The sequence below is a fragment of the Garra rufa genome, chromosome 9, assembly GCF_049309525.1.
Source record: "Garra rufa chromosome 9, GarRuf1.0, whole genome shotgun sequence".
Taxonomy (NCBI): Eukaryota; Metazoa; Chordata; class Actinopteri; order Cypriniformes; family Cyprinidae; genus Garra; species Garra rufa.
The window spans coordinates 37,558,013-37,846,370 of record NC_133369.1 but is presented as its reverse complement, the minus strand read 5'-3'; the positions used below and the strand labels follow the sequence as shown (position 1 = coordinate 37,846,370).

General features: G+C 35.6%; 15 protein-coding genes and 2 non-coding genes across 22 annotated transcripts in view; 5 read left to right on the top strand and 12 right to left on the bottom strand.

Moving 5' to 3' along the window:
- myh14 (myosin, heavy chain 14, non-muscle) overlaps positions 1 to 21,836 on the top strand; it is a 53,222-nt gene extending 31,386 nt beyond the window's left edge. The window contains exons 22-44 of one of the 2 annotated variants that reach the window (XM_073847519.1): positions 1,413 to 1,521; positions 1,634 to 1,765; positions 1,891 to 2,097; positions 2,180 to 2,317; positions 2,398 to 2,521; positions 3,751 to 3,922; positions 4,030 to 4,242; positions 5,560 to 5,704; positions 5,811 to 6,017; positions 7,877 to 7,981; positions 8,252 to 8,404; positions 8,495 to 8,743; positions 10,598 to 10,810; positions 10,941 to 11,153; positions 11,245 to 11,406; positions 11,606 to 11,734; positions 11,826 to 11,914; positions 12,002 to 12,125; positions 12,205 to 12,413; positions 13,292 to 13,400; positions 14,252 to 14,424; positions 14,983 to 15,009; positions 16,759 to 21,836. In XM_073847519.1, the coding sequence (XP_073703620.1) occupies positions 1,413 to 1,521; positions 1,634 to 1,765; positions 1,891 to 2,097; positions 2,180 to 2,317; positions 2,398 to 2,521; positions 3,751 to 3,922; positions 4,030 to 4,242; positions 5,560 to 5,704; positions 5,811 to 6,017; positions 7,877 to 7,981; positions 8,252 to 8,404; positions 8,495 to 8,743; positions 10,598 to 10,810; positions 10,941 to 11,153; positions 11,245 to 11,406; positions 11,606 to 11,734; positions 11,826 to 11,914; positions 12,002 to 12,125; positions 12,205 to 12,413; positions 13,292 to 13,400; positions 14,252 to 14,424; positions 14,983 to 15,009; positions 16,759 to 16,948 (3,592 nt within the window). In that variant the 3' untranslated portion in view covers positions 16,949 to 21,836. The remainder of the gene's footprint in view (positions 1 to 1,412; positions 1,522 to 1,633; positions 1,766 to 1,890; positions 2,098 to 2,179; positions 2,318 to 2,397; positions 2,522 to 3,750; positions 3,923 to 4,029; positions 4,243 to 5,559; positions 5,705 to 5,810; positions 6,018 to 7,876; positions 7,982 to 8,251; positions 8,405 to 8,494; positions 8,744 to 10,597; positions 10,811 to 10,940; positions 11,154 to 11,244; positions 11,407 to 11,605; positions 11,735 to 11,825; positions 11,915 to 12,001; positions 12,126 to 12,204; positions 12,414 to 13,291; positions 13,401 to 14,251; positions 14,425 to 14,982; positions 15,010 to 16,758) is intronic. The other variant, XM_073847520.1, reaches the window with a different exon arrangement.
- A 9,426-nt stretch (positions 21,837 to 31,262) lies between these two features.
- On the top strand, positions 31,263 to 33,659 carry LOC141343126 (mpv17-like protein). Of its 2 annotated transcripts, none has more exons than XM_073847729.1 (6): positions 31,263 to 31,395; positions 31,609 to 31,690; positions 31,779 to 32,255; positions 32,369 to 32,439; positions 32,544 to 32,573; positions 32,669 to 33,659. In XM_073847729.1, exons 3-6 carry the CDS (start codon positions 31,787 to 31,789, stop codon positions 32,786 to 32,788), a joined length of 690 nt encoding a protein of 229 aa, XP_073703830.1. In that variant the 5' UTR covers positions 31,263 to 31,395; positions 31,609 to 31,690; positions 31,779 to 31,786; the 3' UTR covers positions 32,789 to 33,659. The 2 variants fall into 2 exon arrangements, with proteins under 2 accessions (XP_073703830.1, XP_073703829.1); XM_073847728.1 differs by having other exon boundaries at positions 31,310 to 31,395; positions 31,557 to 31,690.
- A 5,844-nt stretch (positions 33,660 to 39,503) lies between these two features.
- Positions 39,504 to 46,362, top strand: rpl18 (ribosomal protein L18). Its single transcript, XM_073847417.1, has 6 exons — positions 39,504 to 39,623; positions 39,753 to 39,860; positions 39,998 to 40,096; positions 45,821 to 45,944; positions 46,042 to 46,111; positions 46,224 to 46,362. The coding sequence occupies exons 2-6, from the start codon at positions 39,819 to 39,821 to the stop codon at positions 46,297 to 46,299; spliced, it is 411 nt and encodes a 136-aa protein (XP_073703518.1). The 5' UTR covers positions 39,504 to 39,623; positions 39,753 to 39,818; the 3' UTR covers positions 46,300 to 46,362.
- Positions 46,363 to 56,909: 10,547 nt separating this feature from the next.
- On the top strand, positions 56,910 to 59,486 carry LOC141343258 (lymphocyte activation gene 3 protein-like). The gene is made up of 8 exons (XM_073847852.1): positions 56,910 to 57,029; positions 57,123 to 57,246; positions 57,341 to 57,555; positions 57,639 to 57,869; positions 57,957 to 58,265; positions 58,366 to 58,623; positions 58,738 to 58,856; positions 59,167 to 59,486. The coding sequence occupies exons 1-8, from the start codon at positions 56,978 to 56,980 to the stop codon at positions 59,299 to 59,301; spliced, it is 1,443 nt and encodes a 480-aa protein (XP_073703953.1). The 5' UTR covers positions 56,910 to 56,977; the 3' UTR covers positions 59,302 to 59,486.
- A 16-nt stretch (positions 59,487 to 59,502) lies between these two features.
- plekhg6 (pleckstrin homology domain containing, family G (with RhoGef domain) member 6) lies at positions 59,503 to 84,468 on the bottom strand. The gene is given in 16 exon segments (XM_073847851.1): positions 59,503 to 60,285; positions 62,807 to 64,087; positions 65,739 to 65,748; positions 70,601 to 70,828; positions 73,203 to 73,332; positions 73,423 to 73,542; positions 73,641 to 73,775; positions 74,763 to 74,912; positions 78,698 to 78,808; positions 78,918 to 79,067; positions 79,485 to 79,535; positions 79,784 to 79,879; positions 81,582 to 81,734; positions 81,817 to 81,948; positions 83,761 to 83,953; positions 84,464 to 84,468. Coding segments are annotated over 16 exon segments (3,117 nt in total). The 3' UTR covers positions 59,503 to 60,113.
- A 3,584-nt stretch (positions 84,469 to 88,052) lies between these two features.
- Positions 88,053 to 102,649, bottom strand: tnfrsf1a (tumor necrosis factor receptor superfamily, member 1a). The gene is made up of 10 exons (XM_073847191.1): positions 102,494 to 102,649; positions 101,968 to 102,053; positions 97,834 to 97,960; positions 97,068 to 97,196; positions 96,745 to 96,894; positions 96,576 to 96,657; positions 93,626 to 93,708; positions 91,259 to 91,407; positions 90,639 to 90,756; positions 88,053 to 90,528 (listed from the first exon to the last, which is right to left on the bottom strand). Exons 2-10 carry the CDS (start codon positions 102,001 to 102,003, stop codon positions 90,224 to 90,226), a joined length of 1,179 nt encoding a protein of 392 aa, XP_073703292.1. The 5' UTR covers positions 102,004 to 102,053; positions 102,494 to 102,649; the 3' UTR covers positions 88,053 to 90,223.
- A 22,072-nt stretch (positions 102,650 to 124,721) lies between these two features.
- LOC141343339 (uncharacterized) lies at positions 124,722 to 141,685 on the bottom strand. The gene is made up of 9 exons (XM_073847936.1): positions 141,582 to 141,685; positions 141,132 to 141,200; positions 140,900 to 140,951; positions 136,219 to 136,326; positions 135,861 to 136,100; positions 133,564 to 133,683; positions 133,438 to 133,469; positions 133,228 to 133,357; positions 124,722 to 125,805 (listed from the first exon to the last, which is right to left on the bottom strand). The coding sequence occupies exons 2-9, from the start codon at positions 141,198 to 141,200 to the stop codon at positions 125,561 to 125,563; spliced, it is 996 nt and encodes a 331-aa protein (XP_073704037.1). The 5' UTR covers positions 141,582 to 141,685; the 3' UTR covers positions 124,722 to 125,560.
- A 6,630-nt stretch (positions 141,686 to 148,315) lies between these two features.
- iffo1b (intermediate filament family orphan 1b) lies at positions 148,316 to 180,496 on the bottom strand. The gene is made up of 9 exons (XM_073847452.1): positions 179,174 to 180,496; positions 168,520 to 168,580; positions 167,084 to 167,179; positions 163,407 to 163,547; positions 160,212 to 160,399; positions 158,846 to 158,966; positions 155,689 to 155,781; positions 155,390 to 155,520; positions 148,316 to 150,152 (listed from the first exon to the last, which is right to left on the bottom strand). Exons 1-9 carry the CDS (start codon positions 180,169 to 180,171, stop codon positions 150,068 to 150,070), a joined length of 1,914 nt encoding a protein of 637 aa, XP_073703553.1. The 5' UTR covers positions 180,172 to 180,496; the 3' UTR covers positions 148,316 to 150,067.
- Positions 180,497 to 180,911: 415 nt separating this feature from the next.
- Positions 180,912 to 192,843, bottom strand: opn9 (opsin 9). Of its 2 annotated transcripts, none has more exons than XM_073847378.1 (9): positions 192,701 to 192,843; positions 190,462 to 190,594; positions 188,402 to 188,552; positions 187,482 to 187,621; positions 186,774 to 186,912; positions 186,446 to 186,560; positions 185,397 to 185,477; positions 182,662 to 183,196; positions 180,912 to 181,547 (listed from the first exon to the last, which is right to left on the bottom strand). In XM_073847378.1, exons 2-9 carry the CDS (start codon positions 190,586 to 190,588, stop codon positions 181,234 to 181,236), a joined length of 1,602 nt encoding a protein of 533 aa, XP_073703479.1. In that variant the 5' UTR covers positions 190,589 to 190,594; positions 192,701 to 192,843; the 3' UTR covers positions 180,912 to 181,233. The 2 variants fall into 2 exon arrangements, with proteins under 2 accessions (XP_073703479.1, XP_073703480.1); XM_073847379.1 differs by having other exon boundaries at positions 190,462 to 190,591.
- A 3,935-nt stretch (positions 192,844 to 196,778) lies between these two features.
- On the bottom strand, positions 196,779 to 203,328 carry gapdh (glyceraldehyde-3-phosphate dehydrogenase). Its single transcript, XM_073847274.1, has 12 exons — positions 203,229 to 203,328; positions 202,788 to 202,833; positions 199,477 to 199,576; positions 199,259 to 199,365; positions 199,081 to 199,171; positions 198,883 to 198,998; positions 198,327 to 198,408; positions 198,032 to 198,183; positions 197,706 to 197,784; positions 197,509 to 197,592; positions 197,334 to 197,431; positions 196,779 to 197,087 (listed from the first exon to the last, which is right to left on the bottom strand). The coding sequence occupies exons 2-12, from the start codon at positions 202,808 to 202,810 to the stop codon at positions 197,018 to 197,020; spliced, it is 1,002 nt and encodes a 333-aa protein (XP_073703375.1). The 5' UTR covers positions 202,811 to 202,833; positions 203,229 to 203,328; the 3' UTR covers positions 196,779 to 197,017.
- A 15,819-nt stretch (positions 203,329 to 219,147) lies between these two features.
- On the bottom strand, positions 219,148 to 223,019 carry nppcl (natriuretic peptide C-like). Of its 2 annotated transcripts, none has more exons than XM_073847502.1 (3): positions 222,717 to 223,019; positions 220,582 to 220,711; positions 219,148 to 220,488 (listed from the first exon to the last, which is right to left on the bottom strand). In XM_073847502.1, exons 2-3 carry the CDS (start codon positions 220,678 to 220,680, stop codon positions 220,189 to 220,191), a joined length of 399 nt encoding a protein of 132 aa, XP_073703603.1. In that variant the 5' UTR covers positions 220,681 to 220,711; positions 222,717 to 223,019; the 3' UTR covers positions 219,148 to 220,188. The 2 variants fall into 2 exon arrangements, with proteins under 2 accessions (XP_073703603.1, XP_073703602.1); XM_073847501.1 differs by having other exon boundaries at positions 220,582 to 220,814; positions 222,717 to 223,017.
- Positions 223,020 to 239,905: 16,886 nt separating this feature from the next.
- On the bottom strand, positions 239,906 to 250,747 carry nop2 (NOP2 nucleolar protein homolog (yeast)). 2 transcript variants are annotated; one of them, XM_073847196.1, is made up of 16 exons: positions 250,667 to 250,747; positions 249,962 to 250,089; positions 249,089 to 249,128; positions 248,889 to 248,959; positions 248,567 to 248,799; positions 247,888 to 248,113; positions 247,598 to 247,797; positions 247,208 to 247,297; positions 245,568 to 245,655; positions 245,343 to 245,483; positions 245,025 to 245,164; positions 243,236 to 243,325; positions 242,982 to 243,104; positions 241,053 to 241,150; positions 240,791 to 240,927; positions 239,906 to 240,708 (listed from the first exon to the last, which is right to left on the bottom strand). In XM_073847196.1, exons 2-16 carry the CDS (start codon positions 250,062 to 250,064, stop codon positions 240,293 to 240,295), a joined length of 2,196 nt encoding a protein of 731 aa, XP_073703297.1. In that variant the 5' UTR covers positions 250,065 to 250,089; positions 250,667 to 250,747; the 3' UTR covers positions 239,906 to 240,292. The 2 variants fall into 2 exon arrangements, with proteins under 2 accessions (XP_073703297.1, XP_073703296.1); XM_073847195.1 differs by having other exon boundaries at positions 250,601 to 250,741.
- Positions 244,533 to 244,672, bottom strand: LOC141343455 (small nucleolar RNA SNORA29). Its single transcript, XR_012356759.1, has one exon. It is a non-coding gene; the product is annotated as a small nucleolar RNA SNORA29 (small nucleolar RNA).
- LOC141343456 (small nucleolar RNA SNORA29) lies at positions 247,377 to 247,517 on the bottom strand. The gene has a single exon (XR_012356760.1). It is a non-coding gene; the product is annotated as a small nucleolar RNA SNORA29 (small nucleolar RNA).
- Positions 250,748 to 251,956: 1,209 nt separating the features above from the next.
- gtf3c6 (general transcription factor IIIC, polypeptide 6, alpha) lies at positions 251,957 to 252,729 on the top strand. Its single transcript, XM_073847991.1, has one exon. The coding sequence runs from the start codon at positions 252,007 to 252,009 to the stop codon at positions 252,619 to 252,621; it is 615 nt and encodes a 204-aa protein (XP_073704092.1). The 5' UTR covers positions 251,957 to 252,006; the 3' UTR covers positions 252,622 to 252,729.
- A 2,573-nt stretch (positions 252,730 to 255,302) lies between these two features.
- Positions 255,303 to 260,515, bottom strand: emg1 (EMG1 N1-specific pseudouridine methyltransferase). The gene is made up of 5 exons (XM_073847527.1): positions 260,359 to 260,515; positions 260,121 to 260,222; positions 259,433 to 259,574; positions 256,942 to 257,150; positions 255,303 to 256,832 (listed from the first exon to the last, which is right to left on the bottom strand). Exons 1-5 carry the CDS (start codon positions 260,512 to 260,514, stop codon positions 256,719 to 256,721), a joined length of 723 nt encoding a protein of 240 aa, XP_073703628.1. The 5' UTR covers position 260,515; the 3' UTR covers positions 255,303 to 256,718.
- Positions 260,516 to 264,637: 4,122 nt separating this feature from the next.
- On the bottom strand, positions 264,638 to 286,850 carry kel (Kell metallo-endopeptidase (Kell blood group)). The gene is made up of 18 exons (XM_073847850.1): positions 286,824 to 286,850; positions 282,134 to 282,308; positions 281,733 to 282,050; positions 277,302 to 277,429; positions 277,027 to 277,185; positions 276,615 to 276,686; positions 276,328 to 276,516; positions 274,085 to 274,245; positions 273,877 to 273,994; positions 273,678 to 273,770; positions 273,478 to 273,576; positions 273,318 to 273,395; positions 273,112 to 273,215; positions 270,862 to 270,951; positions 270,240 to 270,307; positions 269,993 to 270,153; positions 265,498 to 265,587; positions 264,638 to 265,419 (listed from the first exon to the last, which is right to left on the bottom strand). Exons 1-18 carry the CDS (start codon positions 286,848 to 286,850, stop codon positions 265,255 to 265,257), a joined length of 2,295 nt encoding a protein of 764 aa, XP_073703951.1. The 3' UTR covers positions 264,638 to 265,254.
- Positions 286,851 to 288,358: the final 1,508 nt, after the last annotated feature.

Here is a 288,358-nt window from a genome sequence, read left to right as displayed (position 1 = left end):
CAAACAAAAAAAAGTCAAACTAAACTGGCTTTCGGTGACTGTGCTTGCGTGTGATTTTTTTCCTAAAAACTGTCTGGCTCTGAAACGCTCGCTGTATGGAGCAGACGCTTTGGAGCAGCACAGCATGCACAAAAATGTGTTGCATATGTCCAGAGCCACTTCAAGCTTTTGTCAAATTAAAACCGAAACATCCAAAAGTCTATAACGAAGATGAACTGATAGCGTCGCGTGTTAATGATGCGTGTCATTAACCGATCTATGTACTATAACATGTAAAACGGGAACATGAAAGGAATATTCTAAAAGCAACTCATGTAAACAGCTTAATCATATTATTGTCTTATTCAGAATAAGGTCATTAATTAGATTACTGGTGTCCATGTAAACGTAGTCATTGTTGAAGAGGATTCAGCTGCGGGATCGGAGTGCCACCAGTGCAGAGCTTGCTCAGGAATGGCAGCAGGCAGATGTGAGCGCTTCTGCACGCACAGTGAGGCCAAGACTTTTGGAAGATGGCCTGGTGTCAAGAAGGGCAGCACTTCTCTCCAAAAAAACATCAGGGACAGATTGATCTTCTGCAAAAAGTATGGCGAATTGACTGCTGAGGACTGGGGCAAAGTCATTTTCTCCGATGAAGCCTCTTTCTGATTGTTTGGGGCATCTGGAAAAAGGCTTGTCCGGAGAAGAAAAGGTGAGCGCTACCATCAGTCCTGTGTCATGCCAACAGTAAAGCATCCTGAGACCATTCATGTGTGGGGTTGCTTCTCATCCAAGGGAGTGGGCTCACTCACAATTTTGCCCAAAAACACAGCCATGAATAAAGAATGGTACCAAAACACCCTCCAACAGCAACTTCTTCCAACAATCCAACAACAGTTTGGTGAAGAACAATGCATTTTCCAGCACGATGGAGCACCGTGCCATAAGGCAAAAGTGATAACTAAGTGGCTCGGGGACCAAAACGTTGAAATTTTGGGTCCATGGCCTGGAAACTCCCCAGATCTTAATCCCATTGAGAACTTGTGGTCAATCCTCAAGAGGCAGGTGGACAAACAAAAACCCACTAATTCTGACAAACTCCAAGAAGTGATTATGAAAGAATGGGTTGCTATCAGTCAGGATTTGGCCCAGAAGTTGATTGAGAGCATGCCCAGTCGAATTGCAGAGGTCCTGAAAAAGAAGGGCCAACACTGCAAATACTGACTCTTTGCATAAATGTCATGTAATTGTTGATAAAAGCCTTTGAAACGTATGAAGTGCTTGTAATTATATTTCAGTACATCACAGAAACAACTGAAACAAAGATCTAAAAGCAGTTTAGCAGCAGACTTTGTGAAAACTAATATTTGTGTCATTCTCAAAACTTTTGGCCACGACTGTATGTATGTGTATTAACTGAGGTGTTCTTTCAGGGCATTCCATAAGAAGCAGCAGCAGCTCAGTGCTCTCCGTGTGATGCAGAGGAACTGTGCAGCTTACCTGAAGCTCAGAAACTGGCAGTGGTGGAGACTCTTCACCAAGGTAACACACAGCACTACATTTAATGTTATGCAGAAAATTAAGTAAACCTAATAATGAATTTAGATAGTTAGTTGAAGCTAACATGCGTTGTGTCTTTTGACCTGTCCTCCAGGTGAAGCCCTTGCTGCAGGTGACCCGCCAGGATGAAGAGATTCAAGCTCGGGAAGCACAGCTTCAGAAAGCCAAAGACAAGCTGAATAAACTAGAGCTTGATTTTACTGAACTGGACAGAAAAAACCAACAGGTAACTTTATTTCCTTGTTTCACTTTTTTTTTTTTTTTTGAGCATGTTAGTAAAACTAAACAAGAAAAAGTGTTTATTTGCTTGATGCTTAATTACCACATTCGTCATGTTGTCCTCTTTGAAAGCTGATGGAGGAGAAGTCGGTGCTGACTGACCAGCTGCAGGCGGAGGCGGAGTTATTCGCAGAGGCAGAGGAAATGAGAGCACGGCTGGCCAATCGTAAACAGGAGCTTGAAGATGTGTTGGGAGAGCTTGAGAGCCGATTGGAGGAGGAAGAGGAGAGGACCCTTCTGATGACCAATGAGAAGAAGCGAATGCAGCAACATGTGCAGGTGAGGAGGATAGGTGTTTCTGTCTGCGTCTGGTGTCCACTATTGAGTATTTTCTGTTAACATCACTGTTTCTCTCTCTCAGGATCTGGAGGAACAGCTAGAGGAGGAAGAGGGGACACGTCAGCGCCTCCAGCTGGAGAAAGTCACCCTGGAGAGCAAAGTCAAGAGTCTGGAGGCCGAGGTGTTGAATGTGGGAGAGCAGAGAGAGCGATTGAGCAAGGTAGTTAAGAGAAAAGGATTGTTGTTTGAATCCAGCTACAATGGTACAGTGGTTCATGACTTTTCTCTTCTTTCTCACAGGAGAAAAAACAGATAGAAGAGAGACTGAATGAAGTGACAGATCAACTCACTGAGGAAGAAGAGAAGGTGAAGAGTCTAAACAAGCTGAAAAACAAACAGGAAGCTGTCATCGCTGATTTAGAAGGTAACGGTCCTTATGTTAATTATGGATTGATAAACAATATTGTATAATTGGATTTATTGAATTTGGACTTTGCTTCAGAGATTTCTAGACTATATTTATTACATTTTGCGGAACCGCAATTATGCCATTCTTTATTTACACTGCTGTTTGGGATCAGTATATCAATGTACTTTTAAATGCTCTTAAAGTCTGTTTCCACCACTGAATAAAATTTTTTAAAAAGGTCATTTCAACTTTTCATCTCACAATTCTGACTTTTTCTCGCAATTGTGAGCTTACATCATGTAATTCTGACTTTTTTTTCTCAGAATTGTTCGATATAAACTTGCAATTGCAAATGATAAAGTCAGAATTGTAAAATATAAACTTGGAATTCTGACTTTTTTCTTAGAATTGTTATATATAAACTCGCAATTGTGAGTTATAAAGTGAGATTTGCGCGATATAAACTCGCAATTGTGAGAAATAGTCAGAATTGCAAAATGTAAACATTTATGACTTTTTTTTTCTCGAAATTGTGACTTTTTTTTCTCAGAATTGTGAGTTTATATCTCGAAATTGTGACTTTTTTTCTCAGAATTGTGAGTTTATATCTCGAAATTGTGACTTTTTTTCTTAGAATTGTGTGCTATATACTCTCAGTTGCAGATAATAAAGTGAGAATTACGAGATATAAAGTCAAAATTGTGGGATATAAACTCATAATTGCGAGAAATTGTCAGAATAGCGAAATATAAACACAGTTCCAACTTTTTTCTCACAATTGTGTTTATATGTCACAATTGTGACTTTTTTTTCTTAGAATTTTGTGACACACGCAATTGCAAGTTATAAAGTGAGACTTTACGAGAAATAGTCAGAATTGTGAAATATAAACACAATTCTGACTTTTTTCTTAAAATTGTGAGTTTATATCAGTATATAAAAACACAGCACACAGATCATATGAACTGCTCTTTTGGTGCTTTAATGGTACTTATTTTTGTCCTTTTTGAAGCTTCCTTTTGAAGCTTTTACATGTTCACTATGAAGCATGTTGGTATGTAAAAGGACAGCATCAAGATTTTTTTTTTAAATTTTCTTTTTTCCTTCCATATAAAAATAACACCTAATGGGTTGGATTAACATGAAGCTCAGTAAATAACAGAAATTAATTTTGGGTAGACTATTTCTTTACAGGTACATAAACAACACAAACAGGTAGATAAATGTCTCTTCCTTTCCCTTAGAGCGTCTGAAGAGGGAAGAGCAGGGCCGCCTGGAACAGGAGAAGTGGAAGAGGCGAATGGAAGGAGAGGCAGTGGAGGCCCAAGAGCAACTGTCTGACCTGAGCTTACTTGTCACTGAGCTGAGAGGCAGCGTGAGCCAAAGAGAGAAAGAGATCACCACGCTACAGACAAGGTACATGCACAAACATAAGTCTACCTTATAGCGAATCCTTGCAGCGTAGCCACTTTAAGAAGTAATACTACTTAACAATGACATTTCTTATATTTTCTCTCTCTCAGGCTTGAAGAAGAGGGGGCGCGGCGTGCAGAGGCTCAGAGAGCCCTGAGAGAGGCCATGTCTCAGGTCTCCGAGCTCAAAGAGGAGGTGGAGAATGAAAGAGGGATGAGGGAAAGAGCTGAGAAACAGAGGAGAGATCTGGGAGAGGAGTTAGAGGCTTTGAGGACTGAACTAGAAGATACATTGGACACTACAGCTGCTCAGCAAGAGCTCAGGTGTGTGTGTATAAGTGTGTGTGTTGTTTTTAATCATATTTAGTGAAAATCTTTACATACCTACTTAAATGAGTCATAGAACTGAAAGATTAATTTCAATATTAAATATTGATCAAACAGTCAACTAATGAGAAAATCACTATTCTACCCTTGTGAAAAAGAATACTTATTACAGAAATAGTACTTACTATAGTGTAAAAAAGGTTTTGGGCACTTAATACATATTAATTTCAATTAAATAAGATGTATTATAGTTTACATTTATATAACAAAAATATAAAAAAATATAGTTTTACAACACAATATTAAAACATAACGATTTGTACTTTTAAAACATTTAATTGTGTGCCTGTTTCCGCCTCTTATTTAAAAAATTTAAAAAAAGGTAATTGTGATGTTTTATCTTTTGCATTTGCAAGATACAAATGAGTAACGTCAAATTGTGAGATATAAACTTGCAATTCTGAGAAATTAGAAATCTTTCCTCACAATTGCATGATATTGCATGTTATGAAGTCAGAATTGCGAGATATAAACTCTTAGAATTGCGATTTCTTGCTATTGTGACTTTTTTCCTCAGAATTTTGAGTTTATATCTCACCATTATGACTTCATAACACAAAATTGCGTTATCAAGTCAGAATTGAGATATAATTGTGAGATATAAACTCACAATTCTGAGAACGTATCAGTCTTTTTTCCCTCAAAAGTGGACTTTATCACTCGCAATTGCGAGTAATAATGTTTTTTTTACTCTTTTTTTTTTTTACTCTATTTTTAAGTTCAGTTTTTTAAAAATATACTTTTAATATTTGAAGTTCACTTCAAATACACATTCCTTACAATAAAGAGTGTACTTCTTTTTCAGAAAGGTAGACTATAATTAGCCACAGGCATTTTGGACTGCTTTATTTAATCAGATTATGTCTGTGTGTGTGTGTGTGTGTGTGTGTGTGTGTGTGTGTGTGTGTGTGTGTGTGTGCCTGGTATTCATCACGTTGTGCGGACCAAATGTCCCCACAAGGATAGTAATACCAGTAGATTTTGACCTTGTGGGGACATTTCTTAGGTCCCCATGAGGAAACAGGCTTATAAATCATGCACAATGAGTTTTTTTGAGGAAGTAAAAGTGTGCACAATCTCCTGTGAGGGCTAGGTTTAGGTGTAGGGTAGGTGTAGGGCGATAGAAAATACGGTTTGTACAGTATGAAAACCATTACGCCTATGGAATGTCCCCATAAAACATGTAAACCCAACGTGTGTGTGTGTGTGTGTGTGTGTGTGTGTGTGTGTGTGTGTGTGTGTGTGTTTGCTTAGGTCTCGTCGTGAGGCTGAATTAGGAGAGCTTCAGAGATGTTTAGAGGATGAGACCCGTCGTCATGAAGCCCAGCTATCAGAGCTCCGCATCAAGCACACTGCTGCTATAGACTCCTTACAGGAGCAGCTGGACAATGCCAAGAGAGTAAGTCTAAGTGTTTACATCAAATTCAATATCTTTACAAGCAGTTGTTACACTGGGAAGTCAGGTTTGTGTTCGTACATTGCCAACCATTTGTGTATGTGCACAGTCACGTCAGTCTCTGGAGAAGGCGAAGGTTGTTCTGGAGGAGGAGCGCATGAACCTGAGTGCTGAACTGAAGACTTTACAAGGAGGGAAGATGGAGAGCGAGAGGGGCAGAAAGCGAGCGGAGGGACAGTTACAAGAACTCAACGCACGCCTCGCACAGGCTGACAGAGAAAGAGAAGAGCGAGAGGAACGACTCTGTAAACTCCAGGTAGAACATTTTCTTTTCCACAAATGCCACTACTTTCACAGTGTGGACTCAAGCCTGTGTTACATCAGAGTTCAATATATTGGTTTATGGAAAAAAAAAGTTTTTCAGAATTCTGTGTCCAGGGAACAGCATCCAAGTCTACCTGATAAGGTGGTCTAGGAAGTAAATTTGGTTTGTTTAGTGCATTTCAGTTCAAAATGTAGTTTATAGGCCAATTTTTGCAGCTGTAATCCAGAAACCTATTTTAATGCAATCGGGAGTTTCACGTGAGGGCAAAAGATTTCCCCTTGCAGATTTTGCAATGGGTTCAAATTGGTTACATAAATTGGCTGCTTTGATCAGCAGAAAGCTGCTAGTTTTAAAAGCGAGTGACAATAGAGCTTTTTTGTCCATTTAACATTTTTTATTTAACATTCTGGAAAATCTAGCTTAAACTGGTACACTTTTTGGTACATGGTATCTGGATTATAATTGGTCATTAGCTGGTTTAAGCTGGTAATTGACCCCTTCGTTACTGTTGCTGTTGTCCGACAAGCCATCCACAGAGCAAAGAGGAAATTACACTGTGCCGTCAAACAAGACAGAGCAGGTTACTTTAGGTATGAAACAAAGTCTAGGACTTCAAAATTGGTCATTTTTTAAAGAAATTCAAACAAAAAAATACTGTTTTGTGGCTTGTGATAGACTGCCTCAGTTCAAGCGGCATGTTAACTGATCATCTCTTCCTCTTTAGTAGTTATGAAATAAACATGAATGAACATCAGATGATGTCTTGTTTCAACCACGGCAAGACTCAAAACACACAATTTTTCAAGTTCAAGTCCACCGATGTTAATCTACTTTCCTGTTTGGTTTGTTTGTCGGACAGAAATGTTCGGCATTATGATTGGTCAGATCGCCTCTCAATCAAACTCCCTGCAAGTCAGTTGGCTGGTTGACAAACCACAATGTTACAATCAAACCAATGAACCACAATGTAACAGTCAAACCAGTTTTAACCCTTAAGAACGTACGATCACACCGGTGTGATTTGTCTTGGCTGGTCCCTTATGCGTATGATCACACCGGTGTGATTCGAACGTTCGCCGCATCACGTGATCAGCTGCTGAATTCAAATCTGTTTTGGCGCTTTGGCTGGCTCTGAGCCAGATCGGACGTGCTGAGTGCTTGTCATATTATCACAACTATTAAGTGTTTTCAACCATATAATGCTTCTTTTAGGTTTCAGATATTTAAATACACATAAGTACTAGCAAAACCATGCATTTATAGTTTGTAAAATACACACTGATGTCTATGGAAGCGGCAATAATGATCCTACAAATATATTCTGACAACATATTTTATTGATATCATATACAGATTATGTAGGTAACTCTAAAGTTCACTCTCCTCTTCTCCCAGCTCACCAGAGACTTACTTTAATGTCTTTCGGGAGGAGAGGATGCATTTGCGTGTGTTAAATCCCACGGCTCGGATTCAGCGCGAACAAACATGGCGGCGCCCATCACCCGGTATAGAATAACTAACGTGGTCATAATAAAAGTGTTTGGACTTTTAAATACATTTACTTGCACATATTTCGAAATCAGAATATCAGATATTTCATAATATAGCGAGCATGCTTGTAAATATTAATGATAAAAAAGGGAAAACGAAATAAAAGCGATCCATGTGTCTTTACAGTGCTATTGTGGCTGCGGTGTGTCACATGACGCGTCGCCATGGAAACAGTAATGCCAAACATTCTAAAATAACGGTCGCCTAAAAAAACTCACTCTTTGGGGTTAGATAGAATATTTTAAACTCACGTGTGAAAAGGTTAAAAACGTCCTAACTTTGAAACCTTTCCCTTTCAGTCAGAGCTTGAGTCTCTGTCCAGTTCCCTATCCTCATCTGATTCCAAATCTCACCGCCTAAGTAAGGAGGTCAGCAGTCTGGAGAGCCAACTACATGATGTGCAGGTAACTTGTGTGTGTGTTTGCCATTGTGTGTGTTTTAATTTGCTGTCTTCCGCTACATATTAATAGGCTCATGGGACTTAACTGAACTGCTTTTGAAGAAACACTTTTAACATTGAATGATGGTTGGATGGATGAATAGGAAATTAAATCCTCCAGTGGTTCGCCGCACACTCTGATTGTTGGTCTATTTTAAAGCAGATCTTAGAGACTGTGACTGTGACGGCCTCTTAAGCATGCTTAATGTGTGTGTGTGTGTGTGCTATTTTTTAGGAGCTACTGCAGGAAGAGACACGGCAGAAGTTGGCACTGGGTTCACGTGTTCGTGCTCTAGAGGAAGAGAAAGCTGGATTGATGGAGAGACTAGAGGAGGAGGAGGAGAAGACCAGAGAACTTACACGCCAGATCCAAAACCATACACAACAGGTACACATATATTTTTCACTCCAAAAACAAGAAAAAAGACTGTTGTATCTTTGCTCTGTTTTAGAATATTATATTTATGTGTCTATGCAGCTGTCTGATCTAAAGAGGCAGACAGAGGAAGTGAATTCAGCGGTGGAGTCCGGGGAGGAGGCCAGAAGGAAGATGCAGAGAGAGCTGGAGAATGCCGTACAGAGAGAGAGAGCCAAAGAAGAAGAGAAAGAACGCATAGAAAGACAGAAAGAACGGCTGAGAGAAGAAATAGAGGACATGACCATTGCTTTACAGAGAGAAAGACAGAACTGCACTGCTCTGGAGAAACGACAGAAAAAATTTGATCAGGTACAGTAGAACACACAGAGAGGGAGGGAGGGATAGATTGATGGATGGATATTAACATGACTGGATGGATGGAAGTAATGATTGACTGAATGAATGGACTGATTGGTCGATTGAAGGGATGGATGGTTTAACTGGATGAACAGATGCACAAAGAGATTGATGAATGATGAATTGATTGAGTGGTGGAGGAATGAATGGATTAATGGATGGATTGACTGATGGTATGGATGATAGAGGGGTGGATGGATGATAGGATGGATTTATTGACTGGTAGATGGATAGATGGATGGATTGACTGATGGGATGATGGATGGAAGGATGGTTTGACTGGATGAATGGATGTATGAGGAGATAGATGGATTAGGTGGTGAATGGATGGATTGACTGATGGGATGATGGAGGGATGGATAGTTTGTTGGATGGATGGAATAATGGATTTATTGACTAGTGGATGCAAGGATGGATTGACTGATGGGATTATGGGGGATAGATTGATTTGAAGGGTGAATTAATAGATTGACTCATGGATTGATGGAATGATGGATTTATTGACTGGTAGATGGAAGGATAGATGGATAAATGGATTGACTGATGGGATGGATGGATGATGGATGTAGGGATGGATTGATTTATGCGATGATGCAGGGATGGATGATGGATAGATGGATGGATGGACTGATGGGATGATGGATGGATGGATGGATATAGGGATGGATGGACTGATGGGATGATGGATGGATGGATGGATGGATGGATGGATGGATTGATTTATGGGATGATGGATGGATGGATGGATGGATGGATTGATTTATGGGATGATGTTGGGATGGATGGATGAATGGATGGTTGGATGATGGATGAAGGGATGGATTGACTGATGGGATGGATGGATGATGGATTGATTGATGGGATGATGGAGGGATGGATGGATGGATGGATGAATGGATGGTTGGTTGGATGGATGGATGGATGGATGGATGGATGGATGGATGGATGGATGGATGGATGGATGAATGGATGGTTGGATGGATGATGAATTTACTGATTGGATGGATATAGTGATGGATGGACTGATGGGATTATGGAGGCATGGATGGATGGATGCTGGATGAATGGATTGATTTATGGGATGATGGAGGGATGGATGGATGATAGATGGATTGAAGGAGGGATTCATTGATGGGATAATGGATAGATTGACTCATGGATTATTGGAATGATGGATTATTTAGTAGATGGAATGAAGGATGGATTGACTGATGGGATGATAGAGGTATGGATGGATTGATAGATTGAAGGGATGGATGGATGGAGAGATGGATTGACTGATGGGATGGATGGTGGGATTGATGGATGGATGGAGAGATGGATTGACTGATGGGAATGGATGGATGGATTGTTGGATTGATGGATGGATAGAGGGATGAATTGACTGATGGGATAGATGGTGGGAGAAATGGATTGACTGATGGGATGGATGGATGGATTGTTGGATTGATGGATGGATAGAGGGATGAATTGACTGATGGTCTGATGGAAAGATGGATCGATTAGTTTGATAAATACTGAATGGACTGAAAGAATGAATGGATTGACTGATGGTTCAGTGGAGGGGTGGATGCAAGAACGAGTTGACTTAGATGGCTGAAGAGATGAATGGAGTGATGGATGGATGGATGGATTGACTGGTGGATGGAAGGATGAATAGATAAATGCATGGATGGACAGTTTGACTGGTTGATGATGGATAGATAATTGGATTGATGAATGGATTGCCTGTAAAAAACGTAAAAAGCCTTGAAAATGAGAGGTGCAGCTCTAGATATGCATCACACTTTGACCTTTAACCTTCAGTGTTTGGCAGAGGAGAAAGCAGTTAGTGCTCGGCTGCTGGAGGAACGGGACCGTGCAGAAGCAGAGAGTCGAGAGAAGGAGACACGCTTCCTGTCTCTCTCTAGAGCGCTGCAGGAAGCAACAGAGCAGAGAGATGAGCTGGAGAGAACCAATAAGCAGCTCCGCCTGGAGATGGAGCAGCTCGTCAATGCCCAAGATGACGTGGGAAAAAATGTACGGCTTGCCTTTTTCCAGTGCATTTTCAATATTTATTAACATGTAATAGCATAGTAATAACAAGAGCATATTCTGTTCTTTGACTAAAAAGTTATTTACTTTTGTAATATTTGTCCCACCTTCTCAGGTTCATGAGCTAGAACGTTCTCGACGGGCTTTGGAAACAGAAGCCCAGTCTCTGAAAGAGCAAACCCAGGAGCTGGAAGATGAGCTGACAGAGGCAGAGAATGCTCGTCTCAGACTGGAGGTCACCCTTCAGGCCCTTAGAGCTCAGTTTGAGAGAGAGATCAGCACTAAGGAAGAGAAAGGAGAAGAAAAGAGGAGAGCGCTCAACAAACAGGTAACTGCCCTCAGCAGAACAAAGAAGAGATTAGATAATATTTGAAGATGTTCAGGGCTGAATATATTTGTTTCTTCTATCACTTGTTCAGGTTCGAGAACTTGAAACAATGCTTGAGGAGGAGAAGACTCAGAGAGCTCAGGCTTTGACTGTCAAGAAACAACTGGAAACGGAGCTGCAGGAGGCGGAGGCTCAGGTGGAAGCAGCCAACCGGGGCAGAGAGGAAGCACTTAGACAGATGAAACGCCTCCAGGTTCGTCAGTTAAATAAACCACAATAAATTATAAAAATGTGTCGCTGAGAGTTGTGATAATTATAGTTGCGTATCAGGAGTATATTTATTGTAAACCAAAAAAACAAACCAAAAAATTGATTGAATCTGATTTGGCCTGCGGGCTGACAGCTGAGGAGCCCTGATGTGAATATTCAGTGTGTTCCTGTGTGTTTTTCAGACTCAGATGAAGGAGCTTATTCGTGAGCTTGATGAGACCAAGTTGGCACGAGACGAGATTGTCGTCCAGTCAAAAGACAGTGAGAAACGGCTACAGACATTGGAAACAGAGCTATTACAGCTGACAGAGGTGGGTTACTCTGCCTGTGAAGATCCAGAAGATATTTTAACTGTGTGAGTTTCTTTAAATCTTTTTTTTTTTATTTTTGATATTCTATCAGGAACTGTCTGTTTCTGAGAGGCAACGGAGACAGGCCCAACAGGAGAGAGATGAACTGGCAGATGAAATCGTCAACAGTACAACCGGAAAGTCAGTATCTGTGCTTGTGTAGTGGTCCAGTGATGATGAAATTCAAGTAAATAGGAATCATGTTGTGAAAATTTGTTTCCACTGCAGATCTGCACTGTTGGATGAGAAGCGGCGTCTTGAGGCCAGAATCACTCAGCTGGAGGAAGAGTTGGAAGAGGAGCAAAGTAATGCTGAGCTAATAGCTGAAAGGCAGAGGAAGAGCACCTTACAGGTACACAAAGATACACACAAACTATACCATCAAACAAACACACAGAGACAGAGCACCTCTCTCTATCTGTTTCTGTTAGGTTGAGACACTTACAGTCCAGTTATCTGGTGAGAGGACGCTGGCGCAGAAGAGCGAGAGTGCACGAGAGACTCTGGAGAGGCAAAATAAAGAGCTGAAAACTCGTCTCAGTGAGATGGAGGGGGCCGTGAAGGGGAAACATCGCCTCAGTGTCGCCGCCCTAGAGGCCAAGATAGAATCTGTGGAGGAACAACTGGAGCAGGAAAGACAGTAAGAAAACTGTGGGGGTGCTAAAGAAAGATGTGAAGGTTTAATAGAAATTAAGTCAAGTCATTTATTTCTATAGCTCTTTTTATAACACAGATTGTTGTGAAGCAGCTTCACATTAATAAACAGGAAAATAAAAGTGTTAATGTTGTAAAACATCAATTCTGAAAATATGTATTTTTTTATATAACTGTAAAGCAGTTTTACAGAAGATAATAGTATTAATGTTTAGTTCAATGTTGTTTTAATTTGGTTCGATAAATATCAAAATCAAGTATGAACTCAGCTGTTAATTTATGAAACAAGTTCAGTTCAGCTATAATAGCTAAAGGCAAAAATGTTACTATTCAGCTCAAGTTCAGTGTTGATTTAGTTCAGTTTAATAAAAGTATTATGCTGCAAAGTTAGTGTCATTATCCAGCTCAATTCGGTTTAAGTGACATTCTCATCCAATAGTGTCAGTGCAGTTAAATCAGTCTTTTAAACTCTTTATTCCATGAAAAAAAGCTAAGTTTACCAGAATGTCAGAATTGGATGGGGACCAGGAATCTGCCAAGATTTAAAAAGGACAAAGAGTATCATTAAAAGCATTGTGTGTTTTTCAAAAGTGGCCTATATGACTTATGTATGATATTCCACATACTCGGAAGCCATTTGAGCTTTGTGTGACAAACAGATGAAATTATTCACTAAAATCAAGCTTAATAGCTATGGTTATCATCAGATTTCTTTGTATGGACAAGAACATAGTTTCTGAAAAAGCAAGAAAATTAACTGATTTTTTGAGTGAATTATTATTTTAAGAATTTACGTTTACTGTGAAGATAATTCCAGCAATGTGACTGTTTTGTGTGTCCTTTTTCCCTTTTCTCCCTTCCTAGGGAGCGAGCTGTTGCCAATAAACTGGTGAGGAAAACAGAGAAGAAGCTGAAGGAAGTTCTGATACAAGTGGAAGATGAAAGGAGACATGCGGATCAGTATCGAGAACAGGTACTCCTCAAAAACATCATCAGTGCTTCTCAGACTGGTGAACTGTAAAAACAATCTATCGAATATAAAATGTAGTAAAAACCCATGCAAAATTTACGTTATTTAAAAAATCCACATTGTTTCATACATATTTTGGACTATGGGCGGCACCGTTATTTCAATGGCGTGAAATGGTTGCACTCTGTAAGTTACTGCCACTACCTGTTGCTATTTTTTTTTTGTTGCCCGCATCACAACTTAGAAAATAAAATACTGATACGATGCCACATTGTGCAGCTTTTGGTTGTAATTTTAAGTTGAATGGCAACGAGAATCGATGTAAGTTCTCCAAGCGTTACGAAGAGGAGAAAAGAATGGGAAGATGCCTGTGGATAAATAAAACTTACTAAAGACCCATGTCTTTGTTCTCTCCACTTCAGCCTTGAGGCTGTGAGGCTTTTAATAGACCACAGCTACTGAAAGAGCTTACAAACAGCAGAGACAAGAAATACTAGATGCCTTCCTGTCAGGATGTAAACATCAATTCAACAGTCCAAAATGTTTAGGAAATGAGCTGGCAAAATTAGAGAAAAAGTGAAAAATGTACAATAGTGTGTAGCAAATGAATGAACTCATCCCACAAAGCATTGCTAATGATTGATTCAGTCAGTTTTTCTTCTTTTAAATGCATTTTCTTGTCAGAAAACAAATGCTTAATGCAAAATGGATTAAATGATATAACATAGTTAGTGCGTATCTTCCCAGCCTTCAATAACCTACAAAAACTCATCACAGGATTTGCAAGATGCATAGGTTTATGGGTAGTGTAGTACACCTGGAAATGTATGTTTCAAAAATGTGTCTTTTTGTAGTTGGATAAGTCTATGGGCCGTCTCCGTCAGCTGAAGAGGCAGTTAGAAGAGGTGGAGGAAGAGAACTCTCGCTCCAACGCTCAGCGCAGGAAACTACAGCGAGAGCTGGAGGAAATGGGCGACAGCATGCAGAGCATGAACCGCGAGCTCAACACTCTTCGCTCCCAACTCAGGTAAAGATTTCAAAGAGAGCAACACAGTGCCCTAACCAGGCACAGAGAAAAAGCAACACGTACGTTTTTTTTTTGTCCAGCCCCGACCATGATAAACGACAAGACATTTTGCCAGTCACTTGGTTTCCTGATATGTTCAGGCCAAAGCCCTGCTCCACATTGTATATTTTGCACATATTATATCAATATATACAATATACTAGGTTATACCAATAATTTTAAGGCTTAGATTGGGCAGAAATAACCCTTAGGGTAACAATATATTCACTTTTTACAGTCTGTATCAAAAATGTTCTCTAATTGGCTGTGACTGTCACATTTTGCAGCAGTCTGCATTTAGCGTGAACAGAAAAGTGACTTGTCACTAGAAGCTTGCCACATGTCGTGGTTAGGATGGTAAAAAATCCAGTCATTCCGTTGTTCATATATAAATATTTTTGCATGTCATCAAAGCATTTCTTCACTGTATGTGTATGTTTCATTCACTCATTGACTCATCTAATGTGTCTGATTGTGTGTCCATCCGTATTTGTGTGTTTGTCTCCTACACCCACTCAGCCTCCCAGAACGGCAGAAGTCAGAACAGTAGGTTTTCATGTGTGAACACTGTGTTTTATGTTCCTCTCTGAGAAATTATCCTTTCTCCTCTTGATTCTGGTGGTGTGTAGAGGTGCTCTATTGAGATTGTAGAGGTGCCCTTTTTAGTCCTTTGTAACTGATTTATCCAGAAGCGTATAAAGATGGTGTAGTCTACATTGAATTGTGGGTTATTTACTGTTTAGAGATGGTGATGAATCACAGATTATGTCTTACACTAATCATGGACTCAATTTCACACTTTCAGCTTTCCCTTTTTTCCTTTCTTTCTTCCAGTTCATAAACAGTGACCCCAAAAAGTATTTGAACACTTAAGTCATAATTCAAAATGTATATATCTTTGTATTGGTCAACACAATATCAAAACAAGGTGTTTTTTTTTTTATTGGGCAAAATGTTTGGCTTGTGTTTTTTTGTTTGTTTATTGAGTAAAATCTTTGGCTTTTGCTTTTTTTGTTTTGTTTTTTGGGCAAAGTCTCTGGCCTGTGTTGTTTGTTTGTTTGTTTGTTTGTTTGTTTGTTTGTTTGTTTGTTTGTTTGTTTGTTTTGTTATGTTTTGTTCTGTTTTGTTTATTGGGCAAAATGTTTGGCTTGTGTTTGTTTTTTGTTTTTTTTTTTGCAAAATCTTTGGCTTATGCTGTTTTGTTTTGTCCATTGGGCAAAATCTTTGGCTTTTGTTTTGTTTGTTTGTTTTGTTTATTGCCCAAATCTTTTGCTTGTGTTGTTTGTAGGGCAAAATCTTTGGCTTGTGTTTTTTTTTTTGTTTATTGGGCAAAATCTTTGACTTGTGTTTTGTTGGGCATCAGCTTTGGCTTGTGTTTTTTTGTATTGTTTATTGGGCAAAATCTTTGGCTTTTGCTTTTTTGTTTGTTTATTGGGCAAAATCTTTGGCTTATGGTTTTATTTTTTGGGGGGCAAAATCTTTGGCTCGCGATTTGTTTTATTGGGCAAAATCATGGGCTTTTGTTTTGTGTTTTTTTATTGGGCAATAGCTTTGGCTTGTGTCTTGTTTTGTGTGGGGTTTTTTTCTTTATTGGGCAAAATCTTGGGCTTTTGTTTTGTTTATTGGGCAAACTATTTGGCTTGTGTTTTTGCCTATTGATCAAAATCTTTGGCTTGTTTTTTGTTTTGTTTTTTTGTTTACTGGGCAAAATCTTTGGCTTTTGTTTGTGGGGTTTTCTTTTGTTTTGTTTGTTGGGCAAAATCTTTGGCTTTTTTTTGGGGGGGGGGCAAAATCTTTGGCTTTTGTTTTGTGTTTTTTTGTTTGGCAAAATCTTGGCTTTTGTTTTGTGTGTATTTTTTGTTTGTTGGGCAAAGGCTTTGGCCTTTGTGTTTTTTTATTTTGTTTTGTCTTGTTTGTTTTGTTTTGCTTTGTTCTGTTTTGTTTGAAGGGCAAACTCTTTGGCTTGTGTTTTTTTTTCTGTTTTGTTTATTAGGCAAAATCTTTGGCTTTTGTTTTGTTTGGTTTATTTTGGCTTGTGTTTGGTTTACTGGACAAAACATAGCAAACCATTTGACCAAAAAGTTATTACACTGTACAAAAAAATATAGTCAAATAACTTCTGTTCTAATTAACTACTTTGTATGAAATTGTCTAAAAAAGCATGTCAATTTTTGGCAGATTGCTTTGATATTTTGTGTCTAATGCGTAAATAATGTTTTTGGGGACACTGTATATGCATATTACATTTTGTGCATGAATTGCCGTTTATTCTCTATTTCTGTGTCTCTGTCTCAGGCGAGCTCCGCTCCCTATCTCCATGCGTGCTGGCCGCAGGGCTCTGGTGGATGACCTATCTCAGGAGAACTCTGATTCTGAGGATCCAGGTGCTTCTCCCACCCCGTCCAGTGGCCCACCGGGCACCCCCACACCATCCGACAATGCCCTGGGCCCCCCTCCTCCCTACAGCCTTACAGACGCTGAATAAGAAGGGGAGAGTGTGATAGATGGACAGTTTTACTGGTTTAACTCCCATAGCTTTTGCAATCGTACACATAACAGAATATCCGTGCAGTCACACATAACTTGAAACTAGTAAATGTGATTTTATTGATTTTAAATGAACAGATTAGCATGCAAGATGGAGAAAGTCTGATGCAGTACTCTTATAGTACTATTTAAACCAAGCAAGCAGTGAGTAAAGACTGCCGTTTTTAAGTTGGGGAGAAACGAAAACTACATTTCCCAGCATTCCTTGGGAAATACAAGTACTGTATATCGGTGCAGTATATCAGGCTTGTTGTGGCAAAATTATGAAGGCCATCTCAAGCTCTCTCTTAATCAATCAAAAGCCATGTGTTTTGGAGAAATTTGCATGTTGATGGCAATCAAAGGCCATCGGGTATCGCACGGATGATCCACGATCAGGCTAAAATGCATCATCTGTGCTTGCACAAGCCATCAAACCCTCAAAGCACTGAGAAACTTTCTCTCTCTCACTCCTAAAATATTGTAATGTTTTAAGAAATTGAGAATTGAACTGATTCAGGAATGTCTCTTTGGTATTTTAGAATATCTGTGTTAAAATTTTAAAATGTTAGCTCGACTTGAATAGACAATAATGCTTTTTGTTAAACATGATTAGGCAGAGATGATGATTATGGAAGCCCATTTCCACCCCAGTAAAGAAAAAAAAGGTAGTTGCGACTTTATATATCACTACTGCAATTGTGATTATCCCACAATTTGACTATAGCTCACATTTGTGAACAATTTGACCTTTTGTCTATAGCTCACAATTTTTCACAATTGTGAACAATTTGACCTTTGGTCTTCCTATCGTGCAGTAAGACTTTATCTCATAATTGCGACTTTATATCTAACAATTTAACTTTTACAACTTTTTTCCTACAATTTATCTCACAACATCTCAGAGTTGCGATTTTCTTTCTGAATATTGTTACTGTGTATCTCACAGTTGCAAGTTTGTTTCTCTCAGTTGCGACTTTATAACTCACAATGTGACATATCTCAAAATCTGACTTCATGTCTCACAGTGTGACTTTATATCTCACAATTTCGAGTGTTTTGGCTAATTGTGACTTTATACTGTATCTCACAGTGTGATTTTATATCCTGCAATTTCAATTTTCGTTTAAATATGGTGATTTTACATCTCGCAAACAATTTTTTTGTGAAATGTGACTATATCTCACAGTGTGACTTTATATCTCACAATTGCAAGTTTGTTTCTGCTAATTACGACTTTATTTCTCACAGTGTGACTTTATAGCTCACAACTGCGACATTACATCTCGCAGTTGTGAGTTTGTTTCCACTATTGTGACTTTGTAACTCACAATTTGGCCTTATGTCTATCATCCAGTAAGACTTTTATCTCATAATTGCAACTTTATTTCTCACAGTTTGACTATACCTCACAATTGCGATTTTCTTTCTCAATATTGTGACTGTGTATCTCGCAATTGCAAGTTTGTTTCTCTCAATTGTGAATTTATAACTCACAATGTGTGACATATCACAAAATCTGACTTCATATCTCACAGTGTGACTTTATATCTCACAACTGCAAGTTTGTTTCTGCTAATTGCAACTTTATATCTCACAGTGTGACTTTATAGCTCAGAATTAGCCATATGTTTCTGATAATTGTGACTTTATATTTCACATTGTGACTTTATAGCTCACAGTTGTGACTTAACATCATGCAGTTGCGAGTTTGTTTCCACTAACGTGACTTTGTAACTCACAATTTGACCTTATTTTCAACAATTTGACCTCTTTCATCCAGTAAGACTTTATCTCATAATTGCAACTTTATATCTTACAATTGCGATATTCTTTCTCAATATTGTGACTGTATATCTCACAACTGCAAGTTTGTTTCTCTCAATTGTGACTATAACTCAAAATGTGACATTATATCTCAAAATCTGACTTCATATCTCACAGTGTGACTTTATATCTTTTAATTTCACCTTTTTTTTTAAATATTGTGACTTTACACATCACAAACAAATTTGTTTTTCACAACTGCGCAACTCACGTTGTGGTCTTATATCTCAAAATGTGATTGTATCTCACAACAGCAACTTTGTTTCTGTGTATTGTGACTTTATAGCTCATAATTGCAAGTTTGATTTTGCTAAATCTGACTTTATCCACCTTAATTTTCCCGTAAAAGCCGGCATGGCTATTTGTAAATGTAATGTGTGTGCCTTCTGGTGTCATTTGCTTCCAGCTATTTTTAGCTGTACAAAACAGCTCGTTTTGCTGCTTGATATGGCAAACTGGTGTGTCTTACAATATTATTTTAATGTTTTTTCTTAATTATGAACACAATGGTTTGTAGTGCAAACAATTTTACCTTTTACTGCACGTTGTTATTCTCATTATTTTCCTACAGCAGCTAATGAACCAGATGTCTCACACATTTACAGAAAATGCCTTACTTTCACATTGAAAAATAAGGTGGATATCTCACGATGTGACTTTATGGCTTGCAACTGCGACTTTACATCCCACTAATTGTGACTTTGTAACTCACAAATTCACCTTACGTCTTTCTATCGTGCAGTATGACTTTATATCTCATAATTTCGACTTTATATCTTACATTGTGGCTTTACTTTACCTCGCGATATCTTTTTATTTTTTACTCTGAGGTAAAAAGGGGCTTCCACAGATGACAATTTACATGCGCAAAGCTATGATTGTATTAAGCAAAGACAGAAAAGTGAGAAAGAGAAAATGCTTTCCTTAATGTTAAATGAATATGCTACAAATTTGAGCCATCCATTATAGCTTTTACATCTTAGCCATAACCTGACCATAACAAAAGAATGACGATACAGAAAAAAAAAAAAAAAAATACAAAGAATGAAAGGTCAAACAAATACTGGACTTAAAGCAGAAATGAAAAAAAAAAAAAAAAGCAGCCAAATCTGACAGATTTCACCTCCATGTAGATTTAACAGTAACAATTCTTAGATATTTGAATGAAATATACCTGCTGTGATCTCATTCAAACTTTAGCATTCAGTTCAACTCCCTAAGTTCAGGGTCTCTGTGCTGCAGATCGAACCCTCTTAGATACTGTGCGTAGATAGTTAGGGACGCTTTTGTTGGTAGTGACTTAGATAGGTAGTTAGGATTTCTTAATTTATGTCTTAACACATCAGCTCCAGTTTCAAACTACTGACTTGTTGTAATTTTTATCAAGTAAGAGAATTCCAGTATGCAGTCTATTTATTTTGTTTTGTATTGATTTTGTTTGTCTGCACATAGACATGCTTGTTGTATAGTTTGCAATTTTAAGGATAAACAAGGCAAAATGAAAGAGATTTTGAGGGTAAGGATGGGTTTACACTTAGCAGGGTATCAGTCAGTAATGCAGGACAGAATTAAAAATACATTTTCACTAAATAAGCTGCCGTGGACCTCAAATAATATAACACATTAAATACAAATAACACATTAGTGAATGCGTTTGAGACGGTTTTGACGTGAGAAGTCCGTTATCAGGATTTGATGGACATATATAATATCTTGCCTGTTTTTCCCAGGGGTTGAAGGCTGCTAGTTATTAATCTCATTATATCAATGTAACTTTTTTTTTTGTTTTTTATCAAAAGGACATATTGTATTTTTGTTTGTTTGTTCATTTTTGAATGTGGTAAATATTTATGGATGGATCAAAGCGTTTGTTACACACAATCTGGGGCATATGGATGACTAAAGGGACATTATTCTCGCTGTATGCATGTCAACAGTGCCTGCAGTATCCATTGAAAATCAGTGAAATACTAAGAACGAGGTCTGGAATTTGATAAATAAATTGCGATATTAGGTCTCCCTGAACAGCAATCCGACTCAGACATCCTTCTCATAGATACTTTTTAGATTACAGTTGTTGATTGGTTCGAAAATGTTTATTTTAACTGAAGTTTCCTTAGCCTTCATTGTATTTTAATATTTTCGTTTATAGATATTGTATGGTGATGAGCATTTGATACACTGCTCCTGGCTTACACGCTAGTTTTTCAAGTAATTATGTTTAACAGTGTTGGTCACCATTAAGTATTAAAACATTAATTAAAGGGTTATTACACTGTTATTACCGCAGTTATTACTGCCTGTGTGGTCCAGCTACAGTATCTGTCCTGTACATCGGAAAGCAGGGTTTTTAGATCATCACTGTACGTAAAATGTCTGTAATAGATCACATTTTGATACTTGAATTGTTTTATTTGCCCCAATGTTTAGTGTGTTTTTAAATTCTGGCTTCTAGAATCAGATGGAATTGTATTCAGCTGTAAAATGTTGACTGAGAGGGAGCCAGGGGTAGCCAAAAGACTCTAGCCTTGTACAACAGATTGTTTTTATTCTGCTTATTTGTCCATGTTAGAACCTAAATTACATCTGCCTATAATCTGATTGTTTGCCTTTCAAGAAACACAACATTGCTGCTAAAAATGTGGTTTGTCACTGAGTCATTTGAATTGATTTGTACATTTAGCAAACAGATTTGCAAAGCTGTTCAAACTCACAAAATCATTCGGATTGAAAAAGCTGAATCCTAAATTCTAGTTTAATAAATGAGCCTTGTTATACTGAACCTGTGCTTTATGACGCAGCTTTGAATCGGTGTGGGATGAGTGGACAATAGCAGAGAATATGTATGAAAAGGAAGTAAAACTCCAGCCGAGATACATGTATGTATCTGAAGTGTTTCTGAAGAGGACTGTGTGCTTTTTTGCATTCGTGGAACTTGAATTTTTAACCATGTTGTTTATTTGATCTTTTGCTTTATTTTGCTATAATGATAAAATGAGACTGGGGTGAATTTTAATATACCATTGGTTTTGAAATCAGTGTGGTTTATTTGCACACGAACACACAGTGATTCACCATCAGCATAGTACTAAGTGCCACTTAAAAATACAATGAAAGAATGAAATAATACATTTAAAATAGTGTGAATTATCAGTTTATTAACCAAACCATATTAGACATTTAAAAGTTTAAAAACATCAAATAGTAAATTAGTAAATAAATGTATTAATAAGTCACTTTTCAAATTTATTAATGAATAGATATTTAAAATTTTATTTTACATTTAAAAGCATGGATAATTATAACAATGAAATAATACATTAATAAATCACTTTAAATTGATAAATTAATAGACATGTAAAATGTAAAAGTTTAATGTTCATAGTGTAACTTAAATGCAAAAACTAAATAATACTTTAATAACTTTTAAAGCAAAATCTTGGGACAGTGAAAATGGGCTCTTTAAATACAATAATAAAAACACTGAAATCAAAATGCATTAATTCATTTAAATAATCAATTTTTTGTATTATGTTTAGGGCTGTCATTGATTAATCACGACTAATCGCAAATAAAAGTTTACATAATATATGTGTGTGTACTGTATAAATATATTATACAAACACATACACATGCATGTATGTATTTAAGCAAAGTATGTATTATTTATATATAAAATATTTATATTTATTTACAGTTGAAGTCAAAAGTTTACATACACCTTGCAGAATCTGCAAAGTGTTCATTATTTTACCAAAATAAGAGGATCATACAAAATGCATGCTATTTTTTATTTAGTACTGATCTGAATAAGACATTTTAAATAAAAGACGTTTACATATAGTCCACACGAGAAAATAATAGTTGAATTTATAAAATGACCCTGTTTAGATGTTTACATACACTTGATTCTTAATAATGTGTTGTTACCTGAATGATCCACATCTGTGTTTTTTTGTTTAGTGATGGTTGTTCATGAGCGTTTGTCCTGAACAGTTAAACAGATTCTTTGGTTTTTAAGCGTTTTTGTGTATTTGAGCTCTTTCCATTAATGACTGTATGATTTTGAGATCCATCTTTTCACACTGAGGACAACTGAGGGACTCATATGCAACTATTACAGAAGGTTTAAACACTCTCTGATGCTCCAGAAGGAAATACTATGCATTAAGAACCAGGGGGTGAAAACTTTTTGAATTTGAAGATCGGGGTAATCTGAACTTTTGTCTTCTGGGAAACATGTAACTATCTTCTGTAACTACTGAAGGACAGTACCAAATGAAAAAAAAAAAAGATACTTAGGCTAAATAAGAAAAATGTCCACATTTTCATTCTGTTTAAAAGTTTTCACCCCATGGCTTTAAAAGCATCGCTTTTTCTTTTGAATCAACAGTGAGTGTTTGAACCTTCTGTAATAGTTGCATATGAGTCCATCAGTTGTCCACAGTGTGAAAATATGGATCTCAAAATTGTACAGTCATTGTTGGAAAGGGTTCAAATACACAAAAATGCTGAAAAACCAAAGAATCTGTGAGAACTTAAGGACTTTTCTGAAGAAGAGCAGACAGTTTAACTGTTCAGGACAAACAAGGGACACATGAACAACTATCACTAAACAAACAAAAGAACAGCTGTGGATCATTCAGGTAACAAAGTGTTAAGAATCAAGTGTATGTAAACTTTTGAACAGGGTCATTTTTATAATTGTAACTATTATTTTCTCTTGTGGACTATATGTAATTGTTATTTAAAATACCTTATTTGGGTCAGTACTAAATAAAAAATAACATGCATTTTGTATGATCCCCTCTTATTTTGCATTCTGCCAGGTGTATGTAAACTTTTGTATAATACACAGTACACACACATAAATCATGTAAACACAAATTTTTATTCCAGATTTGATTAATCATGATTAATTGTTTGACAGCCCTAATTATGTTACAATACTCGTGCAGTTTTTATTACAGACAATATTTAATTTCTCACACCACAGACGAGAACATTTCACAGAAATGATCATAAAATCACAAAAGTGTAATAATCAGATACAATTAAATTCATGAATACAGTTCATTAATTGATCAATACTTATAAAATCCATTATTCATGCTATTTAACTCTTCCTCTGCCAAAATATTACTGAACAACCAATCATCTTCTAGAGGAGGACTTGGAATTGGAGTGGGGTGGAGCTTATGTAATGTGGCCGGGAAAGATCTAGCCACGCCCTCAAAGTTGTGACTACTCTGATTGGCTCTGAATTTCGAGTAAAAACTTGACTCTTCTTTATGAGAACAGCACATTGTCGGGTATTGGGAGTCTGATACAGTCTGGTTGAGATTCTCATTTCTGATATCAGTGCCTTGCATCATCATCTGATCTGTTGAATAGTTCTTGTATGAGCTTTTTAGAGGTTGCTGCTCCCAGTTGTCATAAAGAATTCTTTCGGATTGATCCAACTGACTCTCAAATCCTGGGAACATGTTGTGGCTTGAAACATTTCCATCCATGACAGAAAAATCTGGTTCAACCTGACCAAAACAGTCTTCTAAGAAGTTACTGTGGTTCACAGCATAGTTTATTTGATCATGATGGAAACTACGTCTATGTGGCTCTTGATTGCAGAGAACATTAGCAAAAAATGCATGACTGGTTTGGCCCAAACTGGATATGGAGTTGATGGTCCCACCACCAGAACCTGTTAGGCTCTCTAGGTCTGGAAACGTACAGGTTTCCTGTAAACATCGTCCATCCTCTTCACTGTGATCCATCCACTCAGCCGTTTTACATTTAGGATCATTATTGTGATGAAGCAGATGTCCATGATTACCAGAACAATCCAGAAGGTCAAGGTCGTCCACCATATCCATTTGGAGACTCTCTACGACGGTGCCATCTTGCGTTTGGACACCGTCCTCGGCATCTACGAGCATCTGAACCTCCAAATCGCATGAATCCAAAGACAACAGTGAAATCACAGGAGAAGGCGGTGACAGGTCTTCAACTTCAGGATCTGTGGGGAGCATCTTCATGTCAGAATATTTGGTGAGTTTCGAATATGTTCTTGTTCTTTCAATGGACCCAAACCAGGAGGACATGCTGTCCTCTAGAAGACTGCTGGTTATTTGTGTCAAGCTTTCTAAATCGGCAGATGCTGGTGGCCTTTCGAAGCTCAAGTCGATGTCTTTCTCCATTGAGCTTTCAGGGTTTTGCTCAGTTCTCAGATTTTTTCCTCTAGTGTTGGAGAACTTGCACTGCGAGAAGTTTTTATCAGAAACATGGGTTTCCAAAAGACTGTCCAATGTCCAGAGGTCACACACATCCTCTTGTTGTTCAGAAAGTACTTCGGATTTGTCAGCATTTGTAAAAGTTTCAATACCTGAAGAAAACAGAACAAGGAGTCATCAGTCTTTTACCAAACTGGTTACGCAAATAAAAATAAGGTAAGGTCTTTTACCTTTTTTTGCAGGTTTGGGTGACTGGTCTGGGATTTCTGTTACGATGTGAGATAGTCTGGGTGTTAGATGATCAGGGGGTTTGTCAGTTGAGAATAAAGCAGATGCCAACTGATGGTTCGCTGCCTCAATCTCAGCAAATTTTCTGTGTAGAGGCAGATGAAATATTAATTAGGACTATTTAATATGCGCTACCAGTCAAAAGTGTTTGAACAGTAAGATTTTTAATGTTTTAATATCTCTTCTGCTCACCAAGCCTGCATTTATTTGATCCAAAGTACAGAAAAAATTCCAATTTTGGAGAAAAAAAAACAATCGTTACTCCGGTCACATGATCCTTCAGAAATCATTCTAATATTCAGATTTGCTACTCAAAAAAAGCATTTATTACTATTATGTGTAAAACAGCTGAGTAGTTTTTCAGGTTTCTTTGATGAATAGAAAGTTCTTAAGAACGGCATTATAAATGTCTTTATCATAAATTTTAAACAATTTAAAGCATCCTTGCTAAATGAAAGTATTCATTTCTATAACCCAAAAGCTTTTTATTTCAGATAAATGCTGATCTTTGGATCTTTTTATTCATCAAAGAATTCTGAAAAAAAATGAAAGGCAAATCAGCATATTAGAATGATTTCTGAGGGATCATGTGACACTGAAGACTAGAGTAATGATTTTAGAAGAGTAGAACATTTTGCTTTGACCACAGGAATAAATTACACTTTAAAAATATATAAATAACATGCAGTTATTTTAAATAATAAAAATATTTCATAATGTTACTGTTTTTGCTGTACTTTGGATCAAATTACATTAAAAATCTTACTGTTCAAAAACTTTTGACTGGTAGTGTATTTATTTATAATTATTTAATTCTAATATATATATATATATATATATATATATATATATATATATATATATTATTTGGGGTCAGAAATATATATTTTTAAAGCAATCATTTATTCAACAAGGCCACATTCAGTGGATCAAAAAATACAGTAAAGCCCTTTAAAAACTTTTAAAATAATAAATACTGTTTTAACAAAACTGACTGTTTTATCAAAGAATCCTGAAAAAAAGTTAAAATATTAAGTAACTGTATTCAACATTGATAATAATAGAAACATCTCTTGAGTGCCAAATCAACATATTATAATAATATCTGAATGGATGAATATGGATGACAGGAATAAATTACATTTTAAAATATTTTCAAATTGAAAAAGTTGTTTTGAAATTAAAAAAATATTTCACAATATTACTGCTTTTCTTCATTTTGAACAAATAAAAGCAGCCTTAGTGAGCATAAGATTAAAACATTTAAAAAAGTACTGATCCCAAGACATTTAAACAGTAGTGTACAATAATTTAAGTAAGTATAACGTACCTCTGTATCATGTTGTGCAGAAACCTTCGATGGTTGACTTGTCGTTTTGATGGCTTGTTTTTTCGTGGTTTTTGCAAAGTCCTCATCATGTGACCAGCTGCTGAAGTCACAAAAGTAAAAAGATCACGGCCCCATGGCACTCCAGACTCCAACCCCGGTTCAAAAGTCAAAATACTGGATGGCCGCATAGCTTTGGAGATACAGTGAAGATACAATAAGAGCATGTGAGAGAAAAAAAGGTAATGTCAAATCAGATTCAGTAACTGTTTGCTAAACAGAATGTTGAGCTGCTTAGGCACAATACCTCAATACCAGAACTACTACAGCATTCAGTATTGTATTAAAAATAAGATTTAGAGCTTTAAACAAACAACAGAAACCAAATTAAATTCACTTACCTTCAGTTAATCAGTAAGAATCCGCTTTGAAATGATGCACACAGAGAAGCAAAAGTCTTCACACAGGTCATGTACTCTGACTCTGACTGATCAAGAAACACAGAGAGAGACCGAAAGAGAGTGAGCGATTGACCGAGGCGAGGGTGGCATTGCTTCATTGATGATGCCACAGAATGAGCGATTCTTTGTCTGCTTAGATAAAGGACGACAAGACAGGGCCATTAAAGAGGACAGAGAAGTGCAGCGAAATGAAAAGGAAAGCAATTACCTAGAAGTCAACTGGTTCGGGCCGTGTGGTCTCTTTAAGCATTGTCAAAAACAGCATTTGTTAAGTGTTGGCAAACACAGCGCACCGGTTAAGCGCTTAACGGCCCTTTAATTGATCTCTTTAATCTGTGACCCTCATTAACACATTCTCCTGTCTGAGAGCTCTACTGGTTGCCACAGACAAATTGCCTTCACATTATTGCAGCCCTCAGACAAAATGTTGCTTTTTACATATCTATGGGGGCGTTCGACATAATGGAGCGAGGTCCAGAGGACAGGAAATATGACATGATTCAACGCAGGAACATATTCATTTTAACAGTGCGTGTTTAATTAAATTTTTTTTAGTCCAAAAAAAAAAGAAATGGTTATACCCACATATAGCATTTATATTTGAAATTAGATTCATTTTTAAAGGGATAGTTCACTCAAAGATAAAAGAAAGACAAAAACGACAGAATTCTTCTGTGATGTATGTACAGTCAAACCTGAAATAATTCTGACTTACTTTTCTTCAACCAGCAAGTTTTTTTTTTTTGACCGGAAATGACACAGGCTTCATCCCAAAAGATAATAAGACGATGTCCAAGAGGCATCATTGTGGAAAAAAATATTTCTCAGCTTTTATTTACATTTGAACAAAAAGTGTCATGTCCAAAATTCATACCCTTCTCAATAATCAACAGAAAAGCCTTTATTGGCTATTACAGCAATCAAACGCCTATAAATTGCTATAATTGCTGACCAGCTTTTTGCATGTCTCCACTGGTATTTTTGCCCATTCATCTTTAGCGATGAGCTCCAACTCTTGGAGGTTGGAGGGTCTCCTTGCCGTCACCCTGATCTTTAGCTCCCTCCACAGATTCTCAATTGGATTTAAGTCAGGACTCTGGCTGGGCCACTGCAAAACGTTAATGTTTTGTCTGCTAATCATTTCTTTACCACTTTTTACCGCGAGTTTTGGGTTGTTGTAGTGCTGAAATGTCCACTGGTGCCCAAGGCCAAGTTTCTCTGCAGACTGCCTGATGTTGTTGTTGAGAATTTTGATGTATTGCTCCTTTTTCATGGTGCTGTTTACTGTGATTAGGTTCCCTGGTCCACCGTGTGAAAAACACCCCCAAAACATTAGGTTCCCACCACCATGTTTGACAGTGGGGATGGTGTTCTTAGGGTTGAAGACTTCTCCTTTTTTTATGCCAAATGAAGGCTACATCATTGTGGCCAAACAATTACATTTTTGTTTTATCTGACCATAAAACAGAAGACCAGAAGTCTCCTTCTTTGTCCAGATGAGCATTTGCAAAGGCCAAGCAGGCTTTTGTGTGCCTAATCTGGAGAAGTAGTGTCCTCCTTGGTCTGCATCCATGGAACCAAGCGGTGTGCAGTGTCTGTTGGACTGTCTGCCTTGAGATGTTGCCACCAGCAGAGCCCAGATTCATCAAGATGGCCTTGGTGGTGATCCTTGGATTCTTTTTGACCTCTCTCAGTATCCTCCTGGCCAGCACAGTTGTCACTTTTGACCACATCCTCTGAGATTTTTCAAAGTGCGGAACATCTTGTATTTTTTTAATAATACTTTGCACTGTAGCCACTGGACAGCTGTTTTCAATGAATCAGGGTAATTAGGATGCTTTAGAACAGCTTGGACTATTTGGAATGGTATAGAACTTTGGATTTCCCCATAGACTGTGACAGTTTGTAAAGGGTATGAATAATTTTGGACATGCCACTTTTTGTTCAAATGTTAATAAAAGCTGAGAAATATTTTTTACACAATGACTTCTCTTGTACATCGTCTTATTATCTTTTGGGAGAGGCCTGTGTCATTTCTGGTCAAAAAAACTTGCTGGTTGAATAAAAGTAACTTTAAGTCAGAATTTCAGTGCCTTGCGAAAGCATTCACACCCCTTCATTTTTTTTCACGGTTTGTTACTTTGCAGTTGTATGTTTGCAAACTGCTTTAAATAACTTTTTTTCCCACATCAATCTACACTCCATAATCACAAAGCAAAAAAAAAAAAAATTGTGACAATTTCGCAAATATATTAAAATTAAAACCCAGAAATAAGTACATTGCATATGTATTCATATCGTTAACACAGCTGAAGCAACTTTACAGCCTCAAGTCTTTTTGGGTATGATGAGACAAGCTTTGCACATCAGCATTTGGCAATTATCTGCCATTCTTCTCCTCACCTCTTCACCTCACAAGCTCTGTCAGGTTGGATGGAGGAAGACACACATTTTGAGTTTTCTCCAGAAATGTTTGATTGGGTTCAAGCCCAGGCAACTCAAGGACATTCACAGAGTTGTCTATAAGCTACTCTTGCTGTGTGCTCAGGGCCATTGTCCTGTTGGAAGGTAAACCTTCAGCCCAGTCTGAGGTTTTGAATGCTCTAGACTGGGTTTCCATTAAGGCATTCTATATATTTTGCTGTGATAAGCTTTCCTTCTCAGGCTGCTACCAGCACACATTTGAGATGGTACTCTGCAGGTGATGAGCAGTACCTGCTTTCCTCCATACATGATGCTTGGAATTGAGATTCATCAGATCAGAGAATCTTGTTTTTCACCGTCTGAGGGTCCTTTAGGTGCTCTTTTTTTTTTTTTTTTTTTTTGCTAATTCCAAGTGTTTTCATGTGTCTTCACTGAGGAGAGGATTGAGTCTTGCCACACCGCCATAAAGCCCAGATCGGTGAAGTGTTGCAGTGATGTTTGTCCTTGTGTTTCTCCCATCTGAATATATGATCATGGAGCTCAACTAGAATGACCATCAGGTTCTTGGTCACCAGTTTAACCAAAGCCCTTCTCCATCAATTGCTCAGTTTGGCCAGGAGGCCAGCTCTAGGAAGAGTCCTGGTTGTTCCAAAGTTCTTCCATTAAAGGTAACAGAGACTACATGCTTCTGTAAATCTTCAATTTTTTTCTGAACTCTTCCCCAGATGTGTGGCTTGACACAATCCTGTTTCTGAGCTCTACAGGCAGTTTATTTGACCTGAGGGCTGGGTTTTTGCTGATATGCATTTTCAACTGTGTCACCTTTTATTAAGACATGTGCGTGCCTTTCCAAATCACTCCCATTTAGTTGAACTTCACTCAAAGTGTAGTAACATCTACAAGCAATATAAATGCTCCTGAGCTACATTTCAACAGTCCCAGATAAGGGTATGAATACTTATGCAATCATTTAAGGTTTTTATTATTAATAAATTTGCAAAGATGATAATAAATGTTTTTACTTTGCCATTATTGTGTATTGAGTGTAGACTGATGTGGGAAAAACGTAATTTAAACCAGTTTAACATAAGGCAGCAACACAACAAAACATGAAAAAATTAATACTTTTGCAAAGCATTGTATCTATCTAGGTCTTGTCTGGTACCCAAAATACTCAAAACACTATTAACAGTTTTCCATCAGCCAAGATGTTGACTGAGGAAAAAAACAGAGAAGAGCTGAAGCAGGAGTTTATTGGTGGTGGATGAGGAGATACCCCTGACACTGTAAAGCGCTTTGAGTGTCTAGAAAAGCGCTATATAAATGTAACGAATTATTAATTATTATTATTTATTGAATAGTCTTAGTTGAATTAGTATGTCTCAATGCTCAGAGTAGTGTTATACCAAAGTGATTCACCACCTTCTCATAAACCTTGGGTCTCTATAAACATTCCGTTGTAGCTCTTATTCATGAAGACAAACAGCCCTTGAAACCACACAGTCATAAGACTAAACAACAACTTTTTTTTCTCTCTAACTCTTTTTTTTTTTTTGCTTTAATTGAAATAATACACAATTTCCAGTAGTTTTTGTTACACATCTCCTACATGTAAAATTGGTAATAACATCTTGTTTAAATTTATATGAATTATTATTGGTCCATTATCACTGAGCACTATGGTAAGATAAGCAGTGGGGGTGTGGACAGAAGAGTCCACACTATATTTAGTACAACTATACAAACACATGTGCCTGCTGTCACTGCAGCTCATGTTCTCTCTCTCGGTTTTGAAGGACCTCAGCTTTCAGCCTGGTGTTACAAAAGTCTCCTCTCAAGTTTAAAATCGGTAAGCCTAATACTTTTTTACTGTGCATCTGATTTCTGCATTTAATTTTAGATGATTATCATGCATTTTACTTTTAGCAGAAAATTGTATACCGATTATTAGCTAAATGCCTTTCCCTCATACATTCCCTGGTTCAATCACACCACGTGTTCTTTTCTCAGATTCTTTAACTGACTGATAACTGTTATCATAAACACTCATTCTTGCTACTAGAACTTTGTACCACAAAACAAACAGATCCAACAAAAGTGAACCTTGTGATTAATCATTCATTCTGGAACTGGACAACTACATGGTGAGTCACTGTAAACCACTACAAAATCAATCAATCTATCAATCTATCTATCATCCGTAAAACTAATAGCTTTATTATTCCTGTCTAGTGTTCATCATGAGCAGAGTATGGGCTTTGTTCAAATCGCATCCATACATCTCTAATGTGCTGGGATACACGACACTATTTGCCACAGCAGACCTCATTCAGCAAAGCATGATGGGAAAAGCTCAGGACCAAGGGACAGTACACAAACTGGATCAAGTGAGACAAGATACCCCCAACACATCCATTGAGGGATTTACTATGGCTGGAGAAGCAAAGCCAGATAATGATAGCAAAATAAGTCACTCAGAAGGAAATATAAAAGCTTTTCCAGTACACGATCCTCAGCTTCACAGCATCGACTGGGCCCAGACTGCTCGGGTGGCACTGGTTGGGTTTTGTTTTCATGCCAACTTCAATTATCATTGGCTTCGGGGACTGGAGAGGATGTTTCCAGGAGGAGGAACCAGAACAGTGTCACTTAAAGTGTTTCTGGACCAGCTGTTTGCAGCTCCTTTGACAATAAGTGCTTTTTACATTGGTGAGAACCAGGGGGTTTTCTTCATACTTGCACTTCCACTTATATAATCGAACAAAATCAATACATACATATAAATCTGTGCATATGAATGAGTGCTTATTACATTTCCAAAGGGTTGAGCACATTGGAGGGTGCAGAGGATCCACTTGAAGACTGGAGAAATAAATTCTGGAGCTCTTATAAGGTAACCACTGAAGACCACAAGAGCTATTGAACGTAAATGTAAATTTAAAAGGTTCAGGATCAATTCTAACACATTGATTTACTCTTTTTTTCTCTCTGTGGTAGACTGGAGTAGTGTATTGGTCAACAATGCAGGTACCATATTAACCCCTCCATTGTTAATACATCTGTTCATCTGTTTCTAAGAGGTTCCTCATTTTCAACCTAATTATATTGTTCATGTCTCTCAGGCTGTGAACTTCTCACTGATACCTCCGGTGGCCCGAACTGTTTTTGTTGGAGGAGTTGCTCTTGGCTGGACTGTCTTCTTGTGTCATTTCAAGCAACAGAAGAGTGAATGCCTGAGCTAGGCTTTTTTCTGGAGCTCCTTGGCTTTGAATTTAGCCAAAACATGGACTTTCTTTATATGCAACATTCAATGCATAAATGCAACTATGTACACATTAAATATAATCAGGGTTGGGGAAATTACTTGGGAAGTTTCCTTCTGAAAACATCAGAGGAGATTTGAATCTTCTGCAATAGTTGCACATGAGTCCCTCAGTTACTCAGTGTGAAAAGATGGATCTCAAAAGCATACAGTCATTGTTGGGAATGGTTCAAATACACAAAAATGCTGGGAAACCAAAGAATTTGTGGCACCTGAAGGATTTTTCTGAAGAACAGCAGGCAGTTTAACTGTTCAGGACAAACAAGGGACTCATAAACAACTATCACTAAACAAAAAAACACAGCCGTGGATCTTTCAAGTAACAACAGTATTAAGAATCAAGTGTATGTAAACTTTTGAACAGGGACATTTTCATAAATTCAACTATTATTTTCACTTGTGGACTGTATGTAAGCATCTTTTACGTGAAATATCTAAACAGTAACATGCATTTTGTATGATCCCTCTTATTTTGGTAAAATAATTAACATTTTGCAGATTCGGAAACTTTAGACCTCAAGTTTTAAACAACTTAATTTGAACAAATAATTTTGGTTGACTGCATTCCACCACAAATTAATTAATCGTTTAAATTATTCCAATTACTACATAATACATTATTGCTTACCTTAGTTTTCACACTTATTCTTTTAGAAACATTACATTTGTAATGAAAAGATATTTACTTTCACATTGTGACAAAATAATGAGTAAAACAGATTATCAAAAAGAAAAAAATGAATGGTGTGGACTTGGTTCTATGCATGAGTTGTTGATTGCATTTTTGATATGTGGGCGGTACACAGATGAATTATTCAGATCCAAAACAAGAGTTTAGAAAGTAGACTGGGCGAATTTTCATTTCATGCTGATTTTAGGAGAGAGGTTTTATGGATTTCTTCAAATGAAACAATAAGAATTAGTTACATGTATGTAACCCTGAACCACAAAACCAGTCAAAAGTAGCACAGGTATATTTGTAGCAATAACCAAAAATATATTGTATGGGTCAAAATGATTGATTTTTCTTTTATCATTATGATATTAAGTAAAGATCATGTTCCATGAATGTATTTTGTAAATTTCCTACAGTAAATATATCAAAACTTTATTTCTGATTAGTAATATGCATTGCTAAGAATTTTTTTTTGGACAACTTCGCTGAACTTTGGCTGAATTCGGTATACTTTGGTATAGTTTATTAATAAATTATACATACAGGAAAGCATATAAGCTAAATTTGAGTCCAAGTTCCACTCCATTGTGAACGTACAGACCTGTATGAACCACTAACTTTCAAGCTGAAAGTAAACAGAAAGTGTTTGTCTGAACTCAACTGGTTTTGCAAGAGAACGCAAATATCTTTACGAAATAACAAAAAAATTAAAAAATATTTTTTCCTTCCACCCCAAATTCTTTCCCACCACCATAGGGACTCCGTACATATGCCATCAAAGTACTGTGTGAGCAAAACAAGACCAGCTGCTGCTGCTGCTCAAAATTAGCTGCAAGAGCCTTGATTCTCAATGGTCAAATTCTGTGATGACAAGGACGGCTTGTGTTTCGGGTGACTCAAAGCTTATCAAAGTTTATCAAAGCCAGTCATGAGGGTCCATTTTCTCTGAAGTTGCGATTTATACATGATATAGATGAATAAATAGCTTTCTTTGTATGCTTTGTTAGGATAGGACAATTTTTGGTAGATATACAACCATTTGAACATCTACAATCTGAGGGGTGCAAAAAAATCGAAATATTAAGAAAATCGCCTTTAAAGTTGTCAAAATGAAGTTCTTAGTAGTGCATATTACTAATCAAAAATTAAGTTTTGATATATTTACGGTAGAAAATTTACAAAATATCTTAATGGAACATGATCTTTGCTTACAGTTTTTCTCAATTGCTTAAACACCTTTCTTGAAATTATGCCTCTTATTTGCGAAACTCTAAACACAAATCCACAACTCCTAACTCATTTCCCCAAACTTCCTATATTGAGGTCAAAATGAAGCTCTCCACTCAAAACAATTCAATCTTGCTGAAAAACCAAACTTTGCTTTCAGACATGACACACAAATCCTCAAAAACAAACACACTACAACACAGTTTTACACACTGATGAGATAAATTCAAAACAATACTACAAAAACAATACAAATAAAAAACTTTTCACATGATGAACACAACAAATCTATTCCTTTGCAAGTGTTTTATTCCTTAATTTAATGTACTGTAGAGTACAGTACAAAACAGCAAAAAAACAACAAAATAATTATTCTGCCCAGCATCCTGTCTTTGGTCTGGGACAGGCCAAAGAACCTCTTCAGCATCACAGGCTAAATTAGCCCTGGCCAGGCAGCAGGGGTAAAATCCTCTTGCATGCCTGATCCAACCCTGGCACTCATCAACTAAAATATATGAGACTGCTTGTCTTCTTGCCCTTGCTCTTCCTCTGTCTCTTCCATGTTGTTGTCATCATCGTCCTCCTTCTCCTCCTCCTCTTCCTCTTTCACCTCCTACTCTTCCTCTTCAAAATTACACATTACTGTATGTGGGATATTGATTGAAAAAGACTGGATAGGATTCACAGTTACACTTGTACTAGTGGTCTGACAAAAAAATAAAAAAATAAAATAAAAGCACACATCGTCATTGTGAAACAGAAAAAAAAAAGAAATATGGGCACAAAGGTGAAAATAAAAATAAGAAAGTCCACTGTCAGAATTTGTAACTCCTGTGTTGTCCTCTGTCTATATGCTTTCCAATGGAAGGTTCATGAGATGTACCTTTGATCTATTTCAGAGAACTGCTTTATCATTGGTTGATCTATATTATCTTCATTAGTGAAAGTCAAGATTCACTTGAATAATTCATGGCAAATTTACAAAAAGTCTAATAGAAATGTGTAGAATATATGATTGACAGTTTAGGACAACTAGATCAAAAATTTTGCATTTAGGTGATTTATACGATGAGCTAATGACTTGATGTTTTGAGGGGTAAGACTATTGCACAGAGAACTACAGTACATAATACATTTTGAGCAACATGACAATAGCAACTGATAATGTAGGAAACTGCAGACAAATGTATATTTAATTTCTGATCTGAGAAATGCACCAAAGTGACTGAGAAAAACTTTTATCCTTTTATCTCCATCGAAGGTTCTGTGTGCTAAATTTTGACTCCTAGTGTTTCCAGTTGGGTAATTGTGTGCTAATTGAGCTCAAACTTCGCAGACTTGAGTGAACAATATTGAATGCTTGTGCTTTCTAAATGACCTCATGGTGTAAGCACTGAGAAATGTAGGGATTTGTGTGTAGAGTTTTGAAGTAACAGTTCACCAAATATAACTCATGTGTCAAAGCAGGGAATAGTGTTTATAGTTTAGAGAAATGGGTGTGCTTTTTCAAAAATGGCGTTATAGTTTTGAAATTTTAGTTCAAAAGACTGGTTATAGTGTTTTAGCAATTGAGAAAAACTGTAATATCCTAATGATTTTTGGCATAAAAGAAAAATAGATAGTTTTGTCCCATACAGTGTATTTTTGGCTATTGCTACAAATATACCCGTGCTACTCAAGACTGGTTTTATGGTCCAGGGTCACATACTGTATGCTACCTCTTTATCAGTGTTGAGGGTAACGCATTGCAAGTAACGCAAGTTACGTAATAATATGACTTCTTCCAAGTAACTAGTAAAGTAAGGCATTACATTTTAAGTGACAAGAAAATATCTGAGTTACTTTTTCCTCCCATTTATTGATTAACAGCTCTCCTGTCCCCATGTTGAGAGAAACTGTAAGATGTTACTTTAGTTTTAGAATAAATGTGAACATCCCAAAAAATTATCTCACTCACTAAAAAAACAGATACAGTATTCCTCAAAATGAATAAAAACTGTGAAATTCAACGCAAATCTGCAATAATTATATATGTTCAATAATACAAATATGCTTTATGTATTCAATCCCATTTTATTAACCGATGTATTTGCTGCCGACCTTCGATGATCCAATTCATCCATACTAATAAGCAAAAATTACTCAAGATAATCTAACATTTGTTTTCCTTTTTTATTGCTGAAGAGTTGACATTTTTTCTTCTGCGGTCTACTGTACAGACGTGAATTTACTTTTCTCTTTTGGTGTAAAAAGGCTTTTACATTTGACAAAATTATAACTTTTTATATTAAAAACAAACACACAAGCCCTGCCCAGATTTAAAAAGTAACACAAAAGTAACATAACACATTACTTTCCATAAAAAGTAACTAAGTAACGTAATTAGTTACTTTTTTAGGGAGTAACTCAATATTGTAATGCATTACTTTTAAAAGTAACTTTCCCCCACACTGGCTCTGTAAAAGCTTTTTTTTTTTTTACTGTAGTTGCATTGCTATATTAAAGGAGTACTTCACTTTCAGAACAGAAATTTACAGATAATGTACTCATCCCATGTCATCCAAGATGTTCATGTCTTTCTTTCTTCAGTCGTAAAGAAATTATGTCTTTTGAGGAAAACATTTCAGGATTTCTCTCCATATAATGGACTATAATGGTGCCCCCGAGTTTGAACTTCCAAAATGCAGTTTAAATGCAGCTTCAAAGGGCTCTAAATGATCCCAGCCAAGGAAGAAGGGTCTTATCTAGCGAAACGATCGGTTATTTTCTAAAAACATTTACAATTTATATACTCTTCAATCTTTACACAGAGTACACACAGAGCTAGACAAGACGAGCATTTGAGGTTAAAAAGTATATAAATTGTAATTTTTTTTTTTAGAAAATAACCGATCGTTTTGCTAGACAAGACCCTTCTTTCCTCGGCTGTGATCTTTAGAGCCCTTTGAAGCTGCATTTTGGAAGTTCAAACTCGGGGGCACCATAGAAGTCCATTATATAGAGAGAAATCCAGAAATATTTTCCTCAAAAAACATAATTTCCTTACGACTGAAGAAAGAAAGACATGAACATCTTGGATGACCAGAGGGGAGTACATTATCTGTAAATTTTTGTTCTGAAAGTGAACTACTCCTCATGTGACTCAGGTTTATCAAAGCCAGTCATAAGGGTCCATTTTCTGTTAAGTTGAGATTTAAACATGATATTGCTAAATAAATACGCTTTCAATTGATGTATGTTTTGTTAGGATAGGACAATTTTTGGTAGATTTACAACTATTTGAACATCTGGAATCTGAGGGGTGCAAAAAAAATTCTAAATATTGAGAAAATCGCCTTTAAAGTTGTCAAAATGAAGTTCTTAGTAGTGCATATTACTAATCAAAAATTACGTTTTGATATATTTACGGTAGAAAATTTACAAAATATCTTAATGGAACATGATCTTTGCTTAATATCCTAATGATGTTTGGCGCTGTATTAAACAGTATTTAAAAAGTAAGTTATTTCTGTTGCTCATGAAAACGTTTCAGACGTCTGTGTATTTGACGAATATTGCATTTAATTCGCTTCTGAGCATCACTACAGGCAGCAAAAAGTATCCGACTTGACGTCTCCGCTTTCAGTTTCGCCTGTGGCAGGCTAGTGTAGCTCTCGAACAACCCTAATATCTCTCTGTATGTCTTGACAAACCTCGCGGTACTCTACTCTTCCTGTCTACCTCCATCCATCAGCAAGCAACCGAGGAAGAGGTCTCTGCAGAGCAAACGTGGGCGTTTCTGAATTTTGTGGGTGTTTTCAAACTGCTGGGTGTTTCTAAATCATGATATCGAAATGATTCCCTTTACCTAACCCCACCCCTAAACCTACCGTCACTATGACGTCAGCCAATCAGGTACCATGGTCTAAAAACGCCCCGATCTAGTAACTCCCATTACTTTCCTGCAGAGACCTATACTTGGAGCAACCCCAGCACACGATTTTTCATTGACAGGAATCGTAAACCAATCCGGACTCGCCTTTGCAGTCACATGACGCATCGCCTTCCGTAATCTCGCTATACGTCCTCTCGCGAGCTTTCCTTTTCCCTTTTCACTCTGAGTCCAAGATGGTAGGTAGCTTGATTTCTCATGGAGTGTAGCAGTGTCCAAAATCAACCTCCATCCTCGGCTATATCTCTTCTAATTTCGCCGCAGATGATGTTTAGAAGCATTACATAGTGCTACCAGTGAAAAAATATGCGTATTGTTGTGGATTGTATGTGAATTTATAATTAAATGTCGGCTTATGTACACCGGGCCGCAGAGCTGGAGATACGAGTCCATTCATGTGTCGTGTCTCAAAGTACTCACGGATGTCTAACGACAACGTGTCACTGTCTTATTAAGACTTGTATACTCAGATATTCATACAATATTTGCTGGCGTTTTTATTTAATTGCCTAGACTGAAGGAAGAGTACCTAAGCAAACTCGTGTTGGCTAAGCTAACTCCGCTCTCGCTTCTCTGAGCCACATGAGTTACAGCAAATATGAGACAAATGAATTAATATGAACGTTATAACGTTATTTTCAGTTTACGTCGGTTTTGTAGTTATTCTAGCCATTGTTGCTCAAATATGTATCTTTGTGGCAAGTAAACATGTGTAAGTTTATGCCAGTGTAATTTATTGAAAACGTGCTAATTCTGACACCCTGCTCCACTTTTTTTTTTTATAAATAATGATTCCTTTTATTGGTGTGTAATTGATTTTGTTTTATCTAATAGGGAGTTGACATCAGACACAACAAGGACCGTAAGGTTCACAGGAAGGAGCCCAGAAGTCAGGATATTTACCTGAGGCTCTTGGTGAAGGTAAGGACCGTAATGTAACTCAAAGCAGATAAGCAAATAATAAAATAAAGATTAATATGGCTGGTTGCATTGCTTTTTGTTGTTTTAATTTTATACCAATGCTTTTTTGTTGTTGTTGTTGTGTTGTAGCTGTACAGATTCCTGGCTCGCCGTTGTAATGCTCCCTTCAACAAGGTCATTCTGAGGAGACTCTTCATGAGCAAGACCAACCGTCCCCCTATGGCCTTGTCCCGACTGGTGAGTTTAAACCAAGTTTTTATTGCTGAAATGTGCAGATCTCACATTTGCCCCATTGTGTTAAGCCTTGTCACTCAAGTGAACCATTTTTGTTTTTTAATCTCGTTCAAACTTCACTGTTTTTTATTCCTATCTAGATCCGTAAGATGAAGCTTCCAGGCCGTGAAAACCTGACTGCTGTTGTTGTGGGAACTGTTACTGACGATGTCAGGATTCTGAAAATCCCTAAACTGAAGGTAAGGCCAGACAGTATCTGGGTTTCCATCCAAAGTGGCAAATTTAAATTGGACGCAAAACTGAAATATCGCATAAAACATTTGCAAGCACCATTTCTATCCAATGAGACAAATTCATCACTTACTAATAAACTGACACTAAATGTCACTAAGAAAAGTAGGAGAAGCCTCTGAATATAGTAATTTTCATATAATAAATTACTTGCACCTAATAGTGAGCAGACGCAACAAAATTGGTCCGCTGGTTAGTCAGGTAATGCCGTCCCATAGCGCAAAGTCACATGACTTTTTTTTTTTTTTTTGTGTTCGTGGAGGAATTGATTTGGTAATTAACTCTTTCGCATTAGCTCTTTTTCGAACAAGTCAAAAACCACCTTGAGCGAGCATGAACACTTCTTGGTGAATCAAGGGATTTTCTTTAGAAATTTGGCAGTTCCATCACTTTTTTCTTAAGCGATACTTCAAAATGCAGATAAAAATAGGTTGATGGAATCATTGCTATTAAAAGTGTTATACATGTCTGTATAAATAAGCTTTGTGTTGACGGTCCGTCTGTCCGCATATCCGTCTTGCTTTTGATTCTCCCCATGCATTCGTGTGAAATTTGGTCTTAAGGCGAGACACTTCAGGTGAAAAATATTAACTAATAGTTATCGTCATACTTACCCAGTTGATTGATTACTTTGATAATTGCAAACATTTTTTGTATTACAAGTTTTCTAAAATGTTAGGTTTAAATATGCAAATGAGGCATTATTTAATAAAAAATGTGCCAATTTGCTTACATTTCTAGTACACAAATCTAAACACTGGATGAAGTCAGTTTCAAAATTCATGGTTAATTTTTTTTGATACATTAGAGTCAAATGTTTTTACAGAGGGAATTTTGGGTATCATTTCGTCATGACATAATTCAGAAAAAACTTAGAACAGACAGGAAACACTATTTTTTTTTTTTTTTACCATTTTTGGGGGAATAAAATGTTGTATGAAATCTGTAAAAACCTACAGGATATAGATGGGAATAAAAATGTGAAGTTGGTGTGTGTAAGTGCTGCTGAAGTGGAGGTTTATGGTTCAGTGTAGAAGAAAAAACTCATTTTGAGAAAACCGCCTTTAAAAATATGGATTGTGTTTGAAATCTATTGACACAAATAAATACAGTGATATATAAGAAACACTTAACAGTGTTTTTGGATGTTTTCTTTACACTAGTTTGAAAAAACACTTTATGAAAAACCAAAAAGCCCAAAATCTCAAACTTGACAGGTGCATGACAAAACAGCATTTTTGCCTGCAGTGTCTCCCCTTAAGTGATGCTGAACTGCATGACTGACCTGGTGATTGCTGATTTTGGTCCAAAAAAACAACAATTTATTGAAGGTGAAAGTGACTATTGTGCATGTTGATTTTGTGTATTTTAGTATTATAATTGAGTTAGATTATTTTAATATTTTAATTGTAAATTTGTAAATTAAAATGTATCTTCAACATTTGCAGAAGGTTTTATTGGCATTTAAATCCAGCATGTCTGTTTTCCTCCCACCTCTGCATATACAATCCTGGTCAAATGACTTTCTACTTTCTTGACAAAAGTTTGTGTTAATTTAATGGCCATCTGAATCTACATCTGAGATTGCAAGAGGGGGCAAATCCAAAAGTCATTTCATAAAGTCTTTTTACCCATTGTCAAGCACCGTACGATAGCAGTTGTGCTTTGTGGTAACTTGCATGCATTTTAAAGTTTCACACGAGCAATATTTCATCAGCACTCCTACAGTGAGTGGGGGCTGTTAAAAACAAAAACAGCGTGCATTTGAAGTGAGCGGTTAGTGCAACAGGTGTTTAATGCATTTTGTAAATGTATGATTTCGACAACAACAACAAAAAAAATCTGGGTCAAATTTTTACTTTATGTAAATAAGAGGATGCATTAACTTCTGCAAACTTCCGTCGTTTTGACAAAATGCAATACAGAACTTTGAAACTAATAACGTGTCCATTTTCCTATTATTAAATAGGATATTTAAATGAATAATACAAAACTGATTTTTTTTTTTTATAAAATTAAACAAGTGCGACTGACCATGTGAATAGCTCAAACCTCCATCATGCATTTATCTTTATCCGAATGCCTGAGTTTTATTACAAGGAGGCTTGCGGATTTATTTTGGCTGTCGTTCCTGTCATCCTTTGGCCCTCCTGGAAGTTTGCTAAAGCCCCCTAGTGTGATCCAACCTGCTGGTTGAGAAGGAATGAGTTGATGGAAATCTCTGCAGAACTTAACTGTGAGATGAAAACTGCTCTGGTCTTAAGTTTGAGGTCAATAGTTTCAGTTCAGCTTGCCCTAGTTTATGCAAACATGACCCAGTGCACGTTCAGTCATGTTTTGTCCAATCTGATGCTTTTAATCCAGCAGTAACTCATATGTGCGAAATGAGACTGTTTTTTTTTTTTTTTTTTTAAATATAAAGTGTTTGACGTGCATTTGGGAACGCAACATACACCGGCCATCCTCCCATACTTGTAATGATTGGTACTTCAGCAAATGGTTAAAATAATTGATTGGTTAAAGTAGATATTAAAATGATCATGTTTTTCTTAAATTCTTTTTTGAATGTGTTTCTGGATAATAGTAATAACATCACTAATTTTTAAAATTAGTAATATTTGTAATTGTATTATAGCACTATTGATACACATTCAAAGGTTTGGCCAAATTTAGCAGTGTTACAAACAAGCACAGCGAACCTGTAATTTAATTGCAGCTTTAGATATTCCATCATTGGTAGAATTAATTTTAAAAAGTAAAAATGTTCCAAGCTCTGTCTTTATGTAACAGAATACATTTATTCTCCAGTAAGAATTTGCTTAAAATCAGTTTTCATATTTAATGTGTTTTTTGATAATAATAATAACAACCTTAGCAATTTCTATCATTTTATATCCTTATTGAAACAATTTTTTTTGCCAAATAATGCAGCCGTACAAACAACAATTCTTTGTGGAGCCCTATTTTCAGTACATTAAAAAGGCTATTTTTTCACTTAATGACGAGTTTTAGGGAATGCAGACCCGTTTTGCTTCACTTTAAAATAAAAGGCTTTTTTTTTTGTATTTGACTAAGATACAAATTTGTGACCCTGGACCACAAAACCAGTCATAAGGTTAAATTTTACTAATCTTATAAATAAGCATTCTATTGATGTATAGTTTGTTAGGATAGGACAATATTTGGCCGAGATACATCTATTTGAAAATCTGGAATCTGAGGGTGCAAAAAAAAATCAAAATACTGAGCATCACCTTTAAAGTTGTCCAAATTAAGTTCTTAACAATGCATATTACTAATCAAAAATTACATTTTGATAGGTTTACAGTAGGAACTTTACAAAAAATCTTAATGTAACATGATCTTTACTTAATTTCCTAATGATTTTTGACAAAAGAAAAATCAATCATTTTGACCCATACAGTGTATTTTTGGCTATTGCTACAAATATACCCCAGCGACTTAAAGACTGGTTTTTTGGTCCAGGGTCACATTTGTACAAAAGTCTAATTTAGCTGAAAGCTTTATACGTTCATGAGGAAAAGGCATCTTTTAAATCATAACAGACAGTGTTGTGCTGTTCTAATCATCTAATGATTTGCAGCATATTTAGATATTCTGTCATTTAACGTTATTTTTAAAAGTAAAAATGTTCCAAATTGTCTCTTTATGATCTCTTTGTCAATACATTTCTTGTTTAATAAGAATGTATATAATTAGTTTTGCATTAAATTATTCTGTCGTACTGTATGGCAATTTTTTCAGTGTGTTTTTGCATAATAGTAATAACATTAGCAATAATTAATTATAATGTAATTTCTATAATTTTATAGCCCTATTGAAACAAAGTTTTCATCTAATTATGCAGCCCTACAAACAAGCACAGCAAACCTGTAATTGTATTTAATTTGTGTAATTTTTTTTTTTTTATTAGAATTATTATTTTTGTGCAACCCTATTTTCAGTACATAAAAAGGCTATTTTGTCCCTCAGTGATGAGTTTTAGGGAATGTAGACCCATTTTGCTTCACTTTAAGAGTTGATGGAAATCTCTGCAGAACTTAACTGTGAGATGAAAACTGCTCTGGTCTTAAGTTTGAGGTCAATAGTTTCAGTTCAGCTTGCCCTAGTTTATGCAAACATGACCCAGTGCACGTTCAGTCATGTTTTGTCCAATCTGATGCTTTTAATCCAGCAGTAACTCAGCATATGTGCAAAATAAGACTTTTTTTTTTTTTTTTTAAATATAAAGTGTTTGACGTGCATTTGGGAATGCAACATACACCGGCCATCCTCCCATACTTGTAATGATTGGTACTTCAGCAAATGGTTAAAATAATTGATTGGTTAAAGTAGATATTAAAATGATCATGTCCTTTTTTTTTTTTTTTTTTTTTTTTTGAGTAAGATAGAAATTTGTATCTAATTTAGCTTAAAACTTTTATACATTCATGAGGAAGAAGCATTTTTTAAATAATCTTTTGTGCTATGTTAATCACCTAATGTTTTGCAGCTTATTTAGCTATTATGTCATTGGAACTTTTACTTTAAAAAACCTTTCTACCAAACTCGCTCTTTATGTAACGCAATAGATTTCTTGTCCCTTAAGAATCTGTTTAAAATTAGTTTTAGATTAAATTAGTCCGTTGTACTTTATGGCATAATTTAAGTTTTCACCTAATTATGCAGCCCTACAAACAAGCATAGCAAACTGGTAATTTTATTAAAAATTTTTGTACGTTTTTATTAGAATTATTTATTTTGTGCAACCCTTTTTTAGTACAAAAAAGGCTATTTTGTCCTTCACTGATGAGTTTTAGGGAATGTAGATCCGTTTTGCTTCACTTTAAGATAAAGGCATTTTTTTTTTAGTTTGAGTAAGACATTTAAAAAAAAATCATTTGTTCATATTTAGATAATCTGTTATTTGTCAAATTAATTAAATGTAAAAATGTTCCAAACTTACACTTTATGATAGGCAATACTTGCCTGTTCAATAAGAACGAATTAAATTAGTGTTTCACTGAATGGCAGTTTTGTTCATGTGTTTTTGGATAACAGTAATTTTTATAATTTTATTGCCCTATTGGCCAAATTATGCAGCACTACTAACCTGTAATTTTGTAATACATTTAGCATTTTTGCTATTTATAATCAAAATCATTATTGGATTAGTCCATTATATTGTGCAGCTCTATTTTCAGTACATGAAAGGCTTTTTTTTTCCCTCTTTTTTTTAGGGAATGAGGACACATTTTGCTTCAGTTTTCATAACATTTGCTAAATGTTTAATGGTATTGAATGCATAGAAAGTATACAATTACTATATAATAGTAATGAGCTAAGAATGAAACAACGTAATGTGCATTATATATGCATTTTTTCCTCTTCAAATGAATGTACACTGATTCAAAAGTTCACAGATTATTACCATGGATAATGATGCTTTTAATCATCAAATACAAATAGTACTGTTTACTACACTTCATGTGTCTTGGTGACTGTAAAGGTTTTTTTGTAATATACAAACATTCATGAAGTCTCTGTGTTGGGTGTTTAGACGTTTTAACAACTGCAAAATATTGTAGGGGTATTTTACCTGGCAATGAGAACACGTATGAGGTTATGTGAATGTGTAAGTGAACCTTTCTCTTTCCTCTGTCTTCTCACAGGTGTGTGCCCTAAAGTTTACCGACCGTGCTCGCCGCAGGATCTTGCAAGCTGGTGGAGAGATCATGACCTTTGACCAGCTGGCACTTACTGCACCTAGAGGAAAGGGAACCGTTCTGTTGTCAGGTACGTGTGTGTAAAGCAAGCACACAACTGCAGTAAAAATTCAATTCCATCTTTGTAGCTTTCTCAGGGTTAATGCACTTGTCTTGTTTGTCCGCAGGACCCCGTAAGGGCAGAGAGGTGTACAGGCATTTTGGTAAAGCTCCTGGAACCCCACACAGCCACACCAAGTAAGGAATTCCCTATGCACTTGAATTTTAAGCCCTCATAAACTTGAATTTTGATACAAGTTGATCGTTTTGACGAATTGTTCAACTCAAAGCATCTTTCTCTGTCTTCTAGACCCTACGTGCGCTCCAAAGGCAGGAAGTTCGAGCGTGCCCGTGGTCGCAGAGCCAGCCGTGGATACAAGAACTAAACATCTGTCTTTTTGTATTCGATATTGTAATGCAAATAAAGATTGGGTAATAATCCAAATACACTTTTTGGAGTCGTTTCATCTAATTTCATGCTTTCTTCAAAAACGCTTCAAGTAATTGTCAGCTTCCGACTTAACTGCGAAATGAACACCCTACATTCACCGAAATGACTGTGACTTAACCACATCAGGTGGAAAAAGCAAACCTAATGATGAAATGTTTTGTTGACAGCTGCAGGTACATGTGCGTATGCACGTTGTTTCCAATACAGTTTCAGAATTATTCTAACTCAAAGATCGCTAAGAATTGTAATCATCAAGTTAAAAGAAATTAACGTCACAGACCTTAAATGAACCTTGAATTTTCCACAATTGCGTGAAACAAGTTACGAAACTAAGCTGTTTGTGATAAAAATATATGGAAAGTTTTTGAGTGAGATATACATTTATACAAATATATAATTTAGATTAAAACTTCATACATTTGAGGAAAAAGTGCATTTTAAATCTTAACAGACAAGTTTTGTGCTATTTTAATCATCTGTTTTGAAGCATATTTAGATATTCTATAGTCTTTGGTAGAATTAATTTTAAAATGTAAAAATGTTCCAAGCTCTGTCTTTATGTAACAATACATTTCTCCAGAAAGAATCTGCTTAAAATTGGTTTTAGATTAAATTAGTCATTTTTAATGTTTTTGGATAATAATACTATATAAAATTATTAATATAAGATTATAACTAATAAAAACTATTTTCTATAATTTTAAATTCTTGACAATTTTTTTTGCCAAATTATGCAGCCCTACAAACAAGCACAGCAATTTTAATTTTTTTTAATTTTTCTAAGTTTTTATTAGAAAAATCTTTTTTCTTTTTTTTTTTTTTCTTTTTTGTGGAGTACATAAAAAGGCTGTTTTGTCACTCAATAAGTTTTTTGTATTTGAATAAGATATAATTTTGTACAAATATCTAATTTAGCTTAAGCTCCCTATTGCAGCATCTAATTTAGTTTAAAACTTTATACATTCATGAGGAAAAAGCATACTTTAAAGAATTTGAACAGACAAGTTTTGTACTATTTTAATAACCTAATTAATATTTAGCAGCATATTTAGATATTCTGTCATTGGTAAAATACATTTTTAAAATTAAAAATGGTTTATGTAAGACAATACATTTCTTGTGCAATAAGAATCTGTTTAAAATTAGTCTTAGATTAAATTAGTCTGTTGTACTGTAAGTTTTTTTAAAATGTGTTTTTGGATAATAGCAATAACTTTAGCAATAATAAATTATAATTTTTAACATTTTATAGCCGTATTGATATAACAAAGTTTTGGCCAAATTATGCAGCCCATAACAAGCACAGGAAGCCTGTGTTTTTTTTATTTATTTTTTTTTTTTTATTGCATTTTAATTTAATTTTTTAAAAAAATGTAAGATCTTTCCCTTGTATTGTGCAGCCCTATTTTCAGTGCATGAAAAAGATTTTTTTCTTTTCACTAAATGATTTTTAGGGAATGAGGACACATTTTGCTTCAGTTTAAAATAAAATACATAAATGATAGTAATTATGTTGTTATTACATGTGTATTAAGTATATAGTGTATAATACGTTTCAAGCATGTCAGCTTGAAACCTTTGTGGTTTAAATGAATTAAATTCGGGTACAGAACTAGTTCAGTCAATGGCCTCAATTAAAGTGCAAACATGGCGAAACATTTGTAGGATGACCATGCAAATGTAGAACCGAAACGGAGCTACTTAAATGAGCAATGTGACAGAAGTATGTGGAAACATAAAATGATGTGCAGTGCTTGGCCAGTATTCAAAGGAGTTTTTTCTGTTGGTGAGTAAACACTTTTCAGAAGCTGACTGCCTTTGATCTGCAAATCTGTGGTTGTTATTTCCAGTACATGGAGGACAAATTAAACATTTCAATAGGTAGTTGGGAGCAGTTTCAGCCACATGTGATGGTGTCACGATAACCAACAATGAATATTAATATCTGAATTTCCACCTTGATGATTTAATAATATCTCTTAATGGTTTTGAATGATGTAATCTGCATGCCTTGCGAATAGCAGGGTTTCTCACACTCAAAAACTCTACACACATCTCTGGCTTTTCTATATAAGGACAAAACTTTCTAGATGAAAGATCTATGCCGTGATGTAAGAAACGGTAAGTGGCAGACAGATCTTGTATGCAACAATTATCTATTCATCTATTCTATGAACCCCGGTTTTGACTAAGTTCTACAGAAAATGATCTGTGTGATTCAGTGTTGAATACTGTGAGCTCATTTGACCCATGGAACTTCATGGACCGCTAAAATAATACAGTAACACTTTACGAAAAGGTGTCATTTGTTAACATTAGTTCATAACATGAACGAACAATGAACAACATGTTTATCACAGTATTTATTAATCTTTGTTAATGTTAGTTAATACAAATACAGTTGTTCATTCTTTGTGCATGTTAGTTCACAGTTCATTAACTAGCCTAATGTTAACAAACAAAACTTGTGATTTTAATAATGCATTAAATGCTGAAATCAACATTAACTAACATTAATAAATGCTGTATAAGTATTGTTCACTCTCAGTTCATGTTAACTAATGTAGTTAATAACCCTATAAAGTGTTACCAATAATACACTCAATAACTCAAATTCTAATGAAGCCCACCTTGCATTGCATTCTGAATAAAATTTGTCAGTGGGGTTTTATGAATATGCATATGTGACCCTGGACCACAAAACCCCTCATGAGTCAGTTTTTCAAAATTGAGATTTATACATTATCTGAAAGGTTATAAATAAGATTTCCATTGATATATGGTTTGTTAGGATAGGGCTGAGGTACAACTATTTGAAAATATGGAATCTCAGGGTGCCAAAAATCTAAATATTGAGAAAATCACCTGTAAAGTTGTCCCAATGAAGTTCTTAGCAATGCATTTTACTATTTGAAAAATAGGATTTGATATATTTACAGCAGGCGATTTACAAAATATTTTCATAGAACTTGATTTTAATATCCTAATAATTTTGGCTATTGCTACAAATATACCTGTGTGTTTTGTGGTCCAGGGTCTATAAGGCTTCAAATACCCATTAGAGTCTGAAAGCACTGTTTTAACAGTTTATTTAACAGTATTAAAATATAACATTTTGCACTAATAGAATTTACAATAATTGAATCCCCAAATATATGTTGAACATCTATAATGTTTAGCAATTTGCGAATAATCGCACAACCGCTTTTTTACAATTAAAAATGACTTTTTTTTAACTTAAATGAACATAAGAAATTATCCCATAAGTGTGTATTGTGTTAATATGAGGGAATTCTTCATATCTATTTGTTTTACCCTTATTAAAGTATTATTTTAATTACCTATTTAATAAAAAAAAGTGTTAACAGATCATTTCCTGGCAGAAAATTTCCAGTATTTTTGCTGAATAAATAAATACAAATAAATAAATAAATATTTTAGAGCTGCAAAACGATTAGTCGCGATTAATCGATATAAAAGTTTATGTTTGTATACTATATGTACTGTGTATATCTATTACGTATATATAAATACACACACATACATGTGTATATTAACAAACAATTTGTTAGATTTAAAATATAAATAAAACATATACAAGTTTTATATAAAAATATTTTTACAAATATATACATATGTGTGTTTATATATACACATAATAAATATACACAGTACACACATAAAGTATAAAAACAATCTAATTTATACGGTCATCAATATGTTCATTTTTAGGCAAAGTTTAAATTATTTAACATAAAATAACTACAGTACTAAGAGACAACTTTAGTAAGAACTTGTGCTAATTACTTACTGTCACTTAAATGTACATATTTAATATCTCCACGTGGAAAATGCATTTAACAGTTGCTGATGTAGCCTATGTTTAAATGCCTTAACGCCATGTCGTAATTACAGTAATTTAGAGATAGACAACACGACATTCAACTCAAAGCTGAATTATGTGTCTTTACTATAGACTGTAAAAAATATGGACGTAGTGTCCGTGACGTCACCCGTAGGTTACTGAAACGGATGAGTTATAAAAAAAATCACCCCCCTCACAGTTGACAGGAAGGGCAAAATTAGCTATATAGAACAAAACCACTTTTTGTACCAGGCTGTAAACATTTTTTTTTCTGCTGTAAAGTTGGCCATTTTAACATGGGGAGTCTATGGGATTGACTCCCTTTTGGAGCAAGTCTCTAGCGGCCAGTCAATGAATTGCAGTTTAAGTCACTTCCGTATTGGTTTCAATAGAGAGAGCGGGAAAATGCCCAACTTTACAGCAGAAAAAAATATGTTGACAGGCTGGTACCAAAAGTGGTTTTGGTTTATATAGCTAATTTTGCCCTTCATGTCAACTGTGAGGGGGTTAATTTTTTTTATAACTCATCCGTTTAAGTTATATTAAGCCTTAAAGGGGTCATCGGATGCCCATTTTCCACAAGTTCATATGATTCTTTAGGGTCTTAATGAAAAGTCTATAATATACTTTGGTTAAAAATTCTCAATAGTAGTATTAAAAACACCCTTTTACCTTGTCAAAATCAGCTCTGCAAAACATCAACTCATATTATTGTATGGCCCTTTAAATGCAAATGAGCTCTGCTCGCCCCGCCCCTCTCTGCATGGGATGTGATGTTTATTTTAGCCGCGTTTAGCAGCGTTTAGCCGCATTTAGTGGCGAAACTTGCCAACAAGCACATTATTAAGAAAGGTCATTTGCAAAAATGCATAAAAAAACCTTATACTCACTTCTGCTGTGGGTGAAGCTGAAGGAACGATTCGCACAAACATAGATGCATATGTAGATGGGAACTGGCTTTCATTTTAAAAACGAAAGTAACGTTAAACCTCTGCGTCTTCAGCGGCTCAGATGTCGGGAGTAAATGACTGCTATGTTCATTGCATCCAACAACAGAACACCTCAATCGCTCAATTTGAGGCATTCTTGTCTTCCTCTGGACCTGAGTCGACACAATGGCGGTCGGAGTCGGAGTGTTTCAGCCCGGTGAGGGCGGGTCTAAGGTAAGGCGCTCATGTCAATCAACTATCATGGGAGTGGCCTCTGTCTGTGTGCCGTCACAATGACAAGAAGCTGAGAATGAGCTGATTTTAAAATGGGAAAATTTTTATCATTGTAGGGTGGTTGTGTACACAAACTGCCAACACACAATAATGTTCAAACACGTGTAAAAGTTAGTTTTGCATCCGATGAACCCTTTAAAGTTCTGCATAATTAAGGGCGGTGGCCACTTGAGTGACAGGTGGATTGCCGCTGCTGTCACCACTATCACGATAGGTGGGCGTGTTTTCAGCAACCTGCTCTACCTACGTCCCACCTTATTGGCCATTTTCTATTATCCGGGAGTGACGCGTAATGACGCAATTCCAAAATGACACGCCAAATCCCGCCCACTATGAGCTTCAAAAACGCTCTTCAGAAACCTACGGGTGACGTTACGGACATTACGTCCATATTTTTTACAGTCTATGGTTTTTACATAATGTTCTGTGAGACCACCTGACTGCCGCCAGATTCATTTAGGTGCTATAGGCGCTACCTCTGAGTCCGAGAATGCCGCCAGCTCCGAGTAGAAGGTTACGTATTGTCATCTTGGAATTACGGTAAATTTTATGGGTCTGGCTTCTGGTTTTATCTGCATCCAGCTGTTTTTACCTGTACAAAAAAGCTTTTGCCTCTTGATATTGCTAACTAGTGTGTCTTACCATATTATCTCAATGTATTCTCTTAATTATTAACACACTTGTAGTGCAAACAGTTTTACTGCATGTTGTTACTCTCATTATTTCCCTATAGCGGCTAATGAAGCAGAAGTCTCGCCTATAGGCTTATCTCCGTGTTTAAGAATAAAGTGTATATATTTAAATAATTCTAAATAGTAATTTAATTAAGAACATGTTCAAAAGAGCAAAGGATTGAGAGTAAAACAGATTAATCTGGAGAATGCTGGTGTTTGTTCTGATGACTGATGGGGTCAGTGGGGAAGGAAAATGTAATATCTCTGTCATAAAACCTCCATCAGGCATAATCGGTGTTAATACGTTCCATTGTCGCTGTTATCTGCATGCATATAATATTCCCACTCGTGACAGTCTCTTTTTTCCACTTCAGGGGCTTACAAAGGTCTTCCCCAGCTCTCCTGTTATTCAAATCAGCTGTATCAGCCACATACCGTGTATAGGAAAGACCCCATCACACTTTCATATCACCCCCTTTGATTCAAAGAGACAAAGCGCATGAAAGTGAACACTGATATCCGTGTTCTGTACATAACCACAGCATGCCCCAGATACATACAGTGGTTCACATCGACCAAAACGGATTTGGATGTTTTCGTACGAAATGGGGGCCTAATGGGCATGAGAACTTGTGAGATACACAAAGGAAGGAAATGATGAGAATCTAATAATGAAAGCGTCTGAAGTTCTGTGGTTATCCTCCCATACTTCACCTCATGAAGGCATACCTGCCTGCTGCTTTTTCCATGGATTTACATATTTGCATATTCAATAGACAACTTACTGTTTCCACTTGGCTAAAGGTTCAAAACGTGACTGAGCTGGTATACAGCGGCCTTGGAAAATCACATATTTAAAAAATGATTGTATAGGTACATATTGTATTTGAACACTTTCTGGTTGACAAATGTAAATATAACATCTTTTAAAGAACTATTGTTACTCTAATAGAAAACCATAATAAAATCCATTAATTAACACATTTAGATCATTTGGTTAAAAGCCAGTGTAAAAATTTCTCAGAAGTTAGTTCTGGGAAAATCATAATATTTTTTTATTCACTGAAATGTAATTAAATTTTGAGCCTAAACATAAACTTTTTTCATTTTCCAAAAGTCACTTCACAATAAGGAAGGAAATTTGGTGTTTAAATGCTTTAGATCCTGAGAGTTGTACACCGCATATTAAAAACTACAAAAGACTCCACTTCTTCAACTGGCTTGTGACAGACAGGAGGAGTGAAAAACAAAGAAAAAATGGGAGGGGAGCGATTGAGTCAGCCACAAACTCTTTTCTTCATCAAAACAACTCCAGCCCCCATATTCATGTCACTCGCACACAGTCTCTGTGCCTTTACTGGAAGTGGTGCTGTTTTAGAATATGCTGATCGCACATCCGCATATCAACGGCTGAATCAGATGCATTCCGATGCTCAGGTCTGATACTAGGCTGACAGAACAGAAAGCCTTACACAACCACATAAACAAACAATGATGCTATGGCGCAGGGTAAAATTACACATGCCATTTGTTTTTTACCCACAGGTTGCTGTTTAATGGAATTTAATTTTGAAACTACACTGAAGTCAAAAGTTTACATACACCTTGCCGAATTTGCTAAATGTTAATTATTTCACTAAAATGAGAGGGGTTATTAAAAGTGCATGTTATTTTTGATTTAGTATTGACCTGAATAAGATATTTCATATAAGTAAAAAATAATAAAAATGACCCTTTTCAAAAGTTTACATACACTTGATTGTTAATACTGTGTTGTTACCTGAATAATCAATAGCTGTGCTGTTTTTTTTTTTTTTTTTTTTTGTTTAGTGATAGTTGTTCATGAGTCCCTTGTTTGTCCTGAACAGTTAAACTGCCTGCTGTTCTTCAGAAAAGTCCTGAGTGTCCTACAGATTCTTTGGTATTTCAGCATTTTTGTGAATTTGAACCCTTTCCAACAATGACTGTATGATTTTGATATTCATCCTTTCACACTGAGGAAACTGAGGGACTCATACGCAACTATAACAGAAGGTTCAAACACACACTGATGTTCCAGAAGAAAACACGATGCATTAAGAGACAGGGGTGAAAACTTTTGAACAGAATGAGGATGTGTACATTTATCTTATTTTGCCTAAATATAATATTTTTTTAATTTAGTTTTTAGTTAATTTTATTTATTTATTTATTTTTTTACTGCCCTTTTTAAAGCTACAGAAGATACTTGCATGTTCCCCCCCCCAAAAAGTTAAATTTATGAACTTGGCTTTTAAAGGAGTAATTCACTTTAAGAACAAAAATTGACAGATAATGTACTCACCCCCTTGTCATCCAAGACGTTCATGTCTTTCTTTCTTCAGTTGTAAAAAAATTGTGTTTTTTGAGGCAAACATTTCAGGATTTCTCTCCATATAGTGGACTTCTATGGTGCCCCCAAGTTTGAACTTCCAAAATGCAGCTTCAGAGGGCTCTAAATGATCCCAGCCGAGGAAGAAGAGTCTTATCTAGCGAAACGATGGGTTATTTTCTAAAAACATTTTAAATTTTTTTTTTTTTTTTTTACAAAATAACCCATCGTTTTGCTAGATAAGACCCTTCTTTCCTCGGCTGTGATTGTTTAGAGCCCTTTGAAGCTGCATTTTGTAAGTTTAAACTCGGGGGCACCATAGAAGTCCATTATATGGAGAGAAATCCAATGTTTTACTCAAAAAAACACAATTTCCTTATAACTGAAGAAAGAAAGACACAAACATTTTGGATGACAAGGGGGTGAGTACATTATCTGTAAATTTTTGTTCTGATAGTGAACTACCTTTTTGAAGCATCAGTGAGCGTATGAAGCTTCCAAACAGCGGGCAGTTTAACTGTTCAGGACAAACAACAACTTCATGAACATCTATCAAAAAAAAAACAGCTGTGGATCAATCAGGTAAGAACACAGTATTAAGAATCAAGTGCACGTAAACATTTGTACATGGTCATTTTTATAAATTCAACTATAATTTTCTCTTGTGGACTATATGTAAACATCTATTATGTGAAATATCTTATTTAAGTCATTACTAAATAAAAAAAAATAACATGCATTTTTTATTATCACTCTTATTTTGCTCAAATAATTAAATTTTTTTTTTGCAGATTCTACAAGGTATATGTAAACTTTTGACTTCAACTGTATATATAGCCTATACACAGACACATACACACAGTGAGAACAATCTATAAATACCTGTTTTTTTTCTGAAATATTGTTCATCTTTATTGCTCAAGATTTGATATTTGCTGTGGGTATACAACTGTTCTACTAACATGTTTGACAAAATAGCCAAGGCATTTCAACAAAAAGCTTTATTTTGTGAAAACACAGTGATCCAAATTAGAGAACAGCAATCACTGTAGTACAAAAGAAAATTCCAACAAAATGTTTGAGGGTTACAGCTGTCAGAAATTGGTAGGAAGTGTGCAGCCCCTTGTTCTGACTGACTACAGCACATCTGCGGCCGCAGGACGCCACTAGGTTCTCAGACTGCGTTGGTGTGATCTTGGTCCACTCTACTTCCACTCTCTTCCACAGTTCGGTAACTGTAGGGTTTCTTAGCGATAACTTGTCGCCAGAGATTTTCAGTTAGGTTTAGATCAGGACCATGGCCCGGTCATTTCATTATTTCAATGGTCTTAGCTTCAAGGAACTGCTTTGTCTTGCATGAAAAATGCAGGCTAATTGGGAAATGCTTGCAGTGAAGGAAGGTGCAGAAAACATCCGCCAAAATATACTGACTTCTTTACGCACTAGGGCTTCAGTCTTTCCTCAGTCTGACAGCAAACAAAATGTTTCCAATCAGACCCAAATAAATTAAACTTGCTCCTATCACTTAAGTGAACTTTGGACCAGTTCTCCTCGCTGCACACAACATGCTCCTCAGCAAATGTGAGCTTAGTCTTTTGATTCTTTCAGCTGATGAGAGGTTTGGTCACTGCAGAGTGCACTTTCAGTCCGACTTTTCCTAAAGCTGAGACAGATCCTCGCCCTCTTCAGCGTTGAACTGGCAAGCAATTCCGGCTGCAGTGCTGAATCAATTCCACATTGAGAGTCTTTGCATTATCCTTTTCTCGTGCATTTGTCTTACATGGACGGCAAGCAATATTTGAGAAATCACAGATTTGGAATGACCAACTTCTCTTACAATGGCTGAAAGCATCAACCCGTTTGGCTTTCATCTGGACAACCTCATGTTGCAAGGTTTCAGTCACCTTATAGCAGCATGCAATCTTGCAAACATTGCATTATTTATGTTATTTATCTATTTATGCTGTCTTTGCAAACGTGTAGCACTCGTATTATTTATAAACAGAGACATTCTTGCCTGTGTAGATTTTCCATATCACTTTGTTTTATATCAACACATTTGTTTCCATTCTTTGAAGTCTGACATACTTTCAGCTAAACTTGTTTCACGTGGTGAGAGAAAATTCAAAATCGACCTGGTGAATCCGTGGGAGAATAAAACCTCAAGTGTTGCCTCTCCCTCGCTCTATTACTCTCTCGGTGTCTTTCTTTCTCTCTAACTTTTTCCAAAGTACGTCAGTCAGACCGCACATCAACAGTTTCACTACATGCATCTTCAGAAGTCATGTGATGTGAAGAAGCAGAGAAGAAGAGGAACTACCTACAGCGAGCAACTCCTCCCGACCACACATCAACCCACGCAACCACCCACAGCAATATATAATCGAGAAGAAAGACCGGAGACGGCACACAATAACTGAGAGACAGGATTAAACGCACAAGGGTTTTTTGGGGGAAAGCGTCAAAAAGATAAAAGAAACATCTGCTTGAAAGAGCTAAACATGAATAAGAAGCCGTTTCTGATCGTTCTGGGTTTAGCGCTGGTTTTTGAAGGTGAGCATGTCATTTTAGAGTACCGTGAATGAGTAAAATATTGTTTTTTAATATTTTTAATATTAAAATGTGCAATCCTTCTGTGTTCTCCAGGTGCTCAGTGCCAGGAACATGAAGTGTTCGTAGCTCAAGGCTCTGTAGCAGTGCTACCATGTGGAGACGAGACTTCTGCGCCCTCACATCCTACTGCGGTCTACTGGAGCAGGATAGTTGGAGAGTAAGAACATTTCATTCACCCATCCATCCATTCATAAATGCAACTGTCCAAAACCTGATCAGCATTTAAATATCGCACTCTTTCTTAATATCAGTGTAAAGAAGACAGTTTGGCGGCGAGAGAAGAGCGGGTTAGAGTTTCGTCCGGTTAGGGACCCACCGCGTGCTAACTGCCCCGTCCCGAATTTCGGAAAGGCTGATTACAGCCTTCACATCGCTGAAACGACATTTGAAGATGGAGGAAAGTACCTCTGTGAAGTTGAGGGAAAGACTCGGATGAGGAAGTTCATCAATCTCAGAGTCATAAAAGGTAAAAGCCATAAAACAACCAAGAGTTAAGCCAGTGGCTGTCTTCTGGAAGCCTTATCGCTAATATTTCTTCTTTCTTCACAGCGTCACTTTCTCCTGCCGTTGTGATTGAGGGCTCAAGCTTGGAGGCAGTGTGCCATATCAATCCTGAGATGCGGTCTGTAAAAATGAACTGGAAACGAAACGGCATATCTGCAAGCATAACCAGCAAAGCCAGAATCTCCAGAGTGTCTCAAAAAGATGCAGGAACCTGGACTTGTCAGGTTGAATACAATGGCAAGGTAGTTGAGGCAGCCACATCTTTAGAAGTCAAAGGTGAGTGTTCGTTAAAAACAAATAAACAGCTTCTTCCAAATGACATCTGCAAGAGTTGCTCATCCACCTCATTCGCATGTTTTCCAGGAATCGTCATCCCTCAGGATGACTCTTTATTGGTCTACACCGATGTCGGTTCTTCGGTCTCCCTGCCCTGTGTCTTTACTGATGGTCTAATCCCAAATACTATAATGTGGAACAGAACCTCCAAAACATCAAATGCTCGTCTTCCTCTCTCTGCGTCTTTCAACAAGTCTGCTGGACCCTCAACATCAGCTACTATACAGAGAGTGGAGGATGGAGATGAAGGCATGTATACATGCTCAGGAATGATGGGTGGATTGAATGGAAAGAGAATTAAAGTACAAAGAACGATGGAGCTAGTTGTATCTCGAGGTGAGTGGAATAATAATTTTAGCGTTGACCTTCTAATAACTTCTGTTTTGTGGCATTCTGAATTTGCTGAATGCTCAGTTTCGCTCGGAATTCTGTTTAGTTTTGAGATCCTCCTCATCCAGTGGTAACGGACTTGTGAAGCTGACGTGCCATCTCAGCAACTCCGACCAAATCACTTCCTACGAATGGCTCCGTGTGACTTACGGACCAAACAACACTCAAACGGTGACCTCTGTTCAAAATACAACAAGCATCAGAATTCAAGAAGCAACTGAGAAAGATGCTGGTGAATGGGTTTGTCGCTACTACGGGAAGGAAGGCGTTTTGGGAAACGCGACTTATGAACTTTATGTGATGGGTAAGTAGATACCAATAAATACAAGTATAGCATGCAATAAATAGTACTTTTGTACAATCAGGAGTTAAAATTGGAAGCATTTTCACTGATTCTCTGCTTTGCTCATTTCAACAGGTGCTGTAAAGAGTGAAAATGTACGTTCTGGCAACAAACCTGCTATGGTGATGGGATTAGGGTTTTTGTTCTTGGTCATATTCCTGATTTTGTTCCAGATGTACAGAAACTATCGCCGGGTATGTATCAGTATTTGTGGCTACTTGATACTAATATATATTTTCAGCACACTCTTAAAAATAATTTTTAATAATAATTTTTGAAGAATCATTTTTGGTTCCCCAAAGAACCTTTAAGTGAACAGTTAAATGAACCTTTTTGAAGAACATTTCAAAAATTGCAACTATAAATAAAGAATGTTCCATGAATGTTCAGGGTTCTTCTTGAAACCATCTTTATTTTTAAGAGTGTACTGCTCTCTAAAATAGATTTAGTTTGGGTTGCTTATATCTCATCTCTCATATTTATCCCATTTATTCTTCCTTGCAGAAGAGAAAGATCCTTCTTTACCCTGCGATGGAAACCATCGTCCATCAGGCCGCCAATGAACGAGAGAGGAGAGAAAGGAGCAGGGGAAAAATGGTTGAAGCTTGTGTTGGAGAACCAAAACCAGTGTGTGTGTAAACGCGCATGTGTGTGTGTGTGTGTGTGTGTGTGTGTGTGTGTGGATGTGTGTTTTAAATGCAGACAATTGTAGCAGTCCATTTAAACTATATATATATCACTGACATATAAATGTATACATTTTGTATAAACTACTTTTGGTGCAAATATATTTTCAAATATGAATGTAAACATGTAAATAAAGAAATAAGGGAAAAATACTTAATTTCTCATGTTTTAATTTTAGCTTCTTGTGTACAGTAAATACAAGTTATAAACAGTTGTTTGTATATCGCTATACAGAGAAAACATTCTGTACACTATGTTAATTAATCTTTCAATAAAAAACAGTGTGCAGGTATTATATATCACGCAAATATCTGACTCTAGACCACAAAAAAGTCATAAGGGTCAATTTTTTAACATTAACTGAAAGTTGAATACATAAGGTTTCCATTGATGTATAGTTTGTTAGGATAGGACTATTAATATTTGACTGAGATACAACTATTTGAAAACCTGGAATCTGAGGGTGCAAAAAAATCGCCTTTAAGTTGTTTAAATTAAGTTCTTAGCAATGCATATTACTAAACAAAAATAAGTTTTGATATATTTACAGTAAGAAACTTTCTGAATATCTTCATGGAACATGATCTTTTTGACCCGCACAATGTATTTTTGCCTATTGCTACAAATATCCGTGCTACTTAAAACTAATTTTGTGGTCCAGGGTCACATATTTTTGACAATAGTCATGCTACATAATCATTAAACAACACCACATAACTTAATATATATTACATTTTTCCAAACATTTTTCACACATTTATAAGCTATACCTCACTACATTCTATTTCATCTTTTGTCTCTGACCTCCGGGACTCATTTGCGGTCAGCTTCTTCTCAAATAAGTTTTCATCGTCAAAGTACTGAAAGTCAAAAACCTCCTCGTCGTCAAAACACCAGCCTGGCCAGTCCACGCTAATGCCATCAAGGACATTATTGCTTCAAGAGAGAGAAAAGAGGTTTATGGGTAAATGGGTAAACTCTTCAAAATAGTAAAGGTTAATGTCCTTTCTTCTCTACACTGTAAAAAAATATTTTAAGTAAATCTGACACTAAGTTTTTATAGTAAAATGACATTTTTAGAAAAAAAAAGAGAAGGAAATGGCCATTTTTTTTCACAGACCCTCATAAAAGACCCTCAGGGGTCCATAGACCCTTAATTGAAAACCATGAATATAAAGCTCAAGCTACATACAAATAGTCAGAAATGTTAAGAAATTAGGTTCATTAATCTAATAAGTTTGATCTAAGTTGATCTAATCTGTTCTGATTACTACATAGCTTTTAATGAGTTCTTAAAGAAATGTACTATTGTATAAATGTACTAGAAGTGCATTATTATTGCATGTAATTATTTTTCGGGGGAAAGCCTGACTCCTAATGGTCTTAATGAAGAACTAACTTGTGTATAATGCAAAACCAGAGACGTAACAAATGCTTATATACAATTTTACAACATCCTGTTGTAGAATTGTCTTACAATTTCCAGGGTAGGGTTGAATGTAATAATTTTATGTAACAGTACACAGATGAATTGTGCGTGTGGGCAGAGAGAAGAAATAACGCACATGAAACTGTTAAATTCCGCAGCACAGTGAGGTCTCTCTACAGTCATCTCACAAATGGAACAAATATACTTAAAATGAAAATGATTGATTTTCCACTGGGCAGTTAAGGTTATTTTTGGGGTTAATTTTAGAGGAATGAATATTTATATTTTAAGTAAAAAAAAAAAAAAAAAACACACACACACACACACACACACACACACACACACCCAAATACACATTCAAAGTGGCATTTTAAATTAGACAAATGATGTAAGATTTTTAGGGGTTAAATCATTTATTTATGAATGTATTTATTGTATATATTGCATATTATTTCTTAATCGAGATTCATATATAATGTTAAGATTTTTTTTTTTTACCAAAATAAAAATGTATTTAATTTTTTCAAAGTATGGGATCAGTACGATTATTAATGTTTGATAAAGAAGTTGATAAGAAATTTGATCAAAAAAACAGAAAAAATGTAATATTGTGAAATATTATTACGATGTAAGATAATGTTTTTCTATTTTAATATACATTAAAATTTGACTTATTTCTGTGATCAAAGCCGAATTTTCAGCATCATTACTTCAGTCTGTCACGTGATCCTTCAGAAATCATTCTAATATGCTGATTTATTATCAGTGACGCTTTTGTTTTTTAAAGTTAAAAGCACAGCATTTATTTAAAATAGAAATCTTTTGTAACTATACACTACAGTTTAAAAGTTTGGGGTCAGTACATTATTGAAAGAAATTATTACTTTTACACTGCAAAAAAATGCTTTTCTTACTTAGATTTTTTGTCTTGTTTCCAGCCATAATATCTAAAATTCTTAAATCAAGAAGGATTTTCTAGACGAGTAAAAATGATCTTGTTTTCAGAAAAAATAATCTGCCAATGGGGTAAGAAAAATTATTTTGTTTTCTGTTTTAAATAAGATTTTTTTTCTGACACCATTGGCGGATTATTTTGCTTAATAAGTAAAAAATCACTTAATTTTGGCTTGTTTTTTCTGAAAACAAGAAAATTATTTTTACTTGTCTAGAAAATCCATCTTGATTTAAGAATTTTCAGATATTTTGGCTGGAAACAAGACAAAAAATCTAAGTAAGAAAAGCATTTTTTGCAGTGTATTCAGCCAGGATGTGTTAAATTGATAAAAAGTGAGAGCAAAGACTATTATTAGAAAATATTTATATTTTAAATAAATGCTTCCAAAAAATAAAAATATATATTTGGCAGCACAACTGATAATAAAAGTAATAAATCAGCATATTAGAATGATTCTAAAGGATCATGTGACACTCAATACTGGAGTAATATCTAATGCATCACAGGAATAAATGATATTTTAAAGTATATTAAAACAGAAACCACTATTAATGACATTTTGCAATATTGCTATTTTTTCTGTATTTTTGATCAAATAAATGCATCCTAGATGAGCATAAGAGACTTCTTTAAAAAACATTACAAGTATTACTGATACCAAATATTTGAATGGCATTGAGTATATATACAGTATATATATATATATATATATATATATAAATAGATATTCACCTATCATCCCTCCCATAACTTACATTACTCTTACTCTTTCCATTTAAAGCAAAATTTCTATTAAAATACAAAATCTAATTCTATGCTATGAAAAATCATGGTCATCACTGTTTGTCTAGTTGAAATGACAACAACATATATATAGTATGTTAGGTTGGAGTTCAAATTAAAAATTTTTTTTTGTATTTTTAGAATAAGTAGCCAGAACAGAAACTAGTTTCCCCAAAAAATGGTTGCATGACGCCATCTGATGTTTTTAATGTACGAAGTACTCCTTTATCTAAGAAGATGCAACCCTGCTTTCAGATTACATTTAGCAATGACTCACCATGTAAACTCACCTCTCTTTCATTTCATCCTCACTTTCATCCACGTTCCCCTCTCTCCATCCATGTGTAGATTTCATACGGGGTACTGCAGATTGCTCTCGTTCAGCCTCTCTATCTCCTTCGCTGACCGACGGAGATGGAGGGGTGGAGATCGTAGGAGAATTTTGTAGAGATAAAGTTTTTTTCTTTCCCTTTCTTTTTCCCAGTCCACGTTCTCTTTCCCGGTCCTTCGCCCTCTGCAGCAGACCCTGGAGTGTAGAAGGGTGAAGCCGGGGGACCAGGCCTGGTGGCGGCGACGGGCTTTGTCTATGAGAAGGTGGGCAGGAACTTTGGGAGAGGCTGATCTCTGGAATGGAGGCGCTCCTCTGTGTCTTAAGTTTGACTGGTTTCTTTTGAAAGTTTCCATCACGTGTCTGTTCAGATTCAGAGTGTATCTGAGGGTCTGGCGACAATTTTTTTTCAGGGACATTCCATAATGTTCCATGGTTGTTTTTTAGAGATCCCAGCTTTAGCACTCTGTGGGAATCTTGAGGTTTAATGGAAGGGTTGGATGTTCTTCTCTGGTTTTCACTGGAGTTTGCATTGGATGTGTGTTCTAATCCATTCACAGCTGTTCTGGAACTATCAGAGGGGAGAGATGTTTGCAAATTATTCGGACGTCTCTTCCGGATGCGAGGAGAATTCAGTTTCCTGGGGAACCTCCCTGATTCTGTGAGGAACTCATTGTCATCTCCTGACTGGCTGTACACAGAGTTCCTCCTGATTTCTTGCGAGTCATCTTCTTGATCCAGATGCATTGGTTCCCCTATTTCTGCACTTGCTCCATATGATGCAGTTATTGGATGTTTGTTTGATGCAGAAGTGCTTGGCAAGAATTGGCTAGAAGTGACATTTTTCTCCACATCTCCACCAGGCAACAATGTATTTGATCCATTCGACTGGTCCTGTTGTGTAACGTCATTAGAGTTTGCAGGTGACCGCTGTCCATGTTTCCATGTAACTCGCCTTTCTGATATTTTTTTAGATAGGGCCTCTTCCTCATCCAACTGATTACTATAAGTCATGTTTCTCCCTTCTTCAGTTCCTAATCCAGCTGAATCTGTCTTTCCTGCAACTTCTTCATGAGCTGATTGGCTGTGATCATTCTCTTGGCCAATCAGTGGAGAGTTCCTATCCTCTGCCAGCTGCTGAACTTTGCTTTGCTCTACATCTATCAACATTTCTGTCTCAGACTTGCGCGTATGGGAAGTCTGTAGCCTTAGAGACTCAGCTGGGTCAATGTCACTATCAGATCTATCAGATACTGATTGGCCATCAGGATCCTCCATGACTTTGTCAGACAGTTTGTCCTGGATGGGTCTCTCTGATCCACCAAACTCTGTCATACTTGTTGTTTTCAGTGTCTCCTTCTTCCTCAAAGTCTCTAAGGCCGCCTGTGATCATCAACAAGAACCAGTTTATAGTCAACTATTCAACTATATTTGATGTTCTGATTCAGTATTCTGCTACACATACACTTTGTTATGGTATGAAAAAGTCAGTTTCCATGATACATTTAGTGTCCACTTTGGCTCTCTTTACATCCATGTTATTTTCAACCCTGTTACTTAATTAAGAATAAACTATCAAACAAATAATGTTTTTTTTTTGTTTAGTAAATGTAAGTTTAACAATGACTATAATCAATAAGTGTAACTAGCCCTACTGAGGGGCAGCTTAATTGTTGGGTACATTTACAACTCTGTTACTTTCAGCTCTGTTAATTAATTAAGAATAAACTATTAAACAAACATTTTTACTTCAGTTTAATAAATGGACGTTTAACAATAACTATAATCAATAAGTGTAACTAGCGCCTACTGAGTGGCAGCTTAATTGTTGGGTAAATTTGCAACCCTGTTACTTTCAACTCTTTTACCTAAATTAGAATAAACTATCAAATAAATGTTTTTTTTTAATTAATTTAGTAAATGTACGTTTAACAATAACTATAATCAATAAGTGTAACTAGCCCCTACTGAGTGGCGGCTTAATTGTTGGGTAAATTTGCAACCCTGTTACTTTCAACTCTGTTACTTAATTAAGAATAAACTATCAAACAAATATTTTTTCTTAAGTTTAGTAAATGCATGTCTAAAAATAACTATAATCAATAAGTGCAACCAGCCCCTACTGAGTGGCGGCTTAATTGTTGGGTACATTTGCAACTTTGTTACTTTCAACTCTGTTACTTAAATAAGAATAAACTATCAATCAAATATATATTTTTTTTGTTTAGTGAATGAACATTTAACAATAAGTATAATCAATAAGTGTAACTGTTCCATATTAAGTGGCAGCTTAATTGTAAATTTGCAACCCTATTACTTTCAACTCTGTTACTTAATTAAGAATAAACTGTCAAACAAATATTTTTTCTTAAGTTTAGTAAATGTATGTTTAAAAATAACTATAATCAATAATTGTAACTAGCCCCTACTGAGTGGCGGCTTAATTGCTGGGTAAATTTGCAACCCTGTTACTTTCACCTCTGTTACTTAATTAAGAATAAACTAACAAAAAATAATTTTTCTTAACTTTAGTAAATGTACGTTAAACAATAACTATAATTAATAAGTGCAACTAGCACCTACTCAGTGGCGACTTAATTGTTGTGTAAATTTGCGACCTTGTTACTTTCAACTCTTTTACCTAAATAAGAATAAACTATCAAATAAATGTTTTTTTAATTAATTTAGTAAATGTACGTTTAACAATAACTATAATCAATAAGTGTAACTAGCCCCTACTGAGTGGCGGCTTAATTGTTGGGTAAATTTGCAACCCTGTTACTTTCAACTCTGTTACTTAATTAAGAATAAACTATCAAACAAATATTTTTTCTTAAGTTTAGTAAATGCATGTCTAAAAATAACTATAATCAATAAGTGCAACCAGCCCCTACTGAGTGGTGGCTTAATTGTTGGGTACATTTGCAACTTTGTTACTTTCAACTCTGTTACTTAAATAAGAATAAACTATCAATCAAATATATTTTTGTTTTTGTTTAGTGAATGAACATTTAACAATAAGTATAATCAATAAGTGTAACTGTTCCATATTAAGTGGCAGCTTAATTGTAAATTTGCAACCCTATTACTTTCAACTCTGTTACTTAATTAAGAATAAACTATCAAACAAATATTTTTTCTTAAGTTTAGTAAATGTATGTTTAAAAATAACTATAATCAATAATTGTAACTAGCCCCTACTGAGTGGCGGCTTAATTGCTGGGTAAATTTGCAACCCTGTTACTTTCAACTCTGTTACTTAATTAAGAATAAACTATCAAACAAATATTTTTTCTTAAGTTTAGTAAATGCATGTCTAAAAATAACTATAATCAATAAGTGCAACCAGCCCCTACTGAGTGGCAGCTTAATTGTTGGGTACATTTGCAACTTTGTTACTTTCAACTCTGTTACTTAATTAAGAATAAACTATCAATCAAATATATTTTTGTTTTTGTTTAGTGAATGAACATTTAACAATAAGTATAATCAATAAGTGTAACTGTTCCATATTAAGTGGCAGCTTAATTGTAAATTTGCAACCCTATTACTTTCAACTCTGTTACTTAATTAAGAATAAACTAACAAAAAATAATTTTTCTTACGTTTAGTAAATGTACGTTAAACAATAACTATAATTAATAAGTGCAACTAGCACCTACTCAGTGGCGACTTAATTGTTGTGTAAATTTGCGACCTTGTTACTTTCAACTCTGTTACTTAAATAAGAATATATACATTTTTTTTGTTTAGTAAATGGACATTTAACAATAAGTATAACCAATAAGTGTAACTGTTCCCTATTAAGTGGCAGCTTAATTGTAAATTTGCAACCCTGTTACTTTCAACTCTGTTAATTAATTAAGAATAAACTATTAAACAAACATTTTTTCTTTAGTTTAATAAATGGACGTTTAACAATAACTATAATCAATAAGTGTAACTGTTCCCCTATTAAGTGGCAGCTTAATTGTAAATTTGCAACCCTGTTACTTTCAACTCTGTTAATTAATTAAGAATAAACTATTAAACAAAAAATTTTTCTTCAGTTTCATAAATGGATGTTTAACAATAACTATAATCAATAAGTGTAACTAGCGCCTACTGAGTGGCAGCTTAATTGTTGGGTAAATTTGCAACCCTGTTACTTTAAACTCTTTTGCCTAAATAAGAATAAACTATCAAATAAATGTTTTTTTTTTAATTAATTTAGTAAATGTACGTTTAACAATAACTATAATCAATAAGTGTAACTAGCCCCTACTGAGTGGCGGCTTAATTGCTGGGTAAATTTGCAACCCTGTTACTTTCAGCTCTGTTACTTAATTAAGAATAAACTAACAAAAAATAATTTTTCTTAAGTTTAGTAAATGTACGTTAAACAATAACTATAATTAATAAGTGCAACTAGCACCTACTCAGTGGCGACTTAATTGTTGTGTAAATTTGCGACCTTGTTACTTTCAACTCTGTTACTTAAATAAGAATATATACATTTTTTTTGTTTAGTAAATGGACATTTAACAATAAGTATAACCAATAAGTGTAACTGTTCCCTATTAAGTGGCAGCTTAATTGTAAATTTGCAACCCTGTTACTTTCAACTCTGTTAATTAATTAAGAATAAACTATTAAACAAACATTTTTTCTTTAGTTTAATAAATGGACGTTTAACAATAACTATAATCAATAAGTGTAACTAGCGCCTACTGAGTGGCAGCTTAATTATTGGGTAAATTTGCAACCCTGTTACTTTCAACTCTGTTACTTAAATAAGAATATATACATTTTTTTTGTTTAGTAAATGGACATTTAACAATAAGTATAACCAATAAGTGTAACTGTTCCCTATTAAGTGGCAGCTTAATTGTAAATTTGCAACCCTGTTACTTTCAACTCTGTTACTTAATTAAGAATAAACTATCAAACAAATATTTTTTCTTAAGTTTAGTAAATGCATGTCTAAAAATAACTATAATCAATAAGTGCAACCAGCCCCTACTGAGTGGCGGCTTAATTGTTGGGTACATTTGCAACTTTGTTACTTTCAACTCTGTTACTTAAATAAGAATAAACTATCAATCAAATATATATTTTTTTTGTTTAGTGAATGAACATTTAACAATAAGTATAATCAATAAGTGTAACTGTTCCATATTAAGTGGCAGCTTAATTGTAAATTTGCAACCCTATTACTTTCAACTCTGTTACTTAATTAAGAATAAACTGTCAAACAAATATTTTTTCTTAAGTTTAGTAAATGTATGTTTAAAAATAACTATAATCAATAATTGTAACTAGCCCCTACTGAGTGGCGGCTTAATTGCTGGGTAAATTTGCAACCCTGTTACTTTCACCTCTGTTACTTAATTAAGAATAAACTAACAAAAAATAATTTTTCTTAACTTTAGTAAATGTACGTTAAACAATAACTATAATTAATAAGTGCAACTAGCACCTACTCAGTGGCGACTTAATTGTTGTGTAAATTTGCGACCTTGTTACTTTCAACTCTTTTACCTAAATAAGAATAAACTATCAAATAAATGTTTTTTTTATTAATTTAGTAAATGTACGTTTAACAATAACTATAATCAATAAGTGTAACTAGCCCCTACTGAGTGGCGGCTTAATTGTTGGGTAAATTTGCAACCCTGTTACTTTCAACTCTGTTACTTAATTAAGAATAAACTATCAAACAAATATTTTTTCTTAAGTTTAGTAAATGCATGTCTAAAAATAACTATAATCAATAAGTGCAACCAGCCCCTACTGAGTGGCGGCTTAATTGTTGGGTACATTTGCAACTTTGTTACTTTCAACTCTGTTACTTAAATAAGAATAAACTATCAATCAAATATATTTTTGTTTTTGTTTAGTGAATGAACATTTAACAATAAGTATAATCAATAAGTGTAACTGTTCCATATTAAGTGGCAGCTTAATTGTAAATTTGCAACCCTATTACTTTCAACTCTGTTACTTAATTAAGAATAAACTATCAAACAAATATTTTTTCTTAAGTTTAGTAAATGTATGTTTAAAAATAACTATAATCAATAATTGTAACTAGCCCCTACTGAGTGGCGGCTTAATTGCTGGGTAAATTTGCAACCCTGTTACTTTCAACTCTGTTACTTAATTAAGAATAAACTATCAAACAAATATTTTTTCTTAAGTTTAGTAAATGCATGTCTAAAAATAACTATAATCAATAAGTGCAACCAGCCCCTACTGAGTGGCAGCTTAATTGTTGGGTACATTTGCAACTTTGTTACTTTCAACTCTGTTACTTAAATAAGAATATATACATTTTTTTTGTTTAGTAAATGGACATTTAACAATAAGTATAACCAATAAGTGTAACTGTTCCCTATTAAGTGGCAGCTTAATTGTAAATTTGCAACCCTGTTACTTTCAACTCTGTTAATTAATTAAGAATAAACTATTAAACAAACATTTTTTCTTTAGTTTAATAAATGGACGTTTAACAATAACTATAATCAATAAGTGTAACTGTTCCCCTATTAAGTGGCAGCTTAATTGTAAATTTGCAACCCTGTTACTTTCAACTCTGTTAATTAATTAAGAATAAACTATTAAACAAAAATTTTTTCTTCAGTTTCATAAATGGATGTTTAACAATAACTATAATCAATAAGTGTAACTAGCGCCTACTGAGTGGCAGCTTAATTGTTGGGTAAATTTGCAACCCTGTTACTTTAAACTCTTTTGCCTAAATAAGAATAAACTATCAAATAAATGTTTTTTTTTTAATTAATTTAGTAAATGTACGTTTAACAATAACTATAATCAATAAGTGTAACTAGCCCCTACTGAGTGGCGGCTTAATTGCTGGGTAAATTTGCAACCCTGTTACTTTCAGCTCTGTTACTTAATTAAGAATAAACTAACAAAAAATAATTTTTCTTAAGTTTAGTAAATGTACGTTAAACAATAACTATAATTAATAAGTGCAACTAGCACCTACTCAGTGGCGACTTAATTGTTGTGTAAATTTGCGACCTTGTTACTTTCAACTCTGTTACTTAAATAAGAATATATACATTTTTTTTGTTTAGTAAATGGACATTTAACAATAAGTATAACCAATAAGTGTAACTGTTCCCTATTAAGTGGCAGCTTAATTGTAAATTTGCAACCCTGTTACTTTCAACTCTGTTAATTAATTAAGAATAAACTATTAAACAAACATTTTTTCTTTAGTTTAATAAATGGACGTTTAACAATAACTATAATCAATAAGTGTAACTAGCGCCTACTGAGTGGCAGCTTAATTATTGGGTAAATTTGCAACCCTGTTACTTTCAACTCTGTTACTTAATTAAGAATAAACTATCAAACAAATATTTTTTCTTAAGTTTAGTAAATGTATGTCTAAAAATAACTATAATCAATAAGTGCAACTAGCCCCTACTGAGCGGCGGCTTAATTCTTGGGTAAATTTGAAACCCCGTTCAACTCTGTCACTCTGTCTATTTAATTTAGACTTTAATTCACTGATTATTGATAGAATTCCTACAATCTATGGTCACAGGATTGAAAAAAATAGAAAACCCCTCATTTAAAATAAACAGAAATTCAAATTCAAATAAATAAATAAATTGGATATAAATTACTTTGAGCAGCTCCTAAGATCAACATCCTAGTTGGGTCATTATGGAAAAATTACCTCATATTTTAAGTGTTTTAGAGTCTACTTTGTACCCTATTCATGCAAGTGCCAAAAGTAGACGGTACACAGAATTCATTTAGGAAAAAACAAATGACATTTCTTCAGGCTTGGGCTTGTACATCCTGTCGCACTGGTGTCAAGTGTGTGTTTGCTGCAAGAGGAATGCAAGTACCTGAGTCTCACGCAAAGCAGACACCCATGACGCACAGCTGTCTGGATTGGGTGTGGACAGGAAGTTCACACTGACAGCACAACCTAAATCACCAACCTCCACTAACACAAACGAATCTACCAGACAGAGCAAAAAGGGAAGAAATAGACAGTATAAGATTTTATCTAATATCAAAGTTCCCTTCAAGTGCACCAGAGCAGGGATGTCAGACAGGGGGGTTAATAGTGCAACAGACAACGTGATTGTAAGGGGGCCCCTTAGCAGAGTCAGTGCACAAGGCCCAGAATTCCTAGCGACAGAATGTGTATATAAAATTCCATCTTTTGTGACAATGTACCAGGACTTGAATGAGCAGGTATTTGACACACCTTAGGTGGTGCCATTCCCATAAAGACCAATCAGAAACCAGCTTATCAAGTAATGTGCTGTTTTATTACATAGAACAAAACTATTTTTATACATGGAAAGCTTTTTCCATGTGGAAAATCAATGTGCATTTTGAAACTGACTGGCTGTATGTAATGCTTTCTATGTCTTCATGCTTTTGCTTCGGTGTTTCACACTTGGTGTAGTGTCATGTTTTCTTGTCCCTTCATTATTATGATTTTGTTAAAAACACTGCAACTGAATCCTACCCTTGCTCTCTGAGACTCCCCTACAGTATTTAGTGATAAACAAACTGATTTACACATTTCTAAAACCATATAAATGACATACTAACATACTATTTTTAATTATTACGCATTATTGTAATAGCACAACAGTGAAAAATATTTAACTTACAAGAGTGAAAAGTTGCATTAAAATATTGATAGAAATGCAATACTTTATTATTATTTGGTTAACAGTGTCAAAGTTAAAAGTTTAGGTAAAATGTTTAAGCATCTTGTTCTACAATTAAAAGAAAAACATGACCTTTTGTAGGAGTTTGAATGATCAATGTGACAGATTAGTGACCTAAAAATAGGGAAATCCAAAATATTTAGTTTTTAAAATGATCCTTTAACTTGTTAAATGTAATTTGTCCTGGTTTCCTGGTTTAAATAACATTTTGAATCCTAGATTTTCAGGTCTCAAAATTGTGGACCACATTGTATATGGTGAGCACTCTAAGAAAAGTCAGTTGGAATAAGACCCGCATGTGTTAATATAAAGGAATTCATTTTAGTGATAGTACAGAACATTACCTGTTTTCTGTTTTTCCACAGATTTTTTTTTGTCTCTAAGTGTGGTGCATTTGATAATATGTGGTGCATATGATCAAATATTTACAGTTTAAAATATACTACCAGTCAAAAGTTTTTAAACAGTAGTCTCTTCTACTTACCAAGCCTGCATTTATTTGATCTAAAGTACAGCAAAAAACAGTAATTTTTAATTTTTTTTTTAATTTTTACTATTTAAAATAACTGTTTTTTATTTGAATATATTTTAAAATGTAATTTATTGCTGTGATTTCAAAGCTGAATTTTTCGCATCATTACTACAGTCACATGATCCTTCAGAAATCATTGTAATATTCTGATTTGCTTCTCAAAAATGTATTATTAATTTTATGTCAAAAAAAGGTATAATGTTACAAAAACTTTTTATTTCAGATAAACGGTGATCGTTGGACCTTTCTATTCATTAAAGAATTCTGAAAAAATGATAATGACAATAATAAAAAATGTTTCCTGAACAGCTAATCAGCATATTAGAATGATTTCTAAAGAATCATGTGACACTGAAGACTGGAGTAATGATGCTGAAAATTGAGCTTTAATCACAGGAATAAATTACGTTTCAAAATATATTCAAATAGAAACCAGTTATTTTAAATAGTAAAAATATCTCACGACATTACTGCTTTTGCTGTATTTTAGATCAAATAAATGCAGGCTTGGTGAGCACAAGAGACTTATTTAAAAACAATAAAAATCTTCCTGTTCAAAAACTTGAACAAAGGTTTGAACTGGACTTGTTTCCAGCCAAAATATCTGAAAATTCTTAAATCAAGATGGATTTTCTAGACGAGTAAAAATTATTTTCTTGTTTTCAGAAAAAAACAATCCAAAATTAAGTGATTTGTTGCTTAGAACAAGCAATATAATCTGCCAATGGGGTAAGAAAAAAAAATCTTATTTTAAACAAAAAACAAGATCATTTTTCTTACCCCACTGGAAGATTATTTTGCTTGTTTCAAGCAAAAAAACATAATTTTGACTAGTTTTTTCTGAAAACAAGAAAAGTCTAGAAAATGCTTCTTGATTTAAGAATTTTCAGATATTTTGGCTGGAAACAAGACAAAAAATCTAATTAAGAAAAGCATTTTTTGCAGTGTGGTAGTGTTTAATGTTTTATTTTGGCATATTAAAATAAAATTTTGTGACCAATGCCCCATATGCATTAAATATGGCATGAGATATAACAGTCTTTTCATACTGATGTGAAAAACATTCTTTCATGCAGTTGAGATTGTTAAATGTAGGAGTTAGTGGTCACACTCACATCCATCTTTAAACTCAATGAAGTGTATTCTCTCCAGAGGCAGAGGGGGGCGCACTACCTTCAGCTTGTCTGATTTCTTCTGCGTTTTAGTCATCAATAGCACATCAGTGAAGAGCAGGACCACAAGCTCCTAACATAACCAGAAATAGATGTTGAAATTCTATGATCAATACAAAAATCATTTACACAACAAATTCGCTTTGTTTGTCGTTTCACTTGCCTTGGTTTCCTTTCGTAGTCTGACCTTCAAAGTTTCTTCCATTAATTGCTTCCGTATGACATTTGGTCCCACCCCTTTCACTGGGCTCATCAAATCAAAGCAGCAGTACTCACAAATATACTGTTGTTGAAATCTTCCCATTAGCCTTTTTGTTTTATATGCAAAGCATGTACAATTCATAGTCATTCAAAGATTTGTTTTTGTGTGTGTGTGTTTACCTTGTCTAATTCTTCACTCAGACCTTCAATCTTGTATCCCTCTATCCTTTGAGCAGCGGCAGAAAGGGCCAGAGTGTCTTCTTTAAGTTGCAAATAGTCATTGATAGATTCTAGAAAATTATTGACACTGTTCAACTGCAGGAGAAAAAGAAAAAGAGAAAGAGAGTGAGAATGAGAATGAGTGCAGATCTTTATCTTTAACTTCAATAATAGAATAAAGACTGTGCAAGCAGCTCATATTCGAGAGAGAGAGAGTGAGATGTATTGAGAGATAGATTACAAAGACGATAACAAACGCAGTGCAGCTCAAGAGTTTGACCTTTCTCATACTTTTAGTCTTACACAATCATTTCATGATGTGATATTTCAAGTAGTGAAAGTGCTTCTATATTTTTTCTGTTCTATTCATAATAATTTAAGTGAAACACTTATATTTATTCAATTTGTTACACTTTTTGCTTTAATTACAGCAGCACAAATGATTGTGCAATAACTGCAATAACAAGTGTTTGCAAGGCGTAAATGTTTCATGCTTCAAATCCTGAAATTTAATCAAATTAAATTAGATTTTCCATCTCATTTTTTAAATGTTGACGTGCAGGTTTTCACTAGGTCTGTGAAACAATTAATCATGATTAATTGCATGTAAAATAAAAGTTTGTGTTTACATAATGTATGTGTATGTATCTGTATATTAACTATGTATATATCAATACACACACATACATATATGTATTAAATATATATATATATAAACTTTATTATATACAAATATTTTATATTTGCATGTGTTTATATATATCTAATAAATATTCACAGTACACATACTGTATATTAAATAAACAAAAACTTTTATTTTACATGCGATTATTCGCGATTAATCACGATTAATCAGGAATAATCGTTTGACAGCCCTAGTTTTCACAGTATTTTTTGTGAAACCACTATACCTATAAAACAATAATAATAATACAAAATTTAAATAAATAATAATATTTTCCATATAATATCAATGCCTTTTTGCTGTAGCAAAGTGGCAACATAAATGCCAATGTATTTTGTATAATTCACTTCGTTGAATTTACAGTGTATGATGTGATTCATCACCACACACAGTCTCACCATTCTTTCGAGTGCGTTTTGGGTGTGGAGGTCTTCTGTGGTCTTCTGCACAGCTTTCAGCAAAAGAGGGTACTTGGTGATTCTCTGGTGCGGTTTGGCCTGCATATCGCCCAGTCTCATTCGCCCACACTGTGGATGATTCTCCACCCACTGCACAACAGATTTCATCAAGATAATTAGGAAAATGCATGCATGCATGTATCTTCATGCAACATATCCGATTGTAATCTATAGCTCATGTTCATCTGTGGTGCATCTGAATTCATTTATTGATATATATATATATATATATTGATATATTTTGCTTAAATGAACTCAACATTAATTATACTGAATATTTTACGGTACAGCTAGTCAATACAGCTAGTTACTAAGCTAGTTCAGGGCTTGATGTGCAGTTATTTCTACTATGTACCCTTCAGGAAATAGCTCACCCCCATAACCTACCACTACAGTCAAACCACCACAAAGGCAGGCAATCACACAGTCATTTCTATCCTGCTGACTTTGCATACTGTCCACTGGTACAAAAAACATTGACAGGGGAACTTGGTGTGGTAAACACTTCATCTGAAATGTGGAAAACAAATTCACACCTCGCTAGCCATTTTTAAATCTATATTTGACCTTTTTTCCAGCCTTAATTTTCCAGCCTTTTTTCCATAAACAATAAAGTTTCCTTTTAAAACATTTTCAAACCTTTCAAACATATTCTGCACATCTTTGTACATTTAAGATCTATTAAAGGAGAAGTTCACGTCCAGAACAAAAATGTATAGATAATTTACTTACCCTTGTCATCCAAGATGTTCATATCTTTCTTTCTTCAGTTGATAAGAAATTATGTTCTTTGAGGAAAACATTCCAGGATTTCTCTTCATATAATGGACTTCTATGGTGCCTGTGAGTTTGAACTTCCAAAAAGAAGTTTAAATACAGCTTCAAATGGCTCTAAACAATCCAATCTAAACAAATTGACATTTTGTGTACTTTTTAAACCTCAAATGCTCGTCTTGTCTAGCTCTGCATGTGCTCTGTGTATTTCAGTTCAATACAGTTCAAAACTCCCATCTCATTTTCTCATCCAATTTTAAAATCACCCTACATCGCTGCAGAAGTACAGACACAGTGTTTACAAAGTGAACATGCAAAGAAGATCAAACACCCTTTACAAAAAAAAGTAAAACAGTGATGTAGCATGATTTTGAAGTTGGAGGAGAAAATGAGAAGGGAGTTTCTTGACATACCTTAACTGCATTAAACTAGCGAGACAAGACGAGCACTTGAGGTTAAAAAGTATATCAATCGTAATTTTTTTTTCCACCTGATAAGACCCTTCTTCCTCGGCTGGGATCGTTTAGAGCCATTTGAAGCTGCATTTAAACTGCATTTTGGAAGTTCAAACTTAAGGACACCATTGAAGTCCACTATATATGGAGAGAAATCCTGTAATGTTTTCCTCAAAAAACATAATTTCTTTATGACTAAGGAAAGAAAGAAATAAACATCTTGGATGATAAGAGGGTGAGTAAATTATCTGTGTGTGTTTTGTGTTTTGACCTGGAGAGGATTTCCTGAAAATTCTAGTTAATGTTATTGCATTGGGCTAAAACAGACTTTTTTCACACAGGGCATAACAAAAAAGCATACTATATGTATTTTTAGGGTTTTTAGAGTTTTTTTCATCCGCTTTGTTACACTTGCGGTGTTCCTGGTCAAAAATGATCAACCTTACAAAAAACTCATTAGAAATTTGTCATCACATTATATTATTACCAAATATAGGATTCAATTTTTTATCAGTTTCTTTTAATTTCTAACCGGCCCCATTGATCTGAGCTTATGCACTTTAGTTCTTGAGTGAACATTACCACCAGTCAGTTCTAAAAAGAAATACAAAATCTGTGCTAAATGATAGAAAACAAGTTGACAAAACAGTTGAATCCAATAATTGGTGATAATAGAGGGTTTGCACTTATGTCCCGTTTTGGTCAGTTACCCGGATGTCCGGCCATATTGGCGATACTCAAATGTAAACAAGAGCATGGATTGCATGGTTAATATACTACTGAATATGTTGTTCTGCTAATTTATGATGTCTTAACCACGAAATAAAAATGTGTGGAAGTTGCCAAATCAAATAGAGCAGGAACTTAGTGAGCAGGAAAGGGGGCAATATTTGACAAACTTAAGTTAATAGGAGATAAAGACACGTACAAGCAGTATTAATTAAGATTAAGCATGCATTTAATAGCGACTTCAATACCCTGCATATTATTAGCGGCTCCCTGACGGCCACAGTTTTTTTATACAGTATAATTTCCCAGCGATATAATCAACATTGTGATGTCTGTCAGCCATCAGCGATCGTAACACAAAATTTAGAAAAGATGTTCAGCACAGCACAAGAATTAAATCTTTTATATCTCTAAAACACCTCAGGAAAAAACAAGAACTGAAAAATGTAATATTGTAAATATTAACATAATGTCATTGGTTTAGTGTTGTTCCAAAATTGTTTTTGGACTAAAACAGAAGTGGAATTTTCAACTTTTTATAGCACTGTGTTTGAACAATGGAAGCCCACTGAATAAAAAAAGAAAGAAAAAAGGTTATTGCGATTTATCTCGCAATTCAGACTTTTTTTCTCAGAATTGTGCGAAAACTCACAATTGTGAGTTATAAAGTCAGAATTGCGTAATATATACATTGCAATTCTAAGAAATAAAGTCGCAATTGCGTGATTCAGAATTGCATGATATAAACTCGCAATTCTGAGAAAGGAAGTCAGAATTAATACAACACATAATAGTCTTTTTTCTCCTCAGAACTGTACTTTATTACTCGCATTTGCAAGTTTACAATTCTCACAATTCTGAGAAACAAACTCTTAATTGTGAGAAAAAAAGTCGGAATTGCAAGATACAAAGTCGCAATTGTGAGAAAAAAGTCAGAATTGCAAGTTTATATCTCACAATTCTGATTTTCTGATTCTGACTTTATAACTCGCAATTGTGCAATTATATCTCACAGTTCTGAGAAAAAAAGTCAGAATTGCGAGAACTCACAATTACCTTTTTTAATTTTTATTCAGTGGCGGAAACGAATGAGTAAGTGTTTATGTCCCAGCACTGGGGTTGCACGAGTTAGTGCACTCTCAGGACTGGGTTGCGTCAGGAAGGGCATCCGGTGTAAAACATGTGCCAAATTGGCATTGCAGATCACTCCGCTGCGGCAAACCCCTGATTGAAGGGAGCAAGCCAAGAGAGAAAGAAGAAGATTCAGTGGCGGAAACAGACTTCCACATTTGAACACTTTAGGCGTTTTTCTGTGACCCTGTAGCTGGCAAGAAGTACATGCATTAGACATCTGAATAATCCATTTAACCTATTTGCTAAAAAACGCTGACTTGTTCAGAAATGAACCAAATGACTGAGGGAGGGAGTCACTGAATAATTCACCCAACTTTTGTTTCTAAAATGTGAGTTAGTCAGTATTCATTATGACTTTAATTACTTGCAGCCTTGTGTAACAGCTGAAACATGCTAATATTTAGAACATCAGCACTCTTGTATGTTTGATACTGTTTCTTAATTTCTAATTTTTTTTTTCAATCTACCTAAGCCTGTGGGCGAGACTTCCAGTTCATGAGCCGCTATAGGGAAATAATGAGAAGAATAACAACGTGCAGTAAACCATAAAACTGTTTGCACTACAAACCAGTGTTCATAATTAAAATAATATGGTAATACACACCGATTTACAATATTAAGCAGCAAAACAACCTATTTGTACAGCTAAATATAGCTGAACGCAAATGAGACCAGAAGCCAGACCCATAAAATATACAAATGGCCACGCCTGCTCTTACAGGAAAAATAAATAATTTTTACAATAATTTTTTGCTTTTAACATATAAATCTGATTTTCAGTACCGTAAGATACGTGTGAAACTGTGGGTTTGTGTCGAGCTGTCTGCGAGTAAACTCCACATTTCTCTCCTCTACCAAACAGTATTCAAAATATGCAGAAAAACGGTCAGGAAACTGGAACAGATGAAAAATGAGAGTATAAACACTGAAAAGAAATTTGAAATGGCATATTAGGCAATGGGAAAAGTTGCTTATAATTTAATGTATAGTCATTCTATCATACCTGCAAACATCCTGGCTCAAGTCGGAGGGGGTCAAAAGGTCTTCCAGTGAGACGGACCTCTTGTAACATTGGATACATCACTTGATGCCAAAAGAGTCGATGTGCATCAAGGATAGCAGGAAGATTGGAAAAGAGCATTGTGGGGCTGACCTGAAAAAGAGAAAGAAAGAAAGAAAGAAAGAAAGAAAGAAAGAAAGAAAGAAAGAAAGAAAGAAAGAAAGAAAGAAAGAAAGAAAAAGAACAGACAGTAATGGAAAAAGATTAATTGATACAGGTGGTGTCACCCACACGCTCTTCGCCAGAGCAAAATTATTTTCCATTTTGTCCACGCAAAATGTTTCCATTCGTGACATCACCGGTAATGCTCTAGATTGAAAACTGAACAGAATGAGTGATCTCACAGATGTCAGTGAACGGCACATTATTGACCGCACTTCTGCCGCCGCATACAGCTGTGCAGCCCGTCTGCCTGCCATTTAGATATGCTGAGTATGTAACTCTAGAAGGTCAATTCAGAAGAAAAAGGTTCCATGCAAACATGTGAAAGATGAGACGAAATGCACTTACTTCCTGAAGGAATCCGTTTCTGTGACAGTGTGATAGTGCTGCCATCACAAGCTGTGCAGAAATGAGGATATGCATTAGCCAGAGTGTTACATGCACCATTTATAACAATAAAACGTTTAAAATGCATGAATAAAACTGCAGAGGACTGAGAAAGGTGATAAAGGCTATCTGCACAGCATACGTGTATAACTATTATAATATTATATTATATAATATTATATATATTATTTTATATATATTATATATATCTGATTTACATCCATTAAAAAATACATAATATATAATAATGTTATACATACGTCTTTGGCAATAGTGAGTTTGTTGATGTAGGTAAGTTCAGTATTTATAAGCTCCCACAGCGCCTCCTGCTGGTGTCGCTGTGTTTTGGACATAGACTAGAAATAGAGACGGAGAGAAAGAGAAAGTCACCAATACGGTAACACTTTATAACAACTGCACAATATGAATAATTAGTTAAGCATTAGTAAAAAGTCAGTTAATCTTTTATAAAGCATTGTCCCAACTTTTATAGTCATTAGTAAGCTGTTTATAAATACAGCTATAAATTTGTTCTTGATTTCTAAGCATATCTATTACAAAAGAGATTTAAAGGCTGTTATCTTCCTAACAGAAAAAATGAACACAACACTGAGGGATACAGAACTCAGAAATATTATTTTAAGATGCAAAAAGAGACTGTGCAACTGTACACATGAATTATTATTTATATATATATATATATATATATATATATATATATATATATATATATATATATATATGTATGCACTACCATTCAAAAGTTTGGGGTCAGTACATTTTTTTTTGTTTCTTTTTTTTAAAGAAATTACTACTTTAATTCACCAAGGATGTTTAATAATTAAAAGTTTATTAAAAAATAATAATAAATAATTTCCATTGTTATAAAATATTTATATTTTGAATAAACACTGTACTTTTCAAACTTTTTTTTAAATCACAGGTTCCAAAAAATGTTTGGCACAACTTATGATATTATCCAACATTGATCATTCTATTAATAAATCAGCATATTACAATGATTTCTGAAGGATCATGTGACACTTAAGACTGGAGTAACAGCTGATAAAATTAAGCTTTTCATCACAGGAATAAATTCTATTTTAAAGTATGTTAAAATAAAAAAACATTATTTTATATTGTAAAAACATTTTGCAATATTACTGTTTTTTTCTGTATTTTTAATCAAATAAATGCAGCCTTGATGAGCATAAGAGACTTCTTTAAAGACTATTACAAGTCTTACTGACCCCAAACTTTTGAATAGTAGTGTGTGTGTGTGTGTGTGTGTGTGTGTGTGTATATATATATATATATATATATATATATATATATATATATATATATATAATTAATTTAATATATTTATATATTAAATTGCAGAGGTTTATTTTTTTTATCAAGTGTACAGTTGTACAGTTTTGTTTTTTGCATCTTGAATAAAATTTATCTGTGTTCTGTATCCCTCTGTGTTTAACTTTTCTGTTTGGAAGATAAATGAGCCTTTAAATCTTCTTTGTAAATGCTTTACAAGGTATAAATAGTCCTCACTTTAGACGAGCTCACAAAAATAGATGGCTGCATGGCAAAATGTTTTATAACTACCTGACTTAAGCATGAATCACAGCAGGAATATGTTAATAAAGCATTTATTAACACACTGAGCAACTATTATCATGTGTCTAAATAATAATGTACATTTAAATAGTTTATTTATCATTTACTTACACTTTCTAAATGATCTTATGAACCACTGACAATTCCAAAATAACTGGTTTGTAAATAACGTAATAATTTAGATCAACTTAATTATACATTGATCATTAATAAAGTATAAAAATACAATTATTAAAAATTGTAGATATGCTCAAGAACAAAATATTTATAGCTGTATTTATAAACTGCTTACTAATGCTTTATAAAGGATTAATTGACTATTTTCTAATGCTTAACTAATGATTCATAGTGTGCAGTTAATATAAAGTGTTACTGAAAATGTATGAATTCATACAAATTAGCCACAGAATTGGACAAGATGTAAACAAGCAACTCTGTTACCTCATGGGAGTGCACTATGTCTGTCCAGCTCTTTTCCAGTGTTATTTCAGTACCTCCCTCTCCCCATGTCCACCTCAGGTCCTCAGGTAGGTTAAAAGAGTCCAGAACCTGTTTTAGTGTGTCCACCTGCCCCTGTACACCAACCGATCGTTCCTGAGAGAGATATTGGAATAAGAAAAATTTAACTCTGTACCTATGAACTAGGTACCCAGTTCAGGGGGAAAAAATGAATTACCTCAAATGTGCCATTTTTGTCAGACACTCCCTGGCTAAAAAGTGCCTGCTTTAATGCAACTCTGCTTTTCACCCCGACAGATGTTCCCTTGCTCACTGTAGAAAAGTCCACAGCTGCCCTCTGCTTCTTTTTCTGGCAATGAAAAATTGTTAAATGTGAAAAGCTGAATGACAGAAGCCTGATTAACCCACGTTTTTTTTGTTTTTGTTTTGTAGTCAACATCCATGACTGCGTACACTGTAAAAGGTTTTCACCAGATTCAACATAAAAACTTAAGTTCAGCAGTCTTACAATTTTTAAGTTAAATCAGCTTAAAACTTCAAGTCATTTTAACTTATTTCACTAAAAATGAGTTGATTTAACTTGTGAGTTAAAATGACTTAAGTTGATTTAACTTAAAATTTTAAGGCGGCTACTAAACGTAAGTTTTTAAGTTGAAACTGGTGAAAAGCATGAACAGGATTTAGATGTTTTTCCTTCAAAAACATTCTCAGTTGATCCTTAAAAAACATTCCTTATAGCCTTAAATACCCAGAGGACATTGAGTGATTGATACAAATGTTATTCCAGGACCAGCAAAGCACATTGTTCTATGTTCTACTTGGTTAAATCACTTGAGGACAATATGTACACCTGTTTTTCTGGACTTCTGAACATGTGAGCACTACTAAGATGCAGAATGAAAGCAGTGGAAATTGATGTTTATTTTAAAAATAGATCTGAATCTGTGTGTGAGGGTTCCTGTAGCTAAAAACTGGAAGTAGAGATTTCCAAGGTCCTGGTTTTGATTCCCAAGGATCACAGATGCATATAATTTTGAAAAACGTACATACCATAACCCTCACACACAGATTCAGCTCTATTTTTAAATAAACATCAATTTCCACTGGTTTCATTCTGCAACTTAGTGGTGCTCACATGTTCAGAAGTCCAGAACAACAGGTGCAAAATAATAATAATAATAATAATATTAAAAGATTTTTGGACATGGAGGGCCAAATTACAGTCATTCCTTAATTTGTGTAATGATTTAAAAAGTAATTTAATGTTTATTGTGTTTTTATTAACTATTTAAAGACAACACGTAATCATTCATATTCATATAAAATATTTAATTTTGAGTAATTTGGTGCTCCATATTAGAAGGTTGTACTGTACCACACAATATTTCACATAACCTGAATTAACCATGTCATAAAAAGACTATTATTTTATGAAACTTATCGACCACGACACACAATGTTTTAGTGGTTCTGAAATCATTTACTTTTTGGATTTTCTTCGGCACTTTGGTCGCACCACTTGACTTGCTGGTTGCGCCACATGACAAAAGATTTTTGGTAATAAAACATTGTTCTTAACTATTTAAAGCCTTTACTTTGAATTAAATCCTTTATGAGGCCTTTTTCTTCATTATGACATCAGAACAGTAGTACCCTCTGACATTTTTGGCATTTGGTTACGTTATTCATCTAAAAGGCGAGACACTGGTGAATAGGGTACAAAACAATAACTAATAGTTTTCACTTTACTTACCCAGTTGATTGATTAGATTGATAATTGCAAACATTTTTTGTATTACAAGTTTTCTAAAATGTTATGTTTAAATATGCAAACGAGGCATGATTTCATGAAATATGCGCTAATTTGCATACACTTCTAGTACAAAAATCAAAATGCTGAATGAAGTCAGTTTCAAAATTCTTGTTGAAATTTTTTGACATACTAAAGTCAAAAGTTTACACACCGGGCATTTTGGGTATCTCATTTCTGAAAAAACACTTTATGAAAAACAAAAAAGCCCAAAATCTCAAACTTGATAGGTGCATGAAAAAACAGCGTTTTTGCCTGCAGTGTCTCCCCTTAAAAGTCAGTTTAGATGAAAGCATCTGCATAATGCATAATGATAACACTGTTGAATGATACTTTTGACTAATTCAGTACCTGGTAGCCTACAGTGTTATATCTGTGTTTCTCTTGTGCCCTCTTCTGAGTGACTGATGGAACTGCAACATGTCCATCAGGAGTGTCTGTGTCTGCCTCTTTCTGTTCCTCCCGCTGTCTGTCACTCTTATCACCAAGGGCAATTTCCTCTGGGGCCATGACATTGCTCAGTTCTGGTCCTTTTGATGGATTACTAATAGACACAGATAAGATTACAGTAAGAGGATTGGTAGTCAAACACAGATCAAAGACAGGGAAACGATACGTAGAAGTGAACACTCAGCGTTGAGTAATTACCAAAAAAATAAAATAAATAAAAGCTGCCATGCTTCATTTATCACTGTGCTGGGCATAATGCATAACATTTTATAACCCACAAAAAACTGTAAACCACAACTGAAAGGAACTGATACCAGACTTTTGAAGCCCACTGGTGTGACCTTTAAATTTCAAAACATTTCAGATCTTATGACCTGACCCAGCGTGTCACACACAGACGCTTGTTTTTCTATTATGGTGGGTTTATTATCATTTTCCATTGACGTAAGTTATCTTGTTTTTATACTGAGCTTGCGATGTCTTCTATGCCCCTAGTCTGAACCCTCACGCAAACAGTTTTTATACTGTATTATTTTTATATTTTCATTCTATTAACACTTTATATCATCATTAATCGGATAGTTAACCAAAAAATAAAAATTACCTCATGATTTAACTGTTACTTAGCCTCAAGCCAATTGGTTTCAGACGAATACAATCGGAGTTATAAGCAAAATGAAGTAGGTCCATACATCATAAAAAAATAACCCACATGCTAATAATAAAGGACTCTTGAAGCGAATCGATGCGTTTGTGTAGCTAATAAAAATATGCAAACGTAACTTCTAGCTTTTGCTAACCGTCGTCCGCGAGTTCACGAGAAAAAGAAGAAAAGGCATATACACCCAGTGTTGGGTAAGTTACTCTAAAAAAGTAATTAATTACTAGTTACTAATTACATTTTCAATAGTGTAATTAGATTACTGTACGAATTACTCTCTCCAAAAAGTATTTAATTATATATTACTAATTACTTTCTAAATACTAGCCTACATCAACCTTGACAAGTTAATACTACAAGGATAGACATGAAACGGTTGTTTTAATTCTTTCAAATAAATAATAGGTACGTAAATCATTCTGGTCACACTTTAGATTCCAATTCTTTCTATTTAATAACTATTAACTATGACTCTTGCCTCTATTATTAACACTTTGTAAAGTAGTTGTCAAGTTTAAGGATTAAGGATTAAAAATAAGGTCTTGCAGAATAAGACATTAACATGTGCTTTTTAAGTAATAATAAACAGCCAATACCCCAGAAATATTAATGCTAATAACCAACTAGCTAATAGTGATAACTGGACACTATAAGTGTTACCAATATTCTTACTGACTCACCAAAGTATTTAAAGTGAGAAGGTACATACACATTTTCATTGTGGTGTGACCAGCAAAGTCAAACGGTGCGACCAAAGTGCTAAAGAAAATCAAAGTCAATTAAATAGTAATTAAATTACAGAAAAATAAGAGTAATCCCTTACTTTACTTTTTCAAGGGAAAAATAGCCTACATCAACCTTGACGAGTTAATACTACAAGGATAGACATGAAACGGATGTTTTAATTCTTTTAAAATAAAAAATAGGTACGTAAATCATTCTGGTCACACTTTAGATTCCAATTCTTTCAATTTAATAACTATTAACTATGACTCTTGCCTCAGTATACTCTTATTAATACTTTGTAATGTAGTTGTCATGTTTAAGAATTGGGTAGGATTAAGGATTTGAAATAAAGTCTTGCAGAATAAGACATTAACATGTGCTTTTTAAGTAATAAACAGCCAATACCCCAGTAATATTCATGCTAATAACCAACTTACAGTGATAACTGGACACTAGTGTTACCAATATTCTTATTGACTCACCAAAGTATTTAAAGTGAGAAGGGTACATACACATTGTCTTTGTGGTGCAACCAGCAAAGTCAAACGGTGCGACCAAAGTGCTAAAGAAAATCAAAGTCAATTAAATAGTGATTAAATTACAGAAAAATAAGAGTAATTCTTACTTTACTTTTTCAAGGGAAAAGTAATTAAATTACAGTAACTAATTACTTTGTAACTAGTTACACCCAACACTGTGTACACCTAGGATGGCTTGAGGGTGAGTAAATCATGAGGTAGTTTTCATTTTGGGGTGAACTATCCCTTTAAGACATAATGTGTTATTAAGCTATTTCCTCCCCTGCAAATGAACTGAGGTTTTACAAATCTTGGGTGGACATCCCGGACCCCACAATGTAAACAAAACTTGACCCTCCCACATATTTGATTATCTAAATACACAAATATTATTTGAACTATTACATTACTAATTAATATATATGCAATTTATAAAACTACTGTAGCTTTAAACTAATAAATCCAATAGTCATTTTCTGCTGAATTAGCGTAATTATTTTAATGACAAACCATCAAGGAGTTCTGGGAACAGCAACTTTTTCATTGTAAATTATAAAGATGACTTGTTCTTTTATTTGTACTCTACATTTAACAGAATTTTTAACCCCAAAGGAACGTTTAGCTCATTTCAGAGGACAGATTTGTCTCCAAAATCTAAGTTAATGTGTTAAGTACACACACACCACATTACATTACTTGACTAAGATTCCATAAACAAGAGACATGGACATGGACAGACAAGCTGAAGCTTATAAACACACACATCCTTACTCGCTAACTCTGATTCATAGAATTCACTGTAATTCAGGTGAGTCACATTTACCCAGCCATGCGTGAATCTCACGAGCAAGAAAAACACTGGTGTGTGTGATTCAGGAGACTCGCGCACACACGTTCTGAGAAAGATCTGAATATCCGCCCACGTTTGACATCACTTTTTGGCAATACGCCAATTCCGCTCAGACTCACCTAGTCAACATTATCATCAGCCATCATTTCAGAGTAAAAATACTCAGAATGAATAAACACACACAGCCATGTACAGTACATGCACATACTGTGCAAATGCACATTTGTACTCACACATACAGGCATAACATGCAATATACATAAACACAAAGTCAAAACATACCTTGGAAAATGAATTCAGCATCAGTGACATAAAGTAGATTTAAATACCATCACAGTTGCATCAAAGTCTAATACGAAAGTAGATTATCAGTACAACCTCCATTCTTTACTTTAGATTTGTTTATATGTGATTCTAGTTTTAGACAATCTCCTTTACCACACACACACACACACACACACACACACACACACACACTGACTCTCACGCAAGTCTTCCCCAATAGATACCTGGATTTAACTGTGTCCATTTCCCTCAGACAGACATCTTTAAGGTCTCTTTCTCTCCCTCTTGTCTTTCTGAATCTGTCTTTCGGAGTCCTCTGTGTCTTTCTATATCGTTTTACTTTAACCCTTCCTTCAGTAACAGGTTGAGCAAGTGAGACCAGATTCTTCAGACTTAGATCTCAGGCATGGCTGCACCCTGAGAGGATAAACCTGACTGTGCCATTAATGCTTTCAGATGTGATTGACAACAAACCAGCCGTTGATCACAGGTACATAACAACATGTAAAGTTATAATTGTTTAGACAGGGATGATGAGTTTGAGGTTTAGTCCTACGACGACAAGCACGCGCACACACATACACATGCACACGCACACATAAGGAAGAAAGATGTTATTTGGTCTCCAATCAGGAAACTAAAACGCTGGGAGGTTTTGATAGGTGCTTACCCAAGAAAACCCATCAGCGTGATGCCATGATAATATTTAGGTACCTGGATTGGGTTTTAGATACAAAGGTTCTTTCCTTTAGTGTATCTCTGATTTTTGAACATTTTATCATCTGCCAAAATCATCTAAAGCACAAATTGTGTGGTATCAATCAAAGTGTTAGAAAGTGTGCAGCTTAGCTTAGCTGATTAAAAATGAAAGAAACAGATGGCCAGAGAAATATATAACCAGGAATAAATTCAGTAGGATAGGAATGCAGAAAAGCAACATTGTGCAAGATCATAACAGACATGCATCAAGACATAATTACACACGCACCTTCATCAAAGGAGACACGGCTGGGTGGTGCTTTTCTTGTGGTTAAGGGTCTGCTAACAAAACACTTGTAGATTTAGTGCTGGCAAGGCCTTTCATCAAAGCATCTACTTCAAGATTTCATCTAACATGGGAATGACTTTGAATGAAAAGCAAATTACACATGAATTAAAAATATACGCAGTTTATTGGTGGAATGGTGACTTTTTTTGCAAATAAATGTAAAAAATAGAATATATAAAAATTTGTTTTTACCCAAATATATATATATATTTTTGTTTCAATATATTCACCCACTGTAAAAGTTCTAAGTTGCGCATAAAATTATTGAAGTACATTTGACAAGAAAACTGTTTTAGTCTTTCTACCTAAAAATGTATTGTTTAATTCAATGTGTTACTTGTTTTCATTTACTGTACATTTCTGTTTCTCTATAGGTTATTAATACAGGAATTTTCTATTAAGAAAAAAATTGCATTCGAAATTTAATGCTTGTTTCCAGCTGAAGCACCCTGTTAGCCCATGGTATAATGCAGTTATACAACCCTTCAAATGCAACTGATATTATCGACAGTTTTTGGTTTGCTATCAGCATTAAATTCATATTCACAGTTTGAGGCATTATTGGGTAAATAAGGCCTCTCTCAAAACCCTTCAAGAACATGCCCAGGTTGACATTTCAAACCCAAAAAGGAAAAATAAAGAAATAAGAATCTTCTGATTTTTTAAAAGTTTAATACTGAAGACTTGAGTAATAGCTGCTAAAACCTACCAGAAAATAGTTTTGACAATTTTTGATCAAATAAATGCTGTCTTGGTAAACATCCATCGAGGGGAAAAAAAAAAAAAAAAACTATATATACATACATATTTGGTAGGGGTGCGACGAGATCTCGTGACATGAGGCTGACTGGTCTCCTGAGAAAGTGACGATATCCTTGCAAAACATTTTGCAGTGTTTAATTAGAACTGCACCATTAATCAATAAAAGATTGCGATCTCTATTGAAACACCTACAAGATCTTATTCCTGAATGACAACGATTCAGCTATGGCTATTACAACTCTTTTACATCGCGCTGTTGCTCACGCTCCAGTGAAGCAAGGTATTAAAGACATTTCAATCTTTCATGCTGCTGCTGATCCAGAAACAGCAACACAAACAGTTTTTTTTACCACATAATGATCATTATTTCTGTTATAAACACTTATTGTCTACAGTAGTGATCAAAACGAACGTATCTTTAACACTTGTACGTATTGTAACGCTTATCCTCTTCCGCCAGTAGGTGGAGACAAATGCATGTTTAAATTTTTTGTTGTTGTTGATTTATTTATTCAGAAGATTACAATATTGAACAAGTCTTTATTAATTGAGACACTGACTCCTTCATATTTGTAAAAATTTTGTTTCTTAAGCAATGAACATTTTGCCAGAACCACTAGTAAATTACGTTATTTTGTTTAGATTTCTAACCTTTTTTTCTTCAGAATCGTGATCTCCAATTTATAAAAAAAAATGTTTTTTAATTTATCCAGAATCATGCAGCTTTAGTTTACATGTTTATTACTGCGTATAATTCATAAAAAAATAGAAGTTTATTTTCATAAAGTACAAGTTGATTTCACTATTTTTCCCTATATATTTCATCATTGAGGATTTTTGTAAAAAAGTAAAAAAATCTCATCTCATCTTGTTCTCGTGAACCCAGTCTCGTGTCTCATCTCATGGGATAAGTGTCTCGTCACACCCCTAATACTTGGTATTTCCTATATTATGAGTACCAAATGTCCCCACAAGGATAGCAATACCAGTAAATTGACTTTGTGGTCAAAGTCAACGTCAGATTCTTTGGTCCTCATGAGGAAAATCGCACAGAACGCCGTTTTTTGAAAATCTAAAGTCACAAAGTTTTGTGTGATGGAATAGAAAATAGTTTGTACAGCATAAAAATCATTGTGTGTGTGTGTGTATGTGTATGTGAGACCTGAAGTTATTGTGAGATGTATGGTATAATAAGGAGAACTAGGACAGAATATGCGTGATTATGTCTTCAGCATTTCATATATGAAAAACCCCAATCTGAAACCCAACCACCCCACTACCCTCATTCAGATACATTCACTTTAACAGCACTAGCAAAAGCCTGGATAACATACAAACGTACAACACAGAACATGCTGTATGCATGTTCTTAAAAAAAATTTAGTGTGAAATCTTCAGACAACTGGAAACATGACATGGCGTCATCCACTTCCACTTTCAAAGAAATCCATTGGAAATTGGTGGAAGGTTAAGTTTTCTATTAATGCCCTTTTCTCCATTCTCATCTGACGGCCTCAGTGTGGAGCGCTTGTGTCCTGTGAAAGGAACCTGCTCTCGATGTTGTCTGCACTGCTAACCAAATTCATGTCCTTTAGAGTGTCTACGAACATCTGGATGCGGTGAAATGGCAAAACATTGCTTCCAACTCCGCTGCCACTGTCACTCCAAACCTTCAGCATCTGGTAGTGAGCATCTTTGCAGTTCCGGTGGTCTTGCTCCGCCCTGTCGATATTCTGCTCGGAAACACCAAGGCGACGTACGAGCTCTTTAAATCGTCCGATAGGCACCTCGTCCAGTACAAAATAGAAGAACTCGTGAACTACAAAAGCGAAAGTTGGAGAAAGAAATGGGGAGAGACAGACAACAGACGTCTTTAAGCATCATCACTTAAGCTTTCAGGGATTTAGAATTACATAAACACAGACATACCTTTAATCTCTCTTGGAACACAGTCTGGGAGTTTTATGCTCTGTTCTGAGTCACACGGCTGGTCTGTGAAGGTAACGCTTTCATTTATTGCTTCTGGTGGCACTGTGATAATAAATGTCTGCGAAGAACATAAAAATATATTACTTAATAACATGCAGAAAACAACACTAGTCAAATAGGATATAACACAACACATTTTAAAAATTATATATAGGGGTCTTCAACCAACAAATTAATGCTGTTTTTTACTAAAAAAGCAGGAGCACAAGTGCTTTCAACAATGACAATAATTAGCATATTACATAATTTCTGAAGAATCATGTGACACTGAAGACTGACAATTCAGCATTGCATCACAGGAATAAATTACATTTTAAAATATATTATAATAGAAAACAGTTAATACAGAACGAGTTATTAGTATTAGGGGGTCCTCAAGTTGGCCTAATGTCCATGTGATAGAATTATTAATATTAGTATTTACGATAAAAGCTGAATCATCTTCTGTGAAGACAGAGCTACAGTAATTATGTGTTTAGCATCGCATATGAATCATTCTCATTGTGAAGACGAATGGTTGTGGTGTCTATTGTTTGTCATAGGTCAATCAAGCATTTTACCTGATCTTCAGAAGGAGATGATGATCTCTGCGATGATGAAGCACGCCTCTTTTTCTTCCAAAGTCTGATGCCCTCGTATACCATGAACACTCCCAGTGCTAGAACCGTGATACACGCACAAACGGGGACCAGTATTTGAGGTAACGTGCCTGAAACAGCAATGTGATGAGAAACACACAAATTAAAATCACCCCTCAATATTATTTCCTGCCTGAAGACACGTGTTGTTTTTGGACCATACAGGAGACATTTTGCTTAGTCATGGCAAGACAAATTCAAAAGAACATGAGAGGGGACTTTCCAAAGATTACTCACTCTTTCAAATTTTTTTAGTACTAGTTCTCTTTATCGATACATTCTAAAGCCATAATAACAGTTGCCTTTCTTGTATCCATAATATTAAAAAAGCCAACAGATAACAAGTGTCACATACAGTTTACAGAATCTACAAAATGTTAATTATTTTACCAAAAAAGAGGGATCATACAAAATGCGTGTTATTTTTTATTTAGTACTGCCTTGAGTAAGATATTTAACATAAAAGACATTTACATGTAGTCCACAAGAGAAAATAATAGTTGAATTCATAAAAATGACCCTGTTCAAAAGTTTGCACACACAGATTTTTAATACTGTGTTGTTACCCGAATGATCCACAGCTGTTTTTTTGTTTAATGATAGTTGTTCATGACTATTCAGGACAAACAAGGGGTTTGTCCTGAATAGTTAAACTGCCAGCTGTTCTTCAGAAAAATTATTTAGGTCCCACAGTTCTTTGGTTTTTCAGCATTTTTGTGTTTTTGAACCCTTTCCAACAATAACTGTATGATTTTAAGATCCTTATATCCTTTTCACAGTGAGAACAACTTAGTGACTCATATGAAACTATTGCAGACGGTTCAAATGCTCACTGATGCTCCAGAAGAAAAAACGATGCATTAGGAGGCAGGGGCGTAAACTATTGAACAGAATGAAGATGTGTACATTTTTCTTATTTTGCCTAAATATCATTTATTTTTTTAATTTAGTACTGCTCTTCAGAAGCTACAGGAGATACTTACATGTTTCCCAGAAGACAAAATAAGTTAAATTTACCCTGATCTTCAAATTCTAAAAGTTTTCACCCCTCGGCTTAATGCATTGTGTTTCCTTCTGAAGCATCAAAGAGCGTTTGAACCTTCTACAACAGTTGCATATGAGTCCCTCAGTTGTCCTCAGTGTGAAAAGATGGATCTCAAAATCATACAGTCATTATTGGAAACGTTTCAAATAAACAAAAATGCTCAAAAACCAAAAAATTTGTGGGACCTGAAGGATTTTTCAATAAACAAAAAAACAAAAACACAGCTGTAGATCATTCCGGTAACAGCACAGTATTAAGAATCAAGTGTATGTAAACCTTTGAACAGGGTCAATTTTATAAACTTTTTGTAGACTATATGTAAATATATTTTATGTGAAATATCATATTCAGGTCAATACTAAATAAAAAAAATAACATGCATTTTATATGATTCCTCTTATTTTGGTCAAGTAAAGAACATTTTGCAGATTCTGCAAGTTGTATGTAAATGTTTGACCTTAACTATATAAGACATTTTTTGATGGATGTTCATCAGTATCAGTCATGTGCAGTGGTGTTCTGAAATGAGGAGGCAAAGTCCTCACTTTTTTTAATTCTTGTTGAAGTTACAGTTAAAGTTGTCACGTTTTCCTGGTTAAATGTTCTGTTAATTAAAACCAAATAGAAAGCTAATCAAGCTAGAATTTGAAGCATTTTTACATTCATTTAAAAAAAAAATGACTATTCAGTAATAATAACTATTCACCTGTTCTTATTAATAGTCAACTTATTTTTGGATCACCAGTCATCAAAGCTTAGTAAACAAGAAATTTCACCCAGCTAATTGCTCACTAAACAAACCCACAGATTATGTTCTCAGGCCATTTCAAGTTTTATTTTGACGTGACAAATTGATGATATCTTAGTGGGTGAGTTGTTTACTTACATTTTAATTAGGCTTCCCATTAATGCAATCATTTTGTTCATTCAGAGTGATTAGCGAATGTGTGACACGCATGAAAACAAAAGGCGGGATTTATTGCATGAACCAGTCATTTCCAATCATATCACGATGAAGGGATTGCCACCTCTCATGTGACTCTTCAACATTCATTTTTAACTACCCCTCTACCAAACCCACCGCATGCTTTAAGGGTAGGTTAAAACTAAATTGGCTCAGGGGAGGAGTGTTACTTCAAAAAGTGATGTTTTGTAATTTTGCATTGTTTTCTCATCCAGTTTTTTTTTTTGAGGAGGCACTGGATATCACCTTCTCAGAGGAAATGTCTTCGATCAGTACTCACCTGGAGGAGGAGTTGGGCTGAAAACCTTAGAAATGTTAAGAGGTGTGCTGGTAGTGCACAAGTGTTGACACCCCTGCCGACATCTATAAGACATAAAGAATACACATGTTGATTATTTTGTCTGCCATGTCTACACTTATACGGATCTGTACATGTATCTGTTAATTAGCCATTAAAACAATGTTCATGTGCTGGAGTGTTTGCGGATGAGCAGGGTATACATCCTATATACAGGTTTTATTAAAGGAACACTCCACTTTTTTTTGGATATAGGCTCCATTCTCCAAATCCCCCGAGTTAATAAGTTGATTTTTACCATTTTGAAATCCATTCAGCCATTCTCCTGTTCTGGCGATATCACTTTTAGCATAGCTTAGCATAGATCATTGAATCCTATGAGACCAATAGCATCGCGTTCAAAAATGACCAACGAGTTTCGATATTTGTCCTATTTAAAACTTGACTCTTCTGTAGTTCTATCGTGTACTAAGACCGGCGGAAAATGTAAAGCTGCGATTTTCTAGGCCGATAAGATTAGGAACTACACTCTCATTCCGGCGTAATAGTCCAGGAAGTTTGCTGCCGTAACATGGACGCAGCAGGCGGAGTAAGATCACGAAGCACAACGTGACCAACTGCATGCACAGGGAGCGTTCCTCATTGGAAGTTACCCAGCTGGGAACAAATTTCAGGCGCTGCGTGATATTATTATAATAGCCAAAAATACATTGTATTGGTCAAAATTATCGATTTTTCTTTTATGCCAAAAATAATTAGGATATTTAGTAAAGATCATGTTCCAAGATATTTGGTCAATTTCCTACCGTAAATATACCAAAACCTAATTTTTGATTAGTAACATGCATTGCTAAGAACTTAATTTGGACAACACTAAAGTCGATTTTCTCATTATTTAGATTACAGATTTTCAAATAGTTGTATCTCGGTCAAACCAATTTAAAAAAAAAATGTACTCTTATGACTGAGTTTATAGTTAAGGGTCACATATTTTATATACTGTAACTTGCTGAGCAAGGTTCTCTTCATAATGACAGTAGTTGATCTGAAAGACAAAATTGATTCTCATTCGCTGGCAGCAAAAAACTAAAAGTGAAACTAAATAATTTTTTTTAAACTGAAACACTAATCATGAGAACTGAGAAAAGCTGAAACTAAAAATGGTACTAGCAAATGTAGTTGCAATAAACTTTTTTTTAGACCTAAAATACTAAGGTTAAAATAATAATAATAAAAAAAATAATCTAACATACTAAGGGCCAGATTTACTAACAGCCAGTGCAAACCGCCTTTTGGCGTTAAAATACTACTGTCAGGATTTATTAAAGAATTTAATAAATAAGTGAAGAATTACTCCTGAAAAGGCGTGGACACCGTTATTTTTGTGCTCATACAAACTCATACAAATGCATTATTGAATATGCATTTGTATGAGTTTCCCTTTCAGATGCAAAATTTATGGGAGGACAGTATTAAAATGAATCACGCAACACGATTTAATAACTAACATTTGCGCTTGTCAAATTACTGGGTTAACGGCCAACAAAAAATATCTTGAAGCACTGCTTTTGGTACACTGTAAAAAATGGCTGTGATGTTAACACTAGAAGATTAAAGTGTGAAGTCAGCAACACCAAAGCTCCAAACTATGCAAAAGTTTTTTTTTTTTTTTTAAATACATTTTTGATATCTTTGGAGCTTTGATGTTGCTGACTTTACACTTTAATCAACTACTTGTTTTTCAGTCGAGCACCCATTTGAGATTGATGTGCATGCTTTTGTTTGTTTTTTGTGATGTTAACACTACAAATGGTACAGTAAAAACCTATTAACTGGTTAACGGTAGGTTCCCCTACTATATACGGTGAAAAACTGTATCGGACATGACAACACATAATTTTACGGTTGTATGCCGTTTTTAGAAGTGAAAAAGAACGTATAATTTACAGTGAATAACCGTAGATTGACATTGCCAGAATTCCCTGCGTTACATTTTACATTTGATGTTTTTTTGTTGAAATAATAGTTTCAGTGTGTTACCATGATGGAGTTTAGTGTTTGTGTGAAAGACACTGAGAACCTTCTATAGATGTTAGTATTTAAAATCTGCTTGTGATGTGCATGTGACTTTCTCATTACCACCTGCTTTTGGTGGCTATCAGTCAAATACAGTTTGACTGATATTTTGTGGCTATCAGTCAAATACAAACGTACAAAATATAGGTTGGCATATTAACATTATAACAGTTACTAAAATTACGGCATTTAAATGTACATTTCAGTTAAATCCGTAGAACCTAAAATGTTGCTACCATAAATTTTACAGGAAAATTTTGGCAACAGCTGCCAGTTTTTGACTGTACATTTTACTAATAAAAAAAAAAACTTTTGATTGTGCTGGTCATTATGGAAATGATCTGGCTGCGTTTGTGTTCTTTAATGAGCACATTGTCAGTAAATCACACGCAAAATCTCATCTGCGCTTTTATGGAATTGCGCTCGAACACTAATTTCCACTGTTTATTTGTAAATTTGGCCCTATAACAAAAACAAACATGGAAAAAAATCTAAAACATTAAATTAAAAAGACAAATTAAAAATATAATTATTTAGAATGAATGTAAAATTTGTGTACTTGTATTGAGTTATTTATTAATTTTGGTTAAACGCAATTCAAAATGCAACAACGCACAAAAATGTTTGTGTAGTTAAATGCATCTGCATGTACTTATGTAGATTATATTTGGGGCCAGTTGTCTCTGCACATTAATCTGGGATGTAAGTATTGCAACACACTTCACCTTTAACATCAAATATTCAGGACAGCAGGCATAAATGCTAGGAAGAAAGAATCATCATCTTAATCTCTGAATAAGTGCCACACCATAACAAGTGCCAGCAGGGTATTGAGGAGTATCAAAGTATGACTTACTCAACACACGGCTCACAGGTGGTTTTGCCGGTTTTATAATGGTTTTCTTTGCATTCACACTGTGTATTCTGCTCCCCAGTGCCTGACAAAAGTGAAGGCATAACGTAAATACAAGATTAATATATACCTTTACTTAATTACAAAGTTTTATTAAGTTTTAGAAACTTACATTCCCCAGTTTTCCACTGCCCAGGTCCACACTCCTTACACGGAGAACATGTCCAGTCCAAGTCGGCTAATTTCTTATAGTAGTATCCAGGCTTGCACCCACACACACTATTGCTTTTGAATGTACATGCTGATTTCTCTATGGAATTGGCTGTGATTAAAAGATGAAAGACATATGAAAACTGTGTTCCACAGAAGAAAGAAAGTCATATAGATTTGGAATGATGCAATAGTTCTGTAAATGATGACAGAATTTTCATTTTGGAGTTAACAATCACTTCAATAACAAGACACAAGAAAAACAAAGCTGTAAAATGGCATTACGTTTGGTGCACTTCTTGCAACTGAAGCAGTTTTCATGATAGTTTGGGTTGTCCATGTAGGTTCCATCCTCACATTTCTCACATTCAGTCCTCATATTTTCTTTAGAGCATTTCACCTTCAATTTATACCCTACAGTAGAAAACAGAAGGACAAAACCATCTATGAAGCTGAAAAAACACACCCTGTTGCTACCCATTATCCATAGATAACTGTTTTAAATGTTAACAGCTTTGCTCCATTATAGATAAATGTTCTTATAACCAAAAACACAGCAGTCCCACTATTTATTGAAAGGACATAAATTCTATTTTTAAGACAATATACACATATGTGACTTTGGACCACAAAACCAGTCTTAAGTAGCAATTGTACAGTATATTTAAAGCCAATAATACACTGGATCAAAAGTATCGATATTTCTTTTATGCCAAAAATCCTTAGGATGTTAAACAAAGTTTCATGAAGATATTTTGTAAATTTCCTACTGTAAATATGTCATGACTTGAATTTTTAATTAGTAATATGCATTGTACATAATTTGGACAACTTTAAAGGCCATTTTCTCAATATTTTAAATTTTTTGCACCCTCAGATTTCAGATTTTCAAATAGTTGTATCTCGACCAAATATTGTCCTATTCTAACAAACCATACATCAATGGAAAGCTAATTTCTTCAGATGATGAATAATATAATATGACTCTTATGACTGGTTTTGTGGTCCAGGGTTAAATATAACCTAAAGCCTGTGTTTAAATTAGCTTTACCTGCATGACATTTATCACAGCAGAATCCCTTCTCATTCCAGTATTCATTATCACGACATCTTTTTTTCCCAGTCTCACCTCCACTAACTGCAAAATCTGATATTGTATATGACTGGCTGATTAGAATCTGTGGGGAACAAAGGATCATTTAGGTTAAAAAACATTTTATCATGTGTGAGTGCACAGTATATTCCACAATGAAAAGTGCTTTATTTTGTGTTTTATTTGAATAATCCAGAAGTAGTACCTTACACAATTTTAAATAACTAATTTTTCACTTATTATTTGGTCAGTCTGTGTCAGAAAATGAAAATTGAATGAATAAATGGCAATGTACAGATTGTTTACCACCTACAGTTTTTTTATTACCAACAGCAAGCATCACTACATTTTGCATTTTGCGCTCTGTTTATGCACCATGGGCGTCTTGCGTTTTAGCCGCCTACTGCGCCTCGCGTTTTTGCAGGAGCGCTTTGAGGGCCTGAAGTTAAAAAAAAGCAACTCTGAGCAGAAAACTGCCTGACGTCATTCGCATTCCTTTCAAGTGTCCAATCGAATGAATGAAATAAAAAATCCTCAACGCAATCTTTTTTTAAAAGTCACCAAAGAAGGCAATGCGGCAATGCGCCTCACATTTTCACACCTAAAAAATGCGTTCTGTGTTATCGGGGCCTAAAAGAGCAACTTCTGTGATTGGTGGATATTTCTTCAGAATTATGGGTAATGTAGTCCTTCATTATTAAATTTAAAAAAAAAAAATTACACTGACTCATGACTTACGCTTATCATAACTTACAAAATCTCAATCTAGTATTGTCTTAAAAAGCTTGTATGTTATTTTTGAAATTGCAGAATCCAATTATCCATTCTATTCATAGGAAAAGTCGCTGAATAATAATATCGCCTCATAAATTCTTTGGAGAAATTAACTTCAGCAGTATAAGGCCCCGATCAGACAGAATGCGTTTTTTGCAGTAAGAGGCGCCTTTTTTGAATTGTTTTCGGTTGGCGTGAGCATTTTGCACGCTGTTTATTCGCCACGGGCGTCTCGCATTTTAGCCACCTGCTGCACCTCACGTTTTTGCAGGAGCGCTTTGAGGACCTGAAGTTGAAAAAAAAAAAAGCAACTCTGAGCAGAAAACTGCCTGACGTCATTTGCATTCCTTTCAAGTGTCCAATCGAATGAATGAAATAAAAAATCCTCAACGCAATCTTTTTTTAAAAGTCACCAAAGAAGGCAATGCGGCAATGCGCCTCACATTTTCACACCTAAAAAATGCGTTCCGTGTTATCGGGGCCTAAAAGAGCAACTTCTGTGATTGGTGGATATTTCTTCAGAATTATGGGTAATGTAGTCCTTCATTATTAAATTAAAAAAAAAAAATTTACACTGACTCATGACTTACGCTTATCATAACTTACAAAATCTCAATCTAGTATTGTCTTAAAAAGCTTGTATGTTATTTTTGAAATTGCAGAATCCAATTATCCATTCTATTCATAGGAAAAGTCGCTGAATAATAATATCGCCTCATAAATTCTTTGGAGAAATTAACTTCAGCAGTATAAGGCCCCGATCAGACAGAATGCGTTTTTTGCAGTAAGAGGCGCCTTTTTTGAATTGTTTTCGGTTGGCGTGAGCATTTTGCACGCTGTTTATTCGCCACGGGCGTCTCGCATTTTAGCCACCTGCTGCACCTCACGTTTTTGCAGGAGCGCTTTGAGGACCTGAAGTTGAAAAAAAAAAAAGCAACTCTGAGCAGAAAACTGCCTGACGTCATTTGCATTCCTTTCAAGTGTCCAATCGAATGAATGAAATAAAAAATCCTCAACGCAATCTTTTTTTAAAAGTCACCAAAGAAGGCAATGCGGCAATGCGCCTCACATTTTCACACCTAAAAAATGCGTTCCGTGTTATCGGGGCCTAAAAGAGCAACTTCTGTGATTGGTGGATATTTCTTCAGAATTATGGGTAATGTAGTCCTTCATTATTAAATTAAAAAAAAAAAAAAATTACACTGACTCATGACTTACGCTTATCATAACTTACAAAATCTCAATCTAGTATTGTCTTAAAAAGCTTGTATGTTATTTTTGAAATTGCAGAATCCAATTATCCATTCTATTCATAGGAAAAGTCGCTGAATAATAATATCGCCTCATAAATTCTTTGGAGAAATTAACTTCAGCAGTATAAGGCCCCGATCAGACAGAATGCGTTTTTTGCAGTAAGAGGCGCCTTTTTTGAATTGTTTTCGGTTGGCGTGAGCATTTTGCACGCTGTTTATTCGCCACGGGCGTCTCGCATTTTAGCCACCTGCTGCACCTCACGTTTTTGCAGGAGCGCTTTGAGGACCTGAAGTTGAAAAAAAAAAAAGCAACTCTGAGCAGAAAACTGCCTGACGTCATTTGCATTCCTTTCAAGTGTCCAATCGAATGAATGAAATAAAAAATCCTCAACGCAATCTTTTTTTAAAAGTCACCAAAGAAGGCAATGCGGCAATGCGCCTCACATTTTCACACCTAAAAAATGCGTTCCGTGTTATCGGGGCCTAAAAGAGCAACTTCTGTGATTGGTGGATATTTCTTCAGAATTATGGGTAATGTAGTCCTTCATTATTAAATTAAAAAAAAAAATTTACACTGACTCATGACTTACGCTTATCATAACTTACAAAATCTCAATCTAGTATTGTCTTAAAAAGCTTGTATGTTATTTTTGAAATTGCAGAATCCAATTATCCATTCTATTCATAGGAAAAGTCGCTGAATAATAATATCGCCTCATAAATTCTTTGGAGAAATTAACTTCAGCAGTATAAGGCCCCGATCAGACAGAATGCGTTTTTTGCAGTAAGAGGCGCCTTTTTTGAATTGTTTTCGGTTGGCGTGAGCATTTTGCACGCTGTTTATTCGCCACGGGCGTCTCGCATTTTAGCCACCTGCTGCACCTCACGTTTTTGCAGGAGCGCTTTGAGGACCTGAAGTTGAAAAAAAAAAAAGCAACTCTGAGCAGAAAACTGCCTGACGTCATTTGCATTCCTTTCAAGTGTCCAATCGAATGAATGAAATAAAAAATCCTCAACGCAATCTTTTTTTAAAAGTCACCAAAGAAGGCAATGCGGCAATGCGCCTCACATTTTCACACCTAAAAAATGCGTTCCGTGTTATCGGGGCCTAAAAGAGCAACTTCTGTGATTGGTGGATATTTCTTCAGAATTATGGGTAATGTAGTCCTTCATTATTAAATTAAAAAAAAAAAAAAATTACACTGACTCATGACTTACGCTTATCATAACTTACAAAATCTCAATCTAGTATTGTCTTAAAAAGCTTGTATGTTATTTTTGAAATTGCAGAATCCAATTATCCATTCTATTCATAGGAAAAGTCGCTGAATAATAATATCGCCTCATAAATTCTTTGGAGAAATTAACTTCAGCAGTATAAGGCCCCGATCAGACAGAATGCGTTTTTTGCAGTAAGAGGCGCCTTTTTTGAATTGTTTTCGGTTGGCGTGAGCATTTTGCACGCTGTTTATTCGCCACGGGCGTCTCGCATTTTAGCCACCTGCTGCACCTCACGTTTTTGCAGGAGCGCTTTGAGGACCTGAAGTTGAAAAAAAAAGCAACTCTGAGCAGAAAACCGCCCGATATCATTCGCATTTCTTTCAGTTGTTCAATCGACTGAATGAAATAAAAAACCTGCGACGCAATGCTCTTTTTTTTTAAGTCACCAAAAAAGGCAATGTGGTGCGCCTCACGTTTTCAGACCTAAAAAAACGTGTTCTGTGTTATTGGGGCCTAAAAGAGCAACTTCTGTGATTGGTGGATATTTCTTCAGATTTAGGGAAAAATATAGTCCTTCATTATTAAACTTTTTTGTTTTAAACGAAATTGCACTGACTCGTGGCTTAAGCTCATTATAACTTGAAACAAAATCTCACTGTAGGTCTGTTCCATCAATGCATTCTTTTTATACATAGGCCTAAAGTCAGCGAATAATAATAACCCCTTTAATCATTAATCATGAAGCATACCAACACAACCTTTTAAGGAAGTATTTTAGATGGGCACCTGGGGCACTTTTGAAAAGTATGGATCATTGCTGAGTAAATGCGCTGTAAAATCTTACCAGCAAAACACAAGCGCACAGCTGACATTTCCACATGGCCGCTGCAGAGGGCGCTAAAGCAATACTTTCTCACTTCATCAAACACACTGTCCGGACAGGGCGACGGATCGGTGGATGACAGAAGAGGGGGGTAAAGTGTAGATAAGAGTTAATATTTTACAAATGAATACAGAGCCTATTAATTTCACAGCATTATCTGGTCAAGAAATAGCAACATTTTTCATGAATAAATCACACATACTGTTCTTACAGTAACTTGTTGCGAAATAGTGGCTACAAAAGAGAAACTAACCTAATCAGACCTTAACCACACACAGTAACATCTAAAGTACAGTTTTTATAATAATGCCAGTTGAGATCCCCATAGACACTAAGAAAGACGAAAAATGGGATGACGCTTGAACATTTCCATTCGTTTCAAGCTTACGGTTGCCTACAATCTCGACACCCACACTTAAAAATGCCACATTACAGATAACAATCGAGTTCCGTATGGAGATTTGTTTTTTTTAGCGTGTGACCTTACCTTTACTCATGGCGACCCAACATCGTCCTTTCTTGCTGTCCAAGACACTTTTTATTGTCCCCAACTGAGCTGAAATATACATTTAAAACGTTTTTACAAATGCCAGATAGGTGAAGGATCGCTACCGTCAATTTCCTCGGAGGAGAAGGGCAGTCTTTAACTGGAAATGTTATGCGTCACAACAGTCCGCTCCTCCTCGCGTGCCCGTTCTCGTGAAGGAATTCGAGAGGCTGGATGAAAACGAAAGTACTCTAAAAAGCTTCTGTTACAACTTTGAGATGTATTTACACTGTGATAGCGACCCACTGAGGGCCCTAAGCAGAATTTTATTTGGGGGCCCCTCTGTGCCACCAATATGACTAATTATTGTCAATCCTTTATTATTCGCACACTATAAATCTAACACACCCAATATAAATTATATTTTTTGTAGCTGTGTTGCTTACATCATACCAATGTTTTTACCCTTGCTATGATCTTTAATTGTAACAGTAGCAAACCCACAGGAGTAGTCAGGTGTTAATTTGCACTTTAACGTTCAAAGTCTTGCAGTACCAGTTGGCATACTTAATGTGGTGTACTGAAAAGTAGCTAAATAAACTAGTAACACTTTAACCACTTTCATTTCTTTTTTTTTGCAACATGTAAAAAGTGCAATACAATCAAATACAAATAAAATAAATAATAAAATATAAGGCTAACGTTAACCACTTTAATTAATTTTGGTCAGAAAATTTTGCAACATGTAAAAAGTGCAATACAATCAACTACAAATAAAATAAATAATATAATAAATAATAAAATATAAAGCTAAATACCAAAGAACTTCAAATTAGTCAAATACAAACAGGGTATTTTTATATGAAAAGACAAACTAACTCAACTTTACATTCCACCTCAATTTTCCACTTTCCTTAGAATTTGTGTTTCCTTCCTTTTCTGGAGGCAAAGTCGTTTATGATATCATTATAAGATATCTGATGGGCAATTTTGTTATTGATACTAATTAGTGCAAGTCCACTCAGTCTTTCTTGGGCCATGGAAGATCTCAAATAGTTTTTGATCAGTTTGAGTTTGGAAAAGCTCCGCTCTGCAGATGCAACAGTCACAGGGAGAGTGCAGGCTATCTGGAGAGCAACCCAAAGATTCGGGTACAACTCACAGATCTCATTTTGAGAGAGGTAAGTGAGAAGCTCAAATGCAGTCATCTTTTCTTGGGGGAGTTCTGGAAGACTCTCCATCTCTGTAGCAAGGGCACCCCCGTCAACATCAGCCTCTTCTCCACAGGCTAAAGCTGAGGAGCACTCCGAAGTTGTCCTTAACTTCCCTTAGAGACTGAAAGCGGTCCTCCAAAGACTGAATGCAACAGTCTACCACAACATTAAAAAATGATACTTCCAGTCTGTTCATTGCATCACTTTGTGGCTCATCAGCTGCCTCATAGGCAAAGTGCCTTTTTGTGGACCATAGCCTCTTCTCCTTCAGCACTGCCTCAGTGTTCATTTGTTCACAAATCTCTTTTGCTGAGACCTGTGCATCCACAAAACCAGTTGTCCTATAACTGTGTAAATTGTCCTTATTTTTCTTAATGAGGCCCACTGCAACATCAAGCTGCATGTTGGTTGATTGAAGGTGCTTGCTTGTGGTGTTAATTCTGGAGAGAATGTCATACCAGATGACACAGCAAATCTGAAATCTAAATGAACCAATTTCTTCAGCAAGACTGTTGGCCTCAACTTTCACTGTGGAGTCTTTAGTCTGTTCTCTGACCTCCAACAAAGCTTCTCTCACCTTGCCTGCTTGGTAGCGTAAAGGTTCAATACTGTTCACCCGGCTCTCCCATCGCGTTTCACTCCAAGACTTTAGCGTGACATCCACATACTTCTGCAAGATGGCCCATCTTTGAGGAGACCCTGAGAAGAGTTTGTAAAGTTTTTCCACATTTCCAAAAAAACAAGTGGCATCCTTGGATGCTTTAGCAGCATCTGAAATCGTCAGATTTAATGTATGTGCTTCACAAGGCACATACAAAGCACGTGGATTTTTTTCTAACAGCCTAGCCTGCACACCTTTATTTCGGCCCTTCATGTTTGCACCATTGTCATAAGATTGTACCCTACAGTCCTGGAAAGGGATGTTCAATTCTTCAAGCCGTTTAAGAATTAGTGTGGACAAGCCTAGACCAGTAGATTCAAGAGCTATTGGAAATCCCAAGAAGTGTTCCTTTATCTCTGGTGTTTTGCCGAGACTTACAGTACGCACAACAACAGACATCTGTTCTTGGTGACTAACATCTTGGGTGCAATCCAATATTAAGGCATAATATTTTGAATCTTTGATTTCTGCCACCATTTTGTCCAGTATTTTGTCACTGACACAGCTTATCAGCTCATTTTGGATAGTTTTCCCTAAGTATGTGATATGCTGTGATCCACTGTCAATTCGTCTGACGTGATCTCTCAAAACAGGATCAAATTTAGCTAACAGTTCCACTTCTTTCAGAAAGTTCCCATTGTTTTCCTGATGTAATGTATCAACAGATCCCCTGAGTGCTAGATTTCTTTCTGCCAAGGACTGAATAAAAGGTGATGCTGTCTGTCAAAAACAAACAAATACAAATGAACAACAAAAAAGGTATAAACAAATTGATCTAGAATTGTTTTAAACTTGGAATATCATCATCAGCTGTAGCACTGGTAACGTTACTTGAGGCAGATGGCATTGGTTGTGCCCCACCCCCAAAATATTTCAACAGCGCTCCTAAAAAGTTCCATATATAGTTGAATGAACATAATGTTATTTTAACAGAAAAGCTATTTCAACAACAATAACAACAAACAACAGTTATTTTAACATCAACCTATATGACACAGAACCGCATCAAGCCATCTGTAGTACACCTAAAACATTAAGACATAATGATATAATAACACAGACCCCAAACGTAGGCCAATGTAAGTAATGTTAAACTGTTATCAGTAGCAAAGTTATAAAACAAAAGGAAAGTTATTTTTACACAGAATGCAAAAACTTGAATCTTAATCCAATATATTAATATTGCAAAGCTTAAATTTGCGGATGTTAAATAAAACATTAACTTTCTTGTTTGCCTAATTAACTAGCCAGCTAACGTTAGCTTTCAATTTAGCCTCGTTTAGTTTACTCATTTTTTTAAACTTACCTTTATCTTGCTATTTTTTTTCTCTTCCTCTGATTTCTTCCGTTTTCTTTTCTCTGCACCAGAAAGATATGTCCTTTTTTGTGACATTTTTAATCGTTTTGCTGCAGTGACGCTGCTTCTTCAATTAAAGTTACCTCAGTCAGGCATCCTATGGCTGTCATACTCCCAACTGTCCCAACTCCCAGCAGCCAGTTTTATTGCGTTGTTTTTTTTTTATTGAATAATGGATTTTATTACCAATATGATATACATTGAAATATTATACATATATAAATAATAATAAAAAATAAATAAATAAAAAAACAAAAAAACAAAAACAATGTAATTAATGTACTCTTGGGGGCCCCCTGGTGGCCACAGGACCCTACTTGTAAGCAGCCGCTTAGTCCGCTTATGCCTTGGGCCGGCTCTGGTTGATGGCTTATGTTAAACTTTTTTAAAAATCAATATACACAACATACTATTAAGACAAAGCAAAAACAGAATTGTCACAACTTTGTAAAATTATTAAAAATAAAAATAATTGAAATAAGTACATTGCATAAGTATTCGTACCCTAAACTACTACATCAGCATTTAGCAACTATCTGCCATTTCTCCATTCATGATGCTTATAATTGAGATTCATCAGATCAGAAAATATTATTTTTTACCTTTGAGGGTCCTTCAGGTGCTTTTTTGCAAATTCCAAGTGTTCATGTGCCTTCACGGAGGAGAGGTTTGACTTTTGCCATAAAGCCCAGATCGGTGGAGTGTTACAGTGATGTTTGTCCTTCTGTAGGTTTCTCTTATCTCCACATATGATCATGGAGCTGAAGGTGACTATCAGGTTACTGGTCATCATTCTAACCAAAGCCCTTCTCCATCAATAGCTCAGTTTGGCCAGGAGGTCAGCTCTATGAAGAGTCGTGGTTGTTTCAAACTTCTTCTATTAAGGATAACGGAGACTACATGCTTTTGTGAATCTTCAATGTAGCATAATTTTCTGAACTCTTCCCCAGATCTGTGGCTTGATGCAGTCCTGTCTAAGAGCTCTACAGGTAGTTTTTTGTTTGTTTGTTTGTTTTTTACCTCAGTGCTTAGTTTTTGCTCTGATATGCATTTTCAGCTGTTAGACCGTTTATAACAACTTAACAAATTTTGAAAAGGGGTATGAATACTTTCGCAAGGCACTGTAACTTATATAACAGAATGTCAATGTAGAGTTTAAAAAAAGCCATAATTCACCCCTAAATGAAAAAATGAAAATCATAATTTAGCCTAATCACCCTCATGTCATGACTTTTTCAGGTTAATGGTTGCAACTTGCAACTGCAGCTCTGAGTGAATGACTTGAACTTGCAACAAGATCAGATTGAATCATTCTGAACGGTTTTGTGAACAGAATCAACAGATTCTTTGAAAAGATCCGACTCAAATCGTACTTCACAAATCAGACATGTCTACTTGCATGACTTTTGCCCCGATTTCTTTTCCCTGAAGTCAGAGCAAGTCTTTTTGTCACAATTATATGACTTCAGAAAACTGGTCATATGGACTGCTTTTATCGTGTTATGGTGTTTTGTTTTGTCCCCTTGAGGCTTGACATCTTCAGTCACCATTCATTAATGCATAGAATTAATGCAAGCTCTTCATCATGTGAGTTTACTTGAGGGTGACTGACAGAATTGTCATTTAAGAGTAAGCTAGCAATTTAAGGCCATAATCAGACTTAAAAATAAATGCATGTCTCATGTATGTATGTACTTTTTTGCTTTTTTTGCAGTGCATTGTATTACATTGCATTGAACTGCAAGAATTAATCAAATAATACATTTTAAAAAGACAGCTCCTTTCTTTTGCAGTAGCATGTTTTGTTTTTATTTTTCTCCAGGTGCAATATGACCTAATAAAGTTCTTAAACTGTTCTCTTGTTGAGGAAAAAGTTGAAGGCTTCTGGTTATCGCAGACTGAATGTGCGCACTTAGCTGCACACTGAGGCAAAGAAATAACTTCCTCACCTCTGAAACCACATCCTGTCTCCATTTCCCCTGTGACCTGCAATGTAACCATGGAGATTGTAAAAATGCCCACGGATTGTTCTTTAGCAATATATATATATATATATATATGCTGTTAATGGGCAATAAACCTCTTCTTAAGGTTATGATATTTAACATATTAAAGATGTATTTTGTAATATATACTTAATAAATATGAGTCAAATGTAATAAAGTTAAGTTACTACAACAAAGATAGTTTTGTTTTTCCTGTGGTCAACTATTAACCTTGCAAGAATGCCTTGTCGAAAGCTTGTGTGTGATTATAGGAGAGGGAGGAAAAGAATGCATAGCAGATTATTTGGTGTTTGTGTTGCTATGAACTGAATAGTGAACCAAACTCTGCAGGTAACTGCTGGAGCTGTTCAAATATCTCATAATTTGTTCATCTTGAAATAAGCCAATCCTTAAGAGCCTTGAAAACGGGTTGCAATGACTTTCCTGGAACAGCTTAGTTGGAGTTGGGCACAAGTGGCAGTTATTTGCCTTACACCTGAATAAAATAGAGTGTCTGTGAAAGGCGATGCCCATGACCACATAAATGGCATAATTCCAGGCCGTAAAAGATTGATAAACCACAAACACTTTACTAGCTCAACCAGCAAGATGCTGCTGTTTCATTAGCTTGACCAACATGGCCACTATTGCACCAACATGGTTTTCTGCCAGATTAGAATCAGAATCAGAATCAGAAGCTTTTATTGTAATTTCAACCACATATAGCTGACGCAGTACATAGTGAAATGAAATAACGTTCCTCAGGACCTGGTGCTACAGAAACATACAACAAGAGTCAAAGACACAGAACAACACAGAGCTTGGACAGGGATTTGTCCTAGCCACATAAAAAGTCCACAGTGTGCAGTAATGTGCAAACAGTGCAATAATAATAATAATAAATAATAAATACAGATTACACAAGACAAAACAGTACAATTAGCGCTGATAAAAGGTGGAGTATTGTCAGTGGTAAAAAAAAAAGATGTACAATATAAAAATATTAAAAATAGTGTGCAAAAAGTACAAAGTAGCAGCGGTTGAGGTAGTGAGGTGTTAGTGAGTGTGAGTGTACTAAGTGACTTGTAATCTTGTAATAACACAACCAATCAGATCTAAATTAAATGCTCAAGCAAGATATTTGTTGCAGATGTTAGCAGGGCAAAGGGCTGAAGGTGAATTACTTTGGCTGATGCAATAAAGTTCAACAGTCATGTTTCAGAAGTAAAAATCCCATTGATTTTTTAATGGCAAATTGGATTTTTAATGATAACGTGTTTGAAGCATTATATGTTTGCCCAACTACAGTAAATAAGGCCATGTCCATGCAGATGCTACCTCAACTTGCTAGAGATTCAGTCAAGAGCAAGCATCCCATTAACTCTGTGGCACTGTCACCTGTTCCCATTTAATCTTTCTGCTTGTTAATGCATACACTTCCAGAGAGGTCTGATGCTTCTTTTACTCAAAGCAGGGGCTTCTTTGAAAAGTTTACCCAAAGCCAGATCCCAAGCTTTTTCTCCTGGTTCCGCACAGGGCTATTCTTCATCTTCCGCTGGTTCCACCCAGCATTGGGGACTTCCTGGTTATGTTCAGGATCTTAACCCCCTACTGCTGAGGTATTGTTCCTTCTCTGGTTCCATCTAGACTTTAAGCTCTTCTGAGTCTTCCTAATTTTCCTGCTCCATTGGTTCTCTCAAGGGCCGTTGGGGTAACTGGACTGTCATGCATATTGTACATTAGCTCTATTGTACGATATGTTATTTAAGAGTTTTGTTTAATTAAACCATATGATTACTTGCTTTTGATACTTTATTTGAACTAATTATTATTGCCTCGTGGCAATTATATATGTATGTCAAGTCATTTTAAAGGCTATTGCTCACTTAGGTCTATTTTTATTACCACAAAAAAATTCATGATAAATATATGGTTGCTCAGTTAATCGTCAGAATAATCACCTAATACCTATTACTCAATGACTGAAATAATCGTTAGAGACAGCTCAAATTCCAAACACACAGCACAATACAAAATGCTACTCAGATCAAGCCATGTCATTTTCAAGCCTCAAGAATTGCATATTCAAAAATTGCACTTCTTACAAACTTCTTGTAATTTATCTTCTATGTAATTTATCTATTCATAACTCCTTAAACCATTTGGCCTGACCACAATCTACTGTCCTGCCAGATCCACCATGATCCAATGTGGTTTTCTATTTCTCACTGCATCCTAGTACCTCCCTCTATCAACCCTGCAATGGCCCTGCCTCTTCTCCACATCCACTTTCTCTACACCTAGTAACTTCTCTATAACTCAGAATGTAAACAATTAAAAGTTATGATTATGTGTGACTTTTTGCTGTATTCGAAATTTAGTAACTCTACAAAAACAAGCCAAAAAGCAACTTAAGTTTTGGCAGATGTCTCCAAGTACAAAAACTGTAGATGCCTTTTTGGAACTCTTCAATAAAACAGACTCAGTCTTGACATAGGCTCTTTAAAAAAACTGCTATTTCAAATATGGCAGTCATAATTGCTCAATTCAGTTCGAGTACTCGTTTTAAAAAAATCCTTAGCTGCAATTTGACAGTGTCGAGTACTGACAAGAATCCGTGAAACATATCCACCTTTTCTTCAATGGTTTATTAGCCGATATAGGAAATTACGAGAGGAATAACAACGTGCTGTAAACGGTAAAACTGTTTGCACTACAAATCAGTGTATTCAAAATTAAGATAATACATTTAAATGATATGGTAAGACACACCAATTTACAATATCAAGCAGCAAAACTAGTAGTTTTGTACAGCTAAAAATAGCTGGATGAAGATGAGACCAGAAGCCAGACGCATGAAATTTACAAATGGTTGTGTCCACTCTTACGGGAAGAAAGGGGTGGATTATTAGACCTTTTTCCCAGGCTGAATGATCAAATAATTTCTATTGTGAATTCATAAACACTATGATTCAAAAAATAAATGTGTGCAGGTTTAATATATGTGCTTTAATTATTTACATGTGTATAGGAAAAATATGTGCGTCTCAGAGTGGCTCCATTCACAGTCTGAAACTGAGTCTGAAATTTTCGTCCGAAATTTTTTGCATGTTCAAAAATAAATACAAAAAAACACATACGGAAATTTCTGACTTAGTGTGCAGTGACCTTAAATGGTGTTCCCACAAACTGTACATGCATGGAGCGCATTTAAAAAATCTAATCAAATCACTTTTATTGTCACATCACCACAGTATAGCCCACTCACCTGTGTGTAGCACACTCAGAATTCTACTTAGGAAAATTGTCAACAATGCAAAGGTGTAGTAGATTAAGCATAAACTGTATATGCAAAATCACATGGATGTGCATTGGATAGTATTCAGTGTAACAGATAGATTATTGCATTATGTGCAGTGTGTGCGTATGTAACCCCTCACACCGGGGTCCTACCGCACCCGCTTCGAGCGAGTCTCGAACCCGGGTCTCCGGCACGGGAGGTGGACACACTAACAAGGAGGCTAAAGGCTACGACCTCTAGTGTCAGTCGCTAGTGCATCTCTTGAGAACGGGGAGTGAGGTTTACCTGCACAGCACCTACTAGCTCCGTTAAACTCACCCCCCAAGCCTCACTCCCGTCCGGGTCACGGCACCAATGTAGCCCCTCACACCCGGGTCCCACCGCACTCACTCTGAGCGGGTCTCTAACCCAGGTCTCCGGCACGGTAGATGGACGCACTAACAAGGAGGCCAAAGGCTGCGACCTCTAGCGTCAGTCGCTAGTGCGTCTCTTGAGAACAGGGAGTGAGGTTTACCTGCACAGCACCTACTAGCTGGCCTCTGTTACACGTACAGTCCAGTGTTGAGCTGTGTTGGAGTTGCAGTGCTCAGTATACCATATAAACAAAAACAGCAGAAAACATCAGTATCTTTCCTAATATGCTAATTGTTCATCACAATTTAAAAATAAAAGCTCAAACCCTCTCTCCGAGTTTACACGTTTTTATGGAAGCCTGTTTCTGACACTGAATAAAAAAAAAAAAAAAGGTAATTGCGACTTTTTCTTACAATTCTGACGTTTTTTCATGGAATTGATAAATCTCAGAATTCTCAGTATTGTGTGATAAAAAGCGTGCAATTGCGAGTTATTTAGTCAGAACTGCAAGATGTAATCTAGCAGAATTGTGTTTTTATCTTGCTAATTCTGACTTTATAACTCGCAGTTTATATCAAACAATTCTGATAACAAAAAGTCAGAATTGCAAGTTTATATCTCACACTTCTGACTTTACAACTCAAAATTGGGAGTTTATTTCTCACAATTTTCAGAAAAAAAGTGAGAATTGTGAGATTATTTCTTTTTTTTTTTTAAATTCAGTACCTGAGATGGGCTTCCATACGTTTTTATGTTCACATAGTCAAGAAATTACAGTGGCTGTAGCATTTCTGTCATAAAGAAATGGACAAATTTTAATGATTAAGTGGACATTTAAATTGAATGTTGTTTCGTCAATCTTAAACAAGGATTAGATTGCGCAGTAAAGTGTAAAAACAATCGTCAGGACATTGTTGCCCTCTGCAGTCGTGGGTTATAATGCATATTGTGCATTAGCTCTATATGATTACTTGCTTTTGATACTTTATTTGAATTAATTATTTTGGTCTTATTGCAATTATATATGTATTTTGAGTCATTTTAAACATGCAGTGTGTGGTTGCAGTGTAGATTTATTCATCATACAGTGTAGATAGCTTCACTAGCCTTACGCTGGAGCTGATTTCGGTCATGCAAATAATTAAATAAATTAGCACAGTAATGATAATATCATGTATCGGCGATCTCGCAGGCTGAAAATAGGACCAACACTACTGTAGCGTATTATTTACTCACCCCCATGCATTCTAGGTGTATATGACTTCCTTCTTTCAGACGAATGCAATCGAAGATATATAAAAAATTATCCTGGCACTCCCAAACTTTAGAATGGCATAGACTGGTGTTTCTCTCCATCAGTCCAAAACAAGTCCAATAAAGTGCATCAATCCATAATAAAAAGTGCTTCACATGGCTCTGGAGGGGTCAATAAAAGCCTCCTGTAGCGAACCGATGTGTTTTTGTAAGAAAAATATTGATATTTAAAACGCAAGAATCACTTTAATCTAGCTTGCGCAGTTGTACACTGAACTTTCTGCTTTGGAAAGAGGTGTGAGAGGACTGAAACGTCGTCTAAGCTGTTCGCCAATCGCAATGCAGTGGGGCTGCTAACCAATCACAACACATTTCATTTTTTGGAAGGCAGGCCTTCATCAAACCCGGAACTAATCGAGCCATTTGTGGGGAGATTAGGGGAAACTGTAAATTATGTGAAAAATAATGCATTTTTCGAACCACCAAGCATGAGAGCTTATTCTAGTGCACCCCCAAAACTATAAAGACTTTGTAAAAGAGCATAATAGGACCCTTTTAAAGGCTACTGCTCATTTAGGTCTATTTTTTATTACCACAAAAAAAAATAAAAAAAAATCATAATTCTCAGATTACTCGATTAATCGTCAGCATAATTGCCTGATTACCAAAATAATCATTAGTAACGCTTTAAATTTCAAACACACAGCACATTACAAAGTGCCACTCAGAGTGCCACTTGAACTTTGGTCAAGCCTCGTCATTTTCAAGCTTCAAAAATATTGAATTGCAAGAATTGCACTTCTTATGAACTTTATCTTAAGAAACTCATTTCTTAAGAATATTTTCGAGAATCTGGCTACTGAACAAAGTTTCTCTGCAAGAGATGAGTAAAGTTGACTAAAATGACAATATAAATGTTAAAAGAAATTTCATTATCAGTCAGGATTTTCAGCTGCAACCCCTTAAAAGACCATCAGTTCACAATTTCAGATGTCACTTATAAAGGAAAGTGTGAAAATATAAGAAGTAAACATAAATACAAAGCAGAATGTGACGGAATAGAAATTCAGGTTGACCTAATACGACTGCTTTGAAGAGGGGTCTCAGTCATAAAGGGAAAACTCTTTTACCTGAAGCCCAGAGTTTAGTAAAGCTGCCTGCCTGTTAGCAGGTGATGTTATCAGCAGATGCTGATGTCACATTTCTTATATCTTAGCGGTTGTAGTGATGTTGTGGTGAGCCCTCCTTTTACTGTAAACACTAATTGCACTTGTGTGTGTGCACGTGTGCTGCGGTGGCATGTCTGATCTACAAAATACAAGAAGGACATGACTCTGCTCTCATAGTGGTATCAGTTCCACTGAATAAAACCAATGAGTTGACAGCTCATAAGTGTGAGTAACAGTTAGAGAGAAAGAGTTCACAGATTAAGATTAGATAAAGTGAAGGTATGTTTTGGAAAATAAACCCGTACTAGAAACCAGTATGGCAGCTCTCAAACATAATCTACTTTATGCCAACCAATCTTTGTTCATCTAAACACAGGATAAAATGATGAGCTTTATGGATTCTGTGTGATTGGACGTTATTCAACCACTGGCCTCACTACTAATCTCACATCTCAGAATGAGTTGCTGTTGAAGAGCTAGTGTTTTTTTACTCATGCTTTTAGTCAGAATGAGACATAAGACCCTTTTCATCTAGAGTGTTTGTGTGCGCATGTACTCGTTTCAAAGAGAGATGGAGAGAAAGTTTGTTTTGGAACTAGTTAAAAGTTAAAACAAGACAGAAAGCCTTTAATGGAACGTTTGGGGTAGAGGAAAAAGAGGCGCAGGAGAGATATCAACAGAAATACAAGCTGCTGCTGCTGCTGCTGCTGCTGCTATTGGGGGTCCTAAGGCACAGTCATCCATAACGTTGGTTGAACGTTAGTTTAAATATGACTCATCTGACATTTCTGATAATGATTTATTGCTGAAGAGTTGTCCCCTCATCTTCAAAGTTTCAGAGGGGCCCGACTAACTCACATCTCTCGTCTCTTTCTCACCATCTCCTGCCTTGTACACACTTTCAAGGTAAGAATTTGCTCTCTATCTTCTGAAGACTTCACTTATTATGAATGTGTGATTTAACAGCAAACTTGTTGAGATGTACCGTGTGATGTTTCAGCTATGTTGATCTTATTGTAAGGATGCAAAAGTTTTTAATCAATGTTAATTCAAAGTTAAAATGAATAACAGCTACAGCCTCAAAAACGCATGTAACTAGGTCACGCTGAATTTAGTAAGTGATGGGCCGGAACTGTCAAACTGCTCAAAAGATCACTGTATAATCATTGACACCATTGTCTTATTTCATTCACTTATTCACACAGAGTGTAGAAATAAGAAATGCCGAAATACGTTATTAACTCATTGTTTCAACAAAATTGTATTTGTTTTGGAATAAAAGTAAGTGATTAAAAATTATGTTTATAAGTTATCAAAAGTAAAAAGTTATTAATGTAAAAAGTACACATTTTATTAAAGATACATTTTTATGTTTTAATATTAAGTAGTAGTAGTAATATTGATCAAACCGCGGTTGGGTTGTTTTGAAACAAACAAAAAAAATTGGCAATTTAAATGTATATCTGTATGTGTGTGTGTGTGTGTGTATATATATATATATATATATATATATATATATATATATATATATTTATATTATGTATTACATATGTGATATGATCATAATTTGTGTCAAACGTTAGGAAAGGAACCTAATACAAATTAAAAAATTAAATAAGTTATTTATCTATCTATATTTATCTATATATATATATCTAGATGTAGTATTTATGTGATATGATAATTTGTGTCAAATATTAGGAAAGTAACCTATATACCTATAATAATAATTATTACAATAATCATATTACAGGAAGTGATGGCAATTAGAGCCAAGTCATATATTTATTTTTTGAATGACTCTTTACTAACTTGCTAACACATTTAAAGTCATTCCAGGTGTCATGTGTCATTCTGAACCTTCACACGATTCGTTTTTCTCTTCCAGTAAGATGCTTGCCCTGCTCAGTGTCCTCCTGCTCTCATCACATGTCCTTCATTTCGTCCAATCACAAACGTGCGATGAAAGAATAGAGTACCGTAGTGGCGATCGGTGCTGCAAAAAATGTAAACCAGGTAAATGAAATCAGCTGCCTCATCACTGTGAATGGAATCATAGACATGAGTTGAGTCAGAGCTGAACTAAAGACGAGTTAAAAGAACTAAGCTGTTCTTCAGTGCACTGAAGCAAAAAAAAAAAGTTGAGTTTAGAAGTCTGTATAATGAAATACATTAAATGCCTAGAATTGATTGAAGACTATTTATGCAGGCCGAATCAAGACTGTTTAAACCTTGTTTAGCTTTTGAGGAATATTTTGATTGAGAAAGTCCTGATGTAGTCTTTCGACAAATCAGAATCGGTTGGATTATGTAAGAATATTTCAGGGTTCAGCTATAGTCTGGTTTGATGACATTTACCTAATGTCTTAGAATGACACATCAAGTTTCTCGTATGATGATGACTTGTTCTCTGAAGTCAACCTGGTAAACTCTCAAACCAGTCAGCATTGAATACCGCATTCACAAATGTCATAATTTTGACTGTACAGCAGCAGACTCAGCATGATTCTTCCACACTAATGTCTCATTACATGCATGTTTGCCTATCTTTGTGTGTTTTATACAGGAGAGTTTCTTGTTGAAAAATGCAGACCACATGAGACTGAAAGTTTTTGTAAAACGTGCGGAGTTGGCTTCTATATGGACGACTATAATGCAGATTCCAACCTCTGCCATCTTTGCACGATGTGCAACAAGAACCGTACGTCCAGTCAATTTCTTTATGATCACTTGACAGGTTGTATGTTCTTAGAATGATTTGTTTTGCTATGTTCTGAATCTTTAGATGAATCAGTATGAAAAGTCATAAACTAGAAATACCAAACATGACAGTAAAACAAAGCAGGGGCTTCCCCTTCAGCCGATCTTGGTGGGTTTTTAGTATGGAGGTAGGTGGGGGTCTGAAAACCGTCTGAGTCTCTGGTAACAAACATGACATGGGACAGCGAATCTTGATAATACATGTGTGGCACTGGAAAAAAGGCACCTGAGTGGTGGAATTTATTCTTTGAAACGGAAATAACTGCCTACTGAGACGTCTGAGATGTTTTGATATGCAGATGTCCTGCTAAAGATTGAATTCGAAGATTAGGCAATGAGTAGAAACAAATTACTTGTGGAGAAAAGGAGCTCATGCAAGCAATACAAGATTTTTTTTTTTTTTTTTTTTTTTTTAGCTGAGCATACATTTTAATTGACTAAAGATAGACTTAGGCTAGTTAAACTAAAAAAAAAAACTTATATTATACTTTAGATGAGATTCTTAATGCCTACACTTGTAAAAATAAAGGTGCTTCACAATGCCACAGAAGAACCTTTTTTGTCTAAATGGTTCCATAAAGAACCTTTAACATCTGAAGAACCTTTCTGTTTCACAAAGGGTTCTTTGTGATGAAAGAAGGTTCCTCAGATTATAAAAAGGTAAGAAAGAGATGGTTCTTTAAAGAACCTTTGACTGAATGGTTCTTTGTGGAACCAAAAATGGTTCTCCTATGGCATCACTGTGAAGAACCTTTTGAAGCATTAGTGTATGGTCAAATAACCAGGCTAAGGAGTCTCGTGATAAAAACGATGAGCAGAAATGAAAAGTGAATATCCTGAGATGGCATGAGAGTTTATTTGTGAGTCAGCAGAAAAAAATAACCTGAGTTTAAGCTTGCTGTTTTACTTTTGTCTTGTTGAAATGACTGTGCTTACATATGAGAGCAGGCGCTTTTATGTTCTGGAGGGTTGGTTTCTACTGAAATGAATAGACTTTAGCCTTTCTTTTTGTTACAAGATGGTCATATTAAAATGTTTTCGTATATTTTTTTATCATTCTTTAGAAAGCACTCTAATATGTGAATCCTGGACCACAAAACCAGCCGTAAGGGTCAATTTTTTTAAATTGGGATTTATACATCATCTGAAAGCTGAATAAATAAGTTTTTTCAATGATGTATGGTTTGTTAGGATATGACAATATTTTCTATTTGAAAATCTAGAATCTGAGGGTGCAAAAAAAAAAAAAAATCACCTTTAAAGTTGTCCAAATTAAGTTCTTAGCAATGCATATTACTAATCAAAAATTACATTTTGATATATTGATTGTAGGAAATTTAAAAGATATCTTCATGGAACATGATTTTTGGCATAAAAGAAAAATCGATAATTTTGACCCACACAATGTATTGCTGGCTATTGCTACAAATAAACCCGTGCTACTTAAGACTGGTTTTGTGGTCCATGGTCCTAATGCTGATTCTGTGCTCAATAATAATCACAACTTCCAGTTTTAAAAAATTATTGGGCTGTTAAATATTTTTTTTGTGGAAAAAGTGATACTATTTCTAAGCATTCAAATAATTTGTTATATATGAAATTTAGCATGAAATTCTGTGTATTTAGAATACATAAAAGCTATGAGAAGCATTAGCAAGAATTTTATTCAAATTTTATTTTATTCTAAATAAATGAAGTGAGTTTGGCAGGAAATTTGGGAATTGTGAGTAAAGGAATAGTCTATTTCCAGAATAAAAATTTCCTAATAATTTACTCATCCCCATGTCATCCAAGATGGCTTTCTTTCTTCAGTCACAAAGAAATTATGTTAAAAAATTTTTTCTCCATAGTGGACTTCAATAGTGCTCAGAGGACTGAAGGTTAAAAATACAGTTTTAATGCAACTTCAAAGGGTATAATTTGTGCACTTTGGTTCAAAACATTTAGAGTAGGTCAAAAAACTGCCATCTCATTTTTTTCTCCAACTTCAAAATCGTCCGTTATTGCTGTTTTACCATTTTTCTGAAAGGAACACTCCACTTTTTTGGAAATAGGCTCATTCTCCAACTCCCCCCGAGTTAATACGTTGAGTTTTACCGTTTTGAAATCCATTCAGCCGTTCTCCTGTTCTGGCGATATCACTTTTAGCATAGATTAGCATAGATCATTGAATCTTATTAGACCAATAGCATTGCGTTCAAAAAGGATCAACGAGTTTCGATATTTGTCCTATTTAAAACTTGACTCTTCTGTAGTTATATCATGTACTAAGACCGGCAGAAAATGTAAAGCTGAGATTTTCTAGGCCGATAAAATTAGGAACTACACTTCCATTCCAGCGTAATAGCAAAGACTATAGAATACCAAAGACATGTCACTCGTGTAGTTTTGAATGGGGAAAAATGCAACGGTCATCATGGCCGCGAAGCTCCGCCTTCTTAGTGAAAGAGCCAATCGTTGATTAGTAAAGTCAGCGCGTCACTGCAGCTACCGTGAGAAGTTCCGGTTTCTATAGAAACAGTCGGCGCTCTAAGACGTGCGTTCAGTACTGCGCATGCGCACTGGCTCATCTAGCCAGAAAAATAAGCGTTTTTTTAACGCTATTAAAGCATAAGGAACTATATTTATGAGGCAGTTCTTGTTGGATTTCTTTGGAGATTTCAAATATGAAATGTAATCGTAAGTTTGGCAAACAGTTTTGGAGAATTTGATGTTTCCCCATTCAAAGAGATAGGAGCTGCACTTGTATGCCCGAGAGGCGTTTCAAAGATGGCCGCCGAGTGACATGACTTGTCTTAAAAGGACTTTGGTAATAGTCAAGGAAGTTTGCTGCCATAACATGGCCGAAGCAGGCGCAGTAATATCAAGCAGCACATGTGCAAATGCTAAACTAGCTGGGAACTAATTTCAGGTGCTGCATGATATTACTCCGCCTGCTGTGTCCATAGTACAGCAGCAAACTTCCTTGACTATTACGCCGTAATGGAAGTGTAGATCCTAATCGTATAGGCCTAGAAAATTGCAGCTTTACATTTTCCGCCGGTATTAGTACACAATATAACTACAGAAGAGTCAAGTTTAAAATAGGACAAATATCGAAACTCGTTGGTCATTTTTGAATGCGATGCTATTGGTCTAATAGGATTCAATGATCTATGCTAAGCCATGCTAAAAGTGATATTGCCAGAACAGGAGAACGGCTGAATGGATTTCAAAACGGTAAAACTCAACTTACTAACTCGGGGGGAGTTGGAGAATGAGCCTATTTCCAAAAAAAGTAAACACTGGGTCGGTACTTCCACTGATGATATAGGCGATTTTTACGTTTTTTTGACCTACCCTAAATGTATTGAACTGAAGTGCACAGAGTATGCATGCACATTGCAGAGCTACTGTAGCACAAGACCAGCATTTGAAGTTAAAAACTTTATAATTTTTATTTTTTTTTTTTTTTAGAAAATGACTGATCGTTTCGCTAGATAAGACTCTTATTTCTCAGCTGGGATTGTGTAGAGCCCTTTAGAGCTGCATTGAAACCACATTTTTAACCTTCAATTCGCTGAGCGTCATTGAAGTCCACTATATGGAGAAAAATTCTAGAATGTTTTCCTCAAAAACCTTAATTTCTTTGCGAAATGAAGAAAGAAAGACCTAACATCTTGGATGACAAGAGGGTGAATAAATGATCAGGAAATTTGTATTCTGGAAGTGGACTAATCCTTTAAAGGATTAGTTCATCCAAAAATTTAAATTAGTCCAATAGACGTGCTGCAGATAAGCAAACACTTGTATTCCAAATGTAAATGCAGACATCAAATAGACTTCTCCCTGATGTCTGTGTGCTATCAGGGCTCCTTCTTCCAGGCGAATCCAATCTGAGTTATAATAAAAATGATCCTGGCACTGCCAAGCTTTAGAATGGCATAGGCGGGTGTTTCTCTTCATCAGTCAAAACGAAGTCCAATAAAGTGTATGCATTCATAATAAAAAGCGCCTCACACAGCTCCGGGGGGTGAATAAAGACCTCCTGTGTTTATGTAACAAAAATATCCATATTTGATGACGTAAGAACTGCGTTGCCTTTTGCAAAAGTGGCGAATGCAAACACGCCGTGGAGAGATTAAAACAAAACAACCGTCAAGAAATAAAAGTTTTAAATGAAGATTTGTAAATGAAAATGTGAGAGCATTTAATGCCGACATAAACCAAGGGGAGACTGATTTTCCTTTGCTAAAGTAAGGAAACCTTGCTCCTGTTAACAAACATCCGCCTGGAGCTGCTTCTGGGTACAGCTAGTTGGCGCAAGCTAGATTAAAGTGAATATCACATTTTAAATATGGATACTTTCCCAACAAAAAAGCATCGATTCGCAACAGGAGGCCTTTATTCACCCCCTGGAGCTATGTGAGGCACATTTCAGTATGAATAGGTGCACTTTATTGGACTTGTCTTGGACTGATGAAGATATAATATAACTCTGATTGGATTCGTCTGAAAGAAGAAAGTCATATACACCTGGGATGCCTGGAGGGTGAGTAAACTGTGGGCTAGTTTAAATTTTTGGGTGAACTAACGCTTTAAGGGGAAACACTAATATACACATACAGTGCTATGATAATCTCTTTCACTGTTTTAATTTTGCAGATATGAGGATAAAGAAGAGCTGTACAGCGACAACTAATACAGTGTGTACATGTGATGAAGGCTACAGATGCAGTGACAGCAAATGCCAGGCGTGTGAAAAAATCCCGACAACTACTGTTTCAACTACTCTTCCTCGTCTGCCTAAACGTATAACTACTCTCCCTCGTTCACCTGCACATTTTACAAAAACAGCAGCACCCATTAAAGGTGAGTGTCTGAACCCTGAGTCGCTGTTGTCAATCTGTTAAAATAGTTACTGTTGAAGGCAAACAGACTATCACACACACAGAGTATATCAGGTATATTCTCTATTGACCTGTTTACTCTTTCTCTCTCCTTTTCTCCATCCATTTGCTCCCTTTTCTATCAACCTCTTCCAGATAATGTGTGGATCTCGGTGAGTCTGTGTTATGCGTGTGTGTCTGTGTGCGTTCTGCTCACCTGTTTCATTCTCATCAGCAGACATGCACGACAATGTGGATGGATCATGTCAGCATCAACCGGTCAGTTCCACTATAAACAACAAAGCAGTGCTTTAATTTACAAAGAAAACCTGCTCTTTTCGCTTGCATGAGTGCTTGATACTGACACTCCATTGCATGAGTAGTTTTAAAATGTACTATGTCGGTACTATTAAGTTGTCTTTTGGTCATTCCTGTTTTGCAGTACTTTTTGAACTAATTGAAATATATATATATATATATATATATATATATATATATTCTCTGGTCAAGCTCAGACACTTTTTTTACTCGCTTAAATTAAGTAAAATGTTTTTGTTTTAAATTAAATATGATTATTTAACCCCATTTATTCTCCTAATAATATAATATAATATCTATAATGGACTGACCATCTGTTTTGACTGTCTGTTTAAATAAAATTAACTAAAATGTTAATATAATATAATGGACGGACCATTTGTTTTAACCACCTGTTTGAATAAAATTAACTACAATGTTTCACTTTTATATTGAATATGATTATTTAACTCCATAAAATTTCCCAATGTAATATAATAAAAAATAAATATATAGTATATAATAATATTATATCTATAATGGACTGACCATCTGTTCTGAGAGTTTCCCAGCCTGTATATCTAATAATATAATATAATATAATATAATATAATATAATATAATATAATATAATATAATATAATATAATATAATATAATATAATATAATATAATATAATATAATATAATTTCTATAATGGACTGACCATTTGTTTTAAACATCTGTTTAAATAAAATTAAATAAAATGTTTCACTTTTAAATAAATATGATTATTTACCCAATTAATTTCCCAAATAAAATGAAATAATATAATATAGTATAATATCTGTGAATCTGAATTTAAATTAATTATGATTATTTAACTCTATTCATTTTCAAAACAAAACAAAATAAATAAAACATATAATATAATGCAATGTAATGTAATGCAATATAATATAATATAATATAATATAATATAATATCTCTAATAGACTGATCATCTGTTTAAATAAAATGTTTCACTTTTAAATTAAATGTGATTATATAACCCTATTTTTCCCATTAAAAATAAAATAAAACAAAATAAAACAAAACAAAATATAATATAATTAATATAATATCATATCATATAATACAATATAATATAATATAACATAATATAATATAAAATAATACCTATAATGGACAGACCATCTGTTTTATAATATAATAAAATTATAATAATATATGATAATATAATACAATATATAACATAATTATAATATTACTACTAATAATAATGACCATCTGTTTTATATCATAATATAATATAATATAATATAATATAATATAATATAATATAATATAATATAATATAATATAATATAATATAATATAATATAATATAATATAATATAATAATCTATAATGGACTGACCATCTGTTTAAATAAAATGTTTATGATTATTTAACCCTACTATTTTTCCCTATAAAAATATAATATAATATAATATAATATAATATAATATAATATAATATAATATAATATAATATAATGAACTGACCATCTGTTTAAATAAAATATTTATCATTATTAAACCTATTAATTTTCCCAATAAAAATAAAAATACTATAATATAATATAATATAATATAATATAATTTAATATATATAATAATCTATAATGGACTGACCATCTGTTTAAATAAAATGTTTATGATTATTTAACCCTACTATTTTTCCCTATAAAAATATAATATAATATAATATAATAAAATATAATATAATATTTCTATAATGAACTGACCATCTGTTTAAATAAAATATTTATCATTATTTAACCCTATTAATTTTCCCAATAAAAATAAAATAATATAATATAATATAATATAATATAATATAATATAATATAATATAATAATATAATATAATATAATATAACATAATATAATATAATATAATATAATATAATATAACATAACATAATATAATATAATATAATATAATATAATATAATATAATATAATATAATATAACATAACATAATATAATATAATATAATATAATATAAAAGGTTATTGATGGACTGACCGTCTGTTTTTAGTGTTACCCAGCTTGTATATCTAATAATATAATATTTAATAATAATATTAATAATAATACATTTTTTAATTATTTTTATATTTGTTACTTTTTAAATACAGTGAAATAATTTTAATTAACCTCTGTAGTCACTTTACTTAACTTGATCACTTTTATAATACTACGATTAGAAGAATAATTTTCGATTTCCATATTTGTTAATTGTTAGTGTAATATCCCACCCAATATATTAAAACATGGTATGAAAGTGTACTGCATAACAAGCTTTACTAATGTGTATTGTACTGGGTCACCAGGTTTCTGCCGCTCCGACAAGAGCAACTCTGGATCCAGTCAGTGCACAGAGGAAGAGGAGGTTCCAATGCCAGTGCAGGAGATGTGTGGAACGGCTGAAAAACTGGAGGATGTCTGAGAAAAGAGCAGGAAGAAGACCGCTGATGCGTCTGTGGATTGAGTACTTACTCTAATGCAAACCTGCTGCTGCCATTTACGCGAGAGAAACTCTGCACTCAGGTGGCTCATCTGAAGGTTTTGTGAGAATGACTGTCCATCCTGAGAAACGCTGAGATCCAGAGAGAGATTTGAGTCGCCGCTGCACATAAGGACACACTCGACATATTAGAGCTCTTTTTCAAAAACACAACAACACGCTTGTTTGTATTTATAACTGGGTCGTTTTTGTAAAATCAAGATTTTATGTTCAAATGTATAGGAATGTATAAGGGTAAAGTGTAAGTTTCATATTTTTAATAACTGTAAAAACATGTCTCAAAAAGTGATAACAGCATGAACAAAATATTGTTTCAGATATTTTAGAAAGACCTTTTTTTTGATGGGAATATAGCATGCCACTTCCAAGAAGTCAGCTGCCCGGTTGCATAATATAGAAAACAGAATTGTATTTGCTACCTTGCAGTGAAATGAATGAAGTACTCCGAGACACATACCAAAAATAAACCTTTATTGATTTTATTGCACTTTACAATTCATATCAAGTTTAAAAATGTGTATTACAGCGAGTATATAAAACATAATATATGATGAAACAACAGCTATTGTATGTGCTTATTGACTTGATGAAGAAACGATGTTGACATTTCCAGACCACCATCAAAATGTCAGGGCTTTTTCGATGGCACAATCCATCATGTCTGTCACATAAAAACCAAAGAAAAGAGGAAGAGCGCTGACAAAGTTAACCAGGGACTTAACGTGATCGAACGCCGATAAGCTGCGTGAGCTGAGAACAAAAACTGTTTTTGTGTTTTTAACAATTTTATTAGAACACTGAATAAATACAAAAGTTTTATCTTCAATACTGTCAAGACTAAAAATGCCCTACAAATCGATCGATAGATAGATTTATACAATAAACTTTACATAAAATAAATATGTCAACATAGTCTTAGAGCTGCTCTTTGCTTTCAAACACTGTTCCTGAGAGTCAACCATCATAAGACCTGAAAGCCTTTGGTATAGATTCCTCATGCAGTTAACATCAGCATCCCACTGCCCTTCTGATGGATTAGAAGCAGTGGTTACGCATAAATGTACTTCATGCGTGATATTGCGAAGCTGACATGAACTGTCAGGCTCATACGCAACACTTATGTCGTCCATGCTGTTAGTCACACAGCCAGGTCTTCCCCTAACGCAGCCTGTTGCTCTCTAGATGAAATCCCCTGCCAGGGTTAGAGTTTTAACACTGGGTACTCACGAAGCATCAGTTAAATCAAACCACACAGCAGTTGAAGAGTATGGAAGAAGATCGACCCGATATCCCTCACAGCACCTCTTCTTTAGATATGTGGCACTCTTTCCCTTGCTCCTGAGATGGGAAGAAGATGAAATCGTTCTCTCTGCTCCTTTCTTCCTCTGACAGATGGACGGGGGGAGACTGAGGGTAGGACATGGTGTTGTTTAGCGATTCTTCTTGGAGTTCGTGTGCTTTTTTCTCGCCGCCATCCCATCCAAACTGATTGAGCAAACTAACGAAAACTGTCTGGGGGCCGTAGATGTGAAGAGGGCCTATGAGAAAGAGAGAATGTTGAGCTGTCATACTATTTGCACATGGTTTTTGATGTGATATAAACTCGCAATTCAGACTTCGTTTCTCAGAATTGCATGATGTAAACCGACAATTCACGTTTTTTTTTCTCGCAATTGCGAGTTCACAACTCACATTACTGACTTTTTTCTCAGAATTGTGTTATGTAAACTTGCAGTTGCAAGTTATAAAGTCAGAATAGCGTGACATAAACTTGCAATTCAAACTTTTTTCTCACAATTGCAAGTTTATATTTAGCTAAATTTGCTTTTTTTCTCAGAACTGCATGATGTAATCTCACAATTCAGACTTTTTTCTCACAAGTCCGAGTTTATATTTTACAATTCAGACTTTTTTTCTCGTAATTCTGACTTTTCTCAGAATGGTGTAATATAAACTAACAGTTGCACATTATAAGATCAGAACTGCATGATATAAACTCACAATTCAGACTTTTTTCTCACAAGTCCGAGTTTATATTTTACAATTCGGACTTTTTTCTCGTAATTCTGACTTTTCTCAGAATGGTGTAATATAAACTAATAGTTGCACATTATAAGATCAGAACTGCATGATATAAACTCACAATTCAGACTTTTTTCCTCACATTTTTTCTCGCAATTCTGACTTTTCTCAGAACTGCATGATGTAAATTTGCAAATCAGACTTTTTTTTCTGCGAGTTTGTATTTCGTAATTCAGGAATTTTTCTCACATTTCTTTTTTTCTCGCAATTCTGACTTTTTTTTTAGAACTGCATGATGCAAACTTGCAATTCAGACATTTTTCTCACAAGTGCGAGTTTATATGTTACAATTCAGACTTTTTTCCTCCCAAGTGCGAGTTTATATGTTACAATTCAGACTTTTTTCCTCACATTTCTGACTTTTTTTCACAATTCTGATTTTTTTTCAAGAATGGCGTGATATAAACTCACAGTTGCAAGTTATAAGATTAGAATTGCATGATGTAAACTCGCAATTCAGACTTTTTTCTCACAAGTCCGAGTTTATATTTTACAATTCAGACTTTTTTTCTCGTAATTCTGACTTTTCTCAGAATGGTGTAATATAAACTAATAGTTGCACATTATAAGATCAGAACTGCATGATATAAACTCACAATTCAGACTTTTTTCCTCACATTTTTTCTCGCAATTCTGACTTTTCTCAGAACTGCATGATGTAAATTTGCAAATCAGACTTTTTTTTCTGCGAGTTTGTATTTCGTAATTCAGGAATTTTTCTCACATTTCTTTTTTTCTCGCAATTCTGACTTTTTTTTTTAGAACTGCATGATGCAAACTTGCAATTCAGACATTTTTCTCACAAGTGCGAGTTTATATGTTACAATTCAGACTTTTTTCCTCCCAAGTGCGAGTTTATATGTTACAATTCAGACTTTTTTCCTCACATTTCTGACTTTTTTTCACAATTCTGATTTTTTTCAAGAATGGCGTGATATAAACTCACAGTTGCAAGTTATAAGATTAGAATTGCATGATGTAAACTCGCAATTCAGACTTTTTCCTCAAAAGTGCGAGTTTATATTTTACAATTCAAGACTTTTTTCTCGTAATTCTGACTTTTCTCAGAATGGTGTGATATAAACTTACAGTTGCAAGTTATAATATCTCGCAATTCAGACTTTTTTCTTGCAATTCAGACTTTTTTTCTCATAAGTGTGAGTTTATATTTCATAATTTAGACTTTTTCCTCACATTTCTTGTTTCTCGCAGTGCTGACTTCTTTTTTTCAGCACGGCATGATGTAAACTCCCAATTCAGACTTTTTTCTCACAAGTGAGAATATTATAAATATTATTTATATCTTATATATAAATATTATTTATATTTTATAATTCTTTTTTTTTCCTCACATGTTTGACTTTTTTCTCACAATTCTGACATTTTTCTCGGGATCGTGTGATATAAACTTGCAGTTGCAAGTTATAAAGTCAGGATAGCATGATTTAAACTTGCAATTCAAATTTTATTCTCGCGATTGTAAGTTTATATTTTACAAATCAGTGTTTTTTTCTCACATTTCAGACTTTCTCGCAATTGTAAGTGCACAACTCACATTTCTGACTTTTCTCAGAACTGCATGATGTAAACCCACAATTCAGACTTTTTTCTTACAAGGGCGAGTTTATATTTTATAATAAATTTTTTTCCCTCACATTTTTGACTTTTTTCTCACAATTCTGACATTTTTCTCAGGATCGTGTGATATAAACTTGCAGTTGCAAGTTATAAAGTCAGAATAGCGTGATATAAACTTGCAATTCAAACTTTTTTCTCACAATTGCAAGTTTATATTTAGCAAAATTAGCTTTTTTCTCACATTTCTTTTTTCTCTAAATTCTGAGCTCTTTTCTCAGAACTGCATGATGTAATCTCACAATTCAGACTTTTTTCTCACAAGTCCGAGTTTATATTTTACAATTCAGACTTTTTTTCTCGTAATTCTGACTTTTCTCAGAATGGTGTAATATAAACTAACAGTTGCACATTATAAGATCAGAACTGCATGATATAAACTCACAATTCAGACTTTTTTCTCACAAGTCCGAGTTTATATTTTACAATTCAGACTTTTTTCTCGTAATTCTGACTTTTCTCAGAATGGTGTAATATAAACTAATAGTTGCACATTATAAGATTAGAACTGCATGATATAAACTCACAATTCAGACTTTTTTCCTCACATTTTTTCTCGCAATTCTGACTTTTCTCAGAACTGCATGATGTAAATTTGCAAATCAGACTTTTTTTTCTGCGAGTTTGTATTTCGTAATTCAGGAATTTTTCTCACATTTCTTTTTTTCTCGCAATTCTGACTTTTTTTTTAGAACTGCATGATGCAAACTTGCAATTCAGACATTTTTCTCACAAGTGCGAGTTTATATGTTACAATTCAGACTTTTTTCCTCCCAAGTGCGAGTTTATATGTTACAATTCAGACTTTTTTCCTCACATTTCTGACTTTTTTTCACAATTCTGATTTTTTTCAAGAATGGCGTGATATAAACTCACAGTTGCAAGTTATAAGATTAGAATTGCATGATGTAAACTCGCAATTCAGACTTTTTCCTCAAAAGTGCGAGTTTATATTTTACAATTCAAGACTTTTTTCTCGTAATTCTGACTTTTCTCAGAATGGTGTGATATAAACTCACAGTTGCAAGTTATAATATCTCGCAATTCAGACTTTTTTCTTGCAATTCAGACTTTTTTCTCATAAGTGTGAGTTTATATTTCATAATTTAGACTTTTTCCTCACATTTCTTGTTTCTCGCAGTGCTGACTTCTTTTTTTCAGCACGGCATGATGTAAACTCCCAATTCAGACTTTTTTCTCACAAGTGAGAATATTATAAATATTATTTATATCTTATATATAAATATTATTTATATTTTATAATTCTTTTTTTTTCCTCACATGTTTGACTTTTTTCTCACAATTCTGACATTTTTCTCGGGATCGTGTGATATAAACTTGCAGTTGCAAGTTATAAAGTCAGGATAGCATGATTTAAACTTGCAATTCAAATTTTATTCTCGCGATTGTAAGTTTATATTTTACAAATCAGTGTTTTTTTCTCACATTTCAGACTTTCTCGCAATTGTAAGTGCACAACTCACATTTCTGACTTTTCTCAGAACTGCATGATGTAAACCCACAATTCAGACTTTTTTCTTACAAGGGCGAGTTTATATTTTATAATAAATTTTTTTCCCTCACATTTTTGACTTTTTTCTCACAATTCTGACATTTTTCTCAGGATCGTGTGATATAAACTTGCAGTTGCAAGTTATAAAGTCAGAATAGCGTGATTTAAACTTGCAATTCAAACTTTATTCTCGCATTTTTTTTCTCTCAATTCTGACTTATTTTCTCAGAGCTGCATGATGTAAACTTGCAATTCAGACTTTTTTCTCAAGTGCGAGTTTATATTTCGGAATTCAGACTTTTTCTCACATTTCTTTTTTCTCGCAATTCTAACTTTTCTCAGAATTGCATGATATAAACTTGCAGCAGAGGTCACGTTAACCGTCATTGACGGAATTTTTGTTGCAATGACAGAAAAATTTGAAGGCCGTCCGTCACTTTGACAGATTACACAGAGGTTGATCTATGCGTTTGATTACGCACAGGCGCAGTAGTACTAAGAAGCTACAACGATCTATCGTGCCACATTAAAGAGCGCCAAAACGGTATTTACTGCATGAATTTCCTAATGAAATTGAATTTGAAATTTGAGACTTTGTTTCATTGCGATTTATTGGATGGGAGGTGCAATATGTACTTGTTAGTCATCGACTGAAAACAGCATAGACCAAAAGATCGATTGGGATTTACTGATCAATATTGTTCATTAAAATGAGAATATATTAAAATCGATATCACTGCTAAAAGTTAAGCGGTCTCGTCTGTTTTCTTCAACATATTAAAAATTAAAACGTGAACAAAAATAAATGCAATTAAATGTGTTATAATTAAAATATGAAAATTAAAATGACGAGTGATAAGGAATTATGACGGAATTTTAACGACCCTGTCCGTCAATATGATGGGCAGTGTAACAGTCTAACGCAACCTCTGACTTGCAGTTGCAAGTTATAAAGTCAGAATAGCGCGATATAAACTTGCAATTCAAACTTTTTTCTCGCAGTTGCGAATTTATATTTCGCTATTCAGCTTTTTTTCTCACATTTCTTTTTTCTCTAAATTCTGAGCTCTTTTCTCAGAACTACATGATGTAACCACACAATTCAGACTTTTTCCTCGCAATTGTGAGTTCACAACTCACATTTCTGACTTTTCTCGGAATTGCATGATGTAAACTCGCAATTCAGACTTTTTTCTCTCAAGTGCGAGTTTATATTTTACAATTCAGACTTTTTTTCTCACATTTCGGACATTCATTTTTTCTCATAATTCTTGACTTTTCTCAGAATGGCGAGATATAAACTCACAGTTACAAGTTATAAGATCAAAATCGTGTGATAAACTCGCAATTCATTTTTTTTCTCTCAATTCTGACTTATTTTCTCAGAACATGACGTAGACTCGCAATTTAGACTTTTTTCTCACAAGTGCGAGTTTATATTTTACAATTCAAACTTTTCCTCACATTTTTTTCTCGCAATTCTGACTTCTTTTACTCAGAACTGCATGATGTAAACTAGCAATTCAGACTTTTTGTTCTCGCAAGCGCGAGTTTATATTTTATAATTCTTTTTTCTCACAATTCTGACTTTACTCAAAATTGTGTGATATAAACTCACAGTTGCAAGTTATAAGATCAGAATTGCGTGATATAAACTTACAATTAACATTTTTTCTCTCAAATGTAAGTTTAAGTATATTTCACAATTCAAACTTTTCTCACATTTTTTTTCTCACAATTGCGTGATATATACTCACAGTTGCAAGTTATAAAATCAGAGGTGCGTGATATAAAGACTTTTCTCACAAGTGTTTACAGAGTTTATTTTTCGCCATTCAAACCTTTTTCTAACATTTATGACTTTTCTTAGAATTGCATGATGTAAACTCGCAATAAAAACTTTCTCTCGCAAGTGCGGATTTATATTCTGCATTTTACACTTTTTCTCAGAATTGCATGATATAAACTCACAGTTACAAGTTATAAAGTCAGATTTGGGTGATATAAAGTCACAAATTTTTCTTGCAAATGCAAGCTCACATCTCGCATTTCTGACTTTTTTATTAGAATTGTGTGATATAAACTCGCAGTTGCAAATTATAAAGTCAGAACTGCATGATATAAACTTGCAATTCAGAGTTTTTTCTCGCAAGTGCGAGTTTATATTTTGCAATTCTGACTTTTTTCTCACAATTTTGACTTCCTTTCTCAGAAATGCACACGTGATATACATTATACTTGCAGTTGCGAGTTTTAAAGTCAGAATTGCATAATATAAACTTGCAATTCTGCCTTTTTTCTCGCAATTCTGGCTTCTTTTCTTAGAACTGCTTCAGTAAACTCGCAATTCAGTCATTTTTCCAACATTTAATTTTTTCTCGCAATTCTGACTTATTTCTTAGAATTGTATGATGTAAACTCACTTTTTTTCTTGCAACTGCGAGTTTATATTTCGCAATTCTGACTTTTTTTCTCGCAATTCTAACTTCTTTTCTCAGAATTGCAGTAGTAAACTCACAATTCTGTCTTTTTTTCCCACATTTATTTTTTCTCGCAATTCTGATTTTTTTCTTAGAATTGTGTGATACTGTATAAACTCACAGTTGCAAATTATAAAGTCAGAATTGCGTAATATAAACTCACAATTCAAATGTTTTTTCACACATTTCTGGCCTCTTTTCTCAGAATTGCACTTTCAATCATTGTTCCTGAGAGTCATTCAACCATCATAAGACCTGAAAGCCTTTGGTATCGATTCCTCATGCAATCAACATCAGCTTCACACTGCCCTTCTGATGGTTTAGAATCAGTGGTTATGCATAAATGTACTTATACAGTAAGTGATATTGTAAAGCTGACATGAAATATCATTTAAACTCACAGTTACAAGTTAGAAAGTCACTATATTGTGTGATATAAACTCGCAATTCAGACTTTTTTCGCACATTTCTGAGTTCTCGCAATTCTGACTTCTTTTCTCAGAACTGCATGATATAAACTTGCAATTCAAACTTTTTTCTCACAATTGCGAGTTCACAACTCACATTTCTGACTATTTTTTCTTAGAATTGTGTGAATATGTGCAATTACCTTCTTTATATATATATTACACACACACACACACACACACACACACACACACACATTGCAATAAGATTTCTAATTTCTTGTTTAATATTTAGTTTTATTATAATATTATTTCAACTATTATATGTCTAGTTATTTAATTCCTATTTACTATTTAATTTTTTAATTATATTATGAATAATTCATACAAATATCATGTGGTTTAACTGCATACCATCAAGTCAAAGTATGTTATACATTTAGTTTTATACATACCTTAATATTCATATGGTCCTCTCTATGATATGATTTCCTGTTTTGTTTTTTATTGCATGTTTGTGTTTGTTGGTTGGGCCTCAAAATATAATTCAATTCAATAATCAAATATTGTTTAATTTTTAATTTTAATATTAATTAGCTATGAAGCTGTTTTGTTAATAAATAATAACAAAATATTATGTCAAACTAATTAATAAGGTTTACTTTTTAAGATTTTCATCATTTTAATATTGACTTATTTCAATTATGGTATCATGCACATTTTTTAAGTAAATAAAGATGTGTATTTAGGTCATATTTTGAAATAAATTAATCGACCTGGAATAAATGAGTATCACAATCCCTTTAATAAAAGAAAATCACAAAAAGCAGCTCTTTATAGTACCTAAATTGCTGGCTGGAGGCACAGCCTGCTCTGAGCTGATTGGCTGATGAAAGGAGCAGTCTGCGTTGTGATTGGGTGTGACCGGCTGCTCATCTGGTAGGCTGGCAGGAGGTGTAGTCTCACTGTCCACCTGAAGGAAATGAAAGACTGTGAGCCGCTTGTGATAATTCATGACATGTTCACATACTACAAAAATTGCTCATTACTTACCTCAATATTACCCAACGAGCACTGCCTGACAACTAATGAAGAAAAGAAACAATAAGAGGTGAGAGAGTGATTAACCCACAAACATTTAAGAAGAAATGTGTTAGTGTTTATATGTGTGTTACTCACAATGTTTAAAACATTCCTTCTCTTTCTTCCTGCAGAGCCGGAGGAACAGCGTAAGGATGATGATGGATAACATTACAAAACTTAATCCACATAAAATCCACACCACAACACCATTTTCACCTGTAAAAAAAAACAAGAATGTATTTTAGGATATTTATTTATGTTGAAATGAATAGCTAAATAAGTGAACTGGAGAAGTTCCTATACTGGAAGGAGCTCTTCCTTTTTAGTGCACTAAAAGCTAGAGTAATCTAAGAACAGGAAACAAACATGAACATCTGCAGTTAAATATCTAAGACTGAAGAGACTTGTTTTGAATTTCTATTAATACAAACAGAGTGCTGCACGAAAGACTCCTAAAACCCAGAAATAAGTTTGAATGTGTTGTTGATTCTTGAAATAATGTTTGTGGTTAACACAAGCTCAAAATACTTCTGTCATGTTAGATACATTAATAATGCAAGGCTTTTTTTTTTCTTTTTAAAGATAGTGGTTCTCTGTTTTTAAAATTTAATCCTGGGATCAAAGCTGAATTTTCAGCATCATTACTTCAGACTCAGTCTCAAATAATCCTTTAGAAATCATTATAATATGCTGATTTATTATCAGTGTTGGAAACGGTTGTGCTGCTTAATAAATATAGACATTTTTGGAACCTGTGATATTTTTTTCGGCATTCTTTGATGAATCTTCTTCTTTCTCTCTCGGCTTACTCCCTTCTAATCAGGGGTCACCAAAGCGGAGTGATCCGCACAGCCGATTGGCACATGTTTTATGCCGGATGCCCTTCCTGGCGCAACCCAGTCCTGAGAGTGATTCTTTGATGAATAAAATGTTCGAAAAGGACAGTGTTTATTTAAAATAGAAATCTTTTGTAAATGTCACACCCCTTACCATAACTGTGACAATTATTATTAATAATTGTCATGATACATTTCAAATCTTTATTTCTTTTCTTCGTGTCTTTTCGCTTCTAAGTTGTAAAACCAGACTATTAATGTGGTTTTAAACTACTCTTTATGGTCAGAACATGACAAACACTTCATGTTTTTGAATTTTTGACACATTTTTATTTAACGAAATAAATTTCTTATAGACAAAAATGAATTACTTAGTTTCTGCATGTTCTAATGAGTGATATTGTTTCAAATCATTAAAACAGGGTTGAGTTGTCTCACTTTGATGATGTGTATCTTTAGCACAGTTTGCAGTGGAGGCTGTATTATATTAATAACATTACTTTTTTGTCTCTTAGAAATGCACATTTGACAGTATCTTGAGTTAGGATGCCGATGTTAACTTATGTTTGTTATCAAAAACAGTAACATCTGTAAAAATTGCAACAACTTTATTTTTACAGTATAAGGTGAAATGTAATTATTGAGACTGTTTGAGTTTTATTCAAATTAACCACTGGTCTTCCACAGTAGCATGAATTTAGTTCATGATAACCACAGTTAAAGCCTACACATATAGCACCTCGATGCCAATTTAAAATAACTATATGGTTTCTAGTTATTTGTATGAAAAAGATGAGTCTAAATACCTATAGCCTATAAATGCACAAATGAATTTGAATTTGAAGATCAGGTATATAAATATAACTAATTTCATCTCTGGGAAACATGTAACTATCTTCTGTAGCTTCTGAAGGGCATTGCTAAGTGAAAAAATATAATATTTTGGCAAAATAAGAACAATTTACACATCTTCATTTTGTTCAAAAGTTTTCACCCCCTGGCTCTTAATGCAACATGTTTCCTTCTGAAGCATCAGTGAGCTTTTGAACCTTCTGTAATAGTTGCATATGAGTCCCTTAGTTGTCCTTAGTGTGAAGAAGATGGATCTCAAAATCCTACAGTCATTATTGGAAAGGGTTCAAATTCACAAAAATGCTGGAAAACCAAATAATTTGTGGGACCTGAAGGATTTTTCTAAAGAACAGCAGGCAGTTTAACTATTCGGGACAAACAAGGGATTCATAAACAACTATCACTAAACAAAAAAAACTGTGGATCATTCAGTTAACAACATTTTAAAAATCAAATGTATATAAACTTTTGAATGGGGTCATTTTTATAAATTCTACTATTATTTTCTCTTGTTGTATATATGTAAACATCTTTTATGTGAAATATCTTATCCAGGCCAGTACTAAATAAAAAAAACTAACATGCATATTGTATGATCCCTCTTATTTTGGAAAAATAATCAACATTTAGCAGATTCTGAAAAAGGGGAATGTAAACTTTTGACCTCAGCTGTACACACATCATGTAGACGAAAACAATGCTTACTCTGTTTATTCTCAACTCTCCCTATGGAGGAAGAAGTGGTGGATGAAATGGTGGATGTGGTGGATGTAGTGGATGAAGGGACGTCAGCAGAGGTGGAAGATGGGACTCGGGTGGAGACTGGAACACAGCTGTCACATCGGCGCGTGTATCGATCGGTCGAGGAACAAATGTAACCCTCTCGACAGCGGCACACTACATCTGATGTGCTTGTGCAATTTTTCACCACCTTCATGTTGAATACTAACACACATACACACATTTGTTTTAAAAATGAAACATGTTTTGCCATACTTCCTGTTTCTATTCTTAATCTTGTTTTAGACTAGCATGGGTTAATTAGGTGTAACAAGCTTCATACCAGGTATGCAGTTCTGGAAGCAGCGGTGGCAACTGCCTTCTCTGTTTTTCTGATCGGTGAAGAAACCAGGAGAGCATGGATGACACATAGAGCCTGACTTGTGAAATCCTAAGAGATGATGAGAACAGTCAGGAAATGGAGTGGAAAGTAAGTGTAAATGCGTTACATGTGCACGCGCTCTGGCGTAGTATACGCAAACGGCGTAAGGGGAAATCAGTGAAAAGTCCCGGATGAGTTTGCACAAGCAAACGTAACCTTTTAGCTTTAAATCGGTTTGAACAATCAGGATAAGCACAAGTAATTACCATTTTGAATAGCCGCTATACCCACAATCTCTGTGCACTGTGTAAACAATGAGTGTCGTATACATGCGACAGATCGCTTCCGGCGTTTGCGTATACTACGCCAGTGCGCATTCACATGTAACGAGCCGGATGCTAAACTTGTGCTCAGGACAGATGGACGTGGCTGTGCATCAAAGGTAGAAAATTATATAAATACTGTTCAGTTTCTTGCAAAAACCAATCGTTTCGTGTCTTAGGACATCAATGTATCGTCACGAGCCGCAGGGTGTAATTTGGATTTGTCTGTGCATGTTTTTGTTTACTTTTAAAGGTTTGGTGCCCATCTACTGCCATTATATGGCTGGCAGACTGCACCGGTTTTCCTTAAAAATCTTAGTTTGTGTTCTGCTAAGGAAACAAAGTCACCTACATCTTGGATGCCCTGGGGGTAAGCAGATAAACATCAAATTTTCATTTTTGGGTGAACTATCCCTTTAAGCCTATTACCACATTTTAGAGACAGTCAGGTTTGTCAATCTGTCTAAGGTAGACAGAGGACATTCACTTGGTCTAGTGTGGAGTGTGGAGTGCATCAGATGGTCTTTAGCTGTTACAACTTTCACTTGTGTGATTCACAAATTTACCGTTTCTTTCATACTACATGAGTGTTTTGGGTATCATGAAATTACATGATGGATTGGTGATTTATACAATATTTCACTAGGAAGAATCCCGAACAGCAAAACACGTGCACAAGAAGTGATATAGGAAATCGTATGCTGCGTTCCAGGCAGGTTTTTGAGCTCGTAAATCACAACTTCAAATCACAACTCACGACTTTGTAGCATTCCAGGCAAGTCACCCCAAGCTACCTGAGCGCATTTTTTATTATTACATTATTATTAATTTGTTTGCAACATTATATTGTCCTAAAGTCTATTTTTTTCACTGTGTACCACTTGCATAAACACCGCACCCGTAGGTGCTGACATAGTGGTTTCGCGGGCTATGTCACGTCAGAACTCGGAACTGGGAGTACATCGATCTAGTACGAGTTCACGAGTGGGAAGTCACGGGTTTGGCAGCCGTTCGGGTGCACTTTCACGGGAAGGAGGTTGGAAAAACACGAGTAACGGGTTGACTGGAACGCGGCATAAGACAACGACTCTTCCCCTGATTTCCCTTGCCCTGTATCTCGTTCTCTCATTGGCTGTAGGTCGCCGCTGTTGTCATTTCCAGCTCTTGAGTCTTTGGCAGCACATGGGACCATTTGTGGGAAAGTTAAAATGAAATTTGGCACACTGATAGAGAACAGTCTGAGCATTAATCACAGCTAATTTGGAGTCTTTACCTTAATCCTTAATCCCTCTATGCTGGGTTAAAAAAACAGGGTTGGGTGAAATATGGACAAACCCAAATAACTGGATTGTTTTAACCCAGTGGTTGAGTTTAATGTTTAACCCAACCTTCTGGGTAGTTTTTTGTAAAAAAAAAAAAAATAGGTTGGAAATTCACACTTGTTCATATGTTCAATGCATAATTAAACAGTTGAGTAATAATTAAATAATAAATAACATGTTTAAAATTTCTTATTAATAAATGTTCACCTTTTGATTATTGCTGATGTTGTTAGTAATTATGTGTCTGATTTTTAATTTAGTCTATTTTTTATGATTTATTATCTATTTTTATTATCTATTTTGGGTTCATTATAAGATAGCCGTATAGTACTAAAAAATGTAAAAAAAATTGATGAGCTATCCAAAAAAACTATCCAAAAGGTTGGATTATACAATTAATGTAACTGCTGGGTCAATACAACCCAGTCACTGAGTTTGTTCATATTTCACCCAGCATTATACCGCCACCAACTGTCCAAAGTTGCACACATTTTTACACCATCTTGAAAGCCTACTCCTCCTAGACTATTGCTCCAATTTTAAAGAAAACTGTAGCCAACATATTCATAATTCTTAAAATATTTATATATTTTTAATGCTAGTATGTTTTATTGACAATAATTACACAATTTTGATTTTGTGAACCAACAACATCAGCATCAGAGTGCTGGGTGTCTTAATCACATCCTGGTGCACCACATAGTTTACATAGTTTACTATTAAAGCACATTATATTTGTCCCAATTTATTGTTAATGTTCATAATGACTCAGATCATGTCACACCGTCCAAATTATTATTGTTATACTTTGTTCTCAAATTGTTAATGTTAATAACATCAGCTTGCATGACTACATAAAGTGTATTACATACCATTCGAATTTCACATAAAGAAATTGTTCTTTTAACCAGAAAAGGCTAATTTATATTTTATAGAACTGGTTCTCTTTGAAATACAATTCCTGTGTAAGCCCACGTATCTTGCACATTTAAAACTGGAATATAATCTAATTTCAGTCACTCACATGTGTTTCATTAACACAGAATACTTTCTGAATTACAATTCGCCATTAAAATGATAAATTTAATTATTCCAGCTGCAGTGAGAAAAGGCTACAAATGATCCGCTACTTGCAGCATCCACACATGCAAAATAGCCTACAGGCCAGGTTTCCTTCTTTATGTCTACAGATGTGGCGTAAGGCCACAAAGACAAATGGTGGCATGCTTGTATTACCCATGAAAACCAGTACCACTCAAATTAGAAAACATTATTACAAGCTTACTGTTGTAATGTGGGCTAAGGTAAGGAGATAGTTTTGAACACTGGCTGGTTATGTACTTGCTCAAAAATGGATTTCAGATCATTTTTAACCAAAAAAAGTTACGGTCTGCAGCTTTAGTATTTTCATTTTTGCAGTTGGTTTGATACTTGCTGCCTTGAAATTTAGCTCCTCATTCTATCTCTGTTGTGCTTGGGTCCTAATTTCCTGTTTGCAGCTATATTTTATTATCATAATTATAACCACACAAACTTATAACGCAAACGGTTTTACAGTTTACTGCATTTCATTATTCTTCTAGTTCCCTATAAACCTTATTTTTCAATGCGGAAGTAATCTATTTTCTGGTAATGTGTGAGACTTCCGGTTCACAAGCTGCCATAAGGAAATAACAAGAAAAATAACAAAGTGCAGTAAATGGTAAAAATATTTGTACTACAAACCATTGTGTTCATAACTAAGATAATACATTAAAATAATATGGTAAGACACACCATTTTGCAATATCAAGCAGCCAAACGAGCTGTTTTGTACAGCTAAAAATAGCTGGATGCGAATGAGACCCGGAAACCAAACACATCAAATTGGCTGCACCTGCTCTTACGGGAAAATAAGGTGGATAGTGGCTAATGAATCGTCTTGTGCGTTTACAGGAAATAGCTTCTTTGTTGCTGCTGTAATTTGTTTCACTTTACTTTTTTAATTAAAAATAATAATAACTGCACTAACTGAACATTTTGAAACAGCCCTCTAGCAAAACCGATGTGTTTCCCTGAGATAACTGCACTAATTGAACATTTTAAAACAGCCCTCTAGCAAAACTGATGTTTCTTCCCTGCTGAAAAAAACCCCCAACAGAAACCATCACAGATATTGCAATGGTTTCCACTACCACTAACATTACAAACCCTTTTAACCATTAAAAATGGTTTCCTGAAGTGTGTTTTGAGGTGACTTTTAACAAGCCACCAATAAAAGGCGACCAGTTACAAGTAGAAACCCACAGGGTCCATTACAGTTTCCATTAAAACCAAAACAAGGGAACGCAAAAGTTATTCAAGGGAGTGCAAAAGTTTTGTGAATGCAAAAACACTGAAATCTCTTTTTACCTTCATAATGCCCTTTCAGTATCTTCGAAAAAAGTAATTAACTTAACGCACAGCATAGATACTAAAATGACTATCGTAACGTATTTAAAGGTGTAATAACTAAATTTGCTTTTGACTGTGCACAGACGTTCAACTCAAAGGGCACAAAATGAATTTTTAAAGGCGGATGTGGGTGCTCGCACACAGACACACTCACGTACGTGCACACACACTTTTATGTACAGACTTAGACTTGCTGACTGAGGTCTCTTAAGGGGAGAGATGAGAAATAGCATCAAAAACAGGACGTTACAAAGCAGCTCAAACAGGCAGTGGCATTCTAATGAAGGAAGTGGTTTACGCTTCTGTGTCAGAACATACCATTTCCCATCACGAGAGAGAGAGAGAGAGAGAGAAAGAAAGAGAGGGAAAGGAAGAAGAAAGAACGACAAAGAAAAACCTAATAAATAACCATTGATGTCCTGAGCGATTTCTTGCTCAGACCACATATTTAATACTGGGAAGTGTTGTGACAGAAAGGTACGCTCACGCACTCCGAAAAAAACAGGAAGAGAATTCAGAGAAAGTGATGCCAGATACAAGCGACTTTGAGAAATGCTTTCTCACCTGCATCACACAGATCTTCTGAAAGGGCTCTGGGATTTCGCATTTTTCCGTCCTGCTCAAAACAAACGAGAACATTTGTAATGGAAGAGTCCAATAGAGGGACACTGTGTCTTTAAAATGCACTTTCACTTTAGTTCAGTTGAGCTGATTAATGTGAACACAGTCTTCACAACAAAGCGTCTTTGCAACTAGGATGATAACAATGCACAGTACATATTATAACATTATTTACCATAGGCAGCCCATAAATCAGCTGACCTGTCAGCATCACCATGGCTACAGATAACACTGTCACAAGCATCTGTAAACGATACAACTATATTAGACAAGAACTGATCCACATAGACAACATATCACACACCCTTTATCACTCAACGGAGAACATAAAAACATACACAAACTTTCGAATAAAGAAGCAGGATGTAACACAGATTAACGTTTCACTTCGATGTTCACATCCTCATGACTAATAAAATAATATAGTGTATTATGCAACAGCTGAGTTTGCCACAAAAAACGGGGAAGTAGATTTCTAGATGTGATGCAAATCGCTAAAAAAATCATGTGACTCAGTCTTTTATTTCTACGTTTTTAGTCAACATCTTAAAAGAAAGACCTGCATTTGAAACAAGTACAAAACTAACCTAACAATAGCAGCAATGTAAGTGAAAATAGTTAGTACCTCACAATGTGTCCACTCCCAAATGTCATCAAATGCTTTCAAACTCTATTTCTGTGCCTTCTGCCAGTCTGTGTTCTCTTCTGATCATTTCATCTCATTGTTTCCTCACCTGCTGTGTCTTCCTGTCATTCCCCTCCCTCTCTTTCTCACACTGCCCTTCACCTGCTTACTGTGGTGGAGAGAGAGAGAGAGAGAGAGAGAGAGAGAGAGAAGCAATAGCTTCACTGTGCAGCTGTCACGGTTTCATTGATGTTTCATTATTACTGGTTTGATTAAAGCTAAGACACGTTCAGAATGTGACCGCGTTTCTAATTGGAGTAGTTTTGGGATGCCTCATAAAAATATACACTTGTGAACACATTCGTATGCTTGCATACTTGTTTGCATGGAGCTGCGCACAAAAATAAAATAGCGTCAAACTCCTTTAGTATTACGTTCTTAGACCTAAAACCACCGTTGTGAAGGAGATAAAGACAAAAGGTCAACTCACACAAACGTCTATGGCTTTGATGTTAAATGTCTTTTCAATTTATGCCATTTCTTCAGCTTTTTTTTTTCCAGTACTACCTTATTAAGTAACTAAGTGCGTAACAGTCTGAGAAGAAAAACAGAGACTTAGAGGAAAAAATGACCTATAGATATGAAAAAAGAAAAACACACTATGACACAAAAACTCCACTCCTCGCAGTTGTGTGTGTTCAGCAGTAACCTTTATTCTGAAATCTTTTTAAAGCTTCAGTCTTTCTGTACACTTGCAGTGAAGCGAGCAATTCCTGTTCGGCGTTGGGTTACATACATACATATTTATATATACATATAGTCCTGTTACTCTTTAAATCAAATGCGCATGTGCCATTGCTGCAATCAGGGTCATTTTCCTCTATATAGACACTCAGTGGACAGTATCTGAAACTCATGTGCAATTGCGCATGTGCAAAAATTAAAGAGAACCCTTGGAGGTCTCTAAAATAGAAACATCCACACAATTCCACAGTAGGAACGAGATTCATTACAGAATGACATGGAGATGCTATGAATGACTCTTGCCAAATCATTCATTTCAATTGTTGTAATTCTCTTGTTAAGGTTCAGGACTTGCTTGCATAGCCAGCGTTTGAGCGTACAAGATTCTCTCTTTGTCTCTTCTAGGTTACAGCATCATTGCATTCATACAGTAATTGCTAAAAGCATTCTTTCTAAGCACTTTTTCTTTTTTTTCAGATTCTGTTATTATTTCGGTGAGGATATTGTGTGGAATTTACTCAATGTTTGTAGCCACTGACAATTTGAAATATCCAAAAGCCCTTTAAGAAAAATTCAGTCAGTTCCAGTGAGTCATTTTCCTGACTGTCTTCTACTATTGTCATTTTTGTACTCCAGATTTGTGGTTGTTGAATTGTTAACAGAATTCTCGTAAAAGACTTTTGTTTTAAGGTCATAAAGCAACAAACAACAAGTAAATTGCTGTAGAAAATAACCAGTTACTCATTGCAGAAACCTGGAGTGCTCACTCCGTACATATACACATGCATACATAGTCTTACACACGTAGTTCAGCTCAGTGCTGCGAAACAATATAAAAAAAAATAAACTCAAATAATTCAGTGAATGAACAATGGCTCAGTTGTTTACAGTGCTTCGTATTGGCAGCAGAAATGCCAGAAAATAATAACAAAGCCTTTTCTTCTAAATCAAATTGTAAAATCTTAATTATTCACCAAGCTCATCCTTTTATTTTTCTGGGCTGCTTTTTTCCAATCAAACAAAGACTTCACACACTGTTTAATTGGTACCCATTGAAATAACTTGTTGACAGAAATAAAATCACAATGAATCTGCAAAACCCCGACAACTTCACAGTGGTCAGAGGGAAAAACCTAAGGCAGACACACAGCGTTGTTCATCAGTCGGTATGCAAAAAATAGAGCAAGATAAAAAGAAAAACAACCTGAGGATGGTGCATAACATATTGTTCAAAAGATTAAATTCTGTTCTGGCTCATCATAGAAAGTGATATGTACTGTAATATGTTTATTGAAGCTTTCACTCTTTGTTTTTCTACAGCGGAAATTTACATGCTGGATGTACAGCACCATTTTTTTCAAAAGCATGAGGTTTTCATTTTCACTGTGTGAAGTGACTTTCCTGAATGTTTTATTTCACATTTGGCACTCGAAATGTCTCTGTCAAAGAGTTTTAGTCTCTATTCTTGAATTCAAGCTGTGGTTTACACGCAGACTACCTATTTGACTACAGATATGAATGACCAACAAAGACAACCAGAAGTCGGTTTGTCGGTTTCTTCTGGAACTACTGTATTAGTCCCTGTGGGCGTTTGATTAGAATTAGAGAGTGCTCTACCAAAAGAAGAGCTGATTATTACAAATCATGTGAGCTTCTTGAGAACCTTAGCCTTGAATCAGATTACACATTCATTTGCATGACGTACTGCTCAAAAAAAATCACTGAAAGATCATTCTCCAGTGAATCTAACTCATTATAATCTCACTCTTTTAGGTGGATAGAAAGGAAAATTTGTTCATCATGGAGTCTCTCCATTGTGGAAGTGCTTTTCCGCCACTGAATATATCTAAAAAAAAGTTATTGCGACTTGTTATCTCACCTTTTATCTGACCTTTTTTCTCAGAATTGCGTGATACAAACTCACAATTGCAAAACTCGAGTTATAAAGTCAGAATTGCGAGATATAAACTTGTGATTCTGAGAAATAAAGTCAGAATTGCATGATATAAATTCGCAATTCTGAGAAATAAAGTCGCAATTGAGTGATATAAACTCACAATTTCGAGTTACAAAGTCAGAATTGCGAGATATAAACTCACAATTGTGAGTTATAAAGTCAGAATTGCGAGATATAAACTCACAATTGTGAGTTATAAAGTCAGAATTGCGAGATATAAACTCACAATTGTGAGTTATAAAGTCAGAATTGCGAGATATAAACTCACAATTGTGAGTTATAAAGTCAGAATTGCGAGATATAAACTCACAATTGTGAGTTATAAAGTCAGAATTGCGTGATATAAACTCACAATTGTGAGTTATAAAGTCGCAATTGCGAGATATAAACTCACAATTGTGAGTTATAAAGTCAGAATTGCGTGATATAAACTCACAATTGTGAGTTATAAAGTCGCAATTGCGAGATATAAACTCACAATTGTGAGTTATAAAGTCAGAATTGCGAGATATAAACTCACAATTGTGAGTTATAAAGTCAGAATTGCGTGATATAAACTCACAATTGCGAGTTATAAAGTCAGAATTGCGAGATATAAACTTACAAATGTGAGTTATAAAGTCAGAATTGTGAGATATAAATTCGCAATTCTGAGAAATAAAGTCGCAATTGAGTGATATAAACTCACAATTTCGAGTTACAAAGTCAGAATTGCGAGATATAAACTCACAATTGTGAGTTATAAAGTCAGAATTGCGAGATATAAACTCACAATTGTGAGTTATAAAGTCAGAATTGCGAGATATAAACTCACAATTGTGAGTTATAAAGTCAGAATTGCGAGATATAAACTCACAATTGTGAGTTATAAAGTCAGAATTGCGTGATATAAACTCACAATTGTGAGTTATAAAGTCGCAATTGCGAGATATAAACTCACAATTGTGAGTTATAAAGTCAGAATTGCGTGATATAAACTCATAATTGTGAGTTATAAAGTCGCAATTGCGAGATATAAACTCACAATTGTGAGTTATAAAGTCAGAATTGCGAGATATAAACTCACAATTGTGAGTTATAAAGTCAGAATTGCGTGATATAAACTCACAATTGCGAGTTATAAAGTCAGAATTGCGAGATATAAACTTACAAATGTGAGTTATAAAGTCAGAATTGTGAGATATAAATTCGCAATTCTGAGAAATAAAGTCGCAGTTGAGTGATATAAACTCACAATTTCGAGTTATAAAGTCAGAATTGCGAGATATAAACTTGTGATTCTGAGAAATAAAGTCAGAATTGCATGATATAAATTCGCAATTCTGAGAAATAAAGTCGCAATTGAGTGATATAAACTCACAATTTCGAGTTACAAAGTCAGAATTGCGAGATATAAACTCACAATTGTGAGTTATAAAGTCAGAATTGCGAGATATAAACTCGTGATTCTGAGAAATAAAGTCAAAATTGCATGATATAAATTCGCAATTCTGAGAAATAAAGTCGCAACTGAGTGATATAAACTCACAATTTTGAGTTATAAAGTCAGAATTGCGAGATATAAACTCGTGATTCTGAGAAATAAAGTCGCAATTGAGTGATATAAATTCACAATTTCGAGTTATAAAGTCAGAATTGCGAGATATAAACTCGCAATTCTGAGAAATAAAGTCGCAATTGAGTGATATAAACTCACAATTGTGAGTTATAAAGTCAGAATTGCGAGATATAAATTCGCAATTCTGAGAAATAAAGTCACAGTTGAGTGATATAAACTCACAATTTCGAGTTATAAAGTCGCAATTGCGTGATATAAACTCACAATTGCAAGTTATAAAGTCAGAAATGCGAGATATAAACTCGTGATTCTGAGAAATGAAGTCGCAATTGAGTGATATAAATTCACAATTTCGAGTTATAAAGTCAGAATTGTGAGATATAAACTCGTGATTCTGAGAAATAAAGTCAAAATTGCATGATATAAATTCGCAATTCTGAGAAATAAAGTCGCAATTGAGTGATATAAATTCACAATTTCGAGTTATAAAGTCAGAATTGCGAGATATAAACTCGCAATTCTGAGAAATAAAGTCGCAATTGAGTGATATAAACTCACAATTTTGAGTTATAAAGTCAGAATTGCGAGATATAAACTCGTGATTCTGAGAAATAAAGTCAAAATTGAGTGATATAAATTCACAATTCTGAGAAATAAAGTCACAATTGCGTGATATAAACTCACAATTTCGAGTTATAAAGTCAGAATTGCGAGATATAAATTCACAATTCTGAGAAATAAAGTCACAATTGCGTGATATAAACTCACAATTGCGAGTTATAAAGTCAGAATTGCATGATATAAACTTGAAATTCTATGTTATAAAGTCCGAGTTCTGAGATATAAACTCGCAAATTCTGAGAAATGAAGTCAAAATTGTGAGATAAACTAGCAATTGCGAGTTAAGTCAGAATTGTGAGATATAAACTATTAAATATTTTTATATAAAAATATAAAAAAAAGATATAAAATATTTTTTCCTCCTCAGAACTGGACTTCATAATGTGCAATTGTGAGTTTATATCTTACATTTCTGAGAAAAAAAAGCAGATACAAAGTGGCAATTGCGAGAAAAAAGTCTGAATTGCGAGTTTATATCTTGCAATTCTGACTTTATTTCTCGCAATTGTGAGTTTATATCCTGCAATTTAGATTTTATATCTAGCAATTTTGACTCTGTAACTCGCAACTGTGAATTTATATCTCACAATTCTGAGAAAGTCAGAATTGTGAGCTTATATGGTGCTTTTCTGAGAAAAAAAGTCAGAATTGTGAGAAAAAAGTCAGAACTGTGAGATAAAAAGTCGCAATTACCTTTTTTATTTTTTATTCAGTGGTGTGATTATTGAAAACAAAGCCACAATTGTGAGATATGAAGTCAAAATCAGAAGAAACAACAAGATATATATGACCCTGGACCTCAAAACCAGTCATGAGGGTCAGTTTTTTTTTAATTGAATGTTATACATCATCTGAAAGCTGAATAAACAGCTTTCCATTGATGTATGGTGTGTTAGGATAGGATAATATTTGGTCGAGATACAGCTATTTGAAAATATGGAATCTGCGGGTGCAAAAAAATCTGAATATACAGAAAAACGCCTTTAAAGTTGTCCAAATGAGGTTCTTAGCAATGCATATTACTAATCAAAAGTTAACTTTTGATATATTTACAGTAGGATATTTTCTAAATATCTTCATGGAACATGATCTTTACTTAATATCCCAATGATTATTGGCATAAAATAAAAATCTATAAAATTTCACCCATACAATGTATTGTTGGCTATTGCCACAAATATACCCATGCTACTTAGGACTGGTTATGTGGTACAGGGCCACAAATAAAGTCATTAGAAAATTAATTTGCAACTGAGAGACAAAAAGTCACATTTAGAGTAACAAAGCCAAAACAGTGAGATATGTTGAAATGAAAAGAAAAGATGTCCTAATTGTGACATATTAAAGGAATAGTTCACTTTCAAATGAAAAAGCTGCCATTAATTACTCACCCTCATGTCTTTCCAAAGCCGTAAGACCTTTGTTTATCTTCGGAACACAAACTAAGATATTTTTGATGAAATCCGAGAGCTTTTTGACACTACATAAAGACCCAAAAAGGAAGTAAGGACTTTATTAAAATAGTCTATGACATCAGTGGTTCAACCGAAATGCTTTTCATGAGCAAAGAAAACAAAAATAACAACTTTAGTCATGCGTTCATGAGAGGACCACGACACTGATTTCACATGGATTATTTTATCGATGTCCTTACTACTTTTCTGGGCCTTGAACATGTCAGTTGTGTTGCTGTCTATGCAGGGTCAGTAAGCTCTCGGATTTCATCAATAAATATCTTAAGTCATGTTCTGAAGATGAACAAAGGTCTTACACTCTTAAAAATTAAGGTTCTATATTGGCATTGATGGTTCCATGAAAAACCTTGAACATCCATGAAACCTTTCAAATGCAGAGTCGAGAAAGGTTCTTTAGATTTTTCAAATGTTCAAAATGGTTCTTTTTAGAACTGTTCACTAAAAGGTTCTTTTGGGAACCAAAAATGGTTCTTCTATGGCATCACTGCAAAAACACTCTTTTAGAACCTTTATTTTTAAGAGTGTTCCGGTTTGGAACAACATGAGGGTGAGTAATGACAGGATTTTCAATTTTGGGTGAACTATCAAGTCTCAATTCTGAAAAGTGTCAATTGTGAGAAAAAAAGTCACAATTTTGAGATATAAACTCGCAAGAAGTGACAGCTGTGAGACATCAAGTTGTAATTATGAGAAACAAACTCATAAAGTCGCAACTTTGAGATATTAACTCACAATTACAAATAATAAGTCACAATTATCGTTTTTTAAACTCTGAGGCAGAAACGGATCTCCACGATCTAAAAATGCATTAGAAGGAACATTTATTTTTTCAATTCATGGGGTCTTTTGCAAGATCATTGATGAGTGAGTTTAATCTATCAGGATCTCACTTTCTAAAGGATCACTGGTTGAACTATCTATTGTTACAAAATAGAATGCTCTTAAAAACTGCTCTAAAGGTCTTCACTCACATCACCTTATTCTATACTACAAGACTGTTCCCAATGAAAACAACTGATCAGACAAACGGACAGATCTTTGTATCAACCTCAGCCATCTGAGGGACCAGCAAGGTTTTGAGCTAAGAGGACACAAAACAGAAAAATGCCAAAGGTGAACTACACTGGAGGATTTTACTATGCAAAATCCAAAAGACCTTTGAAATCCTAGATATTTTATGGACTGAAGCAGGTCTCACATCTACAGCAGCGTTACATATACAGCATTTTCATGAAATGTATCTCCACCAGCAGAGAAGACGTCTCAATATCATTGATCTCAAAGTCGAAAAATGAGGGGGAAAGTAAGAAGGAAATAACATATAAGCTGAAATGCGTAAGACTCTGACATCTACTGCGAGCCATAACATCCTCAAATCTCATTCATCTGACCTCACCCATCACTCATGTTTTCCACCCGCAAGAGAGGAAGTCAAAGAGTTCATTATTCAAAGAGCGCATACAACCGAGACTCCGAAGCAGCCTGGCATCAGCACAATACCGTTAGCATGAAATGTCATATATTTCGTGTGAATTTCAGCACAAAGATAGGGGACGTGCAGGCTACAGTTACCTCCACCCTTCCTTAGCAATAACAGCCCAGTATTTACAACAGCTCAGACAGGAAGCACAACACACCTACTGACCCACGGCTTACATCGGCACGTAACGGTACATGCGGCAACGCTAAGTGAGCAAATGTCCCCTCGGAGTCTCTAGGAAATGGAAACTTTGCGAAAACATTGTCAGTGATTCTCTGCCAGACATACGAAAACAAAAGTGATTGTATTCAGTGCTGAAAATATGATGACTCAGACATTTGTGCATCGGATCGGAAAACATGATCGATACCCGCCGGTGGATGGGCTCGCTTAAATGAAATAGAAGCAAACAGTGTTCTCAAAACTCTCATCGTTTAAGATTATGTAGGTGTGAAAACAGTAAATCTGCTCTGCGCAACCACAGGGGAAAAATGTCACAGTACATGTTCACTTTTGGGCACACAATGTAATTCCATTTACCACCACTAGAGGCAGTGACTGGATAGGCTGCAAAACATGAGAAGGGCTGATGAAGAAATGAGGGGCATTTTCTTCCTCTTGCAAACACCTTCTTCAAATCTGATGGCATCATTATCTTCCTCCTGCCTCGGTTTTATCCCTCTCGGTTTCTCCGTTTGCATCTGTACCACCTCCAGGTACAGTCGAATTGGACTTACTGTATGGTGGGAAAAGTGACAAAGATAAAAATCAACAATGTATACTTTAATGCTGTGGAAAATAGGCCAAATTCAGGGCAATTTTAACTCTGAGTAAAGCAACATTTCACACTTTTAATTTTGAAAAAAAAAAAAGGGGTTTTATCCCTTGGTTATGAAACCCTGCTCAGTTTCAGTGGTGCTAAGACCGAAATAGGGTGCCAGAGGTATAAAGTGTAAAACAATACGATGCTAGAATCAAACAATTAGAGTTACTTAGCGACAAAAAATCAATCATACAATGTCTTAAATGGATAGAGCACCCAAAAAAGAAAATTCTCTCATTAATTACTCATCCTCATGTCATTTTAAACCTGTAAGACCTTTGTTCATCTTCAAAACACAAATTAAAATATAAGAATAGACGATATTCTTAACAATATTTTTAATATTGTTCTTTTAATATCTTAATTTGTGTCGTGAAGATGAATGCAGGTCTTACAGGTTTGGAACAACATGAGGGTGAGTAATTAATGACATTAATTGAGATTTTAAATTTTTAGGTGAACTATTTTTCCTGATAATTTACTCTTCCCCACGTCATCCAAGATGTTCATGTCTTTCTTTCTTCAGTCACAAAGAAATTACGTATTTTGAGGAAAACATTCCAGGACTTTTCTCCATGTAGTGGACTTCAATGGTGCTCAATGGACTGAAGGTTAAAAATTTTGATTTGCTTTGTGCATTAACTTTGTAAACACTGGGTCGGTACTTCTGCAGCGATGTCGGATGATTTTGAATTTGGAAGAGAAAATGAGATGGGACTATTTTTTGCATTTTTAACCTTCAATCTACTGGGCACCACTGAAGACCATTATATGGAGAAAAATCCAGGAATGTTTTCCCTCAAAAAACGCCCTACCCTAACTGTCTTGAACCGGAGTGCACAGAGTATGCATGAGTATCTCAGAGCTAGACAAGACAAGCATTTGAGGTTAAAAAGTATTTACATTTTTTATTTTAGAAAATAACCAATCGTTTCACTAGATAACACCCTTATTCTTTGGCTGGGATCATGTACAGTAGTGGTCAGCAACCACTTTTTGTCAATTGTTTTGTTTATTGGTCTTGTTTCAGGTTTCTCTTTCTAATTAAACGTACATTGGGTTAGTCACTCAATTAATTCTCTGGTGCTTCGTTCCCGCCCTTCTGAATTATGCTGCATTGATAAGGAGTTATCAAAACTATGACTGTTTAGTTTCGTATCTTACAATCAATGTATAGTAAATGTAAGTTAATGTGTTGCCTTTGTAACCAGTTAAAACTTGAAGTGGCAATGGGGTCTTAAAATGTATGGAAAGAGTCTTAAAAAGTTATTAAATCTGATGCACAATTTAACATGATTCCCGTATATACCCTGGAGTAACAGCTCACTATCAGTTACAAAAGACACTGTAACAGTCTGTCACAGGCAATTAGTTGCATTTTTCATCAATTAATTTCTTACATTTTCCTCTGACTATGTCCTGGCCCGCCATCTAGTAGCTAAATTTTGCTTGCCGAACCCTGGAGTAGAGCACTTTGAAGCTGCATTGCAACTACATTTTTAACCTTCAATCCGCTGAGCACCATTGAAGTCCACTATACGGAGAAAAATCCTGGAATGTTTTTTTTTTTTCTCAAAGTAATTTCTTTGCGACTGAAGAAAGAAAGACATGAATATCTTGGATGACATGGGGGTCAGTAAATCTTTTAGGATGTTTTTATTCTGGAAGTGGAGTGATCCTTTGAGGCCCATTCACACCGAGAACAGTAATGGTAAACATAACTATAACGGTAACTATATTTGCAACCGCACCTATGGATGATAAAGATCTATTTATGTTTATGTCAATTGCCACTTTAAATATCCACGGTTTTTAAAGCATGATAGATCCCGATTGGCTGTTGATGTGTCGACTTTATGTAATTAACAAGAATTTGCATATTCACATGTAAGATTATGCATTATTATTTATATTATAAATATGTCTTATGAATTATTATATTTATATCATTATTAATCTTTTTGAGAATATGTATTCAATGCCCTAAGTTTTACCCTGACTGACCTTTTGAGACATGAGACTGTATGCTGTTGCTATGTAGCTATGTTATTTTCGTACATTTTATCATATCTATCATTAACGCCGACACAGACCGATGTACTTAGAACAAGAAGTACTTCTTTGTAATGTGGCAAGGTCTTTAAACAATTTAAATGATCTATTTAAATAATCTTTTTAAAGATTAGAGGAAGTTTGGGTCAGTGGGCAAAATAGTAACACCTTGCGAAGACATGACTAATATTGCTAATCAAAATTAGACATAAAACCGAGCTGTGGACTGCAAGAGGAAATTACATATTCCTTATCTGTTCTGGTTTTAGGGTATAAGAAGTGTTCAAACTGCACCCCTGACAGACTTCTTCTCCTTTCTCTCCTCTCTCTTTCTTTTTCTTTTTAATTTGAATTTGAATTCTAATTTGACTAATTATACTATATTTGATTTGACCTTATTGGAAGAAGATTGACAAATGACTTAATCATTGACAACTTGGAATTGGGAATTCATCTTTTTAATCAAAATTACATTCATTTTTAATAATAGATCAGACAGTCATTTACGACGTGATGTCGTTGTTGTTTCTATTCTCATTACTGTTACAATTATTTTGGTACTCAAGTATATGAATGTCTTTTGAAAATGTTGAATAGATTTGTAACCTTTTTAACCCCACCCGTCTGATGTGGAATCAATCATTTTCTGCATCAGCTGTCAATGTTTTTATTGTTCAAAAAAGAGAAAAATCGGTCTGAAAGGAATTACAACTATATTGTCTCTCTGTAGCATTAGCGTTATAGTTATGGTGTGATCTTCGCTATTATTTTAGATTTCAAATGATTTATAATATTATATCTTTATTGTTATTGCTATAGTTATTGTCCTTGGTGTGAACAGGACTTTAGAATAAATATTCATAAGTTTTATCCACACAAACTTTCGGATGCTGTTTAGCTTCAGCATTTGAGTGGAAAAATTCTGAATAGTAATGAAAGATGAGTAATGAAAAGTATTATTTTAGCTGTACATTTCATAATACAATACATCCAAAAATGAAATTTCTGTCTGCATTTTCTGACCCTCATGTTCTTCCAAATCTGTTTCATCATACAAGCGTTATCTCTAGCTTCTGCAAACCGTCGTACGCACATTTACGAGAGAGTGGCATTCCAGCAAGTGATTTAGGATGTACAGTGGTGTGAAAAAGTGTTGGCCCCCTTCCTGATTTTTATTTTTTTGCATGTTTGTCACACTTTAATGTTTCAGATCATCAAACAAATTTAAATAGTAATCAAAGATTACACAAGTAAACACAACATGCAGTTTTTGAATGAAGTTTTTTTATTATGAAGGGAAAACAAAATCCAAACCCAAGTGGCCCTGTGTGAAAAAGTGTTTTCCCCCTTAAACTTAACTGGTTGAGCACCCTTAGCAGCAACAACTGCAATCTAGCATTTGCAATAACTTGCAATGAGTCTGTTACAGCGCTGTGCAGGAACTTTGGCTCACTCATCTTGGCAGAATTGTTGTAATTCAGCCACACTGGAGGGTTTTCGAGCATGAACCGCCTTTTTAAGGTCATGGCACAGCATCTCAATAGGATTCAGGTCAGGACTTTGACTAGACCACTCCAAAGTCTTCATTTTGTTTTTCTTCAGCCATTCAGAGGTGGATTTGCTGGTGTGTTTTGGATCATTGCCCTGCTACAGAACCGAATTTCGCTTCAGCTTGAGATCACGAACAGATGGCCGGACATTGTCCTTCAGGATTTTTTGGTTGACAGCAGAATTCGTGGTTCCATTTATCACAGCAAGTCTTCTAGGTCCAGAAGCAGCAAAACAGCCCCAGACCATCACACTACCACCACCATACTTTACTGTTGGTATGATGTTCTTTTTCTGAAATGCTGTGTTACCTTTACGGCAGATGTAATGGGACACACACCTTCCAAAAAGTTCAACTTTTGTCTCGTCAGTCCACAGAGTATTTTCCCAAAAGTCTTGGGGATCATCAAGATGTTTTCTGGCAAAACTGAGACGAGCCTTTATGTTCTTTTTGCTCAGCAGTGGCTTTCGTCTTGGAACTCTGCCATGCAGGCCATTTTTGCTCAGTCTCTTATGGTGGAGTCATGAACACTGACCTTAACTGAGGCAAGAGAGGCCTGCAGTTCTTTAGATGTTGTTGTGGGGTCTTTGTGACCTCTTGGATGAGTCGTCGCTCCGTTCTTGGGGTAATTTTGGTTGGCCGGCCACTCCTGTGAAGGTTCACCACTGTTCCATGTTTTCGCCATTTGTGGATAATGGCTCTCACTGTGGTTCGCTGGAGTCCCAAAGCTTTAGAAATGGCTTTATAACCTTTTCCAGACTGATAGATCTCAATTACTTTCTTTCTCATTTGTTCCTGAATTTCGCTGGATCTCAACATCATAAAAACTTTTTTCACACAGGGCCATGTGGGTTTGGATTTTTGTTTTTCCCTTCATTTAACCCCCTTCATTTAAAAACTGCATGTTGTGTTTACTTGTGTTATCTTTGATTAATATTTAAATTTGTTTGATGATCTGAAACATTAAAGTGTGACAAACATGCAAAAAAATAAAAAATCATTAAGGGGGCCAACACTTTTTCACACCACTGTAGGAGTAGCGTAAGCTCTGATAAGAATATGCTAGTCTCGCGGAAACCAAGTTTTGTTTACAGCAAATGAAAACCTTTTGGCTTATATCTAAATCCTCTGACATATTTTTATTTTCTTGTTTTGTACTTTTAATTCATGATCAGTGTTTAGTTTTGTTCTCTTCTTCATCTGCTGGAACGCCACTCTTTCATGAACATGCACACGGCAACGAAAACTAGAGATTACGGTTTATAAAGTTCTAAATATGCTTCAGAAGGCCTTTATTAACTCCCTGGAGCTGTTTGGAGCACTTATTATGATGGATGCACTTTATTGGACTTCGAAAACTCAACACCCATTCACTGCCATTATAAACCTTGGAAGAGCCAGGACATTTTTTAATATAACTCTGATTGCATTCGTTTGAAAGAAAGTAAGTCATATACACTTAGGATAGCTTGAGGGTGAGTAAACATTTTTGGATGAACTATCCCTTTAAAAGTCAAAAGGCCATGTTTGTTTGTGGATATTTGCATACTTGTTTCCGCTCTGAGTGATGAGTCTCCTGCAGGTTTCCATCTGCACATCCAGTCCTCTCTTCATACTGCACATCTCCATGTACTCATGAAGATGACGGTTCATGTCCGACTTTGCCGTGGCCAATTCCAACTGCAGATAAACAGAATGCATAAGACAGGAAAAGAGTAATACAATAGTATTTAAATATGAAACGTATGATTTATGACTGTATGAATGAGATAAAGTACTGTATAGTCAGTCATGATCACAAAATATGAATGAATATAAATGAAATGCTGGTTAATGAAAACTTCTCACCTCGATTTGGTCTATAGTCTCCTGATATTCCTTCTCCCTGGACTTAAAAAGACATTCAGTGTCCTTAATCACCTTTTCCAAGCACTCCTCCTGCTTAAAGAGAGAGAAAGGCCACAGACACATTATCTCATGCTGAAACATAAGCACTCACCAGCAGATGAGATTTTACCAGAGGGAAAATAAAATACTAGATTAATGACCCCGCTGATGGAAAACTCTAAACACTTTGAATCCTTTGAGCTTTCCATGAAATGCAACACACTTCCAGCCAACATCGCATTAACTAATGTCAGTAATGTTTAGTATTGAACCGCCCCCCAGCAAACTGGACTGAGTAACCTGACCTAAATATGAGCAGTGTGTGTGTGTGTGTGTGTGTTTGCATGCGTCCTATGAGTGAACCCCATTACTGAATGACCAGTGGAAACCTATTCTCCTCTGGACAATGTGAGGGAGCATGTGAATCTGAAAGTCGAATTTTATAAACCTGCCATTGCCTGGCTTCTGTTAGAGCTGCCAACCCTGAGAGATTAAACAATACTCAGCAGTTTACCACAAACATTAAGAAGTTCATGAAAAAGAAAGAAAGACAGAGAGGAGGACAAGGAGAGAGTGCTTGAAGGAAAAAAAATAATCATGTGGTGGAAGTTACAATTCAAATGTCATAAGATACAATAAAAGACAAGAAATATGAGAAGTACGAATTATTATGATATACAGTCAAACCCAAAATTATTCAGACACCAGATATAATTTGTTTTTTTTTGTTTTTTTACTAGTGGGTGCAGGACACTACAGTATAGTTCATTTATGTAAGTGAGGATAGAAAAATAAAGTAAACTGTGACATATTATACCCAAAAATTCTACATACAGTGGACTACCAATAAAATTAATTAATTAAATCTGGGACAAAAGATTATTTAGACACTTTGACCTGACCATGTTTTGCTTAAGCGTTTTTTCCTTATTTGCTAATGCAACCTTTTTACACCACAGACTGAACAAAATTAAGCATTGCTTGGTAAACAAAGTATTGATAGTTTTTGTAAATACTGTCATACTAACAGTTTTTGGGTTGACTGCAATCTATTACAAACCTTTCTATCAAAGTTATCTGAAATTATTAAGATGAATTTGTTATGACACAGTTTAACTCTGAGTGCTTGTCATATTTTCTTACAGTTTTCTAAAATATAGCGAAAAAACTGTGATAATGTGAGAAATGTTTAAGGTAAAATACATTTTGGTTTGACTGTAAAACAGAGAATAGAAAACAATAGAAAGAAACTACACACTGCATAACTTGTTTTTATTAAAATACAACAAAAAATTAGGTTTATGCTTAAAACAACAAAAAAACTTAATAAACTATTAAGTTTGTTTTTCTTTTGGTAAATGTTTTTAAAATAGGGTTAGATTTCAGTCGAAAGGCGTATTTTGCCTCTCAACTTATCTTGTTATAAACAGTACTGAAAAAAACAGATATGAATCAATGAATTTATGAATTAGATGAATATTAAAAAGTAAACAAACAAAATTCAATAATATTTAGCAGGTTCACCAATAAGTTTCTCGGATTATAAGCAAATGTTTTTAAGATCCTTTATATAAACTATGCTCTTCTATGATTTTGACAGCGCATTCTTAAAAAAATATAAAATATAATTTTTTATTTTTGCCTACTATATGTTTTAAAACTTAATCTTTACACTTCTTAAATTATTAGTATTATTTATTTTATTATTTCATTTTATTTATTTATTGTCATTAAGGCTTTGTACTAGGGGGTTGACCGATATGTGTTTTTCTGGGCTAATGCAGATACCGATTTTTACAGATCAAGTAGACCGATATCCGATATTTTGACCCGATGTATATGTCTGGTGTAAAAAAATTAATAATAACAAAGGGCTCTGACAAAAACTTTTTTAAATGCTTTTAAATTATTTTATCGACAAATCGGTTTTGGAAATAACCGATATTGATAACCATAAAAATGCGCATACGCATTTTTATTTCACATTCAAAGAGGTAAGCCAATCATAACAGAAGTCATTTGCATAAAAAGTGTTAAATTTACTGCTGCAAAAACAGCCTGTATAATTTTAAGTACTGGAAAATGTTTACAAAAAAATTATGTCACATTTTAGTGCCTAACATTATAAGTGGGACAAAAATAAATTCTATGAAATGAATCCTTGAATTCTTTGAGGGCTTTTAATTGTGGGAAATTTTTCATGTGTACAAGAACATGTAAACTAAAAGAGGAAGTAATAAGAAATAACAAGATTAGTATTTCAACCACAAATATCAACCACATATGAACCAGAATGAAGTGCACTAACCTCCTCCTGACTGGTGTCTGCTGTTTATTTTATTTTTTATTTTTAGATTTTTGTCATGAAGGCTTTGTACTAGGAGTCGACCGATGTTTTTTTCAGGTCCGATACCGATCAAGTAGAATGATAACTAATATTTTGAACCGATATATATGTCTGATGTAAAAATGAAAATGTTATTGAAAATTAAGAATAACGAAAGCTCTGACAAAAACTTTTAAAAATGCTTTTAAATAGGTTTAAACTATTTTATCTGTATTTTTTTTTTAAATGACCGATACCGATATTCATAAAAATAATTAATGTCGGCGCCAATTGTTGGCCATGGGTGCATTTCCCAGAATCATTGTTAGCTAACTATGGTAGTAAGTTTCATTGAACTCTATTGGTTACGACGGAACTCGCAACAATAGTTGTTTTTGGAAAACGCACCCCAGGCTTATAATCGGTCAACCCCTACTTTATACTAAAGGCTGTTATGGAAAAATGGGACAGTGCCAATTATATTGGACCCGTTAGCATTTTTGTTTCACATTCAAAAAGGTTAGCCAGTCATAACAGAGGTAATTTGCATAGGAGTACTTAATTTTAAATACTGCACAAACTTCATAAAAAAAAAACTCAATTGTAAGTGGGACAAAAAAAAAATGTAAAAATAAATTCTATGAAATGGACCCTTGAACTCTTTGAGGGCGTGGGAAATTTTTCATGTGTACAAAAACATGATAACTAAAAGAGGAAGTAGTAAGAAATATCAAGAACGGTATTTTAACCACAAATATTAACCACATATCAACCAGAATAAAGTGCACTAACCTCCCCCTGACTGGGGTCTGCTGTTAAAGTGCATCCTGGGAAATCCTCCCAAAGAAGGAGCGTTTCCTCAGTCTCTTCCCAAGCCAGAGAGTCACAGTCATCCTCAAACTCACACTCACGCCTGGCAAAGACACAGTCACGTCATTACATTAGTTAAGTTATTAGACTGTAAAAAGAATAAAGCAGCTGTTAGGATCCACAGCTCTGACCCAATATTGCAAATAGTGCTGTCAAATGATTAATTGCAATTAATTGCATCCAAAATAAAAGTATTTGTTTACATAATATGTGTATGGAATGTGCATATTTATTATGTATATATCAATACACACACATATAGTATATATTTTGAAAATATTTACATGTATTTAAATGTATACATTTAAATTCATATAATTTACATTTAACATATAAACTTTTTTTTCTCCTTAATATACACATGCATGTGTATGTATTTATATTAGGGGTGGGCATAGATTAATTTTTTTAATATAGATTAATCTAGATTAAATCTTGGAATTAATCTAGATTAATCTAGATTAAAATGGCTAATTTGAATTCTGCTGAAGGCATTCAGAATATGTGTGCTACACAAATAATGACTAAACATGTTACACTGTACTTTTATTTTGACAGGTTGCCGTGAAGTTTCTGTGTATAAAGTATGACATGATGCTAGTTTTCTCAAATGAAACAGTATAAGTGACACTCACAGCAGTTTTGGAGATTGAGTTTATCAGTTCATGTGAGATGCAAATGCCAAAAATTACCGGGAGCGTCACCTGTGTTTCAGTATGCGTGTACATAGTATGAATTTCATACAGCTAGGCAAACGGAACATACCGGATTCATATTAAAACGGTCTTTTAGCATTTCAGTTTTCACAGACACTAGTCCATATCGCGATTTGAATTAAGTGACAGACCATATTTGATTTATGAATCCAAAAAACGACGAATTTACGTGGCATTTCGCGCTATAATAGATTAGGTTTTTATGAATGGAGGACGACGTGATCCCGTCTGTGTTTTGGCGGAGGAGACGTAAACGCGCGACCATATTCTATAGTCTTTGGTATATATCCGCGTTAAACTATCAAGGTGAAAGTCATCATAGCTTGCGTAGTTTAGACCCAGCTCCCAACCCAATTTTGAGAATAGATTAACGGCGATATTTTTTTTATCGCCCGATAAAAGTCTCACGTTAACGCAGCACGTTAACGCCGATAACGGCCCACCACTAATTTATATATACATAATAAATATACAGTACACACATATATATTATGTAAACAATATGTACGTATTATGTATTTTGGATGCAATTAATCACGATTAATCGTTTAAAAGTATTTTTAATTGCTCACAGTTGGGTCAACATTCTCTGCATCTCTTCATTGATCTGCAGAGTTGAAGGGGTGCACACTTCATCCTCTCGCGCACCACCTCCATCACTCTCAGAAGTGCTGACTGGATCATCTGTCTCGCTGCCATTGGCAGGTTGTGAGGCTTGTTTACGGGCACGAGAGGTGATGGCATTCGAAGGGCTGGGAACCTGAGATGGCAGGAGAGAGCGAGAGAGGTTAGACTATTTCATAGCTTTAACATTTTTGAACCAGCATAGTACTGAAATAAACATGCAAAAAGATTTATAGGTCGAACCGCTCCCCTCTTCTACCCATAATGCAATACACATCAGTTCTCTGTGCCCCAGACACTACAGCTGGCGTCAGCAGAAACTCACAGCAGCTGAGTCAGTGACATAGAGAGGGGGCTGGAGTGTTGTATAAATTACAAGGGTGCAAGATTACACAAGAGATGACATTCAATGCAGAAATCATTTTGGGTTTGTTTTCCAGTAAAAGGATTGAAACTAAAAACTATACATTTACATGAGAAGCATCAGGCATTAAATTGTTCTTGTATTAAGCATAAACCTCCTTAAATTTCATTCGATGTGTGCTGAAAACAAGTCAATGTTATTTTTGCTGTGCTTTTCACAGTGCATGTGGTTTCAAAGCAGCTTTATGGAACATAATGTTAGTATTTATAATATCTTAATATTTTAATTTCTTAGATATTTAGAAGATTAGAGTTGGGTGATAATATACTCACATTTTGTGACATACTAATATATTCAACTTTATATACAGAGTTGAAAACAAGATAAGGAACTATTTGCTAAGAAAATGGGGTGAGAAAAATGAACTTAACTCATATTCTTACTGCTCTTAGGTTTTTTAAGGTTATTCTTTTCTTGTTAATATATAAAACTGAATAAAAATAATTAAAATGTTAATCATTTAATTTTGTTTTTAAAAAAATATGGATTTTGAATATCATCTAAAATGTCAAAGGTTCTAAATTTAGGATTTGAAAAAAAAATGTCATGTCCATTTTAAAACCAGTCCATAATGAAAAAGAATGCATCACAACCAGTATATCTACTAATGGTTGCATTTAGTTTGTTAATTATTTCATTTTGTTAGAAATGACATTTACAGTGCCTTGTGAAAGTATTCATACCCCTTAATTTTTTCACATTTTGTTATGTTGCTGCCTTATGTTAAACTTCTTTAAATTACTTTTTTTTCTCAACATCGATCTACATTACATACACCATAATGACAAAGCAAAAAACAGGTTTTTAACATCTTTGCAAATTTATTAAAAACTAAACAATTAAATGATTCCATTGCATAAGTATTCATACCCTTATCTGGGACAGTGTTTTTTAGCTCAGCAGCATTTAAATTGCTTGTAGATGTTACTAGATTTCGAATGAAGTAAACCTGTGGCAAATTCAATTAAATGGGTATGATTTGGAAAGGCACACATGCCTTAATAAAAGGTCTAACAGCTGAAAATGCATATCAGAGCAAAAACCAAGCTCTCAAAAAACCAAGCTCTCAAAAACCAGAAAAACTGCCTGTAAAGCTCAGAGACAGGAATGCATCAAGCCACACATCTGGGGAAAAGTTCAGAAAAAATTCTGCAGGTTTACAGAAGCATGTAGTCTTCATTATCCTTAATATAAGAAGTTTGAAACACTCAGGACTCTTCTCAGAGCTGGCCTCCTGGACAAACTGAGCAATTCATGGAGAAGGGCCTTGGCTAGAGTAGTGACCCACAACCTGATAGTCACTCTAGTTGAGCTCCATGATCATATATGCAGATGGGACAAACCTACAGAAGGACAAACATCACTGCAACGCTCCACCGATTTGGGCTTAATAATGGTGTGGCAAGACTTAATCTTCTCCTCAGTGAAGACAAATTTGCAAAAAAGCTCCTAAAGTACCCTCAGACTGTGAGAAACAAGATTCTCTGGTCTGATGAACCTCAATTCCAAGCTTAATGTTTGAAGAAAACCAGGTACTGCTCCATCTCAAAAGTAAAGTGTGCTGGTAGCAGCCTCGAGCTGTGGGGCTGTTTTTCAGTAGCAGAGACTGAAGGACTCGTCAGAGTAGAAGAAAAGCTCAATGCACCAACATATTGATATAGCTTTAATGAAAACCCAGTCCAGAGCATTCAGAACCTCAGGTTCACCTTCCAACAGGGCAATGACCCTAAGCGCACAGCAAGAGTGGCTTATACAGTAGACAATTCCGGGCTTAAACCCAATCAAACATTTCTGAAGAAACTTGAAAATGTCTGCCAGACCCCATCCAAGCTGACAGAGCTTAAGACTTGAAGAGATGAGGCAAGGAATGGCAGATAATTGCTAAATGTTGACGTGCAAATCTTGTTGCATCATACTCAAAAGACTAAACTAATTACTGAGTTAAGGGTGTGAATACTTATGCAATGTACTTATTTCAGTTTTTTTTTTTTTTTTATAAATTTAAGAAGTTGTGACAATTCTGTTTTTTCTTTGTCATTGTGGTGCATGGATTGTAGATTGATGTGGAGAAAAATAGTCATTTAAAACAGTTTAACAAACGGCGAGAACATAAAACGTGAAAAAAGTAAAGGGGTATGAATACTTTTGCAAGGCACTGTATAAGTTAATGTCCAGATGCTGTGCTATAATATTTAATGTTTAGGCCAATTTGGATTGGATACGGCAATAAAGGTGTTTTGTGTAAAATTGTTATTAAAATGATTGTCAGTAAAGAAGAGATCATATGGAGAATTTGTTATATTGTATTATTTACAGTGGTTTACGGCTGGTTTTAGTTGGTCACCTTGGCTGGTTTAAGCTGGTCATAGCTGGTCAGCAGGCTGGTTTTACAGGGTTTTTGGTCAGGCTGGTTTTAGCTGGTGGTCTCCCAGCCTTATCAGCTAAGACCAGCCTGACCAGGCTGGGAAAGTCAAGCTAAAACCAGCTACTTCAAGCTTAAACCAGCTAAGACCAGCCAACCAGCCTAGGCTGGTTTTAGCTGTTTTTTCAGCAGGGATATCATGAAATTTTGCTCCTTAGGTAATCTTTTTTTAAATTAGAAAACAATTCAGTGTTCAAACAAAGATCAACAATAGAGATTAAACATGTGGTGTAACAATAACGATCGAATAACAGAAAAAAAGAGGAAGTGCAGATGTGTGAGTGTGTGAATGAATACCTTAAAGATCTTGATTGGATCTTCACAGTTTCTTTGTTGGGCGACATCACATAGGCGAGCTGTGATGTCGATGCGTCTGCAGATGTCCATGTCCACTTTCATTGCCTTCTCCTGGATCTTACTGTCCAGCTCCGACAGGTTCTGTACGTGAGCAAATTTGTGTGGGCAGTAATTATAGTAATTGGATCACTAATAACTAATTTCTAAGTATTCTGTTTACTATTCAAAGCACTGGAGTTTCAGACGATATGAAACTGAAACCGCAGTGGCACGTCTATTGTGGCACACAATGAGGCAAACTGTGATGTCTGTACCGTTCCTTGGATTTACAGCGAACAACATGTGTGTATTAAACTCACAAAACAAGCTATTTTTAACTCTTTGAACTCTGTGATAAATCACTTCTGGGAAAAGTATTTGATACAAAGGAGGGTAATGTCTCATTTTCAGATAATAAATTCCATGAAACACAAAGATTTAAATAAAGTGCTAATTGCGGAAAGTATAGAAGTGGGAAATTTTAAGTGTACTCGGCACATGTGTTTGTGTGTGAGCATTTATGTGAACAAAGACACAAAGCTCATTCATTTCTCCAGAAAATGTGATGACTGTGTCTGCCTTCGAAAAATGTGAGTGCTATGAGTGTAGCTGCTATGAAAGCACACATTGTGCATGAGCTCACCAGAAACAAACCCCTGAGTGTGTGATTTGTTGATTTAAACTCTACATGAGCAATGCAATTAAATCAAATGACTGTCATAAAAACAGCTTAGACCATCATGAATTCCTGTGCTACTCCATGCTGGTTTGTGTCGGTTAGAGCTGGTCAACCCATGTCATCTTGACAACCATTACCTAGTAGACATTTACGTTCAGTGCATGGAGAAGCACAAACAGCCCTTGTAAAAAAGAAGTGCACTTAAGCATACATTTAAAAAGAGTATTTAGTACTGAAATAATATACTTTAAATGAATACTTAAGTATGAACTGAATGTAATTGTTTTGAGTACTTAATTTTTATTCTAATTGCAATTAAATCAATTAATTAAAATGAATGTTAAATACAATTAGTTTTCGAGTGCTTTTTGACTCACGTAAGACTTAAGTACATCCTTATATGTATTTTCTTCATTATTTATGTATGTATGGACTGAAAAGCATTTATGGTATTTTAAAATATATTTCAATACCATTTCTATTGAAATGTAGTACATTTAAAATATATTAAAGGGATAGTTCATCCAAATTTAGTCATTGACTTTTAATTGCTACTGTCAACTTTTTGGTTACCAACATTCTTCAGAATATCTTCTATGGAAGCTTGTTTCCTCCACTGAATAATACAAAGAAAATTCTAACTCTTTAAAGTGCCCCTATTATGCCTTTTCAAATATGATATTTCATGTAGTGTGTCATGTAGCTGTATGTGAACATAAACTATCTGCAAAGTTGTGACGCTGACAGTGCACTATAAATAAAGTTTTTGTCTAAAAGAAAAAACAGTCGGCTCACATTCGCCTAAACGAGTCGTCAGCAATTCGAATCTTTTTTCTGTAATGGCCACACGTCACGAGCTACACATTTGCGTAATGTCCGCCCACATTCAATTTCGCGAACAACTTGCCCGCCCACAAACAGTAGGCCTACCATTTTCACGTGGATTACATCATGTCAAGAAGGCGTCCTGCGCTGTGAGAGTGAATTTGTTTTATATGCCCTTCCGAAAGATGAAACTACCAAGAATGAGCGGTTAACATTAATTTTTTCAACAACACCTCAGCTGTCCAATTCCAATCTTGTTTTGTGTTCGCGTCATTTTACTGATGACTGCTTTTCCAATCTTGGGGAGTAACGTTACAATGCGAGATTCACCAAACGCTTGGTTTTAAAAAATGGATCAGTGCCCAGTTTATTTGGACCGGCTTGCTCCTCTGAACTTCTACCTGTAAGTATGATTAATAATTGTATTTTCTAGCGATCGTTCAAAATACGTCTTTGTGTACGTTATGGTGTGTAACAACCCCGCTCATGTCTTGGTAACCGGCTAACTTGCGTTTCTGTAGTTCTGTTGTTCAGCTGTGAGTGCAATGTAGTCTAAAAATTGTGATTGATGCAGCTTGACTGTCTGTCTGCCTTATTAGTTTAAGTAATGATAATGATAAACGATGGCTTAACGTAGTGTTATGGATTGTACAGTGTTGAAGTTCACAACGTAGAGGTGTGCCCGGTTCGCTTACAAAAGCAAATTGCAAGCACTTTCCACAGTTAACATATGACACCCACTGAGAAACGTCCTGCTCCAGTCGTGCTTGCAAAACAGTTTCTTGTCGATGTGCCACTTCAACCGTTTCATCGTCAGACTCCGGCTCGAATTGATAGGGTAAAATCGAGGCTATCTTTTCTATGCATTAACAGGTCTCCGCAGCTGTCATTCAGTTATGCCAATGGGCGTTTCGTTTTGCGCTGAAGCGGTAGACCAATCCAAAAGGACTGCACCATCTGACCAATCACAGCAGTGAGGGCTCACTGAAAGGAGGGGTTTAGAGAGACTGATTCTTCGAACTGCTTCACACGAGTCGTTTACGAATCAATTAGAAACGGGGTAAAAATAAATCTAATTTTGGAGAAAACTAAAGTGTTTTTTGAACTTGCATACATGTAAACCTGTTTTAAGAGACTATTACAACAATATTAACTACCTTTAAAATGGCATAATAGGGGCACTTTAATTCTAACTTTTTTCTCAGAATTGTGAGATATAAACTCTGAGAATTCTGAGAAATGAAGTCAGAATTGCATGATATAAAGTCGCAAATCAGACTTTTTTCTCAAAATTGCGTGATATAAACTCGCAAATCATATTTTTTCTGAGAAATAAAGTCACAATTCTAAGAAATTCTTTCTCAAAATTGAAGTTTAGAAGTTTAGCGCCCGCCGCCATCTTAAATGTAGTCACGATAATTCGAGTGTCGAGCACCAAGGAATTTATCAGCTTATCAACGTATCAGGTTGTAGTTTCCTTGGTGCTCGACACTCGACTTATCGTGACTACATTTAAGATGGCGGCGGGCGCTAAACTTCTTGCAGTTACTGTCTGTATAAATCTACTTGTAAATAAACTACCGGTGCTTTTTATGAGTTCTCAATGTCTCGTTTTAAATGTCAGGGCCCTTGGAAGTCTACCAATGAAGTGTGGAGCTACTTTGTGCCTCGTAAATGGCGTAAAACAGTGATTTATTTACATGGCTCCTTCGATGCCCGATTGACTTTCATTGACAAGCTGTTGTGAGCATCGGCTAACTGACCCCAGATTTCGGACAGCAGTGGACAAGACGAGATGAGATATGCAAGGTACGTTCACACTCGGTATCATGATTCAATACACTTTAGGTCAAAATCACACCGGAGTTCTCCTTTAAGTGGCCTTTTATTTCACTGATACTATATTATCTGCAAGTACAGGTTTTCAAAAATATCATTTTAAGATTTGTAGTGCACATTCAATACAATTAAACACACTTCTTTTTACAAGGGAGCACAAGATGAGGTTCAGGATGACATGAGGGTGAGCAAATTATATAATTTTAATTTTGAATGATAATTTCCTGTCCTGTATATACTGTAGCCCTGGCTGTGTTTGATTGTACTGAGAGTGTGTTTTGCTTCTCTTACTCACATTGCTCATGAGTCCTTTAAAGAGCACAAGTTCAGCTTTCAGCTGTTGCACCTTGAGGGCCAACTCATCCTGGCACACCTCACTCTCCTGTAGGTCCTACACACATTCACAAATGCATATCCATAACTCTTTACTTCATGTTAGTATAGCAATAGCATACTGGATAATTATTTAGAAACTCTAACTTATAATAAAGTTACTTTAGAAATGCTTAAGAACATTTTAAGCAGGCAGTAACAGAATGTCTATCATGACAACACTCAGAAGATTTTAGCATGGTAATGGATCTGACAATGCTATTGTATTTGGTCTTGGTGGAATAGATCTGCTACACTGCTGAACTGCTGTTGTTGTAGATTAATCCTGCTGCTGCAAAGCAAGTACAGGAACTTGATACTGCCAATATATATGCTGATACACTGCTATAAGGATTTAAGACATACTTCTGCTGCACAAATAATAACCCGTAGCAGATCTTTACAGGTGGAGCTGGGGAGGTGGAGGGTTTTAGAGGAACTCAGAAAGCATGCTGCAAAAAGCTTAAATGAATACTAACCAGCAGTTTAAATGGTAAGCTGAACATTAGATTTGCGATATTAAACTAATGCTGAGATAAAGAAAAAACAATTAACGTAAACAATAATTTCGATCATTAGGCATTATACTGAATATATATTTTATACTGTATGTTAGTATATCACATTTTTACTGCAGTTTTGCCTTTAAACATCTAATCATGATAAACATAATGACAGTTTTTAATCTAACTCAAAGCCTTGAATCCTAGTTCATCCAAGCGACATTTGATTCCAACAGTAAAACAAGTCTCAAGCTGAAATGAATCACCTGAGGGTCAAACAGAGCAGGAGTTTCTTGAACTAAATATGAACTAAAGCTTTAACCAAAACAGACAAAATCATCTTCCTTGATCTGTTTACACAGGCTCAGTCTCCAGTGATATACATTATTTTTACAGATCACAAGTTTGGGGTCAGATTTTTAAAAAGAAATTAATACTTTTATTCAGCAAGGAGTTTAGCAATTAAATTGATCCGAAGTGAACGTAAATAGTATGAAAGATTTCCATCACCAAATCAGCATATTAATATGATGGTTACTGAAAATTCGGCTTTGCCACAGGCATTCATTTTATATTTTAAAATATATAAAAATAGAAAAGTTATGTTAAAATATTTTTTACAATACTACTTTTAATGTATTTTGATCAAATAAGTGCAGGCTTGGTAAACATAAGAGACTTCATTTGAAAACATCAAAAAAAAAAAAAAAATAATAATCTTACCAACCCCAAACTTTTAAATGGGCAAGTATTTGAAGACTTTGTTTAACATTATTCTAGTGAAATTAAAACTAACTAAATTAAAAAGCACACGGTTTAAAAAAGAAATGTTTTGACTTGAAAAGGTGTTCCTAACCTCCTGTAGATCATTCATTCTCTGTTCCATGTCCATTCTCATGGTGTATTCCTCTTCCCATCTGAGAAAGGAAAACCAGAACATTAGAACCAGCATCATACTTTGTGTTTCAACAACAGAAATGTTAAATGCCATCAATTTAACCAGCTAAAAACCTGTTTAAAAAAGTGGTCAAATGTCTTGTGTGATATTTAAAGCCTTTAAAAGACACAGATTAGTGTTGCCTGAGAAATCAACTAAAATTTTAAATAAAGCCATTATTTAAAATTTTCCTTTACTTACTTCAATATGGCTGACAGGCACATTAAGGGAATCCAAAGATATAAAAAGAACGAAATTTGGACAATGTTTTCAGAAACACATGGTTCAGCTGGTCCTGGCAAAATTGACATCCACAGATTCGGCATTACCCAAGGAAAACACCAATATAATGATTTTCTGAAAAATTGGATCAATTTTCAAGGAGGAGTAGCAAAAAAAAATAAAAAATACTGTACTTTTCAAAATGGCCACTACTGTAATGAGTGGAGTCTTAATGTAAGCTTTTGAATGTATGTGATGAGCATGAAGAGAGGAATCAGGTGTACTAAGTTTCATTTTTCTAGAATTAGGGGTTCAAGAGTTATTACCATTTACATTTTTGAACTAGTGGTGGCACTATAGAGGTGGTTCTAGAGACCCCAAATTTGGTCAGATCACTTATAATGACCATCACTACAAGTGTGCCAAATTTCATAATTTTCCTATGTTCTTTTTATAGGGCTGCCATAGACTCCCATTGGATGAAAATAATAAGAAAACATACAGATACAATAGGGGCTACTAATTACCTGCCAGTGGGGTAAGTAAAATATTCTTAAACCAGGTATCTTATTTACCCCACTGGCTAAATGAAAATAAGAAACCTGCACTTAATTTTGTTTAGTCTGGTTCTAAAAAAAATCTTTAATTAAGATGAATTTACTACATAAGCAAAATGACATAAGATATCCCCCCCCACCCCCCCCGGAAACCAGACTAAATATCTTATGTCATTTTGCTTATGTAGTAAATTCATCTTAATTAAAGATTTTTTTTTATATTTTGCCTAGAAACAAGACAAAAAAATACTAAGATAAGCCTTTTTTGCAGTGTAAATCATGGCAAAAGTTTAACTTTTGTGCAAACTATTCTTTTAATGCTATATAAAATCCGTATAAATTTTGGAAGATCTTGAGAAGCAGAAACAAGCAAAGCACATACTGCTCCTGTTACAGAAGAAAATAGTGATCTTCATGTGTAAGTGTTTTTGTCTCTCTGAGTATGCTAGCTCAACTTAAGTGTAATGACTGCATCCATTCAGTCCTTTTAACTGATCCATCAGCCCAGTCAGCCCTACTGTAATTTACTGTGTGGCTGTTCAACAGTAATATTGTCCAGTGCAGTAGTATAATGCAATGAGGTGGAACCAAACAAGCCCTGTTCTTATGTAAAGCTACTTAACATTCAGAGCATTGCAGCAGCCTCTACATTTATTAAACATCCTCACTGGACTGCAAGGTTAGTTTGAGGCCGTGTATTACTGCCAATTCAAGGTGCAAACATACAATTACAGAAGGGAGTGACAGATAACAGGAATGAGCGGAGGAGAGATGGACATGAGAGAGAGAGAGCGAGAGCGAGAGCGAGAGAGAGAGAGAGAGAGAGAGAGAGAGAGAGAGAGACTGCTTCTCTGCTGCTTCTCTGCAGCTTCTCTGAGTCCTTGTGTATGTACTGCAATGCAGATATAACATAGATCACTGTTGTTAGATGCCACGGCTGTAGTGGAGCAGCCTAAATGAGACAAATGATCATAATGGGAAGTGTGTTCACTTTCAGAAATTTTAATGAGAATTTAAAGTGCTTTTTATTTGAACATTAAGTTTCTAAAAGAGAACATCATTTTTTAGGTGTCTTAGGTGACTCTAGTCTTCAGTGTCACTTTATCTTTCAAAAATCATTCTAATATGTTGATTTGGTGAAAAATTTATTGAAACCTATTATTATTACTGTTTAATCGTGAATTTTGCTGTTTATGACTACATTTTGTAATATTTGTGAATATTAATTGTGTGATTTCAACTATTTTGGATGAATGGGAATGTAGGCTATAAGCCAGGCCCCATTACTCAACATCACTGCCTGCCCTTGATGCTCTCCAGTCTGAATAGAAGCAAATCCCTGCATCCTTGTTTCAGCATCTTGTGTAAATTTGTCCCTTAAGAGAGGACGCTGTTACAGCAGCAAAGGGAGGGATTAATGCGTTTGCCACACTTTTGAAATTAAATGTTTAAGAAGACAAAAGAGCATCAGGGAGGTCAGGCACTCATGTTGAGTGATGAAACCTGGTTTGCAGTTGCAGTTCATCCCTAAGGTGTTCAATTAGGATACTAAGTCACAACGAACCTACACTCTATAAAATGCTTTTTTTTAATCTAAATGCTGGGTTCAGCCTGTTAGGGTCATTTTATTGGGTTGTTTTTAATATTTTTACCCAGGTGCTGGGTAGTTTTCTGCACTTTAAAAAATGCTGGGTTATTTTTTTTTTATATAAATCCAAATGCTGGGTTCAGCTTAAGTCATTTTATTTGATGATTTTTTTATATTTTTTACCCAGGTGTTGGGTAGTTTTGTACACTCTAAAAAATGCTGGGTTAAAAACAACCCAACTTGGGTTATTTGGCAACCCAGCGCTGGGTAAATATTAGACAACTTTAAGTCAACTGTTGTTAAAAAAATTTTTTTTTGCTGACTTAAAATGGACTGGAAATTAAAAATCACACACAGAATTATAGAGGGAACAGCAATAATCAAAAGATGAACATTTATTATTAAGCAAGAACACCCATGGACAAAAATATAAGACAAATAAAATTTATTCGGATGAACAGCATAGTTTACAATATTACATACATTTAAACTCATTTAACAAGTATTTTAGAAAAAAACTTTAAAACTTAAAAAAGCACAGTTAAAGGAACCGTATGTAAGAAATTTATGTCAGTTAATCATAAAATGGCCCTGACATGTCACTAGACATTAAGAAATCATGTTCATTTCAAATACGTATATCACTGACAACAGTGGTCCGGCCAGGATATTGTCATTTAAAAGTGAGAGTTGCAGCCCTCAACTGATGTTATTGTTGTCGTTTTGTGTTTTGGTCTGAGGCTCCACCCTCCAGCTATCTACCAATCACGAAGTCAGTAGAGTTTCGTGAGACGGGTTGCCAGCTATGCTCTAGTTAGTTACAGCTGCTGCTAAGAACGAGTCGGATAAAACATAACGTTACTTACGAAACCTAAAAGACCTCGTTATGAATCCGAAATACGTCGTGACAAAGTCCAAAATAAAACAAGGATTTGTATAGGAGATGCCTTTGAAAGATGGAGACGGCTGAAAACGGAGAAGAATTTGAAGATAGACGCCAACGTTGCTAATTTTCTCCTTGACAGGTAAGATTCATCTATGTTTGGCTAACTTTGCTTCCGTAGGCTACACAGTGGATTTTCCACGGTCGGCCGTACTAAATGCGTTCATAAAAAGCTTTATATCGCACCACGAGCAGGGTATGAAAACAATCTATGTTCCGACTGAAATGTGGTATTACAGTACATCTTTACGAAATATTTGGCTAATCGCCATCTGTAAATTTTTGCGATACATAATTACTTCGCAAAACATCTCTTGTGAAGCATAAACATAATTAACAGAAGAAAAACAAATTACTGTGTAGGACTCGTCACTTGCCATTGGAAGCTCCTTGTAGCAGCCTACTCCTGCAGCTTAGCTGGCAACCTCGAGTCAGGGGGGAGCGGGAGGGGATACACCGTTCTACAGTATTTTGAAAGTGATTGCAGTACCAGTTTTGGCCACAATCCTACATACGGTTCCTTTAAAGGTTGTATCAGCGATTTCAAGTCTGAAACATAAAGTGTCAAATTCAGCTGACCTTTCTTCACTATCCGCTCGCTGCCTGCCCCATAAATTGGCTGTAAAAAAAAAAATGCTGAATTTGACACTTTATTTTTCAGCCTAGAATCGCTGATACAACCTTTAACACAGTTAACCTATATTTTGCTGAAGAAGTGCACCAAATCGGCGGCGCTATGAACAGTTTTCTTCCGTAACGTTAGCGGAAGCAAAAAGCCGGCACTCTGACTGTAACTTGGCAGCTGGGTTGTTTCTTCAGAAGAGGGCTCAACCCAGTGGTTGGGTAAAAAAAAAAAACTAAAAAACTATATTTAATAACCCAATAAAAATGACCCAGCATCTTAGTTACAGAAAAACTTCTCAGCACCTGGGTAAAAAATATTAAAAACAACCCAATACAATGACCCAACAATCTGAACCCAGCATTTGGTTTAAAAAATAACCCAGCATTTTTTCGAGCGCAGAAAAACTACCCAGCACCTGGGTAAAAATATTAAAAACAACCCAATACAATGACCCAACAGGCTGATCCCAGAATTTGGGTTTTAAAAAAATAATCCAGCATTTTTTAGAGTGTATACATTTTATTTCATTTATGAAGTCTTTACTGTGCTAAAATCATATTATTTTACAACATACAACATACATTCATTTCGCATGATGAAAACGCCCTTTTGCCTAGCACAGATTTTATTGGTTATGATACGGAATTCAATTTATTTTGATGTTAATCAAAATCTCAGTACTGTTTGTTTATGGGCAGGTTATGGAGTCAGTCATCTTTCAGCTAAGAGGCTACAACCTGAGGCGGCGGTCTAAGGTTCGTACTTCCACCGGCGAACACCATCACCAACTCAGATTTCAGTTGACACACCAGCACAAGAATTAGCACTATTTTGGTGAAAAGGGATTACAGAGAATGGTTAAATACACTTAAATTAAAATGATTCTTTTAAACTTGATGTTTTCTATTCCTATAATGCTTGTTAAACGGATTTAAAATATGTAACATTGTAAATTATGCTGTATTCACCCAAATAAATGATATTTTTCTTATACTTTTGTCCATGGGTGTTCTTGCTTATTAATAAAAGTTCATCTTTTGATTATTGCTGTTGCCTCAAGTAATTCTGTGTGTGATTTTGAATTTCCAGACTATTTTAATCCAGCAATATAGTAATTTTAAATAACAGTTGACTTAAATAAAACAACCCAGGATGTTGGGTAAAAACATTTAACCCAACCAGCTGGGACAAAATAACCCAGCATGTGTTCTGTCCAATATTTACCCAGCGCTGGGTTGCCAAATAACCCATGCTGGGTTTTTTTTTTAACCCAGTTTTTTTTGGAGTGTAATCAATATTTTCTTTATGGACTCTGATTCGTCCACAGTTTTGGAGCAGAAAAGACCTTTACAGAACTATTGAGCATCAAATCAGCATGTTACAGTGGACTGATTTCTGAAGGATCATGTGACATTGATTTAAGTAATGGATGCTGAAAATGTATTATGCTGAAAAATATTTACTCTATTTTTAAATCATAAAGTGCATCCTTGGTTATCTTTAAAAAAATGACCCCAAACTAGAGCTGTTCGATTTTGGTCAATATTGTAATCATGACTATTTAACACGATTATGAGTGGGTCCAGAACTTTTTTACTTAATGTAATTAATTGAATGTAAAATAAAACAGCATAGTCTTCACTGTAAGAATTAAACATGCTTTATTTCTTATTAAAACTACAATCCGTCAAGAGCAGTGAGTGATTTTGTCTTTGTCAATTTGTTGTTTGATTAACATTAAGCACAGAGATGGCAGAAGGAATATTACTTGTTGCCGCTTTAAGAGCTGCACGATCGAAGTTTAACACAAATAATCACCAAACGCCACATTTTGACATATATTTGCATGTATTTGACTGTACAGGTACACATCTTAAGCTAAATGTTCACTTTACTTTACTTTCCTAAATTCATCCACAGAACAGCGCAAATTATCTTTTGTGCTTTTAAAAACATTAATAAATCAAGCACGTCCCATTTTATGCAAGTCACGTTACATGATTTAGCTGATTTGCATGTGAAATTGGGCTTTTATGGAGGAGCAAAAGCACACCACTGGAAATCGGGAGCAATAATCGTTTCATCTCGATTATAGCATTTTCATAATTATTTGAAGCCGAAATCGAAATCGAAACTGAATTTCGATTAATTGCACAGCGTCAAATAAAATGAAATGATTGAATATCATTCTTCATTGTGTTCATTTAGTATTTTTAACAGGATTTTTATCGTAGTTTTCTACATTTTGAATCTGATTGGTTGAAATGATGGTTCCTTAAGCAAAAGTAGATATAATATTTTTAAAGGCATATAATAGACATATATAAAAACTCTGTCGAGGATGAGACAGCGAAAGAACGCTTACTAAATCAGAAAGCCAAAACAGAAAATAAATATAGAAAAGAAAGTCTGAGAAGAGCTGAAACTAGAGCAAATGTCGAAGAAGTCAGACAGAGAGATGCTGAACACTTGATAACATCTGTTATGAAGCAGAAGGCTTTGAGACAGAAAACCCAAATGACTTTTCTGCTTTTCAACAGTGTTTTTACCTGTCCTGATGAGTCAACAGACAGTAATGAGTTTGCGAACTGACGGTCCGTTCAGCCCTAAATAAAGCTGCTCTATGTGACTGACAGCAGGAATCTGCGGCAGGTCTGGACAAACAGAGCTGTGAGACACGGCCATTATTTCTCCTACAGCTGATTCTTATCTTCCGTATACTGTACATATGATCTTTCTTGCTTTTGCTTCTCATGTTCAACTCTAGCTTGGTGATATTAATAAAGGCCTTCGGTGTGTGTTACTGTACCCGAGTCATAAACGCTTTTGTCTCCACCCGTCCTAAACAACTCCTCTCATCACCTTCACCAAGTACATTTATTCCATAGATTTTGCCGTTCTCCATTTAAGAAAGAATCAGGCAGATTGAAATAACGTAAAGGTATAGTTTACCCAAAAAAGAAAATTCTGTTCATTAATTACTGTTTCAAACCTGTATGACCTTCGTTCATCTTTGGAACACGAATTAAGCTTTCTGACCCGGAATAAACAGCAAAGGTACTACCAAATTTAGAGGATAACTATTGCCAAAATGCATTTTTTTTTACTGTAAACAAGACAAACTTATATCTAAAAGCATAATTACGACAAACGAGCCGTTTTTGAGATTGATTGCGATTTCGTTTTGTGGTCAATGGCCGGTGAATGGGAATACTAGGGGCATAAATTTGAGCCCATCAAAATCGATATTTTTACAACACTAAGAAGGCTCGACACACCATGACACTTTGCTCGAAGTATCGCCTGGGTCTCTACGCACGAACTTGAGCATTAAGAACATTGTTTGTGTACACAGAGTTTACTAAAAAGAACGGTTTTGAACAACTCACTTTCACTGTTTGGGTTTCCGCTCGCAGCCATTTTGCCAGCCAAGAAGTGTCGATCTCCGAATGCGAATTAATGGACTCCATAGGACGAAATATTAGACTTATATGAGGCTCTTTTTACAACTAGAAGGATAATATTGTTTTTCACTTGCGACAAAACAACGAATTAGCCGTGCATTTATATGGAAATATGCTTTAGGAGCTATCCATCTTTACTCTCCTCGCGTTCGGAGATCGACACGTCTTGACTGGCAAGACGGCCGCGAGCGGAAACTCAAACAGTGGAAGTGAGTTGTTCAAAACCTTTCTTTTTAGTAAACTCTGTGTACACAAACAATGTTCTCAATGCTCGAGTTCATGTGTAGAGACCCAGGCGATACTTCGAGCAAAGTTTCATGGTGTGTCGAGCCTTCTTAGTGTTGTAAAAATATCGATTTTGATGCGCTCAAAGTTATGCCCTTAATACTCCCATTCACCGGCCATTGAAAACAAAACTAAATCACGGTCAATCTCAAAAACGGCTCGTTTGTCGTAATTATGCTTTTAGATATAAGTTTGTCTCGTTTACAGTAAAAAAAACAGCCCAGGTTGCATTTTGGCAATAGTTATCCTTTAAGGCCTAGAAAGGTAGTAAGGACATCGTTAAAATAGTCCATGTGACATCAGTGGTTCAACCGTAATTTCATGAAGCTACGAGAATATTTTTCGTGCACAAAGAAAATAAAAATAAGGGCTTTCACTCAGTTTGTTCTCTTCCATATCTTCAATGCATGTTCACTAGAGTACCCTGACGCAAAAGTATTTAATGAGAGAATTTACATTTTTGGGTGGATTATCCCTTTAAGCGATAGTGCGGAATAAGTACCGAAAATTATACATCATGTTTCTACACATAACTACTAGCAGATGATGTCAATGATTTATGCTCTATTTTATCCCACAAAAGTTGCAAGTCACAACTCGTTATCTTTCTTAACAGATTCCACTCTCATGAACACGGTTACTTCGCTGCTGTCTTGAACACATACCCCTGGTTTCACAGACAAGGCTTAAGCCTAGTCCTAGACTAAAATGTAAGTCTGAGCTGTTTCAACTGAAACAAAATTGCACTGATTGATCTTAAAATATATTAGTGCCTTTGTTTTGTTTCAGGATGCACACCAGTAATGTTTTTTTCTAAGCATGTTTATAAAAATTACTTAAATGTCCTAATTGAACTATGGCCTAATCCTGGTTTAGTCTAAGCCCTGTCTGTGAAACCGGGCCCTGAAGTTTACCCCCTTGTCATCCAAGATGTTCATGTCTTTCTTTCTTCAGTCGTAAGGAAATTATGTTTTTTGAGGAAAACATTTCAGGATTTCTGTCCATATAATGGACTTCTATGGTGCCCCCGAGTTTGAACTTCCAAAATGCAGCTTCAAAGGGCTCTAAACGATCACAGCCGAGGAAAGAAGGGTCTTATCTAACAAAACTATCAGTTATTTTCTAAAAAAATAAATAAATAACTGATCAGTTCGTTGGATAAGACGCTTCTTACTCGGCTGGGATCATTTAGAGCCCTTTGTAGCTGAATTAAAACTGCATTTTTTAAGGTTCAAACTCGGGGGCACCATAGAAGTCCATTATATGGAGAGAAATCCTGAAATGTTTTCATCAAAAAAAACATAATTTCCTTACGACTGCAGAAAGAAAGACATGAACATCTTGGATGACAAGGGGGTAATCAGGTGTTGGGGTAAACTTCAGGCACCTTCAGAAGCAGAACAGTGCAGACAGTGCATTGGAACATACTGAAATAACCTAGTGTGCAGGTGTCTTATCCTCCTAAGATCCAGCAATAAGGCTTTGGCATTGAGATTTGAATATATACAATGGGGTTTAAAAGTCTCTGCGTCCTTTAGGAGAGGTGAAAATGCTTTGATTTCTTTATTATAATTTAATCCAATTTTATTACAAATTAAATTTTCAAGCAAAGGCAAATTTTCATAATTTAGTCAATTTAAACTTAAATTTTTGGGGGGAAATATTACTAATTAATTCATTATTAATGCATCATTTGTCATGAAATATTATTTTTGTTATTTAGAAATATTTGTTAAAAAATATTTTTTATTATTTTTCAAAATGTAAAAATTCTTTTTATTTCAGGGTATGAGTTAAAATTTAATAAAAATCTAATTTTCAATGTTTAGTTACCTATTAACAATGCATTTTTGCATTTACACTACTCATCAAAAGTTTGGAATAATTAGTATAGAATATTAAGTTTTTAATAGATTTTTTTATTATGCTCATCAAGGCTACATTTATTTGATCAAAATGTTACAATTTAAAATAACTGTAGTTTTCAGTGTCACATGATCCAGCAAAAAAAAAAAAAAACATTTTGATAACTTTTCTAACAATTACTAAATGTTAATCTTCAAAAAAACTAATAAATTAATAATAACGCTTTTAAGTGATATCTTTAGCAAATTATCAACTTTTCATTTTGTACACTTTGTAGCATTTAAACTAATTCATTTTAAGTTTTTTTTATTATTATTATTTTTTATCATTTAGACCAAACAGAACAGAATTTTAATATTGTCCAATTATCAATTTTATTTTAGTTTTTAGTGTTTTATTTTTTACATTTATTTAGACCAAACAGAACAGAATTTTAATATTGTCCAATTATTAATTTTATTTTAAGTTTTATTTTTAAATTTTTATTTAGACCAAACAGAACAGAATTTTAATATTATCCAATTATTGATTTTATTTTAGTTTTTAGTGTTTTGTTTATTTTTTTAGACCATACAGAACAGAATTTTAATATTGTCCAATTATCAATTTTATTTAGTTTTTAAAGTTTTTTATTTTTATTATTATTAATTTAGACCAAACAGAATAGAATATTAATACTGTATAATTATCCTTTTTTTTCAGGTTTTAGTGTTTTATTTATTTAGACCAAACAAAAATGAATTTTAATGTTGTCCAATTATTATTTTTCTGCTATAGCATCAAATAATTATCAGCTTATCGGTACCAGCTAGAATTTGAACATCCCTAATTATATCATATATTAACAAAGAACATACAAAATAGTTTCTAGATCTGAGGAGGTCATTCAGACTGGCAGCACCATGTCTCAAAGCCATCACAGACATTTTGCAGCAGTGATCTGTCATAAGGGCCCAAAACAGCAACCACTTTCTCACCAACAAACACTCAGCTATAAAAAGCAACTATATTCTACATATTCACCTTCGCTTGTACTCATCCCGCTCCCTTTTGATTTTGGCCAGGACGTTGTAAAGCGCTCTGATCTCTGGGGTGATGGTGTCTATCTGGACCCCCACACCATCCGGGTGGACCCACGACACTCCAGGACTGGTGACCCGAGTCTCTGACCCGCATCCCAGTTTACGGGTGTGATTGTAGGACCAGATAGTGCCCGGAAGGAAGCGAGGAGGAGGGTTAGGAGACGTCCCAATGCCAATGCTGCTCACATGCGAAGAATTATTGGAGTTGTTGGTGTTGGCTGAGCCGGGTTCGGTGGTGGGTGTTGAGAGACTAACCGTGATGGTTGGGTTCCTATTAGTGTTTGGGTCAGCTGTGGTCTCATCGTCAGCTTTATTAGGCTCAAGCTTGAGGACAGTCGTAAGAGAAGGCATAAACAACGTAGTGGGTCGTTTAGCAGAGTTATTGGTGTTTTGAAAGGACAAAGACCCAGGCCGGACGGGAATAGGCCCAATGAACCCAGTCTGTACACCGATTTCTTTGGTGTTTCCGTCCTCCACGCATCCACCCGTGTTATTGCTGTCTAAAGCTTGCTGAAGCTGTAACTCCAATATCTTATTGCGTCTCTCCAGTTCATGCACTTTAGCCAGAAAGCATCGGAAACGCAGATTGAGGGTCTTCAGGACGCTTATATTGGATCCCAGGTCGTTCCTCAATGCCATGGCTGTAGGTGGAGGAGGTTGAGACCAGTGAAGAGATGGACTGAAGTGCAGATAAGAGGATGCAGTAAGGTCAAATGCGGTTTGAGGGACGCCAGCAGGGCTGGATTGTTCTCCAAGGAGAAACGAGGATGGATCAGGAGCTCCGAGGACAGCTGCCTCGGGGAGCAAACCGGAGGGAGAATCGGGATGACTGGGTCCTTCTGGATTCTGATGCTGCTGTTGCTGCTGCTGATGATGATGATGATGAAGAGGAGAATTCATGCTACGGTACGGAAAACTGAAGCGCTGCAGATCGGGCATGAACACCAGCTATGCCTGACTTTTAAAATAATTAACGGCTTGATTTCAAAGGTCAGTGGTGTTTAGCGACCCAATGACACGGCAATGTCCACAATTAACTCATTAAAGCCTTGCGTAACGAGTTAAGAGTATTACAGCTTGTGCGTGAATGCTGAGTAAGGATGAATAGACGCTGATGGAGATGAAGCGGCTCTCACTGCAGCAACCGATAAAAGCGCAAAATGTGGACTAATTGTAAAAGCATGCAAAATAGAAACAAGCAAAAGATATTAGAACACCTAACGTCGGCAAAATACATTTAAAATAGGTCCAAATGAATGTCGTGTGGCTTCCGTGCCTGGAAACCTGAATACACTTGAGCACCCGAGTCTCTCTGCAGCGCTTCAGTGCAGACACTACCGTAATATCAGCAGTAGCTCTCGACTTGTGTCTGTTTACTTGAATATTCCAGAGCCGCAGAATAGTATTTAGTTGATGACATTGCGACAAATCATGGTTGTTTCTAATCTATCACTGTTCGAAAGTGGAAAAACAGCCCTGCGTGTGCTTTTCCCATTGTGTGTTTGTCCAAGAATTGTACTTACGGTAAAAAGATATTACCTCATGCAGCATGACAACAAAGCCACGCTGACGTCACAGATCTGCAACAAATAGTCCTTGTACTTGGATCTTATAGGAGTTGTGATTTAGGATTTTTTGGAACTATTTGGAACTACAAAGTAAACAGCAAAGATTTTTCATTATTGTAAACTTTATTTGCATTTTATTATTATTCAGAGATAGTCGTTTGGAATGGATAGTGCTCTCTAAATATGTAAAAACAAATACAATAAATAAATCCATAACATATTTAGACATACAAGAGATTAATACATAAATAAATACACAGGATCGAGTTATAAACATACAAATAACTAGAGCCTCAAAGCACCAGTGTGAGACTTGATGGGATGATACATATGGAAAAAAGAAACACTGTATTTTAATTAAAAACAACAGATATTTAGAGCTAACTCACTGCATTATGAACTATAGTGTTTTTGTCTATTTAGACATCAAGTATTACTCTTCACCTGTCAACAAGGTGTGAGAGGTGGTTTCTCTAATTTCTTCTTTCTTCTCTCTTTTCACCTCCTTCCCTCTCTCTCTTTCTAAGTTGGCTTGCGTATCTAAGGTTGTAGTATCCAAGGTTGCCCATCCGACTGCTGCACTGTCCTGACAGGAGCCTCTCTGACCTCTACTCCCTTGGCTCCCTCTACTACTTCTACTTTTCCGTGAGGAATCTTTCTTCACACGCTCACCAGACGACTGACTGGTAGCTGTGCTTCTTCTTCTCCAGCTGTGAATATAAGAGAGAGTGACACTTCCACGATACCCTGCATGCGTGAAAAAAACAGAGATAGAAACAGAAATGTGAGGAATGTAGACAGAGAAATAAAATTAATACAAATATAAAAGTACAGACAGACAGACAGACAGACAGATAGATAGATAGATAGATAGATAGATAGATAGATAGATAGATAGATAGATAGATAGATAGACAAATGTCAGATAGACAGACAGATTGAATTGAAAAAATTGAATTGAACTGAATTGAGATAGATAGATATAGATAGATAGATAGATAGATAGATAGATAGATAGATAGATAGATAGATAGACAGACAGACAGACAGACAAATAGATGGATAGATAGATAGACGAATGTCAGATAGACAGATCGATAGATAGACAAATGTTAGACAGACAGACAGACAGACAGACAAATGTTAGACAGACAGACAGACAGACAGACAGACAAATGTTAGACAGACAGATAGATAGATAGATAGATAGATAGATAGATAGATAGATAGATAGATAGATAGATAGATAGATAGATAGATAGATAGATAGATAGATAGATAGATAGATAGATAGATAGATAGACAAATGTTAGACAGACAGACAGACAGACAGACAGACAGACAGACAGACAAATCGATAGATAGATGAATGTTAGACAGACAGACAGACAGACAGACAGACAGACAAATCGATAGATAGACGAATGTTAGACAGACAGACAGACAGACAGACAGACAGACAAATGTTAGACAGACAGATAGATAGATAGATAGATAGATAGATTAGATAGATAGATAGATAGATAGATAGATAGATAGATAGATAGATAGATAGATAGATAGATAGATAGATAGATAGATAGATAGACAAATGTTAGACAGACAGACAGACAGACAGACAAATCGATAGATAGATGAATGTTAGACAGACAGACAGATAGACAGACAGACAGACAGACAAATCGATAGATAGACGAATGTTAGACAGACAGACAGACAGACAGACAGACAGACAGACAGACAGACAGACAGACAGACAGACAAATGTTAGACAGACAGACAGATAGACAAATCGATAGATAGACAAATGTTAGACGGACAGACAGACAGACAGACAGACAATAGAAAGACAGCTCCTGACCATCGGAATCACTGTTGTCTGTGCTCCTTGTTCTCCTCCTCTCTCCATCTTTTCCTCTTAAACACAGGAGATCATAGACATCCTCCCTGAAGTCACGGTTCATGATCTGGTAGATGAAGGGGTTTATCATGCAGTGTGACTTGGCAAAAATAGCTGGGATGAGGGAGACTTCTGGCTTCAGGATGGACACAAGATGTGACTGATGTCCATTTATTCCTTCATGTGCAGAACCCACAGATGAACTGGATCCATGATGCCCTACAGAATGATGGGAATGATCTGAAGTCATATTCATCCAAGAACCAAAAGCATCTCCGAAGTGTTCTGAAGAAGTCCAGTTAATGAGAAAGGGAAAACCAAAGACGTCAGACAACCCTCCACCATGGCCAACCCCTGTTGTTGACATTCCGCCCACGTGAGCAGTTCCTCCGTCTTCTCCAGTGTGCTCCTCTCTGGCAGTCCAAGCAGAGTAGAGCGAAACTATCGCATAGGGAGTCCAGGCAATCAGAAATGAGGAACACACCACTGCTGCTATCTGCAACAAAACATTTCAGGAACTATGTGATACAAGAAGAAAATAAGAAATTTTATGTGAATCATGAAAAAGAGAATCTCTACCACTGTGATAAATGGTGCCCATTAAAGGTAGAGTTCACCCAAAAAAAAAAAAAAAAAATTCTGTCATTAATTACCCACCCTCATGCCATTCCAAACCAACAAGAACGTTCATCATCACAACACAAATTAAGATATTTTTTATTAAATTTAAATTTCAATGAAAATTTCAATAATTATTAAAAAAAGTTGAACATTTAATTCACAGATGCAAAGGGATGCCAACGCGTTCGAAAGGGGCAGGGCCACTTTAAGTTAGATGCCTATAACTCCTGAACGGAATGAGAAATGTTGCCAGTCTCAGAACACTTACATAAGAACTCAATCTGAGGTCGCAGCACAAAAAACATGGAGCTAAAAAAGGTTATTCCTACGAAACCATTTGTCCTTTCAAGATGAAATCACAGAGCACGGTCTTGGTCTAAAGTGCCACAAGTGTCTATGAGGACATTTGCGTATCTCAAAAAAATGAAGTTTGTGCACTTATTAAACAAGATTAATGGAGGCCGATTGGAACAAAACTTGGTGGGCCTGTTTGACTCATGGCCCCAAAGGTCCATGAGAATTTTGAAAGAAATCAGCCACTGGGGGACGATATTGCATTTTTTAAGGGTGTAAACAATTGTACTTGGCACAAATTTTTTTTGCACCAGTGTTGTTTTTGTCAACGATGACGATGACAAAATCATTTCGTTGACGGCACTTTTTTTCATGACGATAACGAGACGATGACGAGATAAAAATGGCTCTGTGATGACTAAAACATGACGAGACAATTAAAACCTAAAGAGTATCTGCCGCTATGGCAAGCCGTTTTAACATTAAATACTCTTTGCCATACTAGTATGGCAAGCATTTTAGCATTCTATTCTTGTTTGGTTACGCCCACCACCTGGCGTGCAGCGCACAACGTGCTCATTGTTGTCACTCAGACAGACAGACGATTAACCATGATGGCGGCAGTTTGCACACAGGGTGGTCGCAAACGGCGAGAGGACCTATGGGTGTATTTCAAATATATGTCTTTTATGTCTAAAACCATTCCTTCATTATTGTAATTATTGGTGAAAATAGTCAATCCGGAAGCTCACAGTGTGTTGAACTATAGATCTGCTATTTTCACAACTTATAAGTGACACTACCCAACAGCAAAATACTTACTGACCTACATTAGTTTGTTGAAAGACTACTTTTTCCCTTTTTTTGACTAAAATTAGACTAAAACCTTTTTGACTTTTCGTCGACTAAAATTGGACTAAAACTATCACATATAGAAGTGACTAAAATTTGACTAAAACTAACAAGCATTTTAGTCTAAATCTAAGATGTTTGTCAAAAACAACACTGCTTTGCACATACATGTGATATTTGTATCATATGATAGACCTCCTCATTCTAGACAACTTTGCCTCTAGAACCACTGCTGTCAATTAAATCATTTGTTAAATGAATGAGAAGATGTCAAAAACATCCTTTTGTGAGCTAGTCTTAGGTTTTTTGCTCAATCTGGGAAGAAACACTGCAGTACAATTCTTTGGACTCTCTAGGCCGATAATTATAAAAAAAAAAAATGTTGAAATTTACCCTTTGGGAACCCCGGGGTCACCCAGCAGACCACAGCTGGATCTTTAACAGTCATAAATATTACAAAACAATATTTAAATGGTAAATTACCTGAAATTGCCAAAAATGTTTTTTTAAATCATTGATTTAGGTGGTTACAGGCTTGCTAAATAATGTATTTTTTTTTTCAAATGTGCTTATATGTCTTAAAGTGCTTGAACCCCTGTAGTCATTGCTTGCAGCTCTATTTATGTATTCATTTCTTTTTATTTCTTTTTATTTTTTTACCAATAATAACCAATACACTCTCATGGCATTTTGTCAAATTGGTGGCAAAATCATATAAATTTGTAAAATTTCATTTATACATTTTTGTACAAACTACTTACACCCCATTGAGGATTAGGTTTATGGGTGGCTCTTCGTGCTTACTTTTTCTACTGTACATTTAATCTACATACAGATTTATACAAAATTGCCAACTTGTAAAGAAGTGATTGTGTCTGAGAAGTGACTGCTTTCCAAAGGTATGATGGGTAATCAGTACGAGATGGTACCTTTGTCAGTCGGAGATCTTTGCTGTTGTGAGTGACAGTGGATGAAGGGATTGAAGCCAAAATGCGACCAGACCGATACACCTGAAATCACACAACACTGTAGCAACACTTCAATACACCTTAAAGGGATAGTGCACCCAAAAATGAAAATTCTGTCATTAATTACTCACCCTAGTGTAGTTCCTTTGCTCATCTTGGGAACACAAATTAATATATTTTTGATAAAATGCAGGGTCAGAAAGCTCCCGGATTTCATAAAAAATATCTTAATTTGTAGCCTGGAAAAAATCCAGGCCCTAATCTATTAAGATTAAGGGTCTGGCATCGAGCAATGAAAAGGGCCTAACTCGAGGGGCGGCACCAAGCATGCATTTGAAACTCTCACTGCACGCAATTGGATAACGCCACGACCAATCACAAATTCACTAAGCCCCATACGTTTAGCTACCAGCGGAGCTAACTGATAGATTAAACTCTTGCCGTATCCAGTCGGCAAAACAGCAAAAACGTCCTTCTTGCAAAGGAACGATTCGAGCGCGGTTTTCTGTTCCTCTTTTTATGAAAAGCCAAGTCTAACTCGTTCATTGTAGCGGCCAAAGCCATTTCAAGCAACTGGTGTTCATCTGTTTACTAAATGATTCCGGACGTCACAGCGCTGTCGTCATCAGCTTAGATCGCCTCTGGCCCGCCTACATCAGATACAACGATTTGATTGGTTCCCAGAACTGCTTACGTAATGCAGTAATGTGCAACATTGCTCGATGCCAGAGTGTCTTGCAGAGACAATTCAAATTGTGCTCTCGCGAGACCTCTGGATTTCCAGGGTACTTAATTTGTGCTCTGAAGATGAACTTACAGGTCTTACTGGTTTGGAACGACATGATGATTAAATACAGAATTTTATTCATTTTTGGGTAAACTATTTCTTTAATAGTTCTTTAGTCAACATTAGGATTAAAAAGTCAAATAACAATTGATTGTAAACTTGAAAATGATCAGCTTCAAGTGTTTCAGAATCATTATTAATAGTCTCTTTGTTGCTCTCTCACCTTTATGAGGATAGCGAGGTATGATGTGATGATGATGAATGTGGGAACTCCGAAGCAGAGTGAGATGATCAGGTAAATATAAACTCTATCATTAAGTGAAGACTTCATTCTCCACCTGTGGCCACAGGAAACAAAGCATGAGCACATTAACACATATTTTCTGTGATGTGTGGATGTTCCAGTGGTTTGTGGGCACAATAGCTTTCAGCTGCTTGAAAGTAAAAGCTACAGTATATTTGTCCCTTGAGAACGCACTCTGAAAACACCAACTAGTCACTGGGGAATTGGTTAGTGACTACAAGTGTTACTAATGGTTATGGTTCATTACCAGTTTATGGTGCAGCTGGTTCCAAACGGTTCCGGGCCGTAACTACCAAAGCCAAACACAGGAAGTGAGGCCCAGAAGATTGTATAGATCCACACCAAAGCCACAGACAGAGAGGCGTGTTTTCTCTCAATCCACTGACCTAATACAAAGAAAACAATTAAACATCTAAATGCGTACATGATGGCTCTATAGTTGCTGGATAGGACTGAAATGTACTAGCCGGGTGTTATTGTATCAAATGATATGCAGTCCATCAGAATTAAAAATCTATGTTGGATCTATGTTACTGGATATGCATAAATGACAACTATAATCTATAATCTCTGGTTTTGTGCAGTAAAAAGGGACGCAAATTGTAATTATGGAAATAATGCAATAAATTTCTTTAATCACAAACTAGATCGAGCGATCTCATGTTCTCAGTATATGCTTTGTTCTGTTTCTGCCTAAGAAAAAATAAGTGCTGTTAAATGATTTTGTGAGAAATGTTACAAAAAAATGTTGCCAGATTTTTAAATGTTTTTTTTATTTTAATTTAATTTTTAAGTCCAACAACAATAAGCAAATTCTGTACTTCCATCAATAATGCTTGGTGTGGAAATGAATAATTAGGTAGGCCTATATATCACCTAACTTTCAAGTTTTAGCTAAATATAATACAACAAAATAAAAAAGACAAAAATTCTGTGGATAAAAGGGGAGAATTACCATATCGAAAGCAACAGATCTTAAAGCAGCGGTCCAGGGAGATAAGGCAAGTGGTGATGAGAGACCCAATGCCAAAAACAAAGCCTTGAAACCCATACCACATACATCCTGTTTCTCCAAAAATCCATGCATGTGACAGACTAAGAGAGACAAATAGAGGAAGAAAAAAACAACAGTTAAGAGCAATTGCAAAACACTGAGCACAGCAAATCCAAAAATATCCAGAAGAACACTACATATTTAATATGCTCAGATTCTGTTGATCTAAGGCTTATCAGAGTTTATTTTCTAGATGACTATATAAGTTAACAAACAACAAAGCCAGATATATTATTCAGATTTATACTAAATAAAATGTAATAAAATGTGCTTTATATAGCTAACCCAAGATGTTAGAGGCCCAAGATTTTATTTTTCTACACAAATCGTCCTTCCCCTGAGGGCATGTTTTGGTGGTTTGTGGGAAAAACTAACACTTTCAACTACATAAAAGTGAAACCCTTTTGGCCCCTTGAGAATGCAATCTAAATACCATGAAAAGCAGTGGTTTGAGATTTCAGAGAATTTTTGTTTTCTTTTTTCCCTGACCAAATGCCTGTTCAATTTTAAATCCGCTCTAAAGTCAAATCATATCAATAGTACGCCCTGCGTTTATGTTCTACATTTTGTAATATCATCTTCAATGGCTTATATTCGGACCGTCAATCTTCTCTCTTAACCAACACAATGTTCTGATTTTGACTGGCACTCAAACACTCCTGAGGGATAATCACAATAGCGACTGATATAGGATTTAAGAGAGCTTTTAGAACTTGTAAAGTATACTGGCATGCCAAGCAAACTTAATATAACCTTTCACAATACATAGGATCACGCTATTTGTAAATATGCTATCTAGAGTGCAGTGGTAGGCCTAGTACCTTGAGATGATGATACATGGCGCCCCCAGCAGGCTGTAGCCGAAATCGCAAACGGCCAGATTTATGGTCATCATTTCATGTGCTCTGAGCTTCTTTCTCCTCTGACCGTAAACCAACAACACCAGCCCATTCCCAACCACTGACACCACACCTGGGACAGACAGAGAAAAGTTTGGATCATAGTGCCAAACTTCATCTAACAGAACCAAAAATGTTACTACATTTATGGTTAAATGAATAAATAAATCCAGATTAATCAATGGCCATATATATACACAGTGTTACTTTTACATTTACTTAAAATAGTTACATTAAATACTGTAATATATATATATATAAGTGAGCTAAAAAGTATTGACTGATTGTTTATAAGTTTTTTTTTAATACAATATCTTTTTATTTATATTTCTTTACATGTACTGTCATTTTTAATAGGACAATGTGTGTACCTTAGGTACAAGGTAAGGTAAGAGTAAGAGTTTTAGGATATTTATATATACATATCTATTATAACTCTTATAGTAAAATTACATGTTTTGTAGTTTTTTAATGGGACAATATGTGTAGTTTTAATATATTTATAATGTAGTCAAATTTGTACATACACTTTGCAGTAGGCTATCTGCAAAATGGAAATTATTTTAGCAAAATGCATGGTATTTTTTAATTTAGTACTGACCTGAATAAGATTTTTCACATTAAAAAATTAAGTAATAGTTGAAATTTTAAAAATTACCCGGTTCAAAAGTTTACATATGCTTGATCCCTAGTACTGTGCTGTTACCTGGATGTTTCACAGCGGGTTTTTTTTAATTTTGTTTTGTTTAGTGATAGTTGTTCATGAGTCCCTTGTTTGTCCTGAACAGATAATTGCATGCTGTTCTTTAGAAAGATCCTTCAGTTTCCACAAATTCCAGCAAAAGGTTTACAAAGGTTCAAACACTCAGTGATGCTCCAGAAGGAAACACAATGCATTAAAAGCCTGGAGGTGAAAACCTTTTGAATTTGAAGATCAGGGTAAATTTAACTTATTTTGTCTTCTTGGAAACATATAAGTATCTTCTGTAGCTTCTGAAGGGCATAAATGAAAAAAAAAAAAAAAAAAAGGTATTTATGCTAAATAAGAACAATGTACATGTCCTCAGTCTGTTTAAAAGTTTACACCCCTTAACACAGCTTAATGCATTGTTTTTCCTTTTGAGGCACCAGTGAGCATTTCAACCTCCTGTTATAGTTGCATATGAGCCCCTCGGTTGTCCTCAGTGTGAAAAAATGAATCTTAAAATCAGACAGTCATTGTTGGAAAAGGTTTAAATACACAAATGACGGTAGAAAGTCAAAGAATTTGAGGGCCCTGACGGATTTTTCTGAAGAACAGCAGGCAGTTTATCTGTTCAGGGACTCACAAACAACTATCACAAAATGAAACAAAATAAACAGCTGTGGATCATCCAGGTATCAGCACAGTATTAAGAATCAAGCGTATGTAAACTTTTGAACAAGGTCATTTTTATGAATTCAACTATTATTTTCTCTTGTGGATCACTTTTATTTGAAATATCTTATTCAGGTCAACACTAAATAAAAAATAACATGCTGTTATTTTGTATTTTGCATGATCCTTCTTATTTTGGTAAAATGGTCAACATTTTGCAGATACTTCAAAGCATATGTAAAAATTTGACCAGTCCCATTAAAAATGAAAATACATGTATTTTAAGGCCACTTATAATTAGCCAATGAACCACTGTTTTTGAGTGGAGCAATTTATGCTCTATGTCCAATAAAATTTCTTTCTTTACTCTGTAATTGTATTTTTTGGGGGCAAACCAGCACAGAAGTCTATTGACTGTAGATGACGAGCATCTTTAGACTGCAGATCAGTCTTGACTAGATAAGTAGAGACTCTCATGCAGTCTGACCCCCAAAACAACATGATAAATGTTGAGTTATACCATTTTCTGATACATCTTTTTTCAATAGTGGTCTTTATAATTTTGGACCCCACTGAACTCCACTACATTAAACAGTAATAATCTAATAAAAGACTAATAACTGACCTGTGATGATGAGTAAGATGCCTATGCTGAGGTCAGCGGATGAAGAAAACTGTGAGCGGAAGGCATGAGGGATGGAGGACGGGACAGAGATAAACCCCATCCATGAGTCATTCACTCGCTTAGACATTAACTACTAACAGAGACAGACAGAACAGAAAGGAGAAAAACTGAGACATAATGAAGCTACTCTACCTAGAAAGAATGAACTGATGTTGAAATCCATTCAAATAAAATGCTGGACTTACATGAAATTCCAACATATATGGAAAAAAATTAATATAGTTTTTAGTGCCGTCATATCGATTAATTGTGATTAATCACATAATGGCACTGCTATACCCAGAAAGAATGAACTGGTGCTGAAATTTATTCAACTAAAATGCTGAATGCTGAATCCAACATATATGGAAAAAATACAGCTACATAAGAGTTAAGTATTGTTTCTAGTGCTGTCAAATCGATTAATCACGATTAATCACATAATGTCACTGCTGTGCATAGAAAGAATAAACTGGTGTTGAAATCCACTCAACTAAAATACTGAACTGACATGGAAACTCACCATAAAAATACAGCTGCATAAGAATTAGAAATTGTTTCTTTTGCTGTCAAGTTGATTATTCGCGATCAATCACATAATGATGCTTCTGTGCCCAGAAAGAATAACCTGGTGCTGAAATTTATTCAACTAAAATGCTGGATTTAAATTAAAATCCAACATATATGGAAAAAATACAGCTAACTAAGAGTTAAGTATTGTTTCTAGTGTTGTCAAATCGATTAATCATGATTAATCATATAATGACGCTGCTATGCACAGAAAGAATAAACTAGTGTTGAAATTTATTTAACTAAAATACTTGATTTAAATTAAAATCCAACATATATGGGAAAAATACAGCTACCTGAGAGTTAAGTATTGCTTCTAGTGTTGTCAAATCGGTTAATCACGATTAACTTATAATGTCGCTGCTATGCCCAGAAAGTAGTGTTGAAATTCACTCAACTAAAATACTGAACTTACATGAAAACTCAACATAAAAATACAGCTGCATAAGATTTAAAAATGGTTTCTATTGCTGTCAAATCGATCATTCGTGGTTAATTGGATAACAATGCTGCTGTGCCCAAAAAGAATGAACTGGTGTTAAAATTTATTCAAATAAAATGCTAAACTTAAATTAAAATACAACATATATGGAAAAAATACAGCTGCATAAGAATTAAGTATTGTTTTTAGTGGTTTCAAATCGATTAATCACGGTTAATCACATAATTGATGCTTCTATGCCCAGAGGAATGAACTGGTGCTGAAATGTATTCAACTAAAATGATGGTTTTAAATTAAAATGCAACATATATGGAAAAAATACAGCTACCTAAGAGCTAAGTATTGTTTCTAGTGGTGTCAAATCAATTAATCACAATTAATCACCAAATGATGATGCTGCGTCCAGAAAGAATGAACTGGTGTTCAAATTTATTCAACTAAAATGCTGGATTTAAGTTAAAATCCAACATAGAGTTGGTGCCAATAGCCTTGTGGGCAGAGCACCGCCATATGATGCAGTTGCACCTCGGGTGTCCCGTGATTGAATCCCGCCTCGTGGACCTTTCCCGATCCCATCCCCGTCTCTATCTCCCATTCACTTCCTGTCATATCTCCACTGTCCTATCTAGAAAAATTGAGAAACACCAAAAAAAAAAAAAAAAATCCTACATATATGGAAAAATACAGCTGCATAAAAAATTAAGTATTGTTTCTATTGCTGTCAAATCGATTAATCACGATTAATCACATAATGATGCTTCTATGCCCAGAAAAAATGTACTGGCGCTGAAATTTATTCAACTAAAATGCAGAATTTAAATTAAAATCTAACATATATAGAAAAAGTACAGCTGCATAAAAGTTAAGTATTGTTTCTAGTGCTGTCAAATCGATTAATTACAATTAATCGCATACACAATAAAAGTCTGTGTTTACATAATATATGTGTGTGTGCCCTGTATATTTGCATGTATATATAAAGAAACACACATATATATTTATTTAGGAAATACATATAAAACTTTTATTTCAGATGCGATTAATCACGATTAATCGATTTGACAGCACTAATTTGTTCTAGTGTCATTTCACTTAAGCTATGTGAAGTATAATTTAGTTTTAAATGAGTGTCAACTGAAATATTGCTAGATACAGAGGCACATCTAAGCAAAGAACAAAGTGACTCACCTTCCTCTGTCAGTCCACCTCTTCTATGTTTATCTCTCTGCCTTTTTCAGTCTACTGTCTCTTAATCTAAAAAGTGAAATGGTTGCTTTTCAGTCTTAAGCCTCTTTTGTTCCTGTTGCTCGCTGTTTATACGGGAGGAGCGAATCAATTCCGCTGTGGTCAATCTGCCAGAGGACCATCAGGATTTATGCACACTAACCCTCCCATCCTTTTGAACACCCACCTCCCTCGATATGCGCACCTCTACCTTTCTCTCATCCTTTTTTGCACTCTAAACACTTCACCTCTGTGATTAGAGAACAGTCAGAAGTTTTTATAACGGGAGCCGTAAATGATGTTTTAGCGAGATGAACAAACATTACAGCAGACACAGTAGTTGACGGTGCTATAAGATTAATAAAGCACAGTGACATAATCTATGTATGTAGGCAAGAGATGAGAGAGAGATGGGGGTCGGCATTGCACATGAAAGAGTAGGCCTAAATGTGCAACAATAACAGCCGTCTGAACTAAAAACTAAAGTCTCTTAATCCTCCGTCCTCATTCTTATCAACAGAATTGAACAGCTTTAAAGCGCATGCATAAACACACATACAGTAAAAGCACAAGGACAAGCTGTGCCATAAATCCCACAATCCTAATGTCTCAAGGCTAAAGTATGAGTCATATGCAAAACAATTTCAGATTGAATTATTTTAGAAAATAAATGAATGAATGATGCATGGTTAATGCTATGCACTTCTGAGTGATAAAGTCTATATAGCTTTTCCCCCTAAAGCACAATGCTCTTCATTGCTGTATCTGTGCCTTGCTAATGCAATGCATTAATGTTAAAATATGTCCATTGGTCCTCTGACTCGCACATCAATAACATTGATGGACATATTTCATAAAGGCCCATCATGGGAAATAATGGCGTGTCTATGTCAGGGTGCATTATTCATGGAAAACTACCCACGTTCCACAAATGGACCGAGTATTGAACTAAAAGAGTGTGTCAGAGAGCAAAAGAGAATGCAATAGAGTGCTCAGATAAAGAGCAGTTTCAAAAGGACGCTGTATTTAATTGAAAACAGTAAGAGGCTATATTTTATGAACACTACTGGCAGACAAGGTCTAGAAACTTTTCTGGTAACCTAAACATATTCGGTTGTACTTTATTTAGAAAAACTGTAAGTAACTTTGCAATTAACAATCCAACATTTTCTCACAATGAACACAGTCTCAAAACTGCACACTAAGTTGTACAAACTTCCAGGTCAAAATCAAATATTTTAGTCAAAAACATTGAGGTCAAAAGCTTACATATACCTGGCAGAATCTACAAAATAAGAGGGATCATACAAAATGCATGTTATTTTTTATTTAGTACTGACCTGAATATGATATTTCATATATAAGATGTTTACGCATAGTCCACAAGAGAAAATAATAGTTACACATATGCTTGATTCTTAATACTGTGTTGTCACCTGAATGATGCACAGCTGGGTTTTTTTCTGTTTAGTCATGTTCATGAGTCCTTTGTTTGTCCTGAACAGTTAAACTGCCTGTGGTGCATCAGAAAAATCCTTCAGGTCCTACAAATTCTTTGGGTTTTCAGCATTTTTGTGTATTTTAACTCCTTCCAACAATGACTGTGTGATTTTGAGATCCATTTTTTTTTTTTACACTGAGGACAACTAAGGGACTCATATGCAACTATTACAGAAGGTTCAAACGCTCACTGATGCTTCAGAAGGAAACCCAATGCATTAAGAACCGGAGGATTAAAACTTTTGAATTTGAAGATCAGGGTAAATTTAACTTATTTTGTCCACTGGGAAACATGTAAATATCTTCTGTAATTTCAGACAAATGTACACATCTTCATTATGTTCAAAAGTTTTCACCCCCACCTGGCTCTTTAAAGGTTGTATCAGCGATTTCTAGCCTGAAACATAAAGTGTCAAATTCAGCTGACCTTTCTTCACGATCCGCTCGCTGCCTGCCCCATAAATTGTCTGTGAAAAAACGCGACTCTCTGGTCAGCCTAGGGTCCGAGATATGCCAAGAAAACAATCGGTGCTACCAACCTTTCCGCAGATAAACAAACAGTGTTCCAACCAATCAGCGTCAGGGGTTTGGTGTCGTGGACTTTTGCTCCGCCTCCCTCACATCCCTGCACCAGTAGGAAAGTCCACAACACCAACCCCCTGACGCTGATTGGTTGGAACACTGTTTGTTTATCTGTGGAATAGTTGATAGCGCCGATTGTTTTTTTGGCATATCTCGGACCCTAGGCTGACCAGAGAGTCGCGTTTTTTTCACAGACAATTTATGGGGCAGGCAGCGAGCGGATCGTGAAGAAAGGTCAGCTGAAATTGACACTTTATGTTTCAGGCTAGAAATCGCTGATACAACCTTTAAGGGGTAGTTCACACAAAAATATAAATTCGGTCATTAATTAGTCACTCTCATGTCGTTACAAACCCGTAAGACCTTCGTTCATCTTCTGAATGCAAATTAAGATATTTTAGAGGTAATCCGAGAGCTTTAGTAAGGACATCATTAAAATGGTCCATGTGACATTACAGCCTTGCTTTCTACCTTTTCGGGCCTTAAACGTGTCAGTTGCATTGCTGTCTATGCACAGTCAGAAAGCTCTCTTATTTTCATTAATTTGTGTTGCGAAAATGAACAAAGGTCTTACAGGTTTGGAATGACTTGAGTAATCAATGACAGAATTTCATTTTTGAGGGTAAACTATCCCTTTAATGCATTGTAAGTAAACATATTTTACATGAAATATCTTATTTCACAAAATAACATGCATTTTGCATGATCTCTTATTTTGGTAAAATAATTAACATTTTGCAAGATGCGTGTAACTATTCTCTTTTGTCAGAATCAAACTTTGACCTTAAATGACACAAACCTGACAAATACACAGATTACTTTTCTGCCTAATGAACACTAGCAAAATAAATTAAAAACGTTGCAAAAAAAAAAAAAAAAAACCTCTATACACCATAAAGAGAAGGGTGCAGATAGGACAAAGGACTAGAAATAAGGAGTTTAACTGAATATGAACACAATACAATATAAATAAATTCAGCTTCCTCTGCCAATTACAGTATTGAATATTTGCCATAAAGTAGTTTCATCTTCTGAGAAAAAAGAAAAAGATATTTTCTACCTCCCCTGGACAGTTGTCTCAGTTCTACAAAAATACAGTATATGAAAGAAGTACTTGGCACCAAATCAATTCAGTGGTTACGAGTTTGAGGGTGCACAACATGTGCTACAATATTTACTGTACACAGAAGAGTGAACATTCTCTCATGTAAAGTACTGCTACTAGTGTTTACTGCGTTTCCATTACCCTTTAAACTGCACAAATTAAAAAATATATATAAAATGGAACAATTGCACAAAAACCTCCCATACAAATGCAAAAAAAAAAAAAAAAAAAAAAAAATTTAAGCTCACATGAGGCAGTTTCTCAGGCAACTTGAAATTTCACAAAATAGCAATGGGAGTTAGGTTGAAAAGGTCATTTTGCATTTACAGGTCACATTCGATTAAATCTAGCCAAAAAAAACCCATAAAATTTGTAATGGAAACAGCTAGTGTGAACAAGGCCACAGTATTCCCATAGCTTCATAAGATTACAGTTGAACCACTGATATCACAGACAATTTTAATTGACATCCTTACCTTCTGGGCCTTGAAAGTGTCAGTTGCATTGCGGTCTACGCAGGACCAGAAAGCTCTCGATTATCAAAAATATTTAATTATTCTGACAAATCGATTACATAGTGTAATTATTCTGAAAGACTAAAAAGGTCTTATGGGTTTGGAACGACATGAGGGAGACTAACGACAAATTTTAGTCCCCTTAACCACTGCCCCCCCCCCCCCCCCCCCCCCCCCATTTATTACTGTATGAAGCAGCATAAATGTGTCTTCACAAGTATGAGAAACTCACAAATTCTGATATAATTGGCCACAAGTTAAGGAAAGGGTATTTCTAATTTTAGAAACAGAGCTCCAACCCAGTTAAGTCACTAGATAGAGTGAAAACACAGACACATACTTTCCATTTCTCACAAACAGAGGACTTTATTCCGTCTCAGGTTGTTAGCAGACAGAAAAGCCTTTGAAGTCAACATCCATTTTTAACCTCACACAAAACAGAACAGAGTATTTTCATATAAAAATAACATTGGTCTTCAAATCAAGCATGTAATTTCCTTCCAGGCATGTGGTGCAAACATCCAACCCGATGAGAGAACGGTGGGTCGCGTATCAAAACCACAAAAAAAGCGGTCACATTTACTCTTTGGAGGCCATGTGTGCCATCAGGTCACATACACGGTTGCTGTAACCGAACTCATTGTCATACCTACAGGAAGGAGGGGAAAGAATTAGTGCCATTCGTAACTACACAAGCCAAGAGTGTCCAAAATGAGTTTGAGTCCTTGTTAGAGGTAACATTGGAAATAGTGTAGTTCTGTACGATATCCTTTGCCTTTAAGAGTGGACACATTTGTAAATTTTACAGGTATGGCTTCTGGTCTCATTCGGATCCAGCTATTTTTAGCCATACAAAACCGCTTTAGCTGCTTGATATTGCAAATTTGTGTCTTACCATGTGACCAGCTTGACAAAGTGATCGTTGAGGGCGATACCAGCACCGGCATCAAAGATAGATGAACGCACATCCCCATTGAAGTCAGTGGATACAACCTGCACACACCAGGAAGTTATGAAACAATATGCCGAAACACAGTGGACACAACATTGACGTAACTTAATGTGCATACCTGGTCCTCGGTGTATCCCAGAATGCCTTTCATGGGTCCATCAGCTGCAGCCTTGACCACTTTTTTGATCTCATCATACTTGGCCTGCAGTTAGCAGAAAAGGGACATGAAACAGCCAACAGGTCAGTCAACTCTTTTATGTTGCATTGCACACTGAATTGCTCACTTTAATTATGCAGGTCTGGAAATAAACTCACGGGTTTCTCAAGACGCACAGTCAGATCCACCACAGAAACATTGGGGGTTGGGACACGGAAGGCCATACCAGTAAGCTTGCTAAAATGAGAAGCAACAAGCATTAGAGCATGTTCGGACAGCAGAAAGGGGAAGCAAAAATGAAAGTCCTTAAGTTCCCCAAGCAGAACATTCCACTTTTAAGTAAACACTTCATTGGACTGTAGTTCAATCAACTCTGACCTTTAAAACAGCATGCTGAGCACTTCCAAGGAAGCGGAGTTTAAAACAAATCTGGGAAATGAATGAAACTGCATTCCAACTAAACATCTCAAAGGGCGTTACTGACCCATTAAGCTCAGGAATGACTTTGCCCACAGCTTTGGCAGCCCCAGTGGAGGCTGGGATAATGTTCTGACTGGCACCACGGCCATCCCTCCACAGTTTCCCTGAGGGCCCGTCCACGGTCTTCTGTGTGGCTGTGATGGCATGAACGGTGCTCTGAAAGGGAGGAAGTGAGAGATTATAAAACCGAAGCTCATGAGAAGTGGAAGAGAATAAATTGTTTGACGCATCATGTGAGGTTTCAATCACTTTGGGCCAAAAGGCTTTTTGGTGAGATTGGAAAAGCGGTTTAATCTTACCATAAGACCTTCAACGATGACAAAGTTATCATTGATGACCTTGGCCAAGGGAGCCAAGCAGTTGGTGGTGCAGGAGGCATTGCTAGTAAACAGATAAACAGGTTGAATCAGTCACAACAAGGGAATCATTTTAAATGTAAAGCAGGGATCTTATTTAAGAGGAAGTGACAAACGTTAAAATGCTAGAGTTCAACTCTTTGCTTTAGTACACCCCCTACAGGACATTAGACATGATTGCATATCTCTGCAGCATTTAAAAAAAAAAAAAAAAAAAAAAAAAAAAACACACACACCCCACACACCACTTGTCTTTGCATTTTTTTCTAAATAAAAATAAATGCAGTAGTCAACATTTGAAGTAGACCCATAAAAGTTCTAAGACAACAGGTATTTGGTTTTAGGACAACTTTGATGAAACTTCGGTTTTGATACACTTTGATACACTAAAAATGTACCTGTACCCGAGAAAAAAAAAAAAAAAAAAAAAAAAAAAAATTATAGAAACTTGTCTCAAGTTAATGTTAGTTTCAATTCGTACACAGATGTATATCCTTACCTGACAACTTTAAGGGAATTATCATATTTCTCATGGTTGACACCCATCACAAACATGGGGGCATCAGCACTGGGTGCAGAGATGATGACTCTCTTGGCACCACCTTTAAGGTGAGCCTAGCAAGAGAGAGAACAAAGGTTGAGATACAGGAAATGCTAAATAGCGTTTATGACTGACATTATAACCACGACTACATACAGAAGCCTTCTCAATGGTGGTGAAGACACCAGTAGACTCCACAACGTAATTGGCACCTGCATCACCCCATTTAATGTTGGCTGGATCCCTCCTGCGTGGATACAGACGGAGAGATCAGAGCACATCTCAATACTGAAGACTGAATAACTTACATAATGTTTACAGGGACAGCACTCACTCGCTGAAGACAGTGATAGCTTGACCGTCAATGACCAGCTTGCCACCTTCAGCCTTAACCTCACCCTTGTACTTTCCATGGGTGGAGTCATACTTGAACATGTAAACCTGTGGCGAGACAAAAGGAAATCAGATTTGAGAATATAAAGTGTAAAGTTTATCTTTGAGTTGCATTAAGTTCAGGGAATTCACTGAAGGAAACCAAAATTAAGAACTTGCCATGTACTCAAGGTCAATGAATGGGTCATTGATGGCCACAATCTCTACTTTCTTGGACTGGAAAGCAGCACGGGTCACCAGACGCCCAATGCGGCCAAATCTGAGTTGAGGAAGAAAATATTTGTGTAAACAATATTTTTAAGACGCACAATGGTTCAGACTCCTGAAGGATCATGTAACAATGAAAGCTGAAGTGGTTTTTAAATGAGCAAAATGCTTTAAAAAAATAAATAAATAACCCACACTAGACAGGGGTCACCACACTCGGTCCTGGAGGGCCGGTGTCCCTACAGAGTTTAGCTCCAACCCTAATCAAACAGCCAATCAAGGTCTTAATAGGTATACTTGAAACTTCCAGGCAGCTGCGTTGAGGCAAGTTGGAGCTAAACTCTGCAGGACACCGGCCCTCCAGGATCAAGTTTGGTGACCCTTGAACTAGAACAAGAGAGCAATTAATACCTACAGCAAGTTCCTGCATCACAACCACTAGATGGCGCACAAGTCCTGTTTCTGAATAAGTACAAAACCACTTCCCGTCTTCATGAGCCTCGTGACTGGGCCCACTTGTGACCTCCCAGTCAAAAGATAACCAGCTTTACATTTCACCAAATACAGAAAGTCTTCTTTATAACCTTTGAACCATTCAATAAGTGATATAAAGCTAAACCCTAGAGAATGGTTTAGTACAGTTTGGTTAGATGATACTACCAGACTCTGATAAAGAATTTCTGGAGGCCTCCAGCTGTCATTGTGAGCTATTTTGGTGCCTATAACACCAGCGCTGCTCATAAGACAGATAAGCGACAGGACTGACCCAATGAAAAATACTCATCCATTGCAACATTTTCAGCTACCTATTAAGTCAATGGGCCAAAGGAAACCAGGGATCACAGTACATACTGCTTCAAACTGATAACACATACTGATATGGTGAAGGTACAACAAGTTCATAACATTCGCATGAAGTCCGTTAGGATTGAGAAACAGGTCAAAGGTAGAAAGTCCTGTAGGTTTAATACTCCTGGTAAATAGGGCTGACTGTTTGACCAGTGAAGTACCTTTTAAATCTTTATGATAAATCAAAAAGGCAAAAGGCATGTAATAATTGTCCACAGAGAGGAATGACTAAAATAAACTGGAATTAATGTACTTTAAAAGAAAATGCTTAATTCAAAATGTGGTTAAACGTCCAAATCATTCAGTTTACAATTACGTTGACATACATTACAGCTTAAATTTGATGAAGTCATTTTAGACCCACTTACATTGCAAGTAACTTCATAATTTATATCAAAGTTGCAATATGGTTAAAGTGTTCTGTTGAAATACAATGGATAAATGCGTCACACAAATTGAAATTTACTTCAACTCCATTAAAACTTATTCAAATATATTTAGCAAAGTTGCAAACTAAAGACACAACACAAAACCAAATAAAATAGTAAAAATTTACAAATAAATGCATAAAAATACAGAAGTAAAAATATGTAATCTGACACTTAATTATGAAGTACATTCAAGTTTGCAATATGGTTAAAGTGCTGTTGAAAATGTACCGATTAATATACAAATTAAATTTACTTCAACTCTATTAAATCTTGTATTCAAATATTTAATAGTGCCATTTAGGAGTGCCAAATAAATATACAAAAAAAACCATACATAAACGCTGCACTATTAAAATAAAGTTATAAGTTTAAACTGAAATAAAGCAATTTTTTTTGACCCACATACATTGCATGTAAGCAATTTCAATTAAGTTTGCAATACAGTTAAAGTGTTCTGTTAAAAAAAAAAAAAAATGTACTGACAAATACTTTAAGTCAACTATTAAAACTTGTATTGAAATACATTTAGTGAAGTTGCATATTAATACAATTAAAAATAGCATATTTATATTAAATGAATACATTTAAGAATGTGCTTTAGTATTTCTCAAGTGTACTTTAAAGTATTTTAAGTCTCTTTGGGAAAAAAAAAAAAAAAAAAAAAAAAAGATTCTCATAGTGCACTTTTAAAAATAGTGCAAGTAAAATGTGTTAAGAAACAGTTATGAAAAAGTAGAGTACATAGGTTGCTTTTAATTAATTTTTTCTCCTCAATATACTGTCAAGAATTGAAGTACACTACAAGTGCATATTCAACACAAATCAAGGATTTGTAGCCTAAACAGAACATATCCATGACATGGATCTATTGACTGAAAATAAAAATGGCTCATTATGTATCAACAGGATTTTATTTTTGGAAACTGTTACGTTGTCTTTTCTGACACCATACTATTTGGAGACGTACAGTAGTCAACTTTTAAAGTTCAAAGTTGTCCTAAAACAAGAACAGGTATAGTTTAGGTTTTAGCACAACTTTGATTAAAGGTTTTGATCCATTTCAAATGCTGAAAGTCCCTGCACAGTTGGCCAAAGCAGATTTGCTGTAAACTGTTCCTAGACTTCGCAGGACTGTAGATCAAGCACAAGAATAGATATTGTAAAAATTTCAGGTCTACGTGTGCATGTTTGAACGATGCATGCACCCTGTACGTGCCGCTTAAGGGTCACATTTCCAGTTGCATAACTCTATAAGCTTTGGAAAGGTCACAGCTGGTGCTGAGGGTCTCCCATTGCAGAGACAGTCCAGCGAGTCAGACACTTCAGCTTATTGTTGGGTACCAGTGTATGAAATAGCCAACTCAATGGCAAACTCTGACCCTAGAGTAAAGAAAGCAGGCAAAGAGCACAAGTACACAGAGATAAAATGTACTATTATTTGACGTCGTGATAACGTCACAACGCATACACTGCGACGGCACAATCCCAACACAGCGGCGTCAGTGGCTTGTAGAGCCGACTCCCCCTCTAATCATTCATCAGAATCAATGCGCGCCCCAATAAGGACACTGACATAACTTTGTCGTTTTATTTTTTCGATTAGCACATTTACCCCCGATTTCACAGACAAGGCTTATGCCTAGCCCTAAAATGTAAGTCTGAGTGGTTTCAACTGAAAGAAACTTGCATTGACATCTTAAAATATATCAGTGCCTTTGTTTTGTCTGAAGATGCACACCAGCAATGTTTTTTTCTAAAGCAAATTTATAAAAATGACTTAAGTGTCTTAATTGAACTATGGCCTAATCCTGGTTTAGACTAAACCCCGTTTATGAATCTGGGCCTTGGATACTTAAAATAATCAACACTTCAAAACAGACTAGTCTTTTAGAGCACATTATTTAAAAAGCAACGCTCTCAGTGTTCCAAAAAGTTTAATTTCTCGACATTAACTAGGTCAAGATCGTATTTATGAGCTCTTACCCGTTGATACCAACTTTAACCATGATGCCTGATTTGGTCTTGTCCTCTGGGGAAGAGAAAAGAGAAAACTTTCAATCATATGACTAACGTTACATTGGATCAAGCTCAAAGTGCAGGTTGTGAACGTGCAACGCTGTTATCTAGAGAAGAGTGAGTACAAGTTCAGCTCATGACCTTTAAGAACTTAGGTTTATACTAGTATTAAAACTCATTATGTTTAAGCCTAAAACCATCTAGAGTCGTGATGTACACCTGAACAAACGACTTCTCTTGCAGCATTATCACAATAATCTCTTCCACACTTTCAACTGTGTGTTGCATGCATATATAGTTAAACATTTAATTTATTACTTCAACAAGGGCCTTTTATCAGTATATAGTGAACTATGATTAGAAAATAATTCAACACAGGCTATAAATCGTGTTTGAATAGTAATTTACCGTTTGTGAGAAGCCTCTGTCCGTCCTGACACTTGGTGTGAGTAGACTGATCACAAGCACGACGCTAATTTATATCTGGTGCGGCGGCGTTGACCACGCCCCCTTGGACTTAGGCCATAATTACCACGCCCCCTTAGAATGTCAAGGTCGTATTGGGGTAACGTTGGATGAAACAATCACTGAAATAATAACAAATGTTCTTACATGTTACATTAAACATTTAAGGCTACCGATATATTTAATGTTTTCTATTGTCACTTTTGGAAAGCAGTAGTGAACACTTAAAACTACTGTTGGCATGTAAGAAATGTTTTTGTACACAGTTTAGGTTGTTAATGATCTTGGTGGCTGCAGGTTCCTAAATAAAGGAAACCAGACGGTCAGAGATTTCTGAGCTCATAACTCTGCATAAAAGTCTGCATAAAAGTTATTGTGGATGAAATATGCCTGCTAATGGAATTCTCTTAAAAGACAACTTGATTTGAGCATGTCTCTCCACCCTGACCTTCTAACAGTAACTGGCCCAGACCGAGAGCAAGATGAAGCAGGGGATCAAATCGCCCTCATCGTGAGTGTGTGACATTTACAGGAAAGACCATGACCCTTTCCTTTCACCCTGCCATTCCTGCATCCCAGAATCCCTCACATCGCTAGGGAATCCAATGCCTCTGTACCTGCAGAATCTCTAACCAATGCATTTGCATACATCTGCATGCAAGTCAATGCATGATAAACAATTGAAAAAGCAGAATAATGGTTAAAGGTGACACTGGTTTGAGACTGGTTTCCTGTTTTATGGGACAGTTCACCTAAAAATTAAAATTATGTCATCATTTAGTCACCTTCAAGTTGTTCCAAACCTGTATGACTGACTTTCTTCTGTTGAACACATAATAAGATATTTTTAAAAATGTGGGTAACCAAAGTGGTCCCCATTAGCTTCCCTAGTATTTTTTTTCTTGTTTAGTTACCCACATTCTTCAAAATATCTAATATAGAGAAAGAAACTCATACAGGTTTGAAACAACCTGAGGGTAACAGAATTTGACAGAATTTTCACTTTTGGGTGAACTATGCCTTTAAAACAAGCATGATCCTTCAGAAAGTGACAGAGTAGATTAATTGCTTGGTTTCTAAATTACCGCTGTGAATTTTATCACAAAGTACATTTGATTAATCACATTATAATCTTTCTGTTATCCATCAAATTTAGCGTTGGTGTTAATTACTTAAATGTAGTTGACTCTTTGTCTCTTGTCTGCAATTAATCACAGTCCTATACTAGTTATTAACACTGACACGATCCAGGAGATTAGGTGCTCCATCATTGCAAAAGGACAGATTTAAAAAAAAAAAAAAAAAAAAAATTACATTCATGCTTTATAGCAATTAGCTGTCATAATGCAATGATCTGCACTTTTGTTGCAAGTTATGATTTTTAACTTTGGAAAATTACAGATTTGCTCTTTTTTTCCTTTGCATTGAATTGGTCTCGCCTCTTCTGTGGTGTTAAGTATCATCTGAGTTTGCACTGCAGACAATTTTGGACTGTCGTGACTGCTGCCGTCCCGGTCCTTTTGGCTTCTTTTGATAGTTCCGAGGTCACAGAAATGAAGAGAAGGCCAAAGTAAGTTTGTCACAGGATATTGAAGTGGGACGTGACAGTTTTATAAATGCCATCTCACCCTTTAATCATCATAACATCATTATTATATGCGGTAACTGTAATGCATATGTGTCAATGTGCATATAATATTAACTTCTAAGTCATTCTTCTCATGAAAACAGGCTGAAAGCACTCAGCAACTGCCCCTCAGAATAGTGTATGTATATCCCTGCTATCCGCTCCCCAGCCAGCAGAGAGAATGTGCTGGATCGCTGCCAGGGTCAGGCTAAAAATACTCAAACACTCAAAGGCTGACCCCACACCCTTTCCACTGCAGCTATCTTGTGCTCCTGTGGAGTGACCTGCACAATCTACTTCACCCTGTTGCGACTGACTCAAGCTTTTGAACGTAACCCTGACAGACACAAATAGCACGTCTGTCACGTCTCATTGCCGAGTTCACCCCAGATTCTCAGATTCTTCAGCTCGAAGATTTGCAGACCGGTTTGTGATTTGTTGAACTCTGCTGACGAGTAGTTGTTTGTTTAATCTCTGTTCTCCCGTGTGGATCATTCTTCAATAGCTCTGTTAGCTGGTATGTGAGGGTGTTATATATTAACTACTAACTATAAAGTTGCATAGCTGTTGAGCTCAGAGTCCAGGATCTTATGTTGTCTGGAGTGCAGACCGCCCAGACAAGTCTATTGTCTGGAATCTCAGGATATAGTGCTATCTTGTGGTCAAAATAAAAAAATGCATTTGAGCTGATTTTAGTTGTTTAAGATTTGCTTATACAAATGTGTTACTATGGGCAAATATATGGATTTGAATAATAGAGTGGTTGAACAATTTGGTTATTTCAGAGTTAGGAAATGCCCCTTTAAAGCACTGGTCCTTAACCAGAGGACTGGGGCCCACTAGGGGGCCTCAGCAAACTTCTAAGTGGGCTGCAGAATGACTTACAGTGATTCCGATTAATTTCGATTCCGATTAATTTGTTTTGATATAATATATCTAGTGTCGTTTTAATCATACACTAGATCTAATTATATCGCACAGACTTGATCTTACTGATATAGATATCGTACCTCAAAGCGATGATGTTACCGATCATTTCCTCGTATCGTGCATGCTGCGTATCACTGATGTTAACTATATAGCTCCGCGCTATCGTCTGGGCAGAACTATTGTTCCTGCTACCAAAGATAGGTTCACAAATAACCTGCCTGATTTATCTCAACTGCTCTGTGCACCCATAAATAAACATGAACTAGAAAAAATGACTAGTAACATAGGCACTATCTTCTCTAATACATTAGAAGCTGTCGCCCCAATCAAGCTAAAAAAGGTTAGAGAAAAACGTACTGTGCCATGGTACAACAGTAATACCCATTCTCTAAAAAAAGAAACTCGTAATCTTGAGCGTAAATGGAGAAAAAGTTTTTAAAATTGCATGGAAAAACAGTATGTCCAGCTATAGACGGGCTTTAAAAGCTGCTAGAGCCGAGTACATCCACCAACTCATAGAAAAAAAACAAAACAATCCAAGGTTTTTATTTAGCACAGTGGCTAGATTAACAAATAACCAAACACCGCCTGACCTGAATATTCCTGCACAGTTTAATAGTAATGTCTTTATGAATTTCTTTACTGATAAAATAGACAACATTAGAAATACAATAACTAATACAGTATAGATACTACAGCAACTGATACTTCAACATTAGTCATTACACCGAAGAAAAACTGCAGTGCTTTACAACTATAGAACAGAAAGAATTAAATAGACTTATCACCACATCTAAACCAACAACATGCCTATTAGATCCTGTACCCACTAAATTACTAAAAGAGTTGTTACCTGTAGCAGAAGTACCGCTTCTTAATATTGTTAACTCATCGTTATCTTTAGGTCATGTCCCAAAACCATTCAAACTGGCAGTTATTAAACCTCTAATTAAGAAACCACAGCTAGACCCTAGTGAACTGGCAAATTACAGACCCATTTCTAATCTTCCATTTATGTCTAAAATTCTAGAAAAAGTTGTGTCTGCTCAATTGTGCTCCTTCTTGCAAAATAATAATATCTTTGAAGAATTTCAGTCAGGTTTCAGGCCCCATCATAGCACAGAAACTGCACTTGTAAAAATCACAAACGACTTGCTACTTGCGTCAGATCAAGGCTGCGTCTCATTGCTAGTTTTACTTGATCTTAGTGCTGCGTTCGACACTATAGATCATGACATACTCATAGATCGATTACAAAACTATACAGGTATTCAAGGGCAGGCTTTAAGGTGGTTTAGATCATACCTGTCCGATCGCTATCACTTTGTTTATTTAAACGGGGAGTCATCGCAGTTATCACCAGTAAAGTATGGAGTGCCACAAGGATCTGTCCTAGGTCCTCTACTATTTTCAATTTACACGTTACCCCTCGGTAATATTATTAAGAAATATGGGATTAGTTTCCATTGTTATGCTGATGATACTCAACTATATATTTCAACAAGACCAGATGAAACTTCTAACTTAGCAAAGTTAACAGACTGTGTTAAAAATGTGAAAGACTGGATGACCAATAATTTTCTACTGTTAAATTCAGATAAGACTGAGATATTACTTATTGGACCAAAAAACAGTACACAGAATCTCTTAAACTGCAACTTGCAACTAGACGGATGTACTGTTATTTCCTCTACAGTCAAAAATCTGGGTGTTATATTAGACAGCAACCTGTCTTTTGAAAATCATATTTCCTATGTTGCAAAAACAGCATTCTTCCATCTTAGAAACATTGCTAAGCTACGGAACATGTTACCTGTTTCTGATGCAGAAAAGTTCTCCATGCATTCATGACGTCTAGACTGGACTATTGTAATGCACTACTAGGTGGTTGTCCTGCTTCTTCAATAAATAAGCTACAGGTAGTCCAAAATGCAGCTGCTAGAGTCCTTACCAGATCAAGAAAATATGATCATATTACCCCAATTTTACAGTCTCTGCACTGGCTACCTATTAGGTTCCGTATCACTTACAAAATATTACTTCTTACCTATAAGGCCCTTAATGGTTTAGCTCCTGCATACCTAACTAGTCTCCTACTACGCTACAATCCCTCACGCTCCCTAAGGTCGCAAAACTCTGAACTTTTGGTAGTACCTAGGATAGCAAAGTCCACTAAAGGAGGGAGAGCCTTTTCTCATTTGGCTCCCAAACTCTGGAATAGCCTTCCTGATAACGTTCGGGGTTCAGACACACTCTCTATGTTTAAATCTAGATTAAAGACTCATCTCTTTAGCCAAGCATTCACATAATGTATCTCATAACGTTGTACTTCAGTTACATCTGATCAAATGCACATTAATATTCTTCAGCTTGGGCTAAACACATCATTTTTGTTTGGTTGGAAGTTGGAACAGCAGCTACGCTAATTATTTCTCTATTTGTTTCTCTGTCTCTGCCACGGGATTTCCATCCCGTGGTAACTAGGATTTACACAAGATTCAGTCTGGATTCAGAAGAAGAGATGATGCCAACAACCTCAGAGGACCGCAGATGATGCCAGCCTTGAAACAACATCAACAGCACTACATAATTTTCCTACAAGTTTGATTACAGCACATTATCATTGCAATTAGTGTTCATCATCTGTTTGATTACACAGTTACTGATTTTAACATTTATATCATATGTACATCGACTTAACATACAGTATTCACCACTAATAAGCTACTAAATATATTGTAGTAGCCTAAACTTTTGTACAGCTGCTTTGCAATGATTTGTATTGTGAAAAGCGCTATACAAATAAACTTGAATTGAATAATATAACTTAAAGGCATAGTTCACCCAAAATTAAAATACTGTCAAGGTTCAGGTAAAAGATGAGAGCGAGGACTCAATAATGCAGGAGATGGGCCTTTTATTATTAATAAAATGTAAAACAAACAACAACAAAAACTACCCCAAGGGGGAAAAAGCTAGCTGGCAACACAGCTGGGCAGGATGAGGTAGGGCTTGACACGACAGGACACGGATGATGACGAACTCGCCCAGGACTGCAAACACAAGGAGAATAAATAGGGAGCAAATGAAGCAGGTAACACAGATGGGGCAAATTAACCAATAATCAAGAAACAAGATGGGTGGGGTCAAGACAATAGAGGTGAGAGCACATGGCACACGAAACAAAAACAAGCACATGGCTAGCAAAACAAATCACAAGCCATGTGCTTGAACAAAACAAGACACGAACACACAGCGAATGAGAAAACTCATAAGCTGCGTGTTCACACAAAACACGACATGAAAGCACGCAGCCAAAAACACAAGCCGCGTGCAACAACACAAGACAAAAAGAAAATACAAAGGACAAATCCACATGACAGGAGAGCGTACGTCCCGAGCGAACTCGAGACCGCACGCTCCCGCAACAAGACAGAACATGGAGTGTGAGTGTCCGAACCCCGACACGATACCGAAACTCAACAAGACATGAGTGCCGGGATCCGAACACCACACTCCAACAAGAAACAAGGCACGCAGACAACATGAAAACAAGACATGGTGGGAGTGTCAGGGCTCTGTCACAAAACCACAAGAAAACTAGACCGAAGTGACAGAACCCTGACAAATTCTGTCATTATTTACTCATCCTCATGTCATTTCAAACCTGTAAGACCTTTGTTTATCTTTGAAACACAATTTAAGATATTTTTTTTATGAAATCTGAGAGCTTTCTGACCCTACATAAACAACAACGCAACTACCACGTTCAAGACCCAGAAAGGTAGTAAGGACATCGATAAAATGGTCCATGTGAGATCAGTGGTTCAACTGTAATTGTATGAATAAAAAAAGAAAAAGAATGTAATAGTTGTGTTTCTGTCTATGCAGGGTCAGAAAGCTCTCGGATATCATCAAAAATATCTGTATTTGTGTTTCGAACATGAAAAGTACAGTAGTGATGGAAGAAACAAACCCTTTTGAAGCTTTGATCAGTTGAAGGAGATGTTGAATTAAATGAAACACAGCTTTTGAGTTTTTTTTTTCAGCCGGCCATTGTGACAGCACTGAACATAAACAATGCCACTAAACCTAACAGAACCTAACATATTTTGCTGATTATTGCTGCTGAAAATGGTCAATTATTGTCATATTTTGGGCTGTACTAATCAGTCTGACTGCCAAAAGTAATAACAAATCAAGGAGAAGGATACAATAAACTGTCTGAGGAACAAAAGGCGTTTGTGGTTGGCCAAACTAAACCAGGATTTCCAGTGCAGTGCAGTCTATGCTATTGTTTACATCCTAGTATCGTCGATAAGTGCAAGTCCTCTATTGTTGGGCCATCACTCCACCACAAAGGAGGCAGATTGTACAGATATTTACCACCTATTACAGAGTTTAATGATATTTGATACCCTGTAGCCCGGTGCAACTCACTGCGCTGCATTCATGTTCCAAAATGTAATTTGTGTGGAAATATTAAATTATTATTATATTTAGTCTGTAAAAGGCCATTAACAGAGGCCAGAAACGCAGATCAATCTCACTGTTCACGATGCACGTAAATAATGAATTGGGGGGTAGAAGTTTATATAAATGGATTACTAAAGCTTACTAAGCCCTTCTTTATATGATTTAGCATCTTCCGTCAATCAGTGACCTTTGGGTTACCCTTGACCTATGTTCTATTAAACATCACTATTAAGTGCAGAATATTCATGTCATGATAAACTCCCGATTTGAAAGGGATAAAAGGAAACATTTACAACTTCAAAGCAAAGTAAGTTTTGTGGTATCAGTGGATATCACTTATGACTATAGTGTCAGCTCGTTCGGATTTCATGTTTCTTATCAAATATTCTGGCAAAAACTAAAACATGAAATTATGACACAGGTTACAAAAGAATTGCTACACACTGTGCATTTTAGATGCTCAAAGAATTATATTTATTTAGTCAGAAAAAAAGATTTGTATTTCAAGTCAAATTTAAATTTTCATTTATCAGAAAAAACACTCTAAAAACTAAATTTTTAATTATTAGTTATTTCAAGTTGATAGAAAGACATTCATCTGTAAGATCTACAGTATGCATTGGCAAATATGCAAGGCTAAAAACAGATGAGAGAAAAACTGAAAAGTGCTCTTAAACATTGCAGTTTAGAGCAGTTCTGTGATCGCATGAGCTTTAAAAGCAATCTTCACTGGAAGTTGAAGAGACTTTATCGTGTGATTGGCATGTAAGGTCATTTTTGAAGAATCTTCATAGCTGCAACACCTCACACTGCAGAGAGAAAAACACAGAGAATGAGAAATGCACATTTTATAGTAAAACATTTTGAGATAGATAGTGCAACATCCCTGGCAAGATGGCTGCGAGCGGAAACTCAAACAGTGTGAGTTGTTCAAAAACTTTCTTTTTAGTAAACTCTGTGTACACAAACAATGTTCTCAATGCTCGAGTTCATGTGTAGAGACCCAGGCGATAAGTTTCATGGTGTGTCGAGCCTTCTTAGTGTTGTAAAAATATCGATTTTGATGCGCTCAAATTTATGCCCCTAGTTCTCCCATTTACCAGCCATTGAAAACAAAACGAAATCACGGTCAATCTCAAAAACGGCTCGTTTGTCGTAATTATGCTTTTAGATATATGTTTGTCTCGTTTACAGTAAAAAAAAAAAAAAAAAACAGTCCGGGTTGCATTTTGGCAATAGTTATCCTTTAAGGTGCTTCACGATGATTTAGAAGAAGCAGTTTTGTTTAAATGGTTCCATATGGAACCTTTAACATCTGAAGAAGCTTTCTGTTTCACAAAAGGTTCTTTGTGGCAAAAGAAGGTTCTTCAGATTATAAAAAAAGTCCAAAAGAGATGGTTCTTTAAAGAACTTTTGACTGAATGGTTCTGTGTGGAACTAAAAATGGTTCTTCTATGGCATCACTGTGAAGAACCTTTTAAAGCACCTTTATTTTTAAGAGTCTAGGAAGGACAATTTTGCATGTTATTCCATAGTAAAATATCACTTAAATCTTGAGATCCAACTTAAAACTAGAACCTGCCATAGAACAGAAAAGAAAAAGAGTGGGAAAGAAGTAATATATGCCACTGTCCTTGAAAGTAAGGTCTTGGATACATATGAGGAGCATCAAAGTCACACACGTCTTCCACATCTTCATGCAGACTCTCTCTTCTTGTAGATGGAAGGCTATGGTAGCTCTCACAATTCCTTTAAATAATGTCTCATATCTCCGGTATCTCTTATCACTCAGCTGCCCAGGCATTTGTCACACCGCTTTTCCATTTTTCACAGTCCTCTTTTATCACTTATATTCACTTTTTCATTTCACAAATGCAGTTAATAAATAGCCATTGTTTAAGTTGCTTTGTTCTGTTAGCAGATGTTATGTTACTGCTACAACTTCTCAAAACACACTAATTGTCATGATCCTGCATGGCCAAGCTCTAAGCATTAAACTTTTTGAAGTACTTTTTTCTTTCTTGTGCAAGAATGTGCAGTTTAAATAAAAGCTAATGCTGAAGTGTTATTAATTTATTATTACTATTATTTGCCAAAGAAAAATACATTAGATAGATAAGCACATTTTTGTGAACTCACTGAAATGTCAAGCCCCAGCAGTGCCTAAAACATTCAGTAGTAATTTAATTTTTAAACAACCAGCTCACTCTTAGGAAAAATGGTTCTAAACAGTACCAGAAAAGGGTTCTTCAGCTTGTAATAATACTAGAACCCTTTTTGGTGCTAAAAAGAATAAATATAGCTGTCATAATTTGTCAGTTGTTGAATGTGTAATGGTTGTCTCTTGCCCTTGTCCGAGTTCCTGTACCCTCTGGATTTTATTGTTTCGTCATGGATTCCCAATAAACTGCTGCATCTAGATCCTCATTCGCCTTGTCTCTTCCAGCAACATTACGATAGGGTTCCATAATAACCATTCTTTGGAAATGCTATATAGGACTTTAATGGTGTTATAAATAACCTTTTTAATGGTAGTTTATTTTAATTAATATTAGTATATTAATATATTCATCTCATTATTAATATTTCTATGTATCATTAATTTTTTTTTTTTTTTTTTACTCCTCTATCTGCCTGGTATTAATGTCTTGTGTCACTGCAAAAAATGCTTTTCTCATTTAGATGTTTTGTCTTGTTTCCAGCCAAAATATCTAAAAATTCTTAAAGATTTTCTAGACGAGTAAAAATTATCTTGTTTTCAGAAAAAACAAGTCAAAATTAAGTGTGTTTTTGTTGAAACAAGCTAAATCTGCCAGTGGGGTCAGAAAAAAATCTTGTTTTCTGTTTTAAATAAGATTTTTTTTTTCTTACCCCATTGGCAGATTATTTCGCTTGTTCTAAGCAAAATCACTTAATTTTGGCTTGTTTTTTCTGAAAACAAGAATTTTTACTCATCTAGAAAATCCATCTTTAAGAATTTTTGGATATTTTGGCTGAAAACAAGAAAAACCTAAGTGAGAAAAGCATTTTTTGCAGTGATCTACTGGGGTTTTACTTAAAAGCTTCATGTGTATCAGTTAGGTACTTTTAGTTTTTAATGACATGGAAATTTAAGCAAAAATGACAATGCTCCAACAACATGTAATTAGCAGAATACATTAATAATTGACAATTGACATTGAACAGAAATAAATACTTAAAGACGTAAAACAAAATAGAAACTGAAAATAGTGAAATGAAGACCAAGTTCCAGTGAAATTTTTGTATTTTTATAATCCTCTATGCCTATTGGTACAACTGTCAGATCAGCAGTCTTCGCCATGATTGTGTAGTCTAGTGAACCAAACTGAGAGAACATTTTGAAGGCTCAGGAAACTTTTGCAGGTGTTTTGAGTTGATTAGCTGATTGGCATGTCACCATATTCTAATTTGTTGAAATAGTGAATTGGTGGGTTTTTGTTAAATGTGAGCCAAATCATCACAATTAAAAGAACCAAAGACTTAAACTACTTCAGTCTGTGTGCATTGAATTTATTTAATACACACAATTTTTACAATTTGAGTTGAATTACTGAAATAAATGAACTTTTCCATGACATTCTAATCTATTGAGATGTACCTGTATATGTAATTATTGTACTGATGTATACAATATAGATATCTATAATTTGTTTTTTTGTTTTTTTATTTGTGAGCAAAATAAAGACACAATTGTTATATTTTCATTTGATTACATTTTAAAAGATGGATTAAATTGTTAAAGTTTTATTCAAATTTTTGATGATAAATTTGTGTTGAATCATAAAACAGACTAAATAAATGGAAAACACAGGATTTAGGGAAAATAAAATATATTTCATAGATTTCATAGGCTTTAAATTAAAAGGTGGCCTAATGGAATTTAACTGTGAACAAGTTATGTTAACATTTACATTCTTTTTGCAAACACATTTATCCAAACCACATGAGGAATACAGCAAGCATTTTGTTAAGGCAAATCAACAAGAAATGCTTATAAAACAAAATTTCAGAAAATGCATAAGCCTGAGTAGGAGGTGGGTTTTCAGCAGTTTTTTGAATATTTTCAGGGAATCTGTGTTCCAGACGAAGGTGGGAAGATTATTCCACCAGCAAGGAAATGTGAATGACAACATTCTTGAAAGTGATTTTGGGCCTCTGTGGCACTACACGCTATTGCTCACTTACTGATCATTGGCTTCTAGAAGGCATGTAGATTTGTATAAACGAGTGCTTGTATCAGGCGGGTGCTGAGCCTATGGTAGATCTGTAAGCAAGACAAGATGTGTCATTTGTTTGACTGCACATGATAGAAGTCCAGCCAGAAGAGCATTGCAATAGTCCAGCCTAGAAATTACCAGGGCCTGAACGAGAAGTTGTGTTGCATGCTCAGTTAGGGAAGGCCTGGGGCCTCATTTATAAAACTTTCTTACGCACTGATTTGATCTTAGAGTGTTCGTACGATCAAATCCACGTCAAAGTACAGATTTATAAAAACCGTCTTTGACGTGGAAAAGTACTTATCTCCACGTCAGATTCCAGCTTGGCGTCCTTTTTACTTGCCATTGTCACAGAGTTTTTGCTTTAGGAATGAGCTCATTTTATATGTTAATTAATTAAGCAGGGGCGTTTCGACGGCGGAACATTCAGCTGCACACAATTCCACGATCATTTGTGATTTATAACCGAATGACTGGCGTTCGCATGGATTTCGTGTGTACGTTCGTTTCTCTGAATCGCTCTTACGATCAAATCAGAAAAGTTCTTAGATAAAATCAAGGATGGTTTCTACGCAAGTCTTTATAAATGAGGCCCCTGGTCTTTCCCAATGTTGTGTAGTGCAAACCTGCATGAGTGAGATGTTTTTGCAATGTGGTCTCTGAAGCCTAGCTGGTCATCAAAGATTACTCCAAGATTTCCGACAGACCTTGATGGGGCAATTGATGACGAACCTAGCCGGATGGTGAAATCATGCTGAAGAGTCGGATTGGTAGGGAAGACGAGGCAGGTTGAGCTGTAGATGATGCTCTTTTCAGATGATGTTTGAAGATTGGATTCATCACATTGGTATGGAGGCGGGTTTTGCTGAGTATCTGTGCCACTGGCTGTCAGGTCGACGAGACATTCTTCAGGAATTGTCTAGTTGACACAATCTCTTCTGGCACTTTAGGGCTGCGATGTGGTTAAGTCTAGGATACGGCCTGGATACAGCTGACAACAGTACCTCAGGATAAGGGTGAGATAGAAAGACTAATATTTGCATATGCAATTCTTCTTATGATGTACCACATTCAGAGGCGTACCTACATGAAGTGGGAGCCCCAGGCAAAATTAATCAGTGAAACCCTCTAAAAGTTTTTTTTTAATGTATCTTTGTTACCTAGTGATATAATTATACAACATATGAAAACACATCTAACAGTATATAATGCACAAAACCGGACATGCACTCTCTCTCACTCAGATGTGCACGCTCAAACCTGTTCACTCAAATCTATATCTAAATATATTTTCTCCTGGAATTTATGTTGCCAGAAGCCCATCAACCACCAGACTTCCATGACTGACTGATGAAATAACACAGAGAGTACCTTTCAATTCTAAAGAAATGTTTTTAGAAATTTTTTTAGCCTAATAGTTATTTGAAGTAAGTTCCTATTCTAAATAGGTATTTATTGAATTATTTTATGTAGCCTATATCAGCAAGTTTTAGTAGTGTATTTGCAGTCTGTGAGTTTCTCTTTGTGAGACACAAATAATATCTTTTGTGTAGCCTAATGAATTCAAGTACAATATCGAATGGAGAAAAATATTTTTCTCATTTTTAATTAATTAGGCTGTAAAAAAAAATGGGAACTGTGTTAAGGCACAGTTGTTGCGTGACAGCCCATTATCATTTGCTTTGGAAACAAAGATAAATACAATGTTTTATATTTGGTTTGGAGTGGAATAGAGTGTGGGCAGAAACATAAATAGGTGTCTGTGCTTACCATTGTCCTGTCTCCCTCTTTCCTCCTACCCTTTTCACTGCTGCAAAACTCACTTGTACATGTTGTTTGAACATTAATGTGTGTTGGCAGTTTGTGTACACAGCCACCCTACAATGATAATCTTTTAATCTTTAAAAGTAATATCCCCTTTTTAAAATCAGGTAATACTCAGCTTCTTGACGGTGTGACAGCAAACCGACAGAGGCTGCTCCCAGGATAGTTGATTGACATGAGTGCCTTACCTTAGACCCACCCTCACCGAGCTGAAACAGTCAGACTCCGATCGCCATTGTGACGACTCAAGTGCAGGGGAAGATAAGAATGTCTCCAATTGAGCGCATGAGGTGTTCTGTTGTTGGATATAATAATGAACATAGCAGTAGTCATTTACTCCCGACTTCTGAGCTGCTGAAGATGCAGAGGATTAACGTTACTTTCATTTTTTAAAGGCAAGCGCTGATCCCGATCTACATATGCGTCTATGTTCGTGTGAATCGCTCCTGATGCAGCTTCACCCACAGCAGAAGTGATTGTAAGGGTTTTTTATGCATCTTTGCAAATGGCCAATAATGTGCTTGTTGGTAAGTTTCACCGCCAAACGTGGCTAATGCGGCTAAAGTAAACTTTCATAATCCCACAGCAGAGAGGGTCGGGGCGAGCAGAGCTTATTTGCATTTAAAGGACCATGCAATAAAAATGAGTTGATTTTTTGCAGAGCTGATTTTGACAAGGTAAAAGGGTGTTTTTTTACACTACTGTTGAGAATTTTTAACAAAAGTATATTATAGACTTTTCATTGAGACCCTAAAAAATCATATGAACTTGTGGAAAATGGGCATCCGATGACCCCTTTAACATGCGTGTTTCTGGGTGTGTGTGTAAACTTTTTCAAAAAGGCAGACCTTCATCAAACCCAAATCTAATCGAGCCATTTGTGCCAGACTGGGAAGAAAGCTATTGCAATAATGTAAATTATGAGAAAAATAATGCATTTTTCGAACCACTAAGCATGAGAGCATGTTCTAGTGCACCCCAAAACAAAATAAAGACTTTGTAAAAGAACATAATAAGACACCTTTAACCAATTTGATCGATTTCATATCTTATATTATTTATGTAGATTGATCCTGCTCTCCACAACAACAAAAAATTTAATCATAAATATGAATGCAACCAAAGTCAAATAGCCAAAATATAAAAAAGGGTAACATTCCCTTTTCTATGTAAAAACAGCACCAACAAACAGTCAATATAGAATAACAATATAACCATCTGATGAATGTGGATGTTAATTTGCCAAATTAAAACTATGAGCATGTGTGTTCCAGATAACCAGACAACATCATAATTCTGAGTCTGAAGCAAATCTAACTAACTAGCAGCTTTGAACAACTTGCAGCATTAACATTTGGAGCAAGTAACCAAGATTCATGGTCAAAGACACAGCACATCATGACTATCACACAAGGAAAATCATTTGTAGAGACTTTGTTGGGTGGTTTCCCCCACCCAGGACAGAAATCAGGCTCTTTCTAGACTTTTTGACCTCTTGTTCCTCACAGAACACATCCTCACATTCAGAGAACGACACAATGATCTTAAAAGGACTTACAGTATAAAATTGTATCAGTCCATTGCATTGCACCATATCTTGTGTGTAACCCACACATTTGACTATCATGTTTTAATCGCTCGTTTTGAATAACTATTGAATAGTTTATAGATAAGTTCTAATTGGTCAAGACACACTATTTAAGATGTGTCCAACAGCCCAGTTTAAAAACTCAGGACACCATCAAATGCTGCTTTATGCCACTGTTTTTTGCGTTCTTTGAGCACTCTTCCAGCGTGCTTCAGCTTACATGCACGCTGCTACTCAAACTCCATGAAAAGAAAAGCCATCTAGTCTCGTTACACTCTTTATTTTCTTTTACTATAGTATCTTGTCATTTTCTTTCCGTTTCTTGTTCCATATACTGTTCAGTTTATTGCACAGACTGATTGTTTTGTGTCTTGAGACCTCAATGTATGGTCACAAGCCGCAGTGTTTCATTTGGTTTTGTCTGTGTATTTTATTTTTATTTTTTTTTTGCACTTAAACATTTGGTAACCATTGACTGCCACTATATATGATGACAGACTGCAACAGTTTGAGTTAAACATCTTTGTTTGTGTTCTACTAAAGAAACAAAGTCACCTACATCTTAGATGCTTTGGGGTTAAGCAGATAAACATAAAATTTATTAAACACTCATCAGTTCTTAAAGAGAATATGTACTCTACAAAATATGTAGTTCAAGCTCTCATTTTGTGCCTAAACATATTGATATATTTTTCATACAAGCCATAATCCTAACGCCTACATGAACATTGTCGCAGGCGGATTTAATGGTAATTGTTGTATATGCAGGACTACCAGCTCCTTCTCAGCTTTAGAAGAAGAAAAGTTTCTGCAAAGTGATGCCGTTTAAATTCACTTACAGTAATTGTAAACAGCACATCATATATTGTTCAGTAAATTCCTTAAAAGCTAAAACTATCATGCACATACACCTCAATTATCCACCACTAAACCCTCGACTGCCCACTCCTCATCACAGAATATGGATGTGTGTCAGCCTGCATGTCTTTGTTCAATAGGAGCTGATTAAGACTGTGAAAATCCTGTCACATTCCTCCATTTGCATATTTGCAGCCCATGAACTTGTTGATTTGCAGTGTGTGGGAGAACGCATGAAGGATAACCTGAATTTAGAAAAGCATAATAAAAACACTTAACGGTCAGGAAACGCAATTAAGACACATGCAGAAAACAAAAAGATACATGACGTGGGAGAAATTTTATTCATGCAAAAAGTACAGAAGGTGAGCAGTATATGTTTATGTTCTATAAACCATGCATTTTTTTGAGACTGAGACATTAAAGATCTGTACTTACTAGTTAGCTACTAGCAGATTATCAAAATTATTCTATCTCATCTACATCTCAAGGAACCAGTAAACACTTAAAGGAGTAGTTCACTTTCAGAACAAAAATTTACAGATAATGTACTCACTCCCTTGTCATCCAAGATGTTCATGTCTTTCTTTCTTCAGTCGTAAAAAAATTATGTCAGGATTTCTCTACATATAATGGACTTCTATGGTGCTCCCGAGTTTGAACTTCCAAAATGCAGTTTAAATGCAGCTTCAAAGGGGTCTAAATGATCTCAGTTGATGAAGAAGGGTCTTATCTAGCAAAACGATCGGTTATTTTCTAAAAACATTTACAATTTATATACTTTATAATCTCTGCACAGAGTACACACAGAGCTAGACAAGACGAGCATTTGAGGTTAAAAAGTATATAAATTGTATTTTTGTTTATAAAATAACCAATCGTTTTGCTAGATAAGGCCCTTCTTTCCTTGGCTGTGATCGTTTAGAGCCATTTGAAGCTGCATTTTGGAAGTTCAAACTCGGGGGTACCATAGAAGTCCATTATGTGGAAAGAAATCCGGAAATGTTTTCCTCAAAAAACATATTTTCCTTACGACTGAAGAAAGAAAGACATGAACATTTTGGATGACAAGGGGGTGAGTACATTATCTGTACATTTTAGTTCTAAAAGTGAACTACTCCTTTAATTCTTGTTACCTTCATTAAGAAATAAATATACAAATACCGTTAAACAACATGTCACTTCAAATCCAATGTAAAAATAAGTATATTGAAATACACAATATAATGAATTTGTCCACCTAGTTTTGTACGGCTCTTTCCCCACGGTCCCAAACCAGAGCAGAGTTTGGTGATGACCTCTACCTAAAGCTAAGCAGGACAACAGTCATCTCATCATCTCGGTTCAAATCTCAGTTCATTATTAGCAGCCGAGGCCACTCATAGAGCCGATCCGGTCCAGTTTCAGGCCAAAACAGCCTCTGTTCCAACCCCTCCGTAACCGGTCTGGTGGCGCTCGCTTCTGATTGGCCAAAGCCCCTTTTAAGAGGCGGAGCCAGGCGTTGTCACTCTGCACGGGTATGTCAATCCACTTAGGATATTCTGCCACCTTCAGCCCAGAGCTGAAGGTCTGCATGGGCTCTTCCGACTGGTCACTCGTGAGGTTCTCAAGATCATCAAGGGTCAAAAGGTCATTGTAGCGATCAAGGAACTGCTCGATGACCTGCATAGTGGAGACAGGAATTTTTTTTTTAATGACAGGCTACAATGTATTTGCTCGTCAAAAAAATGTGTTTAGTCCTGTGAGGAAGCCCACCTGCATGGCTTTGTCAGGGGTGTGCAGGGTTCGTGTGTGGCCCGGCACTGGATTGGCCAGAAGGACTAGAAGCACCACAAACACAGAGGAGCACAGCATGGTGCGAGTGATAATGGCCCCAAATACACTGCTAATGTGAGTCGGTATGGATAGATTTAAATGAACAGATTTAGATGAACACACTCAAACACAGATAAAGAAGAGAGAAGCATGGAGATAAAAAGACACAAAATCTGCAGAAAACAATACACATACATACAAAGAAACACATGAAACACAAATAGGTTAGGTTATGTTGTGCAATAAACAGTTTTGAATAATTTAGCTACCTAGATACTTTTCAGATTTCAGAACGAAATCATCTTGGAAAAGAAACAAAAGCAAACTAAACTAAATTAAATTAAACTAAACTAAACTAAACTAAACTAAACTAAACTAAACTAAACTAAACTAAACTAAACTAAACTAAACAACTAATAAATTAAATTATTAAATTAAATTAAAATTAAAAAGGTCACACTGCACACCAAAATAAAAATAAGATATTTTACATCTAGAAAATAAATCTGTTTTAGGACCATTATATTTATTTGGAAATTGATATTATTTTCTGTAAATACATTTGAATTCATTTAGTTTAATCTCACGGTTAAAAATAAAATAAAATAAAATAATAGTAATTTGACATTATTTAAATAGGTTAGTATCACAGTTAAAATAAAATGGCCACCAAAATAAGATAGTTTACCCCAAGAAAGGAATCAGTTTTAGGATCATTATATTTATTTGGAATTTAACATTAGTTGTAAAAAAAATAGTCATGTAAATACATTTTAAATAGGTTAATCCCACGAATGAATTAAAATAAAAAATAAAATTATATTAAATTAATATGAATTTGACGTTATTTTAATGTAAATATATTTTAAATAGGTTAATCTCAAAGATAAAATAAAATAAAATAGGAATTTGACATTATTTTCATGCAAACACATTTTAAACAGGTTAATCTCACAAATAAATTAAAATAATAATAATAATTAAAAATAATAAAATAAAATAAAATAAATAAAAGCAGGTCACGCTGCACACCAAAATAAAAATAAGATATTTTACATCTAAAAAAATAAATCCGTTTTAGGATCATTATATTTATTTGGAATTTGACATTATTTTCATGTAAATACATTTTCCCCTTAAATTCTGTTTAAGTAGGTTAATCTCACAGATAAAATAAAATGAACTTAACTAATAAAATAAAATAAAATAAATAAAATATATTTAATAGACATTTTACTTATACAAAATATATCTGTTGATTATAATATTTATTTGGAATTTGACAATTTTTCAAGTAAATATCTTTTAAAGGTTAATCCCACAGATAAATTAAAAGCAAAAAGTTGAATAAAATAAATAGAAATTTGACATTATTTTCGTGTAAATACATTTAAATAGGTTAATCTCACATAAATCAAATATAACAAATAAAATAAAATAAAATAAAATAATTTGTTACTTTACTGTTTTGTTTGTTTGTTTGTTTTGGTAATTCCTAAAATGATTATCATTAGATTGATTTAATGCATTTTTTACTGTATTACACAAAAAATGTCAATGACTTTATATTTAAATTAGCATAAAGCATAAAGTCAGCACTATATAAAATATAAAACTACTATAAAATATTTATACTTCAACATGTAAAACATGTTGATACATTATAGCAATATTTTTTTTACATTTTTTACATTTATTTTTATTTCTTTATTTCTGCATTATGGTAATGACAATTTGAGGGAGTTCTTAATTGTCATGAAAATAATGTCACAAAAACTGTTCCTTAATGATCATAAAAATATCCTTCATTTTCTATTCATTATTCACTATTATATTCTTATGTTCTTGCCAGGGTTTAATGGAATTCGCCCTTATGCTGTGCAGAAAATAATTTAGAATTAATAAAGTACATGCAAAAATGCAAAGTATTTTATATTTATAAAGTAATGCCATCTTACTACTATAATTCTCAGTTCTTAAACTAAGTTTCAAAGTAAAAATCTGCACTGTTTAACATGCTACCATAAATTTCACATGAAAATAAAAAGATAAAGTTTTCAAATTGTTTTACTCACCAATAATAGTTCGGGGAGCTTTTAAAAACCTGCCTGAATGCTCTAGTCCTCCATCCCTCTGTCTCTCTTTCTCTCTCTCTGCTCAGTTTTTGGCACTTGCTAAGAGCATCCCTGTCTTTCCCTCTCCACTCTCTTCCTTCCTCTGTGTGCAGGAATTGGATTTAAAGCGAGTGAGTGGTGTTTGTATGTCAGTTTGTTTTTCGTGAGCTGGATGAGCATGTTAATAGTAAGGATGAGGTGTCTATATATGCTTTAACCGTCCACCCCCCTTCCTCAACACACACCTCTTTTCCCTGCCTTTTCTCTCTCTCTCTCTCTCTCTCTCTCTCCATGCTTCACATATACGCAAATGCACCTTATTATCTTGATGTGTCTGGGATGATGTCAGAGGTACGGAGGGGGTGTTTGATGTTGTCGAGGTGATCAGGCAGGGGATGCCACCTTCTGCCTGGAATATGACATCATATGCACGCACACGGCGAAAAAAAGAAATCGTGACACAAACACAGGGCACCACAACCAGGTGTCGTCTCCCTCCGCCCTCTGCTTTAAATGATCTCATCCTTCCTTTTTTCATTCCTCATCCATCCGTCCCTTGTCTCCTCACATCCTTCTGTTTGCAAGGTGCGACTTTGGCTGCCAAAAGCACCGCCGGCTGGCAGAATATTGTGTCTGTTGAGAGGAGGCCAACACTTTTTTAGTGGACTTAACTCAAGGAGATATATAGAGCTTTCAGTGTCTGTTTGAATAGGAAAAAGGCATTTCTTGCTGTTCCTGTGTCATACGCACACGTAATGCAAATGCTTGAGTCCTAAACTCACGGTCAATATCCGTCATCTGAAGAAAGCTAATTTTTAAAGTGCATTTCCATTAAAAGTCACTTATTAAATATGAAGCCTTGATTTTTTTTCCCCCACCGTTAATTCAGTTCTGTGGGTCGCTGTGAGAAATGTCTATGTGTCTTTTCTTTTCTTTTTTTCTTTCTCTGTGAGTGCCATCACAGACTGCCAGTGCCATCTGCTTACTGCTCCCCCTGGCCTCAAGAACACGATACGAGAGCCAACACACACATACACACACTCTTTAATGTGTTAATACGCAATAATATCACTGAAAAACTGTTTAGCAGTGATTAGCAGGACTGAATATAAATATACAATATACAGAATGGGACTTAAAGGGTCAGTTCACCCAAAAAATTAAATTAGCCCATGATTTACTCATCCTCAAGGCATTCTAGGTGTATATGACCTTTTTTCTTTCGGTCAAATCCAATCGGAGGTATATTAAAATTTGTCCTGGCTCTTTCAAGGTTTATAATGGCAGTGGGCTTGTGTTTGTGTACAAAAGTCCAAAAGAAGTCCAATAAAGTGCATTGATTCATAATAAAAAGTGCTCCACACGGCTCCAGGGGTGAATAATCCTCCTCTAGAGAATCTATGCCTTTTTGTAAGAAAAATATCCATGCTCTCATGCTTGGTGGTTCGAAAAAACACATTACTTTTTTATTATTTTTATTTTATTTACATTATTACAATAGCTTTCTCCCCAGCCTGGCACAAATGGCTCAATTAGTTCCAGTTTTGAATGAGGCCTGCCTTCTGAAAAACTAAATGTGTTATGATTGGTTAGCAGTCCCACTGCGTTGCATTTGGCATACGATAGTTAGCGCAAGGTAGAGAAAAGTGATAATTACTATTTAAATATGAATATTTTTCTTTAAAAAATGCATCGATTCACTACAGCAGGCCTTTATTCACCCCTGGAGCCATGTGTTCGTCTCGTCTCGTCTCGTCTTGCACGCACCACTGACATATACTACTGTTTCAACTATTTAAATTAGGGATGCACCGATCCTTATCAGCCGATCACTTGCGCGTTTTGTCAGATCAAATCAATGTTCATTATCAGTGTGAATGTGCGCAGCTCGTCAGTGAACAACGGCTGTGTGTAGTATATACGGCTCAACGTGAAATCACGCACCTGATGGCATTTACCGCTGATTACAGAACCGGCTTTACTGACAAAACGCGCAAGCATGATCGGCCGATTCGTAACGGTGCATCCCTAATTTAAATAGTTCAGTTTTGAATGAAACAGCAAAGTGAATATTTTTTTGTTTCGTTATTTTAATAAAGGGGTCCTATTATGCTCTTTTACAAAGTCTTTATTTTGTTTTTGGGGTGCACTAGAACATGCTCTCATGCTTGGTGGTTTGAAAAACGCATAATTTTTCACATAATTTACATTATTACAATGGCTTTATTCCCAGGGTGGCACAAATGGCTCGATTAGTTCTGGGTTCACCTTCCGAAAAACCAAATGTTTTGTGATTGGTTAGCAGTCCCACTGCATTGCAATTGGCGAACAGCATTCAGTACTGCCACGCCCCTTCCCAAAGCAGCAAGCTAGATTAAAGTGATTCTTACGTTTTTAAATATGCATATTTTTCTTACAAAAACACATTGCTAAAAGAAGGCTTTTACTGACCCCCCTGGAGCCGAGACACTTTTTATTGGATCAACTTGTTTTGGACTCTGATTGCATTCGTCTGAAAGAAGGAAGTCATATACACCTATGCATAAAGGTTGAGTAAATAAAACACTACAGTAGTGTTGGTCCTATCGTCAGCCTGCGAGATCGCGATACATGATATTATCATTATTGTGCTAATGTATTTAATTATTTACATGCCTGAAACCAGCTCCAGTATAAGGCTAGTGAGGCTATGTACACATGAATAAATCTCTTACCACACACTGCACACGTCTAAGGCGTGGCTCCGATGCGTCCACCGATGATCGTCACTCTGTGTTTACACGTTCTTGTTTACAGCAGCCACGGCTCTGCATGTGTTTCGAACCTCTATACCGCACACGTGAATAGTGCTGCTCTAGCACGTCTACTGGAGCAGTTTGCGGACACTTTAGTCAATGTTCGCGTTTATACGAGCCGCAAAGTATTATGGATCCCAGAAGCGGATGTCCATAATACATTGCCAAAGTTAGTAGAATCCCCCACCCACGAACGATTTGAATTCCCGTAGGGGGGATTTACATCAGGAAATCAAATGCTGTAGTCCAAAGGAGCCGTTCATTGTAGTTCTTAAAAAGGGATTTAAAAAAAACTAAATATCTCCTTTTGGAGTGGACTTTGAGATTTGTAACTTTGTAGATGTTTTTATGCCCAAACATACACACCACACACTGGCTAAAGTTCAAAAAGTGAAAAAGCATAATAGAACCCCTTTAAGTTAATCTAGAAAAATTTGGAGCATTTTTAATTTGTTAAATGTGCCATAGAATGCATTGATGCAACATTTTAAATTGTTCTCTGATATCTACATAGAAGGGATATGTCATAAGAAAGGGCAACAATTCTCCAGATACAGTTTTACAAGTCCATTTACAATCCTAGGATTTGTCCCTACAATGAAATGGTCTGTTATTACCTTATTTGGAAGGTTCATGAATAATAATGATGAGCTTTGCTCTGATTGGCTGATTCACAGAGCAGCTCATTTCAATAGCTTACACAGCAGGAAGGAAACACATGGAGGAAAATATATATTTAATTACGGAGCTCGAGCCGCTATTAATATGCGGGGCATTGAAACTGCCTTTTTGAATGCACGATCATTCTACTTTCCCTTTTGAGATTTGCATCGCACGTGCTCTGTGTAACGCTATACTACAACCCCAGTACATTTGACAAGTTTAGATTCTGTCAGCGGTGATCAGGATCTGCAAATCATTCACCATCGTCCGCGCAGTCCTATCTCCTTATGTGGTAAGTGAAATCTTATTAGAAGCTAACCGTGTCCCTTTAGTGGCTCGCCTTATTTTATTAGAACGCCTTACTTGTTTTCCGTGCCTTTGTGACTACAGACACCAACCCATCTCTGCACTTAACATTCCCTGCACAACCTGGAACATAACATTTATTCCCGTGATCTGCCATTTTCGCTATTGTCTTCGCTTTGTTTTATCACAATAGCCATTAAGTTGCCCCAAGAGGGCATTGTGTATCAAAAAGTTAAATGAAAATAAATAAATAAGAAAAAAATATGTACATTTTCTGAAGAAATTGAGTGGTGCTTGCCGTGACAAAACACGACACTAGGCGCTAATAGTAACCCTAATCATGTTAGCATCATGTTAACAATATATGCTAACAACATGTTAACTGTTTTAGCATTATGCTAGCAACATGTTAACACAAGTAAAATGTTAAAACAAACAATTAGCATGGTTAACATGTTGCTAGCATGATGTTAACATGTTTTAAACAAGCTGTAAATGTGATTAGCATAATGTAAGCAACTTACTAACATGTTGTATGTTGATGTCAACAAAAAAATACTTGTTAGTAAGCAAAGTTCTATACCATTCCAAATAGTCCAAGCTGTTCTAAAGCATCCTAATTACCCTGATTCATTGGGAACAGCCGTTTTAATCAACTCAACAGGTGAAAAACAGAAGCTCTCTGCTGTTGGTTTGTGGACAGTCATGGCTAAGACAAAGGAGCTCACTGAGGACCTGTAGCTGTGCATTGTGGCTGCTCAATAGTCAGGTAAGGGCTATAAGACCATGGGCCTCATTTATAAAACTTTCTTACGCACTGATTTGATCTTAGAGTGTTCGTACGATCAAATCCACGTCAAAGTACAGATTTATAAAAACCGTCTTTGACGTGGAAAAGTACTTATCTCCACGTCAGATTCCAGCTTGGCGTACGACCGTTTCCTTGTGGTAATGCCTGGTATTGCAGATAGTTCAGCCTCACTATAATTTGATTTCTTGCGCTCCTTTTTACTTGCCATTGTCACAGAGTTTTTGCTTTAGGAATGAGCTCATTTTATATGTTAATTAATTAAGCAGGGGCGTTTCGACGGCGGAACATTCAGCTGCACACAATTCCACGATCATTTGTGATTTATAACCGAATGACTGGCGTACATATGGATTTCGTGGTACGTTCGTTTTCTCTGAATCGCTCTTACGATCAAATCTGAAAAGTTCTTAGATAAAATCAAGGATGGTTTCTACGCAAGTCTTTATAAATGAGGCCCCATATCTAAATGTTTTGAAGTTCCAGTGGCTACAGTGCAAAGTATTATTAAAAAATACAAGATGTTCTGCACTGTGAAAAATCTCAGAGGACGTGGTCGAAAGCCAAAAGTGACACATGTGCTAGCTAGGAGGATACTGAGAGAGGTAAAAAAAAAAAGAATCTAAGGACCACCACCAAGACCATGCTGATGAATCTGGGCTCTGCTGGTGGCAACATCTCAAGGCAGACAGTCCAACGGACACTGCACACCACTGGGTTCCACGGACACAGACCAACCACTTCTCCAGATAAGGCACACAAAAGCCCACTTGGCCTTTGCAAATGCTCATCTGGACAAAAAAGAAGACTTCTGGTCTTCTGTTTTATGGTCAGATTCAGCAAAAATTTAATTGTTTGGCCACAATGATGTAGCCTTCATTTGACATAAAAAGGAGAAGACTTCAACCCTAAGAACACCATCCCCACTGTCAAACATGGTGGTGGGAACCTCATGTTTTGGGGGTGTTTTTCAGCTGGTGGACCAGGGAACCTAATCACAGTAAACAGCACCATGAAAAAGGAGCAATACATCAAAATTCTCAAAAACATCCTCAGGCAGTCTGCAGAGAAACTTGGCCTTGGGCAACAGTGGACATTTCAGCATGAACACACAGCAAAAGTGGTGAAGAAATGGTTTAAAACATTAACGTTTCGCAGTGGCCCAGCCAAAGTCCTGACTTAAATCCAATTGAGAATCTGTGGAGGGAGCTAAAGATCAGGGTGATGGCAAGGAGACCCTCCAACCTGAAAGAGTTGGAGCTCATCGCTTAAGATGAATGGGCAAAAATACCAGTAAAGACATGCAAACAGCTGGTCAGCAATTACAGGAAGTGTTTGATTGGTGTAATAGCCAATAAAGGCTTTTCTATTGATGATTGAGAAGGGTATGAATAATTTTGGACATGCCACTTTTTGTTTAAATGTAAATAAAAAATGAGAAATATTTTTTTTCCACAACGATGCCTCTTGTACATCGTCTTATTATCTTTTGGGAGAAGCCTGTGTCATTTCCTGTCAAAAAAAAAAAAAAAAAAAACTTGCTGTTTGAATAAAAGTAATTTTAAGTCAGAATTTGCCAGGGGTATGAATAATTTCAGGCTTGATTGTAGGTCATTTTATATTATGGATAATTTATTTTACATGTGTTACCAATTTAAAATGAAATAGATAGAAAATTAAAACATTTTAACATTTAAAAAAGTACATATAGTACATACACTGATCAGGTGTAACATTAAGATCACCTTCCTAATATTGTGTTGGTCCCCCTTTTGCTCTCAAAACAACCCTGACCCCTTAAGGCATGGACTCTACTAGACCCCTGAAGTTGTGCTGTGGTATCTGGCACCAAGATGTTAGCAGCAGGTTCTTTAAGTCCTGTAAGTTGTGAGGTGGGGCCTGAACTTGTTTGTTCAGCACATCCCTCAGATGCTCGACTGGATTGAGATCTAGAGAATTTGGAGGCCAAGTCAACACCTCAAACTTGTTGTTGTGCTCCTCACACCATTCCTGAACCATTTTTGCTTTGTGGCAGGCCACAGCCACCAGGGAATACCATTTCCATGAAAGGGTGTACATGGTCTGCAAGGTTTCCCAGCAGAAAATTTCCTGAAGCATCACACTGATTCCACTGGCTTGCCTTTTCCCCATAGTGCATTCAGGTGCCATGTGTTCCCCAGGTAAGCGAGGCACACGCATCCAGCCATCCACGGGATGTAAAATAAAACGTTATTTGTCAGGCCACCTTCTTTCATTGCTCTGTGGTCCAGTTTTGAAGCTCACGTGCCACTGTTGGTGCTTTCGGCAGTGGGCAGGGGTCAGCATGGGCACCCTGACTGGTCTGCAGCTATGCAGCCCCATGCCCAACAAACTGCGATGCACTGTGTGTTCTGACACCTTTCCAGCAGAACCAGCATTAACCTTTTGGGCAATTTGAGCTACAGTAGCTTGTCTGTTGGATCGGACCACAAGGGCATCAGTGAGCCTTGGCTACCCATGACCCTGTCGCCGGTTCACCACTGTTCCTTCCTCGGACCACTTTTGATAGATACTAACCACTGCAGACTAGGGTCACCCTACAAGAGCTGCAGTTTCAGAGATGCTCTGACCCAGTCGTCTAGCCATCACAATTTGGCCTTCGTCAAACTCACTCAAATTCTTACGCTTGTCAAAGGCATGTAACTCACTAAAATATAATATCCTCTATAGAGTACAAAACTCCAGAATGCAGTTTCACAACCCAACAAAACACTATCACTTTTCCACAACACAGACACCAGCGTTGGGGAAAGTTACTTTTAAAAGTAATGCATTACAATATTGCATTACTCCCTAAAAAGTAACTAGTTATGTTACTTTTTATGGAAAGTAATGTGTTACATTACTTTTCCATGACTTTTTAAATCTGGGCAGGGCTTGCCTGATTGTTTTTAATATAAAAAGTTTGATATTTAGCAAATGTAAAAGCCCTGTCAAACCAAAAATGAATAATCCTAAGGCTGAAGGAAAAGTAAATTCACGTAGAAAAAGAAAGTTCAACACTCTTCAGCAATGAGAAAAAATGAAGCACAAATGTTAATCTAAAATTGTGCCTATTAGTATGGTTGGATCAACAAATGTCAGCAACAAAGACTATTATCTATTATTTTCTTGTAAATGAAAAAGTAATGCGTTATTTTACTAGTTACTTGAAAAAAGTAATCCGATTACGTAACTCATGTCACTTGTAACGCGTTATACCCCCAACACTGACAGACACAATATATGATTCATTTCTGATCTAACTTACAGCATACAAACACAAACAGACACAACACAATGTAACACAATAACAGCTTGACATTTCTAGAACATTTCTAGAAAACCGCACACACATCCCTGAGGTATCCCTGGCTTCGGTGTCTAGAGAGGGGCTCTTATGTTTGATCAGGTTGAAGCCAGTGTTTTTACGGTTGTGTACCCTGTCTGAGTTTCTCACACAGTGAAGGATCGTAGGTTTATCCAGCCAGCTGCTGCCACTAGCAACCCATCCAGCAGGAACCTAGCGACAAAGCCATTTACAAGATCTAATTACTTTATTTACATTACAGAGCCTATTTACTCTAATTACAAACATCAGTCAAATTAAAAAGTATCACATTTAATATGAAAGCTGTCAAAAAGTCAAGGTTTTCAAGTTTTCTTTCCTGCTTGATATAGTATGTGCTGCCCCATCCTTTTTCCCATCCTGTCTTAAACTCTGACATATTTAAAAAAAAAAAAAAAAAAAACTATTCACACGCTGTAGCGTATCACAAAAATGTTAAATTTGGACTGAAGGTATCTTTAATTGCTGGATCCTTCAGAAGCTTAAATGCAGAGTTGCAGGTGCTAAACAAAGCCTGAAACAGCACAGGCTTTTGGAGTACTTTGGTGTAATTCTTCTAGTGTTTAAGAATAACAATATCTATTCTATTTCCTTCTTATCAGTTTACCTTGACTGGCTGACCCAAGTTTCTGAATGCCAAATAGGGGTTGTTGACTTGCAGGCCAAGTAGTTCATCCCAAAATGAAAATTATCCCATGATGTACTCACCCTCAAGGTGTATATGACTTTGTTCTTTCAGACTAATACAGTCGGAGTTATATTAAAAAATGTCCTGGCTCTACCAAGCTTTATAATGGCAGTGAATGGGTGTTTAGATTTTGAAAACAAAGTGCATCCACCCATCAAAAAAGTACTCCACATGGCTCCAGGGTGTTAATAAAGGCAAATCAATGCATTTGTGTAAGAAAAATATTCATATTTAAAAGTTTATGGACTGGAAAAGCTAACTTCCGCTGACTGTTGTACATGCGCTTACGAGAGAGTGGCGCTCCAGCGGATGGTGGATGACGTAGGCGAAAAGTGCAGAGGAGAGACCAAAACAAAACTCCGGTCACAATGAGGATTTATACAAAAAAATTCTGGAGGATTTCGAAAAAAGCCAAGAGGAAACTGGATTTCCTTTGCTGTAAACAAAACTTGGTTCTCGCAAGACTAACATTCTCACCAGAGTTTACGATACGTCTACGTCATCATGTGGAGTACTTTTTTATGATGGATGAATGCACTTTATTGAACTTCAAAATCTCCAAAACCCCCATTTACTGCTATTATAAAGTTTGGAAGAGCCAGTGCATTTTTTAAATATAACTCAGACTGTAGTCATTTAAAAGAATAAAGCTATATACACCTAGAATGGCTTGAGGGTGAGTAAATCAAGGGGTCATTTAAATTTTTGGGTGAACTATCCCTTTAATGGAGGTTGTTGCTGTTGTTGTTGTTTTGTTTTTGTTTTTGTCAAAATTCATCAAAACATATAGAAAATACAAGAGTGTAATAATGAAATAATACAAGACTTTCACCTCAGATTTAATGGATTTAATCTTACATCAATAACAGACTTTATATAGAACTCCTGCAATGAGTATAATATCCTTCTTGAGTGTTCATACCACCGACATTGTGTTTCACTCAAAATATTTTTTTTTTTATGTTCCACAGAAGAAAGAAAATCATACAGGTTTGGAACGACATGAAGGTAAGTAAATGATGACATTTTATTTCCGAGTGAACTATCCTTTAAGAAAATCTTCACCGTTTACAGGTCATTTTTAAGATGACATATTTTCACAGTCATAAAATGAAAATAATTCTTTCTTTTTTTCAAGTTGAAGTCAAAAGTTTACACCCACCTTGCAGAATCTGCAAAATATTAATTATTTTACCAAAATAAGAAAGATCATACAATGTTATTTTTATTTAGTACTGGTCTGAATAAGATATTTAACATAAAATAATAGCTGAATTTATAAAAATTACCCTATTCAAAAATGTAAATATAAGCTTGATTCTTAATACCGTGTTGTTACCTGAATGATCCACAGCTGTGTTGCTGTTTTTTTGTTGTTGTTCATGAGTCCCTTATTTGTCCTAACAGTTAAACTGTCCGCTGTTTTTCAGAAAAATCCTACAGGTCCCACAAATTCAGCAGTTTTATGTATTTCAACCCTTTCCAAATGTATGATTTTGAGATTTATCTTTTCTTATTAAGGACAACTGAGGGACTCATATGCAACTATTACAGAAGGTTCAAATGCTCACTGATGCTTTAGAAGGAAACACAATGCATTCAGAGCCAGGGCAGGGGGTGTAAACCTTTAAACAGAATGAAGATGTGTACTGTTTTTCTTTTCTTTTGCCTAAATATCATATTACTGCCCTTCAGAAGCACAGAAGATACTTACAAGCTTCACCAAAGACGTAATAAGTTACATTTACCCTGATCTTCAAATACAAAAAAGTTTTCACTCCCCGGCTCTTAATGCATTGTGTTCCCTTCTGTACCTTCTGTAATAGTTGTATATGAAAATCATGAAGCCATTGTTGGAAAGGGTTCAAACTGACAAAAATGGTGAAAAACCAAAGAATTTGTGGACCCTGAAGGATTTTTCTGAAAGAGGACAGCAAGGAAGTTGAGGACAAACAAGTCTTTTATGTGAAATATCTTATTCAGGTCAGTACTAAATAAAAAATATCATGCATTTTGTATGATCCCCTTTTATTTTTGGTAAAATAATTAAAATTTTGCAGATTCTGCAAGATGTATGTAAACTTTTGAGTTCAACTGTATATTTTATCACATTTTTCTGTTATCCCCTACCAACACTTAAACACCCCTAGCGTGTTTAATCTTCGAAAACCCCTATATTAACTCATTCAGCAGGCATCCACATATGAAAATTATTATATTCAGTGGCTTCTCCTACATTTCTTAGTTATTTTTAGTGCCAGTTTATCATGAAGTGACGATTTTGTTCTCTTTGACTTCTTGGATGGAAACATGCGATATTCCAATTTTGCACATAAGTAAAATTTGCAATTTTGGTTGGAAACCCCTTTAAATTCCAAACTAATACACTTAATTATTATATAATAATGATTAATTATTATTACAGCTATGCTGAATGATTTGAAAAGTTTATTCAAGTAGCAGGACGTGATTGCAGACTCACACACAGAAGTTGAGATGTCTGCCTCTTGCAGACAGCAGAAGGTGCTCTTATTTTATATAACACACTCACCAAAACAGCAGAAGAGTAATTGGCCTCTACAGTCCTCTCTGACTGTCACTCAAGAGACACAGAGAAACAGCCAAAGCGAGACAGAGAGAGAACGCTAGATCGAGAGAGAAGGTGTGTGGGAGGACGGGTGGGCGAAAAGAGAGGGATGAGACAAGGATGAAAAACGAGGGTATGGTAGGATACGGCTAGAGCCCACTAGCGTGTCACCTCTGAGTGAGAAAAAGAGGCGAAGGTGGTACGTGTGTGAGTGTGTGTGTTTTCTACACTTCTGTAGGCAGGGAATCTAGCAATGTGTGTGTGCACACGCATGTGTGGTGAGAAATAAGAGTGGGCAGATTCGTCTGTGTTGGCGTGCGGGTGGGTGAGAGGACAACAGCCCCTGAGAAGAGCACTAAATTTCAAAATAAAGGTTTTAGAGGTCAGAAAGTTTGTAGGGAGATTGAGAGAGAGACAAAAAGAGGATGTGAAGGCCTGAGATGGGTAGTGATTCTGTCAGACGCAGCTGTGACAGACCTTCACTGAGCGCAGAACAAAACTGAGCAAAAACAGATCAACAAGCTGAGCTGTACTTTTCAAGCCGTACACGAAGTAAACAAACATTTTGCGGGAACACCATTTATGGCATTTGGCATTAAATAAACCCTTTTGTATAGTTCTCTTTATTCATTTAGAGCACAAAAGGAGATATTTTGCTGAAACTTGCTGCTTAGTTCCACACAATGAAAAGTAAATGGGGAAGGGAGTTAAAAGTTAAAAGGATTGTTCACCCAAAAATATTAATTACCAAACCCGTAAGACCTTCATTCTTCTTCGAGAAGACAGATTAAGATATTTTTGATGAAATCTGAAAGCTTTCTGACCCTGCATAAACAGCAAACAGCAAATAAGCAAAATGTACACATCTCCATTCTGTTCTAAAGTTTTTACCTCCAGCTCTTAATGCATCGTTTTTCCTTCTGGAGCATCAGTGAGCGTTTGAACCTTCTGTAATAGTTGCATATGAGTCCCTCAGTTGTCCTCAGTGTGAATAGATGGATCTCAAAATCATATAGTCATTGTTGGAACGGGTTCAAATACACAAAAATGCAAAGAATTTGTGGGAGCTTTTGTATGGTTCTCTTTATTCATTTAGAGCACAAAAGCAGATGTTTTGCTGAAACTTGCTGCTTAGTTCCACACAATAAAAAGTGAATGGGAAAGGGATTGTCAAGCTCCAATAAAGATTAGAAATTAGAAAGATTGTTCACACAAAAATTTAAATTCTGGTCATTAATTACTCACCCTCATGTCGCTCTAAACCCATAGGACCTTCATTCATCTTTGAGAACACAAATTAAGATATTTTTGATTAAATCTGAGAGCTTTCTGACCCTGCATAAACAACAACACAACTGAGACGTTCGAGACCCAGAAAGGTAGTAAGGACATTGATAAAATAGTCCATGTGACATCAGTGGTTCAACTGTGTTATGAAGCTACGATAATACTTTTTGTGCACAAAGGAAACAAAAACAATGACTTTATTCAACAATTTCACAAGAGTTACCACAACGCATGTGTGTGGTGCTGCTGATGCAGGAACCGCATTCTAAACATTAAAGACCACCGTGGATATTCTGTTATAAATAATTAAATACGATTAAATACGTTTTTGAAAGGATAGTGAGCAAAGAATGTTAGATTAGTTTCATTTTTTGGTTGAACTATTCTTTGGTTGAAACTGAGTGGTAAGAGATTTAAGCAAAATAAGCAAAATGTACACATCTCCATTCTGTTCAAAAGTTTTTACCCCCAGCTCTTAATGCATCGTCCTTCTGGAGCATCAGTGAGCGTTTGAACCTTCTGTAATAGTTGCATATGAGTCCCTCAGTTGTCCTCAGTGTGAAAAGATGGATCTCAAAATCATACAGTCATTGTTGGAACGGGTTCAAATACACAATAAAATGCAAAGAATTTGTGGGAGCTTTTGTATGGTTCTCTTTATTCATTTAAAGCACAATGTTGCTGCTCAGTTCCATACAATGAAAAGTGAATGGGAAAGGGACTGTCAAGCTTCAATAAAGATTAGAAGTTAGAAGGATTGTTCACCCAAAAATTTAAATTCTGTCATTAATTACTCACCCTCATGTCGTTCCAAACCCGTAAGACCTTCATTCATCTTCGAGAAAACAAATTAAGATACTTTTGATGAAATCTGATTTTGCAAAAACACTGCATAAACAGCAACGCAACTAAAATGTTCAAGACCCAGAAAGGTCCACTCTTAAAAATAAAGGTGCTTCACAATGCCATAGAAAACCCTTTTTGTCTAAATTGTTCCATAAAGAACCTTTAAAATCTGAAGAACATTAGGTTCTTTGTGGCAAATAAGGTTCTTCAGATTATAAAAAGGTAAGCAAGAAATGGTTCTTTTCAGAACCTTTGACTGAATCTTTCTTTGTGGAACCAAAAATAGTTCTTCTATGGCATCTCTTGAAGAACTTTTTGAAGCACCTTTATTTTTAAGAGTGTAGTAAGGACATTGATAAAATAGTCCATGTGACATCTGTGGTTCAACCTTAATGTTACGAAGCTACGAGAATACTTTTTGTGCGCAAACGAAAACAAAAATAATGACTTTATTCAACAATTTCACAAGAGTTACCACAGCACATGTGTGTGGAGCCGCTGATGCAGGAACCATGTTCTAAACATTAAAGACCACTGTGGAAATTCTGCTATGAATAATTAAATATGATTAAATCAAAGTTTTTGAAAGGATACTGAGCAAAGAATGTTAGAATTTTCATTTTTGGTTGAACTATTTTTTGGCTGAAGCTGTGTGGTAAGATTTAGTTGGCTTTGACAGCTGCGTCTCCCAGGTACGACTTCAGCGAAGGCCTACACATTTCTGCAGTCATTCCTGATATAGGTAGCTGGCGGATATAATGAAGACTCTGGCGCATTTCCCAGCTGTGAGAGGATTAACTATACGGTCAAACTGTGCAGTCACGACAAGACACAAACACGCTCAGATGATCTACAGAGAGACTGAGGCAACGACAACATAGCAAACGTAGCGGAGCAATTAAAGGGGAGGGTGGGATGGCACAATTACATACAGACAACACCCCAGGCCATGGAAATGCTAAGTATCTGTTTCATATGCTATTTTTCTGCTGTTGTTACTTCCAGATCCACAGTGATTTGAGCTGTTTGTTGCTAGCATGTTGCTATGTTATGGTGTCGTTTGCTTCACAAAAACAAGTCAAAAAGCTACAAATTTCTATGATATGGACCCTCTTTTAAAAAACAAAACAGGAAATTACATCATAGAAAAGATCCCTGCAGACCCTAGGCTACTTTTTTATAAGTACAGTTGAGGTCAAAAGTTTATACCCCCTTTCAGAATTTGTAAAATGCAAAAATTTTTTACAAAATAAGAGGGATCATGCAAAATGTGTTATATTGTTTATTTAGTACTGACCTAAATGAGAGATTTCACATACATATAGTCCACAAGAGAAAATAATAGTTGAATTTATGACCCCGTTCAAAAGTTTACATCCCCTTGATTTTTAATGCTGTTTTAAATGATCCACAGCTGTTTTTTTTTTTGTTTTGTGATAGTTGTTCATGAGTCCCTTGTTTGTCCTGACCTTATTTTGTCTTTTGGGAAACATGTAGGTATCTTCTGTAGCCTCTGAAGAGCAGAACTAAATTTAAAATATGATATTTAGGCAAAATAAGATAAATGTACACATCTCCATTCTGTTCAAAAGTTTTCACCCTCAGCTCTTAAGGCATTGTTTTTCCTTCTGGAGCATCAGAGAACATTTGAACCTTCTGTAAAAGTTGCATACGAGTCCCTCAGTTGTCCTCAGTGTGAAAAGATGGATCTCAAAATCATACAGTCATTGTTGGAACAGGTTCAATTACACAAAAATTCTCTGATACATAATTTTTCTGAAGAACATCGGGCAGTTTAACTGTTCAGGACAAACAATGGACTCATGAACAACTATCACTAAACAGCTGTGGGTCATTCAGGTAACTAAACAGTATTGTACAGATATCAGAAGGTTAGTAAGGAACAGTTTATTTTATTTTTTTAATTGTCAGAAAAATGTCTTGGGCATTTTGTTTTGTAAACAAGGCACAGTGTCATGAAGAGTTCACAAAGAAACTTTTGTTGAAAGATGAAGCAGAACTACATGTGACTGCAGCTGCATCACAAACGGTCAGTAAATGCTTTCATAACGCTTTGTCTGGAAATGGCGTTTTACATTTATGTTGTCAAAACACACATGCAATAGCGAGGCGGTGTGGCATTGATACTGTTTCCTATGCAATGACGTTAGCCAATCATAACAGTGGCAGATTCCTGACTGAGGTCTTAAAGGATCCGCCCCTTATAAACAGGTTGTTTCAGAAAGAAGGTCAGTATGAGGGTTAAAAATAATTTCCCCACATATTTATTTGTGTGTGCAAAAAACTTGATTAACATTACAAAAAAGAAACATATTAAGAAAATGAAAAAAAAAAAAAAAATCCATGTCATGACCCTTTTAACAAAAAAAAAATTTCTTGCTTAGATTTTTTTGTCTTGTTTCCAGCCAAAATATCTGAAAATTGAAAAGATGGATTTTCTAGACGAGTAAAAATTTTCTTGTTTTCAAAAAAAAACAAAAAAACCACAAGCTTAGAACAAGCAAAATAATCTGCTAATGGGGTAAGAAAAAAAAATCTTATTTCAAAAAGGCAACAAGATTATTTTTCTTACCCCATTGGCAGATTTTTTTAGTAAACACTTAATTTTAACTTGTTTTTTTCTGAAAACAAGACAATTTTTACTCATCTAGAAACTCCTTCTTGATTTAAGAATTTTTAGATATTTTGGCTGAAACGAGACAAAAAAATGTAAGTAAGAAAAGTATTTTTTGCAGTGGGGACAGGAGAGGTGTCAGTCAATAAATTGGAAAACAAAAAAACTGGTGTCACTTATTTGAAAAAGTAATGCGTTACTTTACTAGTTACTTGAAAAAAGTAATTGATTTTGTAACGGATTACAAATTTGTTCAAAGGACCAATACTAATAGTGTTACTTGTCTTAGCAAGCACTGTTAGATAACCTAAAATATTAGTTTGGAATATACTAGTGAAACACAATAAAAGAAAACTCAACTATATCATACAAAAAGAGGGAAGTAGTTCTTATTAAAGATAGACTGAATACATCTACTCCTACAATCATATGTGCAGGTGATCATGATAATGATAATTACTCTTCTACAATACCACTTAATCAGTGGGGTGTCAAACTAGTCTGATCTAAACCACTTTACCCACAGGCCTGTTGAATGGCTTCGTTTACCCTTCAGGCACAACCTTAAATTATCTTCTTGCATGTAATCACTGCAATGCGATTAAAATAAACGCCTTGCCTACACATGCGCTACATTTCAACAGAATTAACACTTTGGGAGGAACAAGCGGCGATAATTATGGCGTTTTAGGCCATCTTTTGTGGAGACAGAAGGATTCCATGCAAGCATCGTGGTTCAGAGGGTACTAGCTCAGGGCTTTGCGATGCACAATGCGATAAGCGCGTTACCATGGTTACACAGGCACCGGGCCAGAAGGGTGGGAAGAAAGATCGCACACAGCTGAAGTTCATCTGCTGAGCGTTTTAGCCATTTGAACCCGAAGAAAACTTTTCGCGCACTGATAAATGTTCTATGGCGGGAGCCAAGCGATGTGAAAAGTGAAGTCAATAGGTTCTGCTGAATAGCAGTCGTGATGCACTCAGCCTCAAAGAAAGATTTCACTTCTACCTCAACAGTTTTTGATCTGATTTCTAAGGTGACTTCCTGAAAGGCTGAAAGGAAAGGTCAGGTTAAGACAAGCTGTGAAATATAATTTCAGTCAATCTCTTCCCAGGGAAAAGCGATAACTAAAGTACATCAAGGTTTCACTTTTTCAGACACCAAAGCTCTTTTTTAAACTTTCTTTTTAATAGGTATAAGGAAAAACCTCAGTCTTACAGGAAAACAGACTAAATACTTACATTGCTCTGCAGTATTTCACTTAAATTTCTTTTTCAATACAAAATCCATAAAAACGGACAATGAAACAACACTTATACCAAAAGGCTGAAGTAATCCTCATGGTAAAGTGATAAGGTGGACAAACGTTTTGAGAAGCAAGATAGATACACAAAATCATTATGTATGTTTATACAGGATGACCTCCGAGTCCCTAACAGCAAGCTGGGATTGGTTTAACTTGCAGTCTTGTGTCAAACCAATGACAGATCCCAGTCTTGAGCAAACAGGTCCATGTCAATTCACTGCGACACATGACTTTTTGAATTTCACTGTTTACTTTGTTTTCCCAAGCATGTTTTTTAACTTACTAAACCTGTTTTTCCCCATTCTGTTATTCTTATTCAACAACTTCTTTTTCATTTTGTTTTTCTTCTCAAATGGACTCCCCTTTTTCTTCTCCTTCCCTGCCTCTTTTGTTGAATCTCCATTCAGGTCCTTTGCCTTCTGTTTTTTGTCAGGTTTCCCACTCTTTTTGGATGCTTCACCATCCAACCTAGCAATTTTGGCCTTTTTGGGACCATCAGATTTCTTTGTGATGATGGGCGACTCCGTTTTCTTCTGTTTTAATTTCTGCTTCGTGCCCATGTTGCTTTTCACTGGAGTTGAAGCGGGCTTCTTTTGCTTGGACTCTGGTTTTCGGATCTGCTCCGAAGAGGCTGCAGTCTCCATGTTTGTAGATTCTACTTCATCTTCCGAAGAACAAGTTTGAAGAATTAAAATTAGATGAGAATATAAACAAGTTGTGGAAACAAATGGGAAATTAATACACACCTGTTTCTTTTGGTGCTGTGGGAATGGTGTTAGACAGCTTCTTTAGCTTAGCCACAAAAAATCCATCCATGTTGTGGGAATGAGGGTAGAATCGCCGAGACAGTTTGAGAGAGGAATGGAAACGTCTTTCTTTGAATCTGTGGAGAGAAGATCATATTTTCTAAGTGCACTTCATCATTTCTTCCACTTTCTCTTTACTGTTTCAATTTCTTTGAGTACAGCCTTCATTACTGTAGATGGTTCTCAAATAAGGCCTCATTACCTGGTGAATCCTTCTTTGCCAAAGTCTAGTCCAGTGGGGACTAGCTTTACATTTCTCTTCTTCAAAGCGTAGTCCACCACCCACTCATTTTCCTCCACCTATGGAGAAATGAATTTTAAAAAATTAGAAAGTTTTAGTAATATCAAATGCAATCTAGACATTTAAGTGAGTTTTCAGATACTGATTCATATAATTATTCTACATCCATCCCTTGCACTTTTCCTCTAAATGTTGCATTACCGGTGTAAAATACAACATCAGGGTCATTTCATGTTAAATCAAACAGATCTATAAAAGGTTTTTGCTGCTCCAACTCGGATTTAGTTCATAGGTTGTGTATTTGTTGTTGATGACCTAAAACGAAGGTCTGCAAAATATTTCTTTTAACACTTCCAACTCTTTCAGCCCCTGAAGTATTCATTATTTCCAGGCCAAGAAATGTCTCATGTGAGAAGACGTGTTCAGGGTATGAAATCTCAAATATTATGATCGCTGGCCTCTAAGGAATTGGTCATTTGTTCCTGTCAAGCCTAAATGGTTCAGAGTTTCCTCTGAGACACAAATATTTTCATAAAATGCACGATATTAACATTCTGAGTCATTTGGAGAACCTTGAAAAGGAACATGGATGTACACTTCGGTTCAAATGTTTGAAGCCAGATTTTTCTTTGAAAGAAAGAAAGAAATATTTTAACAATACATTTATAATGTTACAAAAGATTCCCATTTCAAACAAATGCTTTTCTTTTGAACATTCGAATGATCAAATAAAGGAAAAAAAGACAATAAAAAAGGGCTCATGTTTTCCACAAAATCAGCACTGTTTTCAACACTGATAATATTAAGAAATGTTTCTTAAGCACTAAATCAGCATATTAAAATGATTTCTAAAATGATGCAACACTGACGACGTAATGATGAAAAGTCATCTTTGCCATCACAGGAATAAATAACATTTAAAAAATATATATTAAAAAAAAAAACATTTAAATTTCTCGGTCTTATATATTCTTTGTATATAAAACTAGCATTAAAGGAGTAGTTCACTTCTATCCTACAAAGGTTTAAAGAATGTACTCACCCCTTGTCATCCAAGATCTTTCAAGATGACTTTCTTTCTTCAGTCGTAAAGAAATTATGTTTTTTGAGGAAAACATTTCAGGATTTCTCTCCATATAATGGACTTCTATGGTGCCCCGAGTTTGAACTTCCAAAATGCAGTTTAAATGCAGCTTCAAAGGGCTCTAAACAATCCTAGCCAAAGAAGAAGGGTCTTATTTAACGAAACGATCAGTTATTTTCTAAAAAAAACATTTAAACGATCGCCTTGTCTAGCTCTTTGTCAACTCTGTCTATTCCGGTCCAAGACAGTAGGGTAGGTAAAAAAAATAAAATAAAATAATAATAATAATAATTTTGTCCTTTACCTTCAAAATCATCCTACATTGCTGTTGTACATTTTTTTTTTTTTTTTTTTTAGAAAATAACCAATCGTTTCGCTACATTAGACCCTTCTTTCTCGGCTGGGATCCTTTAGAGCCCTTTGAAGCTGAATTTAAACTGCTGTTTGGAAGTTCAAACTCATGGGCACCATAGAAGTCCACTATATGGAGAGAAATCCTGAAATGTTTTCCTCAAAAAACAATTTCTTTACGACTGTAGAAAGAAAGACATGAACATCTTGGATGACAAGGGGGGTGAGTACATTATCTGTAAATTTTTGTTCTGGAAGTGAACTTTTCCTGTAAATGTATAAACCTACAGTTTAGTTCATCAAATTGCATCAAATTGTTTTGAAACAGCAATTTAGTTAACTTAGTGAATAAAAACCATTAAATACCAGTTCTGTATACAAGGTATCAAATGAAAGCAAATTTCGTTTGACCAGACCTCTAATAGCACTAATGTGACTTAGTATGTACTACTAACCATAATGGAGCATGTGCAGTAAACAAGGTATCCGCCACTTTGAGAATCAGCATTGACAGAGTCAATAGCAGACAAGATAAGCTCCTTCTGCAGGTGAGCTGAGCGAAGAATATCAGCCTCATCCTGAGAGACAGAGAGATATTTTCAGTTTCAATAGAGAATGTACATAAAAGAAACAAAAAGTCTTCAAAATGAATAAAGGCTGGTCTTTAAAAGCCTTAATATCAAATGCCACAACAAGAAAAGAATTTTACCTTGCTGGTTTTTACTCCTGGATCTTTAGAGATAACTCCTGTACCCGAGCAAGGAGCATCTAAAAGCACTCTATCGAAACCTCCCATCACCTGCCATTCATAATAAACAAATCAGATTAGACACATATAAACACATTAAAGGGGTAGTTTATCCAAAAATGAAAATTACCCCTTGATTTTACTCTCTCTCAAGCCATGCTAGGTGTATGACTTTCTTCTTTTTAGACGAAAGCAATCAGAGTTATATTAAAAAATGTCCTGGCTCTTCCAAGCTTTATAATGTCAATGAATGGTGTTTAAGTACTGCATCCATCCATCATAAGTACTCCACATGGCTCAAGGGAGTTAATAAAGGCCTTCCAAAGCTAACTGATGCATTTGTGTAAGAAAAATGTCATCTGTCATACACGAGAGAGTGGCGTTCCACCAGATGACGTAGGATGTAGGTGAACGCAGTGATGAACACAGAAGTGCAGAGGAGAGAGCAAAACAAGGATTTGTACAAAAAAATGTTGGAGGATTTCAATATAAGCCAACAGGAGGTTTTCCTTTGCTGTAAACAAAACTTGGTTCTTGCGAGACTAGCATATACTCACTGGAGCTTACGCTACACCTACATCCTACGTCATTTGCTGAAACATCACTCTCTCATGAACAAGCATACAACAGTTAGTGTAAACTAGAGATTACAGTTTCAAAAGTTTTAAATACTCATCACTTCAGAAGGCATTTATTAACCCCCTGGAGCCGTGTGGAGAACTTTTATGATGGATTGATGCACTTTATTGAACTTTAAAATATCAACACCCATTCACTGCTATTATAAAGCTCGGAAGAGCCAGAACATTTTTAAATATAACTCTAAATGTATTCGTCTGAAAGAAGGAAGTCATATACACCTAAAGGCCGGGACACACCAAGCCAACGATCGGTTGCTGTTGAATCGGCATCGGGGCCGTCTTGGCAGTCGGCAAGAGTGAGAACTCTGATTGGATGCTCAGTTTAGAGACCGTGAATTAAAGCGAAAGTGATGAAAACCACTAAGTAAATGAAAGCAGCACAAACTGAAAGCTGTTCTAATGTTACGTGATCTTATCCAAGCATTCCAATGTGTGAATATTTTATGTCGCTTACAATGAAGGAGATTATTAACATAACTGATATTCAAAATGGTCAGCAAGCACTGCTTTGTTTACATTTCGCATATCTGCATATATCCTTGTTTTGGTTTCTCCTTTTGAATGACGAATATATACTATTGATAGCTGCTGATATAGACAGCTAATATTCTTCTCACGCAGGCTTGTACTGCCAATTCTTATAGAGATGGAGGGGGTATGGCCATCCATCCCTTCAGATATTGACAGAGTTCCTCTATCCTGTTAGCATAGCCACACACCTTGTTCGGAAGCAAATGCGTGGTACTAAAACAGGAAGCATCTATGACTTTGAATGACAAATATAAACTATTGATAGCTGCTGATATAGACAACTACTGTTCTTCTCACGCAGGTGCAGAGCGCACATGTAATTTTGCAGTCTGCTGTAGTCTGTGTGGTGTTCAAGTGCCACTAGTTCTTTGAAGTCGGCTTGGTGTGTCCCAGCCATTAGGATGGCTTGAGGGTGAGTAAATCAGGGGGCATTTTTTTTATTTTTGGGTGAACTATCCCTTTTATTGTATAGAAATAATATGTACCAAAAACAATAATGTTAATAATATTAAGAAAACATAGTTAACTGAATGTGGAAAAAAAGGACAGAACAGGGAAAAAAAAAAGATGGTGCAAACCTTTGGGAACTGTCTGCCATCATAGTTGCAGATGACAGCATTAGTGACACCAAGACGATGGATATTTCCCACCACGCTCTTCAGTCTGTCTGCACTTGCATCATTAGCCACAATCATGCCTGTGTTCCTCATTAGCTGAGCTGCATCACACAAATGAAATACATTTTGGCTTACACTCTCAAAACATTTCAATATAACATTGTAGAATGTTTGACTTAAATTCTTTGTGCCAGAAAAAAAATAAAAAGGCTCAATAGAGATTAGTGACAGTACATTAACAGCAGTTGGTGTGACTGCCACAGAGAAGCATATGCTCACCCATATATGTGGTCTTGCCTCCTGGAGCGGCACTCATGTCTAGCACTGACTCCCCCTCCTGTGGAGAAAGCGCCATTACAGGCAGAAACGATGATGCACCTTGCAACATGTACTGGCCTGCCAAATATTCTGGAGTTGCTCCTGTATAAAAGAGAGAAATACAATTAAAATGAATCCTTACAGTCATCAAAAAATACATTATTTTGAAATGACACTGGAACTAACCTATGGGAACAGAAGAGTCGTAGATGACCAGCCCCACTTTGGACCACTTCCCCAATGGATCCAGATTCACCCCTCTGTTAATCAGAGCCTGTGATAAAGAACAAGCCATTAGATTACAAACACATCTGTACTGAAGAGCAGGTCATATGGGTTTTCGATAAATATCTTTTTTGCAGTTTGTAATGTAGCTATCCTTCAATGTAAACAGTCTGCAAAGCTGTTAATCAAAAAAGTGCATTATACATAAAGATATATTTTTTGGTGCTAATATGTAATGTATACCTAGGCTAATGCGGCTTTAGGTTTCTAGGTAAACCACGACATTAGGTCTTAGTAAAACAGTTCTGAAAATTCGCTGTACACGCACATTCCTAAGAATGTGTCAATTAATGTACTTTCATTTCATTTTAAGAACAGATTGGCACACTATATTATTGTTTTATGTAAAGGAGTTCAGGGTTGCCAGGTTTTCACAACAAAACCCACCCAATTGCATTTCGAGGAAGTCCCCCCTTAAAGAAATTGCATTCCGGGGTGTAAAATACATATAAAATGTCATATATTATGTGGAGAACACACTGTGTTCTGTGCTGTGAAAGCAAGTTTGTTTTGTTTTCATTGCTGAAAGATGATGATGTAAAGAATCAGTGATTGAAATTCATTTTTTCTATAAAAAAAAATCAACATAAAAAAAAAAATGCATTTCAGGGTGTAATATCCACTATTTTTGTCAGGGTCCCATGGTAAAGTCACATTCAGTTATTGGGGTCGCTTCAACCTGCATCAAAAAAAAAAAAAAAAAAAAATGCAGACTTGGCAACTCAGATGGTAGCGCTCGCTAACTAACTCAAGTACTCTCTGTGCCAATCACAACAGGCTTGGCCAGCTGACCAATCAGAGTAGATGTATGCTTATGGAGGGGAGGGGTTACAGACATTTCACTCAAAGCTGTTTCGAACAAAATCATTGACAAATGACTATGTATAAATGTATATTCTGAGAAAATTACAATGTTTTCGGACTTTAGAGGCATTTAGGGTGTGTTCACACTTGGTCCGGACCAAAAAGGAAAATTATTAATTTGCTCCTAGTCCACTTAGCGTTCACACTGGCATTTTTGACAGCAAACCTAAAGATACTAAACCTAGAAGTATAGTGATACGTCAAAACCTGATTGGTCGGGTTGAATGACATATTTTGCGACGGAACTCACCAAAAAATCCAAACAAAAGGAAAAGATGTGTTTGACTTAAAGCGGCGCTGCGGATGTATGACATGAAAGTACCCATTCACTGATCGTTCTACTCAGTGTCGCTTTAGGTCGAATACACCTAATGCCATCTACTGAACTAATGCCATTTTGGGTTTTTAAACCTGTTAATGTGTGTTATTTTGGGATGGTCCAATCATAATGATCAGGCAAGACATCTGGCATTAAAAAAAGGGTATCAAAATAGGCCTCAGATGTGTCTCAAATACAATGTGGCCACATCCCTTTGCTTAGCTCTGATGAGGTTGGAATAATAGGTAATGTTTAGGAACTAATATTTAGCACCATGCAATCACAAAGTAAGTGTAAATGGAGCTCTAATACCAAAAAAACAACATTTTGGTTAAAAGGAAAATAAATCTTTTCAGACCTGAGCCAAGTCTCTCCTCCTGGATTTCAGGGTGTTGGTTCTGATGGTGACTGGCCTTTGGATTTCATTGGCCTCAAGAAAATCAACCAGCTGAAAGAAATTTGTACAACAATTGACATATAAGAAAACAATTATTCAAGTTTTACAAAGACAGTTATTTTCTAATATAGATGATATATATGCCAATTCATATAGAGGTAGAGGCGGTATGGCCATCCACCCATTCAGAACTTGACAGACAGTTCCTCTATCCTGTTAGCATAGCCACACACCTTGTGAGGAAGCAGATGGGTGGTACTAAAACAGGAAGCATCTATATTCAGCAGTTTAAATGGTAAAACAAAACCTGTCATGCTAAGTTATTCCTCATCAGCAGATACAAACACACACCTCAGAGAGAGGGAAAAGGTCCATGAGTTTGCCAATAAGGAACTCGTTGTAGCTGTAGTAGGTGCAGAGGTCAGAACGCAGCAGAGAGAGATACTCCGACCTCTCCTTGCCCACTTCTCTCTTCTCAGTGAAGTGAGACAGCACATCCACATTATCTTTGATCCTCTGATGGATGGTCTGTAGGTCCATCAGTAATAGACCTATATATATGAGAGACGAAGGGTTATATATGACAAAACAGAGAGGCTGTGAATTTCTGTAGTTTCCTTATATAATAAAGCTGGACTCACCCTCCTTGGCTCTATCTGCTGCACCAGGGAGTTTGAATTTTTCGGTCTCGTCAATATTTGCCTGTACAGTATCTTCTTCCTCCTCATCATCATCATCTTCATCTAAATTACCCTTTGCCTCTTCATCATCGTCGTCATCATCTTCATCCTCGTCATCATCATCACTCTCTGGTTTCATGCTTGGTTGTTTTTTCTGTTTTTTTGCAGCTTTCTCAATTGGCAGAAGCTGACAGGATGATGGGAAAATACAATGAATACAATGCTGACTTTTTTTTTAACAGTGTATAACTACGTAATGAGAAACATTTCAATCATAGTATGCTACAATAGTCAGTCATGTGTGCATAATTTATGAAGTATGTTTGTTTTACATTTTAAAACCAATTTTGAGTACAAATGCTTGCAAGGCCTGACAGTCTAATAAATAATTAATGAGACTTAAAATAAAAAATGCCATTGAGATTACTTTCACTTCATCATGAAAAGTCAAGAACACTGCATTGTGAGATACATGTTTCTAACTGCACATTTTGCCAAAAGTAGTAGGATATCTGGGTGTTTAATGAAGAAATTTTACATGGTGCATACTATGCACACAACATACTACAAAGGTAGTATGCTAGTACATGACATTTGGCCAAAATCAAGATTTCCTCTATACAAATGTTTGTTTCATTACCTCTTCTCCATCACTGTCTTGTTCATCCTCTTCTTCAGCACCATAGTCATCAACCATATCCTCATCATCATCATCATCCTCCTCCAACATTTGCTTTTGATCAATGCCCTCTTTGTCGTCATAATCTTCTTCTTCTTCCCACTGGCTGTCGCTATCCTCTTCTTCCTCAGATTGTTCAATCTTTCGCTTCCTCTGTGCTGGTTTTAGCCATTTATTATTCTCATCTGAGAATCCTGCAATAAAAAATAGTTGATTTACAAATTCTTGGGTGTATAAATATCGTTATTCCATTAATAATTTCGTTTTCTAAATATTTAAATACCCTTTTTAGGCTTTTCCGCTTGTTTTTGTTCTTGTTTGTGTTCTTTGGTGGCTTGAGCTCTTTTTATAGCTCTGTTGAAATGTATTTGGAAAAAAATAAATAAATAAAACTGACAAGTAATCAACACAGAAATATAAAAGTATGACAAAAGAAATAACTACATGTAGTTATTCATATGTAATCATTTAAAAGAAACCTACCGTTTCTTCGCTCTGCTTGAAAGTTTTTTTGGCCCATCATCTGCGAATAGAAGATAACCATTGTTAGAACCATTTTATATGTAATATAAAAGTTTTAATGTTTTTTTTTTTTAAGAAGTCTCTTCTGCTCACCAAGCCTGCATTTATTTAATTCAAAGTACAGCACAAACAGTAAAACTGTGAAATATTTTGACTTTTTAAAAATAACTTTTTGCTATTCGAATATATTTTAAAATGATTTATTCCTGTGATTTCAGCTGCATTTTTAGCATCATTACTCCATGATCCTTCAGAAATCATTCTAATATTCTTATTTGCTGCTCAAAAAACATTTATTATTATGTTGAAATCTGCTGAGTAGATTTTTTTAAGGTTTCTTTGATGAATAGAAAGCTAAAAAATAGAAATAGAATGTGTGAAATAGAAATCTTCGTAACATTATAAATGTTTTTATCATCACTTCATCAATTTAAAGCATCCCTGCTAAATTAGATATTTCAATAATAAATATAATAAATGTTTATTGAACATAATTCCACATATCAAAATGATTTCTGAAGGATCATGTGACACTGAAGATCTCAGGAATAAATTACATTTTAAAATATATTTAAATAGAAAGTAGTTATTTCAAATAGTAAAAAAAATAAAATAATAAAAAAAAATCACAATATAACTGTTTTTGCTGTATTTTGGATCAAATAAATGCAGGCTTGGTGAGCAGAATGCAGGTTTAAAAAAACATTAACAATCTTACTGTTCGAAAACGTTTGACTGGTACTGTATATCACAAAATAAATATATAAATAATAAATAAGTGAAACAAGAAAAAATAGCCCAATAAACAAATCCCACAGATAATGTGTGCTTTACCATCAACCAAAAACTTGGCCAGCTCTGTTTCGGCTCCCTTCTGTTTTCTGGCCTTACGTCCAGGTCCTTTTTTCACCTTGGTGGGATCCAACTTCCTCCCCATGCTTGATTCCTACAAAGTTGCTTTACTGTAACAATACAAGTAAACAATAAACAAGTTGATAATTGACCAGAATAGAAAACACAATTAAAAAGGTCAGAAACACAGAAACCTAGACAGTGTGTGGACTGCCATGGCATGTCCCATGTGGCTTTCAAACAGTATGATTACACTCTCATGCAAACATACACATCCATTCAATTCAAAGCGTTCCTTGTACTAAAAAAGATGTCAAACTTGTAATCGTGACAAATACAATTTTACTTGCAGAGTTGGCTGGTTGATTGACAAAACGCAGCGTGAAGCTGCTTCCTGTGTTTTACACAGGCAATGCTAATATATTTAAAAGGTCACTTAAATGCAGTTTTAAATTGTCAAATGTTTATATTATTGCAGTAAATCCAATACCATGTTTGAAATGAACACATTCAGGCAGATTTGCACAACGTTTACTAGCACGCTTCAAATTACTAGACTAGCTTACTGTGAACCAACTAAAACACACACAAAAACTGCAGATAACCGCACTAGATACTCACTGTTCAACAAAAACACGTTCTCTCGCTTATCCAGATATTCTCTAGCACATTCACAGAAATTTTTACCTTTAATTTACGAGTTGGTTGAGTACATGTGTTTCTCGTGCTGTAGTGAACCAGCGCACATGTGACTTCAGCAACACGTTGGTTTTCCGGAAGTTGCTATCGATGCCCGATTGGTGAACGATTCACTCTTCGGAGTCGGATCTTTTCGTACACAGTTTTTTTTTCTCAGGTGAACCTAAGTTTAATGACTAAATAACACACGTATGAAACATTTTTTTTATTTAAATGTGAGAAAATTTTAATCACTAACTGATGTAAATAGAAATTGTATTACGGTTTTTAATGTCCAATCTGAATTATGGTTGTAAGAAACACACAAAACATATACAATATTATTTTATTTACAGAACAACAAAGAATAATGATAGATAAAAATACTACCAGTCAAACGTTTTTGAGCAGTAAGATTTTTTTAAAGAATTCTCTTCTGCTCACCAAGCCTGCATTTATTTGATCCAAAGGACAGCAAAACAGTACTTTTTTACATTTTTACTATTTAAAATAACTGTTTTCTCTTTGAATATATTTTAAAAATGCAATTTATTCCTGTCATCAGAGCTACATTTTCAGCATCATTACTCCAGTCTTCATTGTCACATGATCCTTCAGAAATCATTATCATATGCTGATTTGCTGTTCAAGAAACATTTATTAATATTATTATTATAAGCAATATTTAAAACAGTTGAAGTACTTTTTTTCAGGATTCTTTGATAAATAGAAAGATCCGAAAATCAGCATTTATCTGAAATAAAAAGCCTTTGTAACATTAAACACTATTCCATTCCAAAGCTTGGAGTCAGTATTTATTTATTTATTTTTATTTGTATTTTTTTTTTATAAAGAAATTATAGAAATTAATACTTTTATTAAGCAAAGATGCTTTAAATTGATCAAAAGTTACGATACGGACATTTATAATATTACAAAATATTTCTAAAAATAATAAATGTTTTTGAGCAGCAAATCAGATTATTAGAATGATTTCTAAAGGATCTGAAGACTGGATATGCTGCTTTGAAATCACGGGAATAAACTACATTTTTAAAATCTTTCCAAATAGAAAACAGTCATTTAAAATAGAAAAAATATTTTAGAATTGTACTGTTTTTGCTGTATTTTTCATCAAATAAATGCAGGCTTGGTAGGCATTTCTTTAAAAATTATTAAAAATAATGGTAGATGACTGGTAGAAAGAACTGTTCAAAAGAACCGATTCGCGTAAATGACTCGGACCTCCGATTACCACTTCCGTCGCGCAAATTCTGCGAAAGCAATTCGCTACTTGAAGTTGTTGGAGCGCTTCGGCTCATGAGTTTCATGACATTTCTAAGAGTTAAATGAGCACAACTGCTTCTTCAGACACAGCCATGGAGGACGAATGGGAAGAAGATGAGCAGCTGGTTGTGGCGGAACTGTCTGGAATGATCAGCTCTGATATAATCTCCAGTCGGCAGGGCACATGTAAGATAGTGGACATTGACAGCGAGCAGCCCATGATGCAGGTGGGTCGCTATCTGTTCGCTGGGGAATACGAGGATGCCATCGGGACCTGTGTGATTTTTGAAGAGGACGGTGCAGGTTCTAATCCAGCTCTTAAATACAAATGTCACACAATGAAGAAACTAATGCTTCAGCGGACGTTCCTGTCGGAGAGGAAGGAGGACGAGCCCGTTTCTAACAAAATAGAGGTACTGGCTCTCCAAGAGGAAGAATCGTTCGGCAGGAAGAGCGCAGTTTGTCACTATCTGGATCCGATAGACACAGAGAAATCTGTGCTAGACGAATCTAAAGATTGCGAGGATCCAGAAATGAGCGACGAATCAGCGGATGAAATGGATGAGACTGAGACTGAGGCGGGAGCAACGCTTTTGGAGAACTCTGCTGAGGAGACGATGAACGCCAGCAGCTGTTCTCAACTGGCGGCTACACAAGAAGGAGATGATGGCTCTTGAAAGACTGTTTGCTTTTTTATAATTGTAAATAATGCATCATGTAAATACAACTTTTCTGCTTACTGAAAGTGGTTTTGTATTTTATTTACATTAAAGACATGCACTGCACATATATCTATTATTCAAGTTATGTTAAAAGTTATTAAAATTTAGAGTGGTTCACTACCCCTGCTGAAAAAACTGCTAAAACCACCATAGGCTGGTCTTAGCTGGTTTTGGCTGGTAGACCACCTGCTAAAACCAGCCTGGCAAAGCTGGGAAAGTGGCCAAAACCCCTCTAAAACCAGCATGCTGACCAGCTAAAATCAGCCAACCAGCCTAGACTGGTTTAAATTCAAATTTTTAAATTTAAATTTTGGTTAAATTCAAGTCACCAGACTATAAAATTTAATAACTGGGGGAAAAAGTAAATATAGACATTTCCTTGACTTTTGTATTATATTCGATTTCAGATCACTTTTAAAAAGTATTAATGGCAACATTATGTAAACATACAACATTTTAGCTGCCTGAATATAGAACTAATGGTGTAATTTTGTGTTGCATGTGGAATTATTAGACAGGAAATGTCCCAAATAATTGAAGCATTTGCCTAGAAAGTAGGAAATTTGTCAAGTGTGGTGAAAGAACAAGGAAAAACAGGAAAGAAAACAAACCCAACAGGGGGAACCAACATCAAGCCTAGACAGCAAAGGGAAAAAAAACTCTAAGTAACATCTAAAAGCACATTTGATGATAAAAGAAGCTAAAGGGGGCAGAGAGTCTGAACACAAGAGGAGAAACTGTTTTATAGGGCTGTCTTGATTCATAGTGAGAATGGAGAATATTGGATTAAAGCTACAATCATAAGACAATTGTGATAAACCAGAATATTTGAAAAAGTGAAGAGAAATTTAAAAGAGAATTTCAAAATAACACCATAGAATAATGCTAAATAAAACCAGCAACTCAACGCTCATGTGGGTTGCAAGATTGAGGACATGCAACAGGAATGAGCGCAACTGACAAGAGAAAATGACCTTAAACTGTATGTGCATGTAATGAGTTGATTTATCCACGTTTTAAAATGTCTCTGGTCATATAGCTTTTTAGATGGATGCCGAAGCTTTTCAGCTCAGGCAAAATCTGTTGTCTCAGACCCTTGTTTGTTTGTTGGCATCCATGGCTGAAATACACTGCCAACTGGCAACCCGGGGTGTCGAAATATTATTGGCTAAACTAGCAGTGGCCAGATCAAAAGAAAACCAGGCATTCTGACACAGAACTATGGAAGCCTGTTTCCGCCACTAAGTGAAAAAAAGGTAATAGCGACTTTTTATCACACAATTCTGACTTTTTTTCCCTCAGAATTGTGTGAGCTCGCAACTGTCTTCAAGTTATAAAGTCAGAATTATAAACACATATAAACTCACAATTCTGACTTTTTTTCAGAATTGCTTGATATAAACTAAAAATAGCAAGTTATAAAGTCAGAATTATAAACTCGCATATGAACTATTTTTCAGAATTGTGACTTTATTTCTCAGAATTGCAAATTTATATCTTGCAATTGCAAGCTTGTATGTCAGAATTCTGACTTTTACGAGTGTGTATTTCTGACTTCAATTTTAACTTTTTTCTTATTAAAAGTCCAATTTTGAGGAGGAAAAAAAATACAATTTCAGAATTGTGTTTATATCTCGCAATTCTGACTTTATTGTTCTGAATTAAGTTTACAGAATTGTGAATTTATAATTCTGACTTTATAACTCACAGACAGTTGCAAGGTTATATCACGCAATTCTGACTTTATTTCTCAGAATTGTGACCTTTTTCTTGGAATTCTGACTTTATAACTCGCATTTGCAAGTTTATATCTAACAATTCTGAGAAAACAAGTCAGAATTGCCAGATGTAAACTCACAGTCATGAGAAAATGAAATTTTTTTTTTAATTTATTTATTTTTTTATTCATTGGCAGAAACAAGCTTCCATATGGAACACACATTTCCGAGTCAAATAACTCAATGTAGCATTGTTTTGGGGAGAAAACAAGTATGTGAACTTAATGTTTCCTAAATTTCTCTAAACATGTCATGGCATTTTAATGCTTTACAGTCAAAATAAAAATAATAATACATACAGTGCCTTGCAAAAGTATTCACACCCCTTTAATTTTTTTCACATTTTGTTTTGTTGCTGCGTTTTTCCTCATCAATCTACACCCAATACACCATAATGAAAAAAGCAATAAACAAGATTTTAACATCTTTGCATATTTATTAAAAATAAAAAATTTAATGAGTTTAAATGAGTATGATTTGAAAATGCACCAAACCAAGCCCTGATGTCAAAATAACTGCCTGTAGAGCTCAGAAACAGACTTGCAGCCAGCCACACATCTTTTTTTACTTAAATGGTCTTCAAGAAAGGAGAAAATAAGGCAGAAGTACAATTAAAGTATCTAAAGTCAGGATGTTTTCTGTTATTTTAAATGATCAAAAAATGTATCTATGACAAAGGGTTCTAAAAATATTGCTTATAAAAAAAGTGTTGCCGTGGCTCAGTTTGCCCCAGGTCAGGAGTAAGTTGACCAAGATGAACCATCTGGCTGTAAACCAACCATCCAGCTGAATCTAAATCAAACCCATGTGAAATTTTAAAGATAATTTGCCTCTAACTTAAACATAAAACCAACCAAATGAAGTTTAAATTTCAGTCTTTAATTGTTTGCATTTCTGAAACAATACAGTGTGTTGAATACCAAAGTTGTAACGTTCTCCAAAACAGACTAAACAGAGAGTTTTTAGCATAAAATTAAATAAAATGAAGGAATAAATGTCACTGAAACAAATAAAACTTTTAGTCAAAAGATTCTTGGAACGGTAGCTAATCTCAAACAGCCCATTATAGACTATAGGTTGAAAGATATATACAATTATAATGTGGTGAAAAGCATCTTCTGGTACTTATCAAAGAAGAATTTGGTGCACTTGTAAACTGTCCTGAACAAATAAACTACAACCCATATGTATATATGATAAACTAAACCAATTGCATAATATCTACTTTAAATACAACATCTGCAAAGATGAATTTTGTTGATACTGATTTTAGTAGCAGCCTAAATGTATGGTTATTATAATCGACTGATTAAATGTAAGAATTTGACTCAAAAGATAATGCACACTTTTAAAAAATTGGCTTTATGAAGGTAAAATGCCCATAAAATGTAAAAATAAAATTTAAACTTATTGGAAAAGATGAATTTCTATCACTGCTGTGAACTGACCAAAAGAATACGAAGAATAACAAAAACTTTAGGAGTCAGCTATCTATGGAAGTCCTTAAGATATCAGCACAATAACACACTCAGCAAAATATTATCTAATTATCTTTATCTTTCAATAAAATCCCAGAATATATTGAGATATTATTTTTTGTGAATATCGCACACCCCTAGTACCGACACAAAATGATTTGTAACGATTGGTTTATCACAACAAGAGTAGACAACCTTAAGATGTTGGTTTATTTTGGTTTTGATTTATTCTTTAAGACAGACCAGTTGTGAACTTCAGGTTTTTAATCAACGGTACATGCTTTGCACCAATTTGCATCCATTCTATTTATTTTTTTTAGAGAACTTTGTTTAACAGCATAATGTCTTGCCTTTTTGTCTGATTTCACTGTTCTGATTCACCATTTAGCTGGTTGGGTTTTAGAGCTTATACTCCTTTAAAATAGGAATTCTGAATAGAAAATTGCTTCTGGAAACAAAGTAGCATGCTGTTGCATGCTATTATTTATTGTGGGGAGAAAAAAAAAAGACAAAGTGTTGTTTCACATATCAGAAATAGTTTTAAATGAAAATCTGGGTTTTTTATTAAATGTATAAACCTATACAAAAATGAAATTGGTGTTTAGTACCCCACACTTTTTTTCAAGAGTATGTAACGGTTTGCTTCAATGCGAGTTAAAATTGAGTACATTCTCCTCTGTTGTGATGTAACACAATTTTTGCTCAAAGGAATGGACCGTATACACACACAACGCAATACAAAAGTCTGTTTCTCTATCTGTTAGAAACATGAAAAGTTCATAACAGTTTGGTTTTGTCATAACACTCCCCAGACCTCCTCAAATGCAGAACACATCTTGGCACAGGTCAGAGCTGCAGACAGAGGATAGTTACTAATGGACACCGTCTTCTCTGTGTAGTCGACATTGACCTATGACAAAATGCGGAAACAGATCAGTGATTTACTTCAAAGGCAATGACAATCCACGTTTATGAAATGAGAATATATTTCATTTAGTTTGACTTGAAAACAGACTTACTGTTCCATGTGCGAATGCTCCAATGACAACAGCGGCAGATCCATTTTTAGGGACAATTGTTCTGGGACACACAGCCTCTCCTGCTTTGAATGATGTTGAAAATCGAATGCAACCAGGTGGTAGGTGGTCTGACACTGGATTTTTAATCAGTCTTAACAGGCGGTGAGGACCATCCGCTGCTCTCACACTCATCTTGTGCAGGAGCTGGACTGTAGGAAGACAAATAGTAGTAAGATCAACTTACTCTGAATCTGAGATACTACAGTAAGGCTGCCCTCCACTAAAGATCTTTCTGGTTGACTAGTCTAGTAGTCGTTCATTTTAAGCATTAGTTGACTATTAGTCGCATGTTTATTAAGAAACCATATAAATCACAATAATAAGCCGTTAATTGCCTACATAGCCTAATAAGTGCTCAAGCGCACAAAAAAAGCTTGCCATAAAGCACGGGCAGATATAATAATTATGAATGTGTCTGGGTAAAACAGCAAGGAGAATGCATTAACATTTTAATAATTTATTGATAAACTATTGCTTTCTTTGTTTTTGGCTTAAGAGATAAATTCGGCGACACTAACTCGTCATCTTCGCATTAGTGATTTTAGTGAATATTTGTTTTCTATTTTAATTGGTTAATTTGAAAGTAGACATTTCACCCCCAATAGATATATTTTTCATGTCTGTAAGGCAAGTATATGCGTAGTTTTGAAGTTTCGCGCTCAAGTTCACAGACAGCAGAAAGCGCGTACTGTTTGGTTTAATTATTTTACAAAAGCACAACGTCTTGTTGTTATTGTGAGTGCACACGAATAAACGTAGAGTCCTTACAGATTCGAAAGATGTATTATTTTTATCTGCATGCCCAAAAATTTGTATTTTAAGAGCAAGTGACCACACTAGCACCTCCATCTGTCATGCAGTAAGCGTGCTACTATTAAAGGAGTAGTTCACTTTCAGAACTAAAATTTACAGATAATGTACTCACACTCTTGTCATCCAAGATGTTCATGTCTTTCTTTCTTCAGTCGTAAGGAAATTATGTTTTTTGAGGAAAACATTTCAGGATTTCTCTCCATATATTGGACTTCTATGGTGCCCCCAAGTTTGAACTTCCAAAATGCAGCTTCAAATGGCTCTAAACGATCACAGCCGAGGAAAGAAAGGTCTTATCCAAGGGGCAACCTCCCGCTCTCTTTATTGAAACCAACACGGAAGTGACTTAAACTGCAATTCATCGACTGGCCGCTAGAGACTGGCTGCAGAAGGGAGTCAGTCCCATTGACTCCCCATGTTAAAATGCCCAACTTTACAGCAGGAAAAAAGTATGTTTACAGCCTGGTTCAAAAAATGGTTTTGGTCTATATAGCTAGTTTTGCCCTTCATGTCAACTGTAAGGGGGTGGATTTTTTTATAACTCATCCGTTTAAGTTATATTAAGCCTTAAAGTTCTGCATAATTAAGGGCGTGGTCACTTGAGTGAATGGGGGATTGCCGCTGCTGTCACCACTGTCGCGCTAGGCGGGCGTGGTTTCAGCAACAAGCTCCACCAATGTCCCGCCTTTTTGCCCATTTTTGATTATCCGGGAGTGACGCGCGGTGACGCGATTCCAAGATGGCGATGGCCGACTCCCGTCCACTATAGGCTTCAAAATAGCGCTTCAGAATCCTACGGGTGACGTCACGGATACTACGTCCATATTTTTTACAGTCTATGGTCTTATCTAGCAAAATGATCGGTTATTTAAAAAAAAAAAAAATTAAAATTTATATACTTTTTAACCTCAAATGCTCATCTTGTCTAGCTCTGTGTGTACTCTGTGTAAAGAGTATATAAATTGTAAATGTTTTTAGAAAATAGATCGTTTCGCTAGATAAGACCCTTCTTCCTCGGCTGGGATCATTTAGAGCCATTTGAAGCAGCATTTAAACTGCATTTTTGAAGTTAAAACTCAGGGGCACCAAAGAAGTCCGTTATATGGAGAGAAATCCTGAAATGTTTTCCTCAAAAAACACAATTTCTTTACAACTGAAGAAAGAAAGACATGAACATCTTGGATGACAAGGGGTTGAGTACAATATCTGTAAATTTTTGTTCTGAAAGTGAACCACTCCTTTCAAAAAAGCTTTGAATAGCACACATTATTCTAGGTTAACATTAGATTAAGCATCCATGATTAAGATGCTACTACATACATCTTTCTGATGAAAAGCCATATTTGAGGTCGATGAATGATAGGTGAGCGTTTGGATGTCCTATCCGATGTACTATATTACCACATAAACCAGCTGTTGACAATCTGTCTGTCACTGTCTGTGTGACTTTGCCACTTCCTGTGAAGATTTTTTTGTACAATACAATTTTGGTTGATCAAGCCTCTTCTCGTTGACTAACAGTTAGTCAACCATTAGGGGCCAGCCCTAAACTACAGAATTTTTTGCATTAAGAAACTGACTGTGGATTACACTCAATGTGCAAAAGCAGTGAATTTACCCATTAGTCCACAAAATCGTGTAAAAGTGCGAGGAATTCTTGTCTGTGGGTTGATCTCGATCAAAGCATTCTTCGCTGTGTGAATGTACACTTGAAGCAGTCCAGCTCTGTTCAAAGGACTGTCCAGTAACATCAACAGGCACTGTGGGAAAGCAAAAAGTACATTCAGAGGACAGATGTGAGACAAATAAAAATCTCTGACTAAATCCAAGATCTTTCTGACCCTGCATAGAAAGCAACGCAACTTCCACACTCAAAGCCCAGAAAGGTAGTAAAGACATCGTTAAAATAGTTTATGTGACATCAGTGGTTCAGCTGTAATTTTATGAAGCAAGAGAATACTTTTTGTGCACGAAGAAAACAAAAATAACTTTATTAAACAATTTCTTCTCTTCCATGTCAGGCGACATGCATTCACGACGCATCAGAAACTTAAGGTTAAACCACTAATTTCACATGGACTATTTTAACGATGTCCTTAGTATCTTTCTGGGCCTTGAAAGTGACAGTTGTGTTGCTGTCTATGCAGGGTCAGAAAGCTCTTGGATTTCATCAAAAATATCTAAGATGAACAAAGGTTCTTACAGGTTTGGAACGACATAAGGGGGAGTAATTAATGACAGAATTTTCATATTTGGGTGAACTATCCCTTTAACTCAGATGACTGGTAAAAGTTAAAAAGTTTTACCTGATGTGTGATATCCGGGCGAATCGTTCCAGGATCTCTGCCACTTTTTACGATGATATTTTTATGTTGATCACAGTTCAGCAACTCAAATATCTTCCCAACCTGCACAGATATACGTTTACATTTAAATCCTTATTAGACATACGGTTAGTAGAAATATTATTGTTAACGCTCTAGTGGCAATTTTAGCAAATAACACTCGATTCAGTTTCAATCTTAGTTGAAAGTTAGTTGTTACCTTTACGGTTTCAAGCGTCGCTCCTTCTAAAACAACAACAAGGCGATTTTCTGTCATAAGATCAGGCAAGCTTTTCTTGTCTTGCTGTCTTGCCCGTTTTGGTTCATATTCATCTAAATGCTCCAGACCACGCTTGTCTCCAGCGTGTGCAGCCATGTTGACACAGAACTACGACGCCGCAAATGTGCGTCACAACAACGCGTTGGTTCAAAATGGCGCTCGCTGATGACGGTAATAGGGTCTTATCTATAAACTTTTCTCATTTTATAAACGATTTCAATCTTTTTTTGTAATGTCCCATGTACAAGTAAAAAGGCTATAAGAACTCATAATATTGTAAGCAGGTATACTGTAAAGTAACACGCCCTTTTCTGGCAATGTTTCATTGTATTAATGTTGTTCACCGTATATGTATGTATGTATGTATGTATGTATGTATGTATGTATGTATATATATATATATATATATATATATATATATATATATATATATATATATATATATATATATGTGTGTGTGTGTGTGTGTGTGTGTGTGTGTGTGTGTGTATGCAGAGCCGGTGTTCTGAAATATTCGGTGTCTGAGTTTTTCTGTGACACTGGGCGGGGCTAACATGAATATTCATGAGTTTCCTGTTCATGAGTTTCGTCTTAAAGTTGCACTCAAATATTAGTGCTCCTGATTAAAAAAATACAGCTTTCTGTAACGTAATTTAATTTCAGTTTCGAGCTAATATATATATACATATTTATTGTGCCCAGACATTTATTAATTACATAAGAAATCCAGATCCAAATTTATCATTAGAATATGCATCATATAGGCTATAATCAAGCCAACAACTCTCGTCTTTTTGTCATTTACCCTACTTCGGTTTTACATTTGAGTGCGTTTTAAATGGCTTGATTTGATTTGAGTTGTACAATATATACTTATGCATTTGATTTGGCATAATAAAGTTTGATTTGTGATCAATCATGTACAACATTCCTTTTATTGCTGGTTCAGCTGTTAAATAAATTAAGATATTTTACTTGTTGATTTTTACTTTATTCACAGAGTAAAATTAATTAAAATGTAGCATGGGCTATATTAATTTGCACTTTAGTTGGCATTTAATACAATCAAGAAAGCAAATGATTATCATCCTCCGTATATAGCTATATATATGAAGTTAATTTGAAGTAACGTAAGCTTGTACTGTAGAATTGTAGAACATTTTGAAATAAAAGCATGGATTCTGACTTCACCATCCCACATACACTGCAAAAAAAAAAGAAAAAAAAACGTTTTTCTTACTTGCTTGAGTCTTGATTATTTGCTTACCCCAATGGCAGATTATTTTGCTTTTTCTAAGCAAAAACTCATTTAATTTCGACTTGTTCTTTCTAAAAACAAGACCATTTTTTTTTACTAGAATATCCTTCTTGATTTAAAAATTGTTAGATATTTTGGCTGAAAACAAGACAAAAAGTCTAAGTAAGAAAAGGATTTTTTTTTTGTAGTGTATATATTTGTAGTTAAAATAGTCAAATAAGAGAGCTAGCGCCCCCCAAAGGAATGTCCAATGGGTGTATGAGCTGAATAAAAAGTTGGTCCTGTTCAGTCTGTTAATAAATATAAAATATTTTTGATATTAAGCTGTTTTCGCAAGTCAGTAAAATTGGCTCTTCCTCATCCCGGTAAAATGATGCGGCCACTCGGAGGCATCAATCCGGGCCTTTGCATGCGCAAAATAGGCTATAGCCTACTCTAAATTTAACTGAGTTATAACTTTAATTTCTATGATTTAAATTCTTGAAACATTTCGACTCTATTCTCGTAATATTCCGGCTTTATTATCGTAATATTTCAACTTTATTTTTGTATTTCGACTTTATTCTTGTAATATTTCGACTTTATTCTCGTAGTATTTTGACTTTATTCTTGTAATATTTCGACTTTATTCTCGTAGTATTTCGACTTCATTCTCGTAGTACTTTGTCTTTATTCTCAAAATATTACGACCTTAATTTTGTAATCTTAGATTTGTTTTACGTGGCACTAAAACGCTGTCCTATAAATGCCTGTTGGCTCATTAGTTAGAACATGTCCTTAAATTAAATCATATTAAAAGCATAATATCTATGTCAAGTATTATTTTCAGTGAGTGTATATACAACATATTAAAATGAAGCCATTTCTCCTGAGGTCATATCAAATCAAACTTACAGCACACAATCTACGAATGAAATCAACAATCTAAAGGAATAAAAAATTCAAGGAATAAAAAACTTAAATTAGTTCGACGCTGAAATTAAATTAATTTACAGTAACGAAAACAGTTTATATGGTCCAAGAAGCACTAAAAATTTTAGTGGCGCTTTAACATGAAACAGGAAACTAATGAATATTCATGTTAGCTCCTCCCAGTGTCACAGAAAATCTCAGGCACCGAATATTTCAGAACACCGGCCCAAGGCATAAGCGAACTAAGCGGCTGCTAAGGGCCCCGTGGCCACCAGGGGCCCCCCAAGAGTACATGAAATTACATCGTTTTTTTAATTTTTTATTTATATATGTACAATATTTCAATGGATATCATATTGGTAATGAAATCCGTTATTCAATTTAAAAAAAACAACGCAATATTATTTTAACTGGCTGCTGCAGGATGCATGCACAGTTGGAGTATGACAGCCATACGATGCATGACTGAGTGAGGTAAATTGAAGAAGCAGCGTCACTGCAGCAAAACAATTAATAATGTCACAAAAAAAAGACATATCTTTCTGGTGCAGAGAAAAGAAAATGGAATAAATCAGAGGAAGAGAAAAAACAGCAAGATAAAGGTAAGTAAAAAAAAAAGAAGAGTATAAACTAAACGAGGCTAAATTGCAAGCTAACGTTAGCTGGCTGGTTAATTAGGCAAACAAGAAAGTTAATGTTTTATTTAACATCCGCAAATTTAAGCTTTGCAATATTAATATATTATAATACAACATATTACTTAGCTGGATTAAGATTCAAGTTTTTGCATTCTGTGTAAAAATAACTTTCCTAGATTATATTTTTGTAATAAAAATAAGCTTGTTTCATAAACTTGGTGCTAATAATAAAAAAAAAATAAGCTTCTGTTTTATAACTTTGGTACTGATAACAGTAATATTGAGGTGGAATGTAAAGTTGAGTTAGTTTGTCTTTTCATATAAAAATACCCTGTTTGTATTTGACTAATTTGTAGTTCTTTGGTATTTAGCTTTATATTTTATTATTTATTATATTATTTATTTTATTTGTAGTTGATTGTATTGCACTTTTTACATGTTGCAAAATTTTCTGAACAAAAAGTAATTAAAGTGGTTCACGTTAGCCTTATATTTTTTATTACTTATTTTATTTGTAGTTGATTATATTGCACTTTTTACATGTTGCAAAAAAATAAATTAAAGTGGTTAAAGTGTTTACAGTAAGAGCATTGTCTACTAGTTTATTTTGCTACTTTTTAGTACACCACATTAAGTATGCCAACTGGTCCTGCAAGACTTTGAATGTTAAAGTGGAAATGAACACCTGACTACTCCTGTGGGTTTGCTACTGTTACAATTAAAGATCATAGCAAGAGTAAAAACATATAGATTTATAGTGTCCGAATAATAAAGGATTGACAATAATTAGTCATTTTGGTGGCACAGAGGGGCCCCCAAATAAAATTCTGCTTAGGGCCCCCTGAAGGCTTGGGCCGGCCCTGTGTGTATGTATGTATGTATATATGAAGTATTTGCAAAAAAAAAGATAACCGATAACGATTTTTTTATTGTTGTCATGTTTTAATTGTTAGTTGTATTTGTTAGTTATTTTTTTTTTTTACTTTATATCAAAATAGAGATTGTGATATATATAAATATAGCCTAATGAAATATCTGTTTTCTGGTGTAAATTGACTCATTATTGTCTTTACGTATAATATACATAATTTAGTTTTGAAATACATGAAGCTACACGTTATTATAAAACAATAATATATAATTTATAAACACAAATAAAAAAATACTTGGATTTGGCCATTTTCTAACAGAAATTGCTTGAAATAACAAAAGTTTTTATTTAGGCCTAATATTTTTTTTGGCTTTAAGTTTAAGATATTTATATATTGTTAAACTTCATATACATAATCATTGAAGTTTACACTACAGCATTAAATAAATAGTATGTTATATGTAGGAAATTTCATGACTACAGACCAAAAAGCACACATGCAAAAAATACTTTTTTATGTTTCATCCAAATATAATACATTTCAAATATAAGAGTGACATTTATGATACATTCAGACTTCAGACCCTAAACTGTATTTACAATAGAGAGATTAAAACTTTAAAACAATTATCCATCCTTAAGGAATTACAACTGAAATCACTTTTACTCGGTGAAATGCTCTTCTTCCTTGGTAAAATTTACCATAAATCTTGTATAATAACCAGTTTAACTGTGGTACTTATAGTAACAACATGTAAACCCGTGTAACTTTATAAAAAAAATACTGCTAATGCTATTATAAAAAAATACAATAGATTTCCTCCATTCTCAAAGATATTATTTTGTATGAATCTACATTTCCCTCCAAATTCAATACTAATAGTAAAAGCATGGTAAATTTTTAAAGTGCTGTAAGAGAGAACATATCCACCAAGCAGGTTTTAACTGTTCATCGTACTGTCTCAAATGTGATAATATTCTTAAATGTATGTATATGTGACATTTCTAAACCCAAAACTTAACAAGTGAATATAAAAAGCTTTATGACCTCTGGAATGACCTCCTCCCTTTTTTAACTAAACAGTGAGCAGCTCTAATGGTTCAACAGTCCCAAACCAGCTCTGAAAGCTCTCAGCGCAAAATAGTTCCTCCCAGATTCAGTGCAGCATTCGACTCTGACACATCTCATGAGGATAACTCTGAGATTTATTCACACAGGTCAGCGGTTTGGGGCAGAAGCCTGAGTTCGAACACAGGACTGTCACCAGGAAGGAAGGTTCAAAGGGCATAAATTCATGGTAGGAGTCAACGTCACATGTTACCTGTAACATATGATTTGAACATTTTGATTAGCACACATGCTTGAGTGCTTACATATTTGTATTTTACATTTTCTTTACCTTAGTAAAAGAGGAGAGGAACAGGTGAATGTAAGAGAGGCCTGACAGAGATGAATCTGCTGGATGCCTCACGAAACTCATCTTATAAGCCTGTAAAGAAACAAATATGGAACATAACACATTGATAAAGCTAAATGTTGGGTGTATCACTAAATAACAATGAAAAAAGTATTGTTGTAGATGTGTCCAGGGACCGTGAAGGGATCACAAGGGAATGTTTTTGGGGGTTGTTGAAAAGTTTAGAGAGAAAAAAGTAAAGTGTAGATCTAAAGACTGAAAAACCCTGGACTAAGCATTTTTATGTCATGATCTGGGCTGTGGGGTTTCCCTCAGCCACCTGAGGTCGCTGTTTTCCCTTCCCTACACTGCACTTCCTGATTGCATTCACCTGTCTTTGTCATTAGCACTAATTCACTCACATCTGTTCACTATTATCTGGTCTTTAAAAACTCTCACCTTTCACTCCTGCTTCATGGCTGCATTGTCTTTCGTCCTGTCTGTCTGCTGTGTTCCTGATTCCTGACCTTGACCGTGTTCCCTGTTTTGTTCTTTTGAGTTTATGTTGGATTTTGCCGTGTTGGCTTTTGGTTTATGTTTAATTGTGTTTTGTTTGGTTATTTACATTAAAGATCCTTTTTTCCTGCATTTGGACCCATCCTTCCTTCTCACGTGACAAAATGCAGCCATCATCAGTGGGTCCAGCAGGGAGGATTTCTTTTTTGCCCTTCAGGGAGAAGGTGACGTTGTCCGAAGAGACGGCGGCCATTTGCGCTCGTTGGGCGGTGGAGGCGGTCGTTGAGGCGGCTGTGCCCGAGTGGATGACGGCCATCTACACTCGTTGGGCAGTGGAGGACGCTCGTCTGGCGGCGATTCCCGGGGCGGAGATGACCGCTCTCTCTGTTCCTGACGCAGCGGTGACCGCTCTCGCTGTTCCTGACGCGGCTGTGACCACTCTCGCTGTTCCGGACGCGGCGGTGACCGCTCTCTCTGTTCCTGACGCGGCTGTGATCGCTCTCTCTGTTCCGGATGCGGCGGTGACCGCTCTCGCTGTTCCTGATGCGGCGGTGGCCACTCTCGCTGTTCCGGGCGCGGCGGTGACCACTCTCTCTGTTCCGGACGCGCCGGTGACCGCTCTCGCTGTTCCTGACGCGGCTGTGGCCGCTCTCGCTGTTCCGGACGCGGCGGTGACCGCTCTCTCTGTTCCGGACGCGGCGGTGACCGCTCTCTCTGTTCCGGGCGCGGCGGTGACCACTCTCTCTGTTCCGGACGCGCCGGTGACCGCTCTCGCTGTTCCTGACGCGGCTGTGGCCGCTCTCGCTGTTCCGGACGCGCCGGTGACCGCTCTCTCTGTTCCGGACGCGGCGGTGACCACTCTCTCTGTTCCGGACGCGCCGGTGACCGCTCTCGCTGTTCCTGACGCGGCTGTGGCCGCTCTCGCTGTTCCGGACGCGGCGGTGACCGCTCTCTCTGTTCCGGACGCGGCGGTGACCGCTCTCGCTGTTCCGGACGCGGCGGTGACCGCTCTCTCTGTTCCTGACGCGGCTGTGGCCGCTCTCTCTGTTCCGGACGCGGCGGTGACCGCTCTCGCTGTTCCTGACGCGGCTGTGACCGCTCTCGCTGTTCCGGACGCGGCGGTGACCGCTCTCTCTGTTCCTGACGCGGCTGTGATCGCTCTCGCTGTTCCGGATGCGGCGGTGACCGCTCTCGCTGTTCCTGATGCGGCGGTGGCCACTCTCGCTGTTCCGGGCGCGGCGGTGACCGCTCTCTCTGTTCCGGACGCGCCGGTGACCGCTCTCGCTGTTCCTGACGCGGCTGTGGCCGCTCTCGCTGTTCCGGACGCGGCGGTGACCGCTCTCGCTGTTCCGGACGCGGCGGTGACCGCTCTCTCTGTTCCTGACGCGGCTGTGGCCGCTCTCTCTGTTCCGGACGCGGCGGTGACCGCTCTCTCTGTTCCTGATGCGGCGGTGACCGCTCTCTCTGTTCCTGACGCGGCGGAGACCGCTCTCTCTGTTCCGGACGCGGCTGTGACCGCTCTCTCTGTTTCTGAAGCGGCGGTGACCGCTCTCTCTGTTTCTGAAGCGGCGGTGACCGCTCTCTCTGTTCCGGACACGGCGGTGACCGCTGACGTTCCTCTGGCGGCGAGGCCAGCTCACGTTCCTCTGGCGGCGAGGCCAGCTCACGTTCCTCTGTCGGCGAGGCCAGCTCGCGTTCCTCTGGTGGCGGTGTCCGCTGATGTTCCTCTGTCGGCGAGGCCAGCTCACGTTCCTCTGGCGGCTGCGTCCGCTGATGGTCCTCTGTCGGCGAGGCCAGCTCGCGTTCCTCTGGCGGCTGCGTCCGCTGACGGTCCTCTGGCGGCGAGGCCAGCTCGCGTTCCTCTGGCAGTGAGGTCCGCTCATGTGACTCCGCTGCACGGGCCTGGCCCGCCATCCCTCCCCCTGATTCGCCTTCCCCCGTTCCTCCTCCCTCCAGACTTATGGAACGTCTGAGAGCCGTTCCGTAGGGAGGGGGTACTGTCATGATCTGGGCTGTGGGGTTTCCCTCAGCCACCTGAGGTCGCTGTTTTCCCTTCCCTACACTGCACTTCCTGATTGCATTCACCTGTCTTTGTCATTAGCACTGATTCACTCACATCTGTTCACTATTATCTGGTCTTTAAAAACTCTCACCTTTCACTCCTGCTTCATGGCTGCATTGTCTTTCGTCCTGTCTGTCTGCTGTGTTCCTGATTCCTGACCTTGACCGTGTTCCCTGTTTTGTTCTTTTGAGTTTATGTTGGATTTTGCCGTGTTGGCTTTTGGTTTGTTTAATTGTGTTTTGTTTGGTTATTTACATTAAAGATCCTTTTTTCCTGCATTTGGACCCATCCTTCCTTCTCACGTGACATTTTATGGATATTGCTGTCGGTCATTTTCAAAGCCGATTTGCCGATAAAATAATTTAAAAGCATTGAAAGAAAGTTTTTGTCAGAACCCTTGTTCATTTTGACATTAAAGTAGTAGTTCACTTTCAGAACAAGAATTTACAGATAATGTACTTACCCCCTTGTCATAACACATTTTGGAAGTTCAAACTCGGGGGCACCATAGAAGTCCGTTATATGGAAAGAAATCCTGAAATGTTTTCCTCAAAAAACATAATTTCCTTACGACTGAAGAAAGAAAGACACGAACATCTTGGATGACAAGGGGGTGAGTACATTATCTGTAATTTTTTGTTCTGAAAGTGAACTACTCCTTTAATTTTAAACCAGACATGTATATCAGTTCAAAATATTGGTTAGCGTCAGTGGCGGCTGGTGCTAAAAAAATTTAGGGGGGCGCACACAAAATGAATCACACTTTTAATACAGGCTTTATTATCAGTAAAGTAATCATTAAACATTTGTAATCATCCCAAAAAATATTAGCCATTTTTATTAATGTGATTCAGAGATAAAGGCCATAATACTAATGTTATCCACACGAGGGAGCCACAGGATAAATATCAAAGACAGAGAAAATAAATTGATTTGTAATAAAACATTGCATATAAATTAATTTTCATAAATGTATATATAGTCCAATATAATAAGTAATTATAATGCTATTCACAATATATTTGTATGTCCAATTAAAGAAGGAACACTATATTATATATATCTATTTTAATATTGTGCTTATAATAATACTAACATAAACACTCACAATTTACTTGAAAAAAGACACCTACATAAACCCTTGCTTGTACCCCGACAAATGAGTTAAACTGCATTGTTACAGTTAACGTTACTTTCTGTGTAGTTGCCCACAACGCTTCGGTGACAGGACTTTGAAATAACAAACAATGAAAACAATAAAAGGCAAGACTTACATCGCATCTAGCAAGCAAACTCTATCCAAGCTCCATGATTCGTAAGTTTATTTTTATTTATTTTTTTCTTCATTTGAACGGCTTGTGAAAGATAAAATCAAATTTACTTTCATTTCGGAAAACATATTGCACATATTTGACAGTCGAGAACGGTCCAATCACATGAGGACAAAATATATAAAAACAAGATTGATTGGCTAAGATCTAAAGTGGGAGGGTCTGGGGCGCAGTGCTCTGCGCCCCGAGGACAATCTGAAACAAGCCAATCAAAGCTCAGCCTCAAGTCACATGCGTTTCAAAAATTTACAGACCTAATAGACACCCATTTGGCCGGCGTCCCGCATACACAAACAAACGAAAAACAGTTTAGATATTTTTTTTTTTTTACAGGTGCTAACATAACTACCAGTCGAATAGTATGTCAAAATAATGCAATTTCGTAATTATTTTGCAATATGTATTAAACTTATTTTTAACATGTTAATAGTCTTCTTCCTTGGCTAACTTGAGGGGGGGCGGCGCCCCAGCGCCCCCTATGGACCAGCCGCCACTGGTTAGCGTTCTACTTGATCTGCAATAATCAGTATCGGCCCTGAAAAACACATATCGGTCGACCCCTACCCTGGACTAGAATAAGTTAGCTTACATCCAGCGCGACTTGTAGAGCAGAGTACTGCACCCAAACCTCCTGCTGTTTTGAAGGGGAAAGAGAGAATGTGCCGACCCGTCCTGGACCCTTGGTCACACTCAGATAATGAGACCATATGCACATGCTCTCTGACTCTGGATTGTTGGCCTGTGTGTGGACTGGTGATGAGAAACGTAGAAGGTGATTTAAAAAAAAGCCAAACATTCACACATGCACATTCAGATTGAGGTTCAAACTGACTTACTCTCAGGGAGCAGAAGGTGGAGAAGATCTTTAGCCATCAGAGATCCCAATGTGCCATAATTCAGTGCCCTTCAGAATATTGATGTAAACATTTTATGTAAACATTTTTCATACATGCATATTTAAAGGGGTCCTATTATGCTTTTTTTACTTTTTGAATTTTAGACAGTGTGCGGTGTGTATGTTTGGGCATAAAAAACAAAATCTACAAATTTACCTGATGTGCTTTTGTAAGAAAATATTCATATTAACGTAAGAATCACTTTAATCTAGCTTGCGCAGTGGTACATGGAACTTGCTGTTTTGGGAAGGGGCGTGGGGCGTGGCAGGACTGTGGGACTGCTAACCAATCACAACACATTTCGTTTTTCAGAAGGCGGACCTTCTTCAAACAGAGCATAATAAAAGAGCATAATAGGACCCCTTTAAGCAACTTACATCGTTAGCACATAAAAATAGAAGAGTGTATTCAAAAAAGGAGGCATAAAAACGGTCGAAAGATGTTGTTCATTATGATTCAATCACTGTAGCACCACTAATTGACTATAGGTGGTGCCAAATATATCTTGCAATGTAATAGTGTTTTCACTGAAAATATTCTGCTTTATGCTGTCACTAGATACCTGGGATATGAGGAATGGAAGAAGGGCGACACAAACATTCCAACAGGGATGATGATGTCATTACCAGAGATGGATGGAGTGATGGACAAACTAGAGGTGAGGGAAGACAAAAATGTAAAATGGATGATGACTTCAAGTTGTTGTCAAATGTAAATTCACCCTAATTATTTTCTAAATGCATGTTATTGATCTTATTGTGATGTTTGAAATCAAAATTGAATAACTCGATCTTCCAATAAATCATTTAGTCCACTTTTTTATGATCAACCTCAAGCTTACATTCAAGTCTATGCCCTATATTTCTTTGGATGGGATGTGGATCACAATACTGAAGAAAATACTGTATCTGTCACTACTCCCATTACAGCACGGCTTTATTATCTGAATAGTGATAACCCCAGGGAAAAAAAGACTTATCTAAAAAAAAAAAAAAAAAAAAATATGAGACTACAATGTGAAGTAGTTTAATATGAATATGAATATGAATATGAATTTAGTTCATGTGAACTTAATTGCATATATCCATGCATGGATATAAAATAATTTGTGCTGCAAATAACATTTAGTTTTTCATGTGTCACTTATTATATACATTTATTATTATTACGATTTTCAGGAAGAGGTATAAAAGCCCATTTCCGCCACTAATTAAAAAAGGTAATTGTGACATTTTATCTCATAATTTTTTCCTCTCAATTGCGATCTTGAAATTCTCAAGACTTTTTTTCTCAGAACTTTGTGATACAAACTCACAATTCTGTCATTCTTCTCTGAATTGTGAGATATAAACTCAAAATTGTGAGTTATAAAGTCAGAATTGCACGATATAAACTCACAAATCTTTCTTTTTTATTTCCTCAGAATTGTGTGATATAAACTCACAATTGTGAATTATAAAGTCAGAATTGCAAGATATAAACTCGCAAACCTGACTGTTTTGATATAAACTCACAAGTTTAATCAGAGTTGTCATATATAAACTCACAATTGCGAGTTATAAAGTCCGATTTGCAATATATATACTCAGAATAGCGAGTTATTAAGTCAGAATTGCGAGATACAAACTCGTAAATCAGACTTTTTTTTCTCAGAATTGTGATATAAACTCACAATTGCAAGTTATCAAGTTAGAATTGTGTGATATAATCTCGTAATTGTGAGTTATAAAGTCAGAATTGCGAGATATAAACTCACAATTCTGAGTTACGGTCAGAATTGCAAGATATAGACTATAAAACTCACAATTGCAAGTTATCAAGTCAGAATTGCAAGATATAGACTATAAAACTCTATTGCGAGATATAAACTCGCAAATCTGACTTTTTTCCTCAGAATTGTGATATAAACTCACAATTGCAAGTTAAGTCAGAATTGTGATATATAAACTCAATTATGAGTTATAAAGTTTAAAAGTTATAAAGTCAGAATTGCAAGATATAAACTCGCAAATCTGACTTTTTCCCTCAGAATTGCGTGATATAAACTCGTAATTGCGAGTTATAAAGTCAGAATTGCAAGATATAAACTCACAAATTTTTAGTTTTTCCTCAGAATTGTGTAATATTAACTCACAATTGCAAATTATAAAGTCAGAATTGCAAGATATAAACGGGTAAATCTGACTTTTTCCCTCAGAATTGTGATATAAACTCACAATTGCGAGTTATAAAGTCCGATTTGCAATATATAGACTATAAAGCTCACAATTGCAAATTATCAAGTCAGAATTGCGAGAAACAAACTCGTTATATCGAGTTATAAAGTCAGAATTTCGAGATATAAACATACAAATCTGACTTTTTTCCCCCCTCAGAATTGTGTGATATAAGTTATAAAGTTTGTCTCACAATTCAGAGAAAAAAAAAAATGTAATAACCTTGCAATAACCTTTTTTAAAAAGATTTATTCAGTGGCGGAAACAGGCTTCCATAGCGAGGGGAATTATTGATAATTTAAGAAGATTTATTGATGATTTAAGAAATAAAATATAATCTTTAGAAGTTAAAAGTCACTAAAATTAAATATATATTTATATATATGTATATATAAAATTAGTATCTTGTAAATACATAGGCTATTTTATGTAAAAACAATTCAATATATATAAAATATAAAATAATAATAAACTGTAATGTATATATTGTAAATACATTTACTATTTTCTCAATAGTAGAATTATTGATTAAAGATTAAAATATTATAAAAATATTTGATTTGACACTGATAAAATCCTAAATTGAGAGCACTAACCCATCAGTCTGTGTGCCGTGTGACAGCAGTCGGCTCCTGCTCTTCTTCTCCAGCACCAGCATTTGCAGATAGTTGGAGAAAAAATCCTCCTCACTCAAAACCACCTAGTGCAGAGAAACAAACACAGGCAATGAAGGAGCGAATCAATGACTGAAAATGTTTCATTTACTACACTTCATTAAATGAATTTCATTTGATTCATTTACCTCTGCATAGAGATGGTTGAGTTCTGTATGACTGAGGTTATTCGTTTTAGTGGAGAGTCTTGGATTAAGAGATTTTATCTGAAAAATATACAAGATTATCAGAACAAAATCCATAGACAGTATCAGCTGGACATAGATTTGCGTTTGATTCAAAGCATACCTTATTCAAAATAAAGGCTGATGATCTGTTGTCTCTCCAGCTCAGATCTGTTAGTTTCTTCTTGAGGGATGAATAAACATCATGAATCAACTCCTCAGCCTGGCAGAGAGAGAAAATAAATTTGGCACGTGTCATTGCTTTATTTAATTCATGTTAATGCATAATCAATTCTTTATTTATAAGATCCGACCAAACTGTACCTCTTTCTGTGCATGTCTTTCTCTAATAGCATGACTGAGTAAAGAATCAAACCCTCGCTCTGTCTGCTGAACGCATCGCAACCAGCGTGGCATCTCCTAAAATCAAAAGACATGAGTAAAATAGACTGTATAATGTAATCCGCATTGCTTCACTTTACACAAATAGGCATTGTGGGTAATTTATTCAATGCACACCCACCTCCTGTGTGTCTCCAGTTGCAATGGAGAAGTTTCTCATTGTTTGGAAGAACCTTGAGTCCAGTGCAGGAATGAGTGTGTGCAAAAGACTAAATATCATGTATGTATGAAGTGGACCTCTGCAGATATTTAGGGAGAAACAAACATTTGTGTTAATAACCAAGATCCATTACATTTTCTTAAGAAAATTTGACTAAAAAGTGACTTACGTGCCCATCATTTCATGCTGGACTTGCCATTTATTGATTGTCTCGGACATGTGGGTAATGTAAGGGATATTGTGGACTAAAACAAGATCTGATTGGCTGATAGGAAGAGGCTGAAATGTGGCTTGTAGGCAAGCAAGCCAATCAATGGCTGGAGCCAGAGTCTGAGAGAAACAGGAAAAACTATTCCATTAGCATACATTTTAGGTACTGTATATTATTATTTTTGTCCAAAACTATTATTGTGTTAAAATATATGTTTAAAATGCTATTTATTTAGACAATAACTTGAATGCACATCTTCTGTGATGCATATTTTGAATTAAATTAAATTTTGAATTAAAATTAATTTTATTTATTTAATTGTAAATTGTATTTATTTTTTAAAAACGTCATTTTTTAAATCACTATGGAAGCCCGTTTCTACCACTGACTTTTTTTTTTTTAATCGTGACTTTTTATTTCACAATTCTGACTTTTTTTCTCGCAGTTGTGATTTACATCTCAGAATTTTTTTTCTGAGAATTGCGTGATACAAACTCGCAATTCTGACTTTTTTTCTCCGAATTGTGAGATAAAAACTTGCAATTGTGAGAAAAAAAGCCAGAATTGCGAGATACAAACTCGCAATTGCAAGTAAGTCGGAATTATGAGTTTATATCACGCAATTCTGACTTTATAACTCACATTTTTGAGTTTATATCTCACAATTCTGACTTTATAACACATTTGCAAGCTTATATCTCACAATTCTGACTTTGTAACACATTTGCAAGCTTATATCTCACCATTCTGACTTTATAATTTGCATTTCCAAGTTTATATCTCACAATTTTGAGAAAAAAGTTGCAATAACCTTTTATTTTTTAATTTAGTGGCCGAAATAGGCTTTCATAATTCTCCTGTTGTCATAATGGAAAAAAAAAATCCAATAAAATAATGGAATTCTTGAAGAGAAAGATTTATTAGTTATTTGGAAAAAAAAAAACGTATTACCTTTTTTTGTCTCGCAATTGTGATTTACATCTTGCAATTCTGTGAATTTTTTTCTGAGAATTGCATGATACAAACTTTTTTTTCTGAATTGTGAGATTGCAATTGTGAGGGAAAAAAGTCAGAATTGCAAGATACAAACTCATGTGGTGCAGCCAACAAAATCATGTGTTCTAGTGTTGTTATTGTTAACTAAAAAAAAATGAAAAGCCATAAAAATTTATCCTTTAAAGAAAAAAGCACATAAAAATGTAACCATAAACTAAAATTAAAATTGAAATTGAAAATATAAAATAAAATATAATTCAAAATATTAAATAAAATAAATAATAATACTTAAATTACACTGTCAACATGCAGAAATATGCAGAACAACATAAACGGCCAATAATATGAAAGGTCAACATCATATGACTGTAACACTAAAATATCACATGATTTAACGGTTTCATGACACAGCAAGGTTAGTTGTACGTCAAGGTTTTCACGACATAATAAAAAATTTAAAAAGGTAACTGTGACTTTTTTTTCTGCAATTGTGATTTACATCTTGCAATTCTGTGAATTTTTTCTGAGAATTGCATGATAAAACATTGTAGAACATGATTTGACCTTTGACCTTTTCATGACACAGCAAGTTTAGAGTTGTACTGTCATATGATACTGCAAAATTTGTATTAATATATTTACAAGTAAATAATTTATAACAGTTAAAATAGTAATAAAATAGTTTTCAAAAAATATTTTTAAAATATTAAATAAAAAAGATAAAAATAAGAAAAATAGTTACACCACATTGTATAATTAAATTGAAACTTTTCTTTAAAAATATATACTTCTAAGAATGTGGCACACACTAAGTGTGTTTTAAACTAGATTTAAAAAAAAATCCTTTTTATTTATTGTGAAAAAATCTTATTTGTAATTGACCCATTTATATGGACTCTGGACCACAAAACCAGTCATAAGGGTCGGATTTTTTAATTCAGATTTATACATCATTTGAAAGCTGAATAAATAATCTTATGTATGGTTTGTTAGGATAGGACAACGTTTGGCCGAGATACAACTACTTGAAAATCTGGAATCTGAGGGTGCAAAAAAAAAAAAAAATCCTTAATATCCTAATGATTTTTGGCATAAAAGAAAAATTTATTTTTGCCTATTGCTACAAATATACCCCTGCCACTTAAGACTGGTTTTGTGGTCCAGGTTCACATATGTCACAGAGGGAATCAGATTTACACACAGACCTGTAGATCTTGGATGGTAATTCTGTGGTAGAGTAAATTCTGACTGAGTCGGTAGCGGAGAGGGGCTGTAAACAGAGCCAGAGTTGTGGATAGAGATATGTAAAGACCGCAGTGCTGAGTGGTTTCATTGGAGGGAACACCCAAGAGAACCAAGTACTGGCCACATGACATGTAGAATGGACGCAAATACTGAGAAAGAGGAACAGAGTCAACAAAAGAGAAGTTACCAAAATATCAAAGAATATCATGTGTGAAATCTGGTGATAAGCTGAATAAAAATTACCCACCCGAGTACTAGCTTTGGATTTCTGTGTCTTGCTATTCCAGTCAATAGGGAATTGGAAATGAGGCTCATCAATCTATGGAAATGTACATGGACATTTTAACCAACAAAAAAACAAAATATTCGGGATTAATGCACACAGGGGCGTAATACAAATCACTGCTCAATAAAATGCCTCAAGGATGAAAACGTAATCAAAATTAGTTCCCCGTGAAAGAAAAAACCTTTTAATCTAACAATTCAGGCTTTTCCCTGGGAAAAACTTCAGAATGGTATACACTCAGAATGACATATTATGTAAGATATTGTAGCTGCAAAAAAAGAGACAAAATTGTAAGTTGTATTTTTTGTTCTGCGGTGGAAATAAACTGTAAATCATGATACTAATTGCTTATTCTACCTTTATCAGTAATCACCTGTATGTAGTGTTGATTTGAACCCCTTTGCTCTTCACCAGGGTCTGATCCTACATACACATTGAAGAAAGGAAATGTGGAGTACTGGCCCATCAGCAGGGCGAGGGTACTGTTAAAATCTGTCCGATTCCATCCATTTGATACTGCCCAGCCACCTAACTACACACACCAAGACAGAGAGTGAATCAAAAGATAAAGAACACTGGAGCAAAATACATGTTGCGATGTAAGTATTTTTTTTTTTTACAGTTTACTTTATCCTAAGAAGTGTGTACCTTCTGGAGTAGTGTGAGGAAGGGTTTTGAACCCACTTTCTCTGGGGATTCTGCATCCATGCAGGTCTTGAAGTATTTCTTTGCTTTTTGTTCTGCTGCATTAATAGAAACACCCTCCTCAGGAGCCTCTGATCACACAGGGATTATAAAAATTGAAAATTCAAAGACGATTCAAGATTGTGTTTTATACAATTAATTACCATAAATGACTACTGAATAATTTTGTGCTTCATCAGAGGCAAACCTAAGTATTAACTAAAAAAGAAAGTTGCTTAAGAACAATTTGTTGACACCTTGGACAGAGAGAAACAACAGCAGAACAAACAATAGATAGAATGATAGACACATAGACCAATACAGTGATATATAGACTGATAGAAAACTAGATCAAACAATAGATACAGTATCTCACAAAAGTGAGCACACCCCTCACATTTCAGCAACCATTTTAGTATATCTTCTCAAGGGACAATACTATAGAAATAAAACTTGGCTATATTTTAGAGTAGTCAATGTGTAGCTTGTATAGCAGTATAGATTTACTGCCCTCTGAAAATAACTCAACATACAGCCATTATTGTCAAAATAGCTGGCAACAAAAGGGAGTACACCTTAAGTAATAACAGCAGTATGTTGTATAACCATGCAAAGCCACATGCCCTATTCATCATGTTTTTGTCTGCTTAACAGGATCATACTAAGTTGTTTATCTTGTATTAGAGCAGTTAAAATTAGGTTCTTTAAGTACAATTCTCTCATACTGATCACTGAATGTTCAACATGGCATCTTATGGCAAAGATCTGTCTGAGGATTTGAGAATTAGAGTTGTTGCTCTCCACAAAGATGGTCAAAGCTATTAGAGGTTCAGTAACACTCTGGAACTTAGTTACACTACAGTGGTCAGGGTCATACAGAGGTTTTTCAAGACGGGTTCCATTAGGAACAGGCCTTGCAAGGGTCGATCAACAAAGTTGAGCACTCATTCTGTGCCTCAGGTGCAGAACCTGGCTTCAAAAACAGATGTATGAGTGCTGCCAGCATTGCTTTAAAGGTTGCAGAAGTGGAAGGTCAGCTTGTCAGTGCTCAGACCATACGCCGCACACTGCAACAAGTCGGTTTGCATAGGCGTCATTCTAGAAGGAAGCCTCATCTGAAGCTGGCTCGCAAGAAAGCCTGCAAACAGTTTGCATGAATTACTGGAACAATGTCCTGTGGTCTGATGAGACTAGAAGATAAACTTGTTTGGCTCAGATGGTGTCCAGCATGTGTGGCGATGCCCTGGTGAGGAGTACCAAGAAAATTTTATCTTTCCTACAGTCAAGCATGGTGGTGGTAGCATCATGGTCTGGGGCTGCATGAGTGCTGCTGGTACTGGGGAGCTGCAGTTTATTGAGGGAAACATGGATTCCATTATGTACTGTACATTCTGAAGCAGAACATGATGCCTTCCCTCCAGAAACTAGGTTAGAAACATGATAACGATCCCAAACACACCACCACCAAGATGACAACTGCCTTGCTGAGGAAGCTGAAGGTGAAGGTGATAAGGTGGCCAAGTATGTTTCCAGACCTGAACCCTATTAAGCACCTGTGGGGCATCCTTAAGCATAAGGTGGAGAAGCACCATGTGTCTAACATCCAGCAGCTCCGTGAGGAGTGGAAGAGGAGTGTGCAGCTCTGGTCAGTTCCATGGCCAGGATGATTAAGGCAGTGCCAGATAACATTGGTGCCAACACAATATATTGACACTTTGGACAAGTTCACTTAGGGTGTACTCACTTTTGTTGCCAGCTATTTTGATAATAATGGCTTTATGTTGAGTTATTTTCAGGGGACAATAAATCTATACTGCTATACAAGCTGCACATTGACTACTCTAAAATATAAGTATAAGTATTATTTTTATAGTATTGTCCCTTGAGAAGATATACTAAAATGGTTGCTGAAATGTGAGGGGTGTACTCACTTTTGTAACATACTGTAGCTTAAACCCACCAAAGCTAGTTTGCTGGTTTTAGCTGGTCTTCAGTTGGCTTAAGTTACCGGACATTCACCCTATGTGTATTTTCTAAATGCATCTTATTGATCTTATTGTGAATAAGTCATCCAAGCATGTTTCTTTTTTATTATTTTTATATATTTTTTTGTAATTATTAGGGGTTCAAGCATGTAGCACTAAAACCCTATTTTAAATATTAGAATGACCAAGGATCACCAATCTCCACTTAAAACTGATCGGGCAGAACAAACTGTAAGTCATAGAGACTTGAAACTTGGAGGGATGGTAGTACTCACACCGTCTACAACACCACCAAAGCTCACCCCAAATGTCCTGACGGGGACGCTACAGTGATCAAAAGTGTGAAATTGCTCATAACTCCTTAACCATTCATCACACCAATCCTTGGGTCACGCTGAACAAAACACAGGGAAATTCATCAGGAATATTATCTTGAGAGTAAATATCAATAATTAAAAAAAAAGAGAAAGTAAAACCTTCAACTCGCTGTTGCAAAAGGACGCCAAAACGTTCAAAAGTGACAGTGCCGCTTTTACTAAAATGGCTATAACTTTTAAATGGATTGAGATATCTTTGCCGAACCAATTGAAATGATGTATAAATCTCAATTTTAAAAAATTGACCCTTTGTTAACTGGTTTTGTGGTCCATGGTCACATTTGTGTATTACAAACAACATGGCCGACATTGGCCAATGAAATTTGAGAACCTATTAGACAAGGTTAACGGAGGTTGACCGAAACGAAACTGAGTGGGCCTGTTTGACTCACAGCCCTAAAGGTCTGTGAGAAATTTGAAAGAAATCGGCCACTTGGGGCAATATCACATACACACAATATTTGTATCATATGATAGACCTCCTCATTCTGAAAAACTTTGCCTCTAAGAATCACTGCTGTTAAATGATAGAAAAAAGAAAACTTCTTTTGCAAACTATTTCTAGGTTTTTCTGGAAAAAAACAAAACATACAGTACAATTCTCTGGACTCTCTAGTCAATAATTATAAAAAATGCTGAAATTTACTCTTTGGGAAGCTATAACGGGATAGTTTAAAAAATGGGGCGGTTCAAATATACCCCAAAGCCTATGAAGCCTAAATGAAAACTCAAATTTTATGAAACTTGGTGAGCACATGCAACAGGTAATTCTAAACAAGCATGCAATGTTTTATGGAGATCAGACCATAGGTGGCGCTGTAACAAATAAAAAGACTATGGTAAATGACCTCAAATTGCAGAAAATATTCATATATTCACATATACACTAGATCTTCCCATCGAACGTTGCTTCTTAGAACCACTGCTGTCAGTCAAATTGTTTGTTAAATGATCAAAAGAATGTAAAAAAAAAAAAAAACACCCTGCAGTTTCGATATAGTCCTAGGTTTTTTTACTCAAAAAAACAATAAAGTACAATTCTCTGGACTCTCTAGGTCAATATTTATCAAAAAATGTTTAAATGTTCCCTTTTGAGAAGCTATAACAGGGTTGAAGAAAAGGGGCCTGTTCGGATATATCCAAAAGCCTATGAAGCCTAAACGAAAACTCAAAACACGAAACTAGGTGAGCACATGCGACAGGTGATTTTAAGCATGCATGCAATGTTTTATGGAGATTGGACCATAGGTGGTGCTATAATAGTTAAAAAGACTTCAGAAACACTGTATATCTACGGTAAATGACCTCAAATTGCAGAAAATGTGCAAACCACTACCGTTTTTTTAAATATTTGACATTATTTTAAAAAAATCTCCTCCCATACCTTTACATGGGTCTACAATCTTAAAAATCAACATATTTCTATGGTAAATTACCTGGATTTGCCAGGTAAAAAAATTTGTATTTTTTTTTTTAAATCATTGATTTAGGTGGTTACAGGCTTGCTAAATAATGTATTTTTCATATTTGCTTAAATGCCTTAAAGCGCTTGAACCTTGATAATCACTGCTTGCAGCTATATTTCATTATTGTAATCACATTATTGACATTTTTAATCAAAATGTCATTACTCTTCCAGTGAAATAACAGATTTCTCTCTGGTTTTCTCCAAACATTTAGTCTACTTAAACTTTCTTGCAATCAACTGCTAGCTTACATTCAGATCTTCCTCCTCCATCAACATCCAATAGACAGAATCAAGTTCCACCCAACATTTTTTCTTTCTCACTAATCCATTTTGCGCAAATGTTTATTACAATATGGAAGAAAAGATCTGTTGCTACTTTTGTTACAATGCAAAAGTGCCCCAAACCTCTTAAAAACTAACCAACAGACCAGTCTGACCAATTGGAAGACCAGCAAACCAGCTTGGGCTCACAAAGCTAGACAGATAGAAGATATGGCAACTGAAGACACTATGCGTCATTTGTTCCATTTCATCTACAAAATACACACAGTGGAATTTCACTAACCTAATATTTCCTTAATAGTTTTTAGTAAAGCAGTCTTCCTGTCTGGAAATTTGACTAGCCGTCCATCAATGTTTTCTTGAACATTTGTCTCTTTTCTCATCCTCACTAGTCCTCCTGTTCTCACATCCCTTTTTTTGTCCAGTTCTCCATTGTCTTCATTGGAGAGCCCTTTAACTCTGTGTCTCCCCTCGCTGGCGGAATATCCACCTGTCCCACAGGCAAACAGGAAGTAGTCACAAGGGCGAGAAAAGGGATCCATGGCACCAGAAAAATGCTCTGATGCTCTTTGACAGGCCGGGAAAAGGCAAGGAGGAGCAGCTGGAACAAGAGAGAGAAATTAGCACAACTATTACCATTAAAAACACTGTACCAGAATAAAACCCAAGTTCCTAGGTGTGTACCTGATTTCCACTTTGATGTCCAGGGATCTGCAGTCTTTTGCAGGTGGGAATAGACCCCCAAACCTAACACAGCTGCGAAGAGAGAGAAGGAAAAAACAACCAATAGGAGCCTGCGGTACTTGTTGCAACCCACTGGATTTGGTTGAGGCTGTTCCTCTGGCGTTGTGACCATTTCCTGTAGGGATATAAGGTTAACAAATGACTCACTCACTCTTTATGTTTTATTGAGATGGAAGTGTTGTACGGAAATGTCCATTTAAAAGCGCGGCTGGGAAAAGAACGAATGCATAACTCATAGACTTTATGATGGACTAAAATTACTCTGGCAGTCAAACATCCAACCACAATGACAGCGAGTCCAAGGAATGTTCACTAAAGAACAATGAAAATGATGAAACACAAATGTTTTATTAAACATTGCAGTACGGAAATTTGCTTTGGTGTCTTTGCTGTTTTAAGAGAAAATGTACATTTCCCTGCTAACATACAACTTTTCATTAAATAAATAAACTCAGGGACATAAAATTTTGATTTGATATTATCTTTTTTTTTCACCCTTACAAAAATGAACCATAAAAATGAACTAAAAACAGATTACCTGTGGTTTTGCTACACTAACCATTGCTTAACCATAATATTTGTAGTAAAATTGTGGATTACTTTTTTTTCAAGTGACTAGTAAAGTAACACATTACTTTTTACTTTACAAGAAAATATCTGAGTTGCTTTTTCAAATAAGTAACGCCAGTTGCTTTGTTTTCCTGTTTATTGATTGAATGCTTTCCTGTCCCCATGTTGAGAGAAATCGGGGGTAAGTTGTTACATAAATGTGAACATGCATTCATTCATCTCTCTCACAAAAATGATTTAGTATTTCTCAAAATGAACAAAAAAAAGTGAAATGCAACTCAGAATATGACGCAAACCTGCACTATTTCAATATATTAACCAGTGTCTTTGGGCTGACCTTCGACGATCCAATTTAACCATACTAATAAGCAAAACTACTTAAGATGAACTGAAAAAAAAATTTATTGCTAAAGACTGTTGAGGCTTTTGTTGTGAAAGGGCTTTTACGTTTGCCAAAAATAGATCTTTTTATATTAAAAACAAACAAGCAAACCCTGCCCAGATTTAAAAAGTAATGCAAAAGTAACATTACTTTCCATAAAAAGTAACTAAGTAATTTAATAGTTACTTTTTAGGGAGTAACGCAATATTGTTACTAACTTTTCCCAACACTGGTTTCTACACTTTTATTCCAATAAACCATAGTTAATTTCCGTAGGGTATCGCTTACATGGTAGTTGGAGAGCTGACTGGAGGTTTAGCACGAAAGGAAAGGATAACCAAGATTCAAACTCACGTTCACCAAAGCACAACGCTGTTCACGAGGGCGTTCTAAAGAAAAGAAATACTCCTTCAAAACATGTCCGGTTCTACGAGGGTGCTAGAGAATCAATAGCACCCTCACTTAAAAATGTAATAATGTCATTAAATTGCAGATTTAGCAAACTATCCAGTGTGTTATGGTTTGCGCTCTGGTTTCTGTTTCAACGTGTTTTTGCTGTGTTGAGCAATATAGCCAATCATGCACATATCTGTTAGAAATCCACTCACCGTTCAAATCGCCAGAGTTCTTGTTGAGGTAATTCATAATCATCTCATTATAACAACTTAGATGCGATGTAAATAAGAGAGATTCGAACTTAATTGATTACAACATATCTCTGTGAGATTGTGATTAACTAAAATAAGTGACAGCTTTTTAGTAATTATAAATGAACAGGTTTGACCTAATTAGTCATTTCCATGAGTATAAATCTTTATGTTTAAGCATATAATGATATTCTAGGAAATTGTGTGCTTCTAAGAGGTGTCAAAAATGATTGTACCCATAGTTACAAGTCATGGTTTTTGGTGATGAGATTTTGGCCCAAAGTCTGCATTTAAAGTCAGTGTTCAGCTGGGATTAGGACTTTGCTTTCTGCAGACCAGTCAAGTTCTTCCACACTGACTGAATCAATCATTTCTTTTTAAACCTTGCCTTATACACAGAGGCAGGGCCGTGCACAGACCTTTTGAGGGGCATGTGCTGAAACTGAAAAAAGGGCACCCCCCAACCCCTCCACAAACCAAGATTATTTTTCGTAAACGAAAACTAAAACTGAGACTAAAACTATTGATCAGAAAACATTTTCGTAAACTGAAATAAAATAAAAACGTAAAAATAAATGAAAAACTAGAACGAAATGAAACTAACAGCTTTGATTGAAAAACTAACTGAAATAAAATAATAATTATCAAATATAAATAATCGTTTTTGTAATAATTACGTTCTCACCCCATGGCAGAAAAATAAAGACAGCGACCTGAACAGCACCTGCTTTAAATCTAGGCTACTGCATCAGTTTTAGGCATTTTTTTAATGTAACACAAGCGATCAACCAATATACTAGAGCTGATTAATCTTTAAAGGATAGAGATTCAAACCTTTACTTTTAAAACAAGTAACTGTTAAAAAATGTATCTGAGACTGATTCAAAAACGCAGATTCATCCAGTAATGTATTTGTGAGCAAGTCATTTATTCATTCAAACTTTTTTCATAAATTTAATATTATAAATTGGTGTATTAAATATATTTAAATACAAATATTATGCATTAAATGATTAATAATTCATTCAAATGAATTAAACACTTTTAAATATACTGCAGCAATTAATATTTTGTCACATTAGTTTGCTTAGTTTAGAATTGGGAGGAAATCTGATCTCTGTTTGAAAAAACTAAAACTAAAACTGAAATAAAAACTAAATAGAAATGTGTTCACAAAATAGAAACTAAATTAAAAATTAATTGCAAATTTGAAAACTATATCAAAATAAAAACGAATTTTAAAAAGCAAAACTAAATTAACCTTGCCACGAACCCCTCCACCACCAAAAAAATAACACGATAATATTCTTATATTATATTTAATTAGTATAACTAACTTTTCAGCAGATAGCCTTAAAATCAAAGTAGAAATTTCGTATAATATATTTTACCTAGCTGACAAGGATCACGGTTGCTTTGTGTCAAACTCAAATGCAGTTACACCGCGGGTTTTTGACCAGCGAATGTGTGCAATTTGTCCATCATTAAAACGACGACTTCACATTACGTCAACATCACACCGGTGTGGTGATGCATTGTATGAACCTTTATAGACATACTAGTGTTTATTTCATAAAGACAACGTTGCACTTATTCAAACAACAAGATATTTTACCGTTATAAGACGAAGACGTTCATCTGCTTCTGCTCTATGACTCTGACTGATGTGCTGTAACGTAAGTTCGCTGCGCTCAGGGGGCGGAGTTGTGAAGTTTGACTGACAGTTTGAGCTATTCTAAGAGATGCGCTTTTTAATGCCTTTAATTGGTTAAATATTTTTTAAAAAGACAAACAGGCGTAAAGGGTTACCAATAGCATTGATTTATTTAAAAAAAAAAAACTCCCCAAAAAATAGGGCACTTCCCAGTGTAATTACAAAAAGGGCATGTGCTCTGCACAGGTTGAGCCCTACCTGTGCACGTGCCTGCACAGAGGCATTGTCATGTTAGAATAGAAAAGGGTCCTGTGAAAGCTGTTGCTATAAAATTAGAAGAACACAATATGGCTAAACATTAGAATTTGTACCCATGGAAATTACTACAGTAGTCAAACCTGTTCGTTATAACGGGGTGTCCCAATACTTTTGGCAATATAATATATATAGGTATAAGGTTAGAGCACCCTTATTAATTTAAGAAGCACCTTCAGTGATTTGATTTTGGTCTCTTAGAATGTACAAAACAATAGATCAAGCAACCAGATGAGCTTTACAACAATATTACAGCAATATAAAAATGTAAGTTCTCTCAGGTCATTCAGCACAGTTGATAATGGCACTAAATGGTAGGGTTGTTCGATTCTGAAATTTTGGAATTTTTTTCTAGTTCTGGAATCTATGAGATTCAATTCCAAGTATCGATTCCTCACTGTTGTTTTCGGTTCTTTTTTTCTTGTTTTTTCAGATTGGAGGAAGCTAATTTCACTACGAGGACATAAAGGTCATAGAAATTAGCCTTCTCATAATATGAAGTTTTATTTGAATTAAAAATTACAATACATTTCTGTAGTTCTGATTGATTTTAAATTGTAATTTCGTCTGCATTGTCTATGAAATTAGTCACAGCCCACACCTCAGCAGCGGACATGTGTTTATTACATGAATGGAACAAGACAAAGTGTCTAAAATAGTTCAGCTAATTGATATTTACTTTAACTGTACACTGAAACAAATTTAACAGCATTGTGAACTTCCCTTTTTGCAGTAACCTTAGGGTAAGTGCTTTGATTAAGGGCACAATGTTGATGACTAGTAGACATTCAACTGGAAGTCTAAACTACACCATGCCACCCATATATTATATACTACAAAACTTTAAGAAATGTATAATTTAGGCAAAAACTCTACAGCAATGTTAAAAGTCCTTGGTGGTGCTCATTAGGTAAGCTGAGTTTGAATCTGGCTTGTGATGTTTCCTTACCCATCCCACCTTCTTCTGTCATTTCCTGTGACAACCACTGTCCTATCAGGCTATTAAAAATGTCAAAAGACCAAAAATGAAAAAAAAAAAAAGGTATATCTTAAAAGCCTCACCTGATGAACAGCTGGGTTTTCATCCATCCTGTTCTTCTTGTCTTCTTTTGTGGCCGTTTGCTCAGGATTCTTCCTACATAGTGGTCTTCCAGCGAAGCTTTCTATTTCGTCACACTGTTCCTCTTTCTATCTCTCCTCCGTCAACCACAAGTCATCCAACTACTATCTTCCCTCATCACACTCTCTGTTCACTCTTACACCGTCTGATAAACATGTAATGACTTGGCTTCCCACAAGACCCCTCTCTTTTACACATGCATAAACAGGGGCGTCGTAGTTGGGGGAAAAGGGGGACTAAATTACCAGGGCCCCAAGTGTGGGGAGGGCCCCCGAGGATCAACCCCCCCCCGGAACGTAGTACAGCGGGGGCCCCTTAGCTGAGTCAGTGCACAGGGCCCAGAACGACGCAGCGACGCCCCTGTGCATAAATGTGGCATTTCTCGATATATTTTCTGAATCTCATCATTTCTTACATTTATGGGAGCCAAAAGATGATTTTAGTCTAAAATACATCAACTGGATCAAGTCACCCAAGTTAAACTTGAGGAACCACAAACAGTAAATGGGGAAAAACATAAGTATGCTATTTAAGTTTCTCAGTGTAGGAAGTGACATGGTTAAGATTAATTTCTAAACACCTTCAATGTGACATTTTTACATATACAGACGTCGGCACTCCTGACTATCAGTGGTGTATGTGAGGCTGGTGCGAACTGATAAGAATTGAGGGGGTGTGAGAGGAGCGAAACCACAAAAGAGCACGTCACACATTGCGTGGGAACGAACATGTTTGGAAGCAGTCACATGACAAAAACGTAAACATACAGTGCCTTGCAAAAGTATTCATACCCCTTAATTTTTTTCACAGTTGATTTCACTGCCTTATGTTAAGTAAGGGATAATGTACAGGCAGCCGGTAGTTATCGCAGAAATAAGCCCCGACAGTGTGATCTTGTATCACACTGAAGGGGCTTATTTCGCGATAACTACAGGCTGCCTGTACATTATCCCGCTTATTACACGGCTACTTGCCACATAAGGAAAAAAACTGGACATATGAATTTGAAACCTTTTATTGGCATATTTGTTTTAAATTAACATTTTTATCCTTCCGCGAAACGATATAGTACCACGTGACTAACATTCAAACTATGTACGTTAGTAAGACAATTTAAATAGATTAATGTCGAAATTTTCCATTGTTAATTGTGGTTGTCCAGTGTTTGTCACAAGATGGCGCCAAACGGTAATCTTTGTTGGCACGGAGGGATTTTAAACATACAAGTAGTACTGGCTATGCGTTATTACTTTGGAGCGGTGATTATTTGAAAAGAACGAACCTGCAAATGTCTCAACTGACCAATCAGAATCAAGCATTCCAAAGAGCCGTGTAATAAACTGATTTAAATTACTTTTTTCCCATATTAATCCACACTCCATACACCATTTTGACAAAGCAAAAACAGAGTCGTCACAACTTTGTAAATTTATTAAAAATAAAAATAAAATAAGTACATTGCGCAAGTATTCATACC

Excerpts from the sequence above, each read along its gene's own strand:
- LOC141343126 (XM_073847729.1), top strand. The coding sequence starts at position 31,787 with ATGAGCAGAGTATGGGCTTTGTTCAAATCGCATCCATACATCTCTAAT. Across the intron at positions 32,256-32,368 it reads AATAAGTGCTTTTTACATTG|GGTTGAGCACATTGGAGGGT; the intron begins GTGAGAACCAGG and ends ACATTTCCAAAG. Across the intron at positions 32,574-32,668 it reads TGTATTGGTCAACAATGCAG|GCTGTGAACTTCTCACTGAT; the intron begins GTACCATATTAA and ends CATGTCTCTCAG.
- rpl18 (XM_073847417.1), top strand. The coding sequence starts at position 39,819 with ATGAGCAAGACCAACCGTCCCCCTATGGCCTTGTCCCGACTG. Across the intron at positions 40,097-45,820 it reads TGAAAATCCCTAAACTGAAG|GTGTGTGCCCTAAAGTTTAC; the intron begins GTAAGGCCAGAC and ends GTCTTCTCACAG. Across the intron at positions 45,945-46,041 it reads GGGAACCGTTCTGTTGTCAG|GACCCCGTAAGGGCAGAGAG; the intron begins GTACGTGTGTGT and ends GTTTGTCCGCAG.
- LOC141343258 (XM_073847852.1), top strand. The coding sequence starts at position 56,978 with ATGAATAAGAAGCCGTTTCTGATCGTTCTGGGTTTAGCGCTGGTTTTT. Across the intron at positions 57,870-57,956 it reads CACATCTTTAGAAGTCAAAG|GAATCGTCATCCCTCAGGAT; the intron begins GTGAGTGTTCGT and ends CATGTTTTCCAG. Across the intron at positions 58,624-58,737 it reads TTATGAACTTTATGTGATGG|GTGCTGTAAAGAGTGAAAAT; the intron begins GTAAGTAGATAC and ends TCATTTCAACAG.
- tnfrsf1a (XM_073847191.1), bottom strand. The coding sequence starts at position 102,003 with ATGTGGAAATGTCAGCTGTGCGCTTGTGTTTTGCTG. Across the intron at positions 97,197-97,833 it reads CTGTGATAAATGTCATGCAG|GGTATAAATTGAAGGTGAAA; the intron begins GTAAAGCTAATT and ends TTTCTACTGTAG. Across the intron at positions 96,895-97,067 it reads TTGCAAGAAGTGCACCAAAC|CCAATTCCATAGAGAAATCA; the intron begins GTAATGCCATTT and ends TTTTAATCACAG.
- LOC141343339 (XM_073847936.1), bottom strand. The coding sequence starts at position 141,200 with ATGCTTGTGACAGTGTTATCTGTAGCCATGGTGATGCTGACAGGTCAG. Across the intron at positions 140,952-141,131 it reads TGATTTATGGGCTGCCTATG|GACGGAAAAATGCGAAATCC; the intron begins GTAAATAATGTT and ends TGTTTTGAGCAG. Across the intron at positions 133,470-133,563 it reads GAAGGAATGTTTTAAACATT|TTGTCAGGCAGTGCTCGTTG; the intron begins GTGAGTAACACA and ends TTTCTTCATTAG.
- iffo1b (XM_073847452.1), bottom strand. The coding sequence starts at position 180,171 with ATGCCCGATCTGCAGCGCTTCAGTTTTCCGTACCGTAGCATGAATTCT. Across the intron at positions 158,967-160,211 it reads CAGAGAATGTTGACCCAACT|GCGTGAGTGTGAGTTTGAGG; the intron begins GTGAGCAATTAA and ends TGTCTTTGCCAG. Across the intron at positions 155,521-155,688 it reads AGACTATAGACCAAATCGAG|TTGGAATTGGCCACGGCAAA; the intron begins GTGAGAAGTTTT and ends GTTTATCTGCAG.
- opn9 (XM_073847378.1), bottom strand. The coding sequence starts at position 190,588 with ATGTCTAAGCGAGTGAATGACTCATGGATGGGGTTTATCTCTGTCCCG. Across the intron at positions 187,622-188,401 it reads CCATGTATCATCATCTCAAG|TCTGTCACATGCATGGATTT; the intron begins GTACTAGGCCTA and ends TGTCTCTCTTAG. Across the intron at positions 181,548-182,661 it reads AGACAACAGTGATTCCGATG|GGTATCGTGGAAGTGTCACT; the intron begins GTCAGGAGCTGT and ends TCACGCATGCAG.
- gapdh (XM_073847274.1), bottom strand. The coding sequence starts at position 202,810 with ATGGTTAAAGTTGGTATCAACGG. Across the intron at positions 199,577-202,787 it reads GTTAAAGTTGGTATCAACGG|ATTTGGCCGCATTGGGCGTC; the intron begins GTAAGAGCTCAT and ends TCCTCAACTCAG. Across the intron at positions 197,785-198,031 it reads GTCATTCCTGAGCTTAATGG|CAAGCTTACTGGTATGGCCT; the intron begins GTCAGTAACGCC and ends TTCTCATTTTAG.
- nppcl (XM_073847502.1), bottom strand. The coding sequence starts at position 220,680 with ATGCTGTGCTCCTCTGTGTTTGTGGTGCTTCTAGTCCTTCTGGCCAAT. Across the intron at positions 220,489-220,581 it reads CCCCTGACAAAGCCATGCAG|GTCATCGAGCAGTTCCTTGA; the intron begins GTGGGCTTCCTC and ends TCCACTATGCAG.
- nop2 (XM_073847196.1), bottom strand. The coding sequence starts at position 250,064 with ATGGGGAGGAAGTTGGATCCCACCAAGGTGAAAAAAGGACCTGGACGT. Across the intron at positions 248,114-248,566 it reads AAGACAGTGATGGAGAAGAG|CTTCTGCCAATTGAGAAAGC; the intron begins GTAATGAAACAA and ends TCATCCTGTCAG. Across the intron at positions 240,928-241,052 it reads GGCAAAGAAGGATTCACCAG|ATTCAAAGAAAGACGTTTCC; the intron begins GTAATGAGGCCT and ends TTCTCTCCACAG.
- gtf3c6 (XM_073847991.1), top strand. The coding sequence starts at position 252,007 with ATGAGCACAACTGCTTCTTCAGACACAGCCATGGAGGACGAATGGGAA.
- emg1 (XM_073847527.1), bottom strand. The coding sequence starts at position 260,514 with ATGGCTGCACACGCTGGAGACAAGCGTGGTCTGGAGCATTTAGATGAA. Across the intron at positions 259,575-260,120 it reads GCCCGGATATCACACATCAG|TGCCTGTTGATGTTACTGGA; the intron begins GTAAAACTTTTT and ends GCTTTCCCACAG. Across the intron at positions 257,151-259,432 it reads ACGATTTTGTGGACTAATGG|TCCAGCTCCTGCACAAGATG; the intron begins GTAAATTCACTG and ends GTCTTCCTACAG.
- kel (XM_073847850.1), bottom strand. The coding sequence starts at position 286,850 with ATGGATGAAAACCCAGCTGTTCATCAG. Across the intron at positions 273,995-274,084 it reads CAGCATGAAATGATGGGCAC|AGGTCCACTTCATACATACA; the intron begins GTAAGTCACTTT and ends AAATATCTGCAG. Across the intron at positions 273,396-273,477 it reads CAGCCTTTATTTTGAATAAG|ATAAAATCTCTTAATCCAAG; the intron begins GTATGCTTTGAA and ends TATATTTTTCAG.